This window comes from Saccostrea echinata, unplaced genomic scaffold (genome assembly GCF_033153115.1).
Source record: "Saccostrea echinata isolate AGI-Se365-2 ecotype Australia unplaced genomic scaffold, CSIRO_AGI_Sech_v1 ptg000010l, whole genome shotgun sequence".
NCBI classification, from domain to species: domain Eukaryota; kingdom Metazoa; phylum Mollusca; class Bivalvia; order Ostreida; family Ostreidae; genus Saccostrea; species Saccostrea echinata.
The window spans coordinates 2077735-2302113 of record NW_026889759.1 but is presented as its reverse complement, the minus strand read 5'-3'; the positions used below and the strand labels follow the sequence as shown (position 1 = coordinate 2302113).

General features: G+C 33.4%; 8 protein-coding genes across 9 annotated transcripts; 5 read left to right on the top strand and 3 right to left on the bottom strand.

Moving 5' to 3' along the window:
- Positions 1–10798: 10798 nt before the first annotated feature.
- On the bottom strand, positions 10799–24135 carry LOC133184127 (AN1-type zinc finger protein 4-like). Its single transcript, XM_061318994.1, has 7 exons — positions 23746–24135; positions 21554–21697; positions 20709–20898; positions 18223–18364; positions 17100–18104; positions 13819–13967; positions 10799–13195 (listed from the first exon to the last, which is right to left on the bottom strand). Exons 1-7 carry the CDS (start codon positions 23846–23848, stop codon positions 13060–13062), a joined length of 1869 nt encoding a protein of 622 aa, XP_061174978.1. The 5' UTR covers positions 23849–24135; the 3' UTR covers positions 10799–13059.
- A 121-nt stretch (positions 24136–24256) lies between these two features.
- On the top strand, positions 24257–49254 carry LOC133184128 (sodium/hydrogen exchanger 9B2-like). The gene is made up of 11 exons (XM_061318995.1): positions 24257–24290; positions 32315–32337; positions 33176–33629; positions 33720–33810; positions 34550–34732; positions 40282–40457; positions 45927–46033; positions 46379–46543; positions 47198–47309; positions 48429–48565; positions 48877–49254. The coding sequence occupies exons 3-11, from the start codon at positions 33200–33202 to the stop codon at positions 49144–49146; spliced, it is 1671 nt and encodes a 556-aa protein (XP_061174979.1). The 5' UTR covers positions 24257–24290; positions 32315–32337; positions 33176–33199; the 3' UTR covers positions 49147–49254.
- A 21270-nt stretch (positions 49255–70524) lies between these two features.
- LOC133184480 (sodium/hydrogen exchanger 9B2-like) lies at positions 70525–80053 on the bottom strand. Its single transcript, XM_061319568.1, has 8 exons — positions 79962–80053; positions 73014–73196; positions 72727–72902; positions 71849–71955; positions 71570–71734; positions 71295–71406; positions 70989–71125; positions 70525–70839 (listed from the first exon to the last, which is right to left on the bottom strand). Exons 1-8 carry the CDS (start codon positions 80048–80050, stop codon positions 70525–70527), a joined length of 1284 nt encoding a protein of 427 aa, XP_061175552.1. The 5' UTR covers positions 80051–80053.
- A 1062-nt stretch (positions 80054–81115) lies between these two features.
- Positions 81116–89291, top strand: LOC133184591 (sodium/hydrogen exchanger 9B2-like). The gene is made up of 9 exons (XM_061319676.1): positions 81116–81490; positions 82651–82741; positions 84427–84609; positions 84787–84962; positions 87097–87203; positions 87315–87479; positions 87699–87810; positions 88052–88188; positions 88278–89291. The coding sequence occupies exons 1-9, from the start codon at positions 81124–81126 to the stop codon at positions 88557–88559; spliced, it is 1620 nt and encodes a 539-aa protein (XP_061175660.1). The 5' UTR covers positions 81116–81123; the 3' UTR covers positions 88560–89291.
- A 1118-nt stretch (positions 89292–90409) lies between these two features.
- Positions 90410–127979, bottom strand: LOC133184125 (serine/threonine-protein kinase SMG1-like). Its single transcript, XM_061318992.1, has 74 exons — positions 127519–127979; positions 126793–126929; positions 124554–124612; positions 123412–123498; positions 122978–123107; positions 122658–122783; positions 122364–122534; positions 121842–122012; positions 121658–121730; positions 121223–121374; positions 120958–121059; positions 120662–120738; positions 120342–120534; positions 119728–119858; positions 119343–119504; positions 118861–118970; positions 118656–118752; positions 118405–118506; positions 117963–118148; positions 117765–117864; positions 117435–117636; positions 117032–117159; positions 116762–116926; positions 116187–116341; positions 115537–115744; positions 115225–115358; positions 114731–114931; positions 114214–114373; positions 113673–113799; positions 113039–113584; positions 112585–112744; positions 112126–112186; positions 111927–112022; positions 111429–111617; positions 111148–111286; positions 108851–109018; positions 108517–108670; positions 108032–108251; positions 107751–107921; positions 107465–107596; positions 107280–107374; positions 107080–107178; positions 106825–106975; positions 106569–106670; positions 106187–106287; positions 105882–106035; positions 105335–105454; positions 103736–104016; positions 103385–103558; positions 102935–103034; positions 102498–102638; positions 101961–102065; positions 101647–101732; positions 101386–101521; positions 100319–100412; positions 100111–100209; positions 99695–99888; positions 99202–99387; positions 96376–96615; positions 95714–95831; positions 95495–95577; positions 95114–95364; positions 94698–94863; positions 94167–94343; positions 93901–94025; positions 93706–93784; positions 93407–93532; positions 93194–93292; positions 92907–93091; positions 92675–92766; positions 92150–92269; positions 91960–92013; positions 91770–91876; positions 90410–91627 (listed from the first exon to the last, which is right to left on the bottom strand). The coding sequence occupies exons 1-74, from the start codon at positions 127877–127879 to the stop codon at positions 91550–91552; spliced, it is 10761 nt and encodes a 3586-aa protein (XP_061174976.1). The 5' UTR covers positions 127880–127979; the 3' UTR covers positions 90410–91549.
- A 3803-nt stretch (positions 127980–131782) lies between these two features.
- Positions 131783–143046, top strand: LOC133184590 (nucleolar protein 11-like). Its single transcript, XM_061319675.1, has 16 exons — positions 131783–131917; positions 133700–133813; positions 134002–134058; positions 136194–136391; positions 136592–136733; positions 137196–137348; positions 137515–137597; positions 137938–138105; positions 138330–138398; positions 138585–138766; positions 139195–139320; positions 139437–139535; positions 140165–140243; positions 140332–140406; positions 141094–141201; positions 142286–143046. The coding sequence occupies exons 1-16, from the start codon at positions 131783–131785 to the stop codon at positions 142406–142408; spliced, it is 1911 nt and encodes a 636-aa protein (XP_061175659.1). The 3' UTR covers positions 142409–143046.
- A 740-nt stretch (positions 143047–143786) lies between these two features.
- Positions 143787–190755, top strand: LOC133184124 (uncharacterized). Of its 2 annotated transcripts, XM_061318990.1 has the most exons (18): positions 143787–144081; positions 146055–146147; positions 149584–149647; positions 160063–160295; positions 161790–161939; positions 163781–163865; positions 164217–164262; positions 165155–165235; positions 165500–165609; positions 166041–166155; positions 166847–166919; positions 167225–167524; positions 167950–168107; positions 177592–178888; positions 179260–179838; positions 186202–186923; positions 188012–189171; positions 189531–190755. In XM_061318990.1, exons 1-18 carry the CDS (start codon positions 144063–144065, stop codon positions 189616–189618), a joined length of 5373 nt encoding a protein of 1790 aa, XP_061174974.1. In that variant the 5' UTR covers positions 143787–144062; the 3' UTR covers positions 189619–190755. The 2 variants fall into 2 exon arrangements, with proteins under 2 accessions (XP_061174974.1, XP_061174975.1); XM_061318991.1 differs by lacking the exons at positions 143787–144081; positions 146055–146147 and adding an exon at positions 146204–146225.
- A 17679-nt stretch (positions 190756–208434) lies between these two features.
- Positions 208435–217884, top strand: LOC133184589 (uncharacterized). Its single transcript, XM_061319674.1, has 11 exons — positions 208435–208546; positions 212279–212353; positions 212572–212625; positions 213337–213421; positions 213986–214155; positions 214966–215071; positions 215778–215948; positions 216164–216199; positions 216300–216411; positions 216959–217045; positions 217376–217884. Exons 1-11 carry the CDS (start codon positions 208473–208475, stop codon positions 217498–217500), a joined length of 1095 nt encoding a protein of 364 aa, XP_061175658.1. The 5' UTR covers positions 208435–208472; the 3' UTR covers positions 217501–217884.
- Positions 217885–224379: the final 6495 nt, after the last annotated feature.

Here is a 224379-nt window from a genome sequence, read left to right as displayed (position 1 = left end):
AAGTCGCTCTCTCGTCGTACCCCTTTTCTTTAATCATTACAGCATCACTTTCAACAACAGGCCTAGTCATTCCGTGTTTTCTGCTTGGAATACACACACCTGTCTGTTTCCTGTATGCTACATCACTTTCGAGACCGTTAGCATGAACTTTTGAGCTTGCAGAACTAATACTAAGAGGTAAACTGTTCTTCGTGGGGTTTACCTAATCTACGTTTGATTTTGATCTTCATGGTTGGTTCTTTCTTCGGCGACTTCTTGCAAGCAAACCCAGCTTTGACTTTTGTTCTTCAATTCATAAACCAAGAATTTGTTATTAAAGTATTGCTACTTGAACAAGTTTCCTCACAAAAAATTAAGGTACCTTACCAGAAATTTGTGCAAGATTTCAGAGGGTGTTATTTACTAAATGACCCTATTGGAAATCACTAGCATTGCCAATATCACGTGTTTTGGGTTTTTTTTTGTTTTTTTTGTTTGTTTTTTTTTTTTGTTTTTGTTTTTTGGGTTTTTTTTTGGTGTCTTTATCTACTTTAGAAACAGTTTAAAAATCCCAAGATAATGATAATTATGATTATTTTGTCGTAAAGTATGAAGAGATACTAAACAGATATTCGAGCAACATGTCCTCAGACCTTAAACAAGAAAATTACAAAAAAGGATGGGAGAATAATTTTCCCAACCATGCATAGTCGTGTTCCATACTTCTATCCATAGTGATGATAGCATTTGACACCACTCCTCTTAAAGCGCAAATTATAAAAGGGACATAAATCCTATTTCACTTCACATTTTCAATATCTTTCATTTGAGAGAAAAGCATTCTTTCTATATTTTAAATCTGTTACAATCCATCTTGAAGTTAAACGACGCAACTTTTAAGTATGGCAAATAAATCTATTTTTTTTTATCATATTTCCGTAAACTCGGAGACCTTTGTTGACTTCTTGTCAGCAAGCCCAGCTTTGGCTTTCTTCTATTCATACCCCCCCCCCCCCCCGAAGAAAAAAAGCCAAAACAACTTGAAAATTATACATGTACATAATTTTGTTTGAACAAGAAAATCCTAAAAAGAATAATTGGTTCGACCATATTCGTTGTTGCATACTTGCAATGGGGACGATAACATTTGACCCGAATCTTCCTAAAGCACACGAATCCCATTTCCCTTCAAATGTTCAGGATCCTTTCATCTGACAGGAAATGTTACTTTCTTATTTTTAAATCTCCCTATCAGCAATGATCAACGGATGCAACTTTATTGCAAATAATCGACATTTCCTTCGGCAGTTATCATATTTATTAAACTCAAGCAAAACAATTAATCCTCTTATTGGAAAGCGCCTCAATTTCTGAGTTTTCAGTTCCGGATCTTGTAACTTCGAACTCCAGAAAAGTAGGTTTCTTGATTTGAAACCAGTCGACTCTGATGAGACTGTATAGCTCTTCCGCTTTAGACGTGAATCGATAGGTGCATTATATTTTTAACTTTACAGTCTAAATTATCAATAAAAGTTACAATACTTCATTTGAAGCGAATAGGCTTAAGGACAAGTTTTTAAAAGAATATTACTATACGTATTTGATTTTGGATAACCACCTCAACATCGCTCATTAAAACTAAAAATTGGTAACCATGATTGATCTTTTAGTAGCAAACAGGTTGAGATACACTTCAAATAACATTTTTAAGAATACAAGGACAAGTAATATTTTTGACATTTTAAAAGATCTTAGTTTACGGCAAGATTGTTCATTAAAACTAAGAAAAAAAAAGATATATAAACATGATCTTTTTGTAGGATGAAAATCAAAATTTAATTTCATTTCATTTAAATAATCCAATAACTGTATCAGAAATTGGAGTCTGAAGTAAACGAAGTATGTTTTCAAGGACTTTGTTTTTTTTTTTTTTTTTTTTTTTTTTGTTTTGTTTGTTTTTGTTCTGTTTTTTAGCTTCATCGAAATCATAGAATCGATAGACAAAACTGTGTATCTTTATATGATCTGCATTTCTATAGTCCTATAATAATTGTTAAGCCATTGTTTTCATTCTAATTTTGACTACAGATTACACCGTTTACTTGATCACTACAGAGAGATCACGCTCGTGTGACTGGTCGATGCTTCACCTCTACGCCAGACCCCATTCTCACCATCTCTCCAACTATACTCTGAAAAGCCATTTTATCCACAAAGAAAAAAAATGAATGCGAAGATAAAGAAAAGTCATCATTCTCTAAAGTCCATTTAAACATACAAATTATGAGCAGAACAAACACGGATCTTTGAAAACAGAGATGGGATCAGATGCCCCGGGGACATAAGCATCCCCTGTCGACAGGACACAGCCGCCTTTTGCTCCTCGTCAAGACCGGGTAAACGAAAAAATCCATAGACAATTCAGTGTGAAAATAATGACCTAACTAACAATTTGTATGAAAGGCGTCAGTCAACATTTGCCTTAACAACACCGTCACAGTAGCTCAGTTGTATGGCATGTCAAACGATGCAATATTCGATCTTTTCCATTTGTATTGTATAATAAATTTCCATTTATATTCTATAATTTTCCGTTTGCATTTTATAATTTTCCATTTGTATTGTATAATATTTATTTGTATTCTATAATTTTCCATTTGTAATCTATAATTTTTCATTTGTATTCTATAATTTTTCATTTGAATTATATGATTTTATTTGTATTCTATAATTTTTCATTTGTATTGTGTTACATTAAAAGTTTAGACTTTATCAAGTTAAACTTATCTATAACAGTCTAGACTGTTATAGATAATTTTAACTTGATAAAGTCTAAACTTTTAATGTAACAATTGTATAAATTTTCATTTCTATTGTATAATTTTTATTTTTATTCTATAATTTTCCTTTTGTATTGTGTAATTTTTCATTTGTATTCTATAAATTTCCATTTTGTATTGTATAATTTTACAATACAAATGGAAAAGTATACAATATAAATGGAAAATTATACAATATAAATTTTTAAAAAAATATACAATACAAATAGAAAATTATACAATACAAATAAAAATTATACAATACATATAAAAATTTTACAATGCAAATGAAAAATTATAGAATACAAATGGAAGATTTTACAATACAAATGGAAAATTATAGAATACAAATGGAAAAATGATACAATACAAATGGGAAAGATTGAATATTGCAACGTTTGACATGCCATACAGTTGGTAGAGCGCTCGCTCAGATGAGAACTTGAAAACCGAGGCCCCGTGTCACGACAAGCGTTGGCACGGTAAAGATTCCTCGCTGCTCAATGACCTGAGTACCGAGTAAAGGTCTAAATTTGAAGTCCTTCACCGATATATGGTGAAAATTCTCGAACGGAACGTAAAACAACATACAATCAATCAATCTACTTAACGACGGGTTTTATTTGCAAATATGGTGATTGTATCGACCATAGAATTTGTGAAATGTTGACGTTAAACGAAATTGTCGATATCCTTGCATTATCAACTTATTTTTCAATAATCAGCCCATTTTAAAAATTGTTCGTACGTAGTACATGTTCTTATGTCGAATAAACTGGGAGATATAAAGTCCATACGCAGGTGATGATGGTATATTGCTGCGTATATAAATAAGGGAAGTTGACGATAGAAAAGTTGAAGTCAAAAGTTGTAAGAAATCTTATCATAATAAATCCTTAGACATGGTACTTAAATTAATTCTAAATCAGAAATGGCCCAGTTCATTGCACCATCTCATTGCATTTATTGTATCATTTTTATAATGAAGCCCAATTTATGGATATATCATCCCAACATATATATATATATATATACTGTATATGTATAGAAGGCATATTTTAGGAAGGCTCGATGGTCATGGTCATTTCTGGTCTATTTAAACCTCCTTTAAGAGAATAGCTATGTATAAGAATATAGAAAAGTGCAATAAATAGTATACCTCAAACATGCAGTTTTTTTCTTTACTAAATGATATGTATAAACTGAACATTTCTTGAGTGTCTTTACTAATTCTGAGTCCATTCAGTGAATCAGTGCACTGTATTGAAGTCTTTTCTTTACATATATAATCTTGTTTGTACGGCCTTTCAAGTGTTATTGATCATTAAGGTCATGAAAAGTGGTGAATTATCGTTTTCTTCTAAAAACTGAAAACTGAATTGCTCAATTTGTTTTAATTTCTTTTCTTCAACAATAGGTACTTAAAAAGATTATCAAAGTAAGAATTTGAGATGTAATCTTTGATTCCGGTGAGTCATTGCAGTTAATTGTTGAATATATATATAATATATATATATATATATATATATATATATATATATATATATATATATATATATATATATATATATATATATATATATATATATATATATATATATATATATATATATATATATATATCTATACTACTATATTAAAATAATAGACTCGAATTTTTGGCCTTTAATACCGATAAATCGGAAGAGTACTGTCTTTTGTTTTATATATTTTAAACATCATTGGTACTTGAAGATTACCAATTTGTTTTTATTTTTTCTCAATTAAGCTTCGCTAATTAATAATCAACGAAAATTCCTCAAAAAATTCCGGAAATCATCTGGATTTTTTGGATTTTACAATCTTGCGCGTGCGCATTACATTCACGCTAAATCACGGTGTTCAAATCAGAGATTTGTACTAAGTAGATATATATTTGTTATTTTATAATTTCTCTAATAAGAAATCATAAATATATATGAACAAAATATACAGCAAATTTCCAATGAAAATTTACACGTATTTGTATTATTGTTTCTGAGTTTATCCATGCAAATGTGATATTGTGGCCACGTGGGTAATCATTCGCCATCTCGGAGACACATTTATTATAATTATGTTATTTATGTCTCTGGCCATCTCAACGGAGGCAAAAAGCTCATGATCGTAGAAGTAATATTAATGTAACTACCATAACATTATTTTCATTTCTTAACTTTGAAATAAATCGAAATAATTAAATAACTATAACCGATATTTTCAATTTGAAATGTGTCTAAATGATTGCAACTTGAATTTGTTCGCCATGTTTACTATTACCTTAACTGCTGAGATTTATAACTTCACCTCCAAAAATTTCTTTAACTTTAAAAAAAAAGTGGGTGAAATATGTAAATTATTGTTATTGATCTTCAGTACGTTATATAGAAGGGACAGCCTGTTCTAGGCTAGATCTTCAAAATATGTAAAGGTTGTCATGGTAACTACGCTTGATAGGTAGTCTGAAGTCAGCCCTTGCGGCCCGTACAGTTCATTCTATCAATGCTGCTAAAATGTCGATCGTTTGTAAAATATAGGGTGAGTTAATCATGCATTCTCATTGGCTGTCCCAAAATAAAATCGGTCAAGGTCGGTAAACTTTAAAGTTTGCGCTAAACTCAGACTTTACTAAATATTTTGAAAAAAATTTATGCTCTGAATAATTAAATCAGAAACATTTATTTTAAAATGTTTCTGATTACATTGTATGATTTCAATTAAAAAATGGAAATGATATTGTATGATCCAAAAAGAGTTGTACCCCCCCCCCCCCCCCCCCCGCAAAAGACTTCATTATTGCAGCAAGAAGTACCTTCAAGTTCCTACTTTCATACTTAGGATACCCTTGCTTGGCTTATCTAAGATAATGATAATTTTTGTATCCCATATATTTTATACTTAGAATAAACAAGAGGCCCATGGGCCACGCCGCTCACTTGAGCAACTAATTTTAATGGTCAATTACTCTAACCCAAACAGCTTTAACAAATCAGAAATATCTGTACAAATTTAGTTTTTTATATTAAATTTTTGAAACATATTCTAACTTTTTTCTCCAAAGATTTTCATATGTAAAATTTACAGTAAAATATTTTGTTCTCCCCTCTCCCTTTGTGGTTGTACCCTATCATGACCCCTGTGATCGTCATCATCAAATTTGAATGTACATTATATGAATTTACATTTCAGAAAACCTCTCTGGTGAAATAGGTTTGGAAAAGAAAATTCATAAAAAAATTTCCTATAAATACTCCCATGGATACCCCTCCCCCATTGTGGCCCCACCGTACCCCCAAGGGTCATGAAAGGTCATGATAAGATTTAAACAAAATTAAGAATGCTTCCACATAAGTTTCAACATTCCTGGCCAAAAGGTTCTTGAGGAGAAGATTTTTAAAGATTTTCCCTATACATTACTAAAATTTCAACCCCCATTGAGGCCCCACCCTACCCCTTGGGGTCATGAATTAAACAATTTAGAATCTACACTACCTGAGGATGCTTCCACATTAGTTTCAATTTCCCTGGCAAAAGGGTTCTTGAGAAGAATATTTTTAAAGATTTATCAAAAAATTTCAATATTTCTTAATTATCTCCCCTTGAAAAAGGGCGTGGTAGTTCATTTTAACAATTTTGAATCTCCTTCACCCAAGGATGCTTTGTGCCAAGTTTGGTTGAAACTGGCTCAGGTGAGCTAAAAAATAAAACACATAACATTTGTTGAATCATAAAAGATGAAAAAAACTTTCAAATTGGTTACTATTTATTTCGAATTTTCAATAACTATAACAGGTTTAAACACAACTGAAGCAAACATATTGTTTCCAAAAATCGAATCAAAATTATTCAAAAACCGAGGTTTGGGTTTTAATCGAATCGATTCAAAATATTACTAATTCAAGGATATTACATTAATTTTTATCAAAACAGACAGTCATGAGAGCATTTTCTTATATCATATATTTGATAAAGTACATTTGATATTCTTAATTTTTATTATGATCTCTTGAACAACCAGTATGTGTTTTTTTTTTTTTCTTTTTCTGTTTTTCCGGAGGGGGGGGGGTATTTGCAATATAATCTGTTCTGCTTCACATCTGCTAAATTGTGCTATAACCTGTGTACAAATAAAGTATACGTATTAGCAGTGCTTATAATAACTCTTTTATTGTTGAGGTCACATTTTGAACAAGTTGAGACCTGCAGTGTTAAAACTGTTACAAAATTTATTACACATTTAGTTTAATAACTGATTGTGTAAAAATACCAGCTTAGCACATTTCTTCATTTTCATTACTTTGCTTGATATGTATCAGCAGTGCTCAACTCTTTGTTGTTGTCATATTTTCAATAAATATCCATAATTTCTTTTATTAAATTTGTTTGGAAAGGTGAAATTTATGTAAACTCCGGCGTGATTCAAACTCATGACTTGATTTATAGCTAAACTTGGGGTCAAACCCATTCTGCGCCACGCCGTTACGCACCAATGTTAAGAACAAAAAAAAAAAAACAAAAAACAAAAAACAAAAACAAAAAAAAAAACAGAATTATATTCACATTCATTGTTTATTTCAAAAGTACCTTACAATATGAATGTGTCGATGTATCTATTTTGTAAATGTCCGATATGCACATGGATGCATTCATAACAATGTCAACCCGTGCACGCACGGGTCAAAGTCTAGTATGTATATATATATATATATATATATATATATATATATATATATATATATATATATATATATATATATATATATATATATATATATATATATATATATATCATTATCTAAGACCAGCAAGACTATACCAACACAACAGGCATGACATACCTGGTCCCAGGAACCAAACTGGAAAAATTAGCACTAACAAAATATAGAATTAGAAATGAAAGTAACCTTGTTTATTGGGCACGTTGTTACAAAAAAAAGTTATACGTCTTATTTGAGCAGAGGGTGATGGAACTGAAATATTTTCCTACATTCTTTTTTATTTTAGAATAGGAGAATAATGCATCGCTCTGTGAGACTTGAAAGGAGTTTTAGCTATAAAATATTCGACTATTTTAGAACTTATTTAGAAGAGGAGAATATTGCATCGCTCTATGAGACTTGAAAGGAATTTTAGCAATAAAATATTCGTGTTAACGCCTATCAAGCTATGTAATATATATTGTGCCCTCACAATTGTGCCTTTCTGAACACTCATCGAAATATTGTCGACCATATAGACAATTTATACCAGTGTAAGCATTTGGGAGTTTTATTTTAATTCTGGTGAGCCATTGTAGTTAATTGTTGTACATTTTATATATTAAAAAAATTCAAATGTTTGGTGTTTCAGTATTTCTGCTGGAGAAAGGGGCTCTTTTTTTTTTTTTTTTTTTCCTCTATTTTATGCTGTGCATAGAAAAGATTGGTAAACTTTTTTGAAGAGCTGTCGGGATCCTTTCTTTTGACAGAAATTGTTACTTTTTTCATTTTTAAAAACATTTACTTGATGATCATTTTTTGAACAGTTAATGATCATCTTAGGCGTCTTAATACCTGAATTGGATATCAAGTTTCTGAACTTGTACAAGTTTTTTTTTTATGAACTACCAAAAAAGAGGTTTGTTCTTAAAACAGACGACTCTGATGGAGACTGTTGTTTATATGGTTTAGATGTGAATCGATTAGTGCATATATATATAACGAATTAAATTCGTTAAAACGAATTCTTAAATTTCATATAACAAATTAGTGTTACAAAGTAACAGGTAATTAAATCTAAACGAAATTACATATGTTTCTACAATATGCATTTGCTTTGTAACTTCTGCAAATATTGTATAGTTTAAATCTGCATGTTTATCTGTGACTTAATTTAAAACTTGAGATTTTTATGCAGGGAGAGGGTGAATAATTAATAGTTTTAGAACTTGTGTCTAATCCCTCTGTAATTATAAATAACAATTACTAGTATGTTCAAACCAATAAAATCCAGGTCGCTATTTGCCACATCTATGGTATACAACTAGAAAACTTTTCAAAGTAACAATATATCTCAAAATGATATGTCAAGTGAAGGTCACAGAGTGATGGCCAGTGGTCAAATTCGCGGTGGAGACATCTTTTTTTATTATTGATAAAAAAAATCTAGTGATAAAAGTGTTGAAGATTGTGCATAAGAAGAACGAATAACTGCATCTTTTATAAGTATTTACCATCTACAATTAAAGTTTGGAAGGCCCAATCTTTTTTAAAGCCCCATCGATCTAGATAGAAGATGGATTATTATAAACTATTTGATTTTTTTCTTTAGGAGGCAATGCGCGATAACTCGCATGAAAATTTAACAGCATTTTAATACACAATATTTTAGAAATTTGAATCATTTACCACCAAAATAGGTTACCATTTTTTTTTGTTTCTATCATTTTCCTTAATGAAGTATAATGAATATTCAGTATATGTAAATAAAGTATAAGTTTTTAATTCATAAATATAATTATGTCAAAATCAATATTTTGAAAAGGAATATACTGAATATATACAAGTACTTAATTACGCGCATCTCTTTTTTTCTTGATGCAAAATGTGGCCTCCATTGCGGATACTACTACATGTTATACTCTACACTTCAAATGAACCCCCCCCCCCCCCCGATATGTCTCATTTTATTTCCGACTTGAGTTTATACATGTAATTGCAAAATGAGGAGAATATAATCAACGAGCTTCTAAATAAACGAAAATACATATGTACTTCTGCGAAGAGGATAGTTACTGCTAACTTCTCTTTAACCAATTTTTCTTCGCGGTCATTTTATTGGCAGCATTGAAGAAAATTGTGACGGTTATCATTACCAAAAATTATTTCTTTACTTTCCGAAAGAATATGAGATATCATTGCTGATTTTTTTTTTTTTAAATATGAGATATCGGTTTAGGCCTACATCAATGTGGGTATCCAATCCAGGAAAACAGTAAGCGAACGAACAACGGGTAAGAATCGCTTCTCTCGAAGTATGCCCAAGTCTATGCAAGTCATTCAAATATCTTCCTGATTTGGGACATTATCAATCAAAATTTCAGTTGAGTTCAGTTTTTTCGCTCAAACCATACATAATGGTACATGAGGAAAATAAAGTATAAATATAATTATCTACATGTACATCTTCACAAGCTTTGTTCCCCTTTACCCATAAAAGCTGTGAACAGAATTTGGTTGAAATTGGTTCAGCTATTCAAGAGAAGAAGCTGAAAATGTTCGAAATTTAACGGATGAACAACAAGGTATGATGTATGAGGACGGACAAACACAGATACTAGTAGGTTGAGATAGCAATATAGGTCAGCCGAGCGAATCAAAAACAGATAGCAATAGGTCACGTGAGTGGCTCAGGTGACCTGAACCTAGTCAAACCTTGTTATTTCGAACTCGATGGGACCGAGGAAAAACTTCGAGATATCCGAGGATTCAAGATATCCAGGGTAAAATACTTCAAAAATAAGGGGTTGGGACTTCCATATCACTTTGACATACGATCTCGTATCCATGATTTTCGAGATATCAGTGTTCAAGATACCAAATTTCGCAAAAATAAATATATATTGATTTGTGCTCGAATCTACACCCAAAAGGGAAGCTTACATTTTTTTTCTGACCCAGTCAGTGATGACAACCATTCACCCAATGTAAAACACTATACTTTGGCTTAGAAGAATGTATGCAAGGGCACATACTGCATATGTATGACATGAAGTGTTAAATTGGGAAAATGCTTTTATCAGCATCCTCATCTTTTTTCTATAAACTTTGTTCAAATGAATAATTTAAATGGACATAAAACATACTTTTGACCATTTACAGTAATTCATTAAAATTGCATGTATGGGAATTTGAATGAAGAATGATGTTTCTTGAAGTTTATAAAATAGAAGTTCATATATCTGTAAATCTGCACCCTCTGTTCACAGATAAAAGATATCAAAATTTATTGATTGTTTTTATTTTTTTCATAATTATTCACACTCATTAACTGTGCACAATATACACTAAATGCATATAACAATATATGCATACAAACAAAACATGTATTAAATGGTTATTTATCATAAACATTGGTGCTAACAAAAAATGTCCCTAAAAGGGGGAGTAACTTATCACCTTCATGAAATCACCTCAATGGGGAAACTTAAAAAACTTTATCAAAGGTGTACTTGTAGTAAAAATAAACAATCTACGGACATGATTACACATACTATTGAAAAAAAAAAGCTAAAAAAAAATTAAACAAAATATTGTTGTTTGAGTATTTGTCTTGCTTATATTCTACAACAATTTCAAGGCAAATGAATCATCACTTGGTCAAAAAAATACAAATCCATTGACAATCATAGGCTAAAATTTGAAATTCATTTGAAAACCAAATTTGTTTAAAATAGAAAAAATATACCCAAACTATGTTTTGAAACAATTAAAAAAGGTTTGAATTTATCACTAACTTCAATTAGTTAACAATTTCAAACATAGTTTATTAATACACTGGGGTATATTTTTCCTATAATATAGTCTGTATCCTTCACTTTACAACACTCAGCCTATGTCTTCGAAAAACTTGACGGGGAACTCAACAAGACAATGGGTACAAGGTGTGGGGAAGGGGAGGGGGGAGGGGGGGGGGGGGTGAAGGAAAGGTCAAGACTGTTAATATTTGATGTTAACTAAAACATTTAAATCCTACAGCATTAAGTAATGAGTAAAATGCTCATCATTTGATGTGCAGGTTTCGAAAAAGACCAAGTAATGCTTCGATTCCTTCTCATATTTCAAGTAATGTTTTGACTATAATAGAAGTAACCACAATACTGTTGCATCTTTAAGATGTTTCCCTCAAAACCTACAGATCTATTCCTTACTCATGATAACCTTGAAATAATGGTAGAATCTCAGCTAAAACCATTACAGCTCCAAAATTTAATGAAATTTTAAAACCATATCATTGTAGCACGATATATTAACATATGAGACTTGGTAAAGACCTTGAAAGTAACATTTGTGTACACCAGATACAAGGATTGACTTATTAGATTTAATTGTTGAAAATGCTTGTCAATTCACTTCTCGTTGGATACTTAAAAGAACTTGAAGGGTTACTAATAATGAAACATCAATTACGAACATGTGTGAAAACCCTGCAATGAATGTAAAAGCTCTTAATAAAAGCTGTGAAAAACAGTTTGTAATTGTAATTTAACAAGTGCTCAAATGACGAAGAAAAAGGTCCATTCTAACAAGTACAAATGTACGTGAAAAAAATAGTGAAAATGAAAATCTGAAATTCACAAACATGATAATCTAACAAACACAAAGTAAAATCTCCAGTGATTCTGGGATTTAACGTAATAAAGGCATATACCAACAGGCAGACATTCTCAGCAGAAAACAAACAAAATGACATTCCCACTCAACACCCAGCAAATGAAAGACATCTGAAAAAATAATTATCACAAATTCCAAGAAAATATACAATTTATAGGTGCACTTTCAAAACATCAAGTTCTCAATCTAGACTAGATTTTTAAAGAAAACATCTTAATTTTCTTAAATTTGTCTCAAATCTTTTTAAAACCATTTATCTGTGAGGAAAAATAAATGACAATGATAAAATTGGGAAATATAAAAAAAGGGGGCAGAATGCTATAAACTTATATCTGACTTAGCTGACAATCCAACATATAACAGAGGTATTTTTGATACTGAAGATAAATTATCTGCCCTTCATAATTTACAAATTTAATCAATATAGAATGTTTCTGTTGTTCAGTGATAACACAATATAATTCAATGTAACCCAATGGCTATATACTGCCTATAGATATGTTTAATATATAACACTGGCATTCCAAAATTTGGTCCATTAATTACAGAAGTTTACAGTATTAGCAAAAATTACACTTTACCGTTGTATAGATACAATTATTAAAAAAAAAACCTAATATAGATTTCCCTCTGCAAAAATATTAACAACCAGTTATTTGATGGATATAATTCAAGAAAAATAAAACTATAATGATAAGTAAACAGGAATCAAATGCACTTCAACTATTTTAAAAAAAGGAATACAATGCTAAAAGTCATTCCAAAACAAACAGTAATTAACTCTATGTGTACCCCACTTAAGGTTTTCTTCTAGACACTGAAAGAGCACACGAAAAACAAGAGTTCACAGCCATATTCCTATTGTTCCTGAGTTAGATTTTGGGTAACTTAGGAGCACTGACGACAGGGTTACTTTGTTCCAACAGCTTGCGTCCCTCCGTTTTATAGTCAAAAGTGCAATCGTGAGACTCAGCATAGCGATGTGTAGCACAGAAATTGTTTCCACACCTTAGAAAAAAAAACATTTTAGAATTCAATAATTTTAAAAAGAAAGTGGATGAAATAATAAAAAAAATTGTTGAAATGAATGTTAATGTATTTCCCCATCTGAATGTCAATATTCAAATTTCAGCAAGTAATTGTTTCAACATAACCAATAGAGAAAAATTATGCTTAAATAAAATAAAAACAAGTTATTTATACTGTATAAAAAAAGAAAAGTTTTTTCACACAGAATCTTGACCAAGACATCGACATCTATGCTGTATGTCAAATATTTAAATTTTGATGCTTTTCTTTTCAAAATGATACAATGCATTTCAAACAGTCAAACATCAAAATCTGAACATAAAAAAATTGTAGCCTGTTGTCCATGAATAGGTGACCTCCTGGCCAAAGGCCAGTAAATTTAGAAGTTTGAAAGTTTGCTTTTTATACACAATGGTTTGATTGATAAGTAATTTTTCAGTAGGCCTAATCTTTGCTGGTCAACAGAAACACACAGTCTTTGAAGCAACATTGAATTTTGAAGGCAGACTGACTGATAAAAAATGAAAAATTATTTCAAAACCTGCAAATGTCTGTTCCTGGTTTAAATTTGACAAAAAACAAATTTCTCTTGAGATTATTACCTGCATATATAGCTGGTGGCAAGGCCTGTTTTCTTGCCACAGACAAAGCACCGTTTGGCAGCCTTCTTTTTGGACTTTACTGGCGGAAGTCTATGTGAAGGGGACAGCATCCTTCCATCGCGACTGTTGACCCTCTGTAGATGGGCAGACTAAAAGTAAAATAAATCCTACTTATATCCTTCACTTATGAAAACCTGTCCTTCTCTTGTATCTAGAAATACATATATTTTTATTTTCAAACCAATGCATTGATAAACAGCCTATTCACAAAACCAAATACAGAAAAAGAATTCTCAGATTTATTTATACATGTATTTTGGAGCATAACATCTATTGTATTGCTCAATATCACAGAAAAAGGAATGACAACATACGCACTGGTTATAAGACCTAAGAAAACATTTTTTTTTACAGCTACCCAAATGACCTTCAAATTTTACTCCAACCCTTTATGCTTTCTTTTGACATACAATCAGAAAATGCATGTCTGTACATTTTCCTTTGAACATTATGTTTTATCAAAAAGTTCCCTATCAGTATCACTTTGTGAGAAATTGTTGGAAAGACCAAAATATAAAAAACATTTTTCAGCAAGAAAAGGAGTGAGCTTCATAAGTGGTCAGTTTTGTACTTCATGTTAAAACAAGAGGCCCATGGGCCACATCGCTCACCTGAGTAACTTTGGCCATGCTGTCCTTACCAGATTCCCCCCCCCCCCCCTTGTAATACCTATTGTGGCCCCGCCCTACCCCGGGGGGTCCTGTTTGAACAATTTAGAATCTACATTACCCAAGGATGCTTCCACATAAGTTTCAGCTTTTCTGGCCCAGTGGTTCTTGAGAAGAAGATTTTTAAAGATTTTTCCTATATATTTCAATGTAAAACTTGGATTCCCTATTGTGGCCCCGCCCTACCCCCGGGGGGTCATGATTTTAACAATTTAGAATCTACATTATCCCAGGATGCTTCCATATAAGTTTCAGCTTTTCTGGCCCAGTGGTTCTTGAGAAGAAGATTTTTAAAGATTTATTCCTCTATATGTCAATGTAAAACTTGGATTCCCTATTGTGGCCCCGCCCTACCCCCGGGGGTCATGATTTTAACAATTTAGAATCTATACTATCCCAGGATGCTTCCATATAAATTTCAGCTTTTCTGGCCCAGTGGTTCTTGAGAAGAAGATTTTTAAAGATTTATTCCTCTATATGTCAATGTAAAACTTGGATTCCCTATTGTGGCCCCGCCCTACCCCCGGGGGTCATGATTTTAACAATTTAGAATCTATACTATCCCAGGATGCTTCCACATAAGTTTCAGCTTTTCTGGCCCAGTGGTTCTTGAGAAGTAGATTTTTAAAGATTTATTCCTCTATATGTCAATGTAAAACTTGGATTCCCTATTGTGGCCCCGCCCTACCCCCGGGGGTCATGATTTTAACAATTTAGAATCTACACTACCCAAGGATGCTTCCACATAAGTTTCAGCTTTTCTGGCCCAGTGGTTCTTGAGAAGAAGATTTTTAAAGATTTTTCCTATATATTTCAATGTAAAACTTGGATTCCCTATTGTGGCCCCGCCCTACCCCCAGGGGTCATGATTTTAACAATTTAGAATCTACACTACCCAAGGATGCTTCCACATAAGTTTCAGCTTTTCTGGCCCAGTGGTTCTTGAGAAGAAGATTTTTAAAGATTTTTCCTATATATTGCAGTGTAAAACTTGGATTCCCTATTGTGGCCCCGCCCTACCCCCAGGGGTCATGATTTTAACAATTTAGAATCTATACTATCCCAGGATGCTTCCACGTAAGTTTCAGCTTTTCTGGCCCAGTGGTTCTTGAGAAGAAGATTTTTAAAGATTTTTCCTCTATATGTCAATGTAAAACTTGGATTCCCTATTGTGGCCCCGCCCTACCCCCGGGGGTCATGATTTTAACAATTTAGAATCTATACTATCCCAGGATGCTTCCACGTAAGTTTCAGCTTTTCTGGCCCAGTGGTTCTTGAGAAGAAGATTTTTAAAGATTTTTCCTATATATTTCAATGTAAAACTTGGATTCCCTATTGTGGCCCCGCCCTACCCCCGGGGGTCATGATTTTAACAATTAAGAATCTACACTACCCAAGGATGCTTCCACATAGGTTTCAGCTTTTCTGTCCCAGTGGTTCTTGAGAAGAAGATTTTTAAAGATTTTTCCTATATATTTCAATGTAAAACTTGGATTCCCTATTGTGGCCCCGCCCTACCCCCGGGGGTCATGATTTTAACAATTTAGAATCTATACTATCCCAGGATGCTTCCACATAAATTTCAGCTTTTCTGGCCCAGTGGTTCTTGAGAAGAAGATTTTTAAAGATTTATTCCTCTATATGTCAATGTAAAACTTGGATTCCCTATTGTGGCCCCGCCCTACCCCCGGGGGTCATGATTTTAACAATTTAGAATCTATACTACCCAGGATGCTTCCACGTATGTTTCAGCTTTTCTGGCCCAGTGGTTCTTGAGAAGAAGATTTTTAAAGATTTTTCCTATATATTTCAATGTAAAACTTGGATTCCCTATTGTGGCCCCGCCCTACCCCCGGGAGTCATGATTTTAACAATTTAGAATCTACACTACCCAAGGATGCTTCCACATAAGTTTCAGCTTTTCTGGCCCAGTGGTTCTTGAGAAGAAGATTTTTTAATGACCCCACCCTAATTTTGTCTTTTCTTGATTATCTCCCCTTGTAAGGGGACTTGGCCCTTTATTTTAACAATTTAAACTCCCCATCACCCAGGGATACTTTGTACCAAGTTTGGTTAAAATTGGCCCAGTGGTTCTTGAGAAGAAGTTGAAAATGTGAAAAGTTTACAGACGGACGGACGGACAGACGGACAGACGGACGGACGGACGACGGACAACGGGTGATCAGAAAAGCTCACTTGAGCTTTCAGCTCAGGTGAGCTAAAAATTAAAAATAAAAATCCTACCTACCGACCCTATTATTTTATCAGCATGTAAACAAAGTAAAGTAATCAAACATAATTTTTTTTTAAGCTTAAGCAAAAATATCAAGCATGGTTAAACTTTTGTCAATACAAAAATCTCTTCTTCCAAATAGAACTAATTTATTCCAAGTTGTATTCTAAAAATTGCTACACAGGCAGATCTATTGGTCATGCTTCTAGAAATATTCCAGTGTTTTTTTTTCTTCTTTTTTTGCTCTAGTACATACTAGCACTTTGTTGAATATTAAATTTTCCTTAAAGCATATCAATGAAGTCAAGTTAAAGACATACCAACAATCGTTCCTCTGGAGAAATAATCCTTCCTTCCTGACTTGTGCTCCCAAGTGCATAATTTCCAAGACGGGATTTACTTCCACTCGGCACAAAGTTGCCAATACGAGAAGATCCTATTTTTTCTAGGGATGCCTGCCTGAGGAGTCCGGACATAGCCCGAGCTTCACTTGTACTCAGACTTTCTAGGGTAAATTCTTTCCTCCGTTCCAGTCCTTTAAAACGTGAGGAGGTGGTAGGTCTCCCTAGAGATTCTTGGAAACTCTCTAAAGTCAAATCTTTATTTGATGCCTGGGGGCGTCCCAGGACTTCCTTAATATTTTCTATTGTGAGATCCCCTTTCAGTTTTTGTTTTGTTTTGGAAGAAGAAGGAGGCTGTAGAGTATCCTTGTAATTTTCTAGATTCACATCTTTCTTTTTTGTTTCCTGCAGACTGCTTAATCTGTGTAGGTCTCTCATTTTGGATGAAGGGGTACAAGTGTTAGAGCTTAGAAAATCTGATTTAATATTCTCACTATCCTCTCCCTCCCAGGACTTTACTCCCTCCCTCCACTCAGTGGTCAGTTGTGACTCATGCACGAGGCTACTATCTTCCTTAACACTGGAAAGAATCCCTAATCGGCTAGCACTAAGTTCCGTATTTTCTGCCATCATCTGGCGACTCCTACTTCGGGTTGATTTGGCACTATGGCTTTTATTGTGTTCAGAATTGGTTTCAAGTTCGTTATAATTTAACAAACCACTTCCTATGTTATGGTTTAGGCTAGCAGCCATGTTTTGACCCACAACACCACCAGAGTTTATATCATCTTTGTTGCTGATTTCTATTGTAGCAGTTTGCTCCCCTTGGGAAAATGCTGAATGATGTCCAACAGGTGGCAGACAGAAGTTTCTATTGAGGTTGTGAGATAAGGTTCTCCCGGAGCCCGGGAGCTGTCGACGTCTAGCACCACGGCTGCTACTGGAATGTTCGGAAGAGGGTGGACGAGGAATTTTTTTCTTAGGCTGAAATGTATTCAGATACTTAGTATATGTACAAATTCACATAAATATATTTGATACATAAAAATGCTATTATGAAAATTAAGGGTTAAGTGATTATACAAAGAGAACTTGAACAAACCTTTTTAGTAAGAGTCAATTTCTCCATTTTCCCTCTAAGCTGCTTCATTTTTTCTTTCAGTTGTTCATTTTCCTCGAGTTTCTCCTTAGGAGGTGCCTCTTCCTCCTCCTCCTGGTCATCAAAATTGTACATCGAGGCCCCACTACAAGGAAACATTACACTTCAGTTTCAAAATGATCTTACAAAATTACAAGGTAAATTTTTGAACTGTTAACTATTGGGAAAAAAAATAAAAACAAAAAAATTAATTAACATGTTTACACTGGATAATGATAGTAAAATGCTAAAAATACCAATGTTTTTCATACATGCACAAGAACACTATGTTAAATGTCAAATCTGTCATGAGAAAAGTTATCAACCATATCTTAATTTACTGTATTCTTTATAATGGTATCTTATTAATTCTTAATAATTCAAAAATATAAATTTCTTTTCAAGCATTTTTTTTAAATTCAAATACTACTATATTTCATATAAATGAGATGCAGGTTATTCCTATGTTGTCAGGTTTGTCTAAAAATACAGCACTAAAAGTCATACAATCTAAATATCTATTTGCGAAATTTAACATTTATAAGGAAAAAATTACACAATATTTCCCTTACTAGTTTAGAGAAAACTTTGAAATAGCAACATACATATTGACTTTTTTCACCAGCATTGGAACAGCTCCCTGAGGCAATTTCATTTTTATTTCTAATCCTAAGATGTGATTTCTATCTGAGCCACAAAAATTAAAATTCAGTAACACAGCCCAAGTGAATCATTTTCCTACATCCATTCAATTACTGTCCCCAAAAGACATAAGCATCATTCCAAGAATCATTTCCTTGCAACTATCATCCTTTATGAAATTCCTGTTCCACAGTGAGCTTTAAATCCTTTCATGTAGATGCAAAAAACAACATTAAAAATAAGCCCATCTACGCCAGTTTAATGACCTATTTTGGCTAGCTAATTTAAACGATTTGGCTGTCAATCTTTTTACCTGTGCCGATACCCTGTAAATCTGTGTGTGGGATCATTCAAATCACACTTGTGGCTTTGTTTGCGCCCAGGTATTGTGCGTGCTTTAGTGTCTCTGCCAGTAATGCCAGTATGTATGTGTATGAATTGAATGGCTGTTTTTAAGTAAAATAAGTGTCTGCTGTCAAAATAAAAGTACCATTTTTTGCTCCCAGTAAAATTACACTAAATAAAGCCTGTATAATTGGAGAAATAAAAATTTGGAACAAGCTAAAAAAAATTGACCATGTCTGTCTCTCTTTTCATCTCTACACTGCTAAAGGCTATTGCATGGACTTAAATGATATCTTTTACTTCATTTTTTTTTTTGAATCACACTAACAAATATTTAAGACTTTCATAAGTGGATTATAACAAATGGCATAGTTCATATATGTACCTGAAGATTTCAAAATTAAGATACACTAACTTTTTGTCCCCCTCTTATTGAGACTTTTTACGTGTTGTTTCAGAATAATTGATAACAAATATAATAAAGTAATATTGTCACTGCTGGATCCAATATCAATACATGTACATCTGACATTGTTTCAAAATGCTTCTATAAACAATACTGATACTTTTTTTTTGTAAGAAACACCTAACAGAGATCTATAATTCACTCCAAATTATGGACAGTATACATTCAGCTACAGGATAAAAGAACATAGTCGTTTTCAAATGGAGAAAGTTACTCTCACAGAGAGCATATATAAATTTGTAAATATCACATTTATAAGGCTAGGCTACATTACATTTATAGCAAATATCTTTCTACATAAACCAGAAAAAAGCCTCATATTTATTAGTCATAATTAGGAAATGTTAATTATTTTAGTTTTTTTAACATACACATCCTTTAATTTCTAACAAATTGAAGTGCCATATTAATACACCCAACCTGGGTCCACACAGCATGTTAATTTATCATCCTTTTGACTAGACAATTTAGCATTCAAACAAATCTGCACTGACACAATGACATCATCAGTGCTGGGTGTCAACATCATTTCTACATTTGAGATTATAAGTTAACAAATTTTGCAGAACAAGTTCACTAGCATATATGGCAATATTGCAATACCAAATCTTTCTAGACCTGTTAAACTCCGATGCAAAATATATATACATGAACATACTTGAAGCTTTGTACTGGAAATTTCCTTGAAAAACTCCACTGATTACCAATTTGTAGAAAGAAAAGCTGTGAACTAGGGTCAATATATGATACCAAGTTGTGCTAAGTGATAAGTTGGCTATATATATATATAAGACATAGAGCCAAACACTTATCAACCTAAGCAAATTAATAATTAATAGATTTTCCAAAAAAAAAAAAACCCCCAAAAAAACCCACCTTTCTATGTTTAAATCTATCGTGAGTCACAGAATTTTCCTTAAAATGTAACAGCAAAAACCACAATGTATCTTGCTCAAAGATAAACCAACAAGCATCTCGTACTCAGTAACTTATTTACCTCAGTGATTCTGAGAGCGGGGTAAGGGTTCCATCTCCTCGATCAACTACACGGAAAAAATTCAACTGGTCCCCTTCTCTAAACACCAGCAGAGTGACTTGTCGATTGCCTGGTATTTTCTCCCAGATTTCATCTCGATTTGCTTCTACATATTCTGCCATTTCTCTTAGAGTAGGATCTTCCATTGGAACTAAAATGTGAAGCAAGGAATAAATCAAGCCTGTTTACAAACATGGCCAGGTATACACCAGGATAATATTATATACATGACCAATTATCTGCAATAATTCAAGGAATCAGTTTTAAACCTTTTATAACTTGTGTGACTTTCTTTGCTCAAGTAGATTTTAACAAAACATGAAATTCAAATCATTTATTTTTGCTAACATAAGTGAGGTTGACTTTGTATGATTTTAAGTTTGAAAGCAAATAAAAAAAATATTCCAACTGCCTGATCAAACTGTTAAGTAAATTCAGAAAGCTTTTGATGTATAAAAAGAAAACAATTTTACATGAAAACATTTCTTTTTTAAGAACTTCTTATAATTCATAATTTAAAACAAAAACAAATTGCTGAAAATATTGGATGGTTATTGAGCTTGCATGCATAATAAAAAGTATTTTGTTTTGCTGTGAAATCTAAGATGTCAATTCTGAACTTTGATAGCTCAACATTTACTGATAGTCCCACCCATGATGAGAAACTGAACTTTACCTGTGTGTTCAACACATTACATATATACATTGACATTTAATAAGTAATCCCCATCACTTTGATGAAATTAATCTGGATTATGATATGAGAATGACTCTATACAATTTCCCATAAATGGCAGCATGCTTACTTCTCCTAGTATTTATGGGACCTCCACGCATGGCCAAGACAAGCTTCAGGGTGGCGCCGTCATGAATGCTATAGTCATGTAGACAATAATCATCCTCGAGCTCCATGGCCTGCCAGATTAAATGCTGCTGTCCAATGGGAATGCCTACAAGTAATAAGTGAAAGGTAGCCAGTTATAAATGATTAAAGTATGCCATAATACATTATCACATAAAAATTATCTTGGAGCATTCTGAATGATCAAAGGACATTAAATGCATGACCAAATAATGTTTCTATCTTTAATATTAATAATAGTCTGTTATATTCTTTCAGCGTTTCACTCAGAGTGTATCTGAGATTCATGCATTGTCATTTAAAAATAACATTACATTTACTTCAATCAAACTGGCTCCGTTGTGTTTGTTTTAATAATTTAATGCATTTTTTAATAACATCATGATTTTATCATGAACATGCTTTCAAATCATACAATTATCATAAAATTTCAATTCCAGAAAACCAAGTTTTATGAATCTATTAATAAAGATGGATGTTATTTATGGATGTTATTTATTCATTTCTGTACCCTGTGCCTCGGAAAATAAATGGTGTTATTCAGACAAGAATCATAGAATGGGGTAATGTCCTTTTGTTCCATGGTTTGTGTAGAACATGCATTAATAACAATCAAGTGCAAAATAATTCCTTTTACTAAAGTCTTCAATGAATTTGGTATAGATGGCATTTTTGGCTGAATCACTGGTCACTCTTGAAAATGTATATATATGTGCTTTCATGAAACTGTATGTCAAGGATTTCCAAAAATTCTACCAAATTCAGCTTAAATCATATGCATGGTTCTAAAAAAAAAGTTGAGTAGGGGAACTGCAAATAAGAGCATCCCCTCGCAAAAGAGAACATTGATCCTGATATAAATTGTTTCTTGCGTAACTTCCGTTATGCACACAGTCACCTACACACAAAAGCATGTTACTATATCCCCTCCAACTTTGTTGCAAGGGGATAATTAATAATCTTTCAGTACTTGTGGATCTGATAATTTTTCAGAACTGTAGATGCATGCACAAAATGGGTCACCAATAATTTGAAATGTGTCAAATCCAGTTTTTATGGTTGGACCACATGTAAAGTTAACTTGGGGTGGAAAGATAAATTGGTATACTGCAACATAGGAAAAAAAGACAATATTTTGGTACTGAAGACCCAATACAAGTATATGCCAATATATCACATTTTCAGCTCTTTCTATTCATTTTTGATGGATCCGATTCTTATGAAATAAAAATTGTAGTTTTACATCTCAAATGCTGCACATATAAACTGACGCTTGTAAAATTGAAGTGTTTGTGAGACCCAGTATCAGTTGTTCACAAAGATGGCATCTAACGAGTATTATTTCTTTGTTAATATTTGAGGAAATAATCTTAATCTGTTATCCAAACATATTGTGATAGCAAGTTTCCCATGTCAGAACAAAGAGACACCAAAAATGTTATGAAAGGTGATACATCCATGTACATATTGTGGTACAGTCTCAGTGTATCATGATATATTATGATATGCTTCAGCTGTTTTGTTTCACCCAAGTAACTTGATGTGTACATTAACTTAACCCTAAGATTAAACAAGATTAATTTAACCCACAATATTTAATCCATGTTGAGTATATCCTGCAAATCCTATCATTTAACATCTATGACACTAAAGTGAAATAATGATGTCATAGACAATTCTGGTTATATTTTAATCCATGGCCAATGTGGTTGTGTGTCAACTTTACTCAACTGGACATCTTAACTAAAACCCTTCATAGACATGGGGGATGTTGAAAATATTAATGGAAGAAAAATGTACACATAAATTAAGTCGTACTTTCCACAGTGGATTTTGTTTGTTTGATTTTTAGATAAATGTTACAGTAAAATCTACTGATAATAAGGCTGTCTCAATACAGCCTAATCTTGCGACTTTGTGTATTCCATAACAAAGGGTCAAGGCCAATTAACAAAAGAGACCGCAGGGTCTAACTTGGCTTTCAGTTTTACATATACCCCATTTATTGATGAAATCCTTTGTGTTTACATGGTCCGTTTCTTTCATCCTGTTGACATATACAGTCAATAGAAAGCAAAGTGGGGATTTACTTTATATATACATTATTTTTACATAGCTTCAACAGCACAGTTTTACCTTCAAGTCTTTGAATCTTTGCTTTCACAGACATAATGGTTTCAAAAGGTGACACTCGCAACTCAAAAAAGGTTCCCGTTAATGTTTCAATGAACAGTTCCATTTTGATGAATGTTTAACTGGAGGACAAAACTATGGTTTACTACTGCCGTTTCATGCCCTCGCGAAGCAAAACATTATTTTTTGTCAACAAAAGCTCAAGTAATTGCCATTTTTATCCATTAGATATATTCCTCAAACTCCATGCACTTCAACGCTCAGGATGTCGTTGTTTATTTCATCACTGAACAAAGCATCGTCACTCCCATTACACTCATAAACACGGTCTATGATTCACAAAGATGGTGGCAAAATTTTCTACACAGGAATTCGAGGTCTTTTGAAGTGCCCGTATGTTGTAGTTACTGACAACAATTTATCTTGTGACGACATTTTTATGTGTAAACACATACACAATTTTCGATGACATCACAAGTTTCATGGCTTAGAAAGTTACCTGCATTCAAAGAAACAATTCATGTTTCAGCCTTATGGCACTCTTACAGGTAATGATCATGTTACTCAAATATTTAAGCCTTTTGAAGCATTAAAGTCAACAAATATATGATACAGGACAGGACACCAGCGCCCGAGGGAAGAAAGCAGTATAGGTCAAAGGGTTATTGGATAGAGATAATTCGAACGATGTAAACAAAACGACCGAATCAGCCTGAAAATCAGGCGAATGGCTTTATAATTAAACATGATATATAGAAAAAACGAAGGTTTAATTGCTTTTCCCGAATGGATAACATTATTGATACTAAATCTATATAATGAAAAGGCCTTCTATAAATAAGAGCAACAGCTGAGCAATGAAGATCATGCTTAAGATTTAAATTAAAAGTTTTCCTAATGGCTTGATAATGAAACAGAGGGTCTAACCAGTCTAGACGAACTCCAAAAACAGCGTTTCCGGAAGTAAGAAATTGAGGCTGAAAAAGACTCCGAAAATAGAGTCCGCGCATGCTCACACACAAAAAATGGCGATTTTTCGGCAAAAATGATGTGGTGAAAAATACTCATTTCTGATTTTAAAAAAATACAAGCCGGGTGTCTTTAAAATCAAATGAAAGCACCTTTATTGTAGGAACGACATAAAATTTAAATCAAGGAGACAATAAATCACATAAGAAAATAATTCTTACCGGCAGTATTGAATTCGATGTCGTATATCCAATTTACTAATATGCAAGAGTTTGAAGCGATAAATAAGTCAATATCCACAAAATAATTTAATAAATGTAATTATCCATTCAACAAAAATTAAAGTCACAATGCACTAAATACAGCCATTATGCAGGCGTATACTTGAAGAAAGCGAACGACAATCCATCGTTTGTTTACATCGGACGCCATTTTGCCGCAATGCTTGATGGAGCCAAAGACTTCGTTTTCGGAGTTCACACCGTGTTTGGAGTTCGTCTAGACTGCTAACAACCCATTGATATGCATACACTGCTCACTTGGTATTAAAGCCTGATTCTGAGATTGGCTGTCTCCATCTCGGAATTAATTCTTCTAATAATGAAGAGAACAGGAGAAATGCTTAATATCAGGTGGATGTGGTTATGATTAATTTTCATTGTTTTAATGTCATGTGGACGAAAATGAATAGTGAAAAGGCTTGTATGTTACAGTGCCTGGTCTGTATCAAGCTTAGGCACTCCCCAGCTAAATTTGTAAATAAAAATATATCTTCTACACTATACATGTAATAGTATATATAATGGATATATTTTTATTTACTAATTGAAAGTTAGGGAATGCCTGTGATATCAAGATGAAGGTTCATGGTGGTAATTGATCACTGTGTCCATGCATGTACATGTGTATGTCATTCAATCACTTTTTTGTGGTGCAAATAACTTGAGTACCTTTCAAGCTACTTTGGTGGAGGATGCCTACAATTTTTTGAACCATTTAATCAAATTCAAAGTCAAAGGACACATTTTTGTGATGCAATAATTTGTAGTTTTTGTTGTTACAATATATCCTACAGACTTAAAAATTCATATATTAGTATATTGAAAGATAGAGGGAGACACCTAAAACTTTTGGGGTCACTTGGTCAAAGGTTCAAACTCAGGATTATTAATACAGTCAAACTTTGTTATCTTGAATTCAATGGGACAATTAAGAAAAAAACTTCAAGGTATCCAAGGATTCAAGATATCCAGGATAAAATACTTAAAAAATAAGGGATTTGGACTTCCAAATCACTTCGACATATGCATGGTATTGAAGATATTACTAGTGCTCAATATACTGAAATTTAACTGTTATTGATACTGTATGACCAGTATGATGCAATAATTTGGAAAATTTGTAATCTGTAACTTCCTATTTAATGAATAGGTGAAGAATGATCTAAAAAAAAAAATCCGTAGAGTTTGGGGTCACTCAATCTGTTAAAGGCCAGTGTCAAAGATTGAGAATATTTGTATGAGCATTGTATGCAATAACTTTAGCATTTTGTAACTTTTCAACTTTATATAGATGGAAAATGTGGTGGAAAAGACACCTATTTTAGGGGCACTTGATCATTTTAGGTCAAGATTGTTTAAATGATTCAAATTTTAATGTAATCTTTTTAGCTCACCTGAGCCGAAGGCTCAAGTGAGCTTTTCTGATCACATTTTGTCCGTCGTCCGTCCGTCCGTCTGTCCGTCTGTCTGTCTGTCTGTCTGTCCGTCTGTAAACTTTTCACATTTTTGACTTCTTCTCAAGAACCACTGGGCCAATTTTGACCAAACTTGGTACAAAGCATCCTTGGGTGAAGGGAAATTTAAATTGTTAAAATGAAGGGCCAAGTTCCCTCACAAGGGGAGATAATCAAGAGAAGACAAAAATAGGGTGGGGTCATTAAAAAATCTTCTTCTCAAGAACCACAGGGCCAGTAAAGCTGAAACTTATATGGAAGCATCCTGGGGTAGTGTAGATTCTAAATTGTTCAAATCATGACCCCCGGGGGTAGGGCGGGGCCACAATGTGGAATCAATGTTTTACATAGAAATATATAGGAAAAATCTTTAAAAATCTTCTTCTCAAGAACCACTGGGCCAGAAAAGCTGAAACTTATGTGGAAGCATCCTGGGATAGTGTAAATTCTAAATTGTAAAAATCATGACCCCCGGGGGTAGGGCGGGGCCACAATAGGGAATCCAAGTTTTACATTGAAATATATAGGAGAAATCTTTAAAAATCTTCTTCTCAAGAACCACTGGACCAGAAAAGCTGAAACTTATGTGGAAGCATCCTGGGGTAGTGTAGATTCTAAATTGTTCAAATCATGACCCCCGGGGGTAGGGCGGGGCCACAATAAGGAAACCAAGTTTTACATTAAAATATATAGGAAAAATCTTTAAAAATCTTCTTCTCAAGAACCACTGGACCAGAAAAACTGAAACTTTTGTGGAAGCATCCTGGGGTAGTGTAGATTCTAAATTGTTCAAATCATGACCCCCGGGGGTAGGGCGGGGCCACAATAGGAAATACAAGTTTTACATTGAAATATATAGGAAAAATCTTTAAAAATCTTCTTCTCAAGAACCACTGGGCCAGAAAAGCTGAAACTTATGTGGAAGCATCCTCAAGTAGTGTACACTCTAAATTGTTCAAATCATGACCCAGGGGATAGGGCGGGGCCACAATAGGGGGAATCCCAAGTTTTACATTGAAATATATAGGAAAAATCTTTAAAAATCTTCTCAAGAACCACTGGACCAGAAAAACTGAAACTTATGTGGAAGCATCCTGGGGTAGTGTAGATTCTAAATTGTTCAAATCATGGCCCCTGGGGGGAGGGTGGGGCCACAATAGGTATTACAAGGGGGGAGTCTGGTAATGAACAGCATGGCCAAAGTTACTCAGGTGAGCGATGTGGCCCATGGGCCTCTTTTTTTCTTTTACTATATAGCTGCAGATTGTTAGAAGAAGACATCTCATGAACAAAGATCAGGACCAAAGGGTCAAGACTATTGATATGATTATTTATTTAAGGAGAAATATACAGTAAATTTTTCTTTTAACTTAAAAGGATATTTTAACTACATCAATGAACATTGGTAAGAGGAACACACCTATAGATTTTGAGGTTATTTATATAAAGATCAAGGTCAAAATGGTTTATTTCCACATAAACACACTACACTAAAAAAATTTTATCGGTATACTAGAATTTTATTTAATGCAGACTTCCCATTCACTACACAATCAAAAGAGACCCATTTAGATTCTTGGTCCATCTGTTCAAAGGTCAAGGTCAAAATGGTTTATTTTCACATGAAAACATTTCACTAAAAAATGATTATTGGTATACATGTACTAGTATTTCAATTAATGTAGACGTTTCATTCATTACACAGTTAAAAGAAACCCCCATAGATTCTGAGTCCATCTGTTGAAAGGTCAAGGTTAAAAGGCCAAGAATATTGATAAGTATAATGCAGAGTGTTTTTAGCTCACCTGAGCCGAAGGCTCAAGTGAGCTTTTCTGATCAAAATTTGTCCGTTGTCTGTCGTTGTCGTCGGTGTCGTTGTCGTCGTTGTAAACTTTTCACAATTTCATCTTCTTCTCCAGAACTACTGGGCCAATTTCAACCAAACTTGCCACAAAGTATCCTTGGGTGAAGGGGATTCAAGTTTGTTCAAATGAAGGGCCACACCCTCTTTCAAGGGGAGATAATAAAGAATTAGTGAAAAATTAATAGCATCTTTTAAAAATCTTCTTCTCAAGAACCAGAGGGCCAGGAAAGATGAAACTCATGTGGAAGTATCCTCAGGTAGTGCAGATTAAAGTTTGTTCAAATCATGACCCCTGGGGGTAGGGCGGGGCCAAAATGGAGGATCAAAGTTTAACATAGAAATATATAGGAAAAACCTTTAAAAATCTTCTTCTCAAGAACAGCAAAGCCATGATGAGTCATATTTATATGGAAGCATCCTCAGGTAGTGTAGATTCAAGTTTGTTCAAATCATTACCCCCAGGGGTAGGGCGGGGCCAGAATGGAGGATCAAAGTTTTACATAGAAATATTTAGGAAAAATCTTTAAAAATCTTCTTCTCAGAAACAGCAAAGCCCTGATTGATCATATTTATATAGAAGCATCCGCAGGTAGTGTAGATTCTATTTTGATCAAATCATGACCCCGGGGGTAGGGTGGGGCCACAATGGAGGATCAAAGTCTTAAATAGAAATATATAGGAAAATTTCTTCTTCTGAAGAACTGCAAAGCCATGATTAGTCATTTTGATATGGAAGCATCCTCAGGTAGTGTAGATTCAAGTTTGTTAAAATGATGACCCCCGGGGATAAGGTCGGGCCACAATGCAGGATCAAAAATTTTACATAAGAACATAAAGGAAAAATATTTCTTCTCAAAACAGAAAAGCTATGTTCAGTCATATTGATATGGAAGCATCCTCAGGTAGTGTAGATTCAAGTTTGTTCAAATGATGACCCCTGGGATAGGGAGGAGCCACAATGGGGGATCAAATTTTTACAAAGGAATATATGGGAAATTTTTTTTAAAATCTTCTCAAGTACAACAAAGCCATTTGTTATATTGACATGGAAGCATCATCAGGTAGTTTAAAATTCAAGCCCCCCCCCCCCCCCCCCTCACCCAAGTAATCTTTTCAATACTGAACTGATTTGTGCTTTTGCCAAGCCAATGTGCTCAGGTGAGCAATGTGGCCCATGGGCCTCTTGTTTGACTTTGTCACTTTTCTAGTTTTATTTTTATTTTATTTTTTTAATAAATGATCAAAGAATTTAGTAAAATAATCACTATACTGAGATGAGAGATCACAAGTTTTGATGGCATTTCATTCAAACTTTTGAAAACTTGTTTTATTTAAAAAGAATCTTTTAAATTAATTTATTTTTTAGTGTAATACAATAACTTGAGGTCACAGGAAAACATAGAGCTTTCTATATATTTATGTCTTCTTATTATGTAAATTAGAACAAAAATGTAAAAGTTATTTGGGGGTTATTTTTTGAATTCAAAGATGATATATTGTCAATACTTAATAAAATATATGTATATAAAGGCATTGGAAATTTGGGGCATATTTAGGTGAATTTATTATTTCATTTATTTATTATTATTATGTAGGAATTTATTACCACGAATAAGTGTAAATTACCTTTACACTTCAATTCCTTGTTAATAGTATGACAGAAAGAAAATATATAAAGTTCAGAGAATGAAATTGTGAGCTCCATGTAAAAAGGTTAATTTTGATTTTTTTCATAAGTAATATGAGTAGGCAGAGTCGGACACTGTGGTTTCCTAAGCTGAACGTCATTGATAAGTCCATGATGTATGGAAGGATGTCAATTATACCACTGTTTTAAGTCAGCACCTCCGTCAATGACACTAATTTATTGAATTATTATCAGTGCAGGGGAAAAAAATGTTAAGCATTTCGATATTTAAATGCCAAAAAAGGGCAACTAGAAGAGATCTACATTCATGCTCTTAATGTACTCCAACATGCTAGAGGTTCACAGCGAGATGCTTTTGACTTGGCACCTAGGGAGCGTATTAAGGACATTTACTGAGGCTCTTTCTTGTAGGAGTATCTCTTAACACTGAATCAGGAGTCTTTTGTTCAGACAAATCTTTTAACTCTTATTTCAAAGAGAATTTGATGCATGTTACTTTTTTATGTTGATCGAATCTTGATTTGAGTATGTGTACAGCTTTAGTTGTTTTCTTTTTCTGTTACTTATGCAGGTTGGGAGGAGAACAAGATCAGATTTAGGGGTTGGGAGGTTTGGAGGGAGTGCTGAGTAGACAGAAATCATATACAAAAATTCTTGACAAGAAAACAGAAAGGGGGGGGGGGGTCAGACTTATTCTTAAAAAGTAATAAGTATGATAAGTATTCAGTATAAGTATTGATTTGTGGCAGTCAGACAGGTTTGATCATTGACTTGCTTCGGAGGCTGGATTTGACCTACATTTTCCAGATGAGCGACCAGTTTAAAGTTTTGGGCGCAGGTCCATTACCAAGACACTATAAGGCCTATCTGAACCAAACTTGCATGGATGATGCATCAAGGGATGAACACTCTTAATCTTGCTTCAGATGCTGGATTTGAATTACATTTTCTGGATGACTGATTAATTTGAAGTTTTTGGATAAGTCCATTCCCAAGTAACTGCAAACCCTTATCAGATCAAAATTGCCTAATTGTTGCATCTTGGGATATACAGCTACTATATTATTAGTTTAATGAGGGTTTTGCCTTACTTAAAGACAACATTCATTGAGGTGAGCTTGCCTATGTTTTTCTTTCTTGTCATATTTGGTGCCATGCTACGTCCTGATGGTGACAGGTGGAAGACCTGCCAGAGAAGAGCCTGGGTTGGTGTCTTCTGGGGCAAAAACCTTTTAAGAGGGAGGAAAGAGGCAGTCAGACAGGTTTGATTGCTGGTGGCCAGATAGCTCAGTTGGTAGAGCACCTGACTAGTGACTCAGGGGGTACCCAATTCAAATCCTGGTTTGATCTGTTGCATTTTTTCTCCTTTCCCTTCACAGATCTTTTCAAAAATTTTAACAAAGTTGGCAAAATATTAAGCAGGACAAGGAGGGGCTCACTCTCCATTCCTAGACTTTGCGATTTTGAGCCAAATCATAAAGATGCACAAATGGAGATGAAAGTTTGATTTTGTTTTATTTTAAAGAGAATATATGAACAAAAATCTAAGGTGTAGGTTTTTATTTTGTTAGTATCTAAGACCATTGTTTCAATATGAAGTTGGTGCAACTCCATTAATTCGAATTTTGTCTCATCATCATTGGTAGACAATACAATATAATTTAACAAGGGGTTGACAAGTGCATGAACTTGTTTAACGTTGATTATCATTTTTTTATATTTAATGACTGGTACTTAATGAATTTGACACAACGATGCAAATATATCTGATGTTCAAATGTCATTCTGGCTTTTGCAATTGAAATGTCTTTTGATTTGTATACTGAATACATGCAGACAAATATTTTCTTTTTCCAAGACACAAAATCTAGAACAAACGTCACTTTGGACTGCAGGCAATTCCTTGCAAATTGTTCTGTTTTTCATATATTTTAAATCTTAAATTTTTATATATTGAAAACATTTTCAAAGCTTTGGACTCAATTTTAATTTTCTAAATTTCATTTATAAAAATTTTAAAGGAATAGCACAGTGGATGTTCTTAATTGCTAATTAATCTGTCATGATGAATGTGACCATCTGTAAATTACAGTGAATTAAAACATATATTTATCAGCCTTTTGCCTGACAAGGGGATAAAAGAAACATCAAACCATCAAACCAGCACATAACATGACATTGGACTTCATAATTAGTGTCTGTTCCAGGCTGCGGGCTAGCCGTATAATTGTTTGTTTGTGACTTGAAGCAGACCTTTTTCCATGCTTACGACATGTCTTTTTGACTGATTGAGTTACATTTATTTCCTGTTGTTCTTAGCATCAGTAAGAACTTGTATCTTTTTTTGTCATTTCAGGCTTGGGATAGCCATCAACAAAGGTAGGTTTTATAACATTTTGATAATCTTTATGATGCAATATATATGATCTTTTTTTTTCAATAATGATAATTTTGATTATGATCGATCCGTTGGTTTAACTTCTAAGTCGGGGGGTTCACTTTCAATACAGGATTTATTTAAGGTAAAAAAATAAACTAATAAAGTTGAAGAAGGTGTTAATCATACATGAATTATTATGATAGATTAATTTTTCTTCTCAAAATGTTTTCATTATTGTTTTTTCCTCAAAGAATCCCTTGCAATGATTTTAATGAAAGCTTCACATGAACTTCTACCAATGAGCAGTGATATGATTTTCTGTTGATACAGTCAGTAAAGTGTCATGCAATTATGGCATCACAGTCACAATCCCCCTCTTTGATAGATAAAGAGTAAAGACGTCATGATTGACTTTTATCTTAGGAACATTTCAAATCATCCCAAGCTTATTCGAGGGGGTAAACCTCCACATATCTTCAATATATGTATATCTAAGTGAAAATAATTCATCATTTAAAGTGTAGATGTAAGCAATATATTAATTTTCGAAAAGGTTTATGAGGCTATGTACTTAATATAATAATTTAATGATAATTGGCTACAAGAAAAATGTGTGGATTTGAGAAGTCAAAGTTCATGCCCTCTTGACCCTCTCAAAAATAAAAGACATTTTTTTTAAATTTGTGAAGTAAATGCATTGCTTTATGATCTATGTAGGTATTGAATTCGCACAAAATTATGCTCTTTTAAAGTTATTTGTTGAAATAGAAATGGGATAGAGACACATAATTATTTATTTGAGAAATATATACATGTAAAGGTTATTTTCTCATCCAGATAACAAGGTACAAGAGATCTGACATGACAGACCTAAAAGAAATGAACAACCATGGTAATGGTGGGGCTTACCCATCACCCCCCGAGGCTGAGGAAAAGGAGGAAAATCTCAGTGTCTCCATAGAGGAAGGCCAGCCCCCCAGCAGGAAATGTGCTGCTCTAAGGTCATGCTTTCACAAATGTAGCAAGCCTGTCAGTACAAAGTACCACCCTCTCTCCGAAAACCCAGGGAAACTCGAGCGATTCCGATATGCTTTTATGTGTCCACCACATGGAAATCTTGCCATGTATATACAGTTTTTTCTGCTATGCGCCATGACTTGGGCAGTGCTTGTTGCTGTAACCAAAGATGAGGCCCTACCAGGGGGCAATTTCTTTTCTCTAGTCATTCTCTTTACAGCAGCTGTAGCTGGGGGATATGTGTTCTCTCTAGTCCGTTTGCCTCCTTTATTGGGTAGGATTTTATAAGCTACTACAATGTTGAGACATTTTTTTGAGACTGAACATATATACATGTAATAATCTTTTGCTCTCTGTTTTTCAGGTATGCTTATTGTTGGGGGTATGCTGAGTAACATTCCTGTTGTTAAGACAGTGGGCCAAGGATTGGACTTGCAGTGGTCTGGGGCTCTTAGGTAATTATTATTATGAATTTATATTCCTTTGCCATTGGAACAAAAAGTCTTTAATCACTGGTGAATAGAACAAATTAATCACCTTTTTTTTTTACAAGCCTATTTCTAAGCAATTTTCACCTTAAGATAAATTAAAACCATAAGATTCATAGAAAATTGAAATGCATCTGATATTGATATACATGTATTTCCATTTCTATTTGTTTTCTCTGTGATAACTCTTTGAAAGTTAGGAGAGTTGATTTCTTGATCATTCTAAAGGAATGCAAATTTTGCCAAGCGAAAGGTCAGGAGCTAAGGAGGCCTAATATTCATGTAATTCTCGTGCGGCTGTCTTTGTGTCTGATGCTAAGGAGGCCTAATATGCATGTAATTCTTGTGCGGCTGTCTTTGTGTTTGACGTCAGTGGGCGGGGACTATTGAAATTGACATGTGAGGCCTCGTGTAATTTAAATCTATTAGTCTACATTTTTAAAATCTAAATTTACAATTTTATTTCAAAATGAAATGGAAATATAAGGAATCACTGTCTAGTTAGTAGAGTATGCCAGGGACATCAACGATAGTTGGAAACGTGGGATAATTTATGCATAACGGGCTTTGCCCGTTATGCAAATTATCCCACGTTTCCAACTATTGTTGATGCCCTGGCATACTCTACTAACTAGACAGTGATTCCTTAAATAACAAGCATATCTTTGACTCAGATTAGAATGATACATCTTTTCAATATTTTTAGAAAAATAGCATTAACTGTGATCTTGATCCGAGCGGGTCTTGGCCTGGATCCTGTGGCTCTCAGGAAGTTGTCTTTTACTGTACTTAGACTGGCTTTTACCCCTTGTCTAACAGAGTGCCTAGCAGAAGCTGTAGCATCCCACTTCCTGTTGGGGTTGCCATGGGAATGGGGATTTATGTTAGGGTGAGTAGTAGCATTTTTTCCAATATGTCTTTTTATGGTAAAAATTTGTTTCCGTAGAAACACAAACAATGCGACTTTATAAGAAGCAATATCCAAGATGGTCAATATGTAATATTTATCATTATTGTGTTGGAAGAGATGACAATGTATTTTCTAAAATTCCTACTGCAATCCATGAATAATAGAGCTGTTTCACAGATAAGCTTACCGCAGACATTTAAAGTGTTAAGTAATTCATAATTCACATGTTTGCTCACTCTATGTATTGAGTATTTTTATTTCATAAGTGATTGATGGTATACATCTCTGTGTATATTAAAGTTTCATAGCTAAATTCAATAACTTGGTATAGGTATGAAAAACTTTTTATCTGCCGTCTGTCTTTATCAATAGCAATTCATATTTTGAGCTAAAATTGGAATAAGGAGGGTAATTAATGCACCCCCAAAATAGTCCACTGTTGACAGAATTGTTCAAATGGTGATTTAAATCGCTCATATGTTTTGAAGAATGCCAATTTAAAAGATATTTTTCTGTTATACATGTATTATCAAATTTGGACTGGATTGCTAAAGGATTTTTATACTGGGTTGTAAACTAAAATCTCCAGGAACAGCACAAGTTGTCAAATGTTTGTGTTTCCCAAAATGGCTATTGCACTATGAATTACTACTTTATCTAGTCTGCAGGTGTAGATTGTAAATGATGATAATCAATTGAAAGGAAAGCATCATTTGCGAACCTCAGGGAAGTCTTAAAATAGCATTTATTTTATTATGAGCATAATTTTATAGCAGGATGCTAAGTTGAAATTCCAGTTTCTCAGGTGTACAGTGTATATGAAGGTACTTGTTTGAAACCTAATTTTTGTAAACTTTGTCTATAGATTTATTCTCAGTTTGCCTGCCAGCTACTCTATTAATTTCCCATCTCATCACAACCTTGTAAATCTTTTTCCCCATTTTTTTTAGCATAAGCATTAAAATTTAATAAAATAATTCTCTTCAAAGCTGTTTATTTAGTCCCCCATATGAAAGAGTCCTGATATTTTTTTTTAAATTTGAGCTGGTAAATTGATAAAGTTTTTAAACCATTGAATCTCCTGGTAAACTATAAAGCCTTAGGGATCATTTTATTTTGTCTGCATGGACAGTTGACAATAAATCCATTATTCCACGTAGGGGGTATTGTGACCTCCAAAGCTAGAAATTTAAACACACCCCACACTGCAAAATACTCAGCGGTATTTGCAATTCTTTATTCAGAGGTTGAGGGGCAAAATTCAATACGTTTTAGATAAAAGAGGGGATTCCACCCAATATCATAATTTTCACTACCAGTTGGTTGTTTACAGGATTAAAGTTGTTCTTTCAATCAATAATGAATACACATTGTATTTACATTTGTACACCGGCCTCATTTTGTTTACACTCCCACAATAGTACATGCTTGACTGGTGGTAGTATTGGTGTTTAAACTGCACTTGTTAGTAAAAGATATGTGTTTGTTTTATAGTGAAAGCAAGCATTCAGAGTTCCAGACCGACTTTTTTATCCATTGAAGATAGCCTAAATATTGAATGTGTAGTAGTCGCTAGTGTTATAGTGAAATAATGAAGATTACGAACAATAATCAAGCTCAAAAATCCATCGAAACAATACAAACTGGGAGCAAAGCAAAGATGGACCTCTAAAAAAAAATCAGAGGTGGGACAAGGTGCCATGGAGGATTAAGCATCCCCTGTTGACCTGTAGCACTTGCCGTTTGCTCCTTGTCATGATTGGGCAAACGGAAAAGTCCATAGACAATTTATTGTGAAATTGGCGTAACAATTTGTATGAAAAACGTCAGTCAACATTTGACTTAATGATAGATTGTTTTTGCTGACAAGGTCATTGTATTGACCATAGAATTTGCAAAATATTGACTTTAAACAAGACTGTTGATATCCTTGTTTCATCAACTTATTTATCAATAGCCTGCCTTGTTTTAGAAATTGTTCATACGTAGAGCATGGTCTTGTGTATTGAATCAATTGGAAGACTAAACTCCATATGCAGGTGATAATGGTATAATACTACATATATAAGGGAAGTTGATGATGGAAAAGTTGATGTCATCACGTTTATCGTCAAGTTTTGTTGTTAGGTTACCCTTAACATCTTTTTCTAGTAAAATACTTGAATCCAAAAATGAAACAGATTTCACTGTGATTGCAATTATATTGTATACTGTTTATTACTGAATGCTATATAAGTATTAATTAAAGGATTTATGTATGAAAGCAATCTAACAAATCTTATGGCATGACTTTAATAAATTAAAAGTATTCCAAAAGATTTTCCTAAAAACATATATGTCCAAATGTGGCAAGAAATATGGATTTTGAAGTAATATATAGAGGATATTCAATGTTTTGTAGTTGGATGTGGAATTTATTTCACCAGTGGGTCAGGATTTTTCTGATATTTTCACAAGTGCAAAGCACGAGCGAAAATATAAAAAAAATTCTGTCTCTTGAGTGATATAAATTCCATATCCAACTACAAAACATTGAATTTTCTGCTTATTACATTTTCTTTGGTTTTCCTTTCGCCTCAGTCTACCGGGTATCTGTCGTACATAACTGTGATGTCATAGCTAAGCAATTGTGAGATTGAAAATTGTAAACAATTTGGAGAAACTTTTGTAGTTTTAGTCTGTGTTAGGTTGTTTGATAAACTTATGACAGCTAGGGAGTATTTTTTATATTGTAACACTTTCATGAAGGGAAGGAAAATTGAGAGTTTTGCCACACTTTTGATATTTTTCACAGTGAAAAATACCACTTTGTATTTTTCACTGCGAAAATATCACTTTCAAAAGTATCATTTTTTTTTCAATGGATAAATTAAAGTATTTCACTGTTGAAAATGTAATAAAATGGAAAGTTAAATGGAAAATATCTAGGTTATGATTATAGTTTAGATTTTTAAGCCAAAATAAAAGGAGGAACTGCTTAGTTTTGGGGCCGGGGTGTATAGGAATGAACTGCGGGTTGGAGCAGATATGTGGTAATTATTAAATTTATACAAATTATTTATACATGTAGTCATGTATACAGACACCTTATACATGTAGACACCTTTTTTTTTGTTTTTGTTTATTTTCTCCCTTATTACCATCCAATATACTCCAGTTGCCTCATCATCCCATAGACCCCCAAAACAAGACAATTTTTAAAATAAGTATTCCTTCAATGAATTCAGTATGGAGAGTGCAAGTATTGAAGTATGTTCAAATGATTGCATTTGATAGTTGGCTTGAACCAGAATTTCCTCTCTCTCCTAGTGAGATTATTATAGGGTTAATAAACAAACAAATGATAAACTCCACAAAGACAAGCCCTCAAATCAAGGCATGGAAACTAATTCATGATGACTTCTATCCATTCAGGAATCTGTTTATAAACTTCACAATTAGTTCAGTTTCTATCAAACTTGGTTGATGGATGCTATTTGTTTTGAGATTATAAGGTACCCTAGGTCCTGCCTTGTTGGCAGTGTGGGTGCATGATGGCTGTAAGCTGTAAAGATTAATTACGGTAACTGGTGTAAACTTTGAAAAAAAAAGTTGTAACAGCACAATGAACAAGCTATGAACCATGTTAACATTTCATTTGTCACTTACTGGTTATGATATTGATATCTTTTCTCAATAGATCTACTTTGGGCTGGTGGCATATGCAAAAAAGGACCTTCATTGTCACACTGGCACTATTAGACAGTGATTTTTAGGAAACATGTTTTAATATTTCAGGGTGGAAAAAAAGTAAATTAGGTAATATATAGAGACATACATAAGATGTTCAATGGAATGATAAATAGGTTGACTTTTTTTTTTTGTTTTTGCAATTACACCAAATGTTCAATGTTGAAGTTTAATTTCTACAATGAACAAGGTTGGTGATGAAACTGCACTTTAGACAATGGATTTATAAGTTTGGGGATCATGTTTATGATTACGTTGATCCTCTTCAGAAATCAGCTGATGATTTAAGTGTAGAGAGGCGCTGATCTGGAGAGTCCTGATATATATATCTATCAGCCTGTTTGTGCTAGGTACTATAAGGACTGACATTTATAGACAGTTGTTCAATAACAGTTATTCTTGATTTCACCGAGGGGGTAGAAAATTGGCCTATTTTATTCAATACCATTATAAATTTTATGGTTTACTTTATAAGTTCAAGGAATTATATGCTACATAGAATATTTAATGTATATATCTTGAAATTGGGGTCTATAGTTGATTTTTGACCTGTTAGTTGCCGATTTCAAGTGGAAGATACATACAGTCGTAGAAAATGGAAACTCCCCCGTGGTGTGATAACACTTGTGTTGATTATAAAGTAAGAGTAAAGTTCTCAGATAAAGTTTCTGTAAAGTTTGATACAATATTTTAACTTGTTGATTTTTCCATAAATGAAACATGACTGTGAATTACAATGTTCAAATACACTGTTCAAAGGTGTGTTTCAAGCCACAATCATGTTTCATTGATAGCTCTGATTCTTTGCATCTTGATACATTCAGATTTCCATTATTCTGAATTCTTAATTATATAGCAGAATAAAATTTTGGATTACAAAAATGGTCATTCCATACTCTATTTAGAAAAGCTCCATGAAAATAAGGTTTTCAAGTTGTCTTTATATTCAATGAATTTATAAAGCACTAAAAATACTTTAAATAGTAGAACTTATTTTTTTCCACAAACACATCACTAAAATAATTCTACAATGCCTACAACTCTTCAGTAAAAAAAGTGCTGTATTGATACAGTAAAATTTAATTATCTATTCCAGACACAAGTGCACATGGCTCAATGGTCAGAATAGATAACATTTCGGAGTAGGCAACATTTTATTCCATTGGATTTACTGCAAGGGACTAAAGGTTTTATTTGTAATAAGCAAGATTTCAGAATACACAACATCTGGATTAGACGAGTTTTACTGTATATTTTTTTTTTTTATTCCATGCAATAATAGCCATGTTTTTTCCCCTAGCTTCTCCATTCATATTGTCTATATCACAGATCACAGGCTGCTAATCTCTGTAAACTCCTGCAACTAAGTTGTCAACATCTCCCTACATGTCATTGACCAATAGTCTGGACACATTTCATGCTAGACCCCTCAGTTTGCATCTCTACAAAACTTTTCATAAAACATCCATTACAGCATAGAATAAACCTAAACCAAAATTCCCGATTTGAGAGAAATTAAAATGAAAGATTGAACCTAAACCAAAATTTGCAATTTGAGAGAAATTAAAATGAAAGATTTAGAGGTATCTGTTTAAGACTTAAAGGCTGTGACATTAATTGATTCTCTTTAATGGGACATTTCGTTCTGAAGTTTTCATTAAAAATATTTTGAACATGGAAAAGCACATTTTAAGGACTTCTCTTCTCTTTCCATAATACTAATGACAGAAAATGTATATTTTATAAGTTTGATAAGACTGGTATATTTAAAAAGAGAAATACATATCAATGTCTTCCAGATTTGTCCTTGCTGCAGTGTCTCCAGCTGTTGTGGTACCCTCCCTCCTCAATCTATCAGACCGGGGCTATGGTTTAGACAAAGGCATTCCTACTCTAGTCATTGCAGCAGCCAGTGTGGATGATGTTTTGGCCATCACAGGTTTTGGGGTGGTACTTGGAATAGCCTTCACTCAAGGTGGGTAGAAATGTATTTGGAGAATATGAAATATACAGTTATACATAAACCAAGTACAAATTCTTTTGCAAAAATATTCATCTTTGAAAGAAAGTTTCTTTACAATTTAATTGTCTGGCTCAGCAAATTATTGAAGCCTACCCTAGTTGTATTGAAATCAAAATATAAATTTTAGAAAATTATATTGAGCAGATAATTATCCCATCCCTAAATCTTGTGGAATTCATATACATACATGTATTCCGTCATTAAAATACTTTTAGAGAAAAGCCAGAAACATTGTGAAAGGTAAGCTTTTAAGTTAATATGTCTCAAAAACAATGAGGAAAGTTGATTCAACTTAAGACTTCAGTTATAGCTGTTGCGATTTTTATTATTTCTAGAAAAACATGAATTATCAAAGATTACACAAGTTTGAAGGGGGTCAATACCTTCCTTAAGTAGACTTTTTTTTATGTTCATACCACATAGACTGGATTAATGGAATAGGCTTGTTTCCCAGATAATTAAGTCTTCCAGTGGGTCCGATGTGTTCTAGTTGCTGACTATCATGGTGGATGAGGTTGTTGTTAGAAAGACACATACCAACAATGTAAAGTAATAATTGCTGTGTCATCCATGAGTTGACAGTACGAGTCTGATGTGTAAAGATACACCAGAGGAATTCAAATGGCTTAATTTTAATTAAAAACAAGACTGGGTGTAATGACTAAGCAGTGACTTTCTTTTGTTGTTGAATTCAACCTTTTTAGCATCAAAGTTAAAATTACGAAAGATAGTTAATTGCTTTATCAACCTTGTCTTTTACAAAACAGCAGAGTTATTTTCTTTCGGGTCATTTTCCTAAAATTCTATAAAGTTGGTAACATGCATATTTCAAAGTACATGTAGTCCAAATACCCTACCGAAACCTCTTCAACTATTTTTCAAGCTAATAAGTAGACCCTATTACAGAAGTGCAAAAGATGTCTCAAAAAATTAGCTATTCAGTAAAAAGAAATCATTCACATTGGAGGGAAATGATATAAAATCCATTTTCCCCCCTGCTGCTTTTACTGCAGATAACATTGGTATCAAATGCTAAGCAAATAACACCAATTCAATTATAGGCCAATAGCAACTTACAATTGAAAAAGGAAAAAAAATACGAATGACAAATACAGATAATGCATGCTCAGATAGTTAAAAAAGGCCAAATTATGTGTGAGGCTCATCAAAACGTAGTTCATCTAGACTTCACAGACTCCTCCCCAACCAGAATAATACAGAATCGCAGAATCGCTCAGGTGTGCACCCTGAGAGACACCGACCCCCTGCTGGGCTGATCACGCAGAGGGGGATGTATTCATTATCATTAATTTTATTTCACATCAACCCTCAAAGACAGGGATAGAAAAGAACAGTAATAAATTGTCAGCCTTCGGAAGATTGGATGCCACACCGGGAGTGATGAACAACATTTGTAGCGTCACTTTGCGGGGGATATTTATTGTAATTTAATGACACGTGCTTTGATATTGGAATTTTTCATAAAACAATTATGAAATTCTTCAATTTCCATGAACAGATAAAAGTCAAGTTAGTAAAAAATGAAGGTAATAATATATGCTGACTACTTTATTAGGTATTTAATTGCAATTTTTTTTGTTATGAGTGATCTGTCACAATCTTAATTGTGGGAGTTTTTTGTGAAAATTAGTGCAAAAAGATTTTAGTTTTTTGCTGCTACAAATATTTTATTACATTCCTCTCAGCTGTTTTTATGTGCATGACTAAATGTGTCAAAGAAGGGAGTTGGTATTTTAAGACAGTACTGTAATCTTAACATTTGCAAGGAACAGCGGTTTTCAAATAGGAAAGAAAAAAGCAGTGTTAATGGAATAAGTACTATAGGGACTGAAAAATATCTTTAACAATTAACAGTTCTATTTCTTTTCTGGGGTGAGGGTGAGAGGTTGGGGGTGGGATATAGGTGATAATCTGACAATCCATGAATATTAAACAACATGAAACATTGCCATGTGGGGTGGTGTTAAGTCTGGGGGGATTGCATTTCACACCAGGGAGGATTTAACCCACCTGGGAAGGCGCAACCTTGATAACAGAAGGAATTCTATGTGTGACTGGACGTCTTTCTTTTCTTCTTTATTCAGTGAACAAACACATGTTTACAAGGGGTATATATATATATATACAGATCAGATCCAAGTGATAAATGAAAGATTTAACCTTTTGGCAAGGGAAACAGGCTCTAAAAGAATTCAGTAAATGCAGAACTTATAAATAGCCAGTGCAATACAAAGCCATTTATGCATTAAGCTATGTTCAGTTCAATAGAGGGCTATTACCTGCCCTACTATATGGGAGTAGGCTGATGGCGTGAGACTCTGAATTTAAATGTCAATATGATTATATCGATGCTTTGAAGTGGCGGAATGAGAAAGACATAAACAAAACTACAGGAGGTCTATTTGGGTGTTGTAATCCTGGCCTGGGGAGGTCTTATATTATACGTTTTTATCACTGTCTAAACGATGAATTCTTCATTGACAGACAGCGGTCGAAAACAATATCTTTATTTATAGAGGTATATTGGACCACACCATATAGTATTATTTTCACTAATTGCTCAGCAATTATCTATAGGAGCATATAATCAATTTATGGATTACAAATTAAAGTGAAGTATATATGCCACATTATGGAAACTTACTGGAAGAAAAATAATGATTTTTACATCAATTGATCTGAACTTAATGATAGTAATTTTTAATATTTTAATATAAAACAAGTTCACTTTTTTTAATTTTTGGTAGGAAAATGTGTTTTATATTTGGAAAATGACAGTATTTTAAGTCATGTTTTTTTTCCGAGTTTTTAATTGTCACTCAGTTTTAGCAAAAAATATCGCTATTGGAGATAACTTTCATTTTTTAGTTCATATTTTCAGTATTTGATAACATGGAAAAGATAACTAGGGTAACTATTCAAGTTACTTATTTTTAGCAATTGATACATCAACAAGACTGTTCATTACAAAGAAGTTGAAATATGAATATAATCAATATATCCATATGTTGCATGCTTAGATACTGTAAACCAACTATTATCTGCAGTTCATCAGTTTGTAATCCATCCACATCTATTAATTTTCATGCCTGCAGTAACATTCTACATTAAGGAAGCTTAAAGCTCTAATCACTGCAGATGCACACTAAAGAGTTATAATTGTAGTTTTATGAACTTAGAGTGATCTGCCCTTGGATATAAAATAGAACAAGCAAGTTCAAAGAATTGTGGTCCCCTGCTTTTGGTGTCTTAGTGGTTGGGATGCAGTTATTTATGACAAATTGTAACTGTCTTGATTGTGTGTCCTGTCTTGTTCCTTCATACAAAAAAGATACAAATTATTGAATTAATAAGAGTTATGGCTAGATTAAAGATTCTCAAAACTGCATCATGCAAACCTTAAGAACAAGGTCATGAGATCAAATATTAATACAATCCGAAAGGTCTTGTTACAAGTAGTGCATATGTAATTTATATATATATATATATATATATATATATATATAATATATATAATATATATATATATATATATATATATATATATATATATATATATATATATATATATATATATATATATATATAACCCCTTGTTTCTTCTGGAGCAAAAGTTATATGGCCAAAGTTAAAATTTTTTATATGTAGGTCAAACTTCTGTGTCAAGGCCATGAAATCAAAAATGATATTTTTTTCTGAAAGGTGTTCTCATAGGTAATGTACATGTAAATTATGAAAGCCCTATTAGAAAATTAACAAAATAAATCCCCCCCCCCACCACCACCACTCCACCAAGATTTAATGTCATTTATTTACAATGTGCTGTTGTTAATATCCAACAAGTTCTCATATTGTCCTGACTTGCTGGGTAAAGGAATTGTTTTGATGAGCATCTAAGTTATTATGCCAAATCTAAATGGTTAACCATTAGTAAAGGAAGTTCATTGATTACCGCAAGATTTCAAGATTTGTCTGATGTAAGGATTGCAAAATCCAATAGCAAGAAATGAGGTGGTCCAGTATTTACAGTGCATTCACTGTAAATGAATTTTATGTACAATAGTAATGTAATTAATATAATAAGTGACATATTGCCTATAGGCACATAAAAATGCTAAATTTTGATGAAAGCAATAATCCCTCAAAACAAAACTTATTTATTATTTCAAAATCAATCACTGAATTTATCTTGATTAAAAAGTCAGTTTTTTTAGGATTGATGATTCAGCAGTATTCCATATTTTCAATTTGTTATCATGAAAATGAAATTTTAAGCTCTATTTGTTAAAGAGTTGCTTACTTTGCAAAACAATTTTGTTTCTAAATCACATTATGAATATTGCAGTAACAGCACAATGCTTAGTACAATAAAGGATATCTTGATAAAGGGAATGAATAAAAATTATTGTAAGCAATCTCTTTTCTCTGAGGATTTAGTGAATTTTTATTGATTTCAAATATGCATCAAACTACATTTAAGACTAAGAGAAGGTGAAGTGGGGATTATCTCCCCTTTAACAAAGTGATGCATGAAGAAATGTAGGGCATGTTTCTAAAAAACTAGTGTCACACAGTGGTACAGTCATACATAATCCATAATACATCATATGCAGATTTATGTGCAACCTTGGGCATATTTTTCTTTCAGAACTGGGTTTAATATTAATCTGGATTGTTGCTAGTAATTGATTTGAAGTCAGTATGTCGTAATCCTCTGTATATCTGATTAAGCTTGCAATGCAGTTATTGTGGCAAAGGTGTTAAAGAATTATTCTGTAGGTATAAACAATTTATTAGACATTGTAAACGATAGCCAGCAGCTATATAGGTAACAATTGAAGTGTATGACCAAATTAATTGCTTGTATATATTTTAAAGCTGCAGTCTCAAGTAATGACGTACATAAATGTTTAAACTATAGTATATATACTTTATATTTGATTAAATCTAGCTTCAAATTGATATGAAATGTCATTTTAAGTCTTTTTGATCATTTGGTCAAACTAAGTATGCATTTAAAGAAGTAAGATTGCAAACTTTCATATACTGTAAACAAACTCATTAATTTGTGATTGAGAAATATTTGCCAGTTTCATGACCTTTTACTTGCAAATATTTTCCACTGCAATCCATTCCTTCTATTGTGTATTAATGTAGAATGTTTCCTCAGTCACCAAAATTAATGGTCACAGATTGATTTCAAAGTGACAAATCACAAATAATAAAAAAGCTGTTGCAAATAATAGTTGGTTTAGAGTATTAACATGTCTTTGCAACAATTGAGAGAGAGAGAAAGAAAAAAGAAATTGATAGATTTGCATGATAAATTTGTAAGTTTATAAATGGGCTTCACTATTTTATTACAAAGATTAATTATTTCTGGCATTTTCTACATTTTAGGAGACCTAGCACTGACCATTGTAAAAGGTCCGTTAGAAGCTTTGTTGGGTGTAGCTTTCGGGTGTGTGCTCGGGGTCTTTCTGTGGTACTTTCCATCCAAAAATGGAGTAAGTTTCCCATCTTATGTACAACAGACTAAACATAGTTCATAAAAATGAAAATGTATAAGGCAGCATAATTCTAGCTGCAGATTTGTAGTTGGTTGGTTGGAAAAAAGATGGTTGTCCATGCTATTTTTTTCAGACAAGCCAGCTACAGATCTGCAGATAGGAATAGTTCATAAAAATAAAAATGTTTAATAACTTTACAGCAATACATCTGAAAGATGGGCATTTCAAGCAAATTTTGTTTTACTTCTTAAAATGATTGGTTTTCCAATTAGTAGAAAATATCTTACTAGTTTGAAAAAAATTTCTCAAGATTAACCAAAGCTGCTTTTTAATTTTACCCAGTCCAATAAAATGTTTTACCGGTCCATGCTGTTATTCGCTGCTGGACTAATGGCCACGTTTGGGAGTGATGTGGTCCATCTTCCGGGGGCTGGCCCCCTCGGATGTTTGACCCTGGCTTTTGTCGCAGCATTCAGATGGAGGAAAGAAAGAGAGGAGGGACAGCCTGTGAGTATTTCAAGCCAAACTTTAATTTTCCTGCATACAACTCACAATATTTTTTTTTCGAATTCAAGATACAGTGAAACTGGTATCGTAACATTGATTACCATGGATATATCAAAGTGAGTTCGAAGACCCAATGACTTTTTCTTTAATATGAACTTTACCCACAATATCATTAATTCCTGGATATCTCGAGGTTTTTTTCTTAGTCCAGTTGAGTTTGAAATAACAAGGTTTGACTGCATTTTTTTTTTGTGAATTGTCGATGTGAAGCAGTACCTAGTATCATTACAATTGAACATAGTTATTTTGAATTTAACAAGTAAGTCAAACTTCATTATCTTGAACTCAATGGGACCGAGAAAAAACTTCGAGATATCCGAGGATTCGAGATAACCAAGATAAAATACTTTAAGAATAAGGGGTTGGGACTTCAAATCACTTTGACATATCCATGGTATTCAAGATATCGGTGTTTACGATACCAAAGTTCAACAGTATAAATAAAGTGTTTGGCTTGTAAAAAAAAAAAAAATTGAATAAATGAAACAAAAGCAACAAGATCAGTCATGTTAAAAAAAAAGAGAGAGAGAAAGAAAAACCAGAGACAACTGTCTTCAGACCTTGTTCCTCAGCAGTTTTTTTTGTTTGTTTTAGGACACCATTGCAGAGGTGGTAGGAATTCTCTGGATGTTGTGTCAGCCATTACTGTTTGGACTTATTGGGGCAGCGGTCAACTTTGACAGCATAAAGGATCTCAGCACACTAGGTAATGTCATTGATTCTCACCCGAGTTCTTACTTTCCATTATGATGGACTACTGTATACAGGGTTAATTTGGACCAGTGTTATTTTCGCCCTATAACACTTGTAAACGAGTTTGCCCCATTTTATTTTTGCCAAAACTAGTTGTATTCAAAGAGACATAACTGTCTCTGTTGAATTCACCCCATTTTAAATTTGCCCACATACAACTAAGACAAAAGAGATGAAAAACTTGTAGTTAACTCAGAAAGAGACCTATATTCTGAGGTCAGAAGCTTAATTTCTTTAGATTTGTATGTTCATTTGGATGAGCCAGTTACATATTTTATGCTACAATGTAATAGATACATTTGGGGTAGTGGTGTAAAGATGATACTTCAAAATCTGTTTGGTTTGCTTTTCACTGCACCTTTTGCAGATTTTAATAATACAGTCAAACCTCGTTATCTCGAACTCAAAGGGACCGAGAAAATACTTTGAGATAACCGAGGATTCGAGCTATCCAGGGTAAAATACTTAAGGAATAAGAATTTGGGACTTCAAAATGACTTCGAGATATGCATGGTATTCGAGATATCCTTGTTCGAGATGCCGAAGTTCAACTGTAGATAAAGTAATCCATTATATCACTATGGCCTAAATCACAGCCTTAAATGTAATCCATTATATCACTATGGCCTAAATCACAGCCTTAAATGTAATCCATTATATCACTATGGCCTAAATCACAGCCTTAAATGGCCACCAGTAACAGTATATAAAGTATAAAATCAAACATGGTTCCTCTAGGCCTCTACCTATTGTTCCCTGAAAATTTTCCTTCCGTGAAAACATCACATTGAGATATACTATTATGTTCAGTGTTATTTTCATGTCATGGACACTTCTCTTCTTTTTTAGCAAAAGTTTGACAATCTGATCTACCATTATAAATTAAAATTTTTAAATTTAACTGTATGAAATTTAAAACTTTCACTATAGAGGAAATTTGATTGAATTAATAAGAAATTATCAAACAAGAAAGAAAAGGAATTATCAATCTTCTTGCTGAATATTTGGCAATTCCCATACATGGAGTAGTTGATATGTATACGTAACGTAATTCTAAAACCTTTTGTTATAGGTCTAGGTATAGCTGTGTTGGCTATCGGGCTTGTGGTAAGAATTGCTGTATCATTCTGTGTGGTGTTTGGATCTGGCCTTACCCTCAAAGAACAGTTATTTGTGGCCCTTGCCTGGTTTCCCAAGGCAACAGTTCAGGTACCTGTATATAATTTTCTTTCATTACTTGCAGAGAAATTACAATAAAGTGATGGTAACAGCATGTTTACAATGAATTCATGCTTACAGAAAAGTGATTTTCATTCCCTTTATTTCTAAAACATGAACTTACCGGATATAACAAATTTGGTTTACAACAAATCAAAATTGTTTGTCCATGGCACTTCACTGTAAGCTTGTTATACTGGAATTTTATTTTGAGAGTTCCATATTGTATTGTATGTGGAATATGAAAAAAAGGAAACACATTTTCCAGTTTAAATTACATTGTATTTCTCTAACTATTGCAGGCTGCTATTGGTGGATTAGCCCTGGATGCCGCCATAAAAATGGGAGACCCCACACTGATTAATCTTGGAACTAGTATACTTACTACAGCTGTGCTCTCTATCATTATTACGGCCCCTATCGGTGCCCTAGCGATTGCTGTTTCAGGCCCCCTCTTACTAAACAGAATAGACCCCAAAACAGGAAAAGTGGTGTCTAAAGACAGTGAAGACCCCGAAAAATCTTCCATGTTAGACCAGGGACAAAATGAAAATGTGGAGGGGCCACAATGAGTCTGTTAAATGTTAAAATGTAATAACTGTAAATATAGACACTACCTCAATCCAAAATAATTATTTTTTAAACTTTCATATACTTAATCTAATCATGTATGTCATCTGAAAACATATCATAATTTATATTTTATGATTTTTCACTGAATTCATTTTTCACAAACTGATGTGTTTTAAGTCGTTGAAAATTCATACTGAAAAAATTGGGTTACAAGTTTTAATTGATCTTTTTTTTTTTAAATTGTGAATCACATACTATAACAGTGAAACTTGCTGATACAACTTTCAAAAGATACAGGAATTCTTGGTTACAAGAAAAAAATGAATTCCTTGGCAATTTATTTATATAGTATTTTAATGTTGTATTTAGTTATTGAGAAATTAGTAACAAAGATTTCTCAGAAGGAAGCAAAACTATATTGTGTAAATTCTCTGGATATAGTGAGGTCTTAATGAAAATGCAGAATTTCATGACTTGGCAAATATATGTTTTCCTTGGAACATGTTCAGTGCTGTGCATAGGGACATTTTTGTGCCATTTTATTTTTGCCCATTTTGCCCTCTTCGGTAGCTGCATATCTGTAGCTCGCTGGTCTGAAAAAAATCGGATGGACGACCAGAGAGGTACAGTGCCCCCATTGAAAAAAGTGTGTATTTATTGTGCATAAAAAAGTGTGCTGTTCTTGATTTATTTCTTGGTATATATAAAGATATTACTAACCTTGGATTTCTACAATATTCTTTTACTACTTCCACATCATGTATGTACAAGTCATGTACGAAGCACGTTGGTCCGATCAAACTGTCTTGCCATCTAAGATGGCAGTATAAATAGACGAAATTTTCCATGGTCTCAATTGAAGGCCCAGGAGGGCTATTTACCACGGTTTTGGGAAATGTTTTATTGTGGAAGTAGTGAAAAAATATGTTAGGAACATACAGTTTGTAATATTTTGAGATGGCAGCTTAAATATACGGAGAAATAAATAGAAAAACAGTGTACCTTTTTGTGCGCAATAAATATACAATTTTTTCAACGCACTGTAGCTCTCTGGTCGTCCATCCGAATTTTTTTCAGATCAACGAGTTACAAATCTGCAACTACCTCTTCGGGTGAATAAATTGGGCAGTTTCTAGGAAGACAGATGTATCTGTAACACAACTTGGGCAGTTTCTAGGAAGACAGATGTATCTAACACAACTGTGTAGGGGGGAATTTTAAATGGGGCAAAATCTTATGAAAGTGTGAAAGGGCAAAAAAACATGGGGTGAAAACTACCCTATACACAGTGCATTCTTTGTATACTTCATTATGTAAAGCTGTAAAAGAAAAAAAAAAGTATACATATCAATTTCTTGTATGTATAAATGAATGAATACAATTTTGTATTCTATTTATATGTTTAAAAAAAAGACTCTCACAGTAAATATTATCAGGAGTTACTGCTCTTAAACTGATCTTGCCTCATTGTTCTTGTGTGTTTAGTTTTTTTTTTTTTAATTTTGTAAAATGGAGTAGCACACAATTTGTTTTTGAATGATGTCTTTTCATTTTTATATGCATTTTAATAAGCTTTGGAAAACAATAAACAAATATATCTTCTTAAAATGAATTTTTTTTTTTTTTTGGTCGAAAAGATGTAAAATAATTTTTTTTTTTTTTAAATTTTCCATTGAATTAAGCCTGTAAAAATATTTTTAAAATTTTCATACATGTATCAAGTAAATGCATATGTTGCATTTTAAAGACAGTTTGAAATAAACACTGTCAGTTCCAGATATGATAATGCTGTATATAACCTTGAAAGTTAATAACAAATTTCAGGAACTTGGCAACCATGAATGTACATACACAACATGTGCAACAAAATCAGCAATTTTTTTCAATATTTTGATTAACCTAAAGGATAACTCAAAAGTACAATTCAAAGTTGTTTCATTTCAAATGGCTCTTTGATATTTAAGGGAACAATTGAGGCTGCATGTTTCTTACCCTAATCTCCTACAAAAATCTAACATTCATGCACTTGTTTCATGCCACATAAAATATCATGGCTAAAAAAAAATAGTTTTCCTATTACGTATTATCCCTCTGAGTTATTTCCCTTGACTGCCATCTTGAAGGTCAACTTGGTGATTTTTTCCTCTTTATCTTATCAAATTAAACAAGTGTAGCAGATTTATTAGGGAAAAATTTTTATAAAACGGAAATTCTGAATTAAAGGAGGTGTTAACAAATGGGTTTTCTGGAGAGAAGCAACGTTTCCTCCAACACAATGGCTAATAATGAATATGATTGTAAAAAAAATTGAGTAAGGACATACACAACAAACATATACACATATTTTACAACGTACATATCTAATGATAATTTTTCAAGATATTCTTAATTTAAAATTATAGTACAATTAAAAGTTCTTTGACAAAAAATCAGCATACATTACCAGGGGTTTTGAAGAGATATTCAATGATAAAAATCCTTGTGCTTTTCAAAGAAAAAGTAACAAAAATAAAGTTGTATGTGGTTTTTAGCTCACCTGAGCTGAAAGCTCAAGTGAGCTTTTCTGATCGCATTTTGTCCGGCGTCCGTCTGTCCGTCTGTCTGTCCGTCTGTCCGTCCAGCTGTCTGTCCGTCTGTCTGTCTGTAAACTTTTCACATTTTCGACTTCTTCTCAAGAACCACTGGGCCAATTTCAACCAAACTTGCCACAAAGTATCCTTGGGTAAAAGGGATTCAAATTTGTTCAAATGAAGGGCCACACCCTCTTTCAAGGGGAGATAATTAGGAATTACTGAAAAAATAATGGCATCATTTAAAAATCTTCTTCTCAAGAACCATAGGGCCAGGAAAGACTCATGTGGAAGCATCTTCAGGTAGTGTAGATTCAAGTTTGTTCAAATCATGACCCCGGGGGTAGGGCGGGGCCACAATGGAGGATCAAAGTTTTACATAGAAATATATAGGAAAAATCTTTAAAAATCTTCTTCTCAAGAACAGCAAAGCAATGGTGAATCATATTTATATGGAAGCATCCTCAGGTAGTGTAGATTCAAGTTTGTTCAAATCATGACCCCTGGGGGTAGGGCGGGGCCACAATGGAGGATCAAAGTTTTACATAGAAATATATAGGAAAAATCTTCTTCTCAAGAGCAGCAAAGCCATGATGAGTCATATTTAGATGGAAGCATCCTCAGGTAGTTTAGATTCAAGTTTGTTCAAACCATGACCCCCGGGGGTAGGGCGGGGCCACAATGGAGGATCAAAGTTTTACATAGAAATATATAGGAAAAATCTTCTTCTCAAGAACAGCAAAGCCATTATGAGTCATATTTATATGGTAGCATCCTCAGGTAGTGTAGATTCAAGTTTGTGAAAACCATGACCCCCGGGGATAGGGCAGGGCCACAATGGAGGATCGAAGTTTTACATAGAAATATATGGGAAAAATCTTGAAAAATCTTCTTCTCAAGAACAGCAAAGCCATGATGAGTCATATTATGGAAGCATCCTCAGATAGTGTAGATTCAAGTTTGTTCAAACCATGACCCCCGGGGGTAGGGCGGAGCCACAATGGAGGATCAAAGTTTTACATAGAAATATATGGGAAAAATCTTGAAAAATCTTCTTCTCAAGAACAGCAAAGCCATGATGAGTCATATTTATGTGGAAGCATCCTCAGGTAGTGTACATGTAGATTCAAGTTTGTGAAAACCATGACCCCCGGGGATAGGGCGGGGCCACAATGGAGGATCAAAGTTTTACATAGAAATATATAGGAAAAATCTTTAAAAATCTTCTTCTCAAGAACAGCAAAGCCATGATGAGTCATATTATGGAAGCATCCTCAGGTAGTGTAGATTCAAGTTTGTTCAAACCATGACCCCCGGGGGTAGGGCGGAGCTACAATGGAGGATCAAAGTTTTACATAGAAATATATAGGAAAAATCTTGAAAAATCTTCTTCTCAAGAACAGCAAAGCCATGATGATTCATATTTAGATGGAAGCATCCTCAGGTAGTGTAGATTCAAGTTTGTTCAAATCATGACCCCTGGGGGTAGAGCAGGGCCATAATGGAGGATCAAAGTTTTACATAGAAATATATAGGAAAAATCTTCTTCTCAAGAACAGCAAAGCCATGATGAGTCATATTTATGTGGAAGCATCCTCAGATAGTGTGGATTCAAGTTTGTTAAAACCATGACCCTCGGGGGTAGGGCGGGGCCGCAATGGAGGATCAAAGTTTTACATAGAAATATATAGGAAAAATCTTCTTCTCAAGAACAGCAAAGCCATGATGAGTCATATTTATATGGAAGCATCCTCAGGTAATGTAGATTCAAGTTTGTTCAAACCATGACCCCCGGGGGTAGGGCGGGGCCACAATGGAGGATCAAAGTTCTACATAGAAATATAAGGAAATATCTTCTTCTGAAGAACTGCAAACCATGATTAGTCATTTTGATGTGGAAGCATCCTCAGGTAGTGTAGATTCAATTTTGTTCAAATGATGACCCGCAGGGGTAGGGTGGGGCCCAATGGGGAATGGAAAGTTTAACATAAGAACATAAAGAAGAAATATTTCTTCTGAAGAACAGAAAAGCTATGTTTAGTCATATTGATATCAGGTAGTGTAGATTCAAGTTTGTTCAAATGATGACCCCTGGGATAGGGAGGAGCCACAATGGGGGATCAAATTTTTACAAAGGAATATATGGGAATTTTTTTTTAAATCTTCTCAAGTACAACAAAGCCATTTGTTACATTGACATGGAGCATCATCAGGTAGTTTAAAATTCAAGCCCCCCCCCCCTCCCCTGGTCTTTTCAATACTGAACTGATTTGTGCTTTTGCCTAGCCAATGTGCTCAGGTGAGCAATGTGGCCCATGGGCCTCTTGTTCTTTACAATTTGATTTAGATGAGGTATACAGCATCATTAGGAATAACATTGGTTGCATAAAAGTCTAACAATTATTGAATTTTCTAATTATACAGAGAATAAGTAAACGAAGCTCAAAACTATGTTGTGTGTTCCTAAAATAATGAAGGAATCTGAGTGGACAGCCAACGGGAAATAACTCTTGCTAAATTCACATCTATCTAACACTTTTTGAAATCTTTTCAAGAGTGGCAAAAGCACAATGAATCGGATCAAGAAGCAAAACATACTTAGCTTATGTGAATTTTTTATTATTACCTTTAAATTGTGTAAAATGTAAAAAAAAAACAAAAAACAAACAAACAAACAAACAAAACAAACAAAACAAAACAAAAAATAAAAAAAATGAACTCTTTAAAATTGTTCAAAGAATTTTTACAGTAACAAAACTCCATATATTTCTACTTTTCAAAAATTATAATGAACTTTAAAGTTACATTTTCTCACTTTTCACCAAATTATGTGGCTTGGTCAAACATAAAGTTGATTAACTAAACAGATATTATTCCTTTAGTGAGAAATACTTATTTAAGTGGAAATATTTGAATTTTGGAAGAAAAATAATTATGTTATTTATCATGAAGTTTTGTTATGGTATGAAATTAGGCCAACATTGGTACTTTATAGTTCAATGTACAACTGACCTAAAGCATGTAAATAAGTGTATTTTTTCTGAAAAAAAGAAAGAAAAACCATGGGCCACATCACTCACCTGAGCACTTTGGCTAGGAAAAACAGAAATGAGTTCAGTATTGCAAAGGGGGGGGGGGGGTGCATGATTTGGACAAACTTGAATCTACACTACCTGAGGATGATTTTGAATTGATATGACTAATCATGGCTTTGCTATTTTTTGAAAAACTGATTTTTAATTATTTTTCCTGTATGCTCCTTGTAAAAAATTGATCCCTCATTGTGGCCCCTCCTTACCCCTGAGGGTCATGATTTAAACAAACTTGATTCTACATTACCTGAGGATGCTTCCATATAAATTTGACTAAACATGGCTTTGCTGTTCTTGAATAGAAGATTTTTTTAATTATTTTTCCCATATATTCTTTTGTTTTGATCCCCCATTGTGTCCCCTCTCTGTCCCGAAGGGTCAGGATTTGAACAAACTTGAATCTACATTACCCTAGGATGCTTCCATATAAATATGACTTATCATAGCTTTGCTGTTTTTGAGAAGAAACTTTTGAACTCTTTACAACTTATTCCTTTGTATAACTTTTATTCCCCATTGTGGCCCTTCCATACCCCCTGGAGCCATGATTTGAACAAACTATAATCTACACTACCTGACAATGCTACCATGTACATATGACCAATCATGGCTTTCCTGTTCTTGAAAAGAAAATTTTTAATTATTTCTTTTATGTTTTCTTTCATAAAAATTTGATCCCCATTGTGGTCCCTCCCTTCCACTGCGGGTTATGATTTGAAAAAACTTGAATCTACACTACCTGAGGATGCTTCCATATAAATATGACCAATCAAGGCTTTGTTGTTCTTGAGAAGCTGATTTTTACTTATTTTTCCTATATGTTCCTATGTAAAACTTTGATCGGCCATTGTGGCCCCACCCTACCCCCCGGGGGTCATGATTTCTACACTACCTGAGGATGCTTCCACATCAGTTTCACATTTTTTGGTCCAGTATTTGAGAAGATTTCTAAAAGATGCCATTAAATTTTCACTAATTTGTAATTGTCTCCCCTTGGAAGAAGGCGTGGCCCTTCATTTGAACAAACTGGGATTTCCTTTACCCAAGGATACTTTTTTGCAAGTTTGGTTGAAATTGAACCAGTGGTTCTTCAGAAGATGTCAAAAATGTGAAAAGTTTACAGAACGCTGGACAAAATGTGATCAGAAAAGCTCACTTGATCCTTTGTCTCAGGTGGGCTAAAAATTTGATGTGAAAGATAACCTTTATAATATTGCCAAGTTAATAACGCCACTTCCTGATCTGCAATTTAATTAGAAACAAGCGCATGGAAACATTTATAACGATGTCTTAGATAGTTATTTACTGTAGTAAATCTAATCTATATATTTTTGACAGGATTCATATTTAATATATTGTATGGTTTTTATTCACATAAAGCAGCCCAAGAAAAGATAATAAGCAATTTGATCAGGTCTTCAATCCGCTCAACGATTTTCTTTATTTCACGTATAGAAAACTGAGCAGGGGATGGAAGATCTAATTTTAATTAGATTGAGATAATAACGTAGATAGACAATAGTCGTGCCTCGTTATCCGGACGCCTGTGATTCCGATAAAATTGTCCAGATTATAATGAAGCGTACTGAATACTGAAATGATTAGAAACTCTGAATGTAAATTCTGTTATGTGCAAATTTTGTCCGGAGGGTTAAGGATCCGGGTTTTTGGATTCTGGATTACCAAGACTTAACTGTATTTGAAAAGGTTCTTCAACAGTTAAAGATACTTACCACATACAATTTTTCTTACCTCTCGCATAGAAGAGTTGCATTGCAATTTTTTTCAATATTTATTTCGATGGACATCTTTAAATTGTGTAAAATGTAAAAAAAAAAAAAAAAAATGAATAAATAAATAAAAATAAATAAATAAATAACAATAATAATAAACTCTTTGAAAATGTTCACAGATTTTTTATAGTAACAAAACTCCATATATTTCAAAAATTTTCAAAAATTATAATAATGAAATTAAAAGTTACATTTTCTCACTTTTCACCAAATTATGTGGCTTGCCAAACATAAAGTTGTTTAACTAAACAGATATCATTCCTTTTAAGTGAAAAGCAATTATTTAAGTAGAAATATTTGAATTTTACAAGAAAGATAAAATGTTTGTGTTATTTATCATTAAGTTCTATCTGTCACGATTGGAAATTAGGCCAACATTGGTACTTTAAAGTTCAATGTACAATATTCCTGAAGTATTTAAATCAGTGTTAATTTACTCAGAAAAAAACTTTAATTAGAGAGATAACCTTAATAGAATAGTCAAGTTAAAATGACACTTCCTGACCTCCAATGTATATACTAAAATTGTGTGCATTTTAATTCTTTTGGAGAATTATTAGCGTTAAAGTGAATTTTTATACAAATGAACTTAAGGATGATGATATTTTATAACTGTTTCCATGTACTAGTCTCTAATTAATTTTCATAGAGCCTTTTGAAAGATTTACTGAGGACATCATTCTTATGTTCACTCATATAAAGATTTATTTTAATGCTATAAATAATTCTCCAAAAGAAATTGATTTTATAATTAAAATGCGAACAATTTTAGTATACATTGGAGGTCAGGAGGTTTTTAATTTGACAATTCTATCTAGGTTATCTCTCTCATTAAAGTTTTTTTCCGAGAAAATTAACACTCATTTACAAGTTTATACAGCTATTAATTATTAATTACCAGTGTTGATGACAGATAGAACTTAATGATAAATGACACAATTTTATTTTCTTCCAAAATTCAAATATTTCTGCTTAAGTAAGTACTTCTCACTGAAGGAATGATACATGTATCTGTTTAGCTAAGGTGAAATGTGAGAAAATGTTATTTTAAAGTTTATTATAATTTTTGAAAAGTTGTACAAATATATGGAGTTTTGATACTGTAAAAATTCTGTGAACATATTTAAGAATTAATTCTTATTTATTTATTTATTTATTATTATTATTTTACATTTTACATAATTTCAAGATTTCCATTGGCAGAAATATTGAAAAAAAAATTGCAATGCATTTTATACTGAACTGAACTGAATTTATTGATCTCTTCACAATTTTACAATTGTATAGCGAGATATAAATGTAAACTACAATGATGAAAAATAAAAACACATATATGGCATGCGTGAGTATGAGGATAGACAAATAGTACAATTATAGGTTTAGGTCTTTACTAGTTTGGGGAGCACGTTTTAGTAATTTTTTTAATAAATATACACAGTTTTCTTAAAAATGACTGTTTATCTGAATTCATTATTTCTCTAAATGTAATTGTATTTTTGAATCGTAATTGTTTTTGTGTTAAACATTTATTTCTTTCACGTGTCATTGCCGTGCAATTTAATATGTAATGGAATTCATCTCCTATTTCATTTAATTGACATTTCTTACATAGTCTAATCTCTCTTGGTTCATTTAACCAACGTCCAGTTTCAATTGGCAAATAATGATTACAAGAACGGAATTTGCAGAAATTTATGGCTTCTTTTCGTGATAGAATTTCTAAATATTTTTCAAATTTTAGTTCGTCTTTGTATATTCTATAATTTAGGGTCTTTGATAAATTTTGAACATCCGAATTCTATTTTTGTTTAAATTGATCTATTAAAGTTAGTTTTACTTTCGCTCTTAACCAATTTGGATTGAAGGCTTGACTGTTCCAAATATTTGAAAGTCCACAATCGTTTAAGATATTTAAGACATTATTTATCCAAGCAATCTTCTTAGTCTTTTGATTTACAGTATCACTTAATTTAAACAACAGACTTGATATTTTTGTTTCTTTTCCAATAAGAATAAGATAAGAATCACAAAAGTTCGGAAAACGAGGCACGACTGTAGTCTGTCCACCTTATTATCTCAATCGAATTAAAATTAGATCTTCCATCTGCTACCCGGTTTTCTATGTAGGTGACGTATAGAAAACCGTGGAGCGGATGGAAGACCTCATTTAATTAGATTGTTTATTATCTTTTCTTTGGCTGCTTTATATGAATAAAAACCATACAATATGAATATAACTTTCTCTAAAGTCATGAATCCTGTCAAAAATATATATTGATTAGATTTACTATAGTAAATAACTACATGTATCTAAGGCATCTTTATAAATGTTTCCATTCGCTTTTGACAGAGCCTTTTGATATATTTACTGAGGATATCATTATGCTTCTGTTCAGTCATATAAAAATTTCTTTTAACGCTAATAATTCTCCAACAGAATTAAAATACACAAAATTTTAGTATACATTGCAGGTCAGGAAGTGTCATTTTTAATTTGACACTTCTAATAAGGTTATCTCATCAATTTTTTTCCGAGAAAATTGACACTCATTTACATGCTTTAAATAAGTTGTACATTCATGTAGAACTATAAATTACCAGTGTTGGCCTAATTTACAACCATGACAGATAAAACTTAATGATAAATAACACAAACAATTTCTTTTCCTCCAAAATTCAAATATTTCTGCTTAAATAAGGACTCTTCATCCTCCGGACGAAATTAATTTTGTTGAGAACAGAATTTACATTTATAATGTCCTTTCTGACATATTTTTTTTATCACATAAACTCTGCAAGATGACTACTTTAAAAATAGTTATATATCAGAGTTCATTGATAAAATAATATCTGTCAGAAAGGACCATAGCAACTAATCGTTTCGGTATGCTTCATTAATCCGGACGATTTTATCGGAACCAAAAATGTTCGGATAACAAGGCTCGACTATAGTCTATCCACCTTATTATCTCAATCTAATTAAATTAGATCTTCCATCTGCTGTCCGGCTTTCTATGTACGTGACGTACGTGTATATACAACCGTAGAGCAGATTGAAGACTAATTTTATTAGACTGTTTATTATCTTTTCTTGGGCTGCTTTATGTGAATAAAAACCATACAATATATTTAAAATGACTTTCTTTAAAGCCATGAATCCTGTCAAAAATATATAGATTAGATTTACTGTAGTAAATAACTATCTAAGACATCGTTATAGATGTTTCCATGCACTTGTTTCTGATTAATTTTCGCAGAACCTTTTGATAGATTTACTGAGGATGTCATTATCCTTATAAACACTCATATAAAAATTTATTTTTGCGCTCATAATTATCTGAAAGAATTAAAATGCACACAATTTTAGACAGTATACATTGCAGGTCAAGAAGTGTCATTTTTGACTTGAAATTTGCATTAAGGTTATCTCTCCCATTCAAGTTTTTTTCCGAGAAAATTAACACTCATTTACATGTTTATATAACTATTAATTATTAATTACCAGTGTTGGCCTAATCTACAACCATGAAATATAGAACTTAATGATAAATAACACAAACAATTTCCTTTCTTCCAAACTCAAATATATCTGCTTAAATAAGTACTTTTCACTTTAGGAATGATATCTGTTTAGTTAATGTGAAAAGTGAGAAGATGTAACTTTAAAGTTCATTAAAAATTTTGAAAATTTGTAGAAATATTTGCAGTTTTGTTACTGTAAAAATTCTTTGAACATTTTTAAGAATTATTTTTTATATTTATTTTTATTATTATTTACATTTTACGCAATTTCAAGATTTCCATTGAAAGAAATATTGAAAAATGCAATGTAACTCGACTGTAGCCTATTAACCTTACTATCTCAATCTAATTAAAGTTAGATATTATGAATTCTGTGGAAGCGTACGCCAGGCGATGGGCCAAACATGAAAAAGAAGACTATGATACTTTGTCAGAATCGATTAAAAGTATCAGATGGATGTTGAAATCTCGCATTAAGCGATTGACATTGAGGGACAATATCATGTTGTAAATTTTGAATTTACCGGGTGGCAGTAAATACAAAATTTACAACATGCCGGTAAATTTAAAATCTACAAAATGACAGCAATATGAAAAGCATCTAGCCTTCTGTCTTCAATAAATCAGAACTGAAAAAAGAATTAGATTGATTACACGATTAATATATACTGGTCAACACTGATAAAACAGGTAACAATATTGTCTTTGTTTGTAAGGCTCGTACATGTATTTTAGAGGAGCTGGGATTTAATTTTGCAAGTGGTAATTATCCAACTTATACCCTTAGCTCCCTTTCTAAGGAGGAAATTCTTCAAAATCATATGTCAGTTTTGAATATTTTTAAATATTCTCAAGAATCAAAGTGAATTTAATTTAACATTCTTATACTGGATTCCTAAACTACACAACAATCCTTACAACGATACATTGCGGGTTCCAGTAAATTTTCTACCAAGCCTCTTTCTTTACTCCTCACTAAAATATTAACAGTGAAGGGGAAACTTCAGTACTGTCACCCTCTACCATTGGCTCATACATTCACCTCTGTCGTTGGCTCGCGTATATCACAGTGTTAAGCACAAGAAAAAGTGCATTTGTTTTACTTCATTATAGTTAAATTCCTGCACTAACGTTTGTCTTTTAAGGTATACATTTGCTAAGTAGATCTAGAACTAGTGTTTAATTTGAAATAATCCTTGGAATATATGTAATGTTTTAATTTTACCTTATGTCAAAAATCTTGACGCGAACCCATTGCAGAGGTGTCTGAGAGTAAAAACGAAAGATAACTCTGCAAGGGAGGCTGGAGTACTTAAGTTTACTTAAATATATTTGAGAAGGGTGCATACTTAAAAACCGCGTCGAATTGTACCCGCCCATTTAAATGTTTTTACTGTAACAGTTAATCTTGCCAGTTAATGTTCCGCGGTCTTATCCACAGTCTCGTTTAAAGTCAACATTTCGCAAGTTCTATGGTCGATAGAATGACCTTGTCAGCAAATACAATCTATCATTAAGTCGACTGACGTTTTTCATACTAATTGTTAGGCCATTATTCACACACTGAATTGTCTACGGCTTTTCCCGTTTGCCCGACAATAACAAGGAGCCAAGGCGGATGTGACCGGTCGACAGGGAATGCATACTCGTCTATGGCACCTGATCCCACCTCTGATGTTTTTAAAAGTCCGTGTTTGCCCTGCTCCCGATTTGTATTTTTTCAATGGACTTTAATTGAGCTTGATTACTATTTATTGTTATCTCCATATTTCATCTTCCATACGGTGCCAGGCTTTCTAAACGCGGCGTACAGAAAACCGTGGAGCAAATGGTAGACCTAATTTAATTAGATTGCTTATTCTAATCAGTGGCGTAGCTATATATATATATATATATATATATATATATATATATATATATATATATATATATATATATATATATATATATATATATATATATATATATCAGGCTTGGGGTAATGCTAAATGTAATGGTAATGCATTGCAATGCATTACTTGAACTCAAAGTAATGCTAGTAATGTGTAATGCCAAAAAATTTGCATTACATGTAATGGTAATGTAATGTATTACTTTCTCAAATATATTATATATATTTGGGGGGGGGGTTATTTTTTTAAAGCGGTTTGCTTCATTCAACCTTAAAATTTGATTTAAACAAAAAAATAAATCTTAAATATAATAATAAAAACAGTTAACTTTTTGAGGATAGCTGCCTTAACAATTTTAGCACTCGTACTTGAATATTATTCCAGGAAATAATGAAATTGCAAAATCACAAAATTCTACATTTACGAATTAATTTGAGAAAAGATGTTATAAAATAAATGCACTTATCAGAACAACACTTGATATAATAAGTATATATATATCGCACATAAACTACGTATGTCGATTATAAAAAATGTACGTGACTAGGAAGGGGGTAACCTACCATGTACTACCAATTTTTAATTTCTATATGTAATATGAGAAACTATAATCTTTTTCAAATATTAACAAAAACAGTTCCAGATTTAACATATTTTTTAAAATATAAATTCAACTTTACAAAGTACGTAAACGTCTATTACACAGGCACTTGTTTCGGTAATAATTTTTTTATCCCATATTATAATAATAACCCATAATATAATAATAACACTATTATCATTATACTATGGGTTAAAAGATTTATTACCGAATCAAGTGCCTGTGGTTTATTACCGGTACCCTCTTCCTCTCAATACTTTTAAAATTTTTTTTTTTACTCATTCATTTATTTTTTGTTATTTATTTATTTTTGGCAAAATGATGTGCATGCTTGAGCATACAAGCATATATGGTATCTACGCCACTAACAATTGCCTGATTACAGCAACTGAAACGAAATTCTAAATGCATGAAATAGGATTAACGATTTCTTTGAAATTTAGCACGGCGCAACCTTTTCATATATCATACACATATACTATAATTTGTTCCAGTCTGTACTAGCCCCCCCCCCCCCCCCTCAGCTCTTTAAAATCTAAAGTGCTGTTATCTTCTTAAGATTTTTTCCCTTTATTTTCATAGATTAGATTTATATAAATATCAAAAATAAATTTTAACATGATATCCTGTGATTTGCAGTTATTGCTTTATAACACATTTGAGTTATACAAAACATCGGGAAAATGCAGACTGTGCAGAAACAGAGTAGATCGGGTGAAAAGGTTGAGTCCAGGACATTTCCATTTCAAACGTTTCCTATCCACCGTTTTTATTAGGTTATCTGAGTCACTCAGGTGACCTATTGCTATCCGTTTTCGTCCGTCGTAGTGGGTTGTGCGTTAACATTTGAACATTTTCAGCCTCTTCTCTGCAACCACTGAACCAATTTCAACCAATTTTGGCATAGAACATCTATGAGAGAAGGTGAACGAAAATTATGAATTTCATGGTCCGTGTTCCCCTGGGGCCTAAGGGGTGGAGCTAAAACCATCAAAATGAGTGAAATCTTTAAATATCTTCTTCTTTACTCCTGGACATCAAGCAGTCAAACTGTTGGCATGATTGTAATAAGCATTGAGCCTTCTACCAAAATTGTGAAATTTATGGCCTCATGGTCAGGGTTCTGGAGTTAGGGTGAGCTCTAATGATCATGTAGTGAAAATGCATAAATTCTTTAAAAACCTTCTTCTCTTCCCCTGTATATAAAGTACATAAACTAGGTATATGCTTATGATGATCAAGGGTGCCTTTTCCCAAATTGTGAAATTTGTGACCGCAGGGTAAGAGGTTCTGCAGGAGGGGGACTCTACTGATTATATATTGAAAGTGCATAATTTCTTTGAAAACCTTCTTCTCTGCTCCTAGGTATTTAGCAGATAACCAAGTATATACATGTACGTGTAGTTATGATGAGCAAGGATGCCTCTTCCAAATTTGTAAAATTTGTGGCCCTGGGGTCAAGGGTTCATGTGTGTGTGTGTGTGGGGGGGGGGTTCAATTGAATATATAGTTGTAATGTATTATTTTTATTTGAAAATCTTCCCTGCCCCTGGGTATTTAACAGAAAAACTAATTGCATGGTTATGATGAGCAAGGATGTATTTTCAGTATGTTTGAAATTCATAACCCCGGGGTCAAGGTTTTTTTTGTATTAGGTGAGGCTCTTTTGAATATATAGTAGAAATGAATTATTTCTTTGAAAATCTTCTCTTCTCATTGTTATTAAGGAAACATACTAAGTACATGGTTATGATGAGCAAGGGTGGCTCTTCCAAAATTGTGAATATCTTGGCCCATGGGTCAGGGGCTCTGATATTAGGGTGAGGCTATTGAATCTATAGTGAAAAGGGATTATTTCTTTGAAAATATTCTTCTCTGTTCTTGGGCAACTAAGAGGCAAACAGTGCATATAAAGTTCAATGTAAGAAGCAAGGGTGTTTTTTTCCAGATTTTGAAATTTTGTACCCTTTAGTCAATTAATTAATTTCTACTGAAAAAAGTTATTTACCTTTGTTTTTCATCTATGAAAGTTAATCACTGTAAATAATGTAACTGAAAAGGTCAATTGAATAGCAAGTTATAAAAGAATTTTTATAATATTCAACACAAAAACTACTTTCATAGTTTTTAATGGTCATATAGACTTTTAAATAATAGATATTAAATTAAGAGGGGACAAAAATACCGTATCTTTGTACACTAAATAATCATCAAAGACTAAGAGAGGCCAATGTGAGGGGAAATGAAATGTGTTAACTAATAGTGCTCTAGAACCTTTGTTTTGTTTCGTCCAAATGGGGATAGTGACAAATGGGGGAAAGTAGAGGCAAATAAATAGATCAACTTTAAGATTTGTTACAGAGTACTAAATTAATATTTTGCTGTTCCATGATAATCCTATTTCTCTTGCTTTTGGGCAACATAGCTTCATTTATCAGCTTATTTTGTTTTAAATTATGGATCGTTACATTATACTCAGGTGACCGTTAAGGCCTTTTGGCCTCTCTTTTACCACTAAGCCAGTCATCAATAGTAGAAGTGTGATATAGCACATAAACGCTAAGTACGCATTTGCAAACTTTATGACATTATTAGGTCACCTGAGACACACAGGTGACCTATTTCTATCTGTTTTCGTCGTGCGTTGTGCGTCGTCCGTCAATATTTGAACATTTTCAGCTTCTTCTCCGGAACCGATGAACCAATTTCAACCAATTTTGGTATAAACCATTTAAGGAATGAAGCTTATTTTAACCTATGTTATACGATATAACATAACTTGGGCAGTTTACGCTTTATAAAAAAGGGTAAACTGCCAAAAGTTATGTTATATCGTATAACATAGGTTAAAATAAGCTTCATTCTTTATAATTTAATTTCAGTGAAGACAATAAGACATTTTTTCCTCCAAAAATGGCTTGAAATTGAGCATATTTTAAAAGCAAGCGGAGTAATACGTTTTTGACGTAACTCATTGTGACGTAGGCAACTTATGTTATACGATGTAAACGAAATCTTTTATCCAATCAAATGACGTATTACAACTAAAATTAAATTATTTATGAATGAAGGGGAAGAAAAACTGTGAATTCAATGGTCTCTGCACTCCCCCTATATTGCATGCATAGTTATGATGATCAATGGTGTCTCTTCCTAAATTGCAAAATTTGTGGCCCCAGGGTCAGGAATTCTGGTGGTGGGGGAGGTGCTGTATTTGATTGTATAGTGAATATACATTATTTCGTTTAAAATCTTCTTCTCTGCACCTGGGTAATTAGCAAACAAACTTATATGATGAGCAAGGGGGCCTCTTCCAAAATTGTGAGTTTCATGGCCCCTGGGTCAGGGGTTCTAGTGTTAGGGCGGGGCTCTATTGATTATAAAGTGAACATGCAAAAATTATTTTAAAATCTTCTCCACCCCCGCTGTATATTCAATAGATAAACTACATGCATAGTTATGATGAGCAAGAGTGCCTCATCCAAAATTGTGAATTTTGTGGCCCCAGGGTCAGGAGTTCTGTTGTTGGGGGGTGGGTGGGTCTCTATTGATTATATAGGGGAAAATACATTATTTCTTTCAAAATCTTCTTTTCTATTCCTGGGTACTATGAAAACAAACTAAATGATGAGTTATGATGACCAAGGGTGCCTCTTCCAGAATTATAAATTTCATGGCCCCTGGATCAGAGGTTGTGGTGTTAGGGTGGGGCTCTATTGATTTTATAGTGAAAATGCATTATTTCTTTGAAAATCTTCTTTACTCCTGAGTATTTAGCAAACAAACACAGCGCAGAGCCATGATGAGCAAGGATGCCTCTTGCAGAATTGTGAATTTCATGGCCCCTGCGTCAGGGGTGCTGGTGTTAGGATGGGGCTCTATTGATAATATAAAGAAAATGCATCAATTCTTCGAAAATTTTCTGCCCTGCTCCTGGATATTAAGCAGATAAATTAAGTATCTTTGTACATTAAATGTTCTTCATAGACCAAGAGAGGCCAAGGTTAGAGGGAATGAGATGGGTTTACCAATAGTGCTCAAGCACTATTGTTCTGTTTATTTTACAAAATAACAGTTAAAAATGGGAGTAGGTACAGGCAAACTAAATAGACCTAATTTAAGATTTATTAAGGAGCACTATACTAACCATGTTGTTGATCCCTTATCCTTATATTTCTTGCTTTTGGGCAACATAGTTCATCTTTCAGTCTGTGTTATTTTATATGTCTATGGATCTTTTACAGTGTTGTATTATACTCAGGTGACTGTTAAGGCCTTTGGGCCTCTTGTATAAATATTGCATTCTGTTGAGCAGACGAGGTTTAACATTCGTTTTCAAGGGGTGAACATTTTCACAGTTACCGTCAGCTACCTGCAAAGTATTACTTTAGTTATACTGAACGTTTTATACAAAATACAGTGAAATGTGCGCGCATAAATACTGTATGTAGTTGAGGGTATCATTGAAAATTTTCACCCTAGGAAAACCATTGTCAACCGAAGAAGTATTTATTATGTCATACTGAATGTTTTCTACAAATACAAATAACGGTGAATATATATGGAGAGAGAGAGAGATAGGAATGTCAACGAATAGTCGACTATTCAACTATCAGTCGAACGGACCGATGTCTATGGCATGTCAAACGTTGCAATATTCGATCTTTTGCATTTGCATTGTATAATTTTCCATTTGCATTGTATAATTTTTATTTGTATTGTATAATTTTCTATTTGTATTGTATAATTTTTCATTTGCATTGTATAATTTTTATTTGTATTGTATAATTTTCCATTTGCATTGTATAATTTCTTATTTGTATTGTAAAATTTCTTATTTGTATGCGATAATTTTTCATTTGTATTGTATCCGCGGACTGTTTATTTGTTTCGTTACGAAGGATTTCATTGGTCAAGTTTCAGCCTGTATCGGGTTGAAGATGTTCCAGATGCTCAAAGCAAACTGGGCTCATATGTATTTGCTTGCTTGATTGATTGATTATTGTTTAACGCCGAGTCGGCAATATTTCAGCCATATTTCGGCGGCATATGTATTTGCGTGCATGTTAGACGGTCATTGGATTCTAAAAAGGGAGCGCTGGTAGATGGCAAATAAATAATCTGTCCTTAGTAATGCTGACTGAGAAAATAAATAAATTGACCTTGAGTGGTGGTAACTACCCCCACCCCCAAAAAACTGAGTTTTCGGGTTTGGGCGGATTTTCTTCTTTTTGTTTTTCTCCTTGTCTCTGGTCATATTGGAAATAAATATTCTCTCCTGCGAGAGAATGAAAATAAATAATCGGATTCGACACCCCCCGAGAATCAAATGGTCGTCCCTTAGCATGCACCGCAAATAGAGGAGCCGAGTTTGTGTTTGTAGAGAGTGCGCGATCGGAATTGTGGGAAGGGTACCAGATTAAGTTTGTGATGGGCACCTGAGACCTTTATACAGACTAAATTTTATGACCAATGACATCCTTCGTAACGAAATAAATAAACAATCCTCGGATATAATACAAATGAAAAATTATCGCATACAAATAAGAAATTATACAATACAAATAAGAAATTATACAATGCAAATGGAAAATATAGAATACAAATGAAAAATTATACAATACAAATGATTTTTTTTACAACACAAATGGAAAATATAGAATACAAATAAACATTATACAATCCAAATGGAAAATTATAAAATCCAAATGGAAAATTATAGAATACAAATAAAAATTATACAATACAAATTGAAAATTATACAATACAAATGAAAAATTATACAATACAAATGAAAAATTATACAATACAAATAAAAATTATACAATACAAATGGAAAGTTATACAATACAAATGGAAAAGATCGAATATTGCAACGTTTGACATGCCATAGATGTCGGATAATAAAACGACATTCGAATAAATAAATAAATGCAATAAAAGTGATAACGAGATGGAATTCTCAGTCTCAAAATTAATCTTTCCTCAGATAATTATTGAAAACAATTCGCTTAAGGACATTTGATAGTCAGGACAATCAATAATAGAATTTAAGCAGTAGTTTTCACAGGTAAATTGATATCACATGTATAATCGTTAATTGTTCGATAATAAAATTGAGAGTTTTCTCTCTTGCTTAATTACATTCTTTATCCCCTCTTCAGGCATGTGTATTATATGAAAGTATCATATGATGATACAAGGTGCCTCGTAATCAGCAAAATATTCAAGTAGAAATACATATATCTGGGAATCTGTTAAAATGCAAGATAACGTAGTCTCTATTTGTATAAAGAAAGAAAGAAAAAACATATATTAAACGATATTTATTAATCAAGATTAAACGATATTTATTAATCAAGATTAAACGATATTTATTAATCAAGAACAGAGAGTATCTTCAACCAAAATATTTGCCATAAATAACTATAAATGTGTATGTGCTGATTCACATCAATGTTAAATGAATGTTTCTGTGATTAAAAAACAATTATAAATTACCAACAGACAAATCTAAATAAAAGTGAAACAAATATAGCATCTAAATGCTGGTCCTATAAACTTTTGAATGATACCAGAAATTTGTGACATTGCGAATTCTTTTTTAAATATGACACTTAATCATTTTGAAGCCTTTATAGAAATATATACCTTGAAATGTATTTCAGTGTTATTTACATAATATTCAGAAAATTTTCTGCATAATTTTAATGACAACTAGAAATAATCAGATGCACCTTTATTTTTCTTTTCTTTTTTTTTCAAACTGCCCGAAAGAACTGAACCCATATTTGGATGATTTCGCTACGTAAGAACCGATTAACCTGCCTTTTTAAAAATGGTAAATGAATTTGAAAAAGATTACTTCAATTCAATATCAAACGAATTTTTGAATTAAAAATTGTTTTTTAAAAAAATAATTGAAATAAAACACCTCTTACTGCTGTCGTATTTCTTCAGTATATGCAACATGGTTAAATATATTGCCATCAAAAAAATCTAGTACATGTATATAATAGAAATCGTATAGAGATGTTTATTAAAAATTATCAGCTATATAAGTTTTTATTTATTGATAATCAAGTCCAGCGTCTTACACAATTTACTCGGAGGTCCCATTCAAACGTTTTTGTAAATTTACATTTCTTTGATGTTTAACACAATTTACGGATATAAACCAATGTATATTGACATTGTAGTGGATGCATATAAAATGAATTATGTACGTCATTGTGATTTACATGTGAAGGAGGGGGTCAGGCTACTTGCACAACGGAGAACACGGGTTACATGTAATATACATGTATGACCAATAAAAAATACACGATAGAATGAGTCTTGTATCAATAATACAAAATGAATGACTAAAACACTACATCAAAATAATATTCAATCAATCAGTAAGAATCGGTATCAAAGTCACTGAGAAATACAGGTTCAATAACCAGTCTCGTTGCCTCGTTAGTACCCGTTTTTCTCAAAAGCTCGTTCCTTAATTTACAAAAGACACGAGACTTGCCTAAGAATCTCTTAAGGCTCATTAATACTCTGATAAGAGAGATAACTCTTAATAGAATAAACGTCTATTATTCCTTTATAAATGTGTCAAGTTGAAATGTCTTTTCTGTTCAAATTTGCCCCACAAGCTATGCTAAAATTGTTTGCATTTTATTTATAAAATACTTTTTTTTTTAGAAAATTAAAATAATATGCGTTAAAGCAACATTTGAGTCAACAAGGATTGTGAACCTAAAAATTCAAATAAATACTAATGAGTGCTGGTTATGGGACCTGTTTCTCCCATTATACAAACATTGTAAACTCAGAATCGTCATAACTTGTTATGACAAAAACTGCATTCTCAACACAATTAATAATGGGAGAATTATTTTTTTTTTTATAAATCACTAAATATGTGTCACAATGTCAACATTTTCATCATCGTCTACTTTTTCCCTCACTTCCCCATTACAAAGGACGCCATTTTTCACCTGAGTATTATCTGCCATTTCTTCGTTATGTGACGTACATTTAGCCTGGCTACCATATTGACTGTCGAGCTTCAGACACCTTGGTCCCGACACTGCTATAGCCAAAGCCCCAATAGGGGCCGTGATAATGATGGATAATACTGCTATAGTCAGAACAATTACTCCAAGAGGTTTTAGGGTCTCATTCTGATCATGTGTGGCCTGATCAAGTGCCAAACCACCTATTGCTGCCTGTGGTGTAAAATACATGTACTGATTAAAAAAAAAACCTGGCACAAATTTAACATTTTTTGGAAACAGTATTTATGTAGTCATGAAATAAGTGTATACTTGTACCTAGAAGATATCAAAAGATTCACAAGATTTGGTTTCTTCGTTACCTGCACAGTGGCTTTGGGAATCCATGCCAGTGATACAAACAATTGCTCTTTGAAGTTCAAGCCAGATCTGAAGACAGCTACAAATGTTACTAAACATCTTATCGTTAAACCCATGAAAAGAACTGCCACTCCAAGTCCTACAAAATAAACAAAACATGTTTTGTAATAGCTGCAGGACTGTTGCTCGATCTCGGTCAGTCAAAATTGTTTTCGGAGAAAGTACAGTTCTGCAGCTAGTTTTGTAATTCAAATTTAACAAAACCAATGCCTTATAAAGTGAAGTTTTGTATCAAACAGAAATATTACCAACGATCTTAAGATTCTGTATTTGTTCTACTCTGACCGCGGCGCCAATTAATCCAAATAGTAGAGGCTGGAAGATCATCCACATCAGTCCCACGGCGTCCGTAATGGCGGCCTGTTGAAGATGTGATACTTAAGGGAATGTTATGAATGTGATGTGAATGATGATACACTAATTTATTGGAATATTAAATTTTCATGTACACTTAGTTGTAATGCCATTTGAAAATTTTGAAAATTTGAAAATTGAAAATTTTGAAGCATTTTGACATACTTACATACTGTTCGGTTGTACTTTCTTTCCTCCACCTAATTCCACAAATAAAAGCTAAGACAAGACAGCCCAAGGGTCCACCTCCGGACAAGTCTGCATATGTACTACCGAAGATCGCCAACAGCCCTCCAGTAAATAGCAAGATGACACGAAAGAAAACAATATTGGGCTTCAAAAATAGAATAAACAAAACTGCAATTGCTATGACTGGGTATGTCTTAGGTTCGTTTTGAATAACAAATTAACTGAATTTATTGGAAAAACAAGATGATTTTATACATACGCTATCTTTTGCTGGAATAATCCATAAAAAGATCCCTAAAATGACCCCATATGCCACGCCCAGCAGTGCTTCCAATGGTCCTCTTGCTATCGTCAACGCCAGGTTACCTTAGAAAAAAAAACATGGAGGGAAAACTAATTTCAGATACTTTTAAGCTATAAAGATTGAATGCTGTTTTAAGGACATACGCAACATAGTTTGAACTTTATTGTCTTTTTCCCAGGAGTTGAAGAGTTCCAAAACTTAAAAGAACTGTGTGCTACATTTTAATGTCTATATATGCTATTGTACACTTCTTCTAAAACAAGTTTGGATAAACAAAACATCTAGAATATATGTTTAGTAATTTTTGTATATTTTTCTTTGATTAATACAAGAATTTTCATCAATTGATATCTTTTCAAAACCCCTGGTAATGCATGCTGATTTTTTGTATACGAACATCTAATGACACTATAATCTTAAGTTAAGAATATCTTGAAAAATTATCAGTAGGTAAGGAACGTTGCGTATGTCCTTAAGTCCCATTCGAGAATTTTTCTCATTTAGAGACGTCACCATATACCGGTGAAGGGCTTCAAATTTTGACCTTTACTCGGTACTCAGGGCCATTGAGCAGTGAAGGATCTTAATCGTGCCAACGCCTGTCGTGACACGCGGCCTCCGTTTTTAAGGTCTCATCCGAAGAATCTGCAACTTTCACTTTAAATAAAGTGCCGAGCGCATGGCGAAGGAAGAGTTGCTACCTATTTGTTAACGACTTAGGTCAGTCACGGTCGAGATTCGAACTCACGACCTTCCGATCACGAGCGAGCGCTTAAGCTTTAAAGATAAAAAAAATGTATTTAAATAATTTTCATTATAGTACATTGACAAACCTGTAGAAAATGCAATTCCAAGAGCGATTCCAAACCCTGAGATGCAAACGACGTCATCAATGCTGGCAGCAGCAATAACTAGGGTTGGGATGCCCTTGTCCACTCCGAATCCTCTCTCTGCGAGATTTAGGAGGGAGGGTACAACAACAGCGGGAGAAATAGCAGACAAAACAAATCTATGAGAGATATATATACTTTAAGAAAGGATTTGAATAAGAGAAATCATTACTCAAACATGTACCCAGTCTTTTAATCAGATATAAATAAATGGTTTATCCATAATTTACCCTAACATAAATGCCCAATCCCATGGAAGACCAATCAGAAAATGAGAAGTAACTGCGCATGTCACACTTTCAGAGATACATGGTAAGAAGGCCAACTTGATAACTGTTCTAGATAACTTTCTGAGGGCCACCGGATCGAGTCCCAGTCCTGCACGGATTAGGATCACTGTCAACGCTATTCTCCTGGTGTTAAGAAAAAAATGGGAGTTATTACGACTTAAATTACAGAGAAAAAACTAAAGTGTGAAAAGGTATTGTCATACTTCACTATTCAAAATTATTAAAATAGTATAAGCTCTGTTCAAGAAATCGTAAAATGTTTGTGCTGCACTGTTCAAGTAACAACAGTGATCAGAAATATTCTTATTTTGTAAATTGTAAAATATTTGTGTTGCACCGAATACTAGTAACATTGATCAAAGATATATTCTTATAATTTTGTACATCTCTTTCATAATAAAAATAAAATAAAATAAACAAATAAATAAAAAAAAATGACAGACTGTTTATATGCAAAAACATTTACCTATAAATTTATTCGAGTTAAACATTTTGTCCTGCAGGTGTAAAGTCTATTGAAACGATTAGAGGAGTTACCTCGCGTTGTTTTTGGTATGTTAAAGAAAATATTTTAAATATTGTAATTAATCGGTTGATTGATTATATACTTATACAAGAAGTATCAATATATGATATGAAGATTTACAGAGAGAGTTATCTTGTTTGAAAAGAAACACTTTGCCATTTAAAAGAGCCTGTTGAATTGCAGTTTCATAGTGCTAATTTTAGTCTTGTACCCTTGTCATAAGAAATTGAAAGATCTGCCAGATGTTACAGGAAAGAAGGGGAAAGTACATTGTAATAACAGCGGATTATTGCAGGATAGTGGTAAGGAAGGAAAACGACTTGGAAATATCATAAAGGAGACGTATGTTTGTCTAGTGCCTATCTGTTTCATAAGGACATCGTTGTAAGACACCAGGAAGATGATAGTCTACTTCACAAGGACAGTAGGCAGGTGTCTTTATAACCCCTTTATATACCCCTCTCCTACAAATGTAAGCTGGAGTCTGATCAGCCGATACTTCATATTATATAAAGTAAGTTCAATTGCAAGCAATTGCTAGGGGGTTTGTTAGTCTTTGCGCATTTTTAACATTGATCACTAAAACAATACAGGGGCATCAACATGTCAACAACATGTTTTCGTCTTGGTATAAAAGGCCAAGGTTAAAGGTCAGAGTCAAAGAACGGCAGAGGAGAACATTTTTATATTGTTATGTATTTTACAAAAATGTCTTTTTAAATATGAGTTTAAGGATAAATACACTTTTGCTGTAGGGTTTACTTTAATTTACATTTGACCTTTGGCATTGTAGACCCAAATTATTTCTTTTAGCCTCAAGACCATAAACTGAGAACAGACTTAAAGGCAGAGATTTTAAGCACCGCCTTCAAAAATACCTGGTCTGTGTACTCCTGTCAATCAAGTGCATTAAAGTACTTCATTGGGTGCTTGAACTTGATTGACATTTACTTACTAGTCCCTGTGTATACCCTGTACACCTTGTTTGGCACTCGTGGTGTCCTTCAAATTAATTTTTGATCCTTTGATATTTACCACACATGGTATACACAATAGAGAAGCTATATTACTATGGAATTTTTTGGCTTGATAATATATATACACTCACATTTAGTATTTGAAATAATTATGATATTCAATATGATAATATATATATATCAAAATTAGGTATCACTTTTTTTTCAAAGCTCAACAAATACTTTAAATAATAATTTTTTTTTTCAAATGGGTGGGGATGCTTTGACACACATTCAATTACAAATTAATAAAAATTATTGAGATTAAACTTTATTTACAACTTTTTATTTTAATTTAAAATCATCTCAAAATCCCAACACAGTTAAAGTTTGACTTCTTGGGTATTCTACTGTGTATTAAATCACTTCCTGTGTATAGAGATTGGGGGACAAACGACCACAGGTAGACTGCTAGCCCTCAAGGCCTTCACACCTGTACAAAATAAGCCCCTCCCTCACCTGGAATTTACCACCCGGTAAAAAATCTCTGCCTCTCAAAATTTCAAATGAATACAACTTCTGAAATAATTTTGATACGCAAACAAAATTTTCATCTTAAGTCTGTATTTAATTGATATTATACGAACATGGAATTTTTTGAGCACGGGTGAAAAATTAAACTGAAGATATTCAGAATCAAAATTTTGACTCAAGTCTATTCTCAGTTTGAGCACGTGTGAAAAATTGAACTGAAGATATTCAGAATCAAAATTTTGACTCAAGTCTATTCTCAGTTTATGGACTTGGGACCTTAAAAATTGTAATTTCAGAAACATTTTGGCAGGATTTTGAACAACTTCTTGTGTTTGTTTTGCAGTAATAAATACAGTTATAAATTGTTTATAGAACAGAGGTGGCCTGCATCTCAACGTTGCCGAAAACCACATGTAAATGACCCCATTAAAAGGACATGTTCCTTCTACATGTGATTACCAGAGAAAATGTTTGTAAACAGTCTACATAATGAAACATGCGTCAGTAGTTCTATATTTATATCGCGAGCACATGGACACTCCTCAAGGTTTCTGTGAAAGGCCAAAAACCTTCGTCGTTCACTTCTATGACAGGTACATGTGTGACACAATTTCACAGAATCATTAACACATACAAAAGTCTTTTTCAAACTTGTACATAATATTTTAATGATAATATTAGAAACAAGACTTAATTTACATTCAAGTTCATGGCAAATATGTCACTGCAATAATTTATTAGCCCATCTTGAACACAAGCACTTAATTTTGAACTAAATTCTGTGAATTCTTATAAAAGTACACGGGTTGATCAAAAGTAATGCCACTGTATATTAATAAGATACAAGAAATAAATCAAATAAATGTATCATTTTAATTATGATTGACAGGATGGAAATTATGCTCTGGTTCATTTTAATCTTGCTAAAAAGGGGGAAAAAAGGGATGATACTGAAAGAATATTAGGTCACGATAACATAACATTTTCATTTATAATGATAAATCTGAATTAATGTGTGAATTGTGATTAGGAAAATGTAATCATTAGATTTATGTACATCTTCACAAAACTGCGATTGCGCGCACACACACACACACTTTATTACGAAAGGCTTTTTGGATCAATCTATGGAGAATTTTTTTTAAAAAGCGTTATATAACGCCTTTCCAAAAGGCGTAATAACGCGAAAAAAGGCGTCATTGCGCCTTTCTAAAAGGTGTTAGACCTCACAAGAGTATGTCACACACTCTTGTTTCAGACAATCCATCTACATGTTGACACATAGCAATCGTTATGCGGAGATCTATTAACTGAAAACATGCAACAGTTCTCAAAAAAATTTGAATGAAAATGTGTGAAGGGTAATAAAAGTACCAAAATAGAAATAAAAAATATTGCCACCAAAGAAATTAATTAAATACTCTTACTCTTATTTTACTTCAAGGTGATCCAAACTATTTCCATCATTTCGACGATTAATCTTTTCATTAGTGCTTCTAAAAGAATTCATGTAGGGATATCACACACACACAAATTATGACGAAGAAGGGTGTGTGTGGTCTGAGCTTGGGGTGGATTAGACACATACTTAAATACCATCTCATCCTATAGATGGGTTATTTTTTTCGAAGGGGTTTGGGTACACGGTCAATTTGGTCTACTTTATCTATGTAAGCTTTATAACACTTGAAAATCCAAGGGCTGTATGTATGTTTTACTCCCCCCCCCCCCCCCCCCATAAATACATGGAAGAGGCAAAGAGCAAAGAGATAGAGATATGTTTTAGGAGACACTTGCGTATATGATTGGTCTCACCGCAATCAACTCGGAAAAAGGAGATCCCAAAAATAAGAGAAAAGTGAGATTTATAAATGCATCGTTTTAATCAAAGATTTTTTATTCCAAAAGTTCGTTTTATTTTCATGATTTCAATTTGGAATAAAATTTGTCGTAGTTTAAGGCGTATCAATTTCAATATTTTGTATGTGCACAGAAATGAATAAAAAAAATGTGAATTGAATTAAAATTATGCAATTAATATTCCTACCAATTAGAGTCGAATAAATACGTGTCTAAAGGAGGAAAACGCGTAGATTCTTTGACCCGTTAAAAAGGCGTTGTACAACAAAAAGCCACATCATACTTGATCGATGGAATGATTTTGAAATGTTATAAAATATCTAACAAGCTGTAGGCGGATTATGCAATTGACTTAAAAATATTTTAATTTTTATTTCAATTAAAATAATTCATATACAATTAGCCCATAACCTCCGTCATCTTCGGGGGAAAATGGACAGGGTACATTACTAATGTATTCCAAAATTTAACATTGGATGTCCAATTTAGATTGTCTCCGTGCCGCAAAAGCATGCTTTTATATCAATGACGACCAAAATGGGAATCTGTTATGAATATCTACAATTATTATCACATTTTAACCTAGATTTTATTACATATTAAACCAGTACGATAGGAGTGTTTTCCGAATATTTTTATTTCCCAGGCCCGTAGCAACGGTTTCGAAAGGAGGGGCAACTTCGCAAAAAAAAAAAAAAAAATCTGACAAGCAAAAAAAAAAGGCTTATTTACTGTCCAGATCCTGGAATTTGCCAGTGCTCGACCTTACAACATCAAAATAAGGGGGGGGGGGGGGACCACCAGCATCTAAAGAAAAAGTTACTATAGCAACCCCCCCGGGGGGTTCTACGGGCCTGTTTCAAATATCAGAAAATGGACAGAACTTATTTTACAGCGCTTTTCTGGTGACCAACACTTCCTGTCATTGGTGAGCGTGAACATTGAGTCCTTATTGCATTATCGTGCCGAAAAACACGAATATGAAAACGCAAATCTTGAAGATTAATGCATTTTCATATTTTCGTGACAATGTAATAACGAGGAAATATTTCTAGTTATAACAACCAGTGTGAAAGTAATAAAAATAATCATTATACACATTATCATAAATAAAAGCCTTTTTTTAAATACGCGGGATTGTCAAGTCTGTTATGGGTCATTGACATAGAGTCTACAGTTAGTGATCCATCCGAATGTCAACTTACAGGTGACAGAGAAAAAAAAACACAAAACAAAATAAAAACTGTGAGAGTTAAAAATTAAGAGGGGATAAAGAAAACAAAAAGCAGTAAGAGACCACAAGACAATACAGAGAAAAGACAAGTAGTAATAGAGACCACAAAACTGTGATATAGAGAGAGGACAAATAGTAATAGAGACCTCAAAACTGTGATATAGATACAGGAAAAATAGTAAAAGAGATGAAGAGGGAGAGTAAATAGTAATAGAGACCACAAAACTGTGATATAGAGACAGGACAAATAGTAATAGAGACCACAAAACTGTGATATAGAGACAGGACAAATAGTAATAGAGAACACAAAACTGTGATATAGAGAGAGGACAAAAATTAATAAATGTGTAAAGGGAGAATAAATTGTCAAAGATACCAGAAAACCATAATATATAGAGAGAGGAGATGTAGAGGGAGGATAAATAGTAATAGAGACCAAAAGAATAGTAATAGAGATTACAAGCCTGAAATAGAGAGGAAAGAATAAAACAATAGAGATATACAGAGTGGATAAAAAAGGGTAACAGAGATCACATAACTTTGATATATTGAGAGAATAAATAGTAACAAGATGTGATATTGTTATAAAGTCCACAAGACTGCTTTGTTAAAAAAAGGATAAATAGTTATAGAGACCACAAGACTATTGAGTTAAAGGAGGATAAATAGTCATAGAGACCACAAGACTATTATAGTTATAGAGACAACAAGACTACTGAGTTATAAGAGGATGAATAGTTATAGAGACCACAAGACTATTGTATAAAAAGAGGATAAATAGATATAAAGACCACAAGACTATTGTATAAAAAGAGGACAAATAGATATAAAGACCACTGGCACAAGACCATTGTATAAAAATAGGATAAATAGTTATAAAGACCACAAGACCATTGTATAAAAAGAGGATAAATAGTTATAGAGGCCACATGACTATTGAGTTAAAAGAGGATAAATAATTATAGAGATCACAAGACCATTGTGTAAAAAGAGGATAAATAGTAATATACAGACCACAAGACTGTTGTGTAAAAAAGGATGAATAATAATGAATAAAAATGGAGACCACAAGACACTGGTATAGAAAAAGGATAAATAGGAAAATAGAGATCAAAAGACTATGATAAAGAATGGGGATAATTAGCAAAAGAGACCACAAGACAATGGTATGAAAGATAGGATAAGTAGTAATAGAGACCATAAGACAATGATACAAAATGAAATGGTAATAGAGACCATAGGACAATGATATAGAGACAAGATAAATAGTAATGCTTCAACACATATAGTTCTATGGTTGACATGATCATTGTAAGAATATTGATTGAGATAAAACTTTGAATATTTCAGAGAAGTCCTTGAGCTTTCCTTATTTTTTTAAACACACATAAAGCACACACATACTCAATATAAAATTATCTGAGTGGTTTAAAGTCATATCTAAACATGTGTAACTTTCAAAGAAAGGGAGATTGTCCCATATACTAGTAAATGACTTTCATCAAATTTACGAACTATAAATATTGTACAAATTTTCAAGAGACAGTGTTGGATTGGCCCTTTTTTGTATTGTATTATTATGTCAAAACTTCTGAACTTGACTACTTTAAGCGAACCAAACAATTGTTACCTATAAATGCATATTTTTTTTACATAATTAATCAGTCTTGTCGATAAATTACATAATTATTTTATCCATGAATAGCTAATTAAAACGTGGGATTGTTTTGTATATTTAATATGCATCACATCCTTGTTAGGCAAGGAAAGAGTCTTACCTCAACGCTCCGGACCAAACGGGAGACAAGTTATGCCCGACCAAACTAACCACAGGCAAATTACTTAAACCAAATCCCGCCAAGATCATACCTAGTAAGGTCAAATAAGAATTTCGAAAATCAGTTATTAAAATATCAGCGGTTTAATATATGAAGTAAATAATGTTTCATGTATAATATATTCATGTAAAAGTTTTTTCCTCCCCGCTGACAACAAAGTTTAAGAAACGGTTGAGAGCCTATTTTTTTTTATCTATATAATGTAATGAATAGTAGTAATTTTAAAGAATGTTTCCAATTTTTTATCAAAATGTTGAGTAGCAAATTTGAAACGAGTACGAAAAATTCATAAGGAGTACATTTATAGTTACCTGAAGCTGGTACAGAGAAAAGACAAAACAATTGTTATGTGAAGTTCATACCCAGTAATTGCGGTAAACGAATCCAGGAAAACATATATCCACCCGACACAGCACTAACAAAGAGGATTATAAGGGAGAAAAGGTGTCCCCCAGGGAGGGCCGATTTGTCTGTAATTGATAGAGTCACTGTCCAAACCATTAGCAAAAGGGCAAAAAATTGAACCATCAGTGCAAGAACACCATGGGGCTCGAATGTGCACAGCTTCCGAAATGACATTTGGTCGCTTTTTCTTACTCCTGAAACAATATTGCAAAAGCATTAACAATTTCCAAGTTTATATATAGGAGCTCATGCTGATTCTTCGTAAGAATCCAGAATTCAACTTACTTTTGACAGCGGTTGCTTATTAAGGAAAGATCCACGTGTTTTCGCATTGACAATTTCACCATATACTTTTCTTCGTTTGACCACAAAGATGGGGATAAAAATGTTAAATTTGCGCATGCGTGATTAGAATACATTTATATAAAGAATTGCTCCAAACAATTTTAGCGCAAGAAACAAAACTTCGAGTTTGAAAAATACAGGTAAGGTTCTCCTATTAAATTGTTAACAAAAATAATTAGAATGCATTAAATCTTGTTTATCAAGACGGTGTTTTAGAGTTAGAGATAAGGTCGATATTGTTATCAAAATCCTTCCGAATTCTTTGTTCAAATATTGTTTTCTTATTTTATTAATAAGTTTGTAAAAGTTTTCCCATTCTTATTTTTTTCCCCAGCGAAAGAAAAAAAAAAGGATGGATAATAACTGTAATTGTCTAACGTTTGAATGCAAGACAAAAAACTGTCCAGATGAAGAGAGCAAAACTGTATTCCATAAGATCCTCCATGTCCTCCTTCCAAATTCCAAAACCGTCAGCGATTCTGACTGCAACACTTCAAAGAAGATTTTTGGAGGAAAGAGGGTTATCTGTCCCCCTCATGGAAATTGTGCTTTGTATACGATGTTTTCCTTTATATGTGTCTCGACATGGATTATCTTGTATTCTGTTTCTAAGGAACAGTCAAGCCCAGGAGGGAACTTGTTTTCACTCTTCGTTTTGTTTACCGGAGCCGTGATTGGCGGTCATATCTTCTCCTTAATACGTTTACCCCCGTTATTGGGTAAGTTAATTGCGACCGACGATGAACAATCCAATACTTCAGTTTTTTTAAATAATAATAATTGTTTATTATTATTATCTCAACAAAGTTGGAGGGGATATAGTAACGCGCTTGCGAGTGCGTGCGTAACGGAATTAATAATTTAAATCGGGATTGAAGTGCGTTTTGCGAGGGGATGCTCCACTTTGCGGTGCCCTTGTTTGATCATATGGTTTGAGTCATATGATTAAGTCACATCTTTGTCCTAAATGTAAAATACCAGGTGTCAATTTTATTTTTCAGACTTATCAGATTGTAAATTTGAATTTATTAGGTGTAGTTAAATGCAGAATTTACATCATGATAATTTTGAGTTAATTAGGTTGAATTTACAATATGGTAAGTTATCATGATGTAATTTTGCATTTACTTCACCTATTAAATTCAAAATTTACAACATAATAGATTGAGGTATATATAATTGTTTTTCAAAGAAACAAGAAAATTAGCATAATTAAAAAAATTCAAATTGAAGCAGATATTTTCTTTTGAGTGTTTAGTAAAACATTAAATAGTAATGAATATCCCAACACAATGTTGTTTTTCTCCTTAGTTTTTGGGTCCCTAGAATGGGGGGTTGTGTGTGGAAGGGGGTAGTACTTTTTTGATCGATTTAGCTCGTGTTCTCCAACCACAATGTTTCTTTCAGGTTCGTAAAACGAGCGACTAAATAATTAACTCATTTGTTTAGCAATTCAGCGAAATTGCTCGACCAACAACTGACTGTGAAAGTACTGCGCATGGTTATTTTCGCCTTCTTACAAATGCAAACACTTCTGCATTTAACTCCGTCTTAAATTCGCCCAGAAACAAATGCGATGAAGAGATCATACTCTCAATTTCGAATTCGCTTTAAATTCGACCATTTACAATGAGGGCTAGAGGGGCGAAATTTCTCCGGATTACAGTATTAAATTTTTGACTGTGTAGTCTATCAAGTGCCTTCCGCGGAAAGCAGCTTCCGCTTAAGTAAATGTCTGCTATTTATGTGTAGATCTATACGTAGTATATGCAGATATCTTCGCAAACTTGATGAAAAATAAATTTCCACCAAATGTACATACATGTACTGTATTTTGATCATTCAACATTTTGGTCAACTTTAATTTTACTTTGAACAGGAATGCTGATAGTGGGAGGTTTACTAAGTAACGTCCCAGGTGTCAAAGTAGTAGGGTTGGCAATAGACCCGAAATGGTCCGCTTCTCTCAGGTATGTGGAAATCTTTTCAAAACAGTTAAAAATAAAAATTCTCTCTCTCTCTCTCTCTCTCTCGCTGATTCTCAAAGCAGCAGCGAGTGTTTGTTGACAGATTATTAATGATTCATTAGACCGGTGATAATTGTAATTACAACAACGTGTGCGTAAACCTGCCAACATTTGACATAACAATTTACGAAGCCAGCTACCTACATTCATTCACCAAAATAAATGTTTATATTTTTTTTTAACGTTGAAAGGAGTGAAATAATTTTGTGTTTTGTTGCTTATAAGTCGTTTCGAAAATTTGAGCAGACAAGGCATTTTATGATGCCATTTTCTTCTTAAATTTGGAGAGAAAAAATTGCTTTCAAATTCACATTTCTTGTCAAAGAAAACAGTAATAGATGACAAAAAGATTTTGAGAAAAAAGTATCAACAACGCCCATCTTTTTGCAAAGTACAATATAGCATCAAAAGGTAATTAAAAGAAATTTTGAAAATTTAAGTTAATCAAGTATTAAGATCAGAAAAAATTTCCATTTCAGTGCAAGTTTTGAAGTAAGGCTCTAGTAAATTCAAATCATTTCAACTCATGCACACATGTTAAAGAATACTTCTGCCCATGTCAAACAGAGAATTTTGATGACCATATTGAAGGGGGGGGGGGGGGACTGTACATAACTGAATAAGGAGACATCACCCTATGTAAAAGTATACGAATAATACTTAGTTAGGATATTACATAATTTTTTTTAAAAAATGATGTCATGTTGTTTTTTGAAATAAATCATTTTGTTGTTTAATGCATCGTCACTCGCTGCACTTTGCGGTACGTGGAACCTATAGCAAAGCCTTGTGAAAGACGTAACCTATGGTCTTTTAAATGTTTAATTTCTGCAATTTCAAAATGGAAAAAGTTTGCATACATATGTTGCACTAATTTTTTTTTTGGATTGATGAATCAGAGGAACGCATGTTTTAATTCCTTATAAACCTTTCTCAGCATTTTTCAGTACTCCTTACAAATAATGAACAATATTAATAAAAACTTGTACTTATACGTATACAGAAAACATTGAAATCTGCATCCAAGACCCCGTCTTTAAGTAATGTTATACAATGAGTATTACGAAACAATATATTGCTAAATGATGTACTCGATACTAAGTATTCTAAATACAAGGAGAAAAGAGAATTAAAAATGCATTTCCAACACCATTAACAACACGCACCAAATAGCACACTTTCTCCTCCATGATTTGCTCCAAGTATGAGTGGTTCAATTTTTTATTGAACTTACTCCGATTTACATGTACATGTTTAATTTATCTTTTAGGAAGGAATAATAGTCATAAATATGTTTTGAATTCCTATATGGAATACGAAATGTTAAGTTGTTTCAAAGTAAAACTTGCATCAAAATTTCTGAAAAGAAATTTAAAGAGACTGGGGGGTTGTGGCCATTTTTAGACTATATTGATCTCCTTTAGAAGAAGAGCTCCATATGAAGATATAGAAAATGATCAAATTTTAAAACTAAAATTTTTGAAATTTTTCTTTGCCAAATGATAGTTGACAGCTTAAGATATCATATCTAAAAAATTTAGTTAAATCTGGTGGTTAATTTGTGGTTAATTTGTTGACCCCCCAGCCTCCTTAACACCTACTGTTAATGACGTTAATCAATTTCCTAGGAAAATAGCACTAACTGTGATCTTACTGAGGGCTGGGCTCGGTCTGGACCCCGTGGCCCTCAGGAAACTCTCCCTGACGGTCCTCAGGGTGGCTCTGGTGCCGTGTCTATTTGAGGTCGCTGCTAACGCTGTAACCGCCAACCTTCTTCTTGCCATGCCATGGACCTGGTCGTTTATGTTAGGGTAAGAATAAAATGTGTTCTTTGTTGGTGTAAGACTCAAAAATTGTATATAGTGATTGTATAATATGGTGTAATCGAATTTCATTTTTTAAAATAAAATTAGAATGTTCAAATTCGATAATTTTGTAACTAGTATTATATTTTTTCAATATAATTATAGGATTCATAAATGTTTCAGATTTGCTTTGTCAGCTGTGTCCCCGGCAGTGGTTGTTCCTTCCCTCCTAAACCTGGCAGACTCTGGGTACGGACTAGATAAAGGAATCCCCACCCTCGTTATCGCGGCCGCTACCATAGACGACGTCTTCAACATTACCGGCTTCGGTGTACTTCTTGGAATAGTTTTCTCCCAAGGTGCTGGAAGAGTTTTTTAATACATGTATATGAAAGATAATATTTTTAAAATTGGGTGGGGGTCCTACAAAACCAAGTATTTTGTTCCCCGACTGTCATGCTACATATGTTTTATCGTTACAGCCTTGCAACTTACTTTGGGAAAACAAGATATCTTAATTATGAGATACATGTAGCTCTTGACTGCAGGAGTTATCTCTTAAATTTAGGAGATAATTCTTACGTTAAGGATATATATCTCTACAAAGAAATATCAGATATCTCTACAACAAGAGAGATATATCTTAAAGAGATTTTCTGAAAGAGAGATATCGTAATAGGTTTAAGGGATACTTTCTTAAGAAAAAGAAATATCTTGATTATTCAGAGAGATATCTGCTAGGTTATCTCCTTTCAAAATATAGATATCATTTACGCAAAAAGAGATATCCCTTAAATATTGAAAGTTAGAGCCATGTTTAGCTACAAAGGAAGTATCTCACATAGAACCAAGGTAGATATTCCCTTTCACAAAAGAGATCACTTTCATAACAAGAGATATTTCTTCGAGCAAATCTTGAGCGAATAAAACAAGCGCACGTGACCAACAATAGCTCATTTTCCATATGTCCTTTTGAATTGCCAGTATTTACTTAAAAAAAAAAACAAAGACAGGTACCGTTAGAATCATAGGGTGGAGGTTTTTCCAAAAATAAAAAAAACATCTGCTTATTAAATATAAATAATTCATTTCAATTGTTTATTGTCTAGCTGAGGAATAAATTGACATTTGTCTGCCTTCTCAATATGTACTCTTTATTTGTACAATTCGTCCTGTAATGGGCACATTCCTATGTCTGTGTTTCATTTGCTTGAGACCCTGACATTTGTTTTTGTGCTTCATTGCATTAAGATTAGAATTACATTTCAATATTGAATTATTTTATAGTAGCAGAAAGAGCTATGGTATTTAGTATTTAAAAGTCTTACATTCTTTTTCAAAAAACACCAGGTGGTGTCTGACTTTGAAATCTTGACAGTTATATTTGGCTGACTATAAAGTACCAATGTACTTCAAACAATGACAGATAGAACTTAATGATAACTAATTCAATTATTTTTCTTCCAAAATTCAAATGTTTCTGCTTAAAAAAGTATTTCTCACCAAAGGAATGATATCTGTTTAGTTTAACAACTTTACGTTTGACCAAGCCACATAATTTGGTGAAAAGTGAGAAAATGTAACTTTAAAGTTCATTAATATTTTGAAAAAAGTTGCAGAATTACTCGTATATGGAGTTTTGTTTCTGCTAAAATTCTGCAAAAATTTTTAGTTTATTTTTTATTTATTTTACTTTTTACACAATTTAAAAATTTCATTTGAAAGAAATATTGAAAAATTTACAATGTAACTCTTCTATGGGAGAGATAAGAAAAATTGTATCACTATTTACAAATACAGTTGAGCCTGGATGTGCGGACTCCAAACATCCGGACCCTTCACCCGCCGGAAGAATTTTTTGAAATACATGTAGAATATTCATTTATAGCTACTAGTCCTTTCAGAACGCTTCATGAATTTGGACGATTTTATCGGATTCACGAGCTTTCGAATAACGAGGCTCGACTGTAGTATATCTTATTATATCAATCTAATTAAATTAATAAGATAGCTTGGTTTTCTATATGCGACGTATAGAAAACCGTGGAGTGGAAGGAAGACCTCATTTAATTAGATTGCTTATAATCTTTCCTTCAGCTGCTTTATGTGAATAAAAACCACACAACATTTGAATATAACTTTCTTAAAAGTAATGAATCCTGTCAAAAATATATAGATTAGATTTACTGCAGTAAATAACTATCTAAAGCATTGTTATAAATGTTTCCACGCACTAGTTTCTGATTAATTTTCACAAAGAGCCTTTTGATATATTTACTGAGGATATCATTATCCTTATATTCATTCAAATAAAAATTTACTTTAACCTAATAATTCTCCGAAAGAAATCATATTTATAATTGAAATGTGCACGATTTTAGTACATACATTGCAGTTCAGGAAATGGCATTTTTAACTTGACAATTTTATAAAGGTTATCTCTCTCATAAAGTTTTTTGAAAAGAAAAAAATACACCTATCTACATACTTTAGGTGAGTTGGCCCTGACGATTGCTAAAGGTCCTCTAGAAACACTCCTTGGAATCTCATACGGCGCCGTTTTTGGAGTTTTTCTGTGGTACTTCCCGTCCAAAGACAGCGTAAGTTCTCTTCCAGCAAATTCCCGTAATGTTTTTTACTTTTCTTTTTCTTATGAAAACAAAATCCTGTATATTTCCACTTCAAATGTTATTTACAATTGACAATTGTAGGTAAACAGAACATTTTACCGTGCTGTTCTTCTGGTGGGATTCGGTCTCGTTGCTATTTTTGGCAGCCCTTTGGTCCAACTTCCAGGAGCCGGTCCCCTGGGATGTCTCACTGTTGGCTTTGTAGCAGCTTTTGGGTGGAGAAAAGAAAGAAATAAAGACGAAAACGTAAGTCACACAAGAGAAGGTAATCAGTTTTATAATGAATTTGTTTATACATTTGTTTCTTGTATAGCAGATGTGTACTTATAACTCGGAAAGCTTTTACATATTGGACCAATCTATTATTATATCAGGTATTGTTTTAAAAGAAAATTCCTTTTTTTGTGGAAAACTTTGTGGTTAACAATAGAAAAACAAACTTTTTTAAACAGTATTCTTTTGTAGGACACTGTAGCTGAGGTTACGGGTGTTTTATGGATGCTATTTCAGCCATTTTTATTCGGACTCATCGGAGCAGCAGTAAAATCAGAACAAATTCACGATCTGAGTTCTTTAGGTGAGGACCTCGTTTTGAGGAATCTGAGTAGTGTTATGTTAATTTATTTCTCATAAATCATGACTGAACATTTACTATGACAAGGAGCGGGTGTGACCGGTCGACAGGGGCTGCTTACTCCTCCATGGCACCTGATCCCACCTCTGATGTTTTTAGAGGTCCTTGTTTGCTCTGCTCCCAATTTGTATTATTTTTGAGGTTGAATACTGTTCTTTATCTTCATATTTCATGATTTCTATAGGTTTGGGGACTGCAGTCATTGCAGTGGGACAAACAATAAGAATAGGAGCAGCTGTGTTGTCTGTCCTTGGTACAGAGTTCTCAACGAAGGAACGCATATTCATTGCAATAGCGCGGTTTCCCAAGGCAACTGTTCAGGTAAGTTTAGACAATTATACTGCTTGACTTTTGTTTCATGAATCGACTGTTGAAACTTGTTTTCGGTAAGCTTAGCCTTTCATTTGTAGGCTGCGATAGGCGGGCTGGCTTTAGACATGGCGCTGGCAGACAACAACCAGGAACTAATACGTCACGGCACTGTCGTTTTGACAACTGCCGTGTTGTCTATTATTATCACGGCCCCAATTGGAGCCCTTGTTATAGCATTATCGGGCCCAAGGCTTCTGAACAAGTTAGACAGACAGACGACGGATGAAACAGACGCAGAATGCACCGATGACATGGAGAATGCATCAATGCTCCAGATGACGTCAGAACCACAAAGTACTATTCAAATTGAAATGTCTTGAGTTTACATGTGAGTGCCAATAGGTGACTCAAGTGTTTCTTTCACCCTTTCCTCTTTGATGGTAGTTGAGGGGAAAATTGATATTTTGCAATAGACTTTTAGATACTAATGTGTAGATGTGTAGTATCTAAATGCAGAATGTATCTATGTCATTCGTTAAATTTCCATTTTTGCCGGTGATGACAATCGAGAATACAGCTTGACGGGAGCTTTGGCTCGGCTTACAAGCCAATGTAGATCGGATACACAGAGCTACTAATCTGCCACTACCTGCGAACTTTCAATCAATATCCGGCGACAGAAACCGATCAAATAATAGAGGAATCTTCCATGTAACGTGTCTTCTGCTTAGAAACATTTTCCTATGATTATGTTATGATCTTTCAGTTTTTATTTATTAACATCCACTGTACATCTTCATCTGTATAAAATTCATTCATTTTAGTATTGTATAGTATTCACTGGAATATGTTTTGTTTTGTAAATAGCATAATATGAAGGATTTTGTTACATGGAAATATGCAAATATTATGGCCAATAGGAAAAAAGAAGCTCATTTTCTTCATACCCAATGAATTAGATCATGATACAGATGCAAAATAGTTTTACACCCATCTTTGCATTTTATTAAGCGGTATTTGTCACCAGTACCATTATTACTATGCTAACTCATGTATGTGTTTGTACAATGTACTAGTATGTATTTATATCAGTAAAAATGCATTTACCTGTATTTTATTGATATTAATATTTTACTTTTATCATAATGTCGCAATTTTATTGGTTTAAACTTGACACGTGACTGGAGCCTGGTCCAGCTGGTGAGAATTTTTATCCGTCAATAAAATCGTCCATTATCATTTGAACATTTTCAGCTTCTTCTCTGGAACGATAAGACCAATTTCAACCAATTTTGGTATACAGCATCTAAAGGCAAAGGGGAACAAAAAATGGTCTCTGCCCCTTGAGCATGAGGGGTGGCACCAAAACCATCAAAATTAATGCAATTTTCAAAAATCTTCTTTACTCCTGGACACCAAAACAACCGTTTGGCATGATTATAATAAGCGATGAGCCCTTTATCAAAATCGTAAAATTCAGGGCCCTGGGTTCAGGGTTACTGATAAAGAGTGCAGATTAAGAATGTTGGCCACATGATGAAAATAGTCGTCTGTACATACCAATAAATTCGTTGTGCCATCCAACAAGTGAGTTTATTGGTCTGTAGAGATGACTATAAAGGGTTAGGAGGTGGATAAAATATACAGGTTGGTTATAGAATATGTCTAGAATTAGGGGATGAAAGGTTGTTGATTGACCAATTCTGGAAAGTGGCGAAATTCATCCCCAAAGTGCGCCGAAAATCTTGTGCCATAAATTGCACTTTATTTACATTACGGAATCTGTAGCGTTATGGTCAAAGACTAAATTATAAAACCATAATGCTACAGTTCTGCAGCTAGTGTGGGGCCAATGTAACCATAGCTTGAGAGACTCACGACACACAGGTGATCATCAAGGCCCATGGGTCTCTTGCTGTACATAGCTCTTCTTTTTTCAGAACCAGTCTAAAACTGGCCATAAACACCCAGCCCTTTTATTCTGAAAAGGGTTTGATTTCATATTTGTAAGTATAATTGCAAATAACTCTGTTGAGGCATTGTGGCCTGTGGAAATAAAATGAACATTCATGAAATATTCTTTCAAATGAAACTATTGTTATAGATTTATTCTATACAGACATGAACTGATCTATTTAAGAGAATCTTTGAAGCTGCATTGTAACCAATTCAGAAGAGCATGTACATACCTAACATCATTCCAACAAACTCAAAAGATAACCAACACCTATTTCTAAACAAAAGATTTATTCAAGCTGATATTCTAAAATAAAATTGAAGAGGACAAATTGAAGTATAGGACAAAAAAATAAATATTTACACCAGTTTTCTTTATTGTGCACGTTTTGTCATACATCTAATTATATAGCATCAATATTGGCTATTACAAGTCACAATTTTACCAACATGTGAATACATTTAATTCAATATGTTTACAGAAAATCTTGTCAATGCTATAGCAGACAAATTTTGTACTTTGTTAATTCAAATAATATATTTACACACAATATCACACCAGTTAAATTTATCGATATTGACTATTCTTTGATTTTATAATAAATTGAAGAATTTTGAAACAATACTTCTAACTTTGACACAAACTTCACTTTTCAGCAAATGTCCAAGTTTTAATGCCCAACATAACCTATGGAAAAAGATGTGACTGTACCCTAAAACATGGAACCCTTCACGATGAGACCTAAATTCTTTAAGTGCTAATACAAAAATGTCAGAAAGACTCAGTGATCACAATTTCCTACATTTCTGAAAGTTGTCAATTTCCCCTAGCCAAAAAAAATGAAAATCTAGCCATGCTACTTTGTAAAATGAAGGAAACTTGATCACTTTGACAATGATATATACACAATGTACAAATAGACCGATTTCTGGCTTCTCGGCAACTCGGTGCTCATATGATAGAAAACTCAATACATCAACTTTGACCATGGTTATCTCTGCAAGAGAGCATAACAATGTAATAAAATATATGGCATAATTGATATTTCATTTAAATGCATTAACATGCTCAGTAAACTATTGATCAGTTCATCAAACAGGCAAAAATGTTGCACTGTACTAAGAATCCTTGTCATCCTTTCCACAAAAATACCCAGCACGCATCTCTGCTGAGTGCAGAATTTGGTGCCATTGGCTTGACCCACCCCCATGTGAAAAGCTGAACAGACTCATTTTAGCAGGCCCTCTGGCCGGGCCCTGAGTCTATATTTGTTGAGCTTCTCTATGTTGATGGTCTACCCTCTGTGTCTATACGACCCACGCCTCTCCTTCACAGTGGCAGCACTGTGTGGTAGGTGTGTTGGATTATGGAGCAGTTTTAGCCGGCAAGAATCTTGCGGTTTTTAAGGCTAGTTCATACCCAGGGTGTCCAACCTTCATATAGGACAGCTAGATTATCAAGGTTGTTGGCCTCTTTGATCACAAAGTCCACCTACAAACCCGAAAATATATGAATTCAAAACGTCAATTCTTACTCAAACTAATCATTTTAACATGCATGTATGAGAGTAGAAAAGAAATAACAAGAAGTCTAAGTACAATCAATTTGGGCACTGGAGAGAAGCAGTGCTCACCTGTTCAGCCACAGAAAGGCGTTTGTTGAGGTCCGGATCACGGCCATCCAGCTTCATCTTCACTCTCCTCCATACACTGACAGCATAGGAATTCCTCTCTTGTATGGCTGAAATGCAAATCATATGGTTTAATAATTACATACAAAGATCATTATTGCCAAAAAAGTTCTTAATTTCATAGTGCTGATACCTTTCCCAGTTCTTGGATCTCTTGTTATTTTATCCAACTTCTTCCCACCTTGACCTGAAAAGGAAAAGTGACCTCGGTAACAATTAAAGTAAGTCAACCAATTAGTGTTTACTAAATGACATCTGACGGACTATTTTCTCTTATTTAAAGAACATAAAGAATTTATCCAAAGGGAAATAAGGAAATGTACTTGAAATCTTAGCCATAAGGTTGACATGTGGACTGCCTAAGGCTGGAGTGGAGGCTTCTCTGTGTAGTGGTTTACTGACTGGGCTGGACAGTTCATTGGATTCCAGTGGCTTCTTCAATGCTGAAAGTGAAGTTGTACATTGAAACTGATGGTGGCTAACCTAGTCATTTAATGAATATATCTTCTATAGATTTTTTCTTGTAGTGAGACATCATAAAAAAATGTAGATCTTTCCAATTCTACTGTCTACGGTGAAAAATTTTTTCTTAATGGACATAACAAGGTAACTGTTTCAGTGAACCAAAATTTTTGTATAATAATAATGAATTATATTCAAACTTCTACAATGCTTCTTGAGGTGTACTTTTAATGAACCTGTTCGACAAAAAAGTTTAGAGAATGCCATCTTTTTATCTAGAAATTATTTCATTTCAGACAAATGTACATGTACTAGACTTAATTTAAATCTCATTTTAAAAACTGTAACACAGTGTAATACCCAGATTTAAAGGCTTGACAACAAACCTGAGGCAAAGCTGGAGTCAGCAGGATTTTCTGTAGATTCCTCCTCCTCAGATATCAGTGGAGGGGCCAGATTCACCAGGTCATCAAAAATTCTGTAAAATAGAAATAGCGAACATTTAAATCCTCAAGGTCAGGAATTTAAAGTCAATCTTCACACTGGGTAAAATTTTCCCTGTTAAATTACATTTTCATGACCCTTTACAGAAGTGATTTCTATATAATGGACACTTACTGAGGAATCAGTGTCAGAAGATTATCTATCATGGAATCAGCCTCTTTCATTCCTTCTTTTGTCATGTCCTCCATCAGAACAATTTTCAACACCATGGCCAGGGTCTCGGAGAAGTTCTTGTAGACAACAAGGTATTCTCTGATCCCGCTGAAGACGGGGGAATCCCCTTCTTCTTGCTCTTCCAGCTTCAGATAAATGTTACAAGATTTATAAGTGAATATAACAAAAAACTTAACCATTAGTGACGGTAACAACAAGATGGATGGAATGGGGCAGGGGATACTTACCTTGGACATGGACTTGAGAATGGTGCGTATGTCCGACATTAGCTTATGATGAGTGGTCAAGATTGTCTTAATGGCCATCACTTCATCCTTAATGGCATCCTGAAAATCGATTAAACATATACATGTATATAATATCAAATCCTCCCCATCTTCTGTGTAAAAATAAACAGCCGTTTTAGATTCTCCTTTTTAGGCACTACATGTAGAACTGACCTTGGCTGCATCCACATCTTTCTGGAGTTTGTCCGCCTCCTGACAGAGAGAATCAATCTGAGTCTGTACATCTACCTTACAGTCCTCTAACCATTTCTTATCAATTCTCTGGTTCTCTCCAGAGCTCTGAAAAAAAAAAAAAAAAAATAATTCAAGAAAATGTCCTTCTATCCATAATAAACACAGTTGATGATGAAAGTTAAAATTTTAACAAGTATGTATACAGACAATCTTGTCAACAGTGTACATGTATATGCTTCTATCTGTAAAACAACTTTTGACATATTTGTGAAACTTACTTTTGTGTTCATCAGCAAGATTTCTGTGTCTGTGACAGAGCTGTGAGTGGACTCCATCATCAGACAAGTCTCACTGCACCTGCAAAATTGCAACAACAAAAAAATCCATTATAGCAACTGAAAAGAATTAGCAACATTCTTAAGTCTAAAACCTCCTTCATGACTGAGTCTGATTTTAACAGTGGTTTTCCTTACTTGTTTATGAGGTTGAGGAAGTTTGTATCTGAGGCAGATGCCTCACTTGTCCTCGTCCTCAGGGCCTCCAGGTGTAGAATTCCCTGACACAGACTCACTACCTCTGTGGCTCCCTTTCTCTCTTCCTACAATCACAACAGAAATACATCAGGAGGAAAACAATAAGATCTTTTAAATCAATGCCCCCTTCCCCCCAACAAAAAATTGTACCAATTTTGAACAATGTTAATGGCATATCATAGGAAGACAAGGTCAATATTACTGACCTCATACAGCAGTTTTCTATATGAGCTGGCTTCGTCAAACTGTTGCAGCACCAGATTCAGAGAGGGGTTTGCACCAGCTGCCCACTTAAGTCTCTGTATGATGCTGCCCTCTAACTGGATGTAATGGGAGTAACAATTCACCAGCCCTGTTTCCTGAGCTGCCAAGGCCTGCATGCTCTGTAAAAACGGTAAAAATTTGTGCTTCTTTTGCAACCTTTTCACAGATTTAATGGGTCAATTCCAGATACATGTATATACTTGAATACTGTGTACATGTACAGGGTTATTTTGGCCCCACATTATTTTCATCCTTGCAAATGATTTCACCCCCATTTAAAATTTGCCAGCCACAATTGTTTAAAAAACATATTGCTGTTTCTGTTGAATTCACCACATTTTCAATTCCACTGACAACAAAGCCAAAAGGGGAGAATATAAATTTCCAAGTGGAAATATATACCGATCGCAAAAAATATTGTGTAAGGTGAGATCAATACTTAAATAATCATTAGACCATCTGTATACACATACCTTTCTCATCTCTGACATGACTGTAGCTCTGTTAGGCATCACCATCTGGTTGAGGTGGCGTCCAGCGTTCACAAACAGGTCCTCGTGGAGCCACTGAACTCGTGCCAGCTGAAGTTGAGATCTCTGAAGACAGTTCTTCATCACCACTAAACTTGAGTCCAGTCTCCTACAGAAATAAATAACTCCTTTGTTACTACATATTTTATTTGTAGGAATGATTTTTGCAGGGTTATCCATACAAATCAAAATTATGGCTGAGTTGAACTAAGGAATCTCAAACTTCGATATCTCAGGGATTTGTCGAAGTAAGTTGGAAGTCCCAACCACTTATTCAGTATGTATTTTACATCTAATACCATTTTAATCTGGTAAAGCAATAGATCATCCACAATCAAACATAATAAACCATCCCTAACCTGGCCAGGTCGTGTCTCCTCCAGACAGAGTCCAGAGCACTAACAATGGTGCTGGCCTGGGTGAAGTGTACATGCTGGAACTGGCTATTCCTCAGACAAATGTCCACTGCCTTTTTCCTCAAGTCCTCCAGGGGAACCTTAAACTCAGCTCCAATGTCCTTAAACTCGATTTCTGCTGTTACATTTACACCAAGGGCATCAATGAACACACATAACATGTAACCCAATACTTGAGATGGGAATCCTATCACCTGCAATTTGAAGAGATAAAAAAATATCATTACTCATTTATTACTTTCTCACATTATAAGGGACAGTTTGCATTAAAGATACAAAATTTATCTATCCTCCTACAGAAATAAAATATATACTAGTACTTGCCTGTTTTCGTACATATTCAGCAATAAAACGCTTCACTGGTCTTGACAATTGTTCATCATCATAGCAACTTCCACCCTCAATTCCTGTCAAAAGAAATCACAACAGTGAGGGAATAATTTACAAAGCTAGTGTTAAAGGTACTTAATAGTACAGACAGACTCCATCAAAATGGACAGATGAAATACTGACTATAGCTGAATTACTATACATAAAACTAACCTTGAAGATTGGCAGCATACTGAGTGCACATATGGAAGAATGCCTGCATGGTCTGCAGTCGTTTGACAAAGAAAAGACTGGATAGATAATGTCTGGTACTGCTGGTGAAGGAGGAGAGCTGTAAACAGAAAGTAAAAGTAATTTCACAGGTCAAATTCAAAGATCATCATATAATATTTAAATAAGGAGGAAATCTGTAAACAAAAAGCTACATGAGTCAAGGTCTAAGACATCAAAAACAGTATGGTAATGGTGGTAGAGGAATTCAGCATTCAAAAGGTAATGTGTAATATGGCTGTTAACTGGTTGACGGTGCCCCCTCTCCCTAATGACTACTTAAACAATGCATAAAAATATACCATACACATCAAACTTCAATATGACAATACATGTGAAAGCCTTTACTCTTGTAAACAAGCATTCATAATTCAGGCTCAGAATTTACTCTCAATATCAAGGTTTCATGGAATCATTTAATGAAATACATACATGTATCCTGATCATGTTCATAAGTTGTATGAAATCTATCTGTGTATGAAATAAAGAAGCTGAAATCTTTATTTTTAAAATTTTTTCATCCACTAGTACTTTTCCTGACAGCAAAATATAGATGGACAGAGCTTTAGTTCCAGTGATCCTACAGCCATAATGATGACTCATACCTGCATTGCCTTTCCCTCTCTTACTGCATCCACTTTTCTCCAGACATCAGGGACCAGTAGAGAGTCCATGGCATCCATGAGTCCAGTAAATTCCTCCTCCAAACGAGTGAAGAGTCCATTGAACCCCATTAAGAGCATTTGTCCAGCAGACATGTCCTCCCCCTCCCCAGACCCGGATAAGATCTCCTGGTACTCCACCTGCATCCTCTTTACCACTGTCATTATCTCCAAGTTATCATTCTGAAGAAAACAAGACATATACTTAACTAGAAAACTGACCAGTCAGCAAGGGCCCCGCCGAGGGGTAGAAATATAAGAGTGCAGCTTATTTTAATTGATTAGAAAAATTTAAAAATATATGAAGAATATGCAATTATAACAACTTTATTTATAAAATTTCAAGATAATTCCTAAATATCCAACAACCTGTAAAGAGTATCCCTGTATTTACATAAAGCAGTGAAAAACATAATATCTATAATAACTCAATTAAATGTATATTTAAACAAGAATAAAGCATGTGTTTTCAAATACCACCAAGTCTTGACCTTAACTTCAAAACAAACATCAGTTACAGACAAAGGTTAATTTATCTTAAAGTGACAAATAAAGATAAGTCTGGAAAATTTTCTGCCCAAGACAATTAATCCCAAGGGATTAATTGTACTGCTCTCTTATCCTTTTCTTCCAAGTTTACAATAAGAACTCTTTCAGTAATGATAGAATGAGTTTATTATTGGACTACCCATTAAAATTAATAGTATTCTTGAATTTACATATGGCAGCCCAAAAAAATAAATAAATAAAATAAATAAATAAAAACAAAAAAATAAAAAAACATATCTTTATGTATATCTTGTTTTTAGAACTCAATAAAATCACAACTCATTGTATATTTTACCAATATAAAGTATGAACATTATTTAAATCCACATTTCAGAGAATGTAAACATCATTCAGAATTGACCTTAACTTCAAAACAAACTTCATTTGCAGACAAAGGTGTTAATTAATCTCAATTTGACAGAAACAGATAATGCTTTGGATTCCCTTCATGAGGAAAGTTAATTAATCCCATGGGACTAGTTGCAGCTTTCATAGTTTACAATTGGAACATTCTCAGCAGTTATCTCTCTTTGCCCTGGCATTCATTCTAATGTAAAGTTAAGGAATCTACCCCACCACCCCAGCTCCAAACTGGATGACATAGAGAACCAAACTTAGCATCAAAATATGTCTTACTGCCTCTTCAACCAACATACCAAATTTGAACTTAATTGTCAACTACAAAAAAAGTTATTGGAAAAAAAACAGAAAATTTGTGGACGGAAGAATGACAGATGGACAGACGGACAGACAGACGGACAGACAGACAGAGTGATTACTATAGGGCACCCGCAAATCCTTGCGGGGCCCTAATAATGATAAACTGTATCTTTCTTACAAATGAACAAATGAACAATTCTGTGAAACTTGCTAAAGCAAACCAACACTTGATCAACTTGACTCACAAAGAAACTCAGGCACTGGTTATAAGGACTTAACAAGGTTGGATCCTGATATTTAAAGTCTTAAACTTTTTTTGTCAAGTATTTTTTTAGTTTCTACACACATAGCTTAATTAAAAATCAAAACAAAAAATGGGGATCAATATGCTTCTTTCGGCGCTACAGTACATTTATTTGACCCTTTTGCACTGAAATTTGTGTGTTAATCAAAAATCACATCTTCGACATTTTCCCTCCAAAGTTTTTATCCAAATAAATCATGGGACAGTCTATTTAAAAAAAGACACAATGAAATTGTGACGAAGAAAAAGTTTCAAATTGCTTCGCATAATCAATTATTTGACCTTTCTGCACTCACAAAATGTGATTTTTCTGGCATTAAAAATTTAAAAAGCAAGAAAATTATTTTAAAGTCTTAAACTTTTGCTGAATTTAAGCAGATTGATCAAGGTTATCTTATATATTCAGAAAAGAAAAACAAAAGTGGGGGTCTATGATCTAAATTTTTAGATATTACTAAAAATTGTTAATTTTATGTTAAAATTGGCTCCATTTTTTTCCTGGACTTTCAGAATACATTTACTATATTTGTCACAATATAATGAAAGAATTCATAAGAAATAATTTAATAGATATTTCAGAACCAGCATAAAACATTTCACTGCAAAAAACAGCTCTGTTTGCAACCAGCATGGAAAAATAGGAATCTAAACTTAACAGAACTGTATATATTTCAAAAGGGAAAAATTGATAATTTTCTTCTAAAAAAACCTTCCGCCACAAAATATAGTTCCTGGCTTAATCCTATTTGAATGGAATTTAACTGCGGTTTTTTCATTGGATATAGTTTAATTTGCATTTTAGAATCAAGATTTAATGTTAGAACTTAAAAATGATGCAGAATTTTAGAAATAAAGGTCCAGACCAAAATCTGCTCAAAAGCTGAGGATCGAACGTCCTTAATATGGTTTGATAAATAAGGCTCATGAAAAAGCAAATACATTTCCTAGGTAGATGAACCATTATTGAAAACTTCTGTAATTGTGCATTTCTCTTAAGAATTTTGTTTTTCAATCAAAATTCTATACAATCCTCATTCCTTCTGAATAGTCATTTGATAGGTAACAAAACTTAAAATTGTAAAAGGATGTACATATATACCAAGAACTTTTACCTCTCATGTAGGAATAAATAGGTAAACACAAATGCCCAAATGGACCATACATATGATACCTAAACCTACATGTAGTTGAATCATCTACAAGATCTAACTGACTTTCATTTCTCACTGATTAATTATTCCAGTTTGATTTCTTACCTCATTTCCCATGATGGCATTCCTGTGAAGTGTCTCTAATTGTGAAATAACAGTTTCTATTGGATAACCAGAATCAGAGAACAGCTTCTCCATGTCTTGTAGGGCCTTACATACACTGGCATTCTGGGCCTGAATGGCCTTCAGAGCCTCAGGCAATATAATCGAACGAAAATTCAGGTTCAAATCCTGAAAACACAAAAGATAGTGCTAAAATTCTTAGAAGTAAAAACTGTGAAGGAAAGTTACTGAGTATTTAAATTTTGCAATTTTTGGGGTGATCATAAACTTGAGAGGAAATAAAAATAAATTTGCTTCCTTCTGGAAATCATAATTTTCCTACATACATGTATTTCAAGATAATCTCTTGAATTTAGCACAAATATTCAGGTATAAACTTCAGAAGGACACTTTTTAGGGTATGATCTATTAAACATGCATCAATCTTGTTAAATATTGGCAGGAACCCAGCATATGCTTCTAGTGATTAGCATACCTGTAGGGCAGTGTACACATTATGTGTAGAGGTCAAGGCCAAAAACAAAGAATTGAAATGTTCCAGATCCTGTACTGAAGTGTTGACCTTGAGAATGTCTATGTAGTGCATGATGTTACTGCTCATACTGCACAATTCATCTAGAAACCAGTCTCCATCCCGAGATGTAAGATCCATCAAGCGATCACCTGCCCCTGTTATAATTTAAATAAAAGTATTTAAAATATTTATCAATGCTAAACTTTGCTACTCTTTTTTTGGAACATATTGACTCTAGGTTGTTTTTAGAAAGGTCAATTAGTACATATATTTTTTCCAAGATTTGAAAATTTTTTCAACCATGACCCTGTGGAAATTGACCATAACATATATGATATATTCAGAGTTGCTAATCAAAAAGAATAAGGATATGATACCTGCAGCAGCACCCTCCATCTGATTGTAACGCTTGTTGAGTGCACAAAGGGCAGATATCACCCACGCCATCAAACTAGACACCCCACTTAATCCATTCTCTAAACATAAACAATAAAGGAATTTACTTGACAAATCTTTAATATAACCAACTGAGAAAAAAAATTTAGAAGTTGCTTGTAATTGATACATTATCAAGTAGACACTGACCCCTGACAAAAGTCTGCACAGACTTGTTCTGTTCCACAATCTGATGTTCTAAGTACTCTGTCTCAGCATTTTCCTGACGTCTCCTCTCCAACAACTGAAACACGTTCAAGTAAAATTGACAGTTCAGTTAAAAAAAAGGAAATTAACTTTTTTTAAAGTTTTAATCAGAGATTACAGAGCTCACCTCTACGAATGTTGTCTTTAAGTAAGGCAAAGTCCCATACTAATAATCTAGTAGTGTGCATCACTAGATGTAACATTTATGCAATTTTGGTCCGATAGGGCTTGCAGTTACTTGGGAATGGACTTACCTAAAAACTTTAAACTAGTCACTCATCCAGAAAATGTAAGTCATATCCAGCATCTGAAGCAAGTTTTAGATTGTTCATCAAGTGATGCATCATCCATGCAAGTTTGGCTCTGATAGCCCTTATAGTTTACTTTAACCTGGTCACTCGTCTAGAAAATGTAGGTCAAAAACAGGAAAATGTACACGTAGGTCAGATCCAGCATCTGAAAAAAGCGTGGTAGTGTGCATCCTTAGATGTATCATCCATACAAGTTTGGTCAACATAGGGATTATAGTTACTAAGAAATGAGACTGCTCCAAAAACTTTAACCTGGTCACTCATCCGTAAAATGTAGGTCAGATCCAGCATCAGAAGCAAGCGTGGTAGTGTGCATCCTTAGATGTATCATCCATGCAAGTTTAGTCAATATAGGGCTTATAGTTAGTTGGAAATGAGACCTGCTCCAAAAATTTTAACCTGCCCTAAGAACTTTAACCTGCTCCAAAAACATTAACCTGGTCATTTATCAGCTGAAATTGCAGCATCTGAAACCTTGACTGGCACAATGAAACATACTAAAAGCATCCTCTATGCATCTCTGATTAATATAGGGTATAGAAGTACTTGAAAAGAATTCTGCTCCAAAAACTTTAACCTGGGACGCCGATGCCGAGGGTATTACATAAGCTCCTTCATTGAGGTGAGCTAAAAATGAATGCCTTCTAGAACTAGTACTGCAGTAAGACATGTATATACATATTTGGGAGAGATTCAAACCTTTAAGAGGCGGGCATTGACATCTGTAATAATCCCCTGTATTCTGGCCTCCGTGTTCAGAACAAGTTGAGTTTTAGCTGGAGAGAAACCCTGTTTCCCATAGAGCTCGTGGAACTGACTGACAACTTCTTCACATCTGTAACAAAAATTTCTTAAATGAACTCATCAATTTGTCTGAGGTGCTAATTTAATTCACTATGGCACTTTCCTCATGTGAGGAAGATTTGCAAGAAGACAAAACTCAGTGATAAATGTTAATACCTTTCTGATGTGAAATCACAAAAAACTTCTTGTAACCACATAAGATAATAGCCTGTCCTGTTCTGATCAGCAAAACTTGTACCAAACTAAAACATGAAAAGAAAAATGATGCTATTGTTTTACATGTATCTCTTTATAAACAAATTATAATACTCCAAATATCTACAGTACAAACCAAGCCACATGACACCACAGGTAAATGATATTAACCAAACAATGATGTCTTAGTCTTACTATAACTAAGCCAAAAGTTATTTATAGATTTTGGGGGTTCAGTCTTTGTAAAGAATTGCAGCCTCATTCAGTTTTGTTACCTGTGAGATGATGGTGGCGTAGGTATGAAGTACATCCATGGCTCGATGTAAGTGAGATCTCTGGAGCTGTAAGTAACTAACCATCTCTGCCTCGAGCTGCTCACACTATTTAAGATATCCATTATAAAATCATTAGTTTCTTATTTCCATTTGCATCACATTTCTTACTAAAAGTTTACCAATTGATAAATAAGTTTACTGATATCCAGTGATTGAGGTTTACTAATGCCAGTGATAAACAGTTCAATGATGTCTACTAATATATGTTAACTGATGTCGACTGATTTATGCTTACTGATATTAACAGATACACGTTTAATGATGTCTCCTGATATGTTAACTGATGTCTACTGATATACCATTTGAGCAGAATTTTTAGTGAGGATTTAATTTTGGCATTATTAGCAAGAGTGTTGAGATCAGTAAAATTGAATATCACCAACCAATCATTTAGCACTGAAAGTAATAGTTCCATTTCCTGACATTGCTAAAATTACTTCTCACTAAGTTTACTGTTGATAGAAGTAAATTTCAAACCTGCGACACAATTTGACTCTGCCCTGCTCCCTGTAAGAAGTCCGTGACTGTCCCAAAACTAGTGGTACCCAGATTGAGGGGTGTAGCTACATCAGCACACATCTTCTGGAAGGCAGCACCTTGGATGCTCTCGATTACATGCTGTAAACAGGCCAAACAAAATGTCAACATCATCAATCTCCACTATACTTATGTCTTAATGAACAACATTTATTTGTATCGTTGTTTTCTCTTAATTGTTCCTACATGTAGATTTATTCTACCATTTTTGTTCTTGAACCCCATAAAAGTCAGCAAAATCTTTTGGCAGGGATTGACCAAAAGTTGTCTATTACGGAATCAAAAGTAATACAGTATACATGTAAATAAAATTCTCCATGCAGTCTCTCACTACATGTACTTATATGTAAATATGTTGATACAAAATCTAGGTTTACCTTGTGCAGTTTCTGCCAGTGACTGAATTCATTAATGGTCTTCTCCAGTACTTCGAAGACAGAATCTCGATTTGCTTTCACAATAGCATATTCTTCGTACCTATTCAAATGTTATGAAAATGATTATGTAACTTAGACCTCATAGAAACCCCCATTTCTCTCAAAGCTACTTTGTAAGGTATTGTCAGAATACTGAAATAGCAGTGAGAATGAATTGCCTGTGAACACATTAACTCTATAGGTCAAACTTCCACGGATTTATTTTTAATTAATTCAGCAGATTTTCAAGTGACAATTTTTATTAACATTCTGGCAAACAAAAAACATAAACTGATGAAAAAGCACCCAATCTCTAAACTCATAAGACCTAATCATTGTTTTATGTTTAAGTGACTTACAGTTACTTAACTATTGTTCACTAAATCAGCGAAAGTAATAGATCTCCCTCACCTGTCATGAAGTGAGAACAATGAATGATCAGGATCCCCCAGGGCATCCTTCACCAGGCGCTTGACCTCCTTCATGTTATCTTGACTTTCCACAGCAGCAGCATGTTTGTCTGCAGCAGAACACCATACACTGACTTCCTCTCGAAGCTTTGGCAAGGCTCTTAGAATGTCATCTCTGGTATAGCAAATGTAAAAGACAAAATGATCAAGTATTCCTTTTTTAAGCCCCCCCCCCCCCAGAAAGTGGAGGTTATCACCTCTTTGCAATCACACTATTGCTATCCATCATTTAACTTATGGAATACTGTTTACAACTTTTAATGCAATAAAGAAATGCTAGCTAAAGACTGACCTATTTTTGATCCAAGGAACTTTCATTTCAGCCACTCTGATGGAGAACATGCTGAGAGTTATCTCCTTCTCCATGTCTCTTTTGGTCTGTCTGTTATCTCCCCCTGCTCCCATCACAGACAATCCTCCACCTCCATAGAATGCCCCTGCATATCCTCCCTCATTTCCTGTGGTCCAATCCACAAGGGGGTCATACACAAAGGCCTCCAACAGGGTGAGCAGAGTCTCCCGACCTTTCCTCAGGGTCTTCATTACATGTTCACAAGAAATTCTAAATGTTCCCTGTAACAAATTTCCAAACACTTGGAACTCATTTGCACTTTATAACAAAACTTTGTTAATATTAAACTAAAACCTCTACTTGCCTATTCAATTAATAATATTGAATTTGTATTATTTCATATAATAAATTTTCAGAGACAAACAAAAATTTGCATTAATTTTAAATAGGGATGTCAATTTTGTCAATAATTCATATTCGAATATTCAATGAAAGTATTCAAATATATTCGAATATTCGATAAAATAAATAAAATCTGTTTTATTTTAAATATGCATCATCCTACTCTCATGAAAGGTTTAGCTTAGGTATACTTATATTGGAAGTAAAATTGTATGAAGACTTTTGTAGGTGTACAATAAGAAATTCTATTTGATATTTGTCAATGTTTGAAATAAGTAATTAATTTAAATGTAGAAAAGTATAATTTTAACAAATGAAACATGTATTTATAGTAGCTCCACCTGAGGAACCAGTCGTCTTACATGTACAAAAGGCAAGATAGTCGTAACGGAATACTGTTCAGATTTCAATACGTGTAATAAATTACAATTATCTGCCTAATAAGAGATATTGTTATAATCTTTGATACAATGTTAACAAATATTTCCATAGACAATTTTCCTAGGTAATTAATTAATTTTCCAATAATGAATATAAAATTCGGGATTATGTACAACCTGAGATAATCAAGTAATTAACACATTTATTCTGAAATTAAGCCCTTTACAATATTACTTACAGATTAATTCAATGATCAATTAATTTTATTTTGATAAGTATACTCTTCACGACTTTTAGACATTCTTAGATTTCATTTGTTGTCCTCGATTCTAGATCTGATCGTATCTAACTAATAAAAACTATGAAAGTACGTTTTGTATTATACATAAAGCATTATTGTACAATTCTTTAACACCTTACTCAAAACAAAATACATGTAATTTAGTAGATTTATAAGATAAGAAAGTAGTGAAAGAAATCAGGCGATCGAAATTGTTCGCTAGTAAATTAAACAGGAATAATTCCAGCACTCTTCTAATCAAAATTTATTAATCACAGTACCCCTTTTTATGAAATCTGAAAAACACCGTATATTCGAATCTTAAATTCATATTCAAGTATCACCTCATCGAATGAATATTCGAATGTTCGAATATTCGTTGCCATCCCTAATTTTAAACAATATTTTATAAAATTTCAATGATGACTTTTTCTGCGATAATTATGATATCTCCCATAAAAAGAAAGCATTATCTCCATACCTGACCAATATTCATATTTAATGTTATATTCTCAGTAGACATAAATTTGTCATACCTCTATGCCTGTTACTCCAAGAGCAGTTTCAATATTCTGTGTCATTCTAAATGGGACTTTCTCTGGTACTCTCAAACCTTTTCCCTTCTCAAAGCAGACATTGTAGTCAATATGAACAACCTGCAAATTAAGTAAAACATAATCTCTGTTATCTTGTGAAAGTAAAAAAACTCAGGAAGTATAGCTCACATTCTCTTTCATTACAAGCAACACAAACCAAATTAAGATTTTTTGTTGAAAGGTGTAAAAAGATAAAGATTTTTTATTACCCGGTACAAAAGATTTCAAAAGAATCAAAAAGCAAACTAATCTGAACCTTACTATGAATTATTTTATAAAACATGGCTATAGTGAATCTCCAGGGCCAGATGGAAACAGTTAAAAACAAAATCAACTATATCTGATCAGAATTCATAATTTCCTTTCATCAGAAACAGACCATATACTAGTAATAAATAATTCAATTCAATAAATTGAATTCCCAATAGATGTGTTTGTTATAAGCGTGTTTTACTGTACGAGTTACTGCAAGTAAGATGTAACAAACCTCTCCAGTTGCCAAATCCACCAAGACGTTGTCCAGATGTCTGTCCCCCAGTCCAATAATGTACCCAATCATAGACATGATGGCGGTGGATCTCGCATAACACTGAGTGATGTGCCACCATTCATTAGCTCCAGTACTAGAGCACCAAAGCTCTCTGAGAAATCATACACAAAAATTTTATACTGAACTTTCATTCATCCCCAAAAAAACTTTTTCCTTTACAATTTCTGATTTTTTCAGCATATCACTTGCTTTTCATAGACTGAAATCATACTTTAGAAAAAAGATACAATGAAATAACTGACCTTGCCAGTAAGTCCCCTGGAGTTTCTGTCATTAGTTCTTGTAACACACCTCTGAGGACACTCAGCGGCCATTCTTTACGATTCTCCAGATTTGTGATACCCTGAAATATTAATGTACGTGTTCAGAGTATTTAACAGAAATGCCTGCATCACTGAACTTACCTGCAATATCTGCCAAGATTTGTTTATCATCCAAACAAATCAAATTGACCAGATAAGAGTTTGATAATACATGTTGAAATGAAGTGAAATGGCCTCAATGGGAGTGAAATAACTTCAGCAAAAAAGTGTTTTAGAGAGAAAAGTGACTTTACACTTCAGAGAATATACATGTAATTATTTAAAATATTGTAATTAAAATGGTACAGTATGATGCTTATACCTTCTCTCTGAGTGCTGGAGTGAGCTTGTTGTAGAAGATTTCACTTGGCCGTAATATGGTGGTGGCCTGGTTTGTGGAAGAGGCACTGCTAGTACTCTGGCTCTACAATCAAACCATGCTCTGATCAGTTCTAATAAATGCAATTTGTATTTTTACCTCGGTACAATATACAGAATGATAAAAATTGTTTCTTGATTCCTGCAGATGTTCATGAAACAAATGTTCACACTCTGGTGCAAAGTTTAAAAGGGCTCACCTTTATAGACTGGGCTAAAGCACCTCTCTGCTGCCATCTCTTATACAAACTAAAGAGGGGAGTAGCACCATCCACCCACTGAATCAGTCCAGAACGGGGCCCCAGTGGGGTCACAGAATAATGGCGAGCACGAAACAACTGCTGCTCTTGTCTGATATATGAAAGAGTATACGCATTTCAAAACTCAGAGTAAAGACAAGCAAATGTTTTACTGCACATTGACTTTTCATGGAAAACATTTGCTAAAAATTATACCTGTTGTCATTAATGAACATATTATTCACTATTCCTAAAAACTGCATGATTCTCTCATCCAAATGCAGATCCTCTAGTCCTTTGAACAGATAGGGGTATCTGAAACATGACATAACAAAGCATGATTGATTAATTACATGTATTAATACACAAATCAACACGTATCAAAGAAAAATTAATTTTAAAAAGATTAAACCAACCTTTTCCCATCAGACCCTAATAACATAAGCTTCTTAGGTTTGGTTTTTGTGGGAAGAATCTGCACTGTATTGGAAACTGACTCGATCGTGACAACCTGCACAAAACAAATGAAATACTGTATTAGTATGTCAAACAAACCAGCATCTCCACTAACTAGACCGTTGTTAACAGATTACAGGTGTACCTTTCCTGACATTCCTAGGCCTGGCATGGGGATGACTGTTGACTTGAGGGTTTGCAGCTTTGGACTGATTCTGTCCATCTTTAGAATCAGACTGCTCCTCTTCTGAGCTCTCTGCTGTAAGCTACTGTGGAGCTGGAAAGAATTAAAAAAATCAATTAAGATAATTTTTTCTATTTAAAATTAGTTAATACTGATCAATTTTGGCATATGATATAAACACATCTTGTTAAAGAGAGATTAGGCTTAAAGTTAACACTTTAAATTTATAGATAAATCCTCTTGTTACCTGTTTGAATGGCTGCCAGCTACTGCTAGGATGGTTAGGATTTGTGGGATTCATCAGTCTGTCCATTGCCATGGTAATCAGTTTCCCATAATTCTCCTGAAACCATTGCTCATGTGGTGTTTCTACCTCCTGTGATGTAATTTCCTGTAATCTCTCCAAAGTATAGAGTGTCTGGAAAGAAAATTTTAAATACCTCTACTAGTACTTTGTATGTACGATACGATTGCACTTCAAACAATGAAATATTGTTTTACAAATAAGAAATTGTTTTAAATATTTACAGGTTTCATAATAGTTCTGTGTTTTTCTCTGATAATTGCCATCTTCTCGTCCTTTGTGAGACTGGAGTTGTTCATGACCTTTTTGACCTCAGCCTCCAGTTGTTGTAACTTCCTGGTTACGTCAATATGCTGCTGATTGAGTGTTCCCAGCCACAGTTCATCCCAAAGCAGCGTGATCCTTCTCAGCTCATGTACGAGCTGCTTCACCTCCCGAATCATACTAAAAGAATAAATACAGAAATGACCAAAAGACATACATATCCCAACCCATCATTTCATATATTCAATAAAATGAATTCGCATTTTAGAAAAAAAACTAAATCTAAATTCTTTCTCATAAATTTTCATGAAAGATAGTTGTTTTAACCATGTTTAATAAATTTTTACTTGAAGTTCTGCCTATAAACCTCACTGACTTCATTATCAAGATGCTTTCCTATAGCAAACATGAGTAAAAGCAGAAAAGTGACTTTATAAATCCTTACACAGGATTGTTGTAGGAGAGGGCCTCGACGATGGAAGCTAAGCAGTTCTGTAACATTGTGCTGGTAACATCCATCTCTTCGCTATCTTCTCCTTGTGACCTGTCTTCATCTTCATCATCATCCAGCTGTTTTGTTAGATACTGATTCAGTAATCCTGATAAAGAAGATAATTCCATTTGAAAGTGACATGCATATTCATTAGGTTAAATATCACAATGATATTCATTAGCTAAAATATCCTTTATCTTATACATAAAATATAATCTATTCAATTTACAATGAAATCAATTATCAGACAATGATTAGAACAAGGAGCCAACACACAACCAAATACCTTCTCTTTTGGTGTCTGTGTCATCCATTTTAGAGGAGGACCCCACAACGGCTGGATATACAATTAGGTGTGGTGCATCATGGGCCACACGACACAAAAGGTCGGAAATACTTTGTCTGACATACACTTCTGGGTGACTTAGACGTGAAAACAGCTGAGGTATTATTCCTGTAAAATTACAAACAATGCATTTATCACTTCAAATGTATATGTACTTGGTAAAACAAAATTTAGATTAAAATATAGGAGCACAATCAAAGGTAAAAATTATGATTATAATTTGTCATACAAAACCATCAAAATAAATATGCTAGCTATTAAATACTTATGATCTGTAATATGGCACATCTTGGACAATATGTGAAATATTTCTAAAATACAGTGGCACCATGGTAACCCGTATACCAATAATCCAAATGCTTCACCTTCTGTATGGCATTTCTTGGGAACTGTATTTTTACATGTAATTTGGAACTTTCTCATTTTCAAACTTTCAGCACAGATACATGTAGGTTTGAAATGTATACATATATTACAAGTTACAAGGTCCTTAGTTTTTTTCTCATTTTCATTTTCCAACCTTATGTTGAGTACCGTATATACTCGCCTATAAGTCGGTTTTTTGGGAGTTAACTTTTATTCCAAAACTCTATGTCCGACTTATAGGCGAGTCATCAAAAGCTTGGTATTTTTCTAGACGACGAAATGTAGTATTTTTAACATAACTTCGACGATTATCGTTGAGAAATGTCTGGACGTATTATATCATTTATGTATTCTAAGATTATATATAATGTACAAGTATTTACATGTTTTAATGATTTTATTTTGATCTTAAGTGTATATTATTTATTTGATTAATTATAAACAAAAATATTTCTTTAATTAACTTGTGACTTACTGTCAATCTATCGTTTGTCGGTAAAATTGAATTGCGAACCCGATATACCGGTAATACGTTCAGCATTAGGTAATGTATAATTATATGTACCGTCTGCAATGTTTTTGACAACAGAAATAATATTCTTAAAAAATAATTCAGAATATTATTCTGGGGCTATTAAAACTCGATTGTTTATGAATATGCTTCCGATGTGTAGTACACGATTTTCTCAGGGCGCGTGCCACTAAATAAACACGGTGTCAGGTAAGGGATACAGGTAATTAAGAGACAACAATTGCTAATAAAAGATCAAACATAGCGTTATTAAAAACTATAGATATGGCTTGGACATTGAGCACCTCCTAATTAAATATCATCAAAATGTTACTAGCCTCGTTACATAGTTCTTCACCATGCCAAAGAGACCGAGATCCGCCTATGATCGAGATCGGTGTATAAAATATACAAGACAAGGAATTTAACGCTTAGACAAAACAGTATAAAAAAAGAAAACTAAAATGGTAGTGGTTTGGTTTGTTGAAAAATAAAAAAAAAATATATTAATTACCGATGTCATATCCTAACATATTATTTGAACACAGGTAAATACATTAGAGTATTGATATGAAATTTATAAGAGAAGAAAAAAAGAACGATAAAATATCGGCGTAATTTCTCAAAATATTATTTGAAATGCATGTTAAAACATTAGAGCATTGATTTGAAATTGTCCACCTATCCTGGCAAAAAGTTGTACCGACTTATAGGCGGGTCAATGGCAAATACCTCCAAAATAACCTCAAAAATCACAACCGACTTATAGGCGGACCGACTTATAGGCGAGTATATACGGTAAAACCTCCTCTAAAACACTTGTGAAATATGTTCTTGCTCAGTTACAGCTGGGTTTAACTGTCACAGCCATTGTATACATTCTGAGGTGTTAACTGTGATGTGACAAAGCTTTATTGAACATTTTTATCAAAAGTCCTCGAATAACTGCATGTGACACTGATATGGCAAATAGTTGAACCTGCAGGATAACTACATTTCTGTCACATGAAACCTCTTTTCAAGTTTATCTGTAAACAAATCTTTTTCTGTTTACTGTGTCCTGGTCAAGCTCAGATATTGTTCTGATGTATAACTAGAGAAGTAGACACTGCCATACTGTATTTTAATTAATCTTATCAAAATTTTGTCCATCAGGTAGGTACAAAGTGTTGATTTTTGCAATTTAAGGAATCACCATAACTTTGACTAAGTACTACAGAAATAATAAACACAGAGTACATGCATTAATGTTTGCCAAGTATTTTTCCTTATGATGCCGATAAAAAGTTACAGACCATATAATGTACAGTTCAACACATCAGTAAAAATTCAATTTCTGATATAAAAATATGTGTAGTACCTTTCCAGGGAGTGGTGAGTGTACTAGCTAATCCCGATTCCAGAACATTACGTAACTCCCACGCATGTTTCACCAGTAGTCTCAACAGTCGTAGAGTAGCTATAACATTACCATCCTCATTGCTTCTCTCTGATTTAGCCTGCAATACATCAGTCTGCAGTGTCTACATAACAGTATTTCAACATCATTCACAGAAAAACTATTGTCACATTCTTCATGTTTATCAACACCTTCAACAGACATTTTGTCTGCAGAACAGCTCTCATATTTAACCTACTGACCTTTCCATTAAGTTGTAAGTAGGTGAAGTAAGCCTTGGCCGAGAGCTGATAGTAATGGTACACTCTATGGACGATTCCTCTCCAAATGGTCAGTAGACCCTCAATGCACTGGTCACTAGCGGTCTGTAAGGACTGACCACAGGCCAACAGCTGGCGTCGTGTGGTCTCTGCCCCATCATCATACTGTCCCTAGGGAAAGAAGGTAATTTGGTGTAAGCCATTAAAGAAATCAGAGAAGTGCATTTCTCATACATATTCATTGAAGGATATGCCACAGTTTTTCTACATGTACTTAAAACAAGCTGGAAAATTTCACGACCTATTTTATATAAAGATTACATTTAAAAAAAAAACAACATTGACAACTATTTATTTGATATTCATGAAATAATGCATAAATTTCAGTAAGTATGGAATAAGTACAGAGATGTAAACTGGTTGTGTATAAATGTATGTGCTGATGTGAGTTTATGACAGTCTTATGTTGAGTGGACCTACCTGATCCTGTTCACAGATGTCCTCCTCGCTGTTATCCAGAGTGTGGATCTGACGAAGAACACTCAAAACCTTCCCGGTCTCATCTGAACTTGTCCCCTACAAGGAGGAAAACAACATCAGCTGCTAACCCACTGAATTTATCACAACTCTTGTCATTTTTGTTGGGAAAACATGTCAAGGAAGTTTACATGTATCATACCTTGGGCAGAACAGCTTTCACTTCCTCTATTTCTTCACTCAGCAGGTCAACAAATCCATGGCTATTAATAAAAAGGATTTTTTTTTAAACAAAAGAAAAAGAACGCAATCTCACTTACAGACCTCCCAACCTCTTTTGGTAGAAAAGCGTTTGAAGCAAGGGGAATGGATCCTGTGCCAAGAAAAACCTGGTCAACAGAGATGACTGCAATTGAATTAAGGGCTTCTTTGCTTATTTAAGGTACAAGACACCACAACTTCATTATTTATACCATTTTGACAGTACAACAATCTTAGAAATTCGTCAAAGTCATAAATTTGAATATTATAAGTGTAACAGCATAATTGACAATGACAATAGAAAATATGTTAAAATTGTAATGGTTGGCAGGTCTGCTATTATGGTAACATTTAAATATGCCTGGAATTTTTAAACACTTGAGGGATTGTGCTATACTACCTGGCATTGTCTACAGATTTGCGCCCCCATTTATAGCACCATCCAGCCAGTGTAAACCACGTCTTGCTCAGCGTTGGACACTCAATGGTACTTAGGTGAAGCAGTCGTCCAATCAGACTGTCAGTGTCACTCACAATGGCACTCTCTCCTATACTGATGTCTACAAACAGATGTCAAAGTCATGAGACATTTTACTTTACAAACAGATACCAATTATTTTGAACTAAAGGACCGTGGGCCTTGAAGGTCACCCGAGTATCATTGTTTATTTTTATATATGACCAACAAAGCCCCATCTGGAATTGGAACTCTTGACTCATGGTAAAGAGCAAATTGCTTACTGCTTGCTAAATGTCCACAAATAAATAGGATTTTCAAAGGTACTATAGGCCACCTGGGCTATTCAGTTTACCTATGAAGATAAAAATAAAAGTGCTGTGAAATCCCTACTTACTGTTTTCCTCCATGACCAGTCCCATGCCTTGCTGTGCCGCCCTTGCCTCTGTCTCCATCAGGAGCTGCAAGTTCCCTCCCAGCACACAGTCCTCTCCCGGGGTTTGGGTCAGGACAGCGGACAGGTTCTTATAGTCCAGCTGTAACCACTTGACCAGGGTCAGCAATGACTTCCCACACAGTTGACTACAGTTCTCCAGCATCTCTTTGTCTTTCTTGTCATTCATTAAGTCAGCACAGATAAAACCTACAATGCTGCTGGACAGAATGTCAACGCTCTCTTTATGCTGTGACATGCTGTGGAGAAGCTTAGCTCCTTCCCGCTCCACTTCCAGAATTTCCAGCTGACTGGCTGCCTTGGTGTTACTCTGTAGAACAGAGAGGGCTTGTAACAGTCCTTCAGGGGCAATTTTCCCATTCTCCATGTTAGGTTTGACAAGAGTGTCGATCTGTGATAAAAGGACATTCTCAGCCAGGTTGTAATTACCCTGTTTCCTTGCCAGGCTAGCTGTGGAGAGCTGAATCTTCAAAATTTGATTTGTCAGACCTGTCAAAATAAAGTGGCTTAAGTCTAACAGAAACAGGGTAAATATTCAAAACATAAAATCAGAATTCCACAAGTCTATGAAGCTTACTTGACTTCTTTTCTGGTGCTGTATTTTGTCTCTGTATATCCAGTAGTCTTTGTAAGTGAAGGTATGAGGATATGTCATGTTCATCAGAATCCATACCATAATCCTCACTCAGTGGTAGCAGAATCATCTATAACCAAACAGAGCTACATGTTATTAGACTTATTTTTGAACATAATGCAAGTACTTTATATATACAGTTTTGATTTCTCTCAGGTACTTCCACATCTACCTTTTTCATTCAATTTTACTTTGCTTCAAATTCATAGTTCATGTCTGTCAGTAATGTTCTAAAATTAATCTCAGGGTTTTGTTCTACTATGAAAACAGCAAACTAATAAAACTGCACCAAAACCATAGCAGAATACCATTAGCATAAAGGATAGATTCACTGAATGGCTTCATTTATTTCAGAAGTTCCTCATCCGATTTTCCCCTTTTTTGCTTAAAGCACTTAAATTCCAGTCAAAACCTCTATTTTTTCACTTCAAGCAATAAAGTACATTTATCTCGCACATTTTAAAACTTTATCCATTCATCAAACCTTTGACTTTTTATCTTCAATCTGTCTCCTCAGGACTGTGGTGGTACATAGGTGAGTCAAGGCTCTCTGAGCAACAAGGACAGGCCACTCAAGGGAGGCCACTCTTAGCACACTTTCCTCCAGGCTTTCTACATGACTCAGACATTTCGAAATATCAGTCCTGAAAAATGAATAAATTTTCTTAAGTTACAAAATTTCTAGACTAAAAATACATGTAAGTATGTGCCTTCTGTGGAATCATCATTGTTCATGGGGGACCAAAGTTTGTTGATTTCATGATTTACATCCTCATGAATGATAACTTTGTCAGTGTATTGGTTCACTGAATCTTCTGCATATACAAGTTACCCACAAATTAACATCCAAATGAAACAGTAAAATTTTGATTCTCCACCAACATCTCCCCCCCCCCCCCCCCTCCCCCCACAAAATAACTTGATCCAACAGTATATGAAAAATACAGTCACAAAAGAAAGTTGGATCAAAGTTAATTTACATTATGTGTCCCAGTTCTTACTTGCTACTTGTGGACTTGGGGTCCTGAGAGTATGTGGTAAGTCTGATAAACTGTCTGTTGATCAGATCCAGCTTCTCCCCAGGGCTCCATTGACTGTATGACTGAGGACTGATGTTTATCTCAGACAGAGAGGATCCTGGAACAAGTTCTAGTTTCTCCCGAACCTCAGCAAAATCACCCTCCTCAAAAGCTGATAGAGCTCTGATGAAAACAGTAAATACAAGAATAGAGCAAGTATTAAGGGATATATGCAAAATACTACTTATAACTACGTGTATCTTCTTTCAGCAAAAGAAACTTCAAATTTGACATACTTAATTCTAATAATACAGGAGGAATTTTTTTTTTTTTTTACATTTGTAACATATTCAAGCATATCTTGGTTTCAGATAAAACTGAGTTCTGAGATTTTCTATAAAGTACACATTTTCTAACAAGAAGCCCTACCTGGCTAACTTGGGTTTTTTGTTAAAGCTTCTAAGATTTAGCCATACCTGATGTAGTTGAGGTCTATGTCAGAGTAGAACGCTGTCTGTAGCTGACTGTAATTCTGTCTGTACTGTAAGATTGTATCCTGCCATTCCATCACCGATTCCCAATCATGTAACTTTTCATAACAATCAAACACCTGCAACAAAGAAAAGAATACAATAATCCACTGATCTCAACTATCAATGAAAGAAAAAACTTTTTCCGCATACATGTAATTATTTTATTTTTTTATAATTTATATATTTGTTTCCCAAACTCTTTTAAACCCTAATTCAATTTTTAACAATTAAAAGATACTACAAAGATGTTGGTACCTGAGTTACTACAAAGTGGAGCTTTAACACTGGTAGGTTGCTGTCAGGCTGAGGGAAGGGGGACTGTTTACTCAGAATTCCAGTGATCTTCTTGGGCATGATCATCTCCATCTTTGTCAGATCTTCTCGGGGGGAGTCAGTTTTCTCCGAATCCGAAGACACCATTAACTTCAGCACACTCTTTAATTCCTTTGCAGCACTCTCATACCTTGAAAATTGAAGAAAAGAAAATAATGAATTTAAAATGTACAGCAGTAGGGTAATGCAGAATGATCAAAGATCATCATTTTAGATTTAATTCATTGCTGCTTCTTAAAGTACAAGCTAACAAAGAGAGGATTTATGTCTGTAAAACTCATGATGTCAGGGGTGCATTCAACAGCATAGGTGCTACGTAGCCGCTACGTAAAGCTACGCTCTTGAATGGAGAGCTAGCCTAGCCACTACGTAGGGAGAGCTAGCATAGATATTAAATGCAGTACCAAATCTAAGATGGCCTCCTTAGTTACAACTTTACAGCTTACTAGATTTTCATAAAATGGGGAATTATTTTCTACATCTTAGCGAATTAAATGTTAATTTACATACATATTTTCTTGAACGCAGCCCAGATATCCAGTTTTTGTTTTATGAGTTGTGTCTGTACTTACTTCCCAGATGCTTTTTCCACCAAAGCTTTGATCCAGAGGAATTTTTTGCCTGTTTGTTCTTTACACCAGCTGTACACTCCCATAATAGCATCTCCCTGCTTCAGTTCTCCCAAAGCCTTCACTAGGAACAGTACTGTCTGCTCAAACTCAATTCCCTACAATAAACACACATAAAATGTAATTTACATGTATATAAAAGGTTCATGTGTAAGGTGAATTCTACAAGGCATATCAGGTATCTGTACATACAGCTGAAAAACTACAAAATGTGCACACAGTGGATTAGCCTTAAAATTATGATTGCATTAAGAACCAATAACCTATTAAGGCTGACAGGGAAGGAGACTGATTCGTTTGTCCAAGTATGTTACATGTACATACACTGTTTTTAACATAAAACATTCGATGCCACTTTAAACTCTTTCAAATTTGTACTTCTACCAAAAATATATGTATATGTACCACATGTACATTACAAAATTTATCACTTTCCCAAGATATTTCAGATATGGACCTTTTAATAAACATAACTGACCCTCCTTTGGACAAAAACAGAGAACCATTATTTGTCTAACCTGAAGTGTGTTGTTTTCCTTCATTTCCTGCAGCAGCTGATGACACTGTCTGACAGCCATGGCTGGCATGCCGTTGTGTAGTGCTATCTTGATGACAGAAGAGCGGATCCGAGATAACCACTCCAAACAGGTGCCCTTGTTGGTCCGGAAGAATGTCCTCACACTCTACAATTGAATACAGACCACACATTTTACCTGCACTTTTAAACTGGAGATAACATACCCACTATCAACTCAATAAGAAAACTTGTTTTGCATAAATTCCTGTACCTTTGGAGACATTGGCATAGCCATGGCACATCCCTCATAAGCATTATATAGAAGTTTTTCCAAGTGTTCCATGAACTGCAGAAGGAGGTGAACTCTTAAGTGGCTGGACAGATCATCATGCTTCACTCCTTCAGATATAGAAACATGCAGGTTTATTATATTTCATCAGTAAAACAGCATTTTGTAGTTCTAAATACTGTATTGTGGAAAATGCTGTGTAGTAAATTACATAAATTGTTGGAATAAACCTTTCATATGTCTTATCAATGATTATGCATGGAAACAAGAACTTTTATCAAAACACAATAAACTGTAAAACACATAGCCAAATCCTATCACAAGTGTTTTCCACGTTGAAACATAATTTTCCACGTTAAAATACATGTATACTCATATTCCTTACCTTTCTTTTGTTCTGTTTTGTTGATGTCATTTCTCTCATCAGTAGATTTATCAAGCTCTTTAGCAAATGTCTTCAGTACACCCTCTATGGAGGTAAATGTGTCCTGGGGTTTCCCAAGGGGGGTTCTCAATCTGTTCAACACACAGTACTGGGCTGATTCCCATGTGGCCCAAAACCACAGCATTGCCTCATTGTTATCCACCTGTCACAATGAAAACCAAAATTAGTTGATTTTCATACATATTTTTAAACTACTGTACATTTAATAATTTCAGCAGCACATGAACTGAAATTTTGACAAAATCTTTTCAAAAATCACTCATTGCTTACAAAATTTGCCATCCTAAACGTCTCCATCATTTTGTTATCCCGAGAGGCATCCTGACAGCTGTAAAACATGGCCTCTAACCAATTCCAACTTCCTGATTGGCTGAAAATCCGAAAACATAAAAAAAATTAATCTTCATATCACACAAATCAAATCCTTTCTCATAGACAAAGACATCACTAAAACTCTAGATCACATACATGGGCTGAGTTTCATGCAGTATGTAGGCCATGATTTGTCTGAAGTTCACAGAATGGAATTCTCCATTAGGGATTCGACTGATGTGAGCCCGCCGGGCTAGCCATGCAGCAGTGACTCCTTCTGCTCCCTCCTGAATACTGAGGGACTGATCGTTGTCATCACTCAGATGTAACAGGCTGTATAACCTGAAATAACACGGAAGAAAACTATGAATCTGGGATAGACACAACACTACCAGATAATTCATCACTCTACAGACCTTTATAACATATACATGAGCACTTAAGTATATCATTCAAACAGTTTTTGCCAAACATTATTTCCAAGTAAATCTCAAAATATTATTTACAAAACATCAAAATTTTAAAATTCAATTGTATCAGTTATTTGAAGCAACAAATCAAGCTTTGCTCCTTTCTTGACCTTGACATCTGATATTACCTGGTAGTGACATTGACTGGCAGGACTTTTAGAAGATTCAGGTAGCCCTCTCTGACCTCTGACCTTACATCTGACAATTTGTACACACTGAGCTTCAAAGCACTGAAATGGTACAAAAACTTCAATATATATCTACAATGATTCTCAAAGCAAACTTAAAAAGCCAAAATAAAGAGATTTTTTTGTAGGTGTAGAAATCACAGAATATAATCAATCAATCAATCAAGATTATAAATAAACATAAAGTGTACCTTTGAATCAAGCTGATTGGCAGATTGCTGTTGATTTTATAAACATTCTGTAAACATTTGCACACACACATGGAGATGCAGAAGTCATTATGGTGACCTTAAAAAAAAAAGATTTCATTGACTAGTGTTTTTCCCCTCAGTTGTTACAAGAAAATCAAACTGCTGTCTTCAGCAACAAAGGAAATTCAACCACCATATCACTTACCTAGTTGCGTAATATATCTGATGACATTAGTGAACTCGTCTGAGGAGAAGATGTGTGGGTTGGTCTGAAGACTGCCAATAATATCTGCAATCCACTTCATTCCTAAGCATCTTTAAATGATAAATAAATTGATCAATACCTTTAAATCTAGCCCTGTATTTGTTCAAAATCAGACACAAAGAAAATTGTATAGAGGGTTTCATATAATCATATCATTACTGACTTTTCCCTATATAAAAACAACACTTTTTCCAAAAAACATTTAAATTTCTTGATTTGATGGACACCCTCCCTATAATGGAATCACTCCCTTAAGAATGATGACTACTCCCTCCTGAATATTTACAGGTAGAGTCAATCCAATTTCAATGAATGAAAACATTCACTGGGCAACATTCTCCAAGCCACAGACATATCAGAACCAAGCAATAGGTCAGCTTTTCCAGTTAGTGTTCAATAGTTGATTTTCTATTTCTGTTTACCTGCTGTCATAAGAGGCATGGCCTTGGGCTAGAAGACCTGCCAGCAGCTTCAGAATCTGTGTGAAATTGCCCGCCGTGGTGGGATTTACATTGGCCATTAGGGAGCCATCCAGTCTGGGAGTCTGCATAATCAAACTGCTACTGGACACAAAGTTACCATGTCTGAAAACAGTCATATCTCATAGTCATATCTAACAGATATCTCATACTGTATGTGTGTGTGTTAGGGTGGGTGGGGAAGTGGAGAGCACTTTTTAGTTTTGTTTTGCAAAAAAAAAAAAAAAATGGGGTGGGGGTGGGGAGGGGGGTTATACTCTTACAATAAAATGATTACAAAAACATCAATCATGCATATGAATTTTGAACCCACTGTTCAGAACATTACCTGGAGCAGTGAGAAAATAGAGTGTTCAGGAGGGCATACTGGACAGCTGGGTAGACCTCTGATACGACCTCGTCCAGGGGGCTCAGGTGCTTACTAACTAGGTCAAATATACTGGGAGACAGGGCCCACATCTGTAATACAACAAGAGAGAGTTCAATTCATAATGTTCTTGAATTTATGGATATGATTTATTTGTCTTAATTTCAAAGCAACACATGAAAAGGCATTATAATATATAGGTGACTCTTAATAGCTCAAACTTCAATCTCTCAAAGTTCTTGATCTCTTTAAGTATATCCCTGACTCAACTTTTCCTTTAATAAATCTCAATCTCTCCAACCTTTTTCTCTTAAAGTTCTTGATCTCTCAAAGTGTTTTCAAAGGAATAAAAAAAAAATTCCTGGTAAACAGGAAAGAAAAATACTCTTAAAATCATGTAATATCAGAAACCAATGCCCAAGTTTTGGAAATCATGATTGTTTTTAAGTGGCTGGTTGAACTAGGAGATTTTGATATTACCTGTATATTGAATACATGTATTTTTTTGCTTTGAATGGAACATAATTTGATGGAAGATTTTAAAGATAATCAAAAAGAGAAGAATGTCTACTTACTGCAATCAAATTGCTCTTGGTGTTTCCAATTTCAGCCAGAGCACAGAGATTAAAGATACAAGCTGATTCCGCTTCTGAGACACTGTAAACGACATCAGCATAGGGATTACCAGAAATCACGCTTTTCTCCGTCTTCTCACCGGCTGCTTGTAGCAAAGTGTTAAAAGCACGCTGAAGGTCTCCAACTACATACCTTCAAAGAAAGCAAAAGTTTGTATTAAATCTGACAGTATAATATTTGTTTATATAAAGAATAGTTCTTGTTTAAAAGAGGCAAGTTGGTTTACTTGAGTACATGTATGTAATAGTGCAATATTTACTTAAAGGACTCCTCCAACAGGGGCACACTCTTCAACACCATGACGTCATGATAGGTTGCCAGAATTTGTTGTATAATCTGTAAGAAACAAAAATGTACATTCATTTCTATCAATTTGAACCATTTTCATTACCTATAATTAGCAAATTCACTGCAATTACCTTTGCCTAAAAATATTTATTTTTTAAGTAAAATGTAATCAACTCTGTTAAAAATTTAGGAATTTTTAGCACTTTTTTTAATAATTCAGGAAATTATCACAATAAATCATTTACTGTTACAAGGAATTTATTGCACCTGTTCACTGTGGCAGAAGCGGTATCTCTGTAGCATGGATCCTGGAGAAAACAGCTGACTCACAAAGTTCACAGGTAACTGAATTCCAAATGTCTCTATCACCTGTCAATAACATTTGTATACTAACTTTTTTCCCCCTTTCATTTTTAACAATATATTGTATGAAAGTATTAACTTCCTGATATCATTAACTTTACATGCAAAGTCAAAAACGAAAACTTTTTGTTGGTTATACAGTATCGGAAAGTTAGATTTAACATATTACCTTCTGACACACTGTAAGAATGGAGGTGATGAATTGATAGGAGACGAGCCTCTCTGTAAAGATCTGGTACAACAGGAATGACAATAGGGGCTCCTCACTGTGGACAACCTCTGACCGCAGCTGACCAATCAAAATCAGGATACAGGTGTTGGCTAGATTGAGAAAAGAAGTCAAAGATGGAATTAATTTATACAATGTAGTATCACTTTTCTAAAATTTAAAACCATTATGCATACAAATGGCAAATTCTTTGATAGTTCAGACCAAGAGGTGAGAAAGTTAAGATAAATAAATTAAAAATTTATTAAAAAAAAAATCCATCCCTGAACTTTTCCTTCCTTCTTTTCTGACAAAACAAAGGGAAGAAAAAAGTCCTGTGATACATTTTTCCAAGAGGGGATAGTCTGATAACTGAATGACTTTGTTTAGTCTTACCTTCAATGACCATGTCTTCTGAAAAGTAGTGTCTGGTGGCAGTATCAACACTCTTGGTAATTCTGTCCAAAATCTGAAATCAAAAAAATACTTTACTTGAGAAACATCACCCCATAGAGAACCTTCTCTCTTTCACTGAAACTTATCTAAAACCTACTCATAAACTGAGATCTTTGAAACTGACCTGTGACATATACTCTCGTGTGATTTGTTTGCTGGGGGAAAACTCCTCTCCCATGCTTCTAACCACTGTTGTGAAAACTTTCAGCAGGGCTCCGATTTTGATGATGCAGTCCTCAGGAATGGGGACTTCTTCCTCAGGGTAAGTCTGGTCCCCACAACCATAGGCCAGATCCTGGAAGGATTAAAAACAAAAGGGTTTAGAAATCTGAACTTCTCAAAATTTATCAAGATTTTTTTTCTTCAGTTTTCAGCTTTTAATCTCACTCTATACATACTGAGCATTACAGAGAACACAGTATTTCTTACTAAAAGCAACACTTTTCTACAATGCCTATTAAGTTTATTAAAATTATTTAAATACTAAGTATATATATAAAAAAATTATGAAGATGATGGTGTCCTTTGCTTTGCCTACTATTTTACCTACTATTTATGGTACTGAAAAAGAGAAAGAAATAAAGAACAACATTACCACCTATCCTAACATTTACAGACACCTATGATCTCCTGACAAAATTAGTACCTCAGCATAGGCTTCCATGTCCTCCAGGAACTGTCCCAGCAGTGTGGTGGAGAATGAGATGTCATTAACCCAGTACCTGTGGAACTCGACCAGAGCATTAGACGTGAACTCAATCAGAGTGTCCTTCTGTGTGGAGTCAATGTGCCAGCCCACCAAAATATCAACAGTATCCTGGATCATGCCAAATAAAATGCTTAATGAGGACTCGTATTCAGACAAAAATTTTAAACTCTGAATTCATGCAAAAAAATGTTTTGTGGATTAATGAGATGAGTTACAGAGAGCAGAATTTACCCTGAAGTGAGACGTGAAGACACTGGGATAATTTTTGGCGATATGTAAGATGACGTTGACCACTGAACACAAGAGATCTGGTGTGTCTGCATTCTCCAACAGCGTCTGCACATTGGCCATCACCATCTGATAAACAGAAAACGCCAAATATTTATACACTTAGAAAGGTCCAAGGGATGAAATGAAAGAATTTGAAGTTCAGTATTGATTGGATAATCAAAAACTGAGAAATTGACATTAAAAAAAAAAATTAAGAAAAAATGCCATGTCATGTCACATAAAATTCTGTAAATTCCTCCCATAACTAAATTTTTACTCACAGGCATAAGATTGGCAGTTGCTTGTTTCTTCTCATCATACCGAAGGGTTTCATAGAGTGCATCAATAAACAATGAACGGATGTCGTCATCCACCATATTGTTTGTTTGACAGAAAAGCCACTGAAAATATCTAAAAAAAAATATTCAAGCAATTGATTCTAAATCATGTATTCATTGTGGAGCTTAAACTTAATTTGCCATTTTTCTTTGACATAATCTTCTTGATTTAAATCATTCATACATACGTACATAAATATCAGTCATTTAAAATTAATGTTTTATATCAACTTTGGAGAAGTTTGTTTTGTACCATTAATTTGAACAGAAAAAATCAAATAAAATATATTTAAAGCACTCAATAACTCTAGTAAGCTTTGTTCTACTGAAATTTAACATTTTTTTTTTTTGTTGAAATTTCCAGTATGTACATGTACCTCTGTGAATCATGTCCCATGATTCCTCCAATGATCCCCACACATTTTGCAACTTCTACTTTCACTTCCTTTGGACACAGGGATGATCTAAAATAAATTTCATGGACATTCACAGTAGAGTGTGTGGTTTAAATACTGTATAAGGGGGAAAATAACTTGCAGTGTAAATGCAGTGTAAATATCTGTTATGTTCATGGCATTAATAAATCTGTAATTTCAGGAAATAGTGAATAAGTTTTAAATAAATTCATGCTTCGTTTTTTTTTTTTTTTTGGGGGGGGGGGGGGGGGGGTTATGTGTCATGACTCCAGTAGATATATATTATGTTGTCATACAGTAATTACAAGTTGTACTCATCATTAATTTACTTTAATTACTACATTTTCCTAAAATTCAAATCAGCAGACAATGATCCTATATTGATATTTAAACTGCTGTTTATGTAGTCAATGCTAGTTCAATGATCAAAACATAAGGGTTGTGGGTGTTGATTAACAATACCTGGGGCACTTGTCATCTGATCACGCATATCAATTTTTATCATTTGTGTAACCCTTTTTTTTCAAATTTTATTCATTTAACAAACTTTTGGACTTCCAATAGATATGGGATAATATTATTTTGTTGATGTAACCCATTGATTATTGTGTTACGTGTAAGCATATGGTCAGACGTGTAGTTTTATTGTAATTTCTTATCCCTACAGGAATTAAAATTTGGGGGGACACCTCTTTGTATTCCCTCAGTATAACAACTGTGTGGGTAGTGAAACACCACTCATAGTACAGTAATAGGAAGCTGTGAGGTCATTCAACTTTTATCACCAACACTGTTTCATGGTACTTGCTTCAATCCTCTCATTATTTTAATATTGCTGTGGATCTGAGAGCAACTCAAATGTGGGTAGTATGAAATTTCTTCTTTTTTTTTAAATTTTAAGCTAATTCCACAAATCCATCAAACCGCGGGGAGAGAAAAAAATGAAAATTACAATCCATGGAATTAATCCCTATACAGTATGAGATAAATAGAAGATCTTTAATTTTCTTCTCAACATCATTTTCATTATAAATGGTTTTTCTTTTAATAAAAATCAAGAGATTTTTTGTTTTGTTTCATGGGTGAATATTGAGAAATATTACCTTTCATAGAACACATCTTGCAATGAGGTCCAGGCATCCTCTGATACTTTATAAACAGTCTAAAACACAATAAAAATATATCAAAATATATAATATGGGGTGTCTGTGGAGGGCTTCTGAGGAGGTGTTGCCTCAAAAATGTGTTGTGTTGTTGAAAAATAAAAATATTAAAAAAAAAAAAAAAAATTAAAAAATATATATATATATATATATATAATTCTTAAAATTTTAAATGGATCAGTGCAAACACAAACAAAACAATAGAGTGTTAGGGAACAACATGATAGTATCCCTGTAAACTTTACATATCTTGTGTATATAACATCTATAAAGCAATATCTTATTTACATGTAGGTATTTAGTCACAAAAGTCTCAAGAAAACTGAGAACCCAGTTAGTTCCCACTATTTCCCTGAGACCCTTTTCCTCTATAGGAGTAAATGAACATTTGAGACAACAGCTGGTGAACTTCACAAAGGTTAAGTATCTATAAAATCTCCTCAAATAATATTAGACATAAATTTGGACTTTATTGATTCACAGGGAATTATCTGGCTATTTTTGACTACCCTTTTCAAGAAAGGGGGAAATATTAGAACGATTGATCAATATACGCGCTGGAGGTCTATGGGAGCCTGGGGACATGCCCCCACCTGGAAATTTTCAGAAAAATGTTACAAAAATCTGCATTCTGATAGCTAATCTGGGTGTCATTACTAAAACTACCATAAATCAATATATTTTGAATGTTACATGTGTGTTAAATCAGGGAATTTTTCATCACAAAAAGGGGAATTTTGACTTTTCCAAAGGGGAAAGGTACCCTTTACCAGTAGTTAAAATAGCATTGATAAATCCCTGGTTCATTTCAGATATTCTTGTTCTGCAAGATAAACTTCTTATTCATAAATTCAGATAATATTTACTTGGCAAATGTTTGGAGAAAAAAATCAACATGTAAATTAAAAAACAAACATGTACATTGTATCATCACGCACACACCCTCTTTTACTACAGTGGTTCCCGTTTTATCGGATAGTCAAGTTGTCAGCCTAGTTTTATCCGAATAGCCGAAAATTAGAATAGCCGATTGCTCCATACCGAGTCCAAAGATAGATGTATAGAGCAACATGTATTGATAATACATCGTAGCAAATTTCAAGCTTGCACTTTCGTTTTCTTTTGACATGTTTACTTAATGACTTTACTAAAAACAATTTATTTCACTTACTTATGAATTTAATATGAATTTTTTTTTCAAATAAATTGACGTATAGAATATATTCTTTGATAGTTATTGCCATCTTTCTTCAGCACATGTTTACATTCCTTCTTCGATGGTCGCCATTTTGGAAACGGAAGTAGACTAAATGCTTGACTAATAACCGTACACTATTTTTCCCTGGATAGATTGTAAATTAAAAATAAACAAAAATATTAAATATATGTAATTGTTTCATTTTTATTTGTTTCTTTAATACGGTTACGTATTTTATACTGTGTGTGAGTTTACCAGTCTCGTTCTTGTCCGCTGAAGAGAGATTTTGAGAGCCATGTGGAGAAAGATGGTATGAATTCTGAGACGTATTTTTATAGAATGGGCCATTTGTGATTTTTACCATAAATTTTGCACTGAAAAGTGAATAAATATTGCCAATGGACCAAGTTAAACGATTGAATAGGCTTATTTCATTATCCAAGCAAATTGTTATACACAAGCTAATCAGTTCAATAATTAAAATTTCACGCTGAAAAAATTACAAATAATTGTCATAATTAACAAGTGCATCATTGAACCCAAGCTGATCACCACAACTGTAATCAAAACATATCTATTTACTATGCCCACTATTGACACAGGTAAGGTGCCTGTGTGCGTCCAGCCGTAACTAATCCCCTCATTGTCGTACTCAAGCCAGTCAAGGTAATTGGTGTCAAACTGTGTAAACAAAGGCTTCACATACGAAGTTGGAGGTGTGAACAAGGTGTTGATTATCAAAAAACACTATGATAGTCCAAATTTTTGTATCGGATAAAACGAAATTCCAATATTTTCTCATCAGAATATCAGGTGAAATTATTAATAAATATATAAGAAATGGTTTTGTGCTCTGATATTATATTGAAATAGCCGAAATATTCGTTAAACCGCTATCCGATAAAATGGAAGCCACTGTATTTACATAAAAATGAATTAAAACAACACATGCAAGATATTTACCATTAGAGTTTTCTATACCTTTATTCCATCTGAGGTACGTAGATAATCTCGAAGCTGTTTGGCAGATGAGATCCTCCTTTCTTTATCCCCATCTCTTACGACTCTTCGGATGTACTTAGAAAGCCTTGAGTCATCATTGAAAGCCTTTGTTGAATCTGTAGTAAATAAACAAGTCACAGCCTTTGTAGACTTTGTGAACATATGATTTAAAATTTTACAAATAGTATTTTAATCAATATTTTTTTTCTACTTTCACTTTAAACATATGCAGCTGTGCACAGTTATGGAAGATATCGAATGATCAGTACCTAGATCCTTTGTAGTATAAATCTCAAGTCCATTACAATACACACTCTCCACATTCATTTCAAATCATATTTACAAAGCATTGGAAAATAAATAAATTTCATTTATCCACCGAACAAATAACATGTACATGTACTCCATATTTGTCAACACATAGGTAAACTCTGAAGATAAGGACAGCTGTTACACATAACACCTGTCACAGCCGTATAACGTTCTCATTCTATTAGACAGCATTAACTGTTGTTCAGTAGTCATGATGCAGTCTGTAATGACATGTCATTGAATTCAGATGGTGATTTTTTTAATTCTGCATCCATTGCCCTAGCTTGCAGAACTTTGCACCAAAATTTTCCTTTGAGCATTTTTGGCAATTCAAGGACTGAGTTATTGTGGCGTATGCCTAATTAAGAGATTCTGACAGAATAAGGACCATACCTGATCTTTTCACTTCAGTCTTGAAGGATGAAGACTGGTATGTTCTGGAATCTAACTTTTCATAATGACGACTGCGAGAATGAGGACTTCTTGCTGGATAAGAAGAACGTTTGTCATCGTCCCTTTTCAGTTTACCATTCCTGCTATTTATGGGGTTGATTTTCATGTTCGGTCGCGAATCTGATTTTCTGTCGAACACTTTCGGTTTGTCCGATATTTTGGGTAGCTCGGACTTTTCGCCGCATGCATTTTCGTTTACATTGTTAATTGGTTTTTCCTTTGAATTTGGAGCATTCCCGTCCGCTGTAGCATCTTGCTTATCAGGCGGTTTACCTTTCGCCCCTATGGACTTCTCACTCATTACATCTGCTGTGCGTGACAAGAAAAGGAATCATTTTACACAAAATTGTTACTTTGACACATATTCCTCGTCGCCATCTTCCTTTTTTGAAATCTATCTCCGCAGTTACGAAATGATTATTAAAAATGAAATAGATCTAACAATAATGAATTGTGTGCGCAAAATCTAAGGAAAGAATAAACATTTCATTTGTGTCTCAATCTTGTTTAGTGTACAGTGTACACATTTATTTTTTTTATATAAAGCACCCTTTAGTGGTATTTAGATAAGTTGTACCATGGATTTCAAAGATCTATGGTCAATCTCTACCCAGAGTTATCGTTCCCGCTACGCTCCACTTATACTTTGTTGTAGCGAGGCGTAATACGCCCTCTGGTGAGAGATTGATCTATGGTGTTAAATAAGATGTGGGCACAATATTTAAAGAGTACCTCTTAATCTTTCAGTCTAATAATTGTTTCTGAGATAAAAATGATTGCCAGACAATGAAGCGTTTTGATTCAGGTTCAAAAGGTCAAAGTTCAAGGTCATCATGGTCTGATCTTAATTTTTAAAAATTTGCTATAGATACATGAGGCCAAGGAACATTATATTTACAGCTTCATTATTTGTTTTACGTCTCTTAATTATTTGAAAAGGTACCCTCCAGTCAGACCAAAAAAAAGGTAAAAAGCATATTCAATAAACAGCAAATTATTGACTAAAAATGAGAAAAAAAGTTGTTTTAGGTTTTTTTCTTTATCTTCAAATACTTAAATCGTGAAAAATTGCAAATTCACCATATAGCATTGAAATGATACAGCACACATAAATTTCTTTAAAGTTTTGCTTTCTTACTTGAGATTTTTTATTTGTTCTTTTTGTTTCAAAGATTAATAATTCTGTAGCCTTTAAAATTCTACCTTTCCGGAAAAAAAAAATCAGAGGAAAATTGTTAAAATTTGAAAAACTTGTGTTTTTGCTTGTATGAACCGACAGGGTGGGATGGGGGGGGGAGGGGGTATAAGTGCCCTTTCTTCAGTAATAATGTCTGGAAGAAGAAAAAAAAAGGTTCAAAGTTCAAATTGCTTTTTAAAGATTTTAGCTCGAATAGGTTGTCCTTTCCCCAAACAAGACTAAAACATATGGAATCAAATGATTGAAGACATCTTTAATTAATTGTATACATCATTAATTCTTTTATTGCGCACAATGATTCGAATTGATGCGCGCATTAACTCTAAAATGCTTCTCCTCAATTCTATTGATGCGCGTATCAATCTAATATATTGAGAGCAATAATTAATTTGATGCGTCATTGATTCAGTTATTACTCTCATCAACTCTGATGTACGCATCCATCTGGTGTATAGTTTTTTGTTGTTTTTTTTTACCTCGGTATAAATGATTTATTTAATCACTTTAATTCAATAGAAGATACCTTATCATGAAGATTATGCGCGCATCAGTTCTTCTCAGAGAACAGTAGTTCTAATTTAAGAGATCATTATCAGAAGTTCCTGTTTTTGGACAAAGTCGTAAACAGATATGGACAATGAATATATATCAGAGCATGAGCAATAAACAGTGAAGCTTTGGTTCGAATTGCTGAGGTTGAAAAAGTTGGCATCCAGACGTACAATGACTTTATATATGGAGACAAGTCACTCCAGCATTATATTTCCACTTTTGGCTATACAAGTACTCTGTAAAAAATTATTTGAGAATCCTCAGCTGCAGGTTGATGATTCCAGTTTTAAACAAAGTTCTCTTTTGAACGCAGCTATGTTAAGGCTTCCCGAAGCTTTAAAATGCGCTCAAAACATAATATGTCATTGCGAGGTCAGTTTTGGTTTTAATTTATAAGTATTGAACTTTAGTACTTCCAATTCATATAAAGGGTTTTCTCGGCTATATATTAGCATATTTGTTATGATATCACATGACTTTGTTGATCACGTGACGGTCATTTATAATTTTGTGAAGTGTTTCATATAAATCGCTTCGGCGCAGCTGATTAACACAATAATTATTAACATTTTGTTATATAAATAAACTCATCGTATCCTTGTGTATCCGAAATGTGCTTGGGAAAAGTCATAGTATTACTTGGGTACAAAATATTTCCTGAGAAATTCAACTTACCTACAAAATTGAGGGTATTTTCCACACAATATCGTAATCTGTATTAAAACAAAGCCAACACACATTTTTCCCAAGCAAGATTCAGTTAGAGAACAACCTCTTCTTACAGATTTCCACAAAAATTCTCAGATTAATCCTCATTAATCACCTGCGCCAGGCTCTTTTATACATACAAAACAAATTCTACCTCCAATCACGGGTATAAATAGAGTACATTTCAAAAGTATATTTTTCATTAGCATTTTGAACATGATGAATTTCAATCAAGGGTAGGTAAGCGGTGTATTTTAAAAATATTCGGACATATAAGACTTAAAAAACCTTTAACGACCCGTGGATTTTTCAATAGCTATCTAGCATTTTACATGCAGTTTGAAATAAAGAGTAAAGTTCATGACACTCTCCCCGTCATAGCACCTCAAGTTTGCAGTGACCTGACGTCATTTTCCATTATGACGTCACATTTTGGTAGTTCAGAGATGTAAAGGCACAGAGTGCACTGTCATTTTCTACGGGAAGCCTTAACCTACCTGCGAAAGTCCACTTTCATCCGGTGAGAAGGGGGCAACAGTACAACCTGAATTACGGGAAAATGTTTAAATTCGGAAGTACTATGCATCGATTAAGAGATTCACTGATAAAATATATGGTAATTATATATAAATATTTTCGGTATTGTGATTTGATAAGATAAATTTTCGGAAATCGATTTTTGGTTATGCAAAACTGCGCCATGCGCCCTCTGCCACGACGGGGTAAACGCGGAGAAATCCCTAGTCAATGCGGTATGAAAATAATGGCCTAACCATTAGTATGATAGACGTCAGTCATCATTAAATCTACCAACAGATTGTATTTGCAAACAAGGCAATTGCATCGACCATAGAATTTGCGAAATGCTGACTTTCAAAGAAATTGGAAATACCCTTGCATCATCAACATTTTTGTCAGTAGGCTGCCTAGTTTTCGAAATTGTTCGTACAGAGAACATTTTAATTATTGCACTAATCAATTCAATTGTTGATATCATTTATTCATATAAAGGGAGCATAGTTCAATTAGTGTGCGCATCAATTCAACAAATTAACTAAGATGCAAACAATTTGAATAAATGCGCTCCTTATGTATAATTCAGTATTCAAATCATAATTAATTATTTGAAGTCTTAGACTGAATTGTAGTGTCCATCAAATGAAATGGTCTTCAAATAATTAAAAATATATCAAGATCTTTTTTTTTTTGTTTTTTTTTTTTGAGTAATGTTTATTTTGCACTCTATAGAAATCGTTTCCCTGGCGCCTGCAGCACAGCACTTGTTTCGTATTAAATTGTTTCGGACCGACAAATGATGCACTACACACAACAGACGAAAACAGATAGCAATAGGTCACTTGAGTGACTCAGGTGACTAAAACTACCCGTTTTGAAATTTATCAAAAAGCACAAAAGCTCAGGGATATTAAAATCTCATTCGTCTGTCTGTCTTTCAGATAAGGAAAAGTGCCGGTGGCCTGCAGTAGTAGATTTATAGACCGTCTGAGAGCTGCAGACTGTATCTGTACATGTAATGCAATGTGTCCTTGATGATCTTATCTAAGGCCATATATGGTATGCAAGAATTAATACTCCTTACAAATTCTAAATGATAGCATGAAACGTACAAGTTATTAAATGAGCAGACTACTAACAATCGGAACTTATCGGATGTCTCCCAAACTCGATAATGTGTCATTCGAGAAGTTCCGATTCAACAGCAAAATTACTGCGGTCCTAAAGAAGATGGCTGCCTCCAGAGGAGAGCCTGTCGTGTTAGCAGAAGATATAAAGGATAGTAATATCCTTAATGTTGATGCGTGTTGTACTGAAGGCGATGTTATTGTTACCCAGAGTTCGAACTTGATCAATTTATACAAGGTATTTGTTTCCAAAAATCGAAAGAATTTGTTAAATTAGTGTGGAGTAAACAGCGTTCGAATTTCCTTTAATATTGTTGATGAACCCTACTTCAATGCATGTGAATAATATATGAAAGTTTTATGCAGAAATCTAATCTTAAATAGCACTGTAGACTAAATCACTTTACAAATAAAAGTGTTTCAACATACCTACCTTTGTCAGACTTTAGTTAATTATTTACACATCTGTTAGAAGAGTTTTTAGATTTGATATGTATCCGCATCAAGATACTTATAAAGGAATAACTTTTGGTCAACAAGTTTTTTTGTATGTCCGCTGTTTAGGAGATTGATCCCTCAGAAGTTCCTAAACTTCTTGGGGATCAATCTAACAAACTATAGGGTTGCAGAAAAACTTGTTTGCCAAAAGTTATTCCTTTTTAAGTATTTTGATGCGGATTTATGATATTTATGGCCAAAATAAAATTTTTCATTTTTTGCCCTGTAAATTTATATCCCATTTTGGATATTATACCCAAGATGGGTTATTAATCCAATTTTGGCGATTGGTTCCAACCTGTTTAAGAACAAAGGCTGACTACCAATATTTGTTAGAAGTAGTATCTTGATTGTGCGACTGTTAGAGCGAGTGCAGATGTGTATCACTGGATACCTATTCAGTTTTGACTTAGATCCGCCTCTTCAAACTGCATGAGACATTTGGAACATCTTAGACTGTGATGTCACATGACATGGTATGTGCATTACCATAACGAAGTCAAAAAGGTGCAAATTTTAACAAAGATTGTTTAATCTACTATTTATCTACAATATCCATTAAATCAAGGTGAGTTTATTATTTGGTGAATTTTTTTGTTACTGCTAGAACATAGTTCACACCTTATCAGCAAGATGCATTTGCATTGCATTTGGGGTCTAGAGGTAAGTGTGGAAGATAAAACATTTGGATCATTGTGCAAAGTCCAAATTTTCTCTTTGCCAAGGCATTGCTTTAAGAGCTCGCTTGGCGCCACTAATATATATATATATATATATATATATATATACATATATATATATATATATATATATATATATATATATATATATATATATAAGAAATCCACCCACCTGCCTGCCACATTTTTTTCAAATAATTTGGATGAGAATCTAGGAATTCATTTATCTTGGTCTTATATAGCTTAGTAGATCTGGTCCTTCTGATTTTTCTCTCCATGCTCAAATGTTTTCTTCAAATATAACATTCAATGGATCAGTCTTTCCAAGAATTGACTATCTAATGCCTAAAAACTTTCTGATATTTATTAGGATAAAAAAAAAAAAACTATATTCGAAACAATAAATAGGTTGTAGTTTTTTAGCCAAATTGGTGAAAAGCTTAAGCTTTCACAAATCTTTCAATAGTCACTCTTTAAAGCCATATAATTTTTCTTTTTGTTACTCAATGATGGCCAAGAAATACAATACAAACATACAAATTTTCTCACATTGCCTTACGTAAATGTATATGTCAGGAAACTAGGTATGAAAATTGCACTGATCCTCCTGATTGTAGTTGCTTGAAATACATAAACATACACATGTTATATCTGTATACAGTCAGACCTCGTTATCTTGAACTTGATGGGCAGAGAAAAAACTTTGAGATATCTGAGGATTCCAGATATTGAGTGTAAAATACTTTAAGAATAAGTGGTTGGGACTTCCAAATCACTTGCACATATCCATGGTATTCAAGATATCAAAGTTCAACTGTATTTATATCATTATGTATTTACAGATTGATGACCAGAAAGCTACACAGAGCTGGTCAACAAAACACAATGAGCACATCACAAGTTCTGTGATATGGAGTGAACATGATCAGAAATTTATCACCGTTATCAACGAGAGGGTGAGGGCATGTTTTAGATAAATTATGAAGCATATTGTATAATTAGAACCTTATTCAGGAAATGCCCCTTGTTTCTGTGATCTTATTAACAATTTATGTTTCATGGCTTAGCCGAAATTCGATATATAAGTGTAAACTTTGTAAAATTCACCTATAGTTATTAGTTTAACACATGCTTTTTTAAATAGACTATTAGAACTTGGGAACAACATGAACAGAACTTTGAGAAGTCAGCCACTAAAAATGTAAGTTTATATTCAGCTGAAAATATTTATATTGAGGCCAAAATAAAAAATACTTTTATTTCCCCTAACACGACCGACCCGATTAAATCACGCCGACTGAAAAGTTTTTTTTAATAAGATTATTCAAATGATTTTTTTTAATGATTATAAATTTTTATAAAATACAATTTCATCAAAATCCGTTTTTTATCAGAACGGCCGACACTGTGATTTTCAAGTGTTTGCTGGAAACAAAATGGGGCCCATAACATGTGGTCATAGAGGAATACTTTATTTGCGGTGTTATAAAACAACGGCGACGTATCAACCTTTTGCCTTTAGCTTATTCGAATCCTACAAGCTTGAAAATTTCGATAATAAAATATACCATAACTAATTAAGAGTGTTTCGGTGGTATTTGCAATCCTGTCTTTTGAAATTAAGGTACTTAGTACATGACAAGGCCCACCTCATGAGCAGACGAGGGGGCCTACCTTGTGAATACATCGATCAATTTCACTGCATTTTATTTAATTTGAGTTATGATCTAATAAACAGTTCATCTAAGTTCCATAATCCTGAGTTGTAAATATGTCTGCATTTTTCATCCTCATGAATATAATTCAGACATCCTTTCTTCATGCCTTTTATTCATGGGTTAAATTTCATGACTATGACATTGTGTATGGCATATTTATCATTTTCAGATATGGTTTGGTTCAATTAAATACTGAAAAAGTACATGCATTGCATTAAGCACTGGAAGCTCATAGTAGGTTTGAAAAATACTTAAATGTCCAGTCTTTGCATGTATCTGCGAATCTTGTCTTTTTAAATATTCGATTTCAATAAATTTACACTTGTGTGAGATATTGTACAAGTTCAATTGAATAATACCTGTGAATTCAACTTAAATTTAGCTTTTCAACGGCATTTGTATGATATTCTGTTTACAAATCGCTTTCTTTTGTACTGTTCTTATTCATAATGGCATGATTCCATTAAATTTCAGAAGGTATTTTCAAAGCTGCTGTCAGAAAAAAAATATTTACCTACCTACCTACCCAACTCGAGATTTTAGGGTTGGGTTAGGGGAAACAAAGATATTTTTAATGATGGCCTGATTACTACAATTATACACATTCAAAGCAAATCCAGGGTCAGTTATAATGATCCTGTTGTACATGTAACTGTAAGTCATTATATCCATTTACTTTACAGTTGGTATTTTACATTTTCTCATAAAGAACATGTGACTCTTCTCAATTAAAATTTGATTTACCCTATGTTACTTCCCAATCCCAACCCTACTTCTTAGATTGGTGATTCAAATGGTTTACCTGTTATTTCTATTTTTCAACATGTTCAAAGCAAAGTATTATATAAATAGTGCATGTTTTTGAGGGTAACAGTTGAAATTGACACCTCTTAGAAAACTATTGTCAACCTCTGCTGACGTGTCGGTTGACAATGGTATTCCGAGGGGTGTTAATTTCAACTGTTACCCTCAAAAATATGCACTATTTATTTTATTATACTGAATGTCTTATTAATTTAGGATGCCAGCAAAAAAATTCTGTAGATCGTTGTTAAGTTCACATTTAGAAAGCTTTCAAACTCTCCTCTTGTTTTTCTCAATAAGAAAGTTTCGAAAAATATTTACCGACCTTTTTATTGTTTAAATGATACTCAGAGAGTCCTTTATCGTCTGAAGTTTTGGTATTTCTGCACTTGCAAGCATTTTTCATCTGTCGTTTGTTGTTTTCAATCAAGCTACATCGGATGCAAGCTTTGATTGACATCTCGTTTATTCAGCTTCTTTCAAACAAAACAACTGACATTTTGAGAATTCTACAGCAAACCGTACAATTTACACACATGTGACATAATCGTTGTGTTACCAGTTGTAAAGTGTATTGCTAATGCTGAGGGTAACATTACAAATTGTTAAATGCATCTAAACCAATCAGATTTTAGTATTTAGCATGAAAGTATAATAATTTATAATAAATGTAAAAGAGGAAGCAAAGAATCACATTAAATGTCGGCTTTTACACATAAACAATAGGTATTTTAGATTCCTGAAGCAATATATAGTTTAGATAACATATGTGTGTTTTTGAACTTAGTACATGTTCTGAGTAAATTTTCCATAGGCTATATGTCCAATAAAGGGGATCCTTCCAGGTAACACTACAGAACCAGTTGTAGTATTTAAAAATGGAGCTGTGACCTTCCTCAGTAAGGTCAAGGACATAAAAGAGGGTCCCCTGATTGATAAAGATGAAATTTTGTTCTGCGATCTGGTGAAGATAAATTCTGATCTATGTGTACTCTGTCTTTTGCAGCAAGAGGTAAGATTAGTCATATATGTCTAAAGGAATGAACAGTTTTAGATTTACAGTCATTTGCACATAAAAATTCTCTCTCTCACTCTTATATATTATATAAAGGTGTAAATATGGTTTATTTTAAAAACATTTTAAAAACAAAAGTAGCATAATGTTGCCTTAAGGGTGGTATACTGTTATTAGATATAAAGTCCTTTTTACAGAACAACCTACAATTGATGAGTCACTGGTACAGAAATGAGGAATGGATTCGACATTCTGAACCTGTCCAGATGCCTATAAATACAGAGTTTGTCAGCTGTCACACTAGTCTTGGTAGAGATAATGTCAAAATATTCATCTTATGTAAGTATGATGGAGATGTCTGTGCTCAAGTCATTTTGGGGGGTAATTTTCTCATTGTATGTCATTGTGAGCACCAATTTGGCACCAAAAATTAATAAAAAACAAAATTTACCAAAAAGGAAAGCATTCTTTTATTTTTTGATTGAGAAGGTTAAAATCATCTAATTCTTGAGTTCTTTTTAGAAAAAAGTCTCGTTTTATACAGGAAAAGAATTTTCTTCTCAATAACTACAAGGCTATTTTAGTCATATTGAATGAAGCATCCCCATGATGTGTGGATTCTGAGACACCTTAAAGTTAGGATGGGGCCATAATATTTAATCACAATTTTTCATGGGAATACAAAGGAGGAAAAATTGTTAAGAACAACAGGGCTAAATTTACTCAAGTGAGCATTGTGGTCCATGGGCCTTTTGTTAGAAGTTCTTATGATAAAATGAAAAAAAATATTTATTTTTTCAGGTTTGAATGGTGATTTGTTATGTCAGACTCTGACATTCCATCAATCTTCATCAGAAGTGTTACAGACCATATCTGGAGTCACCAAGGCAACAAAAATGGTGGCTCTGAATTCAACTCACATAGTGCTAGCAGGCTGTGTCAAAGATAATCAAGGTAAAGTCATTACTATATTGATATTTAAATTATAGTTCATATGATAATCATATAAAATCTTATTTGATTACTATATTCATACAATGTAATTGTTAATGGCAATTTTTTCTTTTATGAACATGTGCAAAATACTAATTTATTAATAAAGATGTGATTTATTTTGTAGAGATTATTGGAATATTTGACATAAAATTTGGAACGTATGAAATTTGGAAGAATCTACCAACTCTAAAGAAATCAACTGTTAAAGTATGATTTTTTTTTGTATGAAATATTAATTTGATACTTCAGATATGCAGAAAAGTTTTTAAAAAACTGCAGGAGGAAGTGAAATTTTATTTCAGTGCTTTGAAATTGTAAGTTTGCTTACTGTAAATCATGAGAACTTTATTTTGCATACTAGTAAATGCGCAAGATTGTTTTGATGTGAAATGGAGTTCTTGTAAGTAATGAGGGTATTACAAATCACAGACTTATTTGGAGCATTGGCAAACATTATATCCAGTGAATAGATATAAAGCTATTTTGTCACAAAAGTAAAGTTATTTAAAATATATGTGATATACAGTATATTTGTATACATTTTCAGTTGTTTGTTCTACATGGACATCTGTTTGTGCTGTGCCACCGGACTCTGTATATGTATTCCTATTCCTGCCACCCTTCCACATTATCTAGCATCCTAGGTCACCAAAGGGTTGACATGCATATTCAACATGACCCAGCATCCCCAGGACCTTTGACCTGGTCTAAATCAGTAGGTTCACATACATTTATACTGATCAGTAGGTTCACATACATTTATACTGAGAAGACAACTTCAATACTTTGTTATCTTTTTTTATATTTATGTGTAGAGGGTTTCTTTCTCCTTAAAAAATATTTTGATATCTATTACATGTATAAACAAAGCCACGTTTTGTATACCCTGGTTTTCATTCAAAAATTCATACCCTCTGTTATAAAGTCTTTTTTTTTTAGAAGTCACCTTCACCAAACACTGAAGCTAACAAACTGTTTTCAGAGTTACAAAATATATACACATGCAAGGTAAGTCATTAAGCTAACCTATTTCATTTTTTGTTAAAGAAAAAAAAAAACAAGACCCCACCACACCCCCAAATAAAGAAACTGAAAAGAATGTAATAACTTCTCTCTAATTATTTTACCAGATAATTTCAATATGATGACTGAAACTATGCACAGATTAATAGCAAGTTATTTTTAAAAATCAAGACACAGAAGGAATTTGAGAAGAAATTTTCAAACATTCTGAAAAGTCATGGTGATGATGCCAGTGGTGTGATCAGTGAAACATCCGTCATGGAGCAGATTGTTCAGAGGTGTGTGTCCGATGAAAAGTTCTGGCCTCACAACATTCTAGAACAACTTCTCCTACACCGATTGGTGCCCAGTAGGTAAGTACATATGTCACACAAGTTCTGATCTCAAAGTACATACTGTGGAATCATTAAAATTCATGGGGACCAATTTTCATGGATTGCCTGAATTTTACAGGTTTGAGGGGATGTAATTTTGTGTATTCAACTCATATCTACAAAAGGAAAGATTACTCTTAACCCCAATTGTTTATTCGTTGAGGATGTGAATTCATGGATGCAGGGTACCCATGAATTCCACGATTATTGATCCACCACGAAATCTAATGATTCCACAGTATATATACTAGATCAACCTTTTGTACATACCCCGTAAACTGACACCCAGTATGGCAGTATCACGAGTGTTGCCCACACAGTATTTATGATCAACTTCTGAAACATAGTCTATTGTTTGATATATTCAATCTTAAATAATCAATCTGACAGAATATTAATATTTTCAGATGCATTAAAGACATAGCAGAGGGCCTTGTGAAACATGAGGATTTGGCTCTGCTTTTACAATGTCTCGATTCTGTAGAAGATATTCCAGAAGAATCTCTCTGTGTGTTCACAAATTTTGTTCTCAGGTAAGTATGGTATGTTGCAGCGTGACTTTGAATTAATGTAGAGGTTGAGAAAAAATAAATATCCATTCTCTGTTCTATCAAAATACTGCAAAGATCTTAATAATTTTTTTTTCCAGTATTGATGATGCAAAAGTTTCAGAAGCAGTAAAACTAGATGGATACTCAGGAACCAGCAAAAGCAACCAACCCTTATCAGAGGGCAAAGGTCACATTATGTATCCTTCCTCATTTAATTATAAAAATGAAATAACCAGGCACAATTGAATACAAGGGGCTGGTATTAAATCAATGTTTTGTTGTATCAATTGCAGGTTGAGGGGGTGAGATCAATTTGTAAGACTTTCTTTCTGTAGGGGGTTACTCCATGGAAAACTTGGATATCTGTCACATATTTTTGAGCACTTTTCTTTGAAACAGTTAGTCGAAAGTGTTTATATTTGGAGTTAACCTGCTTCAGTAATGCAGTGTGACCTTCTTTGAAATCTCTCAATTATCAACTTTCTATAAGACATGTAGAAGTGTTTTGTATGCAATGCAAAATATTACAAAATTATATGAGCATTTTTCTCAGAAATTACATATTTCTTGGTATTGAGTAACATTAAAATGATTCGATATCTTTCTTTTTCCATTCAAGTGATAAATTTCCAGAACCTTTATTTCTTCTTTTTCCCAGATGCTTAACACATTAATGGTACACCAATCACAAGTTACAAGTATATTATACCTGTAGTGTATAAAAGTAAATCAGTATGTTTATTCATTATCATTAGCAAAGTTTTTGCACCAATTAAACTAGTGGCAATATTTGATTTACAATTTGCTATCCTTAATTGATCTTCAGAAATAAGATAATTAAAAAGTCGTACAATGATATTTTCATCATCGAGTGTCTCCATCATGTTACCTTCCAAAATGTTCTGGTAAGATTTTTGCAGTTCATATAGATATGTGAGAGACATGGACTTTAAAGGATATCTTAACCTTTGGTGAATTATGTATTCTTTGTAGATGTTGCTGGAGTATTTATGTTATTTGATCAATAACCGGGAATCAAACAGCAACGCAGCACCAGATCTTACACAGGTATTACTGTATAAGTGTTATTTTGGCCCCGTGTTATTTTCACCTTTTTTACTCTTGAAAAACAATTTAGCCCCATTTTAAATGTGGCCCAGACACAGTTGTGTAAGAGAGATAATGCTGTCTTCTTTGAATTCATCCCATTTAAAATTTGCCCTCTTGCAATGAGGGTGAAAATAAAGCAGGGGAAAAAATTTCCCTGTATACAGTATTACAATATTATGTTAAAGGGTATTATGGTGAAAAAACATCTTAGAAATTGTCAAAAAGCAAAATGCTGTTTCTAATTACCAGATCATCATATTTGAAGGAGTTTTTTAGATTGTATAAGTTGTTTTAAGTTGAGGTTTCTCTAGCCTTCTTTTGTAAAGTCTTGCATTGAAGCATATGTTCTACAAATACCCTCTGTTACAAGTATGTTAAATGTGGCCCTTTTTAAAAATGAGATCCTAGCAAGGGTTAATTTATTTTATGAGCTGGCAGTCACATGTCGTGTTTAAGCTATGAAAGTATAATACATATATATTTCAGTTCGAAGGAAAATAAATTTTGTTTCCATGTAGAAAAAATATTGTTTCCATGTAGGTATGTGCCCCTGGTAAAGTTTGTTTTTAATGTTGGTTGGTGCCTATTGTCAAATAGGTATTTGTGTGTTGCTGGTGCCATATTTCATCACATTTTATATTGCAGATTGTGAACTTTGTCTGTGTGCTGATCGATGCCCATTACCAACAGCTTGTTATCTCCCCTGATTCCCATGGCGTGTTGATCAATCTTCATAGCATAGTGGAGAAGCAGGTAAATACAGTAAAGCTGGCCCCGGGGCCATAAAACTTAGATGAGCAAGAAACGTTATGTAAAAGAAATATTATACTTTATTATTTCATAAAGAAATTGAAGCAAAATGGTTAAATTGAAGAAAAATTGATAATTTTTAGATTTTTAGCCTATTCCAGTGTGAACAAGTGCACCGCTAAGCAGAGCATCCCCCCGCAAAAGAGCACATCGATCCCGATATGAATCGTTACTTGCATTATTTCCATTACGCATGCACTCACCCACACACACACAAAGCGCAGTATTACTATATTCCCTACAACTCCATTGCAAGGGGATAATTAAACTGATCCTGACAGTGACTGGAATTATATAAAGTAGAAATATTTCACAAAAATATTAGATTGTTTGGCTGTAGTAATATTTTCAATTTTTTAAAAAATATGATTGCCTAATATCTCTTTTCTATTTTAAACCATTCCTTGAAGATTTTATCCATAGATTTTTATTTTTTTTTTTTACTGAATATCAACAATTTATTTTTTCATATTCATAAATATTTTTTTATTTAAAAAAATTTAAACTGTCTACCTGACTTTTCTTGACTTGCTTTATTACATTTTTATGATATTCATTCTTTAACACTAAATTTGAGGCTCTCAGAGTCTTATTTCAAACCCAAAAATTTTTTCCAGGTTCTCTGAAAAAAAAAATCACATAAAATAATTAATAATATTGGTCTTTTGATGATGAAATCATGTTTCAAAATAGATACTCTAAACATCCCTTAAATACAAGTTTGGTGTGGCATACCACCTTAAATAACATATTTCACCAATCTCTCTCTTTCTCTCTCTCATTATATGATTAAAAAAAAATAAATCTGACATTTCCAATCCACAACTTACAGTAGCAAATACTTAAAGGAAGTGATTAAGATCTTTTTAGGTACATTTATACATGCACACTTAAAAATTCTTTGGTAACTTCCTAGATAAGTACTTGACTTGTTGATAACACAAGGAAATTCCTAGTACCACACTGTTTCTGTGAATTGCTAACAACTTGGAATTTATTAATTCTTCCTCATGTGTTTTACTTGTAGAGAGAATACTTTGCAGAATTCCTGACATTGGATGTCCTACTTTCACAGCTAAAAAGACAATTTGCCATTCCACGCCCCCGCACCGTAGGAAAATACTGCATGGAAGTCCTGCATGTTTATTGACGATTGAAGATTTAGCAAAGTGCTTAGATTTCAATTATGTTTTTGTCATAGGTTAATTCTAAGTATTTTAAAAGATTGAAGTGATACATGTATTTTCAAGTACAGTTGAACATTGGTATCTTTAGCATTGTTATCTTGAATATACCATGGATATAATAAAGCCAGTTGGGAGTCCCAACTTCTCTTTCCTGTACATATTTTAATCTCTAATACCTCAAATCCTCAGATATTTCATTTTTTTCTGGGCCCCAATGAGTTCGAAATATTTTATTGATAAAGGTTTGAGTGATACATGTACTAGATATTGATGATTTGCAGTTACATATTGGTAGTTGTTTGACTTGGAGAAAACAGAAGTATTTATAGTTAAACATATTTGTGTTGCATTACATTACAGTTAAATTTGTTTATAAGGAACTTAGATAGAAGGAAATCTCTGCTATGAGGAATCTCTGCTTTTTTTCCATATTCCTCATATCATAGCACCTTCTTATATGGATATAAAGAATTTTGGTCATGAGGAATTGAAAATTCATGTCCTGAGGACTTCCCTAGAAACAAATTTTACTGTAGTTATCAGAGAAATCAAAGCTAAATAAATGAAAAGTCACTGACTTTTTAAGAAAAAGGGCAAAGGTGTATGGAGGGGGTGGGAGGGAGGAGTTTTTCAGTGGGGTTGGAGGGAGGAGTTTTTCAAAATGCAATTGTACTTTTAAAATTTAATTTGTTTTGTCTTTAATTGTTAATGGTAGTACCAAACTCTCAGAATTTTATTAGTAACATTTACATTATTTTTTGGACCACTCAGTAAAACATTAGAAATTTTTTACTTTTCTGTATAGTTTTATTTAGGAAACAATTTTTAAGGGTGTTGCAATCTTTATTTGACACTTCTTCATAATAACTACTGAACATTAGAGTTATGCTAGGTATGTAATAAAGTGAATTTTATACAAACATTGTAATTGCTTGATTTATTTTTATTTCTGTTGAAAAAAATACATGGCAAGAGAAGGGTTGTTTGAGGGGGGAAAAAGAATGTTTGTTTTACATAATACAAATTTGTGTGGAAAATTCGCCAGGTCATTTTATTAGTTTACTATTGGCCGCTAGCAACAAAGATACCGTATCGCAATGAAAATAAACTACGGGGCCATCAAAATAGATCATTAACACATCACTTCAGCTCGGGGCACGGTGAATTAAAATTTTACCAGTCTTCTTTTGATATAATTAAATGTAGATTAATTATATAATAATAAAGCGCAAACTATTTATCAGTTTATCGAGGATAAATATTAGTGCAGTCACACCGGATTTTGAAAATTGAAAAACTTTGGGTGTTATTTAAATATTTACTATTTACACTGGACAAAAAGTTTGTAAACAAAACATATTTTCACACGTGTGTGTCAGCTGTGAAATTGGATTTTCCCTTCACACTCTCGCGAGGTGGCGCACTATAGAAGTATTACACACATGGATGTGCGCGACGATTTGACCATGCTTGGATAAACTCGAAAAAAGGTTATGTTATGAATGGATTTACTACTCAGGTAAACGTGTTTTAGTATTAGCAGTGTCTCTGCAATGGATTAAATATTAACTTTCTGGATTTTTATCCTGTGTTGTGAATGAAAGATTTTGTGATAACATGGACCAACAGGACTCGGGTGAGTTTGCTTTTTAATTTCGATTTTTTGGGGAGGAGAAAGTGAAATATTAACCGTGGGACGGGATTTTCCGGGTAGCTTGTACGTGACACAGTTCTTGTAAACATCGGACACTACCAGTTGACAAGTTAACAATTTACAACTGAAATAATCCGTAGAAACAGAAATTGACAACTGAAAAATTGTGAAATTAGATCCTGTTATTTACCTGTCGCAAGTCTTAGTGCGCGATTATATTGTAATGTTAATTTATTCAAAATACCCAGCGTAAAAAAGTGATTTCTCTGAGTAAATCAAGATATTAATATATGCGCTGAAGCTCCATACTATGTTTCAATACAAAGCCACGATTATGATGGAAAGAAAACCGTATTTCAAAGGGAACATTTATATTTTTTGAAGGTAATATCAGCAAGCACCTAGCAATATAACTCAGAGAGAGATGAGAGAGAGATGTTAGTTAACCAAAAAATCTCAGAGAGAGAGAGAGAGATGTTAACAGAAACTTTGGTATCGAGTTTCATCTGTTAATTTGATTTTGGATAAGTTTATTTTTAAGGAGGCAATGAATGTCCATAATATTCAGTCAAATATTAATGTATTCTGTCAAATATTTCCCTTGATTAGATGGACTGATTGGGGCCAGGGGTTAAAAAAAGGGATAGGGAGTAGGTGGGTCTACAGGTCCTTCACTGAAAATCTCTGAACAGAGTAGTAATGAAATCTGTCCTTGTGTGTAAAGGAACAGATTCATTCAGCTGTTGGTCGATTTTGCTGTACGATTATAATTTTCTATGACATGACAGTCACAAAAAATCAATATACACGGACAAAGCGAGTAAAATTAATGGATCAAGAAATGCATAATTAGTTTAGCTTAACTTAGCCAAATACATGTACCACCATGAAATATGCCTTTTTCAGATTATTTCAGAGATGATGAAAGAAAGAAAATGAAATTCATAATCTTCTTGTATTTGTACTTTTTATTTGAATCAGTCTTTGAAAAAATATGTTGCACAGTTACAGGGCCATCACCGGGTTTTTGGAAAGGGGGGTGTGGGGGAAGGTGTGGGAGGGGTACCCTTTCCTCTGAGCCAGATGGGTACGATTTTGGTGGTTCTAGTGCATTCTTGGTCATTTTTTCTTATTTGAAATAAACAAAATATTACAGTATTGCTTTATTAAAACAGATTAATTTACGAAGAAATTGTGTTTCAAATGATATTTTAAAATTATTCTTTTAATAATAAAAGATTTGTGTGTGTGTTCAGAGTGCACCCAATACCCCCCACCCCCCAATTTCCGATGACCTTGAGTCATTGACTAAGTATGAATAATAATGATTTGTTTGATCTAAAGATAACTGTTTTAACACTTTGTAATTAAAAAAAAACTTTTAATACTGCTTAATAAAACTTGTTTGCAATAATCATCTAAATCACTTTCCATAAAAGTGCACAAATAGACTGAGATGCTATTTTTATATGAAAGTACAGCTTGTGTGCATTTATTGTGGGTACTTCTGTCACACCAGAATTTAAAGACTACTAAACAGATGTGGCATTAGCTAACCAATAATTTTGATGTTGGACATCATATCAAATTCCCGATCATGACAAGGAGCTCACGCCGGGCGTGACCGGTCGGCAGGGGATGCTCACTCCTCCATGGCACCTGATCCCACCTCTGATGTTTTTGGAGGTCCGTGTTTGCTCTGCTTCCGATTTGTATTGTTTTAATGGACTTTGAGCTTGAATACTGTTTGTTATTTCCATATTTCATCCACACAGTCCCATAGCAAAATTATTGGATTGCTCCAATTGCAAAATTATTGGATTGCTCCTCTCAATATCTGATTTATTGGACTGTGTTTCTCTGTAGTACATATGTACATGAATATGTATGAATACTAAATTATTTTTAAGGGTATAGCAAATGCTAATATTGTATTACATTTTTTTTGGCACCAGAGGTTGAGGTATGGCCAGACATTGCTCCTTCAGAACTGATCCAGCATGCTATCCTGTTCTACAGCCAAGGTCCACTGAATGGGCACCTCACAGGTAAAAATTATATCTCACATATACCTCACATACAGTAGGGAGGGGTCAGCCAAGGTCCAGTGAATGGACACCTCACAGGTGAAAATTATACCTCACATATACCTCACATACAGTAGGGAGGGGTCAGCCAAGGTCCTCACAGGTAAAAATTATACCTCACATACAGTAGGGAGAGGTCAGCCAAGGTCCAGTGAATGGGCACCTCACTGGTAAAAATTATACCTCACATACAGTAGGGAGGGGTCAAGAAAACTGAATCCTGATTTTTATAACTTCAGTGTCCCCTTTACATATTATATGTACCGGTACCATGGGATAACTGGATAAAAATAACATATTTAATTTACTCCATTCACTCTTTAGAAGATTTTTTAAAAGAATTAAACAATGATTAAAATCATGTAAATTTTTTATTACATTAAGTATTATATAACCTTTATAGAAAGATATCGGTGATTGTTATATAATTACATGTACATGTATATGCAAGTTCATTACTGTGACATACACATTGTGACAAATGACCTCTGAGAATTTATGCTGTAATGTATAAAGGAAAGTAATTAATAATTAAGAGCTTTGTAATTTAAGTAAATGTTGCAATAAATAATTAAGAGCTTAACAAAAGGAGGGGACATTTTAGACTTTGGTTGAGTAAATTCCAGTGGTATATAGGCACTATGCACACATAGACTTGATTCTGCATTCCTTTTGATAAAAGACTGAGTTTCTGAGTCCATGTTTTGCTCACAATACAAAATTTATGCATGAAGTTGGCTGACTGTGTTTCATAAGAATAAAAATAGAAAAGCCATCATTGGAATCAATGTTAATTAAGATATTTATTAGTTTTTATAAGGGATCAGGTGAAATCACTTGGTTTTATATATGTGCATGTTTTGTTGCATGTAGTCACATCTGTGCAGATTATGCATTGACATGATAAATTGCCTGTACTACCAGTACTCTATTGCAGCTGTTGTCATTGCTATACTTTTCTAGCCTTATGCAGGAATTTAAGAAAAAAAATTGTTGTTTTGAGCCTTATTTGGGGGTGATACACTTTTTGGACAGCATTTAAAATTTTAAAAAAAATTTTCCTCATAGTCTTCAAATTGAAGGTATATACAGTTCGCTCACCAATTTAAAAAATGAATATGAGCATATGGTTTATTAGATTAAATAGACTTACCAGGACATATACTTACAAAATATGCTAATTTATATAAACTATTTTATGTAGCAAACTACAAATTGATATCTGATTCTACTTTTTACAAATTTGAAAAAAAAGAAAACAAAAACAAAAAACAAAACTACTTTAAATGTCACAGCAAAAAGAAAAAAAAAATTAAAGAAGTAAGAAATGACATCGCAATAGGGATGTAATGATACACTTCCTGATCTAGCTAGGTGTGAAAGCCTGACCCCTCGGGACATACCTACAACATGTTACTGGATATTTGTATAAATATAATGTACAGGCTCGCCTCTGTTATGTTCAGTTTGCCAACCAAACACAATTTTCATCACCTTTAGTATGTGAATGTTTGAGTGGTTATTCTTGTTACAGAATTTTATACCTAAATTATTTTAACTTTTCAGGACCAGTCACTTTATATTGTATAAATTAATTTTCACCCATATCCATGCAGAAAGACACCCCATCTTTCTTTTTCTATTAGGAAGAAACAAAAAAGTCTATTTTCCCAAGATCATTATAAACATTTAATAGAGGTCTGTCTGATCTGTTGTACAGATCAACACCTATTGTCCTGTAATGGTATCCAAAGGCTCTCTTGTCCCTATGTAGATCATGCTGATGCATGCCTTCTGTGGACCAAAGTGATTAACTGTAATTTTACCGTATTTTTGACAACTCTATTATTTAGAGCCTGTAGGAGTTTTAAAACTCTAGGGATTGTACCTATATCCATTCAAAAAAAAGGTCTCTGATCGACATAAGACATTTAGAGGAGGAACACAGATTTCTATCAATGCTATTCCAAAATCTGTTAATGACTGACCATTATGTAATGTTAATGTAAATGAATGGCCCAAGATACCCATGGCTGTATATAGCCGTATTTTATTTTTCAGAGATATTAGCACTCTCTTAACCTTTTAGATATCCTATAGTAGGGCGATGTGTTCTATTGACAGTCCAGACGGTGTTGACTTTTTAGGATTGTATGTTTAATGGTGACTGTCAGGAGTGACCATTCAGATTTTTATCTTTAGACACCTGTTGTCACTTTGCTAGAGTTCCTTTTTGCCATTTTTATTGTGCAATTTTCATGATAAAATTTGAGATGACATCAATTTTCAGACTTTTGACAAATATGAATAATCTTGATAGGAAGGTAATGTGTCACATATGTAATACTGTAATTTCTGATGGATGGACAAGCTGCTTTCCTTCATATATATATATATATATATATATATATATATATATATACATGTATGACTCATCTTACCAACTTATAAGGGCAAGGTTTATTTTTTGGTTACCATTCTTTAAATTTAGTACAATGTAACTGGAAATCCCAGTCAAAGTCAAGGGCATGTAAGCAAGTTCAAGGTTATGTTACTTTCAAATTTTTTACTTGCAAGTTTACCTGAATTGAAGATTATTCACTGTCATATTTATTTAGCAATATATTTTCTTGGAACACTTTAAGAATTAGGATCATCAAACTTTATTAGTGGATACATTTTGGGGCCAGTCAACCAGAAAGTAGGGCATGATGATTTACTTTCCCCCTCCCCCAATTCATTAATTTATTGTCATATCTTTTTCAGCTACATATCAAGGACTCTCTAAGGTTTAGGACCATTAATCCTGTTCAATAGATTCTTCATTAGGTATTTAAATGGAAGAACTCTAAACAGGTCATGGTGACCTACTTTATAGATTTTACTCACATGCATTGTCAAAACTTTTTACACTGTGAGACCTTAAATTATCAAAACTTATCAGCTAATGTATCTTGGTGAATTGATGTGTAGGTCACAGTTCTTTGTCTGGTTGTCAATAGCAACATAGTTTATACTTGTGAGGCATAGGGATAATGAAACCTAGGCATATTTTTCCACGAAAAAGGGTTCATGGTGACCTCTTTTTTTAAATTGTAGGCATTTTCATTGTAACACATCTTTAACAGTATAGAACTCAAGGTCATCAAAGCTTGTCAGTTTTGCACTTCAGAACCTCGTATAAACACTTTTAAATTTCTTCTCTTTTGTTTGTTCTCCAAATTTTCAGGTGAGCATCACCAGGCTCTTGGGCCTTTTGTATTTTTTACACATTACATATGTACATATGTAAATTCACATTGCTTTGTTCACTTCAAAATGACGGATGGTCAAACATATGTGAGACATATCTATGAAATATAAGAAATTCATTTCATATATTTGATCATTATTACAGGGGAGAGAGCCAGAGACATCTTTCTTCACTCCAGACTACCTTTGACAGTACTAAGCAAAATATGGTAAGTAATCATTTACTCAGAGAAATTTCTAGCTTATAACCAAGACAAAGCATAGTTCAGATTAGGCATATAATGATGCCTGCAAGTACTTGCTTTGGAATAGCCAATCTTTTTTTACCATTGCCACATTTCTTTTCACATGTTTGCCTGTTTGTTAGTAGAATTTGGCAAAGCATTACAAAATTTGATAAAGTGGCACCCATCACAAGTGATTTGATTTTCAGTCTGACTAAAATCAGATCCTTGATTTTCTCCTTTTTTTTTGGTCATTATCTTGTGTAAAAAAAAAATAAAAAAGAAGGAGTGGATCGAGGATCTGACTTTAATCAAATTATTTGATTGTTGGTTCTGAAACAAATTAGTATTACTTGAAATTGTTAGAAGGAAAGTTTGTCTGATCAGCCTTGGCATGGGTGTCTTTCAATATCAGAAATGCTCATGTACCTTGATGTTTCAACTTCTTTACTTGCCAGACTTTTTACTCAGAAATGTAAGGCAAGATTAAAATAGCCATTGCAGACAATATGGTAATTCATTTGCTTTTGGTTGAAAGAAATGGGGAAATAGATAATTATCTGTATTGTCTTTAAAGGGATCATATTCAATAAGAATAGAACACACCAAAGATATCCTTATTTTTATAACATTTTGTTTCAAATTCCTTACCAGCTTGATTGTTTAGAATTCAGGGAAATGATATCTTGTGTACACAGATAAGAAATACACAGCTAAAGAATAACACAATACAGACGAGATCATAAAATATCGATGGGGAAGTAAAATTTTTGACATCCCCAAGCCCTACCTAACGATAACTTACAACAGTTGACATGCTATCATTGCAAATATTTATTATACATAATCTCGTAACATAGAGACTACTGTGTGAACTATAGATATTCTCTCACTCTCAGGCATCTTCAGTTGCTAAATTTTTGTCTTTTCATTCAAAGATGAAATATTTTGTTTGACTTAATGTCCCTCTTAAATTTTTGTTCGATGAAAAGTATTCGCGACCTTTCTAAGCTCATTACATAGCAAGGAGAGCTGAGTTACATGTTAGATATTGATAACTTTAGAGCTGTGCCTCTTATATTCATGTATAACAATTTAATATGGATATTCGGGGATCACTTTTGGCCACCTGTTTAGTAGAAGTCGTGTTTAGAAAACTAAAATCGTGTATGATGTTAACAACAAGATATCTGAAAAAAAACAACAGAATTTTACCTTTAAATCAGATCTCAAACTATTTAACCTGCATTTTTTTAACGAAAAAAGAAGTTTCAAATGTCAATTGGTCTAGCATTCTATTCTGGAGACAGGAGAAGCTTGTTTACATACATGTATTTGTGAAAATTTTTATTCAAATATTTATGAAGTTTGTCATCCTGTGTCACAAAGAATTCCATTTGGCATGAATAATGATAGTGGAAAGATGTTATTAATATACAGCTAAATTAAGTTGTAACTTAGGTGGTAGCGCTGGTAGAATTTGTCAAGCCTGAATGTTGCAGGGTTATTTTTATGGCTTTCTCTATGCATTTCATTTGTCAATGCTTAGATAATCTTTTAAGTAAAAACAGATGAGTCATGGTGCTCCATAGAAGGGAATCTCCTTCTGTAAGACTAATTTAGAGAATTATTTTTTACTTTATGTGTACAAAATATTCACCATGATGCTCTTTTTTCTGTAAGATATAGAAAATTGTAATTAATTTTTTTATAGTGTATTTTATGCACTGAACACTCTCTATTTTGGTTGGTGTGTTAACATTTAGTTTTCTGCTGATATACAGTTGAACTTTAATATCTCTAACACTGATATCTCAAATATCATGGAGATATTGAAATTCATTTGGAAGTCCCAGTCACTTTTTGTCTATGTATTTTACCCTCATTTTCTTGAACCCTTGGATATCTTGAAGTTTTTCCATGGTCCCATCAAGTTCGAGATAACAAGGTTTGACTGTAGTTATATTTTTACACGGAGATGTGATTTCTCCTATGGATATATACAGTGTAGTTTTTATATAAGATTATATATATCAATAACCAAAATTCATAAAGATTTTGTTTGGCTTATAAATACAGTATTACTATCTCGCGAAAAATAAGGTGTGGGAAAAACATAGTGTTCTACAGTATTGTCTTCATATGGGCAGTTCTAAAAAACAGGTTTTAAGAGATTTTTTTTTTTTAATTTATTACTGAAAGTTAAAGTTTTCATTAAAAATGAGAGGGAGCAACTTTAAAAAAATAAAGTTTTTAATGCAAAAGTTGAAAAAAAGAGAGAGAAAAAAAAATGGTTTCTACAGTTTTCAAAATGGTTAGCTTTAGTTGGTAGTTTTTAAATATCATATTTTTATATATATAACAACTTGCTTGTTCTGATTAATATCAAAAATTGTTTAAAATTTGTCAGCATGCAGTTAAGAAATATTACTATGTGTTGTCTGGAGCATGCAGGTTGCCTGGAATTTCATATATACTGAATAGTCCATATTAATTACATGGAGATTTGGACCTTAATTGAACTGGGACTTGAATTATCATGAATGCATTGATATTCTTTTAATCTGTGAATATTCAATGTAATAACATATATAAACATTCATGACATCCTTTATTTTGTAATGTCCTTCTTTGCTCTATTTGAAGATTCAAATTTAAGACAAATATCTTGATTTATGCAATGTGTGCCTTAGATTATGCACATGAGTTGACACCAAATGTTTTTTTCCTTACAAAGTTGTAAATATTTATAACATCTGGTGGCAATCTTACCACAGGGAAATAATGACTGAAAAAAGAAATCTTCATCTTGTGTAAAATAAAACATATTTGGAGTGTCTTTAAGCATTTATTAAAGTGCATCTATTCTTGAGTATAAATTTTTAAAGGAAAATATTTTTTTGTAAGTTCTCCTCTTACAGTCTTAGGTCCTGATAGAAATACTTTGATTCAGGACATGTCTCCTTGCAGACTGTCTTGAAATGATTATGTCTCCGAGGGGCTTATCAGGGAGATCTGAGAGTTTTCCGTTGTCAGTCTTTTGTAGTCTATCTAAAAATTATATCATACTGAGGTATATAAAAAAAGACAACCAGTAAATCAAAAACAAATTCCACTGCCTCATTCAGTGGCGAGAATTAGCACAAGGCTTGTCAAAAAAGAGGAACATCTGCATATTAAATTTTTTTATCAGTAAATACCTGTATGTAAAGTAAAGAAGTAAATTTGTATAGGTTATTTGTAAGGCTTTTGTTCTGTCTTCTTGTCAGGTATGCAAATAATCCGATATTTGACCATCATGTTCATGGTACGTTGAACGGACTGACTAGAAAGCTGTGAATGAGTCAAGGGTGGTGACCAAAAATCTCCAAACATGAATGGAAAAAATCACATACACATTGATCATGTTGATCAACATTTCCTTTTTTTTTCTTTTGAATTGTAATGTGCATAAAAAAGTCTTCATTTCCTTGTAGATTTTTAGAAAGTTATTTTCATAGTCAGTGACCATGTCCAATAGTTATTATTTTATGAATTTAAACGAAATTTATGTTGAAAATCTTGTAGATTTGAAAACAAAACACAAAAAGAAAAACAAACAAACAAACAAAAGAAAAAAAGCAAAAAAAAAAAAAAATTGAATAGGAAAGATTTATAATACATTGAAATGGCTCAACTGAAACTACTGATAACTATAGAAACTAATTATTTTATATATTTATTACCCATTAGGGCCTATTAACGTCCTGTGTGTGGTGTAGTTTATTTTTTGCTTATATTTTTTATTTTTTATAAATACCTATTCCACAATTAATTCTCCTGTCATGTTTGGGGAGGACATGTTTATTGTTTGGTTACGGATTATCAAGGTCTTATAAAGAAAGGACACAAGGATAAAATTATTTGATGAATTAGAAATTAATGAGTGGCACTTATGAGAAACCTGGGCAGGTCATTGGACATAGGTTAGACAAATTGATGGCTGTTTTTTTTCCTCATAGCACAGGAATTGTTTTTCAGCAACCTTCATTCCTATTCAGTTATTTCTATATCTGTGTTAATGAATGTTTGGGATTCAGAACATTTAATGTGCTGTATGAAATTAGCCAATATGATAAAGAAACATTTCAGTTACATTGAGAAACTTTTTTATTCTAACTAGATGACACATTAGAGAGACACATTATTGTTTGTAAACTTATTAGATGTAGATTGTAATAATTTGTTTTAAATCAGTTTTGTAAAAAAATTTTGCAGAAGGAATTTAATTGCACTTTTCAAATGTTTTCATTCCATTGACATCCTAGTTAGTATTTAAAGAAGTTCTGGTCTTAATCTATATTTATCTATTCTGGTTTATATCAGTTTTGTTTTTCCTTTCTTTTTTTCAAAATTAAATATGTATTCAGATAAGAATAAGTTATTATTTCTATATATTATAAATAATTTTTTGGGGGGGGACATTAATATGGACAATTTAGGTTAAAGGTATGATATTGATATTTATGGAGTTTTTTGGAGCACTTTAGTTATACATTTATACCCACTTAAATCGCAGTCCTCTTTTAAAATAGGTTAAATAGGTCCTGTATTGTAGAATGAATGTTATCAGGTCTTAGTTGTACTGCAATAATATCTTACCAAGAACATTCACACCTATTCAATCTCGTAGAAAGATCAATTAGAGTTAATCAGTTAGAGGGCTGAAAAGACTGAATAGTATCGATGAAATGTAAATTGAGTACAATGTTTAAATATCTGTCTTTTTTTAAGTTAAGGTTTGTGATTGATTAAGATGGAAGGAGTAATGATTTGTATGTCAAATATTTGTGTCAAGTTACTGACAGCCTTCAGCCATTAGGGAATCCGATCAGAGATTTACATCTTTACATTCTGTTGACTGTGGCATCCAAATTTCACGGTACTAAATTTCTCACATGGCTGTGTTTCTATGTCTCCCAGTGTACAGGGGTAACAATGATGTTGGGAAATTCTTAAAATTTTAAGATTTAAATAAATATTGTTTATTAAAATTCATCCCATGCAAAAAGGCAAGTAGACCTGCAAACAATCAGTCATGCATGGAAATAAGTTTAATTTTGTCATTCTGTGCAACATTTTTAGATCAAAGCTCTGGAGATAAATTTAGCATGCTTGTGTGTGTATAAATAGATATGTCTACCTTAATTAAGGTCAACAATTTTGGTGTCCTAGATTTAAAGTTTTTGGAGATAGTCCATTCCAATGCTATTCATGCATTAGGGAGTATGTGTCCTTGTTACAGTTTTGAAGAAGCATATTTTTCAAAAGGGGGGGGGGGATTTTGACCCTTATGTTATTAAAATCTTGTTCTGAATATTTTTTTTAAATTAATTCAGAGAAGTTATGCATTGGATTCTGCATGTGACCTGCATTTTCTTGGAAGAGTGAGCAGGGTCTTATTTTGGAAGCAGCTAGGACTCCACTTTAGATTTTAGGAGTTTAACAGTAATTTGTAATGTGTGATATCACTAAATATTTTATTTGATGATGTCACCATTTGACTTTTAATAAGTACTCCAGGTACTAATTTTCAGAGTGGTTATATCATCTATTCATTACACTCTTTACCTTATATGGGGTACACTACTCTTTATTCAATTTAGATCATATCAAAGGACTCGTGTGTACCACTATGATTTTGAGTGGATCCCTAGTCAATTCCCAAGCTATTTTATTAAGCTATGCGCTGATGAAATATATCATTCTGATGGTGTTTGAAATCCTGCATTTAGTTCTCTTTTCCATATAATAAAGCATACAGATCCAATGTAATCTTTATAAACTGCAAACCCATCTTTGTAATTGAACACCCTTATCTTGCGAGACTTTGCCTCACTTGTAAAAGAATTTATTGATCATTTTCTTTTACCATAATCTTTATTTATCCAATGGCTATTCTTTGAAAGAGACACTCAGGTACTTTTGATTTTTAATCTGAAATTAGATAAAGAAAGCTGGAAAAACAACAAATGTGAAAGATGTAACTTAAGGCAGCTGTGAGTGAAATATGCTGCATACTTATAACAATGGAGGTGGGACAGTTAAGCTCTGAGTCACACCAATGTCTTATCCAATTTCAGAAGTCAAATTGCATTCTTAATTGTTTCTTAAACATAATATTATATTGTGTTTGTGCAGGTTTGGTGTTAGATGACAATTTGTTTCAATGTAATGGACATTTACAATGCCAGTAGTCTGTGTTGTTTGCTTGTTAAACCTCATGGAGACTTTGCTGTAACTAAATCAGATCTGGTCCAGTATTCTATATTCATTATTTCCATTAAATAGCATGTATATGAGTCACATAATCATGCTTTTGTAGGTTCTGTATCTCAGACCAGAAAATTTGAGACTGTTGTAAGAAATAAGGCCATTCGAAATTTTTTCTATGTTCAGCTTCTGTGTGTGCCTTTGTTTTTGACACCCCAGACCAGAAAAAGCACACAAAATTTAAAGTCCAGAAATTGATTATTTTGATGGAAACTTCTGAATTCTTTTTAGAGAATCTGTCAAATTAGAAAATACTTGGCATTTACCACCTTCATTTGCAAAGGAACATCTTTTTGTAAAAAAAAAAAAATAGAATAATAAAATCAAAAATCCTTTGAAAGATGTAATTTTTATGACTATAAAGTAAAACTTGTCTAATACAGACACCACTGGTTCCATAGAAATTGACCAGATTAGACAACATTCTGGATTAGACAACATTCTAAACTATCGAGTTTACTGAAAGGAACTTAAAGTTTTTAGGATATTAGGCAAGATCTCGGAATACACAACATCCAGATTAGACAAGTTTCACTGTATTGAAGTCTGAGGTTTTTTGGCTTGTGTGTGTGTTTTTTAATGGGTATCTAGGTTCTTGAATAATAGGTGGACACTAAACAGAGAAAAACTTGGAATGGCCTAATTGCAATCAAGCATTAATTTTAAAGCCCAGTACTTAGGCAGTTTCAGTTGACTACTTTCAGCTGATTTACCTGGTATTTTTCATTAGACAGTGTTAAAGAAAGGTCATTGAGTGCTGTGTATTTACATTTTCAACAATTTTCATAAGCTTCAGAATGTGGTTGTTTCAAAGTGTAATGTAGTCTTGTTTAACCAAATATTTGTCTGTCTCCGATGAGCAGATTTTAATATAATGGTACTGATGTACACAGTCTTCTCATCATAACCTTAGTAGACCAAGACAGCAATATATGACTGCATGGTGTTCAGTTAGAGCAAATGGTTAATGTTTCAAAGAAAAATAGTTGATATTTTATCTACATCGAGTAAAGAAAGCTTGAATAAAAGGATGAATATTATATCTCCAGACAGCATGTTACAATAAGTATAGATGTTATCAAGTTTGTCACACCTTGTTGGTGCAGACTTGCACCTCAACTTGCCGAGTACTTTAAATCTACCCAGTGATTGGAAAGAGAATGGTGTACCTGAGTTCACTGGGTTATCTAAAAAAGATGTCATGCAGTGGATTGATCCATTAGAATTTTTTGTCAATAGAGCGGGACTCAATGTCTGCAGGCTAGAGTATGAAATAACATGCATTGGTATTGGGAAAATATAGAAACTTCAAAAAGTCATACAACACATGTTGTTCAATCTGGTCAATTAAAAGGGAAAAAGAAATGTTTTCATTTATGTATGTTTGGAAATCAAAGGCATTAGGTGGAAATAGAGACCATATTAGATTGTACCTTTCCTGATTCCATTTATCACTTAAAGTTTCTAATTTGATTTTTTGGCCAATACCCATCTATTGCTTCAGTTTATTGAAAACTGGGAGTATTATAAAATATCTTAAATCTTGAAAAATTTCTGATTGAAGCAAATGCAGCCAGAAGGAAATACATTATGGATTACATTGGCCAAAATGGAGTCAGATTGGCAGACACATCAGTCACCATTGTTGGTGGTTTTTATTAGGTTCTATAATTTTGAAATTTCTATTTTAATAAAGGGTAAAATATATACTACTGTAAAAACAACAACAACAAAAACAAATGTAATAGACTTTAAATGTGGCTTGTAATTGACTTTTATGTAAGGTATAGATGTATTTTCCATGGCAGCTTATTCCTGCATAATTGATTTTTTTTATGACCATGTGTCATCTGTGTCCCTTTAGAAGGACGTACAATACTGTATGGCCTGTATGATACAGGTATGTGGCCATTGATTAGAAACCAGTGTCGTAATCACAGTCCTGATAGATTTTATCTACAGACACAAAATTGACTGATTTGGCTGGGAACTTAATGGTCTGCAACAGAAAAGACTTTGGATACCTTTATCATGGAAACTTCCTGTTCTTTATGGCTCAGTATCTGAGGAAAATGATAAAGAACCAAGGAGTCACAAATGTCAGTTCCTACATGCATCGCCTCTTTAACTCAAAATAGAAAGTTCTTTCTCACCTTGCCATTAGTTTTGGTCTAGGTAATTGTGTTGGCTCGATTTAGTCCAATTTGATTAATCTATGCTATAAAAGGCATAATGTTAAGGACCATTTCATAAATAGAGCCTTATTAATTTTCATGAAAATTCAATCTTTTCTAAAACTGAACCATTACCCAGGTGCATAACAAATGGCCATAGAAATTGGTTTGTGACCCTCATGATTCATTGAAAGTAGAAAGGTGTGTGATTGAAAGTAATTTTCCCCATTAGGATAGATATCTCTATGAAAGAAACACATTAAAATTTAACAGGGCATAAGGTATTGAGCCTGTCAATTCACTAAACTGAATGGGTTCCTATATTCCTGTAATAATTGATGACTCAGTATATGATATCAATAAACTTATAACTGCAAGTATATCAGTTAGTTAACATTTCATTTGAAGTCATTGGTGACAAAATATATTGCTGGGTTTTTGGCAGGTATTTGCTTGATTTTCACTATAACCATTTTTGTTCAGTATAAGAAGTCCCCTTGTCCTTGCTATATCGGAAGTATTTTTAAGACTGTGAACCTCATGCATGTAGATGTCCGGCAAGCTGTTGCTGGGACCCTCTTGATCTTGGGAGTTAGAGATGTTAATTACTTGTAGATATAAATTTGGATGTTTTCTGCCCCCAGATTCTGTAAAACACTTGATAAAAATTAAGAAGGAAAGGAATTTTACATGCAGACCAGCTAGCAAAGAGATTGGACCTGTTTTGAGAAGTCTTCCAAATCCTATCATGAAAAAAAAAAAATCAACCTGTTTCCTGGGCACACCTTAAAAATTAGTTTACTTAACAGTGATTAAAAGAATCAGTGGACCCAAGGACTACTTAAACAAACAGAGTCTCATCTCATTAAAAGACATTGTGCATGTAATGTCATGCACCAAGGATTAGAAGAATTACAAACTAAATTATGTATTCAAAGTCAATTCCAGTCTCTTCATTTATAAAGAATGAAATTTTCATGGGACAGTTTGTTGCTGTAGGTTTTATTGATTTTTGTTATTTACACACATCCAGTAATATCTGTCCTGTGGGATATTTTATGGACCAACTTCACGTTTTCAAGTTTAATGTATTTGTCCACTACCTAGCAATGAACAAGTGGCCTCTGTTTTTTATATCTATTTAATGTTGACACAGACTTTTTCTCTGAAAATGCCAGTACCATACCAAGAAATATACACCTTGTTGTTTGGAATAGCCCTGCTTTTAATTAGTTTCACATGGAGTTGATGCTTGGGATCTTGCATTGCATTTTTAAGATTTAAATATTTGTTATAATTAGTCGTTTTCATGTAAACTTTAAATAATTTTAACAAGTAACTTATGTTTGCACACTTATTTTGGAGGTGAATAATCAACAGGTCGACTAAATATTTGAGCATTTATCTCACTTTAAAATCCGTACCGAGTGTTGACTATTTCAGTATAATAATGGTAGAAATTGCAGGCTGATATCCAGTTAATATACAAATATTTTAGTAAGGTAGAGGGTTTTTAAATGGAAGTATTGACATATATATTTGAATTCATTCATGACGAATGGGCCACCTTGCTAAACCTTAAATACGATCTGTAAAAGCTATTGAAGAACTGCCAATCCTTCACTGATCCTTCTAAAAGTGGATGACTTCTCTTGGCCTTGCGTCAACAAAGAGTTATCCCCAGAAACTTTAACTGTTCTTAAAGAATTGGTTCCGTACTGATTAACATTTGAAACTTTTTCTTGAAGAGATAGTTACTAAATACAACTTATAAAGACTTATTTAAAAACTCTCATTAAAAGAATGTAAAATAAAATGTGCAATTTTAAAGAATTCATCAATGCTTAATAGTCAGGTATCTTAGTATAATTATGTAGTGGTCAAAGGGAAATAACTCTTTTTTTTTTTTGACAGGAATCTAGCAGATGTCAACAACGACAACCTTTTAAATGTTGGCGAGTTTATGGTAGCCGTGCATCTCATCAATGGAGTTCTAAGAGGAAGACTGGTTCCAAAAGTTTTACCAGAGAACGTCGCTGTCACAGAACAAGCGGAGGTGCCAATCGAGGTCCCCTCTGTCTCTGAAAGGGAGGCGTACAACAAGGTGTTCCAGAGATATGACCAATTAGGAAAGGGTTTTATTACTGGTAAGATCAAAGGAAGAAAAAGATGGTTTCCTTAATGATTGTTGTATAGTCTTAAAATGCTTAATGAAATCTTTGGTTATTTAGAAAATTAAAAGTTAAGTAAATTGTCTTTTGCCATGGAAGATATCCCAGATTCTTTGCCCCGGCAGAACTGGTCAAATGTTCTAAATGTAATAGGAAAAAATTTATGGCTGGATTGAGAATTAAACCTTTGGACCCCTCCATTACTAGTCAGGTGCTCTAACCACTGAGCTACCCAGGTTGATATCCTTGGTTCATATAGCCAAAACTACTACACAGTTACCACAAAAAAGCAATTAAATAAAATGTCCAGATCAAAAAATTACTATACATGCTCCAATAATGCTCGTATTTTTCAGATGCAGCAATTTATAGTAAATCTTCAAAAACCCCAAAGAGCAGATATACCCGGTACTAAATTCTATCTCAAGCCTAATGGGTGCAATCTATCCAATTACGCAACAGTTATTGTCTGCAAGTAATAAAATGGTCTAGACGTCAAAGAGTTCATAATAAGCAAGGGTTTATCAGTTTATGTCAATTAAGCTTTAAACATGAATTGTGTGATAGGATTGGATGTGTTGAATAATATTTCTCAAGGATATTTTCTTGTACTAGTAATAAAATGTATTTACACTTCAGTGTGTGATAACTTTTTCTTTGTCTGAAAAGATTTTGACAAATCCAAGAATGGGAATATTAAAGTTGGTTCAGTATTGAACTTAAACATTTTCCTCACCAACACATGAATGACTGTGTAAATTTCAATACCCCTATCCCTACTTGTATGGCTTGAAATTCTTTCCCTAGATGTCAAATTCCAAAGACAAAAGAAAAATTTAATGATTTGGAGATCATAAATTTTTAAACCTTATGAAAATCAGTTTCAAGGGAAGGTGAAAAAAATAATTTGGCCATGTAATATACCCCATACCCACCAGAGGCAAGTATAATGTACTTTTGTAGTCAAAGTATTGTACAAATACTTCAACTTTTTAACCATATATAGTCACATATATTCATGTGTATTGGTTATTAGCTTTTGAAGGACTTTCTAAATTACATGTATATTTTTTTCAGTTCAATTATATCAGGGGATTTAATTTTTGAGAACAAAATTGAGTTCAAAATGTCATGGAACAAAATAAATTGCATACTGCACTAAAGTTATACATGCACTGTAAATCACCTTTTATTCTTGAGAACTTTATTTTTGTATAAATACGAGACTGTTTACTTGCAAAAATTTCATTTTCATATGAATTTTACAATAAAAGATTACAAACAACAATAATTAAAATCTGTGAAAATTCTGTCTCGCTAATAAATATCAAAGTTGAAACAGTGATCTCACAAAATGAGGAGTCACAAAAATGTTGAGATCTACAGTATTCTCAATCCACTTTTTCTAAATACAGTTTTCTGGGATTCTAAAAAAGAAATTAACTAATTTTCAATTTTGTTCAATAACAGGTGAAGATGCGGTTGAAATTTTCAAGGAATCTAAGTTGGAATCAGAGAAGCTGGCCTCAGTTTGGGATTGGAGTGACCTAAACAGAGATGGACAGTTGAGCAGTGATGAATGGTTGGTGGCCTGCCACCTCCTTAGACATCTGAAAAATGGTCAGTTATTATTTCTGTCAATTATGTGTATATTAAAAGCATTGCACAGACCTCAGTCTGATTATTATCAAACCTTCCACTAGTTCCTTTCTTCTGATTCCAAGTGACCATCAGGATAAAGGAGCTAGTGGAAGGTTTGATTTTAATCAGACTGCATGGACCTTTATTTCAATTTTATCAGATTTCTTATAAATTCTATCAAATTGCTTATTAATTTCATTGTTTCTTTTTTTCGTGTTTCACAGTGCAATAAATCACACTGATTGATAAATTTTAAAATAACTTCAGTTATAAACTTGCATTCTGTACCATTTTAAATGTTATGTTTTATCATTTTTGTTTTCTCCAACATTTTGTCATAGTGAAGTCACATTTCAACTTGCTGCAGTATATATAAGGGAAACAATTGTGGAAAATGAACTGAATTTTGGGGAAAATTTAAAATAGACTAAGCTTATAAAAGCTTAAAATTGTTCAAAGTCTTACCCATTTTTTTTTTTTTGAGATGCCTTTAAAAAATAAAATTTTACTTGAAATATAATAATTGTTTTAAATGAGTTGATATTGATTTGAATGTGTGTAAACATGGACAACACATTCAAGCTTAATGATTATTGAAAACTCTGTAAACCCTCATACAATCACACATACAAATGCAAGACAAAATAGTGGTTTAATACTGAAATCCTCAGCACCTAATCATTGTAGTGCCATAAAATGCTAAATGAAGAGAGAATGGACCCTATATGTTATCTAACTAATCACTTCTTTGACAGCATTATTGGCTGTGTCTACCTTGATGTAAATGTATTGACAAATTAATCCAATGAATGGAAATTCATAATCAATACTTTCAGGGGGTTATAGATTTTTTACTTGATAAAAGTAACTCAAGGTTTAGTGTGGTTATTAGAATTTGGTTTTCCAGAACTTTGGTAAGAATCCTTAGATTTTTAGTGATTATTGATTTTACATACATATAAAAACATAGAAAAAACAGAGTCAATATTCAATAATCTATCAAAGTTTTACTTTGACACTAAATGGATTTCCTATATCCCAAAAAGTTATGTATACTGTATATTTCTCATATGCACTTGCTTGCACAGATCAGCGTTTCACTGAATTTATTTGAAGAGAGAGGCTAAAGTTTATCATCTCATTATTTGCCCAGTTTATTTTTTTTCATTATACTGAAAAAGAAATAAGTTTCGAGAATTTAAAGGCAATAATATGTATATTGTGTCAAATTGAATATTGAAAAAAAAAGAAACCATGAAGGCTTTATGCAGAAATATCAAAAACAGGAGTTAATTTGAGAAAAATAAAGCCTGGTATTTCAGAGGATTAGCAAATTTTATGCTTCATACTTTATTTTTTTTGAAAAGTTAATTAATTTGGCCTTATTTACTTATTGTATATTCTTCAAAAACAATTTTAAATTAAATGGTAGATTTTTTTTTCTTTTTATAGACAGTTATACTAGAGTAATTTTTGAATTATTAATCAAGTAAATGAATGCCTTACTGATTTTCAGTTGCTAACATGATACAAATTCATGCTTCAATGTTATTTCATTAGAATTTATCAATTTCCATTGTCCAGAGTTTAAAGTCTTACACCATATAAATAGTTGGATTTGAGGCTTATCATTGCAGAATCTGCCTCCATTAAATGTTTAAACCCTTTATCAAACAAAGGCATCAAACATTTCATTAGAATTAAATAGTGGGGTTCATGACACTGGACAAATATATGCAGTTTGTTTTTATTGACAAAAGAGAATTCAAGTTTGTGCAGATGTGGGTGAATCCTTGATTGGCAATTCTTATATCTTGCAGGAAATTCTTTGGAAGGTGTTGTGAATCCATTTAATGTGGTTCCCCATAAAGTTTCACCAAATTCACTTCTGGCTCGAAAAACTAGGTATGTACATTTTCTATTGCAGCAATTTGTAATTTTATATTCTGTACTGGCATCCATTATTCAGCATAATTCTATCAAGAAAATTGATATGTATATGATGATGGTAACTTTAATTGTGTAACTGAAATGGGAAAACTTAGACATTTTTGTTTAATGTTTTTTTAAAAAAAAGTGAAATCTAGTTTCACGTTTTTGAATCAGTAATTATCAAATGTGATGACACATTTGTTTCAGATATTAAGAAATGTCCATTACTGCTAGTGTCACTTTTGATCTGATCATTTTTTTCATATTACATGTATTCCTATGTGAGCAATTTACATCATGCAGACAACTTTTTGCAATTTTCAGAATCGAAGAATATGAAAAGCACAAGCAGAGGCTTATGCAGTTGAAGGTATTTAAAACATGACAGGATCTTTGGTCTCTAAGCAAATCTTTGTTTAGAATTAGCCATCTTGAAACAGGTTTGCATGCAAGAGTAGTTGACTAAAAAATTGATTTAAAAAAAGGGGACAATTAACTTTTCACAATGGAATTGAAAAAAATTCAAGCTACATGCACTAACGAGTAGCAATTAATGTAAACTAGACCAAATGGACATGTAACATATTTTTTTTCTGAGGAAGACTGTTTCCTGACAATTTTATCTTACTAATATTCACTTGCCCAGGCATTCATTAGGGATTCACAAAAGTGAAGTGTATGCTCAGCAAGTACTGACCAAATCATGCTATAAAAAGTGTACAGATACCATAAAAAATCCAAAGAAACTAGTGCCGGTGTTTGTTTTTAGATGTTATACATGTACATAAGGGGCACTGATCCAACTCCTCCATCCATCAAACTGTGGTCCGAGTAATGTCAGACCCAGTGATCCCCACAGAGCTATTTATAGGGCCATGACCTTTGACGAAAATCTTATTGTCCCTCGAAAGAGTTTTTTGTTTGAACATGGCTGAGTAAAATATGCCTTTGATTGCGAGCTGTTCCAAGTTTTCTCTACATATTAGTTCGTTGTTCATTGCCTCTCTGTGGGTAAAAACAAATATGGCTTAATGTTTCCAGATGGTCATTTAACTTATAACTATTGACTTTGGCTATAAAGCTCTTACAAAATAGACAAGCTATTCATATTATCACCAATGTTGCAAGTCACCCTCTGAAGTAGATATTATTTGAAGACAAAATGACATATTTGTTTTGACCAAAGATTTACAATCTCTTTGAAAGCTTGTATGGCATTTGAAGGGCATGAAGTACCCTGATTTTATAATGTTTTTAAATAGGAAAAGCGAAAAGTGCAAATCCAGAGAGAAAGTCAAAGACTAGAGCTGGTGAAAGAAAAGAAACAACTTCAAGAACAACTGGTATGGATTTTTTTTCATTTACCTTGGGGTTGTATCATTCAATGAAAAGACTTTATAGTTGCAGTTAGATGTAATTACATGTTTTGATGTGGAAATGTAATTTTTTCCCTCCAATTGGATACTTTTTTTTATATATATATTTAGAGTGTACCTTGTACATGCAAATCAACTTAATATAGATTTTAATGTTTTTTTGAGAACACATTGCATAAGCATATATGTGTTCTAGCCAGTGTTTATAAATCTTTATGGTCATATTTTTAGGTTACTTGTCTGAAAAGTAGCAGCAATAACCCACTGAGTGAAGAAGAAATCAACCAACTGGTTCAAACTGACAAGGATAATTTGGAGAAACTAGAAGAAGTAGTTGCAAGGTATATTAAGCAGTACACAATAGGTGATTTCAATCTGAAAACTGTCAATTAATGTTAAACTATAAGTATATTGGTATTTCTTTTAGCAGTAATGACTACATGTATTTTCAAAATGTGACAGTTATTAAATACACCCCCTTTGTGGGGGGGGGGGGATCTTTAGCACAAATATTTTACCACCAAAACACAAATATCATATACCCATGATATTAATGAATACTAATTTATATATTTTGAAATTTATGATTGAGCTAAATGGTGCTTGACATACATATTTTTCCTAATGTTAAATGCACTAAAATAAAAGTGCACACATGTCTATCATTGTGCATCATTTTAGGTTTTGTAAAAGATACATTTCACTCATTTTCATTGTAAAATGAGTTAAAGTTTCTGTAGATATTTTGGTCTCAGTAATGTTTTCTGTGCAGATTGAAGAAGGAACATGAGCAGATCAGACAGGAAACAGTTCAGGTGATTCTTGGGGAGCAGAAGTTACAGGTGGAACATCGTCTGCTAAAAAACGAACTGGATGAACTTAATAAGGTGAGAGGTCAAAGGTTACTTCAGTGTCAGATTGGCTCTTGCTGTTATGTTTTTTTTTTATTGCCAAATGAATCCTTCCTGTATAAAAAAAAATAATGCCTTTAATGGTAACTTGAACTACAACTTACAATAATTTGACAATTATGACAAAGTTATTATCTAGCTCCAAGAATTGGAGATTATGTATGCCAATCTAGGGTTCTCAATGTACATGTAACCCAAGAAGGAACAAACCATTGAATAAGGAATCAAATCTGAAAACTATTTTGTTGGCTTAATTTCCATTGTAGAATCCAAATTATCCTTAACACTTGTAGTGTTTACTTCTGTGGTGATTAAACTTGACTTTTGACTCCTGAACTTAAATTAGACCCACTAAATACAGTAATTAGGTCTTACCTGGCATACCATGAAAAAGTTACTCCAAATGATTATAAACCACTGCATACCCATTAAAACTGCTAATCTTATTACAAGGAATTTACATGTAAAGCTCTTGTTGCTTGTGCAGTAGGTACTTTTAATTATTTATTATAATTTGAATTTAGTATTTCATAATTAGCGTAGTTTAGATATTATTTTTGATATTTTATTTTTTGTTAAAGCAATTCATTAAAGCAACAATAAATGGTTTTTGCTCAGTTAAACATGGGATGTAAATTCATGGCTTATTCTGTTTGAATGTTTGCAGAGGCTAGGAAGCCAACACACAAAGGCCACCAAAGATCCAGATCCATTCCATCAACTGTATGAACAAAGAAAAGGTTCGTTATCTTTTTCTGTTACCATGTACAACCCTAGTTAAACACAAAAATGTTCTAGCTACCTCACTAAATTTTCAAAGATGGAGGAATATCGTTTTTATTCAATTTTGTATAAAGATCAGTATTATCCAATTTTTCGCAAATATTGGAGAACATAAAGTTACACCAGTATTTTTTTAAGTTAGAAACCATACAAGAAACATGCAGTTAAGTTAGTTATTGTGATTTTCTTTCTTGAGCATTTACTCTTTCTCATTTGCTATTCTAGACTTTTTGGGGTATATCATATATTTGATAATTTTCAGAGGAGAGAAAGAAAAGTAATTTATCTGAGGGGGAGGAACCTGAGGTCCATCTGCCATTCAATCCATTCGATACTGAGTCCCTCCATCACAGTTCTGTCTCAGGGTCACACTTATTTTTGAGCCAAAACTCACTGAACAACAACAACACAAAGCATCCACCAGAGACACAGGCTTTTCTGGAGAGTCTTCACGAGTTCGGGGAAAATTTTCTTGAATTCTGGTCAGACACTTCTACCTCCATGTCAGCTACAGATGAAATGGCCAACCAGGAGGAGGATCCAGTGTTTAAAACTGTAGAAGGTGTGGAATTTAGTTGTTACAGTAAAACACACTTATAACAAAGTACAAAGGATGAAAGATTTTTGCTTTGTTGTAAGCATAATTCATTATATCCGTTAAGTTTAAAATGTAAAAGTTTAAAATTTTAAAGTCACTGGGAATGAAAATCACTTCCCTGTAAGTTTCAATTCTTTCTAAGCATGTTTGCTATAAGCATGTTTTACTGTAGTTAATAGAGTGCATCACAAATATGGTGATTTACTCAGAAGTTTATTTAAATTCTATCTTCTATGTGTGTTTATAATATTCTGAATACTTGTGTAAAGTATTTGCAAAAAAATATAAATCAGACTAGAGTTAATTATTCCTTGTTGTCTCAGACGACCTTAGCTTTGATCATGTCGTAGGTTGTCTTGTATTATTACACCTCTGTTGTGTATTTACAGTGTCCGATGACAATGACCCTTGGTTGGGTCTGAACTGGGGCCAGAATAAACTGGCTGCCCTCAGTGACCAGAAATTCTGTGACCTGCACCGGAAACTGGTAGACCTCAAGGCCGAATTCCAAAAACTGAACCAGGAGTCGGGTGGACAACTTGTATTTGTAAGTACATGTGTACTGGATTTTAGTGAAGCATTTTATCTCTTTCTTGACTACTTCAGAATACAAGTATGTGCTTAAAATTAATAGATAGTGGAGTGAATATTGATGTGGCAATTAATAAGACTTGTCTCTCTTTCCTTCCTGTAGAAATTGGTATAAAATGTAGTACACGTAGTTTTAACAACAGTATTTTACTTTTTAGAATGTTCTGCTATTATCTGCTGAGTAGAATAAGAGAATAAAAGATAAAATGTCTTACAATCATGCACATTAAACAACTGCCAGATTTTATGCAAGTTGTGTGCAAATATCTTGCCTTTAAATATAAATCGCAGTAAAGAAAAGCAAATAGCTCGTAGTCAGATCCTTATAATTATGTATTTAAGCCTTATGTCCGTATTTACAGACTTTATTTCTCTTGTCATTTATACATAGAGAGTTTTTTTTTTCTTTTGAAGTTCTACAAACATGACCCCTTTAATCTGGTCAAGCTTATATAAACTGAGAGCCCTTAGACATATCATACCTTCTGTCTTCCTGTATGCTAGAATAGATGAAAACCTTTAATGCCAGATAACACTGAGCCAATTAACCACTTATTATGTAATTCTCAGATGTGGAATTTTTATAAATATTATTTATTATAATTTATAGACAGAGAGTCTGTTTAAAAATTTGAAAATAAATCTTTATAAGATTTTCATAAACTTTTGCACCTGATGTAGAGAGGAAAAAGAAAAGAAAGAAATATAAAACCATGGATTTAAATTGTGGAATGGACATTTTATCAAGTGATGTTTAAAGAATTGGGACAAAGCTGGTAACATGGCAACACTTAAGATGCCTGTAGCCAGAATAAGAGATTTAGTTAGATATGCCCACTCTTCTGTAGGTTTAGACTTCCATTTAATTTATTATCTATTTTGTCCTAGATATCTTTTCCTCTCATAATGCAGATCATCCATTGTTAAGATCTGTTCTTTTATTTTGCTTTTGTGACAATATTTGTGGGAAAATGGGACCGTTTTCTTGCGTACATATCAGTTTTTGCAGCGTCTTGTTTTGAAGACTTATTCTTTATGTAGTAAGGTTATAGCCCGTATTTTTATCTGATGTTTTTTTTTCTTTTTTGAAGTTCTTCTGATGGGCTATCTTGTCTTTTTAAGCATACATGCCTTGTGTAAGAAACATGTACCATTCAGATTTTTTTGTATCCTTTTGTTGCACCAGTACTGTAGGTGTTAGGTTGAAATACTTTTCAACAGACTTTAAAAAAAAAGGATCATTGTACAGATAAAACAACACCAAAACAACCACATATTTACGTTGTACAGATTTTGACCAAATTTGGCATATCTCCTGGTTGTGACTGGGTATAGGTATTCAGTGCGGTTCTTGTGATTGGAAGGTTTGCAAACAATTAAATAGACAATGGCACTTCTATGCCTTTTTAAAAACACAAAAGAAAATGGAATTATAGTCTTTGCATACATTATTCCACCCATTGTAGCCAGCATTTAATTTTATTGAGTAAAAGACCCAGTTGGCAAGAGCATTTTCAATAACATTTCAATTAATCTTTCCTCACTTTTCAAACTTTTGTGTGAATGGACTTGCTGGGGAGATTTGGGTAGGTACACTTGTTTGGGCAGTGAATGTTAGTATAATTTTAATCGTTGACTTGAAAATTTTTGTTGGCTTAATTAATTAGCAAATTAAGGTATGTAGTAATTATTGTTGTTTGGATTTGAATACTGCATCAACAACATCTTTTTTTTACTTGATAATAAATAAGATGAATCATATTTAACAAAATTTGAATGCCAACTAATCTCTGCTAAAAATGTGATAATCAGAAGAGATGGTAAATAGTTCATTTAAAACCATTTATGAGTGGGATAGAATGCTAGTTATTCACCACACATAATATCAATACAGTGCCAATATTAACAGATATATTTCAAGCTACGAATTTGTTGCAATTCATGAGTATGCAACTTACTTGTATTTTTAAAGAAATGAAGGTTTACAGTTGATTAACTTTCAGAAATTATATTCAGAAGTGATCTTTGGCTGTTAACAGCTAGGAAATTAAATTAGAAGAAATAGAAATTCATAAGTTGCAGTTTCATCTTTTATCATTGTTGATGTTTTTTTTTTTTGTTTTTTTTTTTTTTTGGAAATGAATGCCATTAATTTTCAATATTGAATCAGATATACTGTATAATGGACAGCTGCAGAAAATATCCTGGTAATTTGATCCATGTAAAATGATAAGATATATTTGTTATTAGAACATATTGATGCTTTGAATTGATTTGGTTTCTTACAGAACAGGATATTAGGAAAAAAAGTTTTCAATAAAACTCAATTCACTAAGCTCTTTTTAATTTTTCTGAAATGAGAGAACATATCCTTATACCATTATCTGTGACTTAATTATTCTGCAAGTCATAATCCAAAATAACAAGAAGCTTGACAACTAAGGAATTGTGTATTATCACATTTGTTTACACACCTTTAGATTTATCAATCATGATTTGAAGATTTCTCCATGACTAGTTAAGTTCTATACAAAAACTGATAGAGTTATTTGCTTTAATATCACACAGTGTTATGAAAACCATGCACAATTGAAGAGTTTGAGACACACAATCTCTGAGCAATTTCCATTCTCTTCTCAAACACTATGGTATACCTCTTACAGAGTTGACATGAATGTGAACAAAACAATCTCTCACAATCTGGGTATAAAATTCTGCATGTTTATTGATTTGTTGTAGAGATTAAATGTTTGTCAACTACACTTTCCTTCTTAAAACGTGAACTTTATAGACCAGTAGTGTTTAACTGGGGGGACAAGTCTTATCAAAAATGTAAATTCTTCAACCCCCTTTTGAGAAGAGATTTTGAAACTAAAAGCTCATAATCCAATATTATGACCAAACAAGCATATTCAGTTTGACTCTTAATATCCCAGGGGTTTCTGAATGGAACTGAGTACGTCTTAGTCTGATTCACTTGAAAGAAGAGTCACAAAAAGAGAACATTTCACTATTAAATTGAATAAAATACAAGCTGGTGACAAGAAATTGCAATATTTGATGTTTATTTTTGCACTGAAGTTTCATAGGTTGTACATAGACTTAATTATAGGTGCTCAACAGAGTGTCACATTACACCCTTTTATCTACATGCAGAAGTTCAATACCACATATGTTTTGTATGAATGAAAATATTTTGGTTCGATATAGCCTTTAAAAAGCTACAAGTGTTTTGTATTGAACCTCATTTAGAATAGAAGAACCTATATGACTGATATACAAAGTCATCGAAGAGAGACGCACTACTATTACGAATCTTGATCCACAAATGCAGGATTATCTGAAGAGGGTAGATTTCTGTTTGTTCTTTTGGATAAACTTTTGAAACTTTGCTTATCTTTGAACTGGACCCAGGCCAAAGACATTTTTGGGGTTGAGAAGTGACAATTTTTACATTGTAATCTGCAAGGAATTTAATGCAGATGGTTTTAAGTTAAGGATTATAATAGAATGATGGAGATTGAGCATTGCAAATTGAACTTGGATACAAAAAGAAGAAGTAAAATCCCTGTCAGGGTATTTATTATTCACTATTTATTTTTCATTTTGTTAATTTATTTATAAAAGTCATATTTATTTTTGAAAGTACTAGTTTTCAAGAAATGATTTTATATCTTGAAAATAATGAGATGTCTTCTTTTTTTCATAGATAAAGAATGGGGTCTGTATTTAAAAAAAAAAAAAAGATTTGCTTATTTTCTGATCTTTTCAAAAGGTCAGTTTTTTGGTTGCTGATGTTTATTAACTCTGAGTTAAAATTCATTTTTTCTTTAAACAAAAGTGTGCAAATTAATTAAGTAGGACTTTGCATGTTGAAATAAGGGTGAAATGAGGTATTCATATTTTCTTCCTTCATAAGAACTGAAATTGGAACATCTATTAAGGCTTCTTGTTCCCCAGCTGGCAATTATTTCTTTTATATATATAATGAAGGAGTTTTATAGACATTCACTGGAAAAATTAGAAAATTTGATGATATTGAAGTGTACACTAAACATATTACCATACCTAAGAAGATAATCAGTGAAGTGAATATCACATCCTTCAGTAAATACACCCTATAATGATAAATAGTATTTCTGTAATATACCAAAGCCAATTCTTTGCATGCTATGAGAAAAAAATAACTGTATTGTCCTCCTTATTTCACTGTCTGAAGTCAGCTATAACATTACATAGAAATTTTAATTCAAATGTATTTTCTCATTTCTGTGATATTTTACCTGTTTGTACAATAACTAATCGCTTGTTGTACATTTTCACACCTGACATGAGATTGCATGTGTGCCACCAAGCTTAGATTAAGTTTGATAAATGGGGAAATGATGTTCTTTTAGCCTGTGACATATGCTTTACATCGAGTTCCCAGTCTAAGACATTGTACGTAATATAGTCTGAATGTAGGAATATAACAGCTGGAACTTTGACAGACAGGTAGGCAAGGACTCTTGTGTTTATGGGATATTATTTCACGTCTGATTTTAATTTTCGTTTTTTTTAAAAAGACATATGAAGTAATGCTTGACTTTTCTGGACTGTTTCTGGATCCTTTACTCTCCTGTTTAAAAAATATGATACTTTTCACTTTCAAATTTTCAGAAAGAATATTGGATTAATGTATGAGTTTTTTGTTGACATGTAGCTTTGATAGCAATTCTTAGCAAATATTTAGATCAGTCAATATATGATCGATGAAGTTGTCAAGCCAACAATATTTCTCTTCTTTTCATATCATATTTTAGTTAAATCTACTTTTTACAGTATAATTGGTCAATTTCCGTAAATCTTGTAATATTCTTTTTATGTAATAATCCTTTGATGATGATCACTTTTGTTGCACTGTATATGGGGAACAGGAAATGCAGTTTAGATGGCCAGGGTACTTGTATTTTATAACTTCAAATATGTTGGCCTTTTTAATGTTCTAAAAAATTAGAAAGAAATTGATCTGAATATGTTGCCTTGCGCAAAGTAATTCATCTTCATGCATTGTACGTCAACAAACATAAAAATCTTCATAAATGTTTAGATTAACTCATTATAAATGCAAAACTTATGCATTAAGTCTTCATTGAAGGAAACAAAGATTTTAGTGTTAGCATCAAGTTCAGGTGTCCCCTGTATTTATTTGTCTTTCAATCTGAATTTATTTTAAATTCTAATGAATATAAATATTTGGAACAATAGAATTTTTTTTATTATTTAGAAGCTATGTAAATTTCAACACCTTAACTACAACACATTAAGAACACTGGTAAGAATTAGGGTATGAAAATAAGTCATTTTATTTGCATGTACTAATAATAAGCAAGGTAAGTATAAAACTTGTAATTTAAGAAGAAATAGTGATCAATTAAAGTGACCAAGCACCTGTTGTAAGCCAAGGGCACCTGATGTATCATATTTCATGAGCTAGCTGTCACAAATATTGGTCAGTAAAATGCATAGTGATATTGAAGTATTTGACAACTGGACATCATTTTAAACTTTCATACTTGACCATTGGTCAGTTCTGTAAATTTACATTGGGATATGAGTGGTCTTTGAGGTTTCCGTACATTTCTGAAGTCCAGAGCTTTTCATGCCGTTGTCGTAAGGGAACATTAACATGTACCCTGCCCTGATTGCTTCGTGAAGTGTCAACAATCTGAACTTTATAACAACAATACCATACAATGCTGGCAAATGCTCCATGGTTGAATGATTTAACCGAGAGAAGTAAAAATTCAGTCTTGGCCTCTCCCCTTCGGAGCTTTTTTTTGACTTCTTACTTGGAAGAAGCAACCATTTTTGGACACGAAATTTTTCGCAAGGAATGGTGAAATGTGTTGATTAAATTCTTTTGTATAATTGAAAAAAAGGAAAACATGGCTTTATCAGTATTGAAAGGATTGACCAAATTAAAGGTAAATTACTTTTGTGTATTTCTCTAGAATTTAAATAACATTTTTTAAAATATTATTTATGTTTAGATTTGATATCATCATTTGATCTCTACTCCGTTTAATAGGATTTCAGCACTTAGACATATTCAGCTACAAATAATAGATTTAATTTTGTCAATATTGAAAGGAAATCTTTGAAAATTATGTGGAAGATTTTTTTCAATAAGTAAGCTCTTTTGATGATTTTATTAGATGTGTCCTCATTTATAATTTTGCAAAATTGGAAGATTTTACAACAGATGGGAGAATTTTTTTTTCATTGACCTATTTAACAAAAAAGACTTAACAAACGGTTCAATTCAGGATATAACATACTTTCAGAATATCAGATGACTAGAGTTAAGAATTTGATTGCTTGGTTAAGCAGTGCGTAGAATGTGTATCACTGGATTGATTGAGGGTTTAATTGAAATTCTAGGGTTAAAAGACTAGAGGGAGTTTTGCATGATTGGTTTACTTTGAAACTAATTTACATGTAAAATCAACATTAAACAAGTACATCTTTCACCCATGTCTGTTTATAAACATGGAATTTAAAAAGTAGGCCAAAGAGAGATTTATTCATTAGCATGCATGGTTGGAGAGAAAGAGAGAGAGCTTTTCCTCCCATAGAGATGAATGAAAAACACAAAATATGCCATGTATGATGTAGATGTATGATTGGTTTAAATTGACATTTCTTGCTGAGTCCACTGCAAGTCTTTTTTTCTTTAAAAAAAAAAAACTTTAAGTCATGATGTAGTCAATAAGTGGACTTTTTAAAATTTATATGGGCAGTGTGAAGGGGACAATGCAAAGGATAGGAAAGGAGAAAAAGAAAGTAAAATAAAAAGATTTTTTTCTTTCTATAGCTGAAAAACTAGGAATCTTCCCTCCCCCAGCATCTCTTATCTAGCAGTATTGGATTAAATAGATTTACATTTAAAAAATTCCTTTTCCCCAGCTTTTTTCACAGTTCACAGAGCTGTTTTCATTTTCTTTTGCAGTGCACAGAAACTGCATCCCTTTCTTTTTTCGCTCAGGTGAGCATTTCTTGTCACATTTTATCCAGTGTCCATCTATCTGTCCATCTGTAAGCTTTTCACATTTTTGACTTTTTCTCCAGAACCACTGGTCCAATTTCAACCAATTTAAAAATCTTTTTCTCAAGAAGAATAAAGCCATGATTAGTCATAATGATAAATCTTCTTCTCCAGAACAGCAAAGCTGTTGGTTAATCTAATAAATATGAAAGCATCCTCAGCTAGTGTAGATTCAAGTTTGTTCAAATCACAACCCCTTGGGCTAGGGTGGTGTCAAAACGGGGAATCAAAAGTTTTACATAAAAATATATATAGAAGAAAATAAATCTGACACACAGCAGGGCCATATTAACTCAGGTGAGTATTGTGGCCAGTGGGCCTCTTGTTGTTTACTTTTTCAATTAATTTGATGCATGTACTCCATAAGCTTGGGCATATTCAATCATTTATCTTTTTTGTCTTTCTATACATTTTCACACATGGGAAGTCCATGTTTAAAATGTGTTAAAATATTAGAAATGATGTCCTATTTGTGGCAATAGGATACATTGGAATTTTGCACATTGAGAGCTTTGCTGTTCAATCAAGGAGTCAATCTGCCGAAGGAAATATCACCTCATATGGAGATTAAAGCTGAAACAACATCTAGGTTGATAAATCTTCATACCATTTTAACTAAGAGAAAAATACTAGATACATGTACTTTTGGACCTTCTGAAATGATGATAGTAATATTTCCTTATGTCTACTAGTAGTTGTTTGATTGTCTATAGGACATTTAATTAAGTATAAACCTATCTTTGATGTTGACTAATAATGACTGTAATAAAACTACTGGTTATTGGTTTGACAAGGGGCAGACGATCTATGATTGATTCGTATTCCATCACCATGCACCCGAGGTTACAAAGCATTACAGGAAAAGTTGCACCTACTTATGTGTTTAATAGCAGTGTAACTATCTCCATAATATCCAGTGATTTCTTAATAATCACTGTGAATCATTCTCATCTGATACACTATTAAGCTTTACTGTAAGTATTTGGTTGAAGAATGGGGTTTTTAAATGTTCTTTTTCTTTTCTTCATCTAAATTTCAACAATAGGAAAAAGAATTAATTAATTTAATTATTTTTTGTAAGTTTTGTAAGCTGCTAGATTTTAAGATATTTTTTGCATTTTTTGAAATTAAAGAATAAATATGTATAAGATCACCTTTCTATGTAGAAATTCTAAAATTGTCAATGCATGGCCATAAATCAGTGATTAGTTCCCTTTGAGGGTTTGCGTTACCTTCCCAAGATTTTTAAAATCTTTGAGAAAATGGTGATATAGCTTGAGTATTGATTGTTGTATATGTCAATCCTTCCTGAAGTCCTGCCAGATCATAAATTTGGAGGGCTCCCCGTGTATTCATTGTCACAGGTAGATAGCTTGCAGCCAGGTAGGAATTTGATTCGGATTACATTTACCATTATATTTCTTAACAAGAGTAAGTCATTATTGTGCGTGTACGTTTACTTCACTTCTTTTGATGAATTTCATGGCTAAGTTGGTAAATGGCACATATTTTTTTTTTTAAATGAATTCATATATTTGTATGCTAATTTGGTCTTTGTTAAGATGTTTGAAAAAATTTAAATGCCACTCTAAGGTCAAATTTTTGATAATTAACAATTCAAATTACACCTGGTCAACTTTTGTTCTTATTTTAATGTAATCAGCCAAAAGAAAAAGGGCAAGTTTCATCAAGTCTTCAAGAGGTATTGAAATATGTATAGAGATTTTTGTTACCCAGTAATAACGACCAGGTATGTTGACCTAGCCAGACGCACCCCAGTTTTATTATATCAGTTTAAAGAAAGACTCCAAATCAATAACACATTCCATCTGTGTATTGAACAAGTTATGTCACTATTCAGGGAGCACAATAACTTTTGAATGCATTTTACTGTGAACTAAATTTCAAAAAAAAAATGTATTGGTACACGTATTTTCATACTTTTTCATGTGATGGAAGGAATAAATATGGCTTATAAGAAATTAAAATGTTGAAGTCGTAAATGAGGAAGTAATATATTCCTTTCTCACTTGATTCTGTTTTACTGATTTCTGATAGATGCATATATCTTATAGGTTGGCAACATGTGTTGGGCCAGAATTGTTTTCTTTTTTGTGATAAATGGATTTTTTTCCATCATTTGTATCATTGATCTTGACAAGAAGAATGTTTGATATCTCTATGGATATAAATTTGCTTTAGCTTAAATTATATTGTGATATAATGCTCAATTTATACAACTTTGTAAGCTAAATTTGTTTTAAAATGTAGCATGAGAATTAGTGTTCTATTTTTGTCAAAGGAAATATTATTTCTGAATGTTGCTTTAATTTGGTACGATTTCTTGTTACAGAGGAACCCATCTGACTATTTAGCCAGGAAAAAGGAAAAAGAGGAAGAGGAACAAAGAGAGAAACAAAAGTTCCCACGACGATCCAAGAGCTCTGCAGACAAAGATTACACAGCCAAACGCAGAAGTTACATTCCAGACAGGAAGAATGAAGATAGTGATGCAGCTCGGGAGAAGCGATTAAACCGTCGGTCCCTAAACCTTGAAAACAGAACAGAGAAATCCAGGGCCCCTGACAGGCCACTGTCCTCGCATTTAAGGAGTGATAAACCAGAACCAAAATCTAGAACTCAGCCAGAAACCGAGACCTCAACATCCACAAGTCCCACTCGTCTAGCTTCTACAAAGAAAACTCGAGCTCCCCCTCCACCCTGTTCTCAAAGTAAAGAATCTAGAATCCCAGTACCATCTGGAGCAGGAAATCCGGAGAGACCTCCAAGAAGAAAGAAATCCAGCAGTGGTGAGGAACCTACATCACCAAAGACTACAGAGAGCAACAACCCTGGTTCTCCTAGATCTTCTTTTCTCTTCAGCGAAGATCAGCAGGGAAAACCCATTGAACCTGCACCTGTAGAAGAAGTCTTTGTGTCTGCTGTAGAATCTAATGTCTCTTGTTCTCCAGAAAGTGTATCTTCAGGTGTAATTCCAGAGGAGTCAGGAACTGAATCTGAACCACTTAACTCTGAAACAACAAGTGAAGAATGCATTACTGTGATAGGAAATAAAGCAAATGGAGAAACAGTGAATTCTGAACATCATCCAGATGAGAAGGAGAGTATTATTGTGAATCATTTAGATATAAAACTGATTGAAATTGTTCCAGAAGTTTCTGAAGAAAAGGAAACCACAAGCAAAGTTGTATCCTTTTCTAAGGAACATACTGAAATTCCAAATCCAGACACAGTATCTTTGTGTAGTATAGACTCAATCCCTCCAGATCTGCCAAATTCTGCACCACCTCCACTCCTACCAAAACACCCAGACACTGCTTCCATTGGAGAAGAAGCAATTGTAATTGAACAGGAAGTCAAAGTCATAGAAGAGGAAATTGTAAAAACTGAAGAGGTTACAGTAGAGAGTTCTGGACTGCCTAATTTTAGTGACATTAGTGTTAAAGACAATCTTGCTGAGGAATACAATTCTGAGAAAATGTCTGTTGAAGTAGATTCAATAGTACCTAGTGAAGATTCTTTGGAGATCAGCGCTTCATTGAAAGAAGAGAAAGAGTTTAAGGAGGTGGACTCAGATGCTGATTCCGATTTATCAGACATTCTCAATCAGAATGGCTCATTCACTCCAGGTAAGTTCATTATAAGTGGGACGAAAGCCATGTGAGGTTAAGGTATGAAAACTGAAAGTAGACAGTGATGTATGATTATTAGAGTTTTATGATGAACGGTAACATAAAAAAGTCATTTAGGCTCCAGTTAAGAGTGTAACTTATGATTTCTGATTATTCATTACAATGGAAAAATAGATTGTGTTATAGATAGTAAAAATCAAGCTTTTACATACCATACAATTTTGTCATCAGTTTAAAAAAAAATCAAATTGATGGATTTCAATGAATTGCACATTATGAATGATATAAAAGGTGTTTAGTTAACTTGTAAATTGGAATACATATTCAAGGTAAATTTGTAATGGAAGAAATCTGTATTTTTGAATCAGGAGATGACAAAACTGACCATCATATCCCTCTGAATCTGATGGACGATGAGATAGAAGACTGTGGTGAGATACAGCTTCTCTCTCACAGCACCAGTGTCCAGTCGCCCACATCTCAGGCAGACTCGGCCTTCGAGGACATGGTCAACTCCAACCAGGTGAGCCTCAGCAGCACCCTGGAGGATGTCAAGGATGAGGTCATCTCAGACACGGTGGAGCAGGTCAAGGTCACTCTGGCTGAAAGTGAGCCAACTTCCGAGTCCTTGCCATCAGAAGATGCCATGGTAACTAAGACTGAAGCCAAGCCTGAGTTTGTTCCCACTGCCTCTGAGGTGTCTTACCAGACTCATTCATCCTACGTAACGGAGGTACCACACACAGAGACCAAGATTTTTGTTAAAAAGGCACAGCAGTTTTCTGAGACTGTTAATCAGCCTCCCAAGATGACAATCCGATCCACTTCCAAGGAGATGTCTGATGAGCACCTGCAGAAGGTAGATGGAGAGAGGAAGGCTGTGATTAGTCAGTCCATGGTGAAGAGGAGGGGCATCACAGAGTTTGCAGTGGTTTCAGCAAATGATGGTAAGACTTTTTTTCCTACAGTCTTTAATGCAAAGTACTTGGATCTGTATACCTGTGCCACTGTAAAAAAAAAATTGAGGAGTACTTTCAAATCTATAGTACTTCATTCTTATTTTATTTCTTTTTTTTTTACTTAATTATCCACGTTACCTGAATTTATTTTTATGCCTCTATTCATTACTTACCTGTACGATCAAAGAAAGATAACCCTCACGTTTTCACAGCTGATTAATTCGGACAGATAAAAGGATTGGCATATTTGAAAAGAGCTGTATTTATTAAATAACTTGATTCTAACAGAGAGAGAATGTAATTGAACTTTTATACAGTTTGTACAATTAATTTATTCAATGGCAAGATCACGTTGATTCACGTCTTCAGGTGCAGACCATACAGGTAAAGTTTGCTAACCTGTTTTCCCATTTTAGAACCTGTTTAAGGATTTGACAATGATATGTGCTTGTTTTTTTGCTATTGTCACCTTGAGGTAGGACAGTTTCAAAACTTAAATTAAGGTTTTTTTTCTTATTTTCTTCATTTCCTGGTTGTGTTATGAGGTGGATCTATTTGTGTTTATGAATTATGACATGAAAGCTTTTTCTTGCGGAACTTATATGCAGACAACTTTTTAAAATGTAGACACTGTAAGGTTGGTTAGTTTTTTTTTAATATTTGGGTTTTAAAACTATTGTTAAGGGATTTTATGGTATTTTTCTGTTCTTTTTTTCCCATAACAATTGAAATGTATCTTGTACTGTATTGAAATGATACTTTCCCAGACTGCCAACTATTGTGTATGTATGAAGATATTTCACTTTAATTGTCAAGATTTTTTAACTTAAATTCCTTCTTGAGAAGTTAGCAAATTATACAATGATTATGGTTATACTTAAAATTTCAAATAAAGAAAATGAGAATTATTAGCATATCAGGTGATTTAATGCAATAACAGACCAGTAATAATGTATTAACATTATTTTACAATCACTTTTGTCCTAGGAACAAAAAGTATCATACTAGCTAGAATGCACGAGTTCTATTATGATTCAGTTCTTTAAAAAAGAGGAATTTAAGTTATGTAACTCAGACAAAACTGGTGAAATTGTCTGAGTCAGTGTCTAATTCTTGAAATTATGAAAACAGATAAGCACAAGAATGTTGTTAAATGTAAAGAATCAAACACTTAGGTTGTGGCCTTGTCTTATTCCTCCATTGACACTATTGTGTGCTAATTGACCAACAAACATGATTAAATCAACAAGTTGTTTAAATTCCTTTGGCTATTTTCTGAGGGCTAAAGTCTTTGACAAACTGAAATGGTCAACTGTTGTAGGCATTAGATAACCATCACTTCACATGTCTTATTATCTCCTACACAAAAAAGCCAGGGTTGTTGAGGGGAGATGGGTCATTGCTTGCTAGGGGGTTGATGTAATATGTAAAGAGAAAAAAAATCCCACTTCTTTTCCATTCACTTTAAGGAGCCCTTACCAAACAGGTTAGTTTTCCTTGCTTCCTTATTTGATTTTCATTGCTGTAATTTTTATATGTGACCAAAAAAGTATATAATACCATGGAATTGATTTAGTTCTTTAGATTTTTAATTATTAATTAAAGGCTTAGCAAGTAATTTTACAAGTATCAATGTAAATAGCTGCAGCATGATGTTTTGTATTGATTACAATGTTCATCTAAGTTTACACACACATGCAGTGGAGGTAAATTAATACTGTGTTAACGATTTCGCTATTTAGGTTTGAATTTCACAAAGAACTGCTTTCCAAGCAGTAGAAAAAAAGTGACATTGGGTTACAATTTGTAAAGAAAGGTATTGTTTGAAAGAATTGATTTCATCTATTGATTTTGAAGCAGATATATACTTAACTTTGAAAAGTCTTGAGTGATATGGGTAGTTGGTATTCTAAACAGACTTCTGTATTCAGGTGGTGGATGGTCGTACATATTATTGGATTGTCTTTGCTGAGACAGTTTCTAAGTGACTTATCACCTCACTGAATAGCCATGTTTGTTACCGAATTTATGCCAAATAAGCGTACTGAATGGGTGCTATAGAAGGGTGTGTAAGGCTTTTATGCGACCCAAGATAAAACAGGAACTTGGCAGGATGCCGGGTACCATCTAGCCGTACCTTTGTAATGTGATTACACATGGGACAAAAGTTAACTGCAATTCACTGGAATTGTGGATCTCCGAGATTCTTGAGATTGTTTTGTTTATCTGAGCATATATAAGGACAATAATAGCCAGTATCTACTTTCATTTTTAAACTTACCTGTATAATCTTTTAATTTGTCTAATCACATTACCTGCGATATTAATCTACTTGTCCAAATGTTGATTTTGGCTATTGTAATCTTGTAAATTAGTGTTATAAGTGCAGGAACAAATTCATACATGGTGTAATATTGTAAAATTGAGCCATTAGTTATGAGAATAGATCTGTGATCAATATCCAAAACCCGTGGTTGGCAGCCGGTGAAGAAGTGCCAGGATGCGGATATATTATGTGCAGAAAACAGGTGAGATAATGGACGTAACTCTGTTTCCAAGATCAACATCATAAAATGGCACTTATAGTATTCCAATCCTTGATGGGTTCTGGATGTCGATATTTCATAGCCTCAAGGGTAATGGAACAAAAAATACTATGCTGAAAAATTTGCAGTCTACTTAATTTGTAAGTAAATCGGGCTTGAGTTTAAGATACTTCAAATTTATTTCCAGAGAATTATGTGTCATTTTGAAATTATTTGCAAATTAATTTCAGTTATTTTATAATGTGTATTGATTAAAATTTTCTTCTAGTTTCAAAAAAAAAAAAAAAACATTGAAGTAGATCAAAATATATATATACAGATGGATTAAACTAAAATTTGTTAGGAAGTGAAAAAATTTTGAGGTCTTAATTATTTCTCTTAAATAAACACAAGAACAAAGTGAAAACAATTAAGTGGTAATGAACTAAGTCATTAAGAAGGGGTAATTATCGTCACTGACAAGGTAAGTGAGGTTAATTGGCATTTTACAGAATTACAGGTGTAATTAGGTAAAGCCTTAGTTACCTATGCAGAAATTCGATTTCCTCAGTTCTGCTGAGGTGGTCAAGGAGTTGGTCACTTTGGTGTTGTAGTGTGCTGCAGTTTGGGGAACTGAAAGAGGGGAAAAAATCATTGTCTTAATTACTTTTGGTAATTCTTATCCACGTCCTAGATCTACCTGTATTTTAGGTATTGATCATACATATATAATTCTGCATCTATCCTGGAGATTGTTAACAAATCATGGCAGTGGCTGAGGACAACAAAATTAAGATAACAGGTAATGATGGATTGTTATCTGTTTCCTTTTATTGTAGTGCATGGACAATTGTGTACTGATGTGTCAACTATTTGTGTTATGTAGGATTTATCTTATCAAGGTATATGGGTATATTTGTATTCATACCTCTAGCTATACTGGTCTGGATGTTTCAGGAAAGACTAATTATTAATTAATGGACACTCCCCAGTCTTCTCCCTTTCTCATTTATGGTATGTAGCCGGTCTCAAGACATCATTTACTTGTTTAAGACAACTTTGTGGATTTATTTTATTCTCAAAATTTGTGCACATCAATTTCGGTAATCCTATATTGGTAAAGTTGTTTGTAGAGCTTGGCAAGCAAATATTTTTTGATTTAATATGGTTTTGTTATTATTATGAAATTCAGTTCATGTAGATTGGACATTTATATGGTGAAGGTTTTTCATTTTGAGGACATTTATATTATGCAGGGTATACATTTTGATATAAATTGAATCTTGTTCTTAAAGTAAAAACATTGCAAAAAGGCCTTTTCATTTTAAAATATTGTTATACATTCATACAATAGTGATTCTCTTTCTTTTGTTTAACATCAGGTGGTTTAATAATTTAAATATGTCATTTCTCTTCCACTTTTCCCCCCCAAAAAATAATGTTAATGCTTTTTCATATCAACAGCATAGGGAAAATGCTAAAACTGCTCTTAATTCTGCAGATATATATAATCCTCTGAATAAATTTTGCATAGAATTAATATAGGCCATAGAAAGCAATAGTGTAATTGAGCACTGAGCAGTGAATGTCATTGTATATCTATACAAAGGTTTATGCCCATGGTATCTAAAAATTCATTATCTCACCATCTTAACCAGTAGAGATATGTGTGGAAATTTAATTTATAGTCAGTCTGGAGGGGTTTTAAAATAATCAGAAAGTCTAAATACCCTAAAATTTATGACAAATGAACATGAATGGAGGCATGATGAGAGATTACAGACATTAATGTTTTAATCTGTAGACAAATCAAGACATGTAGGATATATTATATTAAAAACTTTCTGTTGGGGAACAAGCTCGTTGCCCACACTCACAGCAGATTTAATAAATGAGATAATATTCATGTATGTAAGAAACAGCAACTGCATTAATATATGCATATTTATTATTCTTTTATGGGGGAGTTTTTTAAAATAAGGTGAAAAGATGTGGGACAGAGACCTGGTATAATTTTTACATTTTCTGCATATCAAATTGATATTTGATATGATTTCTTTAATATCTTAAAAATGTCTGCATATGCAGTGATATATATGTTGTGTTACTTGGAAGGGCAAGATTTTTGGCCTTTGTGTTGGTTGTCATGCAAGCTCGGGGCAATGGCAAGACACTAAGGCCAGATGTAACCTCCAGGCCTGTTGGTCGTTATCAGAAGGGTTGACATTAATTTTTTCACCCTTTCTAGACAATATTTCCTGAATTGTCAGAGATGTACCTACATAATTAATTTTACCTGGCCAGATTAACGAAACAAACAGTGGCCACAAGTATAGGGTGAGGCTTATCTAGATTGGAGTGAAAAGTTTGAACAGTTTCAAACCAGGTGCATCAGAGAGATCGAGATACAGGGTCTTCCAGTATACCTGACTAAAGAGGGAGATTATTCAGTGAAATACACCTGCTTATATATCAAACATTGGGCAAAAGCCCTATTTAGTTGACTTTATAATTTCTCTGACTTTGTGGCCGAGGAATACTTTTTTGCTAAGTGCTAAACAGTATGAAATTCAAAGGAGACTGAATTTGCATGAGGAATTGATTTATATGAGCAAATATTTGTGAGATTGTTGTTAATGTTATGAAATGGCAGACATTGAAACCTTTTCATCAAATGCGACTCTAATTCTTCATATTCCTGAAACAGGTAATGCAAATACTCAACACAAAAGTGCCTGGCCCTCTGAAAAAAAGTGTTGATCAGTCAAAGAAAGGGACGGCTGAAACCTCCAGTTATTCTACTTTTAAACCATTGGTTTGAATGAAAAGTAAACATTTGAGGAATTTAATTTTCAAAGAATTTCATTCTTTTCAATATGTGATTAAAAGATAGAATATAACAAGAATTTAAATACAACTAAGTAAATATTGAAAATTCTTAAGGAAGGATATATATATGGGTAAGTGAATTATTATTGTCGGAGTATGAATATTAAAAAGAACATGCATGATCATACCCAAGTGACATCATCAAGTCCTAAAAAAGTCGCATGTTTAAAGCTGTGCTATAAGTAGAGGGACTTCTTATCTTTCTGTCTGTCAGACGGATATCCAACAGGTAGGTAAACATTTTAACACCGCCCGACCAGGTAACTCCCGTTTACGTCACTGTCCTTAATTTTGCATTCGATTAAAAGAGAAGCCATAACTGTTTTAGTGCAATGATAATTTGCCGGAGGTGTCATTGGTGAAGCATTGTGTGCTTCGCATGTGCATATATATCTGACAGGTATTAAAGATTCATATTTTTTTTATTTTTCATTTGATGACATTGTGATTTAAACCTTCAGGTGTACTTGCGTGTAATTAATGTGTCTGAGTCACATTCTTTTTTTACTTAGAGGAAGGTGGATGTACATTTAGAGGTTATTAGATTACGTTTAAAATCTTCTAAGAAAACTTTTGGATTAACTCACTAGACTGTGTGAATTAGAGGATTAAAAATAACACTTAATTTGACTGAAGAATTTTGATGGTATGTCTCTGTGTAGTACATTTACCCTGAAATGAATCAGTGTATTTATCTAATGTTAGATAGAGTTACCTGTTTGAACGTCTGCTTCTGTTTGTCTTGGGAAAGGTGGCTTAGGATTTTATTGATTTGTTTCAGATCTCATAGGGAAACAAAAGTAGGCATGCATGGTTGATAGAAATGTATGGACTGAAAATCTGCCAGTGATCAGCACTTTTTTACCAATTTTCTTTGAAACAGGTTGAAAGTTGAAGTCTTGATTTGAAGTTTATTTAAGAAAATTATGTGTTTCAGAGAGTAAGCAAGCAGATGTCAAAAGCAGTGTTGTATTAGAGGTGAATGACAACAAAGATCTTCATTCACCAGTGAAGTCCAAAGGAGCACCTATAAACTTTGATGAAGTACCTCCCAAAGTAGACCTTTATAGTCAGAATGTTGTACAAGAAGATGGAAATACGGACACTGTAAACAGGGAGTCCATAGCAGACTTAAACTCCACTAGGAAACAGTGGGAGACCATCTTACAGAGTTCTGGCAAATCTGACCCAAGTCCTGCAAAGGTAACTCCCAAGAAATCAGGCACACCAGTCAAACATTGGGAAGTAAAACTTCCTTATAAGCCCAATTCATCTTCCAAAGCTATTCCTCAACCAGAAGTCGAAGACGCACAGCCAAAAAAATCATTCAAAATGGAGGACGACCCTTACGCAAATGAAAGTGCAATCGAACGTGAAATTCGTCTTGCAAACGAAAGAGAGGAGATGTTGCGAAAAGAACAAGAAGAACGCATGGAACTTTCCAAACGACAGAATGCTTCTAAAAATCAGGTCAATACGAAAATGTTTGAAAATGAAAACAACAACACCGAGTTTAAAACAATGTACCATGAGATGACGGAGGCTGATCGGGGATCAGAGCTTCAGAAACGAGAGACATTGATTCAACAGGAAATTGAGGAGCAGAAAGAAAGAGAGGAGGCCTTGACAACAAAGCCCCCACCGGCTGTCACCCCTCAGGTTAGTAAGGGTCAAATCACACATAAATTCTCTTGATTTCAGGTAACAAATCCAATATTAATTGAACCATGTAAGGTGCATGATTGTAGCTATTCTGTGTAGAATTTATCGTGCTGAATATAAAGGAATATAAAAGGAAATATTTTATGATGAATAATGCATGATGAGAGAATATGTGTTACTATAAATTATTAATGTGAAAAATATAAGCAACCACTGACTTGTAGATTAAGCACATAAATGTACATGTATGTTAAATAGTGAAAAGGAGGCTTGAAAAAAAATAAATTTTGATGAAAGCATAAGTTAACAAATTACAGTGGGGGTGCTGTTTGACCAATTGAAAAGGCTGTTTGATAAATCTCTAAAGATGAAAATAAACTATTACCGGAAAACTCTTCAGCAATTGCATTAAACGCCTAGTAACGAAAAATTCTGATAAAAAGAAAATTCAGCCATCCTACACAAATTTTACTTGATGTGTGTCATTTAACAAGTCAAAATATTGGCATCCAATGAAATTTACAACCTACATACCTGTTCAATAAAATCTTGGCTGAGATTTGACCCAGCCCAAGTTTGTGTGCATAATGGAGTTGGATAACGTATTTGTTGGGTATATAATGAAACACACTGAAAGTTTACGGCTTTTTACCTGATATCATTAAAGATTACTCAATTACCTGGTAGGTTAAAAATTTTAAAATGTGTATGTTTTTTACAGTTTAAAAGCATGTTAAAATAATTGTTGAAGATTGATTTTGTGAGATTAAATGATAAAGTTCTACTTTAGAAATGTAGCTAAATGGGTTTTTGTTCCAATTAAGAGCCTCCATCATTTTAGAATTATTTGATTTATAAATATAAAACCTTGAAAAAAAGATTTTTTTTTTAATGAAAAAAAAACAACTACCGTACATATTGTTATATATGTTGTAGATGATTTATGGCTTTTATTTAAGTATTGCATTAGCCGTCTTATTCTTTATCAATATACCTTGAATGAAGCTTTGTGTGTGTGATTGATTTTATTGGCAACTCACACATGTTACACTGTTTTAACAAGGACTGAATATTTTTATCCACAGGATGAAGAGAATCGAGATAGCAGTAGAGAGAGCCTCATTGCCAAGGAAATTCGTCTCCAGAAAGAGCGAGAGGAAGAAATCGCCAAAAGACACTCACTGAAGAAAGAGCCAGAAGTAAAAGATATAGAACCGGAAAAGGTGGAACCAGTTTCAAGAGAACCGGAAAAGATGGAGGCACCAGTGACCAACAATAAGCAAGTCACATATGAAGAGGCAATTCAAGAACCTTTTCATCATGAAGGAGAAAGCCTTATCGCAAAAGAGTTACGAGAGGCAAAGGAGAGGGAAGAGGAAATTCGTAGGATGAGAGAGCGAATGCAGGGAGGTAACAAGCCTAACCCTGCTCCTGAAACAACAATCAAACAACCACCCAAAACACCTACACAAGAAACAGTGAAAAAGACATGGCAACAATCTCCAAGTGTTCAGTCCCCCAAAATTTCTAGTCACACCCCTTCACGCTCCGTGCGTGTTCAGCCCATTGCAGACTCGGCAGAAGAGGATGAGACAGACTCCAAGCCGGTGGAAAGGAAGGAAACTCCTATTGAACGTGAAATCAGAATAGCAAGAGAAAGAGAAAATGAACTGAGGCGTCAGAAAGGACTGCCATTACTTTCTGAGGTCGTTAAACCAGCAGGGGATGATGTCTCGGAAAAATCCTCAGTGAATGAAGAACCTGTGTCATATAATTACAGAAACAAAGTCAACACAGCGGAGGGAACCAAATCCATGAGAAACTTTGCAACATCAAGGCTACAAAATGAAATTTTAAAACAGAAAGAGAGGGAACACAAGCTTCGAGATGAGGGAAAGATTATTTCAACTTCTGAGGAACACATAGGGACATTAAAATATGCAGAAGTTGCTGGGATTCCTAAAAACGAAGGACCAGTGAAAAGAAATTTTGTAACCAGGAAAAGTACATCAACCCTTCCTCCCCCTGGTGATAGTCCAAGTTCATCAAACACCCCATCCGAAAATGGTGATGTGGAACCCCCAAAGATGTCTCCACAGATCAGCAAGGAAGAGCCAGTCAAATACAAGAGGCCAACTGTTAAAACTGGTGGGGCCTCTTTTTCATACAGGGAGTCTAGAAATCAAGCCGAGTCCAAAATTGAGAAAGAACTGAGGGAGATGAGGGAGAGAGAGGAGGAACTGAAGTAAGTTCTATTGAGGAAATCAAATTTATTAAGATTTTTCATACTCAGCTATGATTACTTTTGTGGTTAAGTTCTAATTGTCATTCTTTTAAATAATTCTTATATGTATGCAGTGATTGATATATTTGTCTAACATTTATATGGCTGCATAAGTTAATTCTCGCAAATCATGATTAATTATCAAAAAAATGATTTGCCTTTATAAAGATGTAACTAACAAGGAAGTAAATTTAAATATTTTTTTTTAAATTAATTTCTAATCATTTTCCTGTGAAAAAGACAAATGTTAGCAGTTCCTTATTATTTTTGTATTTTACAATCTTACCATACTGACTGTTTAATATGTTCTTTTTTGAAAGGAAATCGAGAGGCGGTACACTGAGCCCACCTACAAGTCCGAGGGACAATAATCTCAGCAGCCGGAAAGCACAGTTTGAACAGGTGTGATCAGTATACCCAGAGTTCAACAAGGTCAACATTACCAATAGTTGTGGGTGTATGAGTCACATGATTTCTAAAATTATCAAAGCTTCGTGAAAATATTATTCAAGAAGGAACCATATTGGTAGCTATGCTTCAATACAAATACTAGAATCTTACCAGTTTTGAAAGCTGTTATGTATTGATGATAAGGAGAAGAGCTGTATGGACTCTGTGATATATACTTTATATTTTTTAATATCAAACTGAACAAAGAGAGATGAGGTTACTGTGGTCAGACCAGTACAATATTTTACTGCCACAAATATCAAATGATGGAAATGGCTTTTTTACCGCATTAGGATGAAATATTTGTACATATATTTTAAATATTTTAAATTTTTTGATTTCCATGTATTATGTAATATAACAGTATTACCACACACATTTGATTATGCTTAATTTTTGCAAAACATATATTATGTAATGTGGGTTATGATTTAAATACATATTAACTGTTATGGAATGCATGCAAAAAGTTGACAAAGATTTCTTGTTTGCTTTGCAAGTGTGAATACTATGTATCCAGAATAATGCTTGAGAAAAAAAAATCATTTCATTTATACATTTATTTCCAGGCAAATATAGTACAATCTCATTCATAGCTTGGACATTTGTTAGGTAGTGACTTGCTTAAAACTTGAGTCACAGTTTTGTGATACAGACATGCTGGACAAATTTGCATCTGGGTATTTTTAGCACCAGAAAAGTTGGCCCATTTCAATGAGTTTTTCTTCAAACAGGAAGTGATGCATTGGTCATCTTTTTCATCTGCCAGTAACACAACAATGTCCAACCTATCAGTGAAAATCTCCTGTTCATGTCAAAAGATTAATATTATTGTTATAGCTTTTCAAATTTCATATTTATTCAGAGATAAATCTTGATTTAAATTTTGTACAGGTTCATGAATTCTACATGAATCAGACCCCAATATGATGCTAATTTTATTTATGTACCACACACACACTATATATAAAAGTGTAATAGTGCAAATAATCAACCTTTTTATTGCCATGTTATGATATTAAATAATTATATTGTTAATAAAATTGTACAATATATATGTTATTTTTGAATAAAATATATCTGCCATTATAATAAGTGATTTCCGTATATGTATATTAGGATAGCGGAAAGGAGGGATTCTTTAAGGAAGCTCTGATTAAAGCTCATTTCTCGGAATGGAAAACAGCATGCACAAGATAGGCTGTGAGACATGTCCCTTTTTTTAGGTCACCTGAGTCACTCAGGTGACCTATTGCTATACGTTCTCGTCCGTCGGCGTGCGTCGCACGTTAACATTTGAACATTTTCAGCTTCTCTGATACCGCTTAACCAATTTCAACCAAATTTGGCATATAGCATATATGGGTGAAGGGGAACAAAAATTGTGAATTTCATGGTCCCTGCCCCCCTGGGGCCTGAGAGGTGAGGCTAAAACCACCAAAAATAATGCAATCTTTAAAAATCTTCTTCTTTACTCCTGGAAATCAAGCAGTCAAACTGTTGGCATCATTGTAATAAGCATGGAGCCCTCTACCAAAATTGTGAAATTCATGGCCCCAGGGTCAGGGGTTCTGGCCCCAGGGTGGGGCTATAATAGATCATATAGTGAAAGTGCATTATTTCTTTGAAAATCTTCTTCTCTGCTCCTGGGTATTAAATAAGGGAACTAAGTAATAGTTATGAAGAGCAAGAGTGCCTCTTCCAAAATTGTGAAATTCATGGCCCCAGGGTCAGGGGTTCTGATGTTAGGGCATGGCTCTATAGATTATATAGTGAAAATGCATTAAATCTTTGAAAATCTTCTTCTCTGCTCCTGGGTATTAAATAAAGTAACTAAGTACATAGTTATGATGAGCAAAAGTGCCTCTTCCAAAATTGTGAAATTCATGGCCCCAGGGTGAGGGGTTCTGGCCCCAGGGTGGGGCTATATAGATCATATAGTGAAAATGCATTATTTCTTTGAAAATCTTCTTCTCTGCTCCTGGGTATTAAATAAAGTAACTAAGTACATAGTTATGAATAGCAAGAGTGCCTCTTCCAAAATTGTGAAATTCATGGCCCCTGGATCAGGGGTTCTGGTGTTAGGGCGGGGCTCTATAGATTATATAGTGAAAATGCATTAATTCTTTGAAAATTTTCTTCTCTGCTCCTGGGTATTAAATAAAGTAACTAAGTACAAAGTTATGATGAGCAAGAGTGCCTCTTCCAAAAGTTTGAAATTCATGGCCCCGGGGTTAGGGGTTCTGGTGTAAGGGCAGGGCTCTATTGATTATATAGGGAAAATGCATTAATTCTTTGAAAATCTTCTTCTCTGCTCCTGGGTATTAAATAAAGTAACTAAGTACAAAGTTATGATGAGCAAGAGTGCCTCTTCCAAAAGTTTGAAATTCATGGCCCCGGGGTTAGGGGTTCTGGTGTAAGGGCAGGGCTCTATTGATTATATAGGGAAAATGCATTAATTCTTTGAAAATCTTCTTCTCTGCTCCTGGGTATTAAGTAAAGTAACTAAGTACATAGTTATAATGAGCAAGAGAGCCTCTTCCAAAATTGTGAAATTCATGGCCCCTGGATCAGGGGTTCTGGTGTTAGGGCAGGGCTCTATTGATTATATAGTGAAAATGCATTAATTCTTTGAAAATCTTCTTCTCTGCTCCTGGGTATTAAATAAAGTAACTAAGTACAAAGTTATGATGAGCAAGAGTGCCTCTTCCAAAATTTTGAAATTCATGGCCCCGGGGTTAGGGGTTCTGGTGTAAGGGCAGGGCTCTATTGATTATATAGTGAAAATGCATTAATTCTTTGAAAATCTTCTTCTCTGCTCCTGGGTATTAAATAAGGGAACTAAGTAAGTACATAGTTATGATGAGCAAGAGTGCCTCTTCCAAAATTGTGAAATTCATGGCCCCAGGGTCAGGGGTTCTGGCCCCAGGGTGGGGCTCTATAGATTATATAGTGAAAAAGCACTAATTCTTTGAAAATCTTCTCCTCTGCTCCTGGGCATTTAGGTGATAAACTAAGTATATGGTTATGATGAGGAGGTGGGTCCCTTCCAGAATTGTGAAAGCCATGGCCCCTAGGTCAGGGTTCTGGTGTTGGGCGGGGCTCTATTGATTATATAGTGAAAATGCATTATTTCCTTGAAAATCTTCTTCTCTGCTCCTGGGTATTATTTAAACAAACTAAGTGCATGGTTATGATGCATAAGGATGCCTTTTTAAAAATTGTGAATTTCATGGTCCCAGGGTCAGGGATTCTGGTGTTAGGGCGGGGCTCTATTGATTATATAGTGAAAATGCATTGATTCTATGAAAATCTTCTTCTTTGCTACTGGAGATTATTTAAACAAACTAAGTGCATGATTATGATAGGCAAGGATGCCTCTTCCAAAATTTTTAAATATATGGCCTCAGTTTTTGGGGTTCTTGAGGGGGGGGAGGGGGGGTCTATTGATTATATAGTGAAAATGCATTAATTCTATTAATTAATCATTAATTAATCCTGTCTGCTCCTTCGTGTTGAGCTGATAAATAAATTTCTTAGCTATGATGAAAATGGGAGCTTCGAACAGAATTTTTAAATCTTGTGGTCCTAGGGTCAGAGGTTCTGGCATAACGAGGAAGGGGGGGGGGGGGGCTTTTGATAATATAGTGGAAAAGTGTTAATTCTTTGAAGTCCATAGTTATGATGATGAGGGTAACTCTTCCAAATTTGTAAATTTCTTGACCTTTGGTCTTGGGTTCTGGTGTTAGGGTAAGGCTTTGTTGAATCTGTAGTGAAAATGCATTGTACCTGTGAAATTCTTCTCTGCTTCTGGGCATATCAGAAGCAAACTGAGTAAAAGTTTAAATGATATAAGTAAGCGTATTTCTACCAAATTTTTGAACATCTGGACCATTTGTCTAAGCATTCTGGTCCTGGGCAGGGCTCTATTAATTTGTATTCTACTGAGAGAATTTATTCCCCTTTTCCATTCACCTTTGATAATTAATCACTGTAAATAATGTATTTGAAAGGTTAATAGAATAAGATAATTATGCAAGAATGTTAATCGTATAATTCAAAAAGTACTTTCTTAGTTTTAATAATCAGGTAGACCTGTAAGTAATAGATAAATAAAAATGAGACAAAAATAACTTATTTTATTAAAAGTTCTTCAAAGACCATAAGAGAGGTCAATGCTAGAGGTCTTAATATGGGTTTAAAAATAGTACAGAAGCACTAATAGTTTGTTAATAGTCTGCATGGTGATAGTGTTAAGTGGGGGACAGATTAAACTTAAGTTATGAGTTGATACTGAATACTAGACTAATTATTTTGTTTATGCTGATCTTCCTACTTTTCTTGCTTTAGGGCAACAAAGCTTCATCTATCAGTGTATTTAACTTCTAAATTGTTGTATTATACTCAGGTGACCGTTAAGGCCCTTGGGCCTCTTGTTCTTTTTTATATTAAAAATGAAAGAAGAAAAGGAGATCATGTACAGAGTTTTGCTGAAATTTTGAAACTTTCAATTTTTTCCAAAGATGGGGTCCACAGAACAACATCATGGAGCAACAGAACTTAAACGAAAGTGATAAACTTTCGATTTGAAATTACAGAGAACACGGGGCAATAAGACTTAGAAAAGTAGTGTTTAATGCAGAGTATACATCTTTAATGGTTAAAAAAATGATGGAAAAATTACTGCCTTAGAACTCATCTAGTTAATTTATAAGGAAATAAAAGTTTTGTACTACGAAAATGTCTCTGGAGGTCTTGGACAATGTGTAAAAATTTAATCACCGGGATTAACGAATGTATTTTTAATTGATTGTAAATTTTAAAAAAATCATAAAAAGAGCGTATCTCGAGGAAAAGGTCATTATTGTCATATCGACAATACTTGAACGATCCTCTCCCATTCTGGCCGGTAGGATAGATCCAGACCGTGGCTTGAGACGACGGAGACGTCCGTTTAAAACTTATATATCTATGAGCAACTGTTTACATAGGTGGATGCTTATCTTTTGAACTACACATGCCCAATTCAGGCTCGTAGAACGTTGGAAAAGGGGGGGTTACTTTTTTCTTCGTATAGTTTTTGCTATAGTAAATTTTCCTTTAGATGCTGCCCCCCCCCCCCAACTTTGTGATGTTGTAAGGTTGAGCACAGGCAAAGCCAGGATTTGGACAGTAAATTTTGGTGTCACACTGGCAAGCTCCCTCGGTAGTACAGAGCCCCCTGGTGGGTCCAGGGGTTGGGGGGGGGGGGGAGAGGGTATTATTATTTATTTTTTTTTTTTTGAAGTTTTTTTTCTTTTTGGGTTGTTAGATAATATTTGGAAGTTGCCCCCCCCTCTTTTGGTCAGTGCATTTTTGTTTTTGTTTGTTTGTTTGTTTTGTTTTGTTCTGTTTTGTTTTTTGTTTTTTTTTTTGTTTTGTTTTGTTTTTGCCTGTCAGATTATTTTGGGAAGTTGCCCCCATGTACACGCCTGTAATTTTCAACAAAAACATACATTTCACTGAACAAAAAAAGAAAAATTATCATACAGATACTTCCTTTTAATAAGTCCCTATTTATTTATAAATATAAACATACACCATACATTTATATAGTAGATGGACAATAGTTGTACACGTAAATATTCTAAACTGAGGTAATATTTTTCAAGTTGATATGTAAAGTGCTGTATTTTTTTTTTTCAAATGAAACATTTTTCTTCTTGCTATTTATTCACTCTTGTGTTTTATCACCTCTCCTAACCCCAGGCTCAGAATATTTGCAGAAGCCTTACATACTGTTCTGGTGTGTCTATGTTGGAGTCTGGGGAGCTTGACTGTTCAGTGTATACTTAATTTAACGAGAGCTGATTCCAAAGTATCTATAAGATAAAGAGGGGGTGGGTCATTGGCGTAGTTGAAGCTATTTTAACGCCAAAACATGCACGAAGAAAGACAACTCTATTTAAAAACGTGAGCAGGGATGCAGCATCGTTTTTCAACCAAAAAAAGGGGGGGGGGGGCAGAAGATGTCTGATTTTTTTTTTTTTTTTTTTTTTTTTTGTTGTTGTTCACAAAAAAAAAACAACAACAAGAAAAACAAACGAACAACAAAAACAAACTGCCCAAATTAGAGAGGGATGGGGGTGAGGGTTTTTGAATGCGGGGGCAGTGTGGGTGTTCCTCTCTTTTCAACAAAAAATGGGGGGGGGGGGGCTTGCCTTTAAATGGAACTTTCAATACTAATAAGTATTTGCTGATACTACGTGCCTGAACATACTCTTTCCCATGTCATGTTGGTTCAAGTTTGTTCAAATTATGGACACTGAAGTTAGAATGGGGCTAAAATCGGAGGTCAACTTTTACATACTAATAACTTTTACATACTAATAATACATGAATAAAGGAACAAATCATGAAAAAATCTTTTTCTCCAGAACAGCAGGGCTACATTAGGTAGATTTACCGTACCTATACTGGATTGAGAACTTCATAAAAATCTTGCAGGATCGCGTAAATGATCAACAAATCCCTTATTTTTACTCCTCATCAAAATATTAATCGCCATGAAGGAGAACTTCAGGCGAATTGTTCAACAGCATACTAGTATTCAAGAAATGGTGTTTACCAGAAACTCCAAATAACTTTTGGAAAATTTAAAGGCTCAGGGTTTTTCAAACATAAATAGCATCAAAACATTCGACTTTTCTTTCTCGTTTAAGTCAACTTCTCGCAAGTTCTATGGTAGATACAATGACCTTGTCAGCAAATGTTATCTATGCTGACCAATGTTTTTCATACTAATTGTTAGACCATTATTTACACTGAATTGTCTGCGGATTTTCCCGTTTGTCCGATCATGACAAGGAGTACACGGCGGGTGACCGTTCGACAGGGAATGCTTAGTCCTTCGTGGCACCTGATCCCACTTCTGGTGTTTTTAGAGGTCTGTCTTTGCTCTGTTCCCCATTTGTATTGTTTCAATGGACTTTTGAGCTTGATTACTGTTCGTTACCTCCATATTTCATTTACACAACAATTCTTCACTATATATTAAAAAAACAAAGGATTTTTAACATCATAGACAACTGCTTCCTCAATAAAAATAGATTTGGTGCATTTCCATATCTTGTGATTGGTCTACTACAAAATGACTTTGTTGAAAATTATTCTGATTCTACATACAAGTACTCTGAAGTTGATATTAAAATGATGCTGGAGTTCCTCATTGACAATATATATGTGTCTTTGGACACCAGGTCTTCCAACAGTCTATTGGAACGATGGGCACTGATTGTGGTGCTTATTAGCCGCTCAGTCATATTTTTTTTTTTTTTTACATTCCTATGAAGCAGATTTTATTCAATAAAAGTCTCCATGAGAAGAAGAAAACTCTTGCTGTAGCCTTCAACTCAGCATTTAGATATACCGACGTTTTATCAAGCGAATTAACAATAGTTATTTTCATTCATATGTCGACTCGATATATGACAGTGAAGGCGAAATAAAGGACACTACAGAGTCTGCCACATCTGCTTCGTATAATTAAACTGTATGAAAAACGGGATGACTTCAGCTTTTCCATCGTCAATGTCCCTTATTTATGCATCGATATTTCAGCATCATGTGCATGCATATGGTGTTTATGTCTCCCAGCTGATTGGATACCCAAGAGCATGCTCTGAATACGACAAATTTTCAAACAGAGACAAGCAACTGACAAATAAGTTGATGTTATACGGATTTTAACAACCCCGATTAAAGTAAGCCTTTCGCAAATTGTACGGTCGTTATAATGACCTTTTTTGTAAAATTTAATACAACCTATCATCAATTGGGTCGTAATTTGTCTGACAGGTTTCATATCATTTGTTAGATCATTGGTTTTAAACTAAATAAATTTGAGTACGAACGCAGCACTGTTAAGGCGTACTTCAAAGAAATCAATAGAATATAAACGTGCATAAATACATACCTTTTAAAACTGAATTTATTTTTGTAAAGGTACTATATTATCTTACGACTTCAACATTCTTTGAAATAACATTGTATACCCCACTCTGTACTGAATTTGGTTTGGTCACGTTATTTGATCGTCACGTGATAAATGCATGTAATGTGCACTGCATGTAGGTCACAAACAAATTTCAATATCGCAAGGGCATACCCTAGTTAAAATTAAAAATTAAAGTAATAGATTGTTTCTACAGAACTTGTAGTTTATGGAAAGTGCTGCTGCTTTAAATAGAATTCGCATTTTATTAGTTTAAATTTCAAGTTATCTGGCTAATGTCGAAATATGTGTGACCTTTACCAAGTATTTTATTTAGTTATTAAAGTATGCTATCGATTTCAGGAAAGCAGCAGCACTTTTCAAGTTAAGGAATACGTCCGTTATGTGTATTTAAAAAAATGGTCAAGATCTATTAAGTGTATGCCCTTGCGAAAAGGCGATTTAATGAGGCACCTCGGCGTGAAACATGCACACCCTGTAGACAAAAACACTGTATTATTAATTCAATACATTCTCTCGATATCTTTTAAATAATGTCACTTAACAAACGTTTCAGATTTGTATTAATGGTCTACCTAAGATTTGCAAATAATATTCTGTTTAATAATAAAATGCATTTTTCACTGTGAAAAAATTACTTGATCCGCCTCTCACTGCACATAAAATGCGTCAAACTTTACCATGATGACGTCATTTCGACAAGTGCATTGCGATCAGTGACTTGTTTATATCTTGCTGTGTGGGATTTAACTAGCGACAAAAATGAATTCAGTGGTAAGTTTTGATGTAGTTCATTACTCTTATGCAGTTTAGATTCGCAAATTATTTCATTTTCTGTTATTGTAAGGAATTGCTATATTTGTGTGATGTCACACTAAACTTTTCCCGTATAAATTAGGCCCCGCCCCCTTTATGCAGCCTTAACAGAGCTGCGAAGTACTCCGTCTACTTGGTCAATACACAGGGCTTACGGCGGGTATGACCGGTCAACAGGGATGCTAACTCCTTCTAGGCACCCACTCCCACTTTGGTGTTTCCAGGGTCCGTTTTTTTTCCCTGTTCACGATTCGTTTTGTAAACTGGATTTATATGAGATTGATGATCGTTCTTCATCTTCACCTTTTAGATTAGTCATATATGATACGTTTTTTTCCGGCATCAAATTTGGTCGTTAAGTTATGACACCTTGGGGCTAGGGTGAGGCCACAATAAGGGATCTAAATTTTAACATGGGAATATCGAAGGAATATCTTTTTAAATGACAACAGGGCCAAGGAAACTCAAGTGGGCGTTGTGGGTCTTGGTATTTTATTTGTAGTGTCTTGATTAGCAGACTGGTTACTTATAAACTCTCGGATAATAAATATACAATCTGGGTTTGATCCGTGCAGATGTAAAAATTGGAAATTAATGTAAGAGCGCAAAATTTAATAACAACGCTTAATTAATGTAATAAAATGGGTTTACATTGTATTACATTTTGCCTAGTTAAATTTAACGCAAAATGTGATAACACAAAATAAAGTATTAAGTTTATGAAATATTATAGTCTGATTTAATTAAATAATATAAAAGATACATGTATTTCATCTTAAGCCATTACGTTATGGCAAGTAAATAAACTTTCTTTACATATATATTTTGTATTCTTGACATCCACACATAATTTATTAACGCAAATGTTAAAATTATCATTTATAGAATAGAAACAATTGTGTTTAACTGTCTTTTTAACAGAAGCAATAGACCGGGGGGGGGGGGGGGGGAGGGTATATTTTTTTCTCTTCGATTTATTATTATATAGAAAAGAACATTCTGAGGAACTAGAGCAAAAAAAAAAAAAATCAAATGCTTCAAATCAAGAAAAACTGAAGAATGCTTCAAATCAAGAAATTCTAACATATTTTAGTAATTCTAATCATGGCAACTAACGAGGAGTATGGCATTTTGAATAACTATAGACATTTTGCACGCATTATTTTCAACTTTAAACATCAATACGAAATGTTTTTCAAAATACATTTGAAGAACGGGATCAACTATTAAGAAGTATTTATTGACGATTTCCCTCATTTCATAAAAATATCACATCTATCGCAATTATTACAATTTGTGATATTATACTTTGTTGTAATTTAGTTGAATCTGATTCGTCGGGAAACATTTGTTAAAAAACACTATTACCTGCTGAATAATGAAGCCACACCCTCCAGCGTAGCAACAGTTAACATTGCTTGACAACGGGTGATCCCCCCCCCCCCCCGAAAAAAATTGACTGCGCAGAATTCATGAGCGCAAGATCACTGTAATATAAACTTGTATAAAACATTCAATATGATATAATAAACATTGCATGTAGTTCAGTGTAACACTGAAAAATTTCACCCCAAGAAAACCATTGCAAACCGAGAGAAACGTGGTGTATGTCTAAGTTGTAAAAAGAAGCACATTTACTGTGTTTCTTAACTTCAGAAGTGCTTTAATAATGAAAACAACGAACTGGTGGGTTAAAAAGTAAATGAGTGTCATGTTGAGGGACATTTCACATGTGGGTGAATTAAACAAAAAATGACCGGACGTATACTTAAAAACCTGCACTAAAAATACAGGAAATGTGAATAAATTTCTATGTACTAATTTTCACACTTGTACAATTTTGATGCAGAAATAAAAAAAAAATCAGTTCAATTCATCGGATCTATTTCTCTTATAATAGACGTTTACACTAAGAATTCGAATGAAATGGACGTAAAGATTAACTGTAAATAGTCCAAGCTATAAATAAGTGTCATATGAAGATCATTTATTTATTTCCTCAGTTTGTTGGTTGTCAGTTTTACTTTAGACCGAAAAACTTTCTTAATCGACTTCTCAGCATCTTCTTTCCTCTTGTTTTCTACAAAATAACAATATCAATCACTAAGTAAATCAGAATAACACGACATGTATTATTTCTGTCATATCTCTTTGTTTACTCATATAAATTTTTGTTTTAATACTAATGTTTTTTTGAAAATTTTAAGTTGTTTTTTCATTGCACACAATTTCAGCATTCCCTGCGGGTCAAAATTTGACAGAAATAACTTTTTAACTTGACAAATTTTAAAAGGAATAAAAGTCATTTATTTCAGTGAGAGTTATCTCTCTTATCAGAAGGTCGAACATCCTTAAAATATGTACCTTTTGTGTATGGACTGCAGTCTTGCTCTCACTGATACTATTATATGGCATTAAACTGTTATCTTTGATATCCAGTTTACAGTGTCCTGTACATTTGTCGCCTTTCAGTTCAATCTAAAATTAGAGATGTTAAGAAAATATTTATAATACAGCAAAATTTCAAAAATAAAATACCCTAAAACATCAATAAAATGACTATGCATTCATATAGAAGAGGACCAGATATTTCAGTTTCACGATGTGCCAACTTTTTGTATGCCTCCCACTACTTAATATATATATATATGTATTCAATAATAATAAACTTGAATTTTAGTTGTATGAATTGCATCTTCAACTGAATTAACATTGTACCTTTGAAGGAGTCTTGAAAGTCTCAATATTGAACAAGAACAGTCTTCTTGGGACAAAATGTTCTCTTTCTTTTTCTTTCCTTGAATGCCAACTCTGTAAAACAGAATTATGTATACACCTTTAATTCTCCATCATATTATGTGTTGTGTAGTATTCTCCTCATAACAGGTCATAGATTAAAAAAAAATGATAAACTTGTATAATTTTTAACCTCTTACCAAAAGCTCCCTGTGGACTTTTTGCAGAAACTGCAGACGATCCATCTTTGCTTTCATATATGTCTAGAAAAATAATTTTAAATTTTAATTTGAAATGAACATTTTTAAATATATCATTAAACTCAATGCTATTTGATTAAGTATGTTTACATAAATGTTTATCTGATCTTTAATTAAAGAGCAGCTCTTTGTGTACCATAGTTTTATTAAATTGTGATGTTTTTCTTTCCTCGAGTTTTGTAAAACAAAAATAAATAAATAAAATAAAAAAATAAATTAAAATCTCACCGGTTTAACTTAATTTATACTTTTAGACATCAAATGAAATTCAAATGAAAAATATTTCACCTATTTTCTTCACTTTTTATATATGTATAACTGCCTGATTTTTTTTTTTCTCACCAGTAGTTCTTCATGAAGTTTGGACAGCATCTGTTTAACTGTTCTCTTTTCTTTTAGTTTTGTCTGTTAAAAAATTGTTAAAATTTTAGATTTAAAAATACTTGACCTGCACACTCAATAAAAAAAAATGATACTTTATAAAACATTAATTAAAAATAAAATGTTGCTTTCTTACTAGAAGCTCTTTGTGGAGATCTCTAATAGTCTGTTGATGTGACTCCCTTTCTTTGAACTTTGTCTTCAAGGAAAAAAATACATTTATGTATAAAAAGGTATTTGCAAATGCAAATATATAATGACTTGTACTCAAGTAAATTTCAAAAAGTTCCAATTACCATTAAGGGCACAGGAGCTCTCTTAACAGTTTACCGGTACATAAAACAGATTCCTTTAGTTCAGGAATTATAATGATTTATTTCCCCTTACCAGTAACTCTTCGTGAATTTTCCTCAGAATCCGTTTATAACGCTCCTTTTCCTGATGTTTTATCTACAAGAAAATCATATTTTACTTCTAGTAAGATTGCATAATAATATTTTATATCATGAATTATAGGGCAAGTCTGAATACATGTACAGAGTTAACCTCTTACCAATAACTCCTCATGGATTTTTTGTAGGGATTGTCGATGGTCAATCTTAACTTGGATACTTGTCTGGAAAAAAAATTAATTTGCCATGATCATTTTTTAAAGATTTTTTTAATCTTTCTGAAAACAAGTACTTCCTTCCTTTGAATTTTGCCTGGAGGAAAAAATGAATTTAACTATTATATATTCTGTATGTGCAAATGTAGAAATAAAATACTTTATAATTAAGCACAACTGTCTAAATGGTCTTCCTTTTTTTTTTATCTGGTTGCTTACCAATAGTTTATACTTTTAGAAATCAATTGAAATTCAGACAAAAAATAATTTATCTATTTTCATAATTTCTGATACATGTATAACTGCCTGATTTTTTTCCCTTACCAGTAGCTCTTCATGAAGTTTGGACATCATCTGTTTAACTGCTTTCTTTTCTTTTAGTTTTGTCTGTGGAAAAAAAATGTTAAAATTTTAAATAAAAAAACTTGATCTGCATAATCAAATAAAAAAAGGATAATTTATTTACCATAAATTAAAAATAAAATGTTGTTTACTTACTAGAAGCTCTTTGTGGAGATCTCTCATGGTCTGTTGATGTGACTCCCTTTCTTTGAACTTTGTCTTCAAGGGAAAAAAAATACATTTATGTATAAAAAGGTATTTGCAAATGCAAATATATAATGACTTGTACTCAAGTATATACAGGAATTATAATGATTTATTTCCCCTTACCAGTAACTCTTCGTGAATTTTCCTCAGAATCTGTTTAAAATGCTCCTTTTCCTGATGTTTTATCTACAAGAAAATCATATTTACTTCTAGTAAGATTGCATAATAATATTTTACGTCATGAATTATAGGGCAAGTCTGAATACATGTATAGAGTTAACCTCTTACCGATAACTCCTCATGGATTTTTTGTAGAGATTGTCGATGGTCGATCTTAACTTGGATACTTGATGTACGTGTCTGAAAAAGAAAATAATAATTTGGCATGATCATTTTTAAAAGATTTTTTAAAAACCTCCCTTTCTTTCAATTTTGTCTAGGGGAAAATGAATTTAACTATAATATATTCTGTATTTGCAAATGTAGAAATAAAATACTTTATAATTAAGCGCGAATATCTATTTGAGGGGGAGGGGGTTGCTTACCAGTAGTTCCTCATGCACTTTTTTCAATGTCTCTTGACGATGATTCTTTTGCTGAATTTTTATCTAAAAAAGACCCAAATTTACTTTTAACATTTAAATGTACATTGTACGTGCAATTGTTGTTAAGTAAAGGTTTTGAAGCATATTACTAATTAAAGATACACATCATTTAATTTTGTATCTTACCAGTAGCTCTTTATGGACTTTTCCGAGTATTTCATGATGATTTTTCTTTTCTTTGATTTTATTCTAGAAAAAAGTAAACATATATCTATATAGGAGTCAAAAATAAAATTATCAAGAATCAACATCTCAGAACCCCCCTCCCCCGAAATTCTTCTGTTCTGTATACGGTATGTTAAATTAATTTCATTTTTTACCTGCACCTGTTCAAGGATTCTTTTTATCAGGTCTTGTCTTTTATTTTCCTCCTGTAATTAAACAATATTAAGTTGTAATAATGATTTTTTCCCCATCATTAACACAATTTATTTATATCACAAAAATTAGATGCTAATTTGTACAGAATGAAGGTCGTTTACAACTTCACTAAAATAAGTATAAAAGTATATATACTTCTGAATGAAAAAGGTGAGAATAACGATCAGTGATCGATCTCAAAAAACAAAAACAAAAAATCTGTTAACAGGACATATTAATAAAACACGGATCCCCCGGAAATTCCAGAGGGGGAAATCAGGTGCCTAGGAGGAGTAAGCATCATAAAAAAAATGTTGTCGCCCCCCAGTTTGATAAAATACCTGCTGTCTCCTGTCTTCTTCTTCCATGGCCTCAGCCCAGCTATATTCGAATTTCAATATTTTCAACTTTGTCTCCTGAAAAAAAAAAAATAGTCGAAGTGGGAATTTGATTTCACTCTTTGCTCAAAATTTTCACCTAATATGCAATTACTTTTAGTAGTAATTTGTATTAGATAATTAATATTATCAGGTGGAATGGATATTGAGCAATGACAAAAAAAATAATTTAATGTTTGTTTTAAAAATCACCAAGTTCTAACTAGGAATTTTATATTTTACTTTATTTTATTAAAGTTTACTCTTCGATTTTGTTTTCTCCTTTTTAAGGGCTCCATGATTGTTAAGGCCTGTGTTTAATTTACGGCTGCGACTGACCTAAGTCGATAAAAAATAGGTAGTGACTATTCCTTCGCCAAGCGCTCGGAACTTTGAACTGAAAGTTGCGGGTCCTTCGGATGAGACCTTAAAAACCGAGGCCCCGTGTCACGGTAGGCGTTGGCACGATAAAGAACCCTCACTGCTCAATGGCCCTAAGTGCCGAGTAAAGGTTTAAATTTGAAACCCTTTACCGGTATATGGTGACGTCTCCATATGGAGGAAAAATGAGTGCTCTAAACATGGAGTGTTTAGAACATAGATATCAATAACTCTTTAACACTTACCACATCCCGCACGGCCTCTTCACCAAAATCTAAAACCACATCCTTTTTGAGAATCTAAAAATAAAATAAAATAAATAGATAATGTAAAAAAAAAAAAAACCACTCTTACTACTTTCTCTGGTGTTATTTTTTTTTTTGTAGCAATGATTGAGACTTCGTCTTTTTTTATGCTTTGTGTAAATTCAATTGCGTTGTTAAGTCATATTCTAAACGTTGTTATAGTTATAATCCTTTACGTAGAAATATTATTAAAATCTTTTGTCGATTTTTTCTCATTGGAACAGTTTTATTATTGTGACAGCTAAGGTTTCTTAAGTAATCCTTTTTTGTAGAAGCAGTTCAAACTAACACAAATGCTTTACAATTGCACATTTTCATGAAATTATTCATTCAGTACGCTTCAAATGTTGTCTGAATGATGACATTTTCTTTACGACTGAAAAAAGATGCACTAAAATTGTTAAAATTGAAATTAACAAAAAAAAAAACAAAACGATTTTTTAAATCATTTTTGAATGAGACGAAGAAAATTCGCAATATATTGAGATTCCTGGCAATTAATTAAGTAGAGTTGGGGAGACAATCTTTTGGATAGTTGTCAAGTGATATATACAAAATACCTCTTGTCTTCTGTCCTCTTCTTCCATGGCATCAGCCCAACTGTAGCTGAATTTCAAAATTTTCAACTTTGTCTCCTGCAAATGGTCGAAATGAAAACCTTTTATCTATTTTCATGTGGATTATATGAAATGCCCAAAATTTCCATCTTTGAAATAAAATAAAATTTTAATCGATGGTAATTTGTATCTGTAAATGTTAATTTAACATTAATTAAATGTTAATTTTATCAGGTGGAATGGATTAAGAATGAATAAAGCGTAAATTAAATGCCCCCTCCCCGGAAACCCACACCTTCTGACTAAGAATTAAATATCTTATTTTTCAGGTAAAGTATAAAAATAATACTAATCGATTTTCCCCCTGCAGAGGGGATGGTGGCGGTTAAAACACTAGAAGGATTCAAAATAGGGATATTTTTTATCAGAACATAGAAAAATTTTCATCATTATGTCTAAAAACATCCAATTGAATACAGGGCTTTATGCTTGATTCAAATGTTGGAAGGAAAAGGTAATAATTTTGCAATCTTCAAATCAACTTATTATTGTACTGAAAACATGAACAATCCTTTTTTAAAACGTCTTAACAACCCCCCCCCCTCCCCAACACATCCTTTCATTTTCCCCCTCACCAACGAAATGGGATTGTAACACTTTTTTCTATGGTAATTAGATACTGAAGATATTTGTTGGATCAGTAAAAGTTATAGAATTTTAAGAACATACATCTCAACCACTATGTAACACTTACAACATCCTGCACGGCTTCTTCGCCAAAATCTAAAACCACGTCCATTATGAAAATCTGCAAAGCAAACAATAAATAAATAAAAGAATAGTTAATATTTATACAAAATCAAAAAATAATAATTGATATTAATCAACTCTATGAAAAGAATTCATGTAAAATCCTACTTCTACTACACTACTTCTAATCTTTGCTTTTCCTTAGTGATGTTTTGTTGTAGCAATGATTGTGACGTCATACTCTTTGTTACGTTGTGTGAAATTAATTGTGACGTTAAAGTCACTCTAATATTAGATCAAGTGTTTAAATAAGAACCATTTAAAAGATTATCAAAATCAGAAATTTAAAGAAAGACGATTCTATAAATCTTTATTTACATTATAAGCGAAGAAAAATCACATATACTGAGATTCTAAAGGAAATAACTACATGTATATAGAGTTGGAGAGAAAATTTGTATGTTATTTATCAAACAGACACTATTGTCTACTTAATCACTTAATCAAAGAATATCTGCTGATTTGGGGAATTAAGCATACAAACTCACTCATCTCAGCCAATGTAAAATAGCCTTGTGAGTAGTCACACAATGATTGAAAGCTGAAATATAACCCTTAATTAAGTAAGAGCTCGATGGTAGAGAAAATTTTTCAAAGAGTTAAACCTCAATTTTTGTTTAGCATTTGGAGATTATGGTATGTTTTGTATGATCTCTTAAATTTCAGTGATCCTATATCAAATATTATTTGATAAATAATAATCAAGTTTAAAATTTTCTTTAGCTGATACAATTTATTTATATGAGTCCTTTATAAATTAAAATAATAAATACATGTAGCTGTATGTTGCTCTTACCTGTTACGCCTTTCTTTGGTTGTAAAGGAGATGTTATTATTACGTCACTGTTCATTGTTACATGTACATCATTACATAGGCTATCGTCAGAGAGCCGTTGGACGTCACTATCCATCATGTCCATATACAGTATCGAACCTCGCAAAGTTTATAAAACGAATAAAAAGCGTCAATCTAGAAAAATAATGAATAGATAATTACAATATGTAACAAATTGAAACGTTCCTTGATTTTTAATTAAAGGTAGCCCGATCCTCAGGTTCTGAAAATCAGCTTTTACGTAACTGAAAATGCTCACAAAATGTCTCTGATTTCACATAGTAACATGAATTTACGGTATACCTAAGGAATTTCTTCAAAGTTCATCATTATAGTTAATCATATTGTATAGGGAAAATTATCAAATCTCAAATATATTTTCAAGAAATGCGAATAAAAACACCAGCTATGCATTTTCTAATTGAACATTGAACAACAAATATGATTTAAGATAGAAAAATATAGGTATCCAGGCATTAGGAGAAAATTGTATTTTTTTATGCTTATACAGTATTTTAGTTCCTCTTTTTAGTTCAATTGTCATATAATACATAGTGTTAAAAGCTTGTGGTTATTGCTAGACATCACATATCACATCTAATTTCATATCATGCTAATAAGCAGTCGTTTCTAATGCTAGACTAAAGGAGGTACAAATGTCAACTTTTTACAAGACCGTTTCTAATACTTCAAAGAACCTTGAATCATATTAAGATGCATAAAATGAAAATTGTTGCATGAAAAGATCTCAATTTCATGCTTCATTTTGAGACTTTTTAAATAAAATAATAATTTAAATTTACTAGTTATCCTTCCTGGCTGAGGATCGGATATCCTTAAAAGCTAAATTAAAACAAGTACTTTAGTCAGGCGCGGATCCAGGATTTTTTTCCCGGGGGGGGGGGGTCCATCCGAGTAAAAAAAAAAAAACTATTTCGTGGTGGTGGTAGTGGGGTGCACGTTTTCGGGGGGGGGGGGGGGGGCAAAGCCATTTTTTATTTGCTTCAGTACATACTTTTTATAACTCTGCAAATTCCGGACCCCCACCCCCTCTAGACCCGCGCATGTTTAGTGTTTATATTTCCTAAAATTTGCGCCGATTTCTTTCAAGCTTACCTCACAATATGACCCAAAAGGGTCATGATGATTTGGCTTTCCGGGTTCGAATATACCGCACCAAACTATCTTTTGGTTTTTTCACAGGAAGTGTAAGCTGGTAGAGAAAATTCGGTTTATAAGCATGTCTACAACCGGAGAACTTCAGGATGGCGATGGTCCTGATAGAAAAAAGATTAAATCAAGTGAATGTATCAGGTAAGCCCATTTCATTCCATGTTATCATATCATGCTTTAGAAGATTAGTTTATATTCGTGCATTGCAGCATACTGCCGACAAAATACAAGTTTCATTTCCACCACACCGCTCACTGTTGATTTTTTAAATCATGAAAACCTATATTTAAAAAAAATACGTTAAAGACAAGTTGTGTCAATTTATTTTTACTGTTCATTCCACGTTTAAGCTAAATATAGTGAAGGTGCTTGGTTATTGGTCAGTTTCTGAATCGTCCCATTCGTGTACACGTCACAGGTAAGTACAGCACACGTGTACACGAAAAAAAGCACAATGTCATTTTAAAAGAACCATTTGTTTGCTTGATTTAAGATTGCTTCGTGAATGTATATGTTTGAGAGATATGAATTATTTTTAGCTTACAAAAGGCTTGATTTTAGTGTCACATCCTTTTAAACCCCCCTCTTAAATGAGATATTCTGGTCCGTGATGGCGTATTTATACAGTTGATAATCACACCGTCACTCTTTCTAGGGCAATCATGGCTAGGTAGGCATGCATGCATGCTGTCAAACTGCATGCATTTTTAATAATATTTTACATAGAAATTTTTCTGAGAGAAACTTGCTGTAAACTACAAAAAATATAATATTTGCAATATATATTTGGGAAAAAAAAATACAGAGATAAAAAAAAGTAATATACATTTGCATATTGAGTTGCATTTCAGATAAATCTGATTTAATCAGTGCTTTGTAGGACAAATATACAAGATAAATGTAGCTTTAAAATGGACAAACTATGTATAGGAGACATTACAGGAAACGAAGTACATGAACGTGCATGTAAAAGTGTAGTGCATGATACATATAATGTACAAGAAAATCTGCATCCCGAATAATAACATTGTCATCATTGATCAAATGGAAATTTTTTGCAAACCATATCTTTAAAGTTTTAAAATGTAGTATCTTTAGGGAGGATCCACCACTATGAAAATATAGGTCAAATGTTCACAACTCTTCTGCTTTTAATATGTATAAAAATTAGGTAAATTTATAATAAGAAGAAATTGATTTTATTCCATAAGAGTTGTGTAGATACAACCAGCTTTGTTACCAATAAGTTTTTTTTTTCATAAATAGGAAATGGAAGTCAATACCCTATTTACATAATATGGGTTGTTAAATAAAAAGTATGGATCCAAATACATGTTTTTTTTCTGTAGGTCCAGATATACATGGAAACAAGATGTGTTTGTGAAACACTGATGCCCCTGTACGGCAACTTATGGTGAAGGTTAAAGTTTCTCAAATGCAAGTCAAAATCCTGGCCAAAAGATAAAAAATATTAAATTTGAAAGCCCTAGCTGCAACTGTTCAAAAGTAATGGCGAAGATTAAAGTTTTTTAAAAGTAAGTAAATCATCAAGGTCAAGGTCAAAGTTGTTGGTATCCAAAGGAAGGTCTTGTCACAAGGATTACATATGTAAAGTATGATTTCAAAGCCCTAGCACCAACCATTCAAAAGTTATGGCCAAGTTTAAAGTTTTTCGAAAGTAGGTCAAACTCCTATGTCAAGGTCAAAGGGTCAAAGTGTTTGGTATCCAAAGGAAGGTCTTGTCACAATGATTACATGTACATATGTGAAGTATGAAAGCCCTAGCATCAACCATTCAAAAGTTATGACCAAGGTTAAAATTTTTCAAAAGTAGGTCAAACTCCTAGGTCAAGGTCAAAAGGTCAAAGTGGTTGGTATCCAAAGGAAGGACTTGTCACAAGGATTACATATGTGAAGTATGAAAGCCCTAGCTCTAACCGTTCAAAAGTTATGGCCAAGGATAAAGTTTTTCAAAAGTGGGTCAAACTCCTAGGTCAAGGTCAAAGGGTCAAAGAGGTTGATATCCAGAGGAAGATCTTGACACAAGGAATACACGTGTGAAGTTTGAAACCCCAAGCACCAACTGTTCAAAAGTTTGTCTGTTTATCTGCTTGTCTGTTTATCTGTTTGTCTGTTTGTCTGTCTGTTGTCAACTTTAACCTTGCCCATAACTTTTGATTGGTTGGAGCTATGACTTTCATATTTCACATGTGTATTTCTTGTGACAAGACCTTTCTTTGGGTACCATCATATTTGACCTTTTGACCTTGACCTTGGAGTTTGACCAACTTTAGCAAAATTTTATGAGACTTTAACCTTGGCCATAACTTCTGAACAGTCGGTGCTTGGGGTTTCAAACTTCACGTGTGTATTCTTTGTGACAAAGCCTTCGTTTGGATACTAACAACTTTGACCTTTTGACCTTGACCTTGGAGTTTGACCTACTTTTGAAAAACTTTAACCTTGGCCATAACTTTTGAACAGTTGGTGCTTGTGGTTTCAAACTTCACCTGTGTATTCCTTGTGACAAGACCTTCCTCTTGATATCAACCTCTTTGACCCTTTGACCTTGACCTAGGAGTTTGACCTACTTTTGAAAAACTTTAACCTTGGCCATAACTTTTGAACGGTTAGAGCTAGAGCTAGCATACTTCACATATGTAATCCTTGTGACAAGACCTTCCTTTGGGTACCAACCACTTTGACCCTTTGACCTTGACCTAGGAGTTTGACCTACATTCGAAAAACTTTAACCTTGGCCATAACTTTTGAATGGTTGGTGCTAGGGCTTTCATACTTTACATATGTAATCCTTGTGACAAGACCTTCCTTTGGATACCAACAACTTTGACCTTGATGTTTTACTTACTTTTAAAAAACTTTAACCTTTGCCATAACTTTTGAACAGTTGCAGCTAGGGCTTTCAAATTAAACATTTTTTATCTTTTGGCCTGGATTTTGACTTGCATTTGAGAAACTTTAACCTTCGCCATAAGCTGCCATATGGGGGCATCAGTGTTTCACAAACACATTTTGTTTATATTTAGTACATGTATATATAAATATAAATTTTTGTTCCCCATAAATTTCATTTTGAAGGTAAAGTGTCTGTATTTAATGAGGCTTCACCATAACTACTTTAATTTTCTGGGCTTTACAAAACAAAATAGACAATTAGGACCTTACATGTAAATGCCACATACACAGTGCTTTTGAGGTCAGTATGATGATTTAGGCTTAGCTACCCAAAGAATACAATATTCACTGAGCCCAAAGGTCAAGGTGAATTTTGTACTTCAAGGGTTGCTAAATCAGTGTATTGACCAAAAAAAAAAACCCAGCATTAACTGTTTTATTATATGATTCAAAGATACAATCTCATTCAGCAAACCTTGCTGTCATGAGAGACACAGCTAGGATTTCATTAGATGACAAAAATAAACCAATCATATCAATTTAGAAGTTCCTGATCTATTTTTGGTCCAATGTAGAAAAAAAAAATCACCTGGAACGTCAGGTGCAGGTGAATATAACCTTCAATGATTTCTAGAATGTTGGATTTCAGCTTATTAGAAAGCTTAGGAAATCATTCAGTCATGTAATAAAGTAAATTATATATATATTTGTACTACAGTAAAACATGCTTATAACGAAGTGCCAAGGACTGGCGATTTTGCTTGGTTATAAGCATAATTCATTATATCCATTAAGATTACAATATATTTTTAAGTCGTGGGGAATGAAAATCACTTTGCTATAAGTGTCAATTCATTATAAGTGTGTTCGCTGTAAGAATGTTTTACTGTTAGTATGTTGCAGGGAGTCTTGAAATGAAGTAGTTTTCTTTCACTTCCTTAATTGTTGATTTCACAGGGAGGGCATATTGTTGGGATATGGAAATCCTCTGTTAGACATATCATGTAATGGAACTCAAGAGTTTCTAGACAAGTAAGTTTTTTATAGCTATCATTTAATTAAGTCAGTGTAATTGCTCAAATCCATATTATCCCAGCCATTCAATCAAAGCACTAAAATTTTTCAGTAAATCTATTTGATAAATATGTATGTTACAGTATTCAACAATTTTTACAAATAAAAGTTCATACTCATGATGTAGCATTTAGAATCTTACAAGAAATGTTAAAAGGAATAGTTATTTCTATAAGGTATGGACTGAAGAGTGATGATGCAATCCTGGCAGAAGAAAAGCATAAGCCTATGTAAGTAGTTCTAGATATGTATTCTGATCTGTAAACCTTAGTACATTTGTAATTTTGTGGTTTATAAGGTGCCTAGTTAATTTATATAAGGTATATTTATGTTGTAGTTTCGTAAAAGATCTTATTTCCTATGTAGCTTGTAACACGAGCTTTGATTGGTTACAAAGTTGGGAGTAAATTTCCGAACACCCGACTTGAGCCGGGGTTAAAAAATGTGACGTCACAATGCATAGGTTCTCTATGATAAAAAGCAAATAACATGACGTCACGGAGCATTGTTGGACATAGTAAATCTTATTGATAGCTTGATTGGACTTGTTTACAAAGAATTTATTTTGGTACATAGGAAACAAATTCGTTATCCAGGTCCAATCAGGGGTGTACGGGGATTTACCCGGGGTTGCACCGGGGTAAATCCCCGTACACCATTGATTGGACCTGGATAACTAATAATGTTACAGGTGGAGAGGAGTGGTAAAACAAAAGTGAAGAGTTGGGGGGGGGGGGGGAGAGGAAAATGGGAAGGGGAAGTGGAAGAAGTGTACCCATGTTTATGCCCCACACAAGTTATAAATGCTCTGTTACAGTAGACTTTCAACATTAAACATTTTCTATGTAGAACTATGAATGAATGTAACAGGGTCAGACAGGAGATTTTATGCATTATTTTAAACATGTGCAATGGCATGTACAATGCATATATTTAAATAGGTATAAAGATATGGTGGACACTTTTGGGGCCCATGTAGAGTATGTTCCAGGTGGGGCTACCCTTAATGCAATCAAGGTAGCACAGGTAAGTCATGCGTCTTTAGCTTTTTGTTACCCCTATTATAAGTACTAAACAGGTAATCAAAGTAATCAGGTGAAGTATTAGTAAATTATGTCACACATATAGTACAAGGAAATATAGCAGACAAACTTGTGTTCATTTATTGTCTTTTTTTCTTTAATTTGGATTTAGTGAGAGGGGGAAAAAGAAAGATTGTATATTTGAGAGTAAACAATTTTTTTTTGAGGTAGAAACAATGGTATGGAACTTGAATACTTCTTTATCTATCAGTAATAATGTACCCTTGTCTTAATTAGTGCAACATGCTTGAAATATGGTATTATTAAGTTTGATAATTGTGAAATGATTTGAACTCTGACGTTATTTAAAAAAAAAAAACTGCATGTTGATGAATGAGAAAATTATTTCCTTGTTCATCCAGGAATAATAAAACATTTAGTAGTTAATGAAAGATATGTTTCCTAATTTTAGTTTAAGTAGCAAATCTTAATTCATCAAATGAAATACTCTGTTTTTCAATTCCAATGATTTATATTTATGTTCTTAGCATACATATTTTGATTTTAGTGGCTATCTGGAGTTCCACAGGCTACCACATTCTTTGGGTGTATCAACAAAGATGAATTTGGGAAAATAATGGAGAACAAAGCCAGAGAAGCTGGTGTGAATACACAGTTCCAGTATACTGACAAGGAGCCAACAGGAACCTGTGCTGTCATTATCACTGGAAGTAATAGGTAGGTCTTACAAAATAGCTAATAATAGGGTCTAGATATGTCCTCCTCAGGAACAATGTGAGTCATGATCAGCAGAACATGTGCCTGTGAGTATGCCTGCTAATAGCTTAAGTTTGGGACTGATAATTTGCCAAATGTCATGATTTTCTGGGGGTTTGGGGCCCCCTGAACCCTCTCCTTGGGCATTGCCCCTGGAACCCATTGAGGACCTCGGCAGGCCCCAAGCTTCTGGCCTATTAGATGACTCCTCCATTTATTGAGGGTTGGCATTTCTGGCAGATTCAAGAGGAAGTGTGTGGTTTTGATCACTGGCAGTACAGTAGTCTCCCTTTTAAACAGAATCGAATACAAAAAAATATAGCATTTATAAACTAAAATGAGAATTTGATACAATTTTATTTCCCATTTGATTCTCTTTGATTAAAAGTCAGTTTTCAGTGAAATTAAGAAATGTGTTTCAGCTTTGAGAGTTCAAAAAGTTTTGTTGTGATAGTTTTAACCCAGGCATATTTTATGAAGCTCGTTAACACTTCATGAAAAATGTGCATGGATGATAAGTACCGAAATCATGTCATATCCTCGAGAACTTGGGAACTAGTTTCCTGGAACACCAACAAGGTACATTTATAATGTATAAATGCTGTATAAAACGTACCTTTATCCTATGAACTACATGAACAAAGTCTAATAAGTATTGATAAATAAGTCTGAGAAAATCAAGTATGTTTTTACAAGTTACATTGTGTGAAGCTTGTTCAAAACAATCAAATAATAGAAGGTAGCTGTAAAAATCAGGCCATCTTTTTACAGGTCTCTTTGTGCCAATTTAGCTGCAGCCAATTGTTTTACAGAGGAACATCTGGAGACCCCAGAACACTGGAAACTTGTTGAGAAGGCCCAGTATTATTATATAGCTGTAAGTCAGAATTTTATTTTTAAAAAAAATGCTCTCTTGTTGCTGCTTTAAGTGGTATGGTCTGTAAATTTTGCATAATTTTGTAGATGAGATGCCAGTAAAAAATGGTTCAGATTAAAACATCACTTTCTCAAGAAAATTATCACAAATTTCACAGCATATGTAGAGATATTTGGATAAAACAGGCATGTTTGTAAAAAAAAATTGTTCATGTATATTTACTATTTAAAAGACCTGATATACAAAGGGGTGTTCATGAATAAGGTTAGATTTGCTGGATAATCATGCTTTTGAGTACTGTGTAGATGCTGGATTTCACACCTGAATGAATTTCTGTCTTGTTCTTATGCTAGCACATTGATCTGTCTCTGGATGTGCACCTGCTTATGAAATCATCAAGATGCTTTTTTTAACCAACTTGATTTCCCTTTCCCCATAATATCTGATGATGTAAATCTTGTAATTTTCATATCTTCAGATAAAAAAAACCCCACTTGTCTGTCAAGTATTTTTGTGCAAAATTGTGGACCATATCATTTTATATGGTGATTGAAACATTAGAATCTGAATATGTTAAGAAGATTTCACATTCTAGCTTGTAGCAGAAAGGGGATGGTTATGTAAAGAACCAATTAAAATTTATACTTTGTTGAATCTAACAGAGATTAATCAGACTACCGGTACTTATGTATAAATCTTTTTTCAGGGATTTCCCCTTACCGTTAGTCCCCCAACTATAATGAGAATCAGCAAACACGCCCAGGAATCTGGCAAAGTGTTTAGCATGAACCTGTCTGCACCATTCCTATGTCAGTTCTTCAAAGACCCCATGCTCAAGGCCCTGCCATTTGTAGATATTCTGTTTGGAAATGAAACGGTAAGTAATTGAAATGCATTGCCCAATGGCAGATTGTTGATCTTTTGTTAAAGTTTGCAAATAATTTATCATCAGTAACATCTTGCATCACTAAAAATAACAATTATATAGAATGAAAAGACTTTTATTTTAGTCAGTATTTGTTCTGCTGTGGTATTAATTTTCAGAAAACTTATAATACAACAGCTGGTGAATGTATTATTATCTTTTTACAGGAAGCAGAAACATTTGCAAAAGAAAACAATTTCGGGGTAAGAATTGAATCAGGTGACAATAAAATAGTAGCCAAGCCTTCTGTCCATACCGTGTGAGTGTTAAATTGTAGCAGTGCTTGGTGGATGTTTATTTCAGACCACCGATATTGCACAGATTGCACTAAAGTTAGCTGCTCTACCAAAGGAGGACAACAAACCTAGGACAGTGGTCATCACTCAGGGCAACAACCCAACTGTTGTAGCTAAAGGTCAACTTTATTTATATTTCCCAAGTGAAACTATCCCCATATCCTTGTATGTCATAATATATGGATTTATTGAAAGAGATATTTTTAACATTTTTCATATATATGCCTAATCATAAATTATAATGTTTACCAGTGTTTGCTCCTACCCATTCCTCTTTTTATCTTTTAATGGACAGTTTGATAATGAATGGAGACGAAGTGATCTTTGATACCAGTATTTTTCAAAAATAAAATTTTCTGGAGCTAATTAAAGCTTATTGGGGTCTCAAGTTTCTGTTTTATAAACCACCAAAAAATTTTGAAAAGTGTAATGTGTCACAAATAGATGGTATTGATAAAATTCTGTATTAAAGTTCTTCATCATTTCACATTGCTATCTGAAACACCAAAAACTTCAAATTTCAGGTATATTTTAAATTTATCAGAACCTTCAGATATCTTATATCAGTCCTGTCCAAAGTTCAGTCATAAAAATGATGGCGTCATCTGATTTTATTAACTAAATGTACAATATTGTAATACAGCATTAGAGAGTGTATTATTACAGATGGTAAAACAACAGAGTACCCTGTAATTCCTATTGCTGACAAGGATATTGTAGATACTAATGGAGCTGGGGATGCCTTTGTTGGAGGTAGGTGACACTAGGTGTATACTACAGAATCATGATCACCAGTACATTCTCTCATTTATAGTTGTCTAGTAGGTTATGTCCCTTGATACAGCAGTTAAAAGGATTTTAGTGGTATATCTCATACTATTGTTTAGAAATTCTTTTGTAAACTTGTGAGCTGCATTTCACCCACTATGAAACTGGCATGGTGTATACCCCAATAAAAAACAATCTGATATCCATATTTTGAAGAAAAAAAATTAAATTAAAAAATTTAATTAGAAGTTGTTGTTTTTTGTTTTTTTTTAATAAAAAAAGAAAAAAACATAAATACTATTTATTTATGAACAGGTTTCTTAGCCCAGCTTATTAAAGGCAAGCCCATAGAGGAATGCATTCGAAGTGCGAACTATGCAGCTAACCTTATCATTCAACGATCAGGATGCACCTATCCAGAGAAACCAGATTTCCACTGAAAATTGTGTGCTGCAGTGGAGAATGGTATTAAGGGTAAATCATGGGCATCTTGTCCTAGTGGTTGTGCAGAAACACAAAAAACCTCTCTATAGTGGATCAAGCACAGAGACTATCACTTCTTTCCGTCATCTTAGACATTAACAATTAAATATGACTAGGGCTCTTTCAGAGACAAGTTTCAATAAATTGTAGGAATTTTTATCAAGTATTATCCATGGTTTATATACTGTTCCAAAAATTGTAGCAATTTTATCAGGTATTATTTATGGTCTATCTACTGTTGTATTTTATTTTACATATGTTGTTCCTGGAAATTATGATGGCATCAGTGCAAATGAAGTGTGTTTTACACTGTATGTTTTGTATTAAAATCTGAAAAGTTATGGTCTACCTTGTTTTTGAATATTCTATACAAAAATAATGTCATAGCAATCGATGTTTATCTAGGAGGTATTGTTCTGTCCTAAAGAAATAGTATACCAAAACACTTCTAGTAAAACTGTTACCAGGATTTTGATTTTTGTTGAAGATTAGGTACACAACTGCATTGGTGAAACTACTGGGGGACTGGCTTACAAGACATGATCAAGAATTTGATTACACCATACATGTAGCTTATATTTGGATACTGTATACAGGGTTATTTTCACCCTTTCAATTTGCAAATGAAGGCAAAAGTGGCTAAAATGAAATGGGGGGGGGGGGGGATTTCCATGTACAATGTATACAGTAAGTCACAGATATTATTTCAATCAGCATTTGAAAATAAGGAGAATTCGATTCATTCTATGTACAAATAAAACTCAGCATAAAATTCAGAGACACTTTTGCTCTACTTGTCTTAGATAGCTAAAGTAATTGTTGTCCATCTACCTGTAAACAGTTTTTAGCTCTGCTGTTAAAGATGAGAAAAGCTTTATCTGATTGGAAGGTGTCCATTGCCCCCCCCTCCCCCAAATGTTTGTGAACATTTTTTTCCCAAACATTACAACCGTTTTGTTCTCTATTTTTCAAAAAAGTCCTTAATTTTTTAATGTTTTGTATTGATTTGTGTTTGAAAACTATCAAGACTATTTTATACACACCAAAAAAGTTCGCCTTGAACATTGCCTCGGAGATAATTCAATGATTTGTCAGGTTCACGTCTAAAGAACAACCCTGTCTCTAGGCATACAAGTAGACTACATTAAAATACGTAATTCTGTATATCGGTTTTTGAGGAACGGTGTTGTCATGGTTTCTAAAAATAGAAATTTCTGTGAAATGCTTTCAAAACGCTACTCCTCCTACACTTTTCGTCTGATTTCAGTGTAACTTTGCACACAAGTAAACTACACTAAGATACATAATTCTGTTTATCAGATTTTGATTTCGATGAACAGTGTTGCCATGGTTCCTAAAAATAGAATTTTTTTTAGGTCGCCTGAGTTTACTCAAAAACATTTTCAGTAGAGATGGCAATCGAATACAGAATTGCTAATCAGTTAACCGCAAAACGTTTCGACCGATTAACCGGTTATTCGTATCAAACTACACAATTTCTTGACTTTTTTTCAAGTAGCTCTACAACGCACTTAGAAAAAAATTTTCAAAGTGCGTTAATTTTGGGACCACGTTAACGCACTTTGAAAAAAATACATTTCTTTTCAAAGTGCGTAAATATCGACCATATAAACGCACTTTGAGAAAAAGTCAGATTACTTCTAAATCTGTAATTTGATATTAAAACGCTAGACATGTCAAATAGCATGTTTTAATTACCATGTAAATGCATTTTTTCGGAGGAATCATTGTGGATACATTTTGAATAAAGGTTATGCGGCTCTCTTCTTTAATATAATAGGGTGCGTAATTTTTTTTTCAGGAAAGCTTCTCAATTTTTTAATATATTTTCGTTAACTCAAATTTATTGAGAGAAATAATTTCAATGTCATACCAGTCATGTAAATACATATATTTGTGTAGGAAAGATAGAGAGTTGGGCTGAAGGACTTTCTACCTGTCTTCTCGTTCTCGATGAGGATAGATCAATTCATCAGTTTTTCAGAAGAAATATAACAAATGCCGTCTATTATTAAAATCTAAGTCCAGAATTTTTGTTTTATACGTATTTTTTCAAAGTGCGTTAGGTGTCTCCATGGTAAAAAAATGTTGATGTTCACTCTTAACGCACTTGGAAAAAAATTTTCAAAGTGCGTTGATTTTGTCCAAAATATAACGCACTTTGAAAAAAAAAATCAAAGTGCGTTAATTTTGTCCCAATTTTAACGCACTTTGAAAATATTTTTCAAAGTGCGTAATTTTTTCAAGGTGCGTTGCCACAGATGTTAGCTCTATTCCCATGCACATGAAGTCTTTAAGAAAAGATGTTAGAGGTTAAAATCATTCTATTTGTCTTTATTCTTGGTCAGCTACGTGCATATATTTTTTTTTTATTTCAACAGACAAGATAAAATAAGATAAAATAAAGATAAACAAGATAAAATTCAGAAAACCATGAAACATGCCTGAGATATCGTGGATAATTTTCCAGAGCGGTTGTCACACAAGTTCATTCTTCATTGTCACCATAATCAAAACTAAGCCTTAACTGTATCACTTAATTTACATTTTTGTTTAATAATTCAATTTGATAGACATAACTTCCCGATGCTCAACGGTGATTATTATCATTAAAGAATTACAGGACAGTCGGGGTAACGATATGATGTTTTAACAGTAATTAACATATCTCAGACAGACCAATTACCCCACAATTTTAATATGGAGAGCCATAGTTACCTCCCAATCAGCCTAAATAAATATATGAAAGCGCCAAATTAAACGTTTAAGTAGGAATTTCTTTTTTTTAAATGAATTTCAGAAGATAGCCTTCAATTTTACATATATTTTAATTTTTTTTTCGACTAAACGATTACAGATTTTCTAACCGATTGCCATCGTTCCGACCGAGTAATCGGTTAACCGGTTAGAAATTGCCATCCCTAATTTTCAGCTTCTTCTTAAGAACCACTGAAACAATTTCAACCAATTTTGGTATAAAGCATCTATGGGTTAAGGGGAGTAAAAATTTTTAAAATTTATTACCCCTGTCCCCTGGGGCATGAGGGATGGGGATAAACCATCAGAATTAATGCAATCTTTAAAATTTTTCTTCTTTACTCCTGGACATCAAGCTGTCAAACGGTTGGCATGATTGTAATAAGCATTGAGCCCTCTACCAAATTTTGAAATTCATGGCCCCAGGGTCAGGGGTTCCGGTGCTAGGGTGGGGCTCTATTGAATATATATTGAAAATGCATTATTTCTTAAAATCTTCTCCTCTGCTCTTGGATATTAAGGAAACAAACTAATTGCATAGTTATGATGAGGAAAGGCGCCTATTCCAAAATTGTGAATTTCATGGACCCTGGGTCGGGGTCCTGGTGTTAGGGTGGGGCTCTAATGATTATTTATTGAAAATGCATTAAGGAGGAATGCCACACCAGAATTTTATTTAATAGATCTTTTAGACATCCCTTTTAAACTATGGTTTCAGTATTTAAAGACCGATATTAGCTTTTTTTTTTTCATTTTTTCAGAGAAAATGAAAAAAAAAATGTTTTAGATGCTTTATGGTTTAAAAATTTCTGTTAATGAATGCATACTTTGAATGTCTAATAAAATATGTAAAGAAAGGCTGGATAGACATTTTAATTTTTAAAATAAAAAAGTATAATCGGCCGCAGCAGCGACCGATCTATTTGTGGTTGTTAGAAAGTGAACATGGGGGAATGAGACGTTATTTCTGTATTAGTTCCGTAAATAAATTCTTTAATGATAAAGTTTAAAAATCATGAGTAAAATATTTTAAAAACTTGCTTTAAACTAAGTCTTAATTGTTGTTATTATGTTTCAATTTCATTTTCATTTGTCTTCAGATAACTGTTAATTTATGATTATATAAAAAGAGTTTACAATAGGTACTCCAAAACCTTGGAGTGTGTAAGATATGAACGCAAATCTTCATGATTTTCCGGATAATAATAAAGTGGTTAAAGAGCATGATGAAAGAAAATTGAAAAGTTGTTTAACTAGTTAAAATTGTTTTGAACATTCTACAACTGCGATTGACATAAGGATAATTTTTTTTCTAACTTTTGCACCGCGCTGTGCAGCATAGTACTCTGCAGAAATCATCGACATCAGATCACGGGACAAAGATCCAGGGTATCAGCACGTGGTTCATCTTGAAATCTGAATATAAATAGATCTACATCTTCATTTTAATGTCAATAAATATGCTTGTCATTTGACTTTAGTTAATAATTACATCAATATGAATCAATTTGATGAACAAATGCACTAAAATTTCTATTTATCTATTTTTATTTTATTTTTTGATTATTTAATATTTATTTATTTATTTTTTTTTTTCTTTAAAGACAGTAGGAAATAAAAATGATCATTCTTTCAGCTTTGAATATCTTGTGCTTTCTTGTGAAAGTACTTTTTGAAATGCTAAATTTTGTTTGGGGCCGATTTGATGCTTTGCATCAATTTTACTTGTTTATGAAAATAAAATACATTATTTGTGAATATTTTTTTTAAACTTACGGATAAAATCTTCATAAAACTAGTTACAACTAGAGAGAACATGTTAGTCAATCATATTTTATGGAATTCCATATACGACAGCCAACTGCTTACTGCCAACTGCTCACTGTTTACTGCCAACTGCCACACGTATCTGAATAAATGTTCATATTTATATTGATATTTATGTGAATTTTCATAAAACCAGGCGCGGATCCAGGATTTTTTACAGAAGGGGCCCACCTCAGTAAAAAAAAATCCAACTCGGAAATTTCTTGACAAGGAAAAAAAACCCCATAAACCCAAAACGTAAACTCCTTTCCTAAACGTGAAAAACCTATTTCGAGGGGGGGGGGGGGGGGTGTTGACATCTTATGCTTCATATCTATGACTTTTCATATCAACTTAACGCGGATCCGCGTTTTCTAGGGGGGTGGGGGTGGGGGGTTCAAGGCCACTTTTAGTTGGTTTAGTATATACACTAAATAACTCTACAAATTCCAGGGGGTGGTCCGGACCCACCCACCCCCTTCCACCTACCCCCCTCTAGATCCGTGTATGTAAAACATAACTTATTTGGGAAAACAAAGAGATATAAATCTTTAATTTGAGAAGATATTTCACTATAGAAATTAACGGAAAATGGAAATTTATTTTCAAAACATCTTCCCCCGCGAAACAACAATCCTTTTTTTCAGTTTTTATTCATTCCAAAGGTTTTGTTGTCTCACGGGGGGGGGGGGGGGGGGGGCACGTGTTTAAAGATTAAAAAACAGCAAAATAGTCATTTTATTACCAATTTCAAATGAGATAACAAATAAAAAATGTACTTTATCACTTTATAAATCTCATATGTTTAATTTTACATAAGTTAAAACATACGGTGAGATTTAAGAGTCATTTATCCATTTTAATTTTCATGAGTATTTGAAAATGGTGATGTTTTCTACGAAAGCCTATTAGGATCAATCTATGAAGAAAAAAAATTAAAAGGCGTTATAACGCCTTTTCAAAAGGCGATATTACGCCTTTCTAAAAGGCGTTATTACGCCTTTTCAAAAGGCGTTATAACGCCCTTCCAAAAGGCGTTATTATGCCCTTTGAAGAGCCATTATCATGCCATTGACAGGCCCGTGCTTTTGAAAGGGGGGGGGGCAACCTCCCAAAAAACTGACAAGCAAACAAAAAACAAGAAACACCCCCTCTCCTGAAAATAACTACTAAACTCGAGAGGATCTTTTTACAACTTTTCGGTAAAACTTTTTTGAATGCAATGATTTGCTAGAGTTTAACCATACTGCAACAGAATGTTCAGAGACCAAGCAGCCAATAAATGAACTTTTATATTTAAACTATAGCAAGACTATATTCCTTCAAAAAGTGGGGTGGGGGAGCACCCCCCCCCCCTTGCACTCGTACTACCGGCCTGTTTGAAAAGGCGTTATATCTAGAAATGGAAATGTGTTATTTTTTTTTTAGTAATAGATACTTGAAAGATTGAGTAAAAGCCATCTTTATTTATGCAATATTTAAAAGTAATTTCTATATTCCTGCACATCTCGCAGACAACTGTTTGCATGCGTATTAAGAGAAGTCAACACTCTACTCGTGGAAATCCAGGATACAGGCAGATGCAGCTTGGGGCTTTGCTTGCCATGTATTAAAAATTCATGTCAATTTTGAAAATATTTTTCTCTCCTCTTGGAAAAAGCAGGCAAACTATTTGCATGAGTATAATGAGCAATTAACCTTCAACCAAATTTGTGAAATCCATGACCCTTGGTAGAGGTGTCTGGCACCAGAGAAGGACAAAGTTGGTTTAACATTGAAAAAACATTACATATTTAAAAAATCGTTTTTTTTCCTGGAAATCTAATTACAATATGTTTAGATTATTTTTGAAGAAAGTAGCCTTATATTTATTTGTGAAATTCATGTCCCGAGGGTAAGATTTCAGCCCCCGGATTGGGGCTAAGTTAGTCATGTTCTGAAAATAAAAGGCATAATAACGCCTTTTGAAAAGGCGTGATAACGCCTTTTGGAAAGGTGTAATAACGCTTTTAAGAAAGGCGTAATAAAGCTTTTTAGAAAGGCGTAATAATGCCTTTTGAAAAGGCGTAATAACGCCTTTTGAGAAGGCATAATAAAGCCTTTTGAGAAGGCGTAATAATGCCTTTTGGAAAGGCGTAATAACGCCTCTTGAAAAGGCGAAATAACGCCTTTTGAAAAGGCGTTATAACGCCTTTGGAAAGGCGTAATATTGCCTTTTGGAAAGGCCTAATAACGCCTTTTGAGAAGGCATA

What these genes read in the sequence shown, in the direction of transcription:
- LOC133184125 (XM_061318992.1), bottom strand. Translation starts at nt 127,879, where the DNA reads ATGAGTGAGAAGTCCATAGGGGCGAAAGGTAAACCGCCTGATAAGCAA. An exon ending in CCTTATGGCTAAGATTTCAA is followed by an intron (nt 92,014 to 92,149) that starts GTACATTTCCTT and finishes TTTCCTTTTCAG; the next exon opens with GTCAAGGTGGGAAGAAGTTG. An exon ending in GCCTTTCTGTGGCTGAACAG is followed by an intron (nt 91,628 to 91,769) that starts GTGAGCACTGCT and finishes TCGGGTTTGTAG; the next exon opens with GTGGACTTTGTGATCAAAGA.
- LOC133184591 (XM_061319676.1), top strand. Translation starts at nt 81,124, where the DNA reads ATGGATAATAACTGTAATTGTCTAACGTTTGAATGCAAGACAAAAAAC. An exon ending in AAAGAAATAAAGACGAAAAC is followed by an intron (nt 87,480 to 87,698) that starts GTAAGTCACACA and finishes ATTCTTTTGTAG; the next exon opens with GACACTGTAGCTGAGGTTAC. An exon ending in TTCCCAAGGCAACTGTTCAG is followed by an intron (nt 88,189 to 88,277) that starts GTAAGTTTAGAC and finishes TTTCATTTGTAG; the next exon opens with GCTGCGATAGGCGGGCTGGC.
- LOC133184128 (XM_061318995.1), top strand. Translation starts at nt 33,200, where the DNA reads ATGACAGACCTAAAAGAAATGAACAACCATGGTAATGGTGGGGCTTAC. An exon ending in GAATGGGGATTTATGTTAGG is followed by an intron (nt 34,733 to 40,281) that starts GTGAGTAGTAGC and finishes AATGTCTTCCAG; the next exon opens with ATTTGTCCTTGCTGCAGTGT. An exon ending in TGGAATAGCCTTCACTCAAG is followed by an intron (nt 40,458 to 45,926) that starts GTGGGTAGAAAT and finishes TCTACATTTTAG; the next exon opens with GAGACCTAGCACTGACCATT.
- LOC133184480 (XM_061319568.1), bottom strand. Translation starts at nt 80,050, where the DNA reads ATGATCTTGGCGGGATTTGGTTTAAGTAATTTGCCTGTGGTTAGTTTG. An exon ending in GATTGGGCATTTATGTTAGG is followed by an intron (nt 72,903 to 73,013) that starts GTAAATTATGGA and finishes TATCTCTCATAG; the next exon opens with ATTTGTTTTGTCTGCTATTT. An exon ending in TTCCCAAAGCCACTGTGCAG is followed by an intron (nt 70,840 to 70,988) that starts GTAACGAAGAAA and finishes TTTACACCACAG; the next exon opens with GCAGCAATAGGTGGTTTGGC.
- LOC133184124 (XM_061318990.1), top strand. An exon ending in CACCGGCTGTCACCCCTCAG is followed by an intron (nt 186,924 to 188,011) that starts GTTAGTAAGGGT and finishes TTTTATCCACAG; the next exon opens with GATGAAGAGAATCGAGATAG. An exon ending in GAGAGAGAGGAGGAACTGAA is followed by an intron (nt 189,172 to 189,530) that starts GTAAGTTCTATT and finishes CTTTTTTGAAAG; the next exon opens with GAAATCGAGAGGCGGTACAC.
- LOC133184589 (XM_061319674.1), top strand. Translation starts at nt 208,473, where the DNA reads ATGTCTACAACCGGAGAACTTCAGGATGGCGATGGTCCTGATAGAAAA. An exon ending in ATTATCACTGGAAGTAATAG is followed by an intron (nt 214,156 to 214,965) that starts GTAGGTCTTACA and finishes ATCTTTTTACAG; the next exon opens with GTCTCTTTGTGCCAATTTAG. An exon ending in CAAAAGAAAACAATTTCGGG is followed by an intron (nt 216,200 to 216,299) that starts GTAAGAATTGAA and finishes TGTTTATTTCAG; the next exon opens with ACCACCGATATTGCACAGAT.
- LOC133184127 (XM_061318994.1), bottom strand. Translation starts at nt 23,848, where the DNA reads ATGGAACTGTTCATTGAAACATTAACGGGAACCTTTTTTGAGTTGCGA. An exon ending in TCCCATAAATACTAGGAGAA is followed by an intron (nt 20,899 to 21,553) that starts GTAAGCATGCTG and finishes TTCACATTTTAG; the next exon opens with TTCCAATGGAAGATCCTACT. An exon ending in GCCACCAGCTATATATGCAG is followed by an intron (nt 13,196 to 13,818) that starts GTAATAATCTCA and finishes TTTTTTTCTAAG; the next exon opens with GTGTGGAAACAATTTCTGTG.
- LOC133184590 (XM_061319675.1), top strand. Translation starts at nt 131,783, where the DNA reads ATGGCTGCCTCCAGAGGAGAGCCTGTCGTGTTAGCAGAAGATATAAAG. An exon ending in AGAAGTCAGCCACTAAAAAT is followed by an intron (nt 134,059 to 136,193) that starts GTAAGTTTATAT and finishes AATTTTCCATAG; the next exon opens with GCTATATGTCCAATAAAGGG. An exon ending in CAGCACCAGATCTTACACAG is followed by an intron (nt 140,407 to 141,093) that starts GTATTACTGTAT and finishes TTTATATTGCAG; the next exon opens with ATTGTGAACTTTGTCTGTGT.